The sequence below is a fragment of the Talpa occidentalis genome, unplaced genomic scaffold (genome assembly GCF_014898055.3).
Source record: "Talpa occidentalis isolate TD23 unplaced genomic scaffold, MPIMG_talOcc4v2.1 talOcc4.8, whole genome shotgun sequence".
NCBI classification, from domain to species: domain Eukaryota; kingdom Metazoa; phylum Chordata; class Mammalia; order Eulipotyphla; family Talpidae; genus Talpa; species Talpa occidentalis.
This window is the reverse complement of record NW_023605194.1, coordinates 70,637,630-70,920,610: the sequence shown is the minus strand read 5'-3', so window position 1 is coordinate 70,920,610 and position 282,981 is coordinate 70,637,630. Positions and strand designations below refer to the sequence as shown.

The 282,981-nt window shown below is 55.2% G+C and overlaps 2 protein-coding genes across 5 annotated transcripts; one reads left to right on the top strand and one right to left on the bottom strand.

Moving 5' to 3' along the window:
* The first annotated feature begins 44,704 nt into the window (after positions 1–44,704).
* HHAT (hedgehog acyltransferase) lies at positions 44,705–120,517 on the top strand. 4 transcript variants are annotated; one of them, XM_037497803.2, is made up of 12 exons: positions 45,354–45,529; positions 48,848–48,970; positions 63,642–63,709; positions 65,252–65,365; positions 68,147–68,341; positions 71,224–71,430; positions 76,411–76,573; positions 84,501–84,651; positions 91,938–91,973; positions 96,971–97,172; positions 109,827–109,971; positions 117,518–120,517. In XM_037497803.2, exons 2-12 carry the CDS (start codon positions 48,880–48,882, stop codon positions 117,607–117,609), a joined length of 1,464 nt encoding a protein of 487 aa, XP_037353700.1. In that variant the 5' UTR covers positions 45,354–45,529; positions 48,848–48,879; the 3' UTR covers positions 117,610–120,517. The 4 variants fall into 4 exon arrangements, with proteins under 4 accessions (XP_037353698.1, XP_037353699.1, XP_037353700.1 ...); XM_037497801.2 differs by lacking the exons at positions 109,827–109,971; positions 117,518–120,517 and adding an exon at positions 44,705–44,743 and having other exon boundaries at positions 45,478–45,529; positions 96,971–97,533; XM_037497802.2 differs by lacking the exons at positions 109,827–109,971; positions 117,518–120,517 and adding an exon at positions 45,131–45,235 and having other exon boundaries at positions 45,478–45,529; positions 96,971–97,533.
* A 3,174-nt stretch (positions 120,518–123,691) lies between these two features.
* KCNH1 (potassium voltage-gated channel subfamily H member 1) lies at positions 123,692–267,818 on the bottom strand. Its single transcript, XM_054690683.1, has 11 exons — positions 267,740–267,818; positions 240,634–240,757; positions 238,101–238,207; positions 225,308–225,436; positions 217,087–217,205; positions 204,339–204,731; positions 173,026–173,455; positions 146,134–146,333; positions 145,616–145,868; positions 138,591–138,787; positions 123,692–124,549 (listed from the first exon to the last, which is right to left on the bottom strand). Exons 1-11 carry the CDS (start codon positions 267,816–267,818, stop codon positions 123,692–123,694), a joined length of 2,889 nt encoding a protein of 962 aa, XP_054546658.1.
* Between the last annotated feature and the right edge of the window lie 15,163 nt (positions 267,819–282,981).

Genomic DNA, 282,981 nt, shown 5'->3' with positions numbered 1-282,981 from the left:
TAAAACATGCTATTGGAACACAGTCTGCAATTTCCTTTTTCCTTGTTTGCCTCAGTGTCTGTGACAGACTGGGGGGCTGAGGAGCCAGGGGGAATTACACGGAGACTGCTGGTGTTTGCAAACCTCGCCCGAGCTGGGGCTCCCTCTGAAAACAGTTCTGGGGGGCTGTCTCGGGTGCTTCTCCTTCCTGGGTGTGGCCCAATTTGGTCATTTTGATCATACAAAGTGCTTATTTGTGGCCTGGGAGCAACTGTTTTTGACCACAGTGAACCTGTCAGAACCGATGTGTCCCCATAGTCCTGTGGAATTTCCCGCAGTTCCCAACTGCTCTGTTATAACAGTGCCCATGATTTAAAATGATAAAATCCTATAAAATGCCATGTGGGGGTGAGGGAGGTGGTGAACACATGTAAGAGACCTGCAGAGGTTAGGTGTGATATTGCTTCCACCTTGGCCCAAGACCGTGGTCAAACCACGGAACTGGGGGCACAATCCCCCTGAGGCCTGTGCCCCCCTGAGGCTTTGCTTCCGGCTGGCAGTGGCCCTCCAGGCAGTCATCCTGTCCCCAGGGTACCCTGGGTCTCCGCACCCCAGAGGGTCAGCCTGCACCAGGTCAGCCGAGCACGGCAGGCGCCTCCTGAGGCTGCAGGGAACTCACCGCCACAGCCACACTCCCAGGACCTGGCCGTCGAGGGGCTGAGACATGCCAACACCCCACCAGGACACGTGCTCCTTCCCCAAACACACAAAACTCCCTGTGCACAGGGGAAAGGCGGGGGATGGCAGGGTAGAGGTCCGGCGTCCAGCAGCGATTGGGGCACTGACCTCCGTTGGATGAGGGGCAGGAGCCTAGAAGTTACCGCAGGAAGCCTTCACCTACTTTACCAATAAGCCTGAAGGTGAAGAAGAGAAGAAGCAGGAAAGTTAGTGCTGGGACTCAAGGGTTTGCTTTACGTTTTGCAGGAAGAGAGAGGTGGCTGCCTGTCCCTCTGGGAGGTGGGGGAGCTTACTCTCCCCCCAAGTCCTTACTCTCCCCCCAAGGTTGTGCTTTTCTGTGAATGCACCACACTGTCTCTGTAACCAGCACCAGGCCTGAGCCTGGGTCCTGGGCTCCTGTTCAGTTCAGACCCAGTGGCTGGGAGGGAGGGGGTGTGGGGTGGTGGTGGTGGGGTCTCTCCTGAGATGGGAACGGAACCCAGGGTACGAGGGTGGGATTTAGGGTCTCGTGGCTTGGAGGCAAACCCCAGCCACTCTGCCCTGCCCAGCCAGCCCCTTTGCTTTCTACTGCTTGTTTCTTGCCTGTGGCCTGGGGTGCTTGCTGTGCCCCCTTGTGGGGTGCCCAGGGCTGGGCCTGAGCATTGGCAGTGACCTGACGGCTCCCTGTGGGCATGAGTCCAGCCCTCTCCCTTGGTGGCCAGGATGCCCAAGATGGTACTGGCTGTGCCACAGCCTCCTTTGGGGAATATTCAGTGTTCTGGCTTGAAATTAAATAGTGAGGTTCACCCCACCTGGAGACCAGGGTCCTCAGAGGCCGTGGAGGTGTACTAATGTCCCTGAGGCACCTTTAGTATTTCAAACAGTGCACACTGGGGAGTTTAGTGTTTCCTGGGAGAAGCTGCACAGGCTAACCCAGGCTGGAGCTTGTCACCTGGGGCTGCAGGTAAATCAGCTGCCACCTAGGCAAGGAAGGGAGGGTTGCCATCGCTCAGAGGCAGGTGCACGGCAGGCGCCCCATAAATGCTATTACAGTGGTTCTTTCTGGTGCTATTGTACTTCTTATTGGAGGTTTACTTAAAAAACAAAAATAAATAATAAATTGTGGTATATGAGTAAAATTCTTTTTTTTTTAAGATTTATTTATTTATGCATATAAGAACGGGGTTACAGGCCAGAGGTGTGGTGGTGGTGAGAGGATTCACCAGAGACAGAGTGGGGAACAGAATAGGCAGATTGACTGAAATACACTGCTGAGGGGAGCAGTGGGCAAGCCAGGAGAGGTCTGCCATGCCATGTAGGTTGCTCCCTGGCCGGGGATAGAACTCATGCTGCAGTGGCTGCGGTTAGCTTCACAGGTTGTGTCTTAACCCCTTGCGCCACCAGGGAGGCCCCTATGAGTAAAATTCTTAATGCAAAATTGTTGATGGCATAAAACAAAGGCAAAATAGATAAATCAGCTCCAAGATAACACAGTGCCAACCGAGAAGAACTGCTGAAGAAATGCAGGCATTACCTTAATAAATGCCATGGATCTGGGCACACACTTCAGACGGTGGAGTGTGGAGGGCAAGAGAGGGGTCTGCTCACTTCCGACGCATCCCTGGGCTGGCCCATGTCAGTTACTCAAGGATCCTCTAAGACCCACTTTTACTGTGAGAAAATACAGCATCGAGGAAATAGTTTGGAGATGGAGCTGACATTGCTTCTACAGGGCCTGTCTCTGATCCCAGAGGTCAGTGTTTTCCAAATCATCACGGCTTTCAGTGGACCTTGGGAACCAGGCCTGGCAGAGGAGGAGGGTGGGGCTTGCACTTATCAGATCTAAGCTGGGAAGCAGGTCTCCCCATGGTGGCTAATCCCACCTCAAAAGCCCATCCTTCCTACATGGCCCCTCATCTCATAGTTCAACTGAGGGTCAAAATGGGGGTCCGGTGACAGTCCGCATGCAGGCATCCCCTACATGAAGCTTCTGACCAGGGGTTGCCATGAGCACAAAGCCCAGCCCTGCGGTTCAAGCAGTGCATGGGTTGCCGAGATGGGCGGGACCCCACTGCTGGGCCCTGCTCCCAGCCCAAGGGTGTCCGGGGGGTCTGGAGATGGCCCCAACCTCTGCAGCTGAGCTGCCTCGGGAGGTCCAGGCTGGCAAGTCCAGGCCATCCTCCTCTCTGTGTTTGGAAAGTCACCCCGTGGAGCAGACATTTTTCTTTTCCAGTGGGGAGGACTCCAGCCCCTGGGGATGACCAGCTGGAAAGCTCCACCCATCCAGCCGGCTCAGTGCACTAGCCTGTGAGGGCTGGGGGGAGGGGACACGGGCATATTTCTGGAAACAACACTGACCCGCACAGAGAGGACCAGGACAGAGGTCCAGGGCGGGAAGGGACCCCAGGGTGGCCTCGCAGGAGCAGACTGGTTTCTAGCTCTTCTCTCCGTTCAGGTCAGACAAGGGCAGACTTAGTGACTCCCAAGTTTTCTGGCTCCTCGCTTATCCTGGTTTCCTGCAGTTGGCAGCCTGGCTCTCTAGCTGATGCCATTTCTGCACCACAATATGATAACCCGGTCCCTGTTGCCACACTCCCCAGGCGTTAGGAGGCCTGCGCCCAGTCGGCCACCCGCTGACCGCCCCACACTAGGGCAAGCCCCTCAGTCTCTCGGCCTTCAATTCCTGGGGTGAACTGAAGAGGCTGGACACTAAGGCCCTCTCTTGGGGGCACTAACCCGTGCAGTGATAACACCCTGCATAGACTTTCCTGTGGCCACATTCCCCTCCCCTCCCCAGGAGCCTGTTTCCGAAGGTCTCCAGAATCTTTCTCTGGGTTTTCCAGTCCAAAGATGGTTTTGTGCACATGGCTGCTAACCTATTGTCTGGAGTGCATTCCTCCAGACAGTCGCTCCAGCGGGTCTCAGCATAGCACACCCCTCCTGGACGCCCACCCCTCCCCTCGCCTGCCAGTGAGAAGTGGGGAGTCAGGGGAAGTGCTGGCCTGCGGGGTCCTCTGCTCAGTTCAGAGCAACAAAGTAGCGGCTCTCGGGTTCCTTTCATGCCACAGCCCTCACAGCTGCCACAGAGCTGTTGTCGTGCTTCCCTGAGAGCCCAGCTTATGGTCCTGTAACCCAATTAGTGCCATTTGGTGGTGGGCCAAGCACTCCCCCTGCACGAGTTTTAATTTGGGGATCCCCGGAGGCGGTGCTCCACATCTGTAGCCTGCCAGCTCTTCCTCTCCCCGTATTTGCTCCGGGTTTATGGGCGGATTAGCTGTGTGGTCTGGGAGGCGGCTGCGCCTCTTTCATCCACGCCTCTCCAGGCGGGCAGGAGCCTTTTACTTTTCATCCAGCACGGGCACCTGGAGGGCGGCAGCAGCGGTGATTGGAATGAATCGAATCAGCGGATGCCCTGCAGGCCCTTGGTGCGGCCCGCCAGCGGGGGGGGGGAAGGGGCAGGGGCAGTGGCTAGGGGTGCGGGCCACCCATCGGGGACTGATCCAGCACAGGACTCAGGCCTCACCGCCCTGCCCCCACTCCTGAGTGGTGAGGGCTGGTGAGGGCTGGGGCACCCATTGTGCAGGCAGCTGGCACCAGCTGGGAAGGGGAATTAGCACAACAAAGAGCCAGAGCTCAAGGCCTGGCAGGGGCTCTGCAGAGTGCCCCCCACCCCTTCTGCTTGGTGTCTGAAGAGCCACACTGACACCCGCCCTGGGCCACTGGGCTCCATACCCTCGGAGGGTCAGGATCAGGGCTGCCTGGGTTCCAGAGAAGAAAGTGGGTGTGCGTGGGAGTATCCAGATGGCAGGGTGGATGTGGATATGGGTCGGTGCCCCTGGTCACGAGCTTGGCGCACATGGATGCGTCCACCGGCACAGGTGTGTGGCGAGGAGCGGCTTGCAGAAGGACCCCGGCTTCCTAGCTCCCACTGAGCCCCTTTGTTTATTCCTTGCATGAAAAAGAGAAGCTCAATCCCAGGTTCTCAAGTGGCTGCATCATCATCGAACCCCCTTGGTAGCACCACCCTGCTTCTGGGGATCTCCTTGGCAGCTGCCTGCTCTCCATGGTGGTGCTGAGCCCGCTGGGGCGCTAGCTTAGGGTGGGGAGGGGCCCCTGGGGACCCTGGGCAGGCAAGCCTGGGAGGACAGGGCAGCCTAGAGCCTGAAACTGCTGGGCCTGAGGTCAAGGGCAGATTCCTGTGACCCCAGCCCCCTCAGCTCCCCAGTTCCACATGGTCCTTAAGCCTGCCCGGAGGAAAGGCCAGCTAAGTGTCAGGCCAGGCCACAGTGCTAGGAACCCAGCAGGACAGGGCCAGGTGGCTCATAGCTGCCTTCATTCTTTCCATTTCCCTTCTAAAAAAAAAAATATTTTTTTTTTAAAGACTTATTTATTTATTTATACAAGCACTGGGTACAGTCAGAAGCACAGGAGGGTGAGAGAATTCACCAGAGCCAAAACAGGGAGCAGAGCAGGCAGAAGGACCAGAGTACACTGCTGAGCGGAGCAGCGGGCGGCAGGAGAGGTCTGTGTGCCATGTGGGACCCTCCTCCAGTGGCCGGGGAGCAGCCGGTGATTGAACCGGTGCCGCAGAGGCTGCGGGCAGCTTCGCAACCCAGCGCTCAACTGCTGCGCCACTGGGGAGGCCCTAAAATTTTTTTTTAAAAATCTTAACCCCCCCCCCCAAAAAAAAAAAGCTTCTCCAGGCTCCACCCGGCCAGGTTCCTGGAAGGACACTTGAAGGGGAGGGTAGAGAGGGGTCAGGCACAGTGGGACCCATGTCAGAGATGGCAGACACTGGCCAGGCCACATCTCTAGCAAGACCTGGGCCTGCTTGAGCCCTGATTCTGCATCACTTCCACCTAGTGGGTGTCGTACGTCCCCAATTCCACCAATGTAGAGCAAAAGGGTGGGGTTCAGTCCTGGCAGGCTCTGCCCCTTGCCCCAGGGAAGAGAAGGTGAGGGTACAGTCATCTGTGCAGGCGGTTCTGCAGGCACCAGGAGCGGCACCTGTGGTCCAGCAGGCACAAAGCTCCTGGCGGGTTTGCCCCCAAGTCCTGGCCTTGGCTGCTGCTTGGCCCTCCAGAGGGGGCAGGAAAGTAATGCTGGCTGTCCCAGCCCAAAGTCAGGGCTACCTAGGGGTGTGGTTTCCACTGCAGGCGGCAGGGAACATCACCCAGCACCCCAGGCCCCCCCAGCAGTCCCCACTTTCTCACAGTCCAGGGACCGACCCCGCACTGCTCCTGCTGCTCCCGGGAAGGCAGGGAGTCTGGGCCGTATCGCCCAGTTGGACCAGCATGGGCCTGCAGGGGCCCCAGAGAGGAGAGGAGTGCCTGGGCCACCCCACAGTCACCCCTTTGAGTTCAGGAGACAGCCAGGTGAGCCGGGCCCCAAGGGGCTGGAGGTGGCAGCTGTTATTATTATTAAGAGTTTCGAAATCTCCCCGGTTCTAACAACTGTGTTCACTCTCAATAAATGGTTTTTTAATAATCATTTTAATTAGCAAAAAGGCTGTCTTATTAAAGCTAATTAAAGGCAATTTGGGAACCTTATTTTCATACAATCATAAAATTAGAGAAACAAGAGGTTGGAGAAACGGGGACTGTCTCTGCCTTTTTGCAGAGGGGACAGGGAGGGTGGGGGAGAGGAGCCCAGTGCTACAGCCCCCAGACCTGAGTGCAGCTTCTCTCAAGCTGGGGGGCTGAGGGCAGGGATCCCTGTCCACAGCACCCCGGGTCTCAGCTCCCTCTTCCCCTTTCTCCTCTTCCCCCTGCTCCCAGGAGCCTCTGCCCTCCCTCTACTCACCCTTCCTCATGGCCAGCTCACTGACCATCCCTCCTTCCTGGAGTGCCCCGGCCCTTGGCACTCCAGCCTGTGGCCACTGGACCTGACCCACTGGCTCCTCACCATTTCCAATTCCCAGGCCTGCCTTTTGGCCACCTCAGCAGGTGCCTTGCCAGAAGGGGCCTCCTGCCCTGGGCCCTCCTGCTCCACAGGTGCCCCATATCTGGCCTTCCGGTCTCCCCCCACTCTCCCCAGCAGGGTGACCTCCCCTTCCCTGAGCATGCAGAGAGGTCCCCCAGGACCCGCATTTTGCTTGACACTTCCTGGGGACCCCAGGCCTGGTCCCTGATATAGAAAACATAACAAACACACCCCTTCTTATAATGGCTTCTTCACCAGAATCACAGATTTGGGGCTTTGGGATTTTCTATCAGAAAGGCATTATGGGGTAGGAATGACGTCGAAGCCCTTCCTACAGGCTGAGGCTGTGGACAGCAGTTCTGAGCCCACGCTGGCCAGGACATCTCGCCACCGCAGCTGGCGCCTCTTAGCTCTTGCCCTCAGTGCTCGGGAGAAGGTGGCCCTGTGAAGCTGGGGGTGGCATAGGTGGAGGAGGGGGGTGGGGGGGCATGTTGGGGGGGCGGAGGGGGTGCGTGCAGGCCACTGAGCGGCAGCCTGGCAGGTCGCGGGAATGACGTAGGCAACAGGGAGAGCAGCAGCTCCAGGTCGGGCCTCTCTGGGATCCGATGCCAGGCATGCGCGAGCTGGCCAGGAGCAGAGCTGCCTCCAAGGTCCCCGCCGCCGGCACAGCCGCCGCCTCAGCCCCAGGAGGGCTCCTCGCCGCCCCTCTAGCCTTCCAGGGTCCCTTCCAGAACGGAGTGGTTTCTCGGCCTCACAAGTCCTCACCCTCAGCAGCCCTCCCTGCAAAGGAAGCCAGCCTGGTGGGAACCTGCGGCTAAAAAGAGCGCCCTGATAAGTTCTACCCCCAATCTTTGCAGAACCATGATGCTGAGGGCTTAGGCCTAGTCTCAAGTAGGAAGGAGGTATCCACAGGACTCAGAGGTCACCCCCGGGGCCTTCTGGCACCACAGCCGCCCAGGCCATCATGCTCAGCATCCCCCATCACACAGCAGCATCCTCTGTCATGCCCAGCGTCCCCCATCATGCCCAGTGTCCCCTGTCACGCAGCAGCCTGGCCTGCCCCACGGTCTAACCCTCGGCTCAGCCAGGGCCCATGCCCCCACTCTGGGCCCAAAGCTGGCCGGGCCCCATCTGGGGCACCCCTCACGGTTATTCAAGCCGCGTGGTCCACAGCGGGACCTGCGTTTTCAAGGAGGTGCACACCCCTGGCCAGGACACTGCCCTGTGCCCCAGAAAACTCCCTTTAACACATCTTCACAACATCCAATTAACCAGATGAGGCCAGCCTAGTGCCCTCCTGGGGCAGGTAATAACAGAACGCGCCTGCGTTGGAAGGGGCCTCCCTCTCCGCACACCCCCAGGCTGTGACAACCCCTCCCAGTTGGAAGAAACGTCCGTGGGCCCCCCACAGACAGGTGCTCATGGCTGGGGAGCACCCCACCCATGGGCCACTGGCTCATGGCCCAGCCCCTTCATGGGCGTGGGAAGGGGCTGATCTGGGGGAGCAGTGCATTGGAGGGCAGGGGCCTGGGTCCAGCTGGGGTCTGGCTGGCTATCATCTGAGCTCCTCAGAGGTGCTGCTCCTGTGAAGCCAGCCATGAGGTGGGATATGGTATTGGCAGCCTCCCTGCCCTCCTCTCCAACAGCCTCCAGCGCCCTCCACCCGCTCACTCCTGGCCTTCCTCTCCCTACCCCAGCCCTGTCCAGTGGAAACTGTGAACCACAAATGGGACTCCACATTTTCCAGGAGCCGCATTAAAGCCATAAAACCAAAGACAGGTGACATCAGCCGTGATAACACTTTTTTTTTTTTATAAGAACCATTTTTGTTTTATTTTACTTTAAGATTTATTTTTATTTATTTATGCATGTAAGTATTGGGGTGTAGGTTAGAGATGTGGGAGGGTGAGCAGATTCCCCAGAGATAGAATGGGGAGCAGAACAGGCGGATCCACTGAAATCTACTGTTGAGGGGAGCAGCTGGGGACAGGAGAGGTTTGCTGTGCCCTGTGTGTCAGCTCCCTGGCTGGCTGGGGATCAAACTCGTGCTGCAGAGCTGCGGATATCTTCACAAATCTGTGCTTAACCCCTTGCGCCACCGGGGAGGCCCCCAATAAATAAATCTTAAAAAAAAAAAAAAAAAGAAAAAGAAAAAGAAAAAATGGACTTGAAATGCTTTGCAGCCCCTGAAGTTGTACATTATTTTATCTGGTGTATGCCTTTGAGGATGAGGGTAACAACGTCCACAAAAGCCGGGGTTAAGTCCGTGATGTCCAGCCATGGCGATCAGTGAGCTGGCCCCTGCCCCCACCCAGCAGATGGCCCCTCCGCCCGCAGGCCAGGGGTTCCTCTCTCTCCAGTCGCTCTTCCTGTGGGACGCCAGCAGCTGGGGATGCAGGGCCAAGCTCCGGAGCTGGCCATCTGGGCAGCACCAGGGTCCCAGGTGGCATGGATGGCCCCCCAGTCTTCCCTCAGCCACGGGGGGCCAAGCCCGTTCCACCCCTCTTGTCCTTCCAGAACCAGACTGTGCCCTGGCCCTTGCCCCAGGGCAGAGCTAGCGGGAAGGGAGGAGATAAGGGGGTGGGGTGGGGGCGGGGTGCAGACCCAGGCAGAGACGCTGCCTCTGTGGTCCTGGCTCAGCTCCTGCAGGGAGGGGTTTCCCCTCTCTGTGCACGACAAACGACCCCCAAACTTTGCCCTGAATTGACCAGGGTCCTTCTCTGTAAAACAAAACCAACAACAACAAAAAAGACTCCTCTCCCTCTGTGTAAGCATGAAGCGACTAACAACTCCCATTTCTGGCCTCAGGGGTGAGAGCCAGTGCACTGGACCCCGCAGTCCAGGGACCAGTTGGCTCCTGAGGGGACAGTCGGTCACAGTTCTCCATCTTTATCTCCAGGCTCTGTTGCCCCCCAACTCCATGCAGTGGAACCAAGATTTCTGCACTCAGACCCTCACACGCGCGCAGGCTATAGGCAGTTGTCGTGCCCCCTGTGTTCTGAACTGCCCCCCTCCACCAGCCATCAGAACCCAGCCCCCTGCTACACTGTCCTCACTTTTCCCAGGGCCGCTTTCATGCCAGTTCTGGGCAAGTTTGATTTTTTAAAAAAGATTTATTTATTTATGCATACAAGAGCTGGGGTGTAGGCCAGAGGTGCGCTGGGGTGAGAGGATTCACCAGAGACACAGTGGGGAGCAGAACAGGAGGATCTACTGAAATACACTGCTGAGGGGAGCAATGGGGAGACAGGAGAGGTTTGCTACGCCATATGGGTCAGCTCCCTGGCTGGGGATGGAACTCGTGCTGCAATAGCTTGATAGCGCTATCTTTAACCCCTGAGCCCCCAGGAAGACCCTGATATTGGTTTTATTGATATTCCTGCCTGGAGCATCAGACCAGAGACTTCAGGACCGGGGCTTATCTGTTGGAGATTCCAAAGGGCAGGGATTGGGTCTCCTCCCTCAACTGGGGGTCCCTAGGAGCAGGGAATCAACTTTCCCCTCAGATGCAGGCTCCTGAGGGCAGAATCCCCGAATCTGGAAGAATCTGGAAGAATCTAGAAGACTGAGATAGCCTCTCTTCCAGCCTGGCCTGGGCCCCTGTGGCTCCCAAGAGCCCAGGAAGGGGTAGCTCTGAGGCTAGTTCTCCCAGCTCCCCACCCACTTGGGCTGGAGTAGCGGAGCTCTGTCCCTGCTGACCCCCACCCACCCTCCTGCCAGCAGCTCTGATTTTTCCAGTCTACTGGCCCGGCCTCTGAGGACTCCTGCCTAATAAAGCGCTTTCCCATCTGCTCTGGCTCCGGCAGCTCCAGATGCCTGGGGCCTGGCTTTGGGGGAGCAGTAAGAAGTTCCCTCTTCCCTGGCCTCCACTCCCCACAGACACGCCAGGGGTCCACCCCCACGGCCAGGACTACCCCACCCATCTCAGACTAATGAGAGCCAGACCCCGCAGCAGAGCCGCCCTGAGCAGGGCTGACCTATTTCATTAAAACGGCAGCTTCCAAAAATGGAGGCTTTGCGCCAGGGTCTGCCCCAGCCATGAAGACGGCCTAGCTGTCCTGGCCACGGATGTCGGCCTTTCTTCTCACCCTCCCGCCTTCCTCTTTTCCGACATCTGTGTCCAGAAAGGAAGAACAGCCCTGTTTGCACTGGCCTCCTTCCATCTGTCATCTTTTCCCCCTTTCAAAAGTCTTGTCCAAAGCAGCAGAGGCCGTTACGTAAACATTCCACCTCTTTCCTTAAATTGGCGGGCATTTCTGAACAATGGACTCACTGTGAAGGGGACGGGTGCGGGGAGGGGGCGCTCCAGGCTGCGCCCCACAGGGCTGGCCCCCAGCCGAAGAGAACCAGAGAACTGTTCTTTGAAGGAACCAGAGAGGAAATCCAGAATCTTCAGGCCAGACCTTCCCTGTTGTGCTTGGGACAGCTCCCACCCCAGCCTGCCCCCGACCCCCCACCCCTCCAGCCTGCACCCCCCACCACCCGCCTGCCACTGGTGCTCAACCCGCTGGCAGCGGGTATCAGCGTGCCCTGCCCTGGGGCTGCAGGGACTAGCTGGCGGCGGGCATGAGCAAGGGAGACTGAATCCGAGTGGGTGCGAGTGTGTGCATGTGTCCTCTGGCATGATATTTGGAGGCACCCTGAAGATTTTGTTGCCTTTTTCTTTAAATAGAAACAGTTGCACCTCACTAATTCAGACCAGTTGGAGAAAAGTCCAGAGGGGAAGGGAAAAAGACCAGCTTCACAGAATATATTCGAGCTTGCTTAGGCCTCTTGTTTTCCCAAGTTCGCCCAGTTACTGGAACTGGACTGACCACACTGGCAGACAGTCCTGGGTCTCTCCAGGTGTAGCTGATGGTCATGGTGAGCATCGTCGAGAATGCCTGACTGGACATGAGGGCTGCTCAGATAGTGAACGCGGATTTTTTCTTAATAGGTCAGCTATTTCACACATTTAGTGTCTTTTGAGTCACACTCTCTATGGACAAATTCCACACCTTAAGTCAGTACCTACTCTTTGCACATTGTAAGTGTGCAAAATTTGTGTTCAATAGTGATGGATTGATGGGTGGATGGAAAGATGGCAAAACACATGAGTGGCTGGATGGGTGGATGGGTGGGTGGGCAGATGGACGGATGGGTAGATGGATAGATTGATAAAACTGGTGAAGCAAGATTGATGGGGGAGATTTGAAGGAAACTTTTCACACAAGAGGGGAGAAGCAGCAGGCGCCCGGTGGAGCACCACGAATGCCAAAAGCCTGCCAAAAGCCTCCGTCAGCTCCCAGAGTTGGTGCTAGCAGGTGACTAGGGACGTGGCTGAGGTGGTGGTGGTGAGCGCTAGGAGGCAGGGAAGGCTGGGTTTGACGGGGCTTGGTGGGCAGGTGTTAGCGTGGGAATGTTCCAGGGACAGAGAAAAGTGCAAGTATGAAAAGGTAAAAGGAGGTTGTCTGTTCTGGGTGAATGCAGTTCAGTGGGATCTTCTATCACTTAAGATGGTTTTGGCCTCAAGTAACAGAAAGATTACTTCAGTCAGCTAGCCCCAGCGGTGGTCAGTGGAGGCTGTTTGCCCCTTGGGACACTGGCACTATCTGGTCACCTGGTCAGGGGGAGCCGCTGGTGGCGGCTAGGAGGCTGATGGCCCTGGAGCACGACTCCCCTCGGGGAAGAGCTGGCAGCGGGATGAGGAGATGAAGGGCTTCATGACAAGGGACAGTGTTCTGTCCTGTCACTGCGGTTCTGGCTCAGTTACTGTCTTAGGTGCCAGCCAGATGGGTCCTCACCAGCTCTATCTCATCTGCTCCTTGCGGGCCGGCCGGGGGGGAGATTGTCACTGGCAAACATCACATCTTCCCTTGAGCATCCTACTTTCCTTAAAGACTAACTTCCCACCCTCCTATTAGCTCTTGCCCTGGGCCAGATCCCACATCAGTGCTGGGGGAGAGGTCCCCACCAGGGGCTAGATGGACATGGATGGAGAGACCTTTTGTCCACCCCCTCTGGTGCTGGGGTCTGATGCTGTTAGGGGGACAGTGTCTCCTCTGGGCACCGCAAGGGCTCTCTGGCCTGCTGGGAGACACAGAGTCAGCCCTCAGGCCGGGGCTGGCCACACACAGTGTCCACTTGGGCTCCAGCCCCTAAGTTATTCCTTCTACAGACAGCTGTTCTCCACAGAACCCTCTCTCTGCCCAGGCGGCTGGCAGGGCTGCTGCTGGGCTGGTGCTCCTGGGGGCTTGGGGTGGGCCAATGACCCGTTATCAGGTCTGTGTCTCGTTCCTCTTCCTGCCTGTGGCGACCTCATCTTTCTGCTCCCAGATGGGGTGCTCGGGCAGGGGCTGTGTCTCCCCACAGCCTGGGGCCCTGAGGGACCGGGTCTCCTGCCCGAGTGCCTGGGGCCACCTTCATGTACCCAGTCCTTTGCCTGTCTCACCGCATTGACCCTGGGGGGAGGAGGGCGCGCTGCCTGTCCAGAACCAGCTGCCCTGGCGGGGTCAGAGGTGGCATCTCAAAGCTCCAGCAGGGCCTACTCCTTGGAGAGGGCAGAGGAGACTGGCTACCAGGTTCCCCCTCTAGGAAATCGCCACCCCACTCCTGTCTCCTTCCAGGTGGGGGTGGCAGCAGCCAGAAGGAGGGCAGAGGGAGAGGACTTCTTTCTACCTGGGTCTGATTAAACTCCCATTCCTGAGGCATCCTGGCTTTGAACGCTTTCTCCCCAGGCAGCCAGTCCCAGAATCCCTGCAAAGCTTGCAGAGGCCAGGCTGGGGGAGGCAGTGGTGAGGCAGGAGGGTGTGGCTGGTGCTAGATCTTTATCAAACCCCCTGTGCCTCCAGCCAGCTCAGAGCTGGGCCAGACTCCTGAGGAATCAGATCCGGATCAAGTTACCTTCTGAATTCTGTTAGCTCAGGCCAGCTGGGGTGGGAACAGGGCTGGGTGCGGTGTGGGAAGGGGCGGGGTGCCAGGGCAGCCTCCTCTCATTGGCTGGTGTCTGCCTTGGCTGCGCCCCCTTCCCTCAGCCCCCACCCCTCATCTGTGCAGGGCCGGATGGGGACCATGTCTAGAAAAATTGGAAAGTGACGGGTTTTTAGACGATCGTTCGAGAACAGGTGCTAATAACAGCAGCAATCGCAGCATAACAGTGCCCAGTGCTGACCTAATTCCACATTTAATTCTCACCCTCTTGACAGAAGAGGAAACTGAGGCCAAGCCGTGTGACCCTGGGTCGGGAAGCGGCCAGTCCCTTGCCACCTAAGGAGGGGCAGAGCCTCCCAAGCAGCTGCCCTCATGGCGTTTCTAGTCCTCTTTTTTCACAGGGAGGAAAAGTAAGAAGGACCTGGGCCTTTGCTCCATCGGGTTCTAGAACAGCCTCAGTGAACTTTCCTGTACATATTTTCAACTCTGAGGGCCACACAGCTTCTGTGGTCTGCGGTCACCTCTGCAGTCACCCACACTCAGCTAACTTTTGCAGCCGCAGCAGCCCTGGACCTTCCACGGACCAGTGTGGGACCAGCAGGTCATGGGCTTGGTCTCAGCAAGCAGCAGAGGCCGGTGTGGGGGCTGTAGATCCAAACTGGGCATAGGCATTGGGGCTTCCCCCGGAGGCTGGCTCCCTTTTTAGCAGCTGCTGCAGACCAGGTGGGCAAGCAGCCCCTCGTGCCCCAAGGACACCCCAGCCTCTGCTTCCCCTCTCCTCTCAGTGACCTGCTTTTCTGCCCTCTGCTAGAACCAGACACAGAGCCCACAAGTTAGTCACAGTGTCAGACTCTGGAGCCATTTAAAGTCACAAACCCACAAGTTCCGGGGACAATGATGAGGCTCCCTTTTACGTGAGCACTATTTCATGCTATAATGCATGCAGCGAATATTTCTCCTACTCCAAACCTGTCACTATATATTTTATTAAAGATTTATTTATTTGTGCATACAAGAGCTGGGGTGCAGGCCAGAAGTGCGGAGGGTGAGAGGATTCACCAGAGACAGTATGGGAAGCAGAACAGGTGGATCCACTGAAGTCCACTGTTGAGGGGAACAGCAGGGAGACAGGAGAGGTCTGCTGTGCCCTGTGTGTCAGCTCCCTGGCTGGAAATCGAACTCATGCTGCAGTGGCTGCGATAGCTTGATAGCGTTGTCTTTAACCCTTGTGCCACTAGGGAGGCCCCGGAACCTGTCACTGTATTCTTCAATTCACCAGCTTTTTTAAAAAGGAAAAACAACTAGGCAAGTTAATTTTATAATTCATAGGAAAATACCAAGGATGCAGAAGCTAAAACCATCTTGGAAAAAGAGCACTTTTTGCTTGTTTTACTACTAGTGCATTGAGGGGTTTGCACTTCGCGGAAGGACATGCTGGTCAGTGTCCTTTGCTGGCTGTGTCCTGTGCAGCCTTGGCCTAGGCTTCAGGGGCCTCGTGAATCACTGGGAAACATCCCCATCATGCAGCTCTGAAAGAGGCTGTGGAGATCGGCCTTACCACTGTCCTAGATGTTTCCTAGATTCATCGGTGAAGCTGTCCTGGTCTGGAGTTTTCTCTTTGGGAAGAGTTTTGGTTTTGAATGTGAATTCTTCAGCAGAAATATTGGCTAAGTGTTTCTATTCCTTCTAGTAGCCGCTGTTGTTAGGTGTGTCCCTCAGGGAATTTGGTCCATTTCCTATAAGATGTAGCAGAACCTGTTTTAACCAAAAGTACTCTCCCTTAGCCTTTTAAAGGCCTCTCCTTTCAAAGCAAGATGGGGGCCCCCTTCCCTCTCCCTCCATCCTCTCCTCCTTCCCTCCCCCTCCTCCTCATCAGAAAAGCAGTGTCTACTGACTGAGGCCATTTTGAATATACACAAAAGCCTAAAGTCAACTCCAGTCACATTGCCCAGAAATTGATCACTATTAATACTCTGCTCTGATTTTGACAATAACACCAATACAAATAGTCATGAATGTGCATGTTGTGGAATTGATTTTTCTTAGGGTATAGTCCTGTGAGAGCAGGAGAACCAAAAGAGAAGTTCCAGAAAGCGCTATACCCCTGAATGAGCTATCAGCTTGCCTTCTCCCTCCCTCCCTGCCCCTCCCATCTCTTAGAGGCTACCTGTGCTCAGTCCCTACAGGTGGGGAGACAGAAGGTTTTCCTGGCAGATGTGGCTGGAGCCCTTTGCAGGTAAGAGCAGCCCGCGTGGAGCCTGGTAGGGGTGATATAGTGGAGTGTCCCTTGGCTTCCATCCACAGTGGAAGGACCTCACATCTTCCTGTTGGGGCAGGCAGTCCGTGGGGGCATTGCAGCAGGCAGGCAGGCAGAGTCTCCTCAGCTGAGTCTCTCCCAGAACCAGCAGAGGTGGCTTCCCTCAGGTGTGGGCTCGGGAAGGCAACCTGGGGAGGGGAGCCCCTGGGCTTGCAGGGCAGCTGGCAGGGCGCCACACAGCTGTTGGTGTGTCTCAGGTGGTGCAGCCTCAGGGCGGGCCCTGCCCAGGGTCAGCTTTCTTGGCCAGCTTTGTCTGTGGGACAGCCCCGAGGATTGGCTGGGCTGAGCTGGCATTGCAGAACCTGCTGGGGAGGTGCTCTGTCCAGACAGTGTTGGCCCAGGTGGGGTGTGGGGAGCCGACCCCCCTGTGTCCCCCCACAGCACCTCTCCTTAGCCTCTTTGCCGAAACAAAGAATTTTTTTAATGGTAGGAGTTTGGGCGACTATGTAAGTAGCCTCCTCTCCTTAGACACCTGCAGAGTAGAGCTGGTGTAGTTATCTTTGGGTTTTTACCTTTGGGGACTCCACCCCAGTATTGGCAGGGGCTGTGGAGGGAGGTGGGCTGGGCAGGGCTGGTGGCGCTCGGGCTGTGGGGTCCACTGAGGATGAGGCCACGTGCACCGGGCAGCCGCCCTCTCATGCTCAGGTCCTGCCCCGGAGCCCCACCAGGGTCCAGGTGTCTGTGGGGAAGTCCCTGGGCAGGGATGGGCTCCCCGACCTCAGCCAGAGCCATCTGAGGACCAGAGCTCAGGTTGGTGCTCATTGACCCTCCAGGCCCAGGGCAGCCGGGGCTTCAGAGAGTGGGAGTCCTGTGAGGATGACCTTAGGAACAAGGAGCCCCATAGGGGGAGAGACCCGAGGCCCTGAGCCTGGTAAGTAGCCGGTGGGCCCTGGGGGTGAGAAGGCCGAAGACCCCCATCTTACTTCTTCTCCTCTTCTTTTTATTTTTTAAAAAGATTTATTTATTTATGCATACAAGAGCTGGGGTACAGGCCAGAGGTACGGGGGGTGAGAGGATTCACCAGAGACAGGTTAGGGAGCAGAATAGGCAGATCCACTGAAATCCACTGCTGAGGGGAGCAGCCGGCGAGTCAGAAGAGGTCTGCTGCACCATGTGGGTAGCTCCCTGGCCAGGGCTCCAACTCATGCTACAGTGGCTGCCAATAGCTTGATAGTGCTGTGTCTTTAACACCTGCACCACCAGAGAGGCCCCTCTTCTCTTTTTTCACCTTTTATAGCAGAGCAGTGGCAAGACCCAGAACACCCCCAAGGCTGATATTGCCCTTCTTCATGACAGTACTTTTGATATGTTTGTTTAAAAGTTACATATCCCCCTTCTTACTCTCTCAGGGGAGGCCGCCACCCCGCTGTTTCCTGTGCCCAGTGCCCTAGGGGACAGAAGACTCAATTCTGGCGACGAACCCCCAGGCTTCGGGCACTTACATGACTGTGGGATGGGAACATGATGCCCAGAGCCTGCACAGACCTTGCTCCGCTGCTGGCATCAGCACTAGCGCCTGGCTCTCTTCCAAACTCCCTCCTCACCTTCAGAGCATATCTCAAAATCTAATAATAATCTAAGTATTTTTGTCAAACTTATAAAGCTTGGCATGTTCTGTCCTTTAAAAATCCCCTCAGACAAGGTAAACTGCTTAATGAATCTCAGTGGTAATGGATGGAATCAGTCAAGAGGATGAAAGTTGATTTGCTCGTCGCTTGACTTTATTGGTCTTCAAAATGCTTCCCTGGAGTGGAAGTGGAAAAGCCAAGCCTCTCTCCATTAACAAGGGTATGGCAAGTGACATTGGCCCTCAGCTGGAGGACAGCCCGTGGCAGAAAGATTTAAGCTGAAATGATGTGCGTGTCATCCGGATCGCAGCTTTCAGTCAAGGAGGCATCCACCATCCCCGCTGCTCCCCTTAGTACTGACTGGAAGGTGGATGTGATGGCAGGAGCTAAAGCAGCCACATGGAAAAAGGAGGTGGCATCTCAGGCTGCAAGACAGAAGCCTGGATCTCATGCCAGAGAACCACTAACATGGCCCGAGCCGCCCGCCCTGAGTGCCCCAGAGAACAGCCTGTGTTGGGGGTGCTGCTACCTTCATGGGGTCAAGTCTGGGGTCTCCCTGTGATGCCTCCTGCTGCTTGTGCCCTTCATCCCCTTCAGGCCCCATTCCACCTGGAAGGTCATATTCTGAGTTTTCCCACCATGGTTCATTGCCAATGTATCCTCAGAGGGAGCACCTCGAGTCTTCCCTAAAATAAAGAGAGTGGGTGCAGCTTCCAAGGTGGCGCCTCATGGCCCCCTCACATCCCCAGACCACCTGTGACCTCCAACGTCTGATCAGAATCCGTCCAATTGCTCATGCAGCCTTCTCGCCAGACCTTTCTTCTCTGAGCTGAGCACATAAAGTGACATCTAAACCAGCCCTGTCTTGTCTGGCTTTCCGCCCTCCCTGGAGGAGGTACCCATGCAGCATTTGCTTTTAGAGGGGAGACCTGAGACCCAGAGATATGAGGGAATAATGTAACTAATTCTCATAGGTACTCTGGAAATCCTGAAGGGATGCAGGGTTGCCCTTGAGGTCACTGAGAGGCAGGCCAGGCAGGGAGGCACAGGGCAGCTGCGGGCTCTCCCCTGAGGCCCGCTTGCCCACCCGGGAGGCATCAGTCCAGTTGCTCCAGCAAGGAGCAAGCAGGCAGAGTCAGGGCTGGGTTGGGGTTGGGGGGGGCTTGACTTTCTTATTTCGGGCTGTTGAGCTCTGTGGAATAAACCTCCTTTCCCAACATATGTTCCCATCACTCCCATGTCTCCCTGTCACCACCTCACATCTCCTTCTGTCTTGTTGCTCCCCAAGGCCACCTGTCCTGGGCCCAAGTCCTGGAATGGCTGACCTCTCTGGCAGGGACAGTCCTGCCATCCCCTTGCCCAGGGAGGCTTTTGGGTGCTGGTCTCACTGGACCTCCTGCTCAGCCACTGGGGTCTGTTGTCATCTACACAGTGCTTCCCCTGCCACCCCCTGGGTCCCCAAACCAGGTGCTCCCCCCAAAGGTCTGCAGCATCCCCAGGTCCCTACCCTCAGGCGCTCTCCAGTTTACCTAATTGTTTTTCTTTGCCAAGCTTTGAGTTGAATTAGAACCACAAGACAGCAGAGAGCAGCTAAACAAGCAAGACCCCTAGGGCCCAGGAGGAGTCCCTTGTCCCTGCCCTCCCCACCACAACTGGGGACAGCTCCAGCCCTACCCATCCCAAGTACCACCAGCTGAAGGAGGTTCTGTGTAGCCGAAAAGAAACCCATTCAGTCAAAGGTGCCCTTTCAAAGCGGGACCTCAAAATGAGGGACTCCCCTGGATCACCTTCCTGCCACCCCCACCTGTCTCTTCTGTGTTTCCTCTTCCAGCCTCAGCAGGGAGGGTGTCGCCCACCCTGGGCTGCGAGTCCTCTTCCCACAGGCGTGGCAGCCATTGGTTCATGGGGCAGGTGGAGGTGGCAGCTGACACTGGAACAGGGAGCAGTCACCTCTCCCTTCTCTCAGAGCCCCTAAGGAATGCCACTGGTGTGCTGTTAGTTCCTGCTGGGGGTGTGAGCCTGCAGTGGCCCTGGCACTCAGCCTGGACCCCCTCCTCAGTGTGGAGAGGGCCAGCTGGACTCTGTCCGACTGAACATATCACTGGCCAGCTGGACTCTGTCTGACTCCCTTGCAGCTAAGCTCTGGGGGGCGTTCAGTTCTACGCTGACATGGCAGCCAATGATGGGCCCATCCTGCAGCTCTGGAGCCATCCCGGAGCCAGCAGCCAGCCTGGCTCTGCAGATAGGTCTGCACTGGGGCTTGTGACAGCTGTCACCAGCCTCACAGGTGCCAGGAGGAGGGGGTGGTGGGTCATGGGGGCCGACTCCTGGCCCGAATCCAACAAGGGCCATGGCCGCCTGGGTTTATTTTAGTTTCCCAGCTTCAGAGTCACCCAGCTAGGGAGCTGCTCACCTCAGGTCAGGTCCAGTGTGGTTCTAGGAGCTGCTGCTCGGCCTGGCTAGAGCCCGCAGTTTCAGCCCTTTCCACAGCTTCCAGGCCGCTAACTACCACAGTGACTAAGACGTAGGTCTAAACTAGGTCCCATGGTTTCTGGTTCCTTCCACGGAACTCTTTTGAAATAGTGTGTTTGGAAGAAAAATACTGAGAAGCATAGGGGGAACTGTTAGTATCTGCCCATGGGCAGGAGGCAGTCACTATATTCTTGCTGAGATGCCCACGAAAAGCCAGAAAATCATCTCTTCATGCCAATATGCATTTCAGCTGGGACAGAGGGCATGGATGTGATGCTTGCCCGGCTACAGGTTCATTCGCTCATTCAGCAGCATTGATGTGTTCCAGGGGTCTCCAGGCACTGGGATCCTGGGGTCAAATGAAGGAGAAACTTTTCTTTGCCTCTCGTTACTCAGGGCAAACATCCAGGTAAAATGAAAGGTAACTTGGAGGAAGCTTTTATCCCACATTTGGGGAGAAGACAGAGCCTAACCTGGGATTGAAGACAATATGAACCCTCTGCCACCTCCCACCCTGTGTGCTGCTCCTGCAAGGCCTTCTGGGCCGGATATGGCAGACCCTTGCCCATGGGTCTGTGGCGAGCTTCCTTGCCAAGCACCTCCTCTAAATGGGGCCTTGAGTTCACAGAAAGAATTAACTGTTTTATCCTTCAAACGTCTGAGAATTGCACTGTTCCCGAATGGATCTTAGCAGGGCACACACCTTGGATGAAAGTCCCATCAGGAACCCAGCAGTGGAGCTGAGCTGCAGTTCTGGGAAGCAGATGCCTGTGGCTGCGCTTGTAGGATTCCCTTTCCTGGGATGGTGATAAGCAGCACTGCTGGTGTGCAGGGCCAGTGCCGCCTGCCGAGACCGTGACAATAGCTGCTCGTCATAAGAGCAAAGGCCTTCATTTTCTCCCTAAGCTTTCTCTCTGTGAGGGCAGCAATCTTCCCTACTTTGTGGAGTGCCAAATCTCTAGCAAATAAACTAGACATAGCTGGGCTCAATCCATGTTTTCCAAATGTCGAGTAAATGGTTTAAAGGCTTCTTCTGTTACTACCCTGGGCAGGGCCCGCTGGCAAGAAAGCAAGATGGCCAGGTGGGAGGAGGGTGGCACCGGATCAGATCCCTCAGGGAGAGTTGGGGATCTGATGGGACCTGCCAGGGCCAGCCAAGGGCCCTGCTATGGCCGGTGAGGAAACAAAGGCGCAACTATGGCTGACATTGCTGGCCAGGGCCTTTTCATGAATCATTGCCCACTCACGGGGATGCCAGGCCCAGGCAGGTGTGGGCCACCTGGCCAGGGAGGATGGGGAGTGGCGGGAATGCGCATAGGGATGCTGGTGGCTGCGGTCAGCGGCAGCGTCCTGGAAGCCACCGGCATGTGATGGGGCTCTTGGAGGGCTGGTGCCCGTGTTGGAACATGAGCATTTTGAGAGGCTCCGTCAGGCTCAGGTGTGAAAACCCACTCCAGAAAGCCGTAAGGACCTAGGGAACCAGCTCAGGGCTTGAGAACAGGCCACTGGGAGCAGGGAGCCGCGGGTGCTGGGACCAGTCGGCTGTGTGGGCAGAGAAAAACTGGGTGCCCCCTGTTTGAATACTTGCTCCTCCGTGGCCTCGCTTGTTTTGTACTGGGCCGTGCCCATCCTCCTGGCTTCTCTGCATCACCCCTCAACCCCCTGTCGAAGCTCATGGCAGCCACCTGCTCCGGGACCCAGCGCCCAGGCCGCTTCTGTTCCTCCTTGCTTCATTGTGACCTGAGCCTGCCCCATTCCGGCTACTGAGCTTCACTTGCTGTTTTCCTGGTCCGTGTCCCTGGATGCGGACAGCGGCTTTGTCCCTGCTCCTGGGAGCCCGATCTGAGGGTCTGGGTTGGTGAGAAAAGGTTTCAAAAGCCAAGGTGTCCTGCGAGCAAGAGCAAAGGGGAAGGGATGGATCAAGATGACATCGGGAATTTTCCACTTAAAACCACCCTTGACCCTACCGGTGTGGTGCTGCCAGACAAAGAGCCTCCTCTTGCATCTGGAGTCGGGTCTAAATGCAAATACATATTTTTGTATATTTTTAAAGATTTTTTCATTTATGCATACAAGAGCTGGGGTGCAGGCCAGAGGTACGGGGGGTAAGAGGACTTCCCAGAGACAGAGAGGGGAACAGAACAGGTGGATCCACTGAAATCCACTGCTGAGGGGAGCAGCGGGGAAACAGGAGAGGTCTGCTGTGCCCTGTGGGTCAGCTCCCTGGCCGGAGATGGAACTCATGCTGCAGTGGCTGCTAATAGCTTGATAGCGCAGAGACTAACCCCTGCACCACCAGGGAGGCCCTATTTTTGTATTTTAAATAACTTATGACTGATTCATCTACAAAACAGGAGCTGCCGCACACGTGGCTTCACACAAATGTATGCAAGGCCGTCGTCCCGCTCTCTATCAGGATGGCTGCTTTCCACGTCCTCTTGCTGACCAGCAGGCCTTGCTCTGTCTCCTCCCCACCTTCATGCCCTAACAGGGCACCTGCTTTCCTGTGTTTTTCTCTCTGCTCTTATAATTCTGCAGAAAGTGCACATACACCCATATGGGGTGCTGTTATTGCTCGTCCTGTCTTTCTTGACTCCCTCAGCGTCACCCACGGGAATTCCCCGAATCTGGCCTGAGCTAGCCCCCATGCACTGGTCCACTCACGTGACCAGGGGTCGTGACACCGACTCCCTCTGACTCCTTCTCTGCCTCTTTGCATGACCCTGTCCTTGCCAAGGGCAGCTCCAGGGGCTGAAGTTGGGGGTTCACTAGTTGAACCCATTGTCATACAGCTGAAACAAATGAGGATTGGGAAGGGGGGGTGCCCAGATGGCACAGCTGCTGGGGAACATGAGCAGCCGTGACTTCCGTGGCTCCCCACCTGGGCAAGTGGCATCACGCAGACATGGAAGGCAGAGCCAACGAAAGCTCACTTCCAGGCCAGTGAGGGCCAGAGCAGGGGCTGGGCCAGGGCTCTGGACGCTGTGCCCTCCACTCCTTCATCCAGTCATGGCGGCCCTGGACACCAGCTGCCCTGGATACGAACTCCCACGGGGAAGCCTTGTTCTTTAATTCTGGTGCCCACACACTGCCCTACACGAAGCTCGGCTAGAGAATGATGGGATCTGGCTTGATCCAGACTTTGCACGCGCCTTCCTTGCCCATGCCGGGGCATCACAGCTGCGTTGGCTAAAAACAGTCTGTACGGTCACACTTAATTCGCCATGCACTGGCACCACGGTGATTCCACCTTCAGAGGATGAGTGAGCGCAGGAGGCCCAGGTCTTGCCTGCAGGTAGGTATAGCTGCACGTGCCACAGGGCCGCGGGGCCTTGCAGGGGTGAGTGCAGGGGTGCCTCAGCAGACACCTGCTACTCCCCTGGAGGCTGCAATCTTCCCCCCCACTCCCACTCATTGCCGGCAGGAGGACCCCTTCCCTTTTTAAGGGTCCTCTCTCTGGAAGGAAATGCCTTCTGTCCCCTCCAGTCACAGGACTTCCTTGCTGCTCCCGAAGGTGGGAGGCGAGAGAAGAGATGAGGGGTTCTCTGTTCACAGGTCCCTGGGCATGGCATGGAGGTGGGGTCCTGCAGAGGTGAAAAGGTCCTCCACCTCCCGACCCCTGTCTGGGGGAGACACAGCAGGCAGCGGGCACGTCGCAGCCACCGCATGCCGTCGGCCCCCGGGAGCGAGGCCGCCTGTGAGCCCGCTGCTTGAGACGCGGGAGAGAAGAAACGCAGACGATGAACCAGTGCTTGTTCGCTCCTGTGCGCTGCACCTCTGACTGGGGAGCAAGCCCAGCCCCGGGGACCCCTCTCCCGAGATCACGTGCCAGAATTTACCTGGTTCCAGGAGCATGAAATTGTTTTATTGTTTGTACATTTCCCAGAGTGAGGTGCGTGGGATCGGCCAGGTGAGGCGCCACTGGGAGGGTGTGAGGTTGGGGTGCTGGCCCTTCCTGCCACCCCCGGAGTCTGCAGGGAAGACAGATGGGGCATCTACAGTCCTCTCCCCCGGGGTCCGGCCCAGGTGTTCTCTCTCGCCATGTACACCGAGTTTGGGCCTGCAGGTGCCACCGATGTGGGTGCTGCCTGCCTGGAATGGGGGGCCGGGAAGGGGAGCCAAGTCCCCAGTTCAGACCAAGTGGCCCTTCCTCTAGAGTTTCGCTGTAATCTGAACCAGCTGTGCCTTTGAGAAGTAGGTACCATGAAAAGGGGTAATGGAATTAGCTTTCTTGTTTTTCCAGGACTCGAAACCATATTTCCTGTCACAACTGTACGTTATTAATACAAGGCGTCTGTTAGCATAGAGCGGCCTGGAAATGCGCTCCTGAAAGCTCGCATCTGCTTTTGATAATTTATTTCTGACATTTGTAGTTGGGGGGAGGATGGGAAAAAGGGGGGAATTAAACCAAGATGTTGCCTTTCCCCCATCAGCAGCCCCTTGTCTGAGCCCAGAGCGGGAGTTCTTAATGTGGCTCTTGCATTAGGTAATATAATTATATTAATTTAGCAGCAAATAGCACGACTGCAACCTGGTGGGTGTGGGTCCACTCTAGCTTTTATCCTGCTCTGGGACTGCAGCAATTAGCTTCCCCTTGAGAGGGGATTAGCAGGACCACCCCCAGCAGCGGGGTGAGGGGCTCAGAGCTGTCAGGTGTCCCTCCCGGCCTGCCCTGCCCCCACCACCCAGCCCTTCTCCAGCTCCTCCTGCTGAGGGAAGAAGCCCCTGCCCTTGCATGGGGTGAGAGTACAGGAGCCACTATGGCAGCAGTGCCGGGAGCCAGGGTCTGAGACCTGCCCCAGACTTTCCAAGATCAGATTTCAGCCCCACTAACAAGGGAAGAAAGAAGTGTGGCTTCCCCCAGGAGGGAGCCAAGGAGGTGGACAGCAGGAGGGACCCCAGAAGCTGGTCCTGCCTGTCTGCTCCTGGGTGCCACAGGACCCATCAGCACAGGTGGGGGGTGCCCTGAGGGCATGGGTGGGAGGCTTGCCCTGGGTACTGTAAACACAGGTGTGTGGGTACAGATTGGTGGGCTGCCTGACCTGGAGAGGTCAGACTGAAGCCTCTGGCTCTGCCAGGGGTCATGGTCTGTGACCGGAATGTGGGCCTGGCCTGTGGGCCTCAGCATGCCTGCTGGAGTGGTGCCAGCACCAGCCTGGCCACCCTGGGATGCTCATCAAGGGGTGTCTGCGTAGTCTTTGGGAATTTGGGGCTGTTTTTATTTTTTTATAAAGATTTATTTTTTTATGCATACAAGAACTGGGATGCAGGCCATAGGTGTGCAGGGGGAGGACTCCCAAAAGACAGAGTGGGGAGCAGAACAGGCAGATCCACTGAAATCCACTCCTGAGGGGAGCAGCAGAGAGACAGGAGAGGTCTACTATGCCACGGTGGGTCGCTCCCTGTCTGGGATCGAACCTGTGCTGCAGTGGCTGATGACAGCCCAACAGCGTTGTGTTGGGAATGCTGGGAAGCCCCTGGGGCCTGTTTCTAAGGCACAGATGCATCCATTTAGAAACACAGGTTTTCTGATTAGAGCATCAAGGATCATCAAATCCAAGGCCTTCTCCTTTCCAGATGTCTCTCAAGATCAGAGAGGTGTTGCATTTTGCTCCAGGTCACATAGCTCAAGTTGGTGGTGTGTCTGGGGCCAGAGCAACCAAGTCTGCTGGGTCCCAGCTCAGTGCTTTCTGTGTCTAATGCGAGAAAGGAAGCCGGCTGTGCGGGCTGGGCTGGGGGCCAGGGGGAGGCTTCAGGCCTGGCCTGGCCCGGCCAGACAGATGGAGCTTAATCCAGGGTTCAAATTTTCCTGGAGCCGGTCCACAGCCGTCGGGCCACATGTGAGTAATAAGGGAGTGAGCGTGTGTGCTTGGGGCCGGCCCCCTCTACTTGGCTCCCTGCCCCAGCCCTAACTTCCTTTTGGAGTCCCTGTTGGCTTCTGGGTGTCCACCATGGGCCCCCTTGGAAAAATTTCAGCTCCATTTCAGAATAAAAGGAATGAGAACCTGGGGAACGGAGCCAGAGGAAAGCCACAAATCCACATCTGGCCTCACAGCCGGGGCAGTCCTCATCTTCCAGTCCCAGTCCCTGAGGGTCTTAAGGCCCTGGGAAGAGCAGAGCCGGGTGTGGCACAGACACGCTCACCCTTGGGGCTGGGGCCTCAACAGAGGTTCCCCTCTCTGATGTCTGGGGGACAACAGGACATGCCCCAGTATACACTAGGACTTTATGTGTCCTGGGCACTTCTGCCTTTGTGGTTGTGCATTGCTTCCTCAAAAAAAATTTGGGGGGGCATAGAAATTTGAAGATACTCAACATTTAAGGTTTTTCTCAGTTTCTAAAAGGAAAATATTTTCATGGCTCTCCAAAAGGACTGGCCCTCGGCAGTGTTAATGGATAAGTCGGCCTCTGGCCCCAGCTCAGAGTCTGCTTTCAGGGTAGCCGACACTTACACGCAGGGCATGCCACACTGCTTGAGGAATCCCACGCTGTTTGAGGCATCTCAGCAAGAACTGGGGAGAGGAGCTGGTTTGAGACAGTGGAGGAAGAGGGGGTCTGACTCCCACAAACTCAGCCCCCACCCAAGTCCCCCACACCCCGCCCTGGGGTTCCAGCTTCCCCTGCAGGGTCTGTCAGACATGTCTCCTCTAGCTTTGAGGTGCTCTCTGGCCCCTGAAACCAGACTCCAAGTGCCAAAACAAACCCCAAAGCTAGCCCCGCATTCTTTCTGCTCACAGCGCAGCCGTGCATCATGGTGACGGTTTCTAGGTGCCCTCCAGCCTGGCTGGCTAAGTCAGACACTCCAGACCCTTAGCTAAAGTTGCAGGACTCACTCATTTGTCTCCAGAAACGGGTAAAGAAAACCCAGCAACGAGGTCTGCCCTGGCCCAGGGGCCTGGCCACCACCCCACACGCAGACAAGGCCTCTACCGAGGGCCTTCGGCCAACTCTACATCCTCCACCCCTTCATCTGCTTCTCCCAACGACCCCCAGCTCACCCACGAAATTCAACTCCTTTGTTCTCCCAAGCTGCTTCCCAAGGTATAAGCCCTCCCCCTGGCCACTCGAGAAGGCAGATCCTGCTGAGCCAGCTCTTGTCCAAACCCCAGTGGCTCCCTCTGGCCTTGACTGAGCCAGCTCTTGTCCAAACCCCAGTGGCTCCCTCTGGCCTTGACGTTCACTGGGGTAGGGGAGGGTGGGCGTGCTCAGGTCCTTGTCTAACCTGGGCAAGCAGAGGGGGCCACAGCCCTGGGGCCCCCAGTCCTACCTCACCAGACTCCCTTCTCCACCTGCCCCCAACTGGACTCTCTGGCCAAGCCCTCCCCCAGGTGGCCACTCGGGGGGGCGCCTTCAATTCAGAGGAAGAGAGCAGGCTGGGGTGGCGCCTGGGTCAGGCAGTGTCCGGCTGAGTCTGCCCCAGGCTGTGTCTCGTGGGGCCTGCCCCTTTCCTTCTCTCCCGCCACCAGGCGTCTGGCAGCCACCAAAGAGCTCACGTTTCTCAAGCGGGAGCTGCTGGTGTTTATCAAGGACCGATGTGTGGGCTCCAGTGGCCTGTCCAGATGGTGACTGGGGCCTGTCCTGGGCTCTGGGGAGGCCGGAAGTTCCCAGCGGGCCGGAGCTTCCCTGGGGCCGGCTGGAGCCCTGGCAGCAACTGAGGGGTGCATTCCACACACATGTCTGCTTCAGAGGCTGCCGGGTTCCTTCACAGCTAATTAGCGGGAAGCTGCTACTGGCTGGGCTGACCTGGGCTTCCCAGCCCTCCTGGGGCCCCAGGGCCTGGGCCATACTCCTCCACACTGGCCTTTCTTCAGGAATCATCTCTCCAGCTTAAGCCTTTTCTCAGAAACAGGCATTTCCCTGACAGGGTCGCCGTTCAGAAGGCACCGGCCCCTCTGAACTGCTGGAATGGGGCGCATCTGGAAGCGGTCAACTTTTCAGCGGCTGAGGGGAAGGGAAGACATACTGCGGCTGGCTCACCTCTGGGGCTCATTATTCTTTATATTTCACCCGTCACATTTACAGTCCTCGTCAGAGCAAAGAGACAGCAAATGATCTCATTAAAACCCAGAAAGATGCTTCTTGCTGTAGAGGGGACCCTCCTGCCAGCACCTGCCACCCTGAGAGCATAGACGGGTGTGGGCTCTGGCAGGCCCTCTGTCCTGTTTGCACACATGATCTGCTTTTTCCATCATGGAAATGCCCTCACTGGTCTGAAATCAAAGTCTTTTCTGACCACACCTGCCCCCGAGGCGGGGTCCCTGGTAGACAGCAGCTGGGAGGGGTGCTGGGCTGTGGGATTTGAAAACCGATCCTGGAATTGGGAGCCTGCTCTTCTGCTTCCCATGTCAAAATGCATCCTGGAGAAGAGACTCCAAAGATACTGAGTTCGATTCTCCCAGAGCTGGGGTGACTACCCTCCCCCCTTCCCCCGAGCCATCATGCGATAGGGGTCCACACGCCCGCCCTTTTGTGTCAGCACAGAGGGGAAGAGCAGGGGATAGGCCATCACACACCCATCACACACACACCCCCACCCCACCTCTTCTGCACCAGGCACGCAGCCTTGGGCACTTGGAAAGGGCCCCCAGCCCCAGGCCCAGACCCCATCTGCAGTGTCGGGGGCCACTGGAGAAGGTGCCCTGAGGGGTCTCCTTCATCGGGTTGGCTGCTGCCTCCTGGCCTTTGCTGAGCTCTGGTCGGCAACACTGGCAAGCTTGACATGCTTCCGAGCCCAGAGAACTTCTCACCCCTGCATTCTGGTTCACCCTAACCTCTAGGCAGTCACCTCAGGGCTTGAGAAGAATGCCAAGGGACCTCCCTGGTGGCGCAGGGGTTAAGCATAGCACTGTGAAGCTATCCGCAGCCTCTGCAGCACGAGGTTGATCCCCAGCCAGGGAGCGGACCCACATGACGCAGCAGACCTTTCCTGTCTCCCCGCTGCTCCCCTCAGCAGTGGATTTCAGTCAGTCTGCCTGTTCTTTTCCCCACTCTGCCTCTGGTGAATCCTCTCACCCCCACCCCCACCCTGCACCTCTGGCCTGCACCCCAGTTCTTGTATGCATAAATAAATAAATAAATAAATCTTTAAAAAAAAAAAAAGCCAACACCTGTGGTTCTCATGCCCTCCTGCTGGCTGTCATCTGCAGACATGTCACCTCCCAATGCCAGCCTTGCCCCAGGTGTCTGGCTTGAGATCTGGGTGGTAGAGAGCCTGCCTTCTTGTGAGTTCCCGGGGTGCAGTCACCCACAATGTCTCCTGAGCTCCAGGCGCCATGCTCCAAAGCTGGGCCTGAAACACGACTCCTGTGCCCCAGGTGAGGAAAGCCAGACTCCAAGGGGTGTGAGCCAGGACGGAGCTGTAGCGGGGACACCCCTAGCCCCTCTCAGCCTGCAGGGCACCTGACCGTGGATGGCTTGTCCCCTGTAGACCAGAGCCTCCACCAGACCTGGCAGCTGGGGCTCTGAGGGGCCAGTGGAAACCTGATGCTGCTCAGAGGGTGAGCGGGTGAGCCTGGGGCATCCCAGGAGCCCTGAAGCCATGGCCTTGGCTCCCTGCTTACCCTACCTGCTTTACAAAGTCCCATCGGCTAGGAAGGCCCTTTCAAGTCTGGCCTCGCCTGTCTGGTTCCACAGCTGTGGCATGTCCCAGCCAAGGCTCTGGTTCTACAGGGCCTGGTCCGGCCAGGGAAGCCTGTCTGGAGTGTGCAGCACCCACGTCCCCCTGTGGGGTGAGGCCTCAGGAGTTGCGAGGGAGTGAGCTGCTTTCTCTGACCAGGCTCCCTTTCACTTCGCCTTTGTTTCAAGCCCAAATTAAAAGTAGGCGATGCTGGGTCTCCCTCCTGGTCCCATCAGTGGCGCCATGACTCCTCTGTGTTAGGGCCGAGGCCTTGGTCATCACACCCAGGAACCTTCCTGGCCAAAGCCAAACTCTGCTTGCCCCATTCAGGACATCCCATGTTGTACACCTTAGGCCACATCAGTGAAAAAACAGATCTGTCCTCAGATCCTTTCCAAAGTGCAAGTTGGGACACGTCCCCAAGCAGCTGGAGCAGAGCAAAGCCCGGGGCTGGGGGTTGGGGGGGGCAGACTGGCATCACCCCGTAGCTTTCAGCAGGTATCCGAAACAGGCCATTTGGAACAAAGTGCTGCTATTGTCTGAAAGGGAGCAATACACAGGTAAGAGATGCCCAGTTGCCCAGCTCCCTCCCATCTGCAACAGGAAGGGTGGGCAGATGACAAGACTCTGGCCAGGGGTGCTGTACCCTGCACGTCCCTCCCAGGGGCTTCCAACTTGCACCCCGCCACACAACGACCCAGCTGGGCTCTGAACACACGTGGCTTTCTTTGTCCAGGTGGAGGGTCCATCTGTCCACTCCCCCTGCTGGGCGGGGTCGGTGCCATCAGCCTCATGGGGAGGGAGCAGGCGCTCGCCTTTGGTCACATGTCCTCGAGCATTGTCAGAGATTCTGAGTAGCTCTCTCAGCAAGGGCTGATCTTGCGCTGTCTGGGTGGGGTGGCTCATCAGAGTAAAGGTCTCTCCTCCGTGCCTCCCGCTCAGATGCGTGGTGATTAAGGTAATGCCACCCTTTATCATTGCAAAGTGCTGTAAACAGACACCAGCCTGCAGGCATCACTGCTCTCAAACTGCAGAGAGCTTTCTCTAGCAATTTTCCTGTCCTCCAAATAGCACCCCTACTCACCTGGGGGAATGCTGCCTTCCCAAGGGCCACTCCCACCGCCCAGCACAGAGGGGGCAAGGCCAGTGTGGCTGCCTGTGAGCAGATCCAGGCAAGCCCTCCACTGGGCAGGCCCTGTCCTCGTGTGTCACACTTGGGAAGTAACGCCTTGGCCCCTCCTGCTGCAGGCCAGGGGGCTCCAGGCAGGGCCAGGGGGCACCTCTGCACTGAAGGAGGAGGCCAAGTGTCCTCCAGGGACTCTGGGTCCGAGGCCAAGGGCACACCCTGTGCTCCTGGCATCTCCAGAGCATGGAACAGCACATCCCAGTCACTGCGGCACATACTCACACATATTTAAACGGCCTATTCCCCACATCCATCTTATATGGGCATGAATCTTTTTCTTAGACATGCACTGAGGAATGACATTCATACATGGCAACAAGGGTGCAGCAGCCATCAAGCTGACCTCAGGCTTTGCTGCTGGGGAGGAGGCCTTCCAGGATACACCGGCCCAGAGCTGGACCTGCCAAGGAGATGCCTTCACCCTAGGACAGAGCGCTGCCCCCCCGCCGGGACGGGACCTGCAAGTCTGGGCGGCAGATCCCAAATCTACTTTCTGCTGTAGGATCCCCTTATTGACTGAGCCAGCAACTCTTTGTGGTGCAGATCTGGCCGCTGAGGTCAGCGCTGACCCAAGTGGACTCATGTAGTGGGCGCCGTGCGACCACCAGAGAAAGTGGGCAGCGGCCAGGCTGCCGGGCTCTGGCCTGGTGGGAACTGGCTCTGGTGCAGAGCAGCTCCTTTCTCGCAGCTTCTGGACACAGCTTTCTGGATGGTGACCATGAAAATGGAGAGACCCCTTCTGTTTTAAAAATTTTTGTTTAGAAGAGCTGGGTGTAGGCCAGAGGTGCAGGGGATGGAGGATTCACCAGAGACAGTGGGAAGCAGAACAGACAGATCCACTGAAATCCACTGCTGAGGAGAGCAGCAGGGAGACAGGAGAGGTCTGCTGCACCCTGTGGGTCAGGTCCCTGGACGGGATCAAACTCAGGCCGCAGTGGTGACAGCCTGGGACTCAACCCCTAGGCCACCAGGGAGGCTCCAGGTGACCTCTTCTTTCCAGCATGCTGACAGCATGGTTCTTGGCCCCTGGGGGTGCACAGAAGTCCCTGAATGGATGGCTCGTGAAGGGAAGAGAGAAGGTACAGTCTGATCCAGCTTCTCCCAGGGAACCCCAGGCTCCCCGAGGACTCGCTGACCAGCTTGCAGTGTGAAGAGTTGGCTGCGTCTTGGCCAAAGCCCGGTGGTCCTGGTTGCTCAATCAGCACGAGTCATTGTGGAGACACAGGGGAGGTTGGTGGGGCTAGCCAGAGCACACCTAAGCTGTGGTTACCTTGCCCAGTGGCCCGGGGTGACCGCTCCCTGTGTCTCCAGAAGGCCCCCAGCCCGGCCTGGCCTGAGCTGTGCCCCCCTATCAGGGCAGGGAGCAAGACCCTCTGTGCTGCCTTTTGTCCAAGGCTGGACACCGTGGCACAGCCTGGAAGCCGGTTGTGCCGTGGGGACAGGGAGGAGTGTGAGAAGCTGGCTGTCCGCTGGCTTCTCCTGGCCTGGCCTGGCCTCTGTCACGGAGTTGGCCCAGCTGGGCTCCAGCTGCCTGGCCGCTGGCTGCCAGCTCAGTTTCCCAGCACTTGGGCCTCACCCGAGTCTTGAGCCTCACATGGAGCGTCTGGTTCCTATGAAGCCTCTGTCTGCCCTTCACAGTGGTCGCTGCTGCCAGAGCCTTGTGAAACCAGATCCCCTGGGCCCCTTTGAGTGGCCCCCGCCGGACCCTTCGCTGCTCGGAGACAAGTGACCCCCAGGCCCCCTTTGGCGGCAGCCCCAGCCTAGCCTGGCCCCTGTTGCGGTGAAGCCCTCTCTCAGAACAGTTCCTTAGAGCGACGCCTGCGCCAACGAAACCAAACAAAGAAACGTATCTAACCAGGTAAAGGGCAGTCAGAGGGCTCCGCCTGCCTTCAAAGCTCCCATGGCCACTGCCTGTGCAGTGGAGGAGGCCTGGGAGACAGCATGGGCGGCTCGAGGGTGCCAAGCACACCCACGGCCTCGAGTGTCTCCTTTGAGTGCCGAACATGTGAAAGTACCAGATGTTGAAATATAAACACATCTCTGTTCTCAAAAAAAAAAAAAAAAAAAAAAAAAACAAAACTTCCAAGAACATTCTAGAAGGTCACATTTATTTGCTCAGCATCCTCATTCAGGTCAGAGGCTGCACCCCACCCTGCAGCAGGCCCCCGACTTCCCAGATGAAGCCATGGGCCTGGCCTTTGGTCACGGCTGCCACCGAGGTCAGGTAGGGAAAGCCTTGTGGGTGTGAGAAGTGTTGGGCCCGGTGCTCACAGCGTCCACAGGGCAGATTTTATTTACTAATGCAACATTAATCTTTGCAGGCCTCCATTTGTAAATCATTTCTGTTTATCAGATTGCATACAGAAACAGCCTCGAGCCTTTGGTCATTAGCCTTTGATTGTTGTGGAAAATCAGCCGACAACTGTCCAGCAGGCCAGTCACCAGTGGCAAGTTTGAAATACAGTTCATAGCAATTTCTCCCCATTTTACTTAGATCCAAAGATAAGAATCAATATAATCAATATGAGTGTCTCACAGTATAAGATGTGTGTGTGCAAAATAAATAAAGCAGTATTGCCAACATTTCATATTTTAATTGATTTGTGCTTTTTCAATGTATTTTAGAAATAAATCACTTGTCTGATCTCATCCATTAGGAAGTTATTATCATTGGGGCCTCCCTTGTGTCACAGGGGTTAAGTCTCGGCATGATGAAAGTATCACCATCCTCTGCAGCCTAAGTTTGATCCCCTGTCAGGGAGCTACCCACATGACACAGCAGACCTCTCCTGTCTCTCTGTTGCTCCCTCAGCAGTGTATTTCAGTCAGTCTGCCTGTTCTGCTCCCCAGTCTGTCTCTGGTGAATCCTCTCACCCCCCACACCTCTGGGCTACACCCCAGCTCTTGTCTGCATAAATAAATAGATCTAAAAAAAAAGTTATTATTGCTTCAGATCCTCCTCAGCAGCGAGTGTGCCTATGAAAAAATGTAGAATTCACGGAAAATCTCCTGTGCACAAGCCCCAGCTGAGACACGCCCCGGTGGCAGGACCCGACCTCCCTGACTGGTCTCGCTGGCCCTGACTGGTGATGGACACAGGCGGGCGTGCAGAGGCAGTCCAGTCGCTGGGTGTGGTCTGGGCTGCGCAGGCTGAGAGGCGTGAACCTGGACAGCCGCCACCGAGGCCCCTGAGCCCTGCCTGTAAGCCCAGCAGCAGGTCCTGCCCAGCAGCAGGTCCTGCCCCGCATGCCTGGGGCAGCCCCAGGGGACTCCAGTCATCGGCCACAGCCTGGGGGTGCAGAGAGCACAGTCCCCATGTGCATCCTGGGGGGCGCCCACCCCAGGCCTGGCCAGTCTGGAGCTCAAGGCAGGGTCTCCGTGGGAGGGAGGGAGGACCTTCTGAGGAGAGCTTCGGCGTTTGATGGCAGCAGGGCCAGCAGGCTGGAAGGGCCTAGGGACCGTGGCCCAGGGCAGGAGGGAGTCGGAATGACCAGAAGCTCTCAGGGCCATGTCTGCCTGGACCCAGGAAGAGTCAGGACAGGACAGAGCAGGGACAGATCAAGGACCTGCCAAGCACCCCGTGGGGTCCCCATGAATGTGATGGGCTGGCCTGGGCATCCCGGGCACCCCCCCCAGGGCCCCCCAGTTCCCCGCTGCTGGCTGGGTCTCTAGAGGGTTTTCACACTCGGGGGCGAACAGGAGATGCTGCCTTCCCTCAGCTCAGGCCGCGGCTCCTATGTAGCTCACAGCCATCCAGCGGGGCCGGGGCTGCGGTTCTGACCTCTGCGATGTTTGTGGAAGAGGGAGGCAGCTACGGGACCCCTGTGGCAGTGTCAGCTGGGCGCAGCGCAGGACAGGCTCTTGAGGCACAGACTGGAAGCAGAGTAGGCCGACGTCAGGGGCCAGTGAATGGGTTTGCCAAAGGCCTTGCTGTTTGTCCCGGCCTGACAGACTCAGCCCTTGGCAATCCCGTTCTCAGGGCCCAGCAGGCAAGGAACGGGGCGGGGGGGGGGCGGTTTGGGGAGGTTAGAGGGGTGGGGGGCCACATCTCCACGGACCCTGACCCTGCACCAGTGGACACTGTGTCTGCCCTCAACCCCTCAAGGCGGGGAGTGAGCCGGTGGTCAGCCTCTGCAGGACAGGGCTGGGAAAGTGTGGCTACCTGGGCCCCACACCAGGGCGTCCAGTGGGAGCGGAGAGCACAGGGCCTGTGCCTCTCCCTGCTCTGCCCTCGCTGGGTGGCCGCAGGGGCTCCGCGGGAGGACGGGAGGGGCGAGTGTGAGTTGGTCCCGAGAGGGTCCGTCTCTGGTGAGAGCCTGGTTTCTGCTTCTTCCCGGGGACAGGGGTGAGGCTGCTGCTTCCATATCTAGGAGCCTAGAGCCATGGCGGGAGGCTGGAGGGACCCTGCCCCTCTGGGCTCCCAGCACAGGCTCTGAGGAAACCACCTAGCCTACCTTGCCAATTTAGGTGTTTGGGGTTGTGTTTCTTAAACTTGCTCATACCTGCCCTGAACACCCTTCTGAACACACACACACATACATACGCGCGCACACACTCGCGCACACACTCGCGCGCACGATCCAGTGTCTGGGGCTGGGTTCGCTGCCACCAGCCTGGCTGCAGCAGAGACAAACAAGGTACTGGGTGCCCCCTAGTGGCGGCTCCTGGGCTGGCATCGCTGGCCGGGAGGGCAAGGCCTGGACCCTGCAGGGCCACCTCCTCCAGCCTGGGGTGCTGCCCTGGAAGGGGGGACAGAAAAGGGCACGTGGAGTGCCAGGCTGGCTGCTGCCCATGTCCGTTGGGGCCGTGGCCATAGGCCGGCCTTCTAGGCCGGAGGAAGTGATGTCAGGGCTTCTGCTCAGAGAAGTCTTTGATGCCCGGAGGAGGGGGCGGGAGGCCCGGAGACAGGCAGGCCTTGTTTCTGGGCAAAGTCTGGCTTGGAGGGAGGCTTGGCGAAGGTCACTGATCTCCCCACCCACTCCAGGGCCCTTGCAGAACTGTCCCTTGGGACTGAGAAACTGAAGGGACAGTAGAGGACACAGAAGAGGGTCAGCAAGGCATGAGCGGGGACCGGGCAGCAGGACTCAGTGGCACCCCCTGGCTCATGCAGTGTAAGTGGGCATGGACATAGCTTCGTGAGTGCTGGAACCTTCCCACGGGCCACGCTGGTCCCGCAGTACCAGGCCCTGCAGGGAATTAAGGCCAGCGCTGAGCAGACAGCACTCTGCTGGGTGACATGGCATCACCTCCCCTGTGCAGATGGCACCATTTTTCACCTGAAAGGAACCGTGAGTTGGAGACTAGACGTGACCTCTGTCTGTGGGCCCCCCAGGGGACACCCTTCTCAAGTGCCTTCTCGTTCTGCGTAGAGTCCTATTTTCTCCATCTCAGGCAGTGCCTGCCCTCAGCTACTGCCTGATCACCCAGCCACACTCCAGGCCGGTCCCCTGACCGCTCTGGCCTCACGTCCCGCCTGGCTGCCCACCCAGCCTTTCCCGCGAACTGTCAGCAGCTGCAGGTGACACCACAGGGCCAGGTCCGAGGCCTCCGTCATGACAGCTGGGGCCTTTTCGCCATGCGGCCCCCGTTTTCAGGGACGTAGCTCGAACTTCCTGGACCCGTGATGAGCCCCTTAGCCTGCGGTGTTTGTGGGCAGCAGGAATGTAGGTCCAGACAAACCCAGCAGATCCTGCTTTTAGACAGGATTGAAACGCAGTCTTTCTCGGGTAGGGACTTCAAGCACAGTGACCAGACAGGCACCCCCAAAGTGGGTTTATTCAGACACAGCAAAATGGGGTTTGGGAGGCGCTGCAGAGACTGAGGCACAAGTCTGAGTCAAGTCCCAGGCCTTGGGGGATGCCGGGAATGGGCCCCTCTTGCTGGGCAGGCATCAATTTCCCTCTGGTGGGAGGCGGGCCACTGAGGCCCGCAGGTGTGGCTGTGTTGTGGGCATGCCCCTCCCACCTCTGCCCTTCCACACAGGCGCTCCGTCTGTTAACTGCACAGGTCAATTTTGAGCTTCCTCCTCCTTTGCCTCCACCCTAAAAGGGCCGCATTTCAGGGTGGAGCGAAGCAGCAGCAGGTGTGGGGAGGGTGGCGGCAGCCAGCCCATCCTGAGGCTCTGTCCAAGCCAGCTTCCAGACGGGCCTCCTGCGTGCTGCGGCCCCAGGTAGCTCAGGCCCCGGAGCTCAGGTGTCCATGGCCACCCCAGCCTTGCGCGTCCTTATGGTCCACTCCCCACTCTTTCAGCTCCGCTGGCTGACTTGAGGCCTCTGTCTGCCTCAGCTGGAGTCCCAGACACTCTCAGGGCATCTCCCCTGGCCAGGGGCTCTGGGCTCAGTGTCTGCAGGCCCAGGTTGCTCAGCTCTTGCAGCCCCACGGTAGACATGGCCGTTTCTCCATGCGTGCTGAGCAGAGAGATTCCCGGCCCTCGGGTGTGGCCAACCCCGGGAGCACATTTGACAGTGAGGCTGAGAACATGCACACAGCACAGACGGGCCCGCAGCTTCAGGAAGCCTCAAGGAGCATGTTGACTGCACACCCCAGGGCTCTGATAGGTTCCATCCCAGCCCATCCTACTCACGCTGGTTAACACCCGACGCCACATTGAGGATGCAAGAGCAGGTCTCAACCCAGTGTTGGAAACCACGACCTTCATGTGGGTTTCTGCCCCACGACCCTGGAGCTGGCCCCAGACAAAATTATGAACCAGCCCCCTAACCCCCCGCTTTTGCTCTTCCTGAAGTGGCACAGCTTTCCGAGGAAAAGGGAGTCCTGCCTTTCAAGACGAGTCTCTACTATGAGCTTAACATAAAGCCCTTTCATCCTCAGCGACAGCCCTTTCATCCTCAGCTTTACCTGAGGTGTGGCGGCAAGGCATGGATGGAGACGTGGGATAGAAACTCACAAAGAACAAGACCTCTGTTAACACTCTGTCCTAGCAGCAACAACAGATCACAGGTCTGTGATGTCAGAGCCTGGCTCGGCACCCCATGTCACCCGGTCAGTCATCTCCAGCACACCCTCAGAAAGAAAATATTATTTTATTTCCAATTTTAGAAGGAAGTGCCAGCTGACCTGATTTACCTGTGTCCCCTCTCTGCCTCTGAAGACCATGCCTCATGTCTGTCTCAGGCACTCCTGGAAGACAGGGACGGGGCCACTTCATTCAGCTCCACAGGAGCTCAGCAGCCTTTGTAAGGCACAGTCACCACCTACTGGACAGGAAAGCAACGTAACATTCACCGGAGGGAGCCAGCCCACTGGGGCACAGCATCCCGCTGCTCTCAGCTATCCTCAAGGTAACCCACAATCTTCTTCTAACCAGGAAAGGGTGCCCCCGCCAAAACGGCTCTTAGCAACCTGCAGACCCTTGCAGTGGCATCTACTCATTGTTCCTAAACCTGCTTCTCTGAAAAGGAGGAAGAGGCCCAGGGAATGCGTACAAAAGGTACTTAAACAAGCTCCTGATCCCCCCTCCCCACATGGTCAGCTCATGTAGAGAGCAGGTATCACTGAGCTCCTGCTAGGCACGAATCCACGGCTCCGGGCAATGAGTGGTGGTGGAGACTGATGGGATTCTTGCTCTTCTGGGGTGCACACCACACGGGGGCTGGGATCTGGAGAGGCAGGCACTGATTTGGATGCTTCAACATTTTTTTTTAAGATTTATTTATTTATGCATTTAAGAACTGGGGTGTAAGCCAGAGGTTGGGGGTTTGTGAGAGGGTTCACCAGAGACAGAGTGGGGAGCAGAACAGGCAGATCCACTGAAATCCACTGCTGAGGGGAGCAGCGGGGAGATAGGAAGAGTCTGCAGCGTCATGTGGGTGGCTCCCTGATCAGGGATCAAACTCATGGTGCAGAGGCTAGGGATTGCTTCATAGTGCTGCGTCTCAACCCCTTGCGCCACCAGGGAGGGGCCTCTTCAACCTTCTTTTTTTTTTTTTTTAATAATTTTATTTATTTATTTATTTTTAATATTTTTTATTTATTTGTTTATTTATTTATATTTATACAAGCACTGGGTACAGTCAGAAGCGCGGGAGGGTGAGAGGATTCACCAGAGCCAGAGCGGGAAGCAGAGCAGGCAGAAAGACCCAAGTACACTGCTGAGGGGAGCAGCGGGCGGCAGGAGAGGTCTGTGCGCCATGCGGGACCCTCCTCTAGTGGCCGGGAGCAGCCGGGGATGGAACCAGCGCTGCAGAGGCTTCGGGCAACTTCGCAACCCAGCGCTCAACCGCTGCGCCACCGGGGAGGCCCTCTTCAACCTTCTTTTAAATCACATGGCCCAGTAAGAAATGTTTGTTACTCAGCAACAAAGTCCTTTCCTTCTCCTCCCAAGCAACCCCTACAACAGATTCAACAATTTGGTAGGAAAACACTACTTCTAAAAAATGAAAAACATGAAGTTGATATTCTCTTATGAATTCTTGCATGCGGCATAGAAAATTCCCAGCTCAGCAGGATAAAACCAAGACATAGGCAGGAGGTCACCTGTGCACGAGGCGAGACGTGCTCGCTGCTTGCAGGTTTGTTCCTGTCTAGAAGGCCGAGGCCAGCATGTCCTGCCTGAGCTCCCAAGTCTGTTTCTACTTATTCAGGCCTGAAGCTTGCGAACCCTGCTCCACTCACAGGCACTGTGGTAGCGACATCATGGTATGTTCAGTTTTACCAAACAATGGGGGTTCTTTCATCTTGCTCAGAACTGATTAATTGAACATCCTGTCATCATTCTTTAGTGCAAATAACAACTTCACAGCCACAATCCCTTTTTCTCTTGTGGACACCAGTTTCGGTCAATCATAGATTGAGAGTTTCAAAAAGAAAATGGTTCTTCTCGGGGGGGGGGCCTCCCTGGTGGCACAGGGGGTTGGGAGCAGCACTGTGAGTCCGTCCACAGCCTTTGCAGTACAAGTTTGATCCCCAGCCGGCTGGGGAGCAATGCACATGGTGCAGCAGACCTCTCCTGTCTCGCCCACTGCCCCCCTCAGCAGTGTATTTCACTGGATCTGCCTGTTCTGCTCCCCACTTTATCTGGTGATTCTTCTCACTCCCCGCGACTCTGGCCTGTACCCTAGTTCTTAAAAAAAAAGAAAGAAAATGGTTCTTCTGTCTGAAAAAAAATTCTAATATTTATAATTTCTCTTCTGGAAAATTATCATAAGTTTGAAGCCTGGAAGTGAAATGTGACTATGTCCTAGCAGTGCTTCCATCACTGAAAATGTCCTCTTCAATATGGACCAACAACGGGAGAACAAGTAGTGGCGAGGGGGGTCTTTCAAGTTAATTTTCATTTGGCATGATGACCACTTGTCTCAGGAATCCTGGATATGTTGAACTTGCTGAATTAGACTGTTGTTTCGGCTCCAAGTTATAAATTTACATCTGTTAAAAATATCAGTACCTCACTTAAACATGCTCATTTTAAATTGTAAACATCATCTTTGAAAATGAGTTTGCTTTTCCACTAGAAGCCAGTCACTGCTGAGTTTCCTCCCCGCGAATGCTCCCGGGCGCCCGCAGAATGGGCACCTTGCCCCAGTGCCCCGCTCCAGGCCCCTGAGTTCCTGTCTCGACAAAATGCATGGAAACTTGGGCTCCACAGTGAGCTCTCTTCAATAAATTAACAACCTTCTCCCTGCTTTTAAATACTTCCAGGAGACACAGCAGACTTCTCTGCACAAGGGTGACGGTAGCCTGTGATGGTGTTCCAGCAGCTCCCTGCGTCTTTGAGCCCCAGCTGCTGACTCCAGCACTTATGATCCTTCATAAGTTTCCAGTAAAATATATTGACTAATAAGGCTTTTTTTTTTTCATTTTGCAAACATATCTGTGAGGTAAATTTAACCCCCATGCACACACACACACACGTGTGTGCACACATGTCTATCCATGCATCTGGTCACCTGGCACCATCTGGAAGAGCTGACTTACAGCCCCATGCTCTCTGGGGCCAGGTCTTAGGCTCCACTCTGCATTTTTACCATCTTTGAAGCCTTGGGAGCTCCTGCAGCAGCGCAGGTTTGACCGGAAGTAGTCATGTTCCAAAGAGCTGCAATGTTAATGTGCCGGTTAGGTCAGCATTAAGATGTATGGGCGTCATGTCTATTCATGTCAGACGAGCCCCTTTCAACACCTGTGTGAGTCACTCCAGGCCCCGTGCAGCCAAATCTCACTTGCAGTCTGGAGAACAATGAGGAAATTGTGCCAGTAATTTTTCATCCTTTGCTTTTGCTTAAAAATGTCTGAGGAACTTGACGAGTCCAGTGGACTGAGCTTCCAGTGTCCCTCTAGTTAGACAGGTGTCACTAGTACTATACCAGGGTTTGTCTATTGAACTTTACACATGGGGAAAATGGCTTAAATCGTCTGTCTTGAAAAGTCCTCATTCTCTTTCTCATGCCTCTCAGATGAAGTTGAAGTTGATGCTAATGCTTTTCTCAGCCCATGTCTATGTATAGTTCTAGATATCTGGAGGTGGAAGTGAGGGATTCTTCTCATTTTCACTTCATCACCCTTTTCTCTCCTAATGCCAAGGGGAATTCACACTGACTTAACAGACATTTGATGCAAACCTGAAGCAAAACCTGCTTGCTAAAGTCCTTCCAGAAAAATGCTTTCTAATGAAATCTGAATAATGTTAATATAGATACTGCTAATTAGCCTGCAGAGCTGACGGGCATACTCACATCATACCCTACAGAAGCCAGTGGCTGTTAGCAGAAGAGACAATGACTTGTATTAGACAACCGGTGTTTGCACGCCCTTCATGTTCTCTCTTCTCTCTTTTTTTTTTTTTTTAAAGATTTATCTATTTATGCGTACAAGAGCTGGGCTGCAGGCCAGAGGTGTGGGGTTGAGAGGATTCACCAGAGACACAGTGGGGAGTAGAACAGGCAGATCCACTGAAATCCACTGCTGAGGGGAGCAGCAGGAGACAGGAGAGGTCTGCTGCACCGTGTGGTTCAGCTCCCTGACCAGGGATCGAACTTGTGCAGCAGTGGCTGATGATAGCTTGATAGTGCTGAGACTTAATCTCTGCACCACCAGGGAGGCCTTCTCTCTTCTGTTGCTAGCAATTGAATGTAGTATTCTGACTCTTCACAATTCTTAATCAATTTATTAATAATTAAATCAAGTGATGTGTTCCCATTCCATTCCATTCCATTCCATTCCATTCCATTCAACTTTATTGCATTTCATTTAAAAAATTAAGTCCAATTATACCTGTCAGCTTTATTTTACAATCGACTAATAGGTTATATCTTACAGGAAGTTTGACTGATGCTGACAAAGTATGGACGTGGGAGGGGCGACGTGGCCTGGGCCAGGGCCTCAGTTATCAACACACATTCACTCTTCAGTCTTTGGTGTGGTCCAAGTGACACCATTTAAGTGTGTTTATCATTTGCTGGTTTGGAACAAATGCTAGTTCTGCGTGAACTGGTAAGAATCATTTGTCAACCAGGGCTGACATCTTTGGAGCAGAGGAGAGCCGGGCCAGGTGGTCAGGTTGGGAAGGCCCTTGAATCCTGCCCCATAGCCCCGCCCTTGTCTGTGTCTGAAATTTCATCATTAGAAATTCACTTCTTTGAGCCTTCATCAATTAGCCTTAATAATCCTGTTTGCCTCTGCTGATTGAGTCTGAGTCAAGGTTAAAGTCACAGTGAAGAGCTGGCCTGGCTGGACCCTCATGAGCGGCAGTCCTGCAGGGATGCTGTGGTCCTGTCTGGCCAGGAGATCCCGCTGACGGAGACGCCCAGTGGAGGAAGGAGCCTGGCTAACGCTGTAGAGCAAAGTGACATAGAGTGACTGGCCACTCATCATCCACACTGACATACTCATTTTGGTATTTTTGCATTCAAAGAAACATAACACCGAGGCACAAACTGGTTGCCTCCTTTCAACCTCAATTATCATCGGTTTTGCTCAGGTTACTCTAAGCTTGGTTTGCTTCTTAGCTCCAGGAGGATTCTCTGGGGCAAGGAGACCCCAGCCCCACATCAGGGGCTCCTGTCACCTGCACTTGTGCTCCAGAGGGTCACAGATGGTTCCCCGACCCCACTAGCTTACTTCTCACTTCAAGGCTTAGTCTCCATTTCCCTGAGGGTCCCAGAGCAGTCCGATCCACAAAAATGGGCTGGTGGGGGAGGGTAATGAGGTATTTTCCATCTTGCGAGATGAAACAGACTTAGACTGGCGCTGAACACAGTTAAGATGGCAAATGGCATGTCTTCAAGCAACGTTAATCGTGTGTAGTTATGTGAGTGACTAAGTTCATAATTTTAACACAGAACGAAGAATTTTTCTAAGGCTTGTCCCTGGATGAACATATCACCTGCAAAGTCTGGAAAGGTGCCCATATTTGGGTAAATGTTGTAAGTTTTTAAAAGTTCATTTCAGCAGTCAGTGTATGATTGTATAAAAGTTAGACTAAGTCAATAAACTACACTTTATGCTAAGAAAAGTCTTTTTGTTTTGGGGGGTCCGTATTTTTTCCTATTATAAAGTTAATTTATGCTTATGAAAAGGTGAGAATATTAAGACTAAAGTAAATTCAACTACTCAAATTCAACCTTATTTTCAGTCCAGTCATTTTTCCACATGAGGGGTAAAAAACAGGAGGCAGTGGCCGGACTGACTACATCTGGTGAGCAGCTTTAGTTGACAAGATTGCACAGGTAATATGTCACAGAGTCAGTTTGATTTAATCTTCACTTCTGTATTTTTGGAAAATTAGGGAGTTTGCAGGATATTTTCTTCCCTGTTATAGTATGTTTTCCCTTTTGTGGTATAAAAATTAATGATAAAAATTAAAATTAAAATCTTTGTTTATAGTGTTTTCTAAATTATGGATTTTTCCTTTGGATTTATTCCCATAAACAGAATTCAACATCAAAAGGTTTATATGCTAAGGGTGTGAAATTATTTACCTTAAAAAGCAGGCCACCTGGTCCACTTGCCCACAGGTAAAGTCATTTACAAATTTCCACCAACTCACCACGTGACTTGCATTTCTTGAGCTTTTTGCCCTCTGTCTCCTAACAGGTATGTTCCCTCCCCCCATTGTTTTTTGGGGGATTGCTGATCTACAATTGGCTTCTAACTTTTTTTAATTAATTGCATTCAACCTAGCCATACAAAAAAAAAAACACCCTTTACATTACAGCTGCAAATATTTTCCCCACCGGGCTGCCGACCTGTACATTCAATTTTGATTTATCTGGTATTTCCAATAAACCTACAGCTACACCTGCCTTTATTTTCCTTTGGAGCACGTGTGCCGAGGTCGCCCTGAGCAAATGCAGGATGGTGAAAAGTAGGGCACACCTTAGCGGACTGCTTTCTCTCTCCCTCTGCTGAATCCTTGGGGTGAAGGCTGACAAAATGCAGGACACACAGTTAAATGGATCGCAGACACACGATGAGTGTATTTTTAGCACAATTAGGTCTCGAATACCGCGTGGACCATCCCGACGCTAAACAGCAATTAGTTGTTCACCTGGAGTCCGTTTTCTTCCGGCGCCCTGGGTTTCTGTTAGGTGCTATCAGGCACGCCCACTTGGGGCTGGTCAAGGAACCCAGCTCTCTAAGCACCCGCAGGTGGGGGAGCAGGAGCTGAAAGAAAAAGCAGTGCCAGTGCTCAGCGAGCACCTTCGGCTCCCCAAAGAACTCTGCCTTCAGAGAAGCTTCCAGAGGGCTTCAGCGCTTGCCGTTGGAACTTTCTGGCGCGCAGGGCTCTCTTGCTGCGGAGCGCAGAGATCTCCACCTTTGGGACTCCGAGGACCACCAGGGCCGCCCCGGCGCCCGCGGCCTCGGGGTGCAGGCAGGATCCGGCCCGGGTGGAGCGGGGCTCAGGTGTGTGGCCTCCCGCGGGCGCGGCGCCCGGACCTCGGGCTTAAGCTGCGCGCGCGTCCGCCGCGGGGCCCCGGGCGGCCTTTGTGCGGCGCCCGCTCCCAAGCGCCCCAGCGCCGGCCCGGCCTGCGCGCTGCTGTCCGCGCAGGGAGCCGCCCGCCGCCCCTCCTCCTGCGTCCGCCGGGGCCAGGGCAGCGGGGGTGCGTTTTGGCCGCTTCGGGGTTCAGGAGACGCCGCTGTGGCCCCGGGGCCCGCAATGGCCAGGCCGGCGCGGGGAGGGTCGCGCGGCCGGCGCCGGGGGGCAGAGGCGGACACCCCACGCCGGCCTTCCCGAGCGGAAAGCGGCTCCCCAGCCGGGCCGGGTGCAGGGGGGGCACGCAGGCCGGCTTCCCGCGGCCGCTCAGGGGCCAGAGGGCGGCCTCCCGGACCCGGACCCGGACGCCGCGTCGCCGGCTGGGAGGGCGTCCGGGGGGAGCCGGCTCCAGCGCTGGCTCGGGGCTCCGCGGGCGGGCGGGCTCCGCGGCCACTTTCCGGTTCCGACCCTGCTCCGCGCGCCAGCCGAGGGCGGGACCGGGAAACGCCGCGGGGACTCCAGGCGGCCCCCACCCTCCTGTGCCCTGCCTCGGCTGGGCCCTGTGTGCCGCCTGGGCACGGAGGAGCCGACGCTGTCTCCCGACTTAGGGAGGCTTTGGGTTGGTGTGAACTTGGGACTCAGTTTCCCTTACTGCTCAGTGTGCAGGGAGCGACCTGGAGGCCCCAGCAGGCCCTGGGGGGGAGCCGGGGGGGGGCGCTGCTGGCCGGCCTTGCAGTCCAGACCCGCGCTGCCTTCGTGGCTGCCCGCTTGGGTCTGGGGTCTCGGCCTCCATGGTCAGTTGAGGGGGCGTGTCCGCCCCTTGCTGTTTGTTGGAGGACTCACTGGTTTGTCCCTTTGCAGGGTGAGGGCGGCGAGGCTCCGGTGAGACCCTGGTCCTGGAACTGAAGAGCAGGTATGGCCTCCTCGGTCCCCTACATTCCCGCCCCCCCCCTCGTGGGGGTGGTGCTTCCGCCAGCAGGTGTCTGACTGGGGGTTATCCTGGGGGCCCATGCCGTGTGAGGCCGCTGCAGTCCGTTATTTCTGGGGGGACAGAGAGCCACAGACCTGTGGATGCTAGTGCTGCGTGTGACCTCCTTTGGGGTCAAAGCCGCTGCTTTGGCTGCTGTTTCTTTGCTCCTCTGGGAATTGGGTTCATAGACCACGTAGGGCAAAGGCCCAGCCTGGCCCCCGTGGAGGACCACCTTCTTGGTGTCTGGCTGAGGATGGAACCTGAGGCCCTCAGGGGGATCTTATTCTTTGTAGGGCTTATTTGCCTTCGGGGTGTGCGTGCCAGGGTTCCTTGTGGAGAATGAGGAAGCCAACTTTTAGAAAATATTTTTTAAATGCGTAAGGTTATAAGTGATATTGAAATAAAGTATCAGAGTATGGTAGAAAACAAACTTGTTAAAGCAGGAGTATTAGCAGAATTCAGCCCTGTAGCAAGTGGCTCACAGTTGATGCCTATGCAGGGGGCCTGAGGGGTCTGCTCCTCAGGGCCTGGCAACCAATGGGTGCCTCAGTGGGGACAGTCCCAGATGCTCTTCCCACGGTACCCAGTGGTCCACATGGACAGCCAGTGAGCCCAGAACTTCAGGTAAAGGTTGGTGGGAGTGAGGATGCAGGGGCCCTGCCCCTGGCAGGGATGTAGGCACCGGGTTGGAGATGGGCTGCGTGCTGGGAGGAGGGTGCGCTGACCCAAGGGTAGAGGTGCAGGGCCCTAGGGAAAGCCAGGTGGGCTCACCTGTATGTCCTTGTGGAAGAGGCTGCCCCTCCAGACGTAACCAACCTATCTCCAGGGCCAGCACCGACACCCAAATCCCCTCGCTGAAGGCTGGGCACCTGCGCTGCTCAGCTAGCACCCAGAAGGCCTCCACCTGAGGAGCAGCGGCCCCTCCCTACATGTGGCCCGTCTCTACCATAACCTCCCTCTGAGAGTGGAGTGCCCAGCCACAGCCTGGAGGCTGAGCCTGGCACGAGCCAGACCAGATACTGGGCCAAGGAGTTGCCCTTGGGGAGGGGGTCACTTGGAGCCCCCACAAAGGGACTGGGATCTTGGTGCTCACTGAGCCCCACTCCCACTATTATCCCTTACTGGTGCCAGATCTGCCACCTGGAAAGGCGCACAGCCCAGCCTAAAATGCTGCAAAAAAAAGCTAGGATGATAGCCCACTTCTCACTGAGGGTCACTGACTATTCCAACCCATAAAGACAAGATGAAGAGCAGAGCATGTGGCAAGTGTGCAGCAAAGTGTCTCCATCCATGGTGCTGGGAGGGGTGTGAGTTGAGCTGCAGCCCTGGGTGTGCCAGGAGGGGTGTGAGCTGAGCTATACCCTGGGTGTGCCAGGAGGGGGGTGTGAGCTGAGCTGTAGCCCTGGGTGTGCTGTGGGTGTGCTGGGAGGGGTGTGAGCTGAGTTGTAACCTGGGTGTGCTACAGGTGTGCTAGAAGGGATGTGAGCTGAGCTGCAGACTGGGTGTGCCAGGAGGGGTGTGGGACTGAGACTTTTCACAAGTTACTGGGAACTTTCAGGGTTTGCACAAGTCTAAAGAGCATTCTGTTTCCAAACATCAGACTTTCCTCTGACAATGTTGTGATTACACCCTGGTGGGGAGAGAAGTGGGGTGGGGAGCCGGAAAGAGGGACAGGTAGTGGGGCTGCTCCTGGGAGGGTGGGAAGGAGACCAGCAGGGTCCTTGGCACACCTTTGTGGGTGAGAAGGCACAGGAGGAACACTGGACAGCCCCCTCAGCCTCCAGGAAGTGTCTGTGCTGGCAGGGTGTCTTGGGATGGTGTGGGAAGAGGACAGGAGATTCTGGGTTCCCAATGGGAAGGCAGGCAGACTCATCACTTGGTTAGGAAACTGGGGCAGCTCCCAGTGAGTGCCATGCATTGATGGGGGTCGCGGGGTGCCTTGCTTGGCAGGCCCTGGAGGAGCTTTTCAGCTTGGTCTTTCTAGGGGCCCCAAGGACGGGCATCTAGGGGTATGACCAGCTCGAGTCTCTCAGCCAGTGAATGCAGCCCCAGGCAGCCCCCGCTCAGCCTGCGGTGGACTCGCCCCTCCACCAGGAGCAGCCCTGGGGTGGGAGGGAAAAGGGAAGGCCCCCCCCCGGGGCCCTCCACTGTTCCAGGTGAGGGCAAGGCCCCTTGCTCCTTTCTGTGCGACTTTGCCTTGGACTGCATCACCCAGGCAGTGACACTGAGAATTTTAGTCCCCGACAGTGAGACTGAGAATTTTTTTTCTCAGTCTCCAGAGGGACTGCACGAGGCGCACCCCGACTGTGACCTGCTGTGCTCCACACTAGCCTGTCAAGGGCCACAGGACAGTAAAAGGGGCTTTTTCAGATTTTGACCCTTGGCGTTATGCATGAGAAGGGCTTGCTTGGGCTCAGGAGCTCGCGCTTAGCCTGACAGTGAGCCAGCTGAGGGGCCGTGAGGGGCTGACTGGCCGCTGTGTCCCTGGGGGCTGCAGGCTTAATTGGCAGCTTTAGAGCTCAGCTCGTACCCTTGCTGAGTCCATGGGAGGTGGCGTGTCCCTCGCAGACCAGAGCTGTGGGGCTGGCCCCAGGCACTTCTGCATGTACCGTCCAGAGGCACAGGCCGGGTTTCTCTAGGGCACATGGCCTCGGGATCGAGGCCTCAGTCTCACCCACCCCAGTGGCTGTCGTGTCCCGTCCATGGGCGTGCACGTCTCCCTTCCTTCACAGCGGGTCAAGGGCCCACGCTTGTCCACTCGGGGCCTGAGACTCTGCGGCCATGTGGCCAGGGAGATGGGCACCTTCTGTGTCCACCTGGCCACTGCCTGGCTCCTTTGTGAGGCGCAGGCATGGAGAAGTATTACCACCACAGTCCTGTGATGGCGTGGGGTCACGTGGGGCAGGGCGGACAGGCAGGGAAGGCCGCCGGCTTTCATCTGGGTGTTGCAGCTGCCCCGTGTTCACGGAACCTGGTTGGCCTTCCCGCTGCATCCTGAGCCCTGTGTTGGGGCCTGGTCCCTGCTGCCCAGCCCGCACATGGGATGGCTCAGCAGGGAGGGGGGCTGCCGGCTGCTCTGTGGCACGTGGGCTGCCGGGGCTGGGAGTGTGCCCACGTGGCCGGCGTACCTGCGCACGCACAGAGGATGTGGGGATGGTCCTGGACGGCTGGAGTAGGGCAGGCGGCCCCAGGGCTCCTCCCAGAGGCCTGTGCTCCCGTATTGTGCCTACACCTTAGTGTTTGTTTCTGCTTTTCTTCCAGGACGGAGCCTGGCTGGCCCGCAGCACACAAGCATGCTGCCCCGGTGGGAGCTGCGGCTCTACCTGCTCGCCTCGCTTGGCTTCCACTTTTACTCCTTCTTTGAAGTGTACCGAGTCTCCAGAGGTGAGGCCGCCATCAGCACTGCTGCCAGGAAAGCAGGGACAGGCGCAGGGGGCTGCGGCTCAGGAGGGGGCTGGGCTTGGCTCTGAGTGTCCCGTCCTGGGCCTCCAGCGTTGGGGGGGAGGGTGGCCTCAGCAGGGGATGGCTCGGGTCTGTGGCTGTTGAGGGCCCCGGTGGATTCACAGTGGCTGTGGGCAGGGACCTGGCATTTCTATCATGTCACTGCCATGGGGCACAGGGCAGCTCCTGGTCCTGGAGACCCAGACACCTGTCCTGTCTCATCGGCAGCCTGCAGTGCCTTTGTGTGCATGCGGATGGGGAACCATCACTGGGCCCAAGATCTAGCCCCAGGAAGGGAGCCAGCAGGTGACACTTGTCTACTTTGCTTGTGTCGCAGCTGGAGGCTGGGAAGTAGTGTTGTCAGCTGCTTAAATCTCCCCGCACTGGGAGGATGGGAGGAGGCTTGGAGGGGCCTCAGGCAAAGAATGCCCCAGAGGGGGTACCTGGTGGTCTCTGAGCCTTGTCTTAAGGGAGAGCAACCCCCAGCAGTAGAGAAGCAGCGGAGGACCCGTGGCTGGGAGGGGGCTGGAGGGCAGCCGGCAATGAGTTAGGCTGGGGGGGTGGGTGTGGCAAGAGCCTACCTGGGTGCTGCTGAGTGGGTAAGAGCTGCTGTGAAGGCTGGGGAGAGTGCTGAAGGCCATGTGGTCCCTTGGGATGGCCAGGAGGGTGTGGGGAAGCTCAGCGGGGTGTGCTTTGCCTGCACCAGTGTCCTGCTGGAAGCCTGAGCAGTCTACTGCCTCCGGTGGTTGGGGACTGTCCTTTGGTCAAGCCGCCCAGGTCCTGGCAGTTCCTGGGGAGCTGAGTGCTCAGGGCCCAGGTGGGAGCTGACCTGCCTCAGGTCAGGCTCTGTAGCAGGTGCTTCCTGTGCCTCTGCTCACTTTTCAGATCAGCCCTAGGAGATGGTGCAGGACTTAGAAATTAGGCCTGCCTGCAGAATCCGGCCTCCTGCAACTCCAGCCCAGGGCTGCTGTGGTGGTTAGCTGGTGTCCATTGGAGCCCTGGCGCCTGTGTCCTCCCCTCCTGGCACAGTATGGCTGCACCTGCTCCAGCTGTCACTACATTTTTCCCACTGGGAGGGAGACTGGAGGACACAGCATGACTTGGAAATGGGCTGTATCTTATCTGTTCACATTCTCGCCTCACTCATTTTGTTGGGGCCTAATTGTACTTTCGTATCTGATTGTTTTTCTCAGGGGTTTCCAGGAGAGGAACTGGAGGTCACACCACGTGGCCATCCTGAAGGCTAGGGTGAGATTCCCAGGCTGTGCCAGGGGCAAGCAAATTATTTATTTCTTCTGTAGTTTGTGGGTAATTGCTTTTTGGGTGTTTATAGTCTGCAGATGACTGAGAGTGAATCATTCAAAAGCACTTTCATTTTTTGACAATTTCACTCAACATTATCACACCAAGATCTGTCCATTTTTGTCCCGAACACCACTGTTTCATCTTTCTTCACAGCTGTGCAATATTCCACTGAACATATATGCTCTGTAGTTTCTCTGTCCACGCATCTGTTGAAAGGCACTTGGGTCGGTTTCATGATTTGGGAATTGTAAACAGTGCTGCTGTGTGTGTAGGGGTAGATGTGTCTCTTTGTAATGGACATAAATACCAGATAAATATCAGTATTGCTGGGTGAAATGGAATTTCCATTTTTATTTTCTGGAGACCTCTCTGGACCGTTTTCCATAGGGATAAACAACATGCATTCCCACGAACAGTGGACGAGAGTTCCTATTTCACTGCAGTCTCACCAATATTTATTATTTCTGTTTTTCACAGGCCATTCTCACAGGGTTGAACATTTTTTCATATGTCTACAGTCTGTCTGAATGTCTGCCTTAGAGAAGTGTCTATTGAGATCCTTTGCCATTTTATTAATTGGTTGATTGTGTATGTTGGAGACCCTAAGGCGTAAAGTACTGGAACAAAAAAAAATGTCAGGGTCATGACTAAAAAACTGGTCAACATAGACTAAAAAGACTGGCCTGTGTCCAAACCATGACGCCCTTTCTTGTATCAACAAAGCTAAGCCCCAAAAACAGACAAAAAAAAAAAAAAAACACCTAAAATATATCTAGTAACACAAAACCTTGACAGTAAATATATGCCTGGACAAGACTAAATACTAAAATAATTCATTGCCTAATAACTAACAAAAAAAGGGGAGGGGGACAGTTTATATCAATAAAAATGAGTGACAACGGACACTCAAAACACTTAAGCTCAAAATGAGAGGCCTTATACCCCCTGAGTCCCATTTCTCTTAAACTCTATTTTGTGTCTGTCAGTTCTTTATTTCCAAGTTCTTTCAAATCCCTTTCCTTAACCCTGTTCACCAAAACTAGTCTCCAACATGAGTACCTTGTAAATTTTGGAGACTGACCCACTGTGAGATGTGCTAGGTATGCAAGTATTTTTCCCATCCTGTAGGTGGCCTTTTTGTTTTTGTGATAGTTTCTTTTCAGGTATGGAAGCTAATAAATTTGATGTCCCACTTGTTTATTCTTGCTTTTGTTTCCCTTGCTGCCGAACTGTGTCCCAAGTACATCATTGTGGTGGATGTCCTGTGGTGCAGCTCCTATATTTTCTTTCAAGTACTCTATGGTTTCGATTCTTATGCCCCAAACTTTAATCCATTTTGAGTGAATTTTCATCTACAGTGTTAAAATGGCTTTTGCTTCATTGTTTGTTTTTTTCTTTTGCATTTGGCTATCCATGTTTCCCAGCACCATTAATTAAAATACTGTCTTTACTCCACTGTGTGGCCATAATTCCTACATCAAAAATTGGTTTTCCCTTTGGATCCCTATATAGATTTATCCCTGTGCTTTCTATTCTGCTCCATTGGTCTGAGTTTCTCTTTTTGTACCAGTACCATACTGATTTGATTACTGTTGCTGTGTAATATAGTTTGAAGTGACGAAGTTTTCTTTTCTCAAGATTGTTCTGGCTTTTTAAGGCCTTTTTGTAGTTCCATAAAGTTTGATAATTGTTCTATTTCTTTTAAAGTAATTGATATTTTAATAGTTACTGTATTTAATAGCTAATGTATTAAATCCATAAATTGCTTTGGCTAATTCATATGCTAATTCTTCTGACCCATGAACATGGCATACCTTTCCATTTCTGTTGTGTGTGTATATATATATATATATATATATATATATAAATAAAACATCATTATTCATTTTTGCTTTCTCCTCTCAAGTGTAGTCCCCATAAAATTCCCAGTACCAAGTCACCCATGCACCATCACCAGTCTCTTGTGCTATTCCTGCCCTTGTTTTAATCCCTCCCCCTCCCCTGTTGAATGCTCTGATTTCTAGTTTCCTGCTAGTTTTGTCTTCTTTTTTTTAGTACTCATTTATTTATTTATACAAGAACTGGGGTACAGGCCAGATGTGTGGGAGGGTGAGAGGATTCACCAGAGACAGCAGGGAACAGAACAGGCAGACTGAGTGAAATATACTGCTGAGGGGAGCAGCGGATGCGACAGGAGAGGTCTGCCACACCTAGTTTTGTCTTTTTACTTTTTCCCTGATCCCTTGTTTGGTTCCCCTATATTCTTCCTATAAGTGAAAGCATCCAATATTTTTCTTTTTCCTTCTGACTTATTTCACTGAGCATAATCCCCTCCAGCTCCATTCATGTTCCTACAAGTGGCATGAGTTTATCTTTTTTGATGGCTTGGTAGAATTCCACTGTGTAAATAGACCACATCTTCTTGATCCACTCATGTTTTTGGACATTAGGTTTCTTTCTATATTTTGACTATTGTAGATAGTGATGCAGTAAATACAGGAGTGCAGTATGCACAATGCTTTTGTGTCCTTTGTGTAGATTCCTAAGGATGAAATTGCTGGGTCATCTTTAGTAATTTGAGAAACCTCCACACAGCTTTCCATTGTGGTTGGACTGATTTACATGCCCACCAGCAGTGTAAGAGAGTTCCTTTTTCTCTACATCCTTGCCAGCATTTGTTGTTACAGGTTTTTTTTTTTTTAACATATGCCATCTCACTGGTGTGAGGTGGTATCTCATTGTTTTCTTATTTGCATTTCCCTGGCTATAAGTGATGGTGAGTCTGCTAGGCTTAAAGGGCTGCTTCAGCCACCATTCTAGCTATGCAGTTTGGCCTTTTCAGTACAAAGTCCATTTGGCCCAGTCAATCAATTACGTAAACTTACAGAATATAAACTACTGACTCTGCAAAGGTTCCTCTCAAGTTAAATAAGAGCATGTGCTTAATCCCTGGGACAATGAGTAACCGTCAGGAGGCATGACCAGGAAGGTCTGGAAGCTATAGATTGATATGTAACTGCGTCCCAGAGACTGATCAGCAGAATGCCTTGCTAATAAGATTGGAACCTCGAGTGGGGTCGGAAGCTTGATTTCAATTTTCAAACATGGGCCATAAAACTAATGTGGATCCTCAGACTCAGCTCCCCCAAAGCCTAGAGAACCTACGCAGACATTTCCTTCCTTCTAACTTTTTCCCTTTGTTCTCCTGCCCCTAGTAATTGACTCTGTCAAATCATTCAGTCAATAAAAAGGCCAGGTTTTGCCTTCTTGGCAGCATCCTGCCATAACAGCCTGCTCCACGGCTCCCGTTTCTTTGACATTGTGGTGTTGCCTGACCCAACAAGTGATGTTGAGCATTTTTTCATATACCCGTTGGCCATTTGCATTTCCTCTTTGGAGAAGTGTCTTTTTAGCTCTCTGCCCATTGTTTGGCTGGATTGTTTGTTTTTGTTGAGTTGTATGAGCTCCCTGTAGATCTTTGAAATCAGTCCCTTATCAGTTGTGTGGAATGCAAATATTTTCTCCCAAATCATTTGGTTGTCTCTTTGTTTTGGGTAATGTCTCTTTTGCTGTACAGAAGCTTTTTAGTTTGATGTAATCCCACTGTTTATCTTTTCCTTCATTTTCTTTGCTTTAGGGGATGAGTCTTTAAAGATGTTTTTGAGATATGTCCTGGAGTGTTTTGTCTATGTTTTCTTCTATATATTTTATGGTTTCAGGTCTATGTTCAAGACCTGAACATAGTAAGAGGTAGTAAGAGTAAGAGGTAGTAAGTCTAGTTTTATTCTTTTGCACATGGTAGCCTGGTTTTCCCCCCACCATTTATTGAGCAGATTATACTTGTACCATTGTGAATTCTTTGTTCCTTTGTCATAGATTAGTTGTTCATATATGTGTGGATTTATTTCTGGGTTTTCAATTAGAGTCTATTGGTATGTGTGTGTGTGTGTTTGTTCCAGTACCATACTGTTTTAATTATTATGGATTTGTAGTATAGTTTGAAGTCTGGGAGTGTGATACCTCCATTCCCCTTTTTAGTCAGGTGAGCTTTGACTATTCAAGTTTTTCTGTGATTCTATATGAGTTTTATCAATATTTGTTCTGTTCCTTAGAAGAATGCCATTGAGGTTTTTATTGGAATTGTGTTGAATCTGTAAATTGCTTTTGGTAATACAGTCATTTTAATATTGTTAATTTTTCTAATGCATGAGCAGGGGATGTCTTTCCATTTCTTTGTGTCTTCTATTTCTTTTAACAATGTTTTATAATTTGTGTAGGTCCTTCACCTCTTTTGTTAGGTTTATTCCCAAGTATTTGATTTTTTTGTTTCAATTGTAAAAGGGATAGTTTTCTTAATTCCTTCTTCAGATTGTTTGCATGTAGAAAGCCTACAGGTGTATCTTTGTGATTTTCGTGTGTTTATTTTGTATCCAGCTACTTTACTAAGCTCGTTTATTATTTTGATTAGTTTTTCTGTGGAGTTTTTAGGGATTTCTATGTATATTATCAAGTTATCTGCCCATAGTGATAGTTTTACTTCTTCTTTCCCTATTTGGATTCCTGTATGTCTTTCTCTTGCCTTATTGCTCTGGCTAGGACCTCCAGTATTACACTGAAGAGCAGTATTACACTGAAGGCATCCTTGTCTTGTTCCAGATTGTAAAGGAAAGGCCTTCAGCTTTTCACCATTGAGAACGATATTGGCAGTGGGTTTGTCGTATATGGCTTTTATTATGTTGAGGTATGTTCCTGCTATCTCAAGAATTTCAAGGGTCTCATTATAAACCGATGTTGAACTTTGTCAAATGCTTTCTCAGCATCTATTGATATGATCCTATGATTTTTTTTTGTTGATGTGTTGTATTACATTAATTGATTTTTGAATATTGAACCAACCATGTGCCCTTGGAATAAATCCCACTTGATCATGGTGTATTATCTTTTTGATGCATTGTTGGGTTCTGTTTGCTAGGATTTTATTGAGGATTTTTGCATTAGTGTTCATTAGGGAGATTGGTCTACAGTTTTCTTTTTTTTATCTTTGTTTGGTTTTGATATTAATGTAATGTTGGCTTCATAAAACACTTGATAATATTCCTTCTTTCTCAAATTTTTGAAGAGTTTTTGTAGTATAGGCACTAATTTATCTTTGAGTGTTTGGTAGAACTCATTTGTAAAACCATCTGGTCCTGGGCTTTTTTTTTGTGGGGGGAAGGATTTTGATTACTGTTTCTATTTCATTGCTTGTAATTGGTTTGTTTAGGTTTTCTATTTCTTCTTTATCCAACTTTAGATGATTGTGTAAAAAAACATCTCTTCTAGATTATTGAGCTTGTTTGCATATAAATGTTCATAGTAATCTCTGATTATTTTTTGGATTTCTGCTGTGTCATAATTTCTCCTTTCATTTATGATCCTATTTATTTGGGTTTTCTCCCAATTTTTCCTTGTGACCCTGGCTCTAGGTTTATCTATTTTGTTTATTTTTTTGAAGAACCAGCTTTTGGTTTCATTGCTCTTTTGGATTTTTTTTTAAATTTCTATTTCATTTACTTTTGCTTTAATTTTTATTAATTATTTAATTAATTATTTAATTAATTATTATTTTTATTAATTTATTAATTTTTATTATTACTTCTTCTGTCTTTTGGGTTTTTTGTTGTTCTTTTTCTAGTTCTTTGTGATGGGAGATTAGGTTGTTTTTTTGGGTTCTCGTTTCTTGATGTGGGCCTGTATTGCTATTTACTTTCCTCTTATTACTGCTTTTGCTGCATCCCATACATTCTAGAAAGTTGTGTCCTCATTGTCATTGGTCTCAAGGTATTTTTTTCTTCATTTCTTCTTTGGTCCCCTCATTGATCCAGTGGTCTTACAGTAGTGTGAGGTTCAATCTCCATGGAATCGGAAGGTTCCTTGCTTTCTTTTTGTGGTTTATTTCTAGTTTGATGCTTTCGGAGAAGATTGTAGGTATGATTTTGATCTTTATGTATCTGTTGATGTTTATCCTGTGACCCAGTGTGTTATTGATTCTGGAGAATGATCCATGTGTGCTTGGGAAAAATGTATACTCAGATTTTGGGGGAGTGCAGTGTCCTATAGATGTCTGTTAAGCACATGAGGTCTAGGTCTTTTATTACTACCATTTTGTTTATCATTTTGTGATACCTTATTCTGTGTTTCCTATTCATTCCTCTGTTGGTTTTATCTTTAGAGCTTGTAGTATTTTTTGGAGTGGGGGTTTAGTGGTAGTGGATTTCTGAAGATTCTGTTTGTCTGAGAAAGTCCTTGTTTTTCCCTCATAGAGGAAGGAGACCTTTTTGGGGTAAAGCATTCTTGATTGGCATTTTTTGTCTTGGGGTTTGTTGCATGTCCCTCCATTCTCTCCTTGCCGGTAATGTTTCTTCAGAGAAGTCTGACATCAGCCTGGTTGGTTTTCCTTTATAGGTTATCTGTTTCTTCCGTCTCATCTATTGCATTATTTTTTCCTTGTCTTGGGCTCTTGGAAATTTTACTATTATGTGTCTTGCAGTAGTTTTCCTTTTATTGTGGTAATTTGGTGTTCTTCTAGCCTTCTGTATGTCTATTTTCATTTCCTCCTTCATGCTTGGGAAGTTCTCTTGAAACTATTTCCTTGATTAGTTTCTCAGTTCCGTGGTCTCTCTCCTCACCTTCTGGGATTCCTGTGGCTCTTATATTTCCTTTCCTCAATGTGTCAGATAGTTCTCGAAGTGTTTCTTCATTCTTTTTCCTTTGCACCTTTCTTTCCTTTTCTTTTTGGATCTTTTTATGTCTGTATCTTCGAGAGTACTGATTCGTTCCTCCACTTCTTTTGTTTTCATGGCTTTTCCCAGAATTCTTTAGCTCCCCACTGATAACTCTGTTATCTTCCTTAGGGATTTGCTCTCATACCTCAGTTCATTGTTTATATTCTTTCCCCCTTTCTGAATTTTCTCTTAACTCTTTAAGTGTTCTCATTGTGGCAATGCTGAATGCGTTGTCAGGTGGAGAGAGTCTTCTGTGTCCACGTTATGGGGTCTGGAGCTGGACTTACTTCCTGTGGTGTATTGTTCCCAGGAGGGCCTGCTTGATCGCTTACATTTCTTCCCATTGGTTGCCTTTGGTTTTGCTCTGTCCATGGTGCCACAGATGCGGGTGGGCATGCCTCCTGCATTCTCCTGCCAGGGCAGGGGTGTGTCTGCCTAGTGCCTGGGCCGCTGTGGCCAGGTGCCTGTCTGCCAGATTGCTGTCAGCAGTGGCTCTTTCAGGCTCTCCTGTTGGGTGTCTGGGAATACAGGTTGGGTGGGGCTTAGGGTTGAAGGTTTCCTGTAGCTCCCACCTGGGCACACTTCTACTGTGGCAGATGTTTATGTGAGTTGTGATTTGCCCCAGAAGCCCCTGACTTCCCAGCCATTACAATGTCTCAACCTGGGTCAGTCACGAGTCTCCACAAGTTTCGTGCAGAGCTGCACCCCTTGGGATATAGGCCAGAGGTAGAGGCCAGAGGTGCAGGGAGTGAGAGGATTCCCCAGAGACAAAGTGGAGAGCAAAACAGGCATATCTACATGCTGGGCCCATCCGCTGGGCTGTGCCTACTGGCTGAGGGGAATGTGCTTCTACCTTGGCCTGCTAGGCCCCTCTGGGTTGTGCCTTGGGACAGCAGAGAGAAAGAAAGAGAATAAAGGAAGAAAGAAGAGGTAAGAAGAATGGAAGAATGACAAGGAAATAAAGCAGAAAAGAAGTGAGAGTAGAAATGAGCAAAAGAGAGAGAAGAGGGAGGAGGGGGAAGGGAAAGGAAAAGAATTATGATGGTGATGATAAAGGAGAGGAAAAGTGAAAATAGGAAAAACAAAAACAGGGTAAAAAGGGGGATGGTGGTATAATTGCAGCTCAGGGCTCTGTTGCTCCCAAGAGCTGGTGGCTGCTGTTCTGTCTGGTCCCCTGGAGGTGCCTCAGGCTCATGGGATGTCTTTCCAGGATCTTCTGTCCCCTTTGAGGTGTCCAGGAATAGAAAAACAGCCCCCAAGGAAAAAGGAAACAGGAAAGACAGAGGACAAATGAACCGTTGACAAAAGATTAAGACAAAAAGGTGGCAGAATGGGGCAGCCAGCGGAGCAGTGCAGGCTGCAGGCACAAGGGTCACAGGCACTAGGGTCACAGTTTCTGACCTGTGGGGTGCCCAGAAGTCTGATGTTTCCGACATGGTTGAGATTGCCAGGAGCCCAGGACTAGGCGCCATTGGGTTTCTGTGGTGTCAACCACGGCGGCAGCGGGAACAGGTGGCTGCAACCCGCTGAGCTGCCCAACGGCCCCTGAGAATGGTTTCTTTGGCCTTTGGGATCTCCCTGCAGACATTCTGATGTTTGCTCCGAAGCATCTGCTTTCCTGGTGCTCGCCACAGTTTCCCCTCTTTTTCCTTGTCAGAGTTCCAGGAGATGCGTAAACCTGGACATGTGTCTAGCTGGCCTGTCGTGGGTGAGTCGAGGACAAGTGTTCCTTTCTGTGTCCCCTTCCATTTCTTTGCATCTTATTTCCTTCACCAGTTTTATAGTTTTCATTCAACAGGTCGGTCCTTCACCTCCTATGTGAAGTTCACTCCCATATGCTGCATTCTTTCTGACATGATTGTAAACAGAACTGTTCCTTATTTTGCTGTCTTCTGATACGCTGTACTTCTGATGTTTGATAGAAATGCCACCGATTATTGTGTATTGATTTTGTGTCACCACCTTGCTGTATTCATTTGTTTCTGCAAGTTTTTTTTTTGTAGAGTCTTATGGTTTCTATTTAGCATGTCAGCTGCAAATAGTGATAATTTTACTTAGGTCCAGAACTTTTCCTATTTGGGTACCTTTTGTGCCTTCTCCTTGCCTGATTACTTCAGCCAGGATTTCAAAACTATGTTGAACAACAGTGGTGGTAATAGACATCCCTATCTTGTTCCTGATCCTGGTAGAAATATAATACTCTCAGCTTTTCACTGTTGTGTATGATATTGGTTGTAGGCTTGTCCTGTACAATTTTTATAATATTTTTAAAGATTTATTTTTATTTATGCATGCAAGAATTGGGATATAGGCCAGAGGTAGAGGCCAGAGGTGCAGGGAGTGAGAGGATTCCCCAGAGACAAAGTGGAAAGCAAAACAGGCATATCTACTGAAAAACACTGTTGAGGGGAGCAGTAGGCAAGACAGGAGACATCTGCTGCACCATGTGGGTCACCTCCCACATGGCTGGGGATTGAACTTAGGCTGCAGTGGCTGGCAATAGCTTGATAGTTGAGACTTTAACCCCTGTGCCACCAGGGAGGCCCCTAATTTTTGTAATATTTAGATAGTGTCCATTTATTCCCATTTTTGGAGCGTCTTTATTGTAAATAGGTGTTGGATCATCTGGAATGCTTTTTGAGCATCTGATGAGATGATTGTTTTTTGTCTTCCTTTTGTTGATCTGCTGGCTGATGCCACTTGATTTCCATGTGTTGAAAAGCCTCCCTGGGAGGAAGCCTGCTTGGGCTTGCTGGCCAGGTCTCCTGATATGTTCCTGTATCTGGTTCTCCAGGATTTTCATTGAGGACTTTTCGTCCACTTTCATCAGAGATTGAGCTATAATTTTCTTTTTTTTTGCACTATCTATGTTTGGTTTTGGGATCAAGGTAATGTCAAGGAGTTTTACTCTTATTTTTTTTTTTTTTTGAAGATTTTGAATAGAACAGGTACTATATCTTATAAGTTTTATAGAATTCTTCAATGGAGAAGCTCCTTGGTCCTAGGCTTTTGTTCTTGGGGAATCTTTTATTACTTTTTTGATTTCAGCACTTGTGATTGGACTGTTTAAAGCTGTCTGTTTTGTCCGGGTTCAAACTTGGGAGGTTGTATGAATCTAAAAAATTGTCTGTTTCTTCTAGGTTGTACAATTTGTTTGCATGAGGACTTTTATACTAGGTTATTATGATCCTGTGTATTTGTGCAGTATCTGTTGTAATTTGCCTCCTTTATTTCTGATTATTTTAATTTGGATTTTCTCTCTTTGTAAGCATTCTACTTTGACAAGCGTGCTTGTCAACTTTATTTTTGCAAACAACCAACTCTTGGTTTCATTCATCTTTTGGACTATTTGTGTTCTATTTTATTTATTTCTGCCCTAATTTTTATTATTTCTTGCCTCCTGTTTTTTGAGATATATATATATATATATATATATATATTGCTTTTGTTGGTCCTTTTTCTATTTTCTTCGATTGTGGAGTTGGATTGTTAGAGATCTTATTGTATTGCTGTGAACATACCATGTAGTGCTGCTTTTAAAGCATCCCATAGGGTCTAGTAGTTTGTCTCTCCATTTTCATCAGTCTCTGGACTTCTTTCTTAATTTCTATGATTTCTTTATTGACCCAGCAGCTGTTCAGAAGCACTTTGGCCTCTGCATGTTTTGGTTTGTTCCAGGATTGCTTTTATGGTTGATTTCTAGCTTTATAGCATTGTGGTCTGACGGTACTTGATTTAATTTCTAATTTTGTCTCTCTTCTGAGATTGTTTTATGACCTAGTATATGATCTGTTCTTGAGACTGTTCCATGTGCACTAGAGAAGGTGTGTTCATCACTTTCAGGATGGAAAACTGTAAATGTCCAGTAAATACATTTGACCTAATATTTCATTAATATTTCATTGACCTAATATTACATTTGACCTAATATTTCCTTTCCTACTATGTTAATTTTCTGTCTGGATGATCTATCCTGCTGTCAGTGGGGTGTTGAATCTCCAGCGATAATTGTGTTTCTCTCGGTAGATTGTTTTAGGTCTGTTAATAGATGAGTTGTTATGTAGCAGGTGCTCCTGTGTTGGGAGCATGAATATTAATAACAGCTCCATCTTCTTGGTGATTTGTTCCCTTGATCAGCATAGTGTCCATAGTCTTTGTCCTTACTATTTTTTTTTAGTTGAAATTTGAGCTTTTCAGGTGTAAGAATAGCAGCTTCAAACAGTTAAGCAAATATGAGCTTAGTCGAGCCTGTTATTTTTAGTTCGTTTTTTGTCTTTTGGTTTTAAATGGGTCTCTTGTAGCAAAGTACTGATGACTGGGATTTTTTTCATCCACACTGTTAGCCAATGCCTTTTCTTTGCTTTTTTGCATCAAAGAACTGGGGTGCAGGGGAGGGTAGTAAGAGGATTCACCAGAGACAGAGTGGGGAACAGAACAGACGGATCTACTGAAATACACTGCTGAAAGGAGCAGCAGGCGAGACAGGAGAGGTCTGCTGTGCCATGTGGGTCAGCTCCCTGGCTGGGATTGAACTCAGGCTGCAGATGACAGCCTGAGACTCAACCCGAGGCTGCCAGGGAGGACCCCAGCCAATGTATTTTTATTGGTGATCAGATCATTCATATTTAAGGGATTATTACTATTATTTGTTTTTCAGTCATTTTTTCTGATTGTTTTGTTTTTCCTTTTCCCTTTGTTTCTACTCTTTCTGGATGGCTTTTCTTAGTATTTACATCAATTTCCCTCTTCATCTGCAGGTGTCTTCCTGGATTTTTGCTTAGTGGTTACTGTGGGGGTTTTACTTACATTCCCATGTTTTGTCTCCTTTATGAGCTGCTGTCTGCTCTCTGCCATTTAATTATACTAGTTCTGCCCTTTCTTCCTCCTCCTTAGTATCTAGTGGTCTTAACACATGGTGTTCTTGCCCTTGGTACTGCTGTTATATTGCAATTTTCATTTTACTAAGGGGTTTGTACTTCAGTTTTTCTTGTGGAAAAACTCCTTTTAGTATTCTTTGAGCAATAGGTTAGGTGGTGGAAAACTCCAATGGCTTCTGTTGTCAGAAAAAAACCTTTACTACACCTTCATACTTAATTGATAATTTTGCAGGATAGAAAATACTTGGCTGGCTGCTTTTGTCTTTTAGGATTGCAAATTCCTTCCACTCTCCTCTTGCCTGGAGAGTCTCTGGGCTGAAATCCCTAATTGGGAGCTCTTACAAGTTGTTACTATTTTTTCCTTGTTTCCTGCAAAATGTTCTCTATCTTTGATTTTTGATAGTTTTACGATGTGTCTGGTCTTTTGCATTAAAGAATGTAGGTGCTCTCTCTGCTTGCTGGGCATCCATATTTCTTTCTGTAGGGTTGGGAAGTTCTCATTTCTCGAATAGTATTTTAGCCCTATTTCTTTTTCTTCTGCGACCTCATTCTTAGGTTTCCTCTTCTAATTGAGTCTGATATTTCTCATAGCGTTTCCTTATCTTCCCTTTGTCTTCACGTTTTCTTTCCTTCTGAATGTGTAGTATGTTCATTTGAGTCTTCTACAGCTGAAATCATTTCTCCTGCCATTTTCATTGTATTTACAGCTCAGTGGGCTGTGCTCTGGGCTGAGGCTGTCTTCACTCCCCTCCCCCTCTCCACCGCTCCTTTATCTGAGGGTCTTGGTCTTTGAAGCTCGGGCCTCCCGGGGGTGATGTCAGGACCACCAGGATCTCTCTCGGGGGACAGGGAGCTGGGGGGGCTGTATGTGTGATGGCCGTGTGGTCTTAACTTAGCCCTGTGACCCCACAGCGGCCACCACCACCCCAGCCTCATCTCTGGCCCCTTCTGTTGGGTGTGCACATGTCTGGTTTGCTTTCTGGGGGCTGTGGGTTCCCTCTGAAGTCTTTTCTGCTGCGGGGCTTTTATGGGCTCCGGTCCGGCTCGGCCTGGCCTGTCTGTGACTGGAGGGGATGGAGTTTCAGCGTCCATGCCGCCTGACCACAGGGTTCCCAGCGCTCCGGGGTGTCTGCCACTCCTCCCAGCCCCACTGCCAGGAAAACTCGGGATGTCGCTGTGCGCTGGGCTTCCCCTGGGGCCCTACTCACCCCCTTGCTGCCTCCTGCTCTCTTCCCTCAGCCGCACCAACCTCAGTCCCTGACTCCAGTGAGGGAGGGGGGTGGGGGAGACCTGTGCCCTCAGCTGGTCACACGTCCGGCTTCTGCGACCACAGTCCGTCTTCTTTGGTGGTTTCCACAGGGAGGCTTCTCCTGTGTGGGGCAGGCGCGGCTCCCAGGGGGTAAAGCTGGTCACCTCTGTGTAGTGGTGCTGGCTCCGGGCCCCTTGACCCAGAGGGGGCCTTCCCTGCCCCCTCCCCTGCAGACCCATGACCAGTGCAGGGACAGCCGCCACCCGCCAGGTCTCTCTTGGAACTGAAGTCATGGGGAGGCCCCCAGAGGGGCCGTGTCTCGGCCTGGGGCTTGGGGACACCCGCCACTTCTTGGTGTCTGCTGCGAACCAACCGGGTTTGTCAGATTTGTGACCGATCGACTCTGCTTTCCTTGTCAGAACATGAAGAGGAGCTGGACCGAGAATTTGGCCTGGAGACCGGCACTCTGTTGAGAGGACTGAAGAAGGTATAGGCCAGGCAGCCTCATGCTCTGCGGCACTCTTGGGTCTGGCAGAGTGGGTGGCACCCCGGCCACTGGAGCTGGGTCTGCCTGCTGGGAAAGAGGACTCAAGAGGGGGGCCCCGGACCTTGCCTCTGACACCAGAAATCTGCCTGTGACTGGCCAAAACCTGCCAGTTGCGCTTTGACCTTCCCAAGCCCTGACCTGGCCACATCTGATGGGAACCGGTGTCTGCCTGGACAGGCCCATGCCTGGACACTTGGCTGCTCTGGGAACTGCCTCCTCTGTGATGGGGGCTACCATCTGGCCTGCCTCGTGCCCTCCTGGGTGGGACAGCACTGGGCTTGCTGTGTGTGTCCTGGACTCCCAACCAGGGTGCTGGACGCATCCCTGCCCATCAGAACCCCTTCCCTCTTTTTACGTAGAAGAGCTGGGGTGCAGGCCAGGGGTGCAGGCCAGAGGTGTAGGGGTGAGAGGACTCATCAGAGATAGTAGGGAACAGAACAGGCAGATCTACTGAAATACACTGCTGAGGGAGCAGCGGGGAGACAGGAGAGGTCTGCTGCATCCTGTGGGTAGCTTCCTGGCCGGGGTTGCACTCAGGCCGTAGCAGTGACAACCTAAGACTTAACCCAAGGCCCCCTCACCCTCAATCTCAGCCTCTCCCATGCCCCCACCCCACCCTTAACCACCCTCACCCTGACCCTCACCCTGGCCCTCACCCCATCCCCGCCCCCACCCTGGGCATCCTACTACTTCCCTGCCCTGGATACCATCTGCCTGGAGCTCACCTCACAGCCTGTGGGGACTGACACCTGTCGTGTGTCACTCTCTGCTGTGCTGTTTGTGGGGGCATGAATTCGCCCCTCAGTCCCGCACCCACATCTGCTGCCGGTGCCTCATTCCCAATCCCCTTACATCTGCCTCCGAGTGGCCATGCACGGTGAAGTGCTGAGTTTGGTCCAGACGCATCCCACCCTATGGGCCGCGGTGCCTCCCTGTCCTGCAGCTGCTTCCCCCCAGGTCCATGGCCTATGTGTGGCTCCATGTGCTCCCCTGCACTAGCCCAGCCATCTTACACCCAAGGCACTCTCATCCTGCTGGCCCAGGCCAGCCCTCCCAGCAGCGGTGGGACAGGGCAGAGCCCACAGCTTCCCAGGGAGGGAGGAAGTTGTAGGCTCCTGTCGTCTCTGGACCCCTGCCCCCATGAGGGCCAGCTGGGCTGCCTGGTAGCCTTGGCAGGGCACTGGTATCCAGTGTCAGTGTCTTGTTGGGAAGCTTCTGGGTGATGGGGCTGTGACTGTCAGATTCGGCACTGGTATGACACGGGGCATAAATGGGGGTGCTGGTCCTTTGTCACCCACAAAGAGGCTGGGACCAGCTTGAGAAGGGCTGGGTTTGGGGTTGATCAGGCCAGCCTGGAGGGGGGCGGGGGCACTGGCAGGGTGGGTCTGAGTTGATGGAGGCGCCGTGGAAACGCTGTTTGGGTGTCTGTAGGGTGGCCATGGAGTGGCCAGAGCTCCCTGACCCCTGTCTTGGCATCTGTAGGACCCGACGGACTTCGAGTGGAGCTTCTGGATGGACTGGGGGCGGCGGCAGCTGGCCTGGCTGCTCCTGGGACACGCTGCTGTGTCACAGGTGGCCATGCGGCTGGCGCAGCAGGTATGTGCCCGGAGGACGGTCATGGTCCAGGCATGCATTCAGGACGAAGGTGTGCCCTCCCACCCTCACACCCCCCTGCACAGTGCTTTCAACCAGGAGGGTGAAGGGCTTGTGACTTTGGAGAGCGTTGGGTCTCCCCGGTCCCACAGCCACAGGGGATGGGCTGGGCCGGGCCGCTGAGCGCTGCGCTCCGCGTGCGTCCTGGGAACCATGGTCCCCGCGGGGTCCCTGTGGGGCCCCTGTGGGGTCCCTATGTGGGGTCCCTGTGTGGTCCATGCAGGGTTCCTGTGGGTTCCTGTGGGGTCCCTGTGGGGTTCCTGTGGGATTCCTGTGGGGTCGCTATGGGGTTCCTATGTGGGGTCCCTGCAGGGTCCCTGCGGGGTTCCTGCGGGGTTCCTGTGAGGTCCCTGTGGGGCCCCTGTGGGGTCCCTATGTGGTGTCCCTTTGTGGTTCATGCAGGGTTCCTGTGGGTTCCTGCGGGGTCCCTGTGGGGTTCCTGTGAGGTTCCTGTGTGGGGTCCCTGTGGGGACCCTGTGGGGTCCCAGCAGGGTCCCTGAAGGCCCGCCTCACTGGGTGCATACTGGCGGTGCTGGACTCAGGCTTTCGTGGGAGGGCAGGTGTGAGGGGACTCTTGGATTTAGCCCCGAGCACCTGAGACGTGGTGGGTCTGTCCAGACCTGTGGTGCTGCTGCCCCCACGTGAGGGAGGGTTGGGGCCAGAAACCCACCAGCATGAGCCCCACAGTGAGGCCCGGCAGAGCAGGTGTGTGGCTGGGGGGACAGGGCTTCTCCTTTTCCAAAAGCCCATGCCTCCTGGGCTGGCTCTCCCAAGGAGGGGACCCCATAGCCCCCTAGCTTGGTTTCAATATGTTGTTGATGGTGTTCATGGCCCCCAGGGCCCCAGCTCAGCAGAGTGAAAGTGGTGGGTGGGGACATGGGTGCCCTGCCAGCTGGTCCCTGGGGTCTTGCCGCCTTGAACAGGGTTTGAGGGACATAGGCGGGAAGAGGGAGGGGGCGGCCTCGGCAGCTGCTCAGGGTGCTGCTCAGCCTAGGACTCGCTGGAGGCTGCTGGGGGCGGGCGACAGGCCTGGTCCGAGGCACACTCGGGGCTGGGCCTGCACCCGCCATGGCTGGCTGCCACCATGTCCACCCTGTGGGCGAGCAGCCTTGTTCGTCTGGAGGAGTGGACAGGAGCTGGCGGGGCTGGCTCTGAGCTCATTCTGGTTACATGTAGTCACAATCACCAGGTCAGCTCTCGAGAGCCAGCTGGCATACACCCTCCCACCACCTGTGCCATGGATGCTGCTGCCCCCCAACACTGCACCCCAGGCCTGCCAGGGGGCAGGGGGATGCTCAGTGGGCGGGAGGCTGAGCTGGTGAGGACTTCAGTGGCCTGGCAGGGGGGAGGGGAGGCAGGTCCCCAGTGATGTTTCATAGACCATGTCTGACGATCAGCATTTTTTTTTAAAGATTTATTTATTTATGCATACAAGAGCTGGGGTATAGGCCAAGGGTGTGGGGGGTGAGAGGATTCACCAGAGAGAGAGTGGGGAATGGAACAGGTGGATTGACTGAAGTACACTGCTGAGGGGAGCAGTGGGGAGACAGGAGAGGTCTGCTGCGCCATGTGGGTAGCTCCCTGGCTGGGATCAAACTTGTACCACAGAGGAACAGGGGCTTGGGAGGGAAGTGAGACACCAGGGATGGGGTTTAGGGCTCACGCTCCGCCCACAGGCCTTTCCTGACAAGTCTGCAGGTTTTCACCAGAACAGCTATCTTTGGGCACCCTCCTCAGCACACCTCTCACAGGCTCATCCCCAAGACACTCCTGTGCCCTGTGGAGCACTTCAGCTCCCCACTTGTGTGCAGACGCTGTTGGAAGCATTTTCTGGGATTAACTCCTCATGCAGCCTCACTAAGTAGACACTTACCTCCATTTTATATATACAAGCCAGTGTGCAGAACAAGTGACTTCCCAGGGTCCCACAGGGAGGTGGTGCAGATGCCAGGCTCCTGACGGAAGTGGACTCAGAGGTGACTGGCCGAGTCCCATGTGGGTCCCCGCTCCATGCTAGGATGCCCCCGTGCGTTTCCTTAGTTTCACAGCAAGGACACTGCCAGACACGGCCATAAAAGCAAAGACGTGAATTTATCTGCTTAATTGTTCATTCACTGCAGCAACCACAGACTCAGCAGTTAAGTGGAACAAATCCTGGTTTGCCTAAAATGGGAATAAGTGGATCTATCAAGCTGATGACACAGACACCTCAGTATCTCACAGCAGCAGGGTGGAGTTTTATAGTATCATAAACCTGTCACGGGTGTCAGTGACATGCATGCAACTTGACAGCCAAGTGTCTGATTAGGGGGCAGACGGTCCAGTTTTCTCACCGAGACCCCCTGGACGTGTGAGCACATGCCTGTGTGGGGCAGCCCCTCTGAGGGGCGCTCCCCATTGCCCCTGGATCCACAGAGGTGGCTGCAAGGCCCTCACGAGGTCTCCCCTTGTGGGACCCTGTCTTGGGGGGCATTGGCTGAAGAAGGAAAGTGGCTTTTTGCTTCTGGGAGAATCTGGTGGACTTTGGGGACCGGGGCAGCCAGTGCCATGCTGGGGCGAAGGGGGCTCCCTCCATGCTGTTGTCTCTGCTGCACGAGTCCCCAGCACAGTGACAACAGAACTTGTCTGTTCTGTTGGACTATCCGTAGGACTATCCGTAGGACTATCTGTAGCCAGCCGTGGGCTCACCACCTCCCTTCTCTGTCCTGCCCTGCCCTGTCTCAGCACAGACCCTGGATCCTCACCCTCTATGGAGTCGGGGCCTGTTGGCGCGTGCTGGGTGCCCCCGGCGTGGCTATGCTGCTCCTCCACACCACCATCTCCTTCTGTGTCGCCCAATTCCAGCGTCCGCTCCTGTGCTGGCTATGTTCTCTCCTCCTGCTTTCCACTCTGAGGCTGGAAGATGCGCAGGAAGTTAAGGTGAGGTCTGGGTCTCACGCTGGGAAGGTCTTTGGGCAGCAGGACCCGGCAGGGGCTGTGGGAAGGATTGTGGCGACTCCCCTGGTGGCCCTGCAGGGTTGGTGCGGTGACTGGGGGCTTCCCCTGGTGGCCACATGGAGTCGGTGCAGTGACTGTGCAGGGCTCCCCCTGGTGGCTGCAGGTGCTGGGTGCAGCGATGTGGGGGTGCACTCTGCAGTGTGATCCTTGCCTGGGGCCTGCCTTACTCTCTGAGGCTGTCTGGGCAGACTGGGCACCTTTGCTCCTAGTTAGGGTCAGCACGGATGGTGCTGGATGGGAACACAGGGGAGGAAAATAGGAGTCCCCTGGGCACCTAATAAGTTGCCCGCAGAGCCCTGAGCCGTGAGGGGGAGTCCCGGCCTTCACCTGAGGCCCAGGAGAGCCCCTGGGACAGGTGCCGCAGGTGTTTTTCTTCTTAATTGATTTGCTCAGTGTCTACTCATGATCCCCCTGGAAGCTCTGTGAGTTTGGGGAGTTCCCCTGTCTGCCCCAGCGGGTCCAGCGTCTTGCCTGGTGGTTGTGCTGGCGGAGGAGGGTGCTGACCGGCCCTGCTGCTTGTGGCCTCAGCTGCAAGAGCGTCAGTCTTGGCAGGGCGGCCCTCAGCTTCACACTGTTCTGTCTCACGGTGGCTGAGCGTGTGTTCTGTGCAGGCTCCGGGCCTGGCCCAGCGGTGCTGGGGACCTGAGAGGGCCTTGACCTCAGGAGTTTGGTGCGTGGCCGAGTGACTGGCCCTCCCAGGACCCCTTCCCCCACCAAGGTTTCTGGTTCCTGCTATGTGTTCTGCTCCTCCCTGGATTGCTCTGGACCCTCTGTTCTGCCTCAGTGATGGGGTGTCTGAACCCTGTTTGTGCCAAGGGCTGGGGTGGGTGGGGCCCCTCAGCCCCTTAGCACCTTGTCCCTTCCCCTGACTGAGATCTTGACACTTTCAAGGGGAGCTGCAGGCCCATTGTTACAGGTGGGGAACATCAGCGCAGGGACTGTCCAGCTCTCAGGGCAGCTGTTCCGGGGCCAGAACATGCTGGGACCACCCTAGTGTCCGTGTCCCGGGCCCCAGGAACAGGGCCTCTGTGTCTTGCACCTCCGTGCCCGCCTGGTCCTCAGACATGCTGACCAGGCTGTGGGAGCTGCTGTTTGGGTGCATCAGCCACTTTGCCCTTTAAATACCACTGCCTCTCTGCCCGGCACCCTCCCTGGCTCTCTCAGCATCCCCCCACCCCACCCCGACCTCTGTCTGGAAAGATGTCCCTGTCCCTGCAGAAAGCACACCGTCTCCCTTTGAGCGGCGTCCCTTTCCAAATGTCCCCAGGTAACATCAGTGGACAGTTCCTAGCCCCTCCTTGGTGCTGGGCCCTGCATGGCTGAGGGTGTGGGTGATGTGACGAAGCCCCTGTGCCCTTGTGGGCACAGCATAGACTCTGGAGGGTGAGGGCAGCATCCCAGGCTCCGTCTAGGTCAGGCCTCTGTAGACACTGCCCTGGCCAGGCCTGGGAAAGGGCGTGCTGGGCTTCCCCAGGGCCCCTGCAGTGTCACTCAGATGCCACTGCTCCCCACCACCCTGCAGCAAGTCAGCGGCTTTCAGTTACGAAGCCAGTGGCCCATGTCTCCGTGACCCACAATTTAGCCCACCCCAGAGCCAGTTCTCGGCCAGGAGGTCTCGACGTTGCCTGGTTACCACCAGTCAGCTGAGGGAACCAGTGCCCTGCAGAATCTGTCCCTGTGTCCTAGCTTGTCTACCGTCCATGGGTCCAGGCGGCCCTCTGGTCCCTGCCTGACTTGTGCCGTCGGGGGAAGGGAGCTGGCAGTCAGCCAGGTTATAGCTGCTTTGTCCATTCACTCTTCCTACCCTCAGAGCCCGAGGCTGCTGTGACTGCCGAGCCCACCTGCCATCTAGGTATGGGAAGGGGTGGGCGCCTGCCTGCCTCAGGGCCCTTCCGAGGAGCTGACGAGGTGGACTTTGTGACAGTCCAGCAGCATGAAAAGCCGAGCCTCTGCCCTTCCCTCCCCGGCTGGGCTGAGACTGGTCCTTCAGCACATGGATCAGAAATCCGGGCCCCAGTAACCAAGGCCACGGCTCCAGCTCAGGGATGGGCTGTGGGGCTCAGGGCTACACAGGGTATGTGGGCTTAGAGTAGACCCAGTGGTGCCGGCCCAGCCAGACCCCAGCTGTGCCTTAGTCTGGGGAGAGTTGACATGGGGACAGCCAGACAGACTCTGCTTATGGCGCAGGCAGTGGCCTGAGGCAGTTGCTGAGGGAGACAGGGACAGATTTGCCTCGGAGGTCTCCAGGCTCAGCGCTGGGGGCTGCTGGGCGGGACATGCTGGGCATGGAGCAGACGCTGGGCTTGGCCCTCAGTGCCACTGAGGCCGGCACCGACTGAAGCCGCCCCAACTCTCCTTCCTTTGTGCTGAGGCTGCACCTGGCAGACCGTTATGTGCGGCGTCCATGGGGCACCTCAGGCCAGGACTGCCCTGTGGTTGTGAAAGAGTGCCCTGGCCTCACCCCTGAGCTTACACGGCTCGACTCCTGTCACTGCCTGTGTCCTTTCTCACCCTGCCCACTACTGGCACGTCACGTGCTGGCCTTCCAGCAGTGTCAGACGCTGCGGGGGTGGGGGTCCCGGCAGGCCCTGGGGGATGGGGGCATTGAGCTGTGTGGGGCAGTCGGAGCACGCAGACTGGCGGATCTCCATATCGGCCACGGCGGCATCCGGCCCCCACACCCTCTGGCCCAGGGTGCTGATGCTGAGAGGATGGTTGCCACGGCCTGGACAAGGTTGTGTGTCCCGGCGCCCCCTCGGCCCTGCAGTGCTGCTGCTCACACTGCCTGTGCCCTGGCTTTACAGAGAGGCTGGTACCGGACGGAGAACGAGTTCCACCTGCTGCACTTCACGCTGACCGTGCGCTGCCTGGCCTGGACCGGCTTCAGCCTGGAGCGCGCCTGGCAGCGACTGCCCACCTGCCGCTCCTTCCCCTGGCTGTTGGCCTACGTGTTCTACTACCCCGTCCTCCACAACGGGCCAGCGCTCAGCTTCCCGCACTTCGTCTGCCAGGTGGGTGCCCCAGCCATCCGTCGCCCTCCACCCGCTGTTACATCCTGTGTAGGACGGGAGTGCCCTGGGGTGAACCTCACCCCAAAGTGCGCTCATCTCTTGGGTGCACACTCGGACACGTGTCTATCCCTTCCCCGATGGAGGACAGAAGCCACTTGCCAGCCGCTCACCCCACGCTGCCCCTCCACACCCCATGGCTGCCCCACCCCACCTCTGCCCGGAGCAGCTCTGGCCCGCGGTCCTTGCCCCCAGCTGTTCCCAACCCCACCGCTCCCCCACTTCTGCCCCGGAGCGGCTCTGGCCCGAGGTCCTCACCCCGAGGGCCTGGCTCAGCTCTCCCTGCGGGGACCCAGGTCCTGACCCCACATGCCGTTAGGTGTCCTGGGCCCCATGTCTCGCTCTGCAGGGAGCAGGGGCTGGCCCGTGAGGACACTGGCTTGGAGGCTCCGCTCATACCTGGGCTCATCTTCCATCCCCAGGTGCCTTGAGGGGCTGACAGAGGGCCCTGGGAGGCAGCCGGGCCGCCCCATGGCCACCCCATGGGAGGCTCATGGGAGAGTCGGCGTGATGGGGAGAAACGGGTCGGGCGCCTGCCCCAGCAGCACCTGGAGGTGGGTCTGAGGGCCTTTAAAGGAGGGAGCACGCACAGAGGTGGGGACCCCTGACAGGCCTGGAGGGAGCTGGGTTTTGTGGGAGGGGGCCCACGGCCAGCGGCATGCCCCAGCCAGGGCTGGAGGAAGTCGGGTGGCCAGGACCGGCCTGGTGAAGGTAGAGAAGGCGGTGCCACCAGGGGGCAGCAGAGCCCCACCTGGAGATGAGCCGGGGCGGAGCTGCCAGCTTTGGGCCTCTAGGCAGGTAGACTCAGCCCAGGAAGCCCAGACAGGTGAGGCTCCAGGGCAGGTGAGGCTCCAGGGCAGGTGAGGCTCTAGGCAGGTGAGGTTCTAGGCAGGTGAGGCTCTGGGTTGGGTGGGGGCAGAGGGCACCACGCTCCACAGGCAGGACAGCAGCCTCCATGGCCCGAGGACTTGGCCTTGCCCCCAGGGCTGTCTCTGAGGCACTGGGGGCTCCAGGCAGCCCTGAGGTGGGGTCAGGCTCTTGGAGGGCAGGACAGGCTGCTGGTCACCCCCTCCCTGGACCAGGCTGGAGCATGCAGGAAGGAGCCAGTGCCTGGGGTTGGGTGGGGGGCTCAGGAGCCCTCCAGGTGTGTAACTACACGGCCAGGCCGCTCTGCTCTGGCTTGAGCTCTGGCCCAGTGGTGACTCAGGCTCCTCGTCATCGATGAAACGGGGGATCTGATAGGACCCCCGGGGACTGTTGGGGGCCGGGTGGCTTGGCACAGGTATGAGCCCATGCAGGGCACTGTGCCATGACCATCACTGGTCACCCGAGGCCAGCACAACCAGGGCTGTGGGCATTCGGTCTGGGCTGTGGCATGGCTGCAGGGGGTCTGGCAGGTTCTGGCTCTAGGAGAGGTGCACATGCTGGTTCCAGGGTCCTCAGAAGAGAGGCCCAGGGGCCCCAGGACCCAATGTCTGGGTTCCCGTTGGGCTCTGGCTCACAGAGCCATTGGGTGACCATCACTGTGATGCTGGCTGCGTGCCCACTCCATCCCCACCCGGTCCTGGGCGGCTTGTGCCATCCTCATGACAACCTTGGAAACAGGCCCTTGTCACTGTCCCTGAGAGCCACCGGACAGCTGACCAGAGGCAGATGGGTGTGAGAGGAGGAAAGGTGGGGGGACCCCACGGGGCCAGTGAGGGGCATGGGCTGGGCCCGAGCGGCTGGATCAGGGCAGGCCAGAAACTGGTCCTGAGCTGTGGCCCCCCGACCGCAGGCTTTGCGTCCGCTCCCCTCCAGCATGGAGGGGAGGCCGGGCTTCTGGGACTCGGGCTGAGGCCAGGGATGGGGCAGCCCCACCTGGCAGGAGCCAGGTTGCTGGTGGTGGCAGGCAGTATGGGGCAGGGCAGGAGGGGTGGCCTGGGAGGCTGTCGGTGGGGCTGGGCCTGCATTGCTGCCCCCAACCCCCAGTTGCCATCTCTGATCGGCCTTTGGAACAGACTCGATGTTCCTTTTATGCAATTTGCATAAAATGAGGTTTTAAAATACAATGTGTTTTAAGATGCACTTTTCAGACAAGTAAATATGTCTTCCTCCGGAGCCTCCACTGAAAATTCCCACTGATGGCGCTTTCCAGCCTCTGGGCCAGCGCCCTCGGCATGGAGCCCCGTGCATATGGCACTGGTAGAGCTGGCAGCCTGTCCCCCTCCTGTCTTCCTCCTGCCTGTGAGTGGGGCAGACACTGGACTTCCACATGCTGAGGTCAGTGAGGTTGAATGGGGGCCGGTGGCCGCTCTGGGTAGAAGCCTATGTTCGTCTGGCCTGTTTCCCCGTCCAGCCCAGGGCTTCTACCTGTAGGTGCCTGGCATGGGACGGTGGCCCACAGACCGCTGCAGGGACCAGGCAGCTGTGAAGCCCCCCTCAGGCCCGACCCTGACTGGACACCTGTCTGTGCCGCATCAGACCACACATTGCTAGGGGGTGGCACGGCCTCCGACGTGGCTGAGGGGGGACAGCGTGGACCACATTTCACAACTGTCTGGGTCCTCCAGCCCAGCTGTGTCCCCACTGCAGGACTGGACTGCACCCCGGGTGCCCAATGCCTTCATGGGGGCTGGCTGGGCACATGAGCTGGCGGGCAGGTGCTTGGCCCACAGCCATCCCTGGCCCCTTGCTTAGAAATCAGAGGCCCCCAAGGCCACGCCTGGCAGGGACCTGGGCTTCCCTCCTGGCCGACTCCAGGCAGGCCCTCCGGTTGGGACAGCCACCGTCCAGCCTGGCATTGACCTTGGTGTGGCCCTGGCCCCCATGGGTGCTCAGGTGCAGAGGCCTGGCCTGGCAGTGTGAACACAGGCGCTCAGTGCCCTCTTGGGAACCTGAGTGAGGGGCAGGCATGGCCAGGAGAGGAGGCAGCAGCTGGTGTGGGGGTGGGTGGGACAGCTTCCCGTGATTGTTTTCAGAGGGAGGTGAGGATGCGGGCCTTGCCTCAGTAGTGGGGGGTGCAGAGCCCCAGGGGCTTGTTGCTGGCTCCCCACGAGCACAACTGTTGGTTCTTGATACCGACCAGTTCCCGGCTCGCCTAGCCTTCTTCCCGGGGTGCTCGAGCAGAAGCTAGCATGGGGGGGGCACAAGCCGGCCTATTGGTTGTCAAGCTCTGGCCTCCTTCTCTGATACTACAAAGTCATATGGAGGGACTGGGGGCATCTGTGCGTGGGGGTTTGGGTGTCCTGGGCCTGTTCTCCGCTGTGGACCATCAAGTCCGGCTGAGCTGCAGCCAGAGCTGAGGGCTCAGTGGATGCTGCCTGGGTGGTACTGGGTCGGGGCCTGCAGGGCCCAGGTGCTGCTGAGTGGGAGTCGCTGGCATCTAGCCTGTAAGCTGGGGTCTGGCCTCCCTCTTGGGGAAGACCTTCTGGGGGCCTTCCTGCCAGACCAATCAGACAGGAAAATAAAAGGGAAAAGGAAATTCCTGTTTAATTTTTTTTTAAAGATTTATTTATTTATACAAGAACCGGGGTATAGGCCACATGTGCGGGAGGGTGAGAGGACTCACCAGAGACAGAGCGGGGAACAAAACAGGCAGACTGATGAAATACACTGCTGAGGGAACCAGCGGGCGAGACAGGAGAGGTCTGCTGCACCATGTTGGACCCTTGCCCATCAGCCGGGATCGAACTGGTGCTGCAGGGGCTGCTGACAGCTTCACAGTGTGGCACTCAACCACCTGCGCCACCAGGGGAGGCCCCTGTTTAATTTTTTTAATACAAATTGATAAGCTGGACAGGCTTTCCCAGCCCAGCTCACCAGGTTATGGTGATGCCCCCACCCCCCACCCCTCAGTCTGGCTCTCAAGGTGGGAGGGCATTCCAGGAAGTGGTGGAAAGTGGAGTCAGAGCTAATGTAAAATGAGGATGGACACTGACCCCGCCAAGGGCCCCACCTTCATGTCAGGGGGGCCGGGAGATGGCCTGCGTGCTGCTGCTGGTGCCCACACAGTCTCCCCTGACCACCAAGGTCTGGGTCCAGCTGCTGTTTGTAGACCCAGCTTCACGGTGCCTCAGTGGCCCTCGGCACCTGCTTCCAGGCCGCAACTCTGGCACAAGACCCTGGAAACATGCAGGCCCCATCCGTCTGTCTGTCTGGTTGGGGGCAGGCATTGGCTGACCCCAGGTTGCGTGGCCTGCTCACGGTGGCCAGAACCACTGTTTGAGCCACCGTGGGGCCCAGACAGTGGCCGTGGGGCCAGGCAGCAATCCTGGCGTCTGTGCCTGATCTGTGGCCCTGGGGTGAGTGGACTCCACCTATATCTGGATCACCAGAAGCCTTGTCCCCCTGGGCGTTGGGCCCCGTCCGAGAAACATGGGACGTGGTGCTGGGGGCTTCGCTGAGTGGCGGGTGTGTCTGGGCTCTGCAGGCTGGGCCGAGCATCGTGCGCCCTGGTCCAGGCTCAGAGGTGAAGCAACTCGGGACTACCAGCTGGCCCGGCCTGGCCCCGCCTCCCCTGCTGTCCGTGCTTAGCTGTCCTCAGCCACCACTGGTGAGGCCTGTGTCCCCTCCTGCCTGCTGAATCTTTGCTGAGTCCCAGAAGTAACTGCAGGTCGATGTCACGGCCCCACTGAGCCCCTCCCTCCAGCCTTGGACGTGAGTGGTGGTAGGAGAAGACATGCAGGCCCCGTGGAGCTCAGGGCCCCCAGTCCCCAGGAGAGGCCAGGGCACACCTGCCCCTAGCAGGGGCAGGTGCAGGGGTACGGCACCTGACTGCTGATGCCCCCATCCTCAGTCTGGCTGTGACCTTGTCACCGCAGCGCCATCCCTGAGGCCCATCAACCAGCCCCTCCTCATGGTGCAATCCTTGTGGGCGGTACCGGGCTGCGTGAAGGTGTCTGAGCTGGGTGCCCTCTGACCACCCTTCTGTCCCCACTGCAGATGCAGCGGCCAGCGCCCCGCCCCCCAGTGGTCAGCCTGGGCCTGGGCCTGGGCCGCCTGCTGTGCTGGTGGTGCCTGGCGGAGCTCATGCTGCACCTCGCCTACACGCACGCCCTGTGTGGCAGTGCTCCCCTGCTGCGGGCCGTCTCCAGCTGGGCCCTAGGTGAGTGCAGGTGGTGGCACGGGGTGGTGCAGGGCTGTCCCCATGGCCGGGGTGCGTGCACAGGTGGCAGAGGCTGTGCTTCAGGACTAAAGCATGTATGGCAAAGCCAGGGCAGCTCCTGGGTCACTGCTTGGAGGCACTGCCCACATACGTGGCCCCACAGCCCTGGGTTCTGCGTACAGTAGGCGTGCAGTTCAGCATCTTCGTCGCCACATGGGCAGGACTCCCTGGGCAAGTGGTTGGAGAATGAGGGGAAACAAGCAGGTCAGGGGCTGCCTCAGCGTCCAGCAGATGGAGGGAGTGGTGGTGCCCGGCCCTCCCCTGGCTCCCCCTGCCTGTCCCCATCCTGGAATCCTACAGGCGGGTGTATGTCTCACTCCAGGTTCAAGGGTGGGGGAGCAGCAGGGCTCCACACAGGCCTGGTCTCTGCTCCCTTCCTCTGGCCCAGGCCGCTGGCCACACCCTGCTGAGCGGCCTCCCACGTTCTCCTCTGCACCTCCTGCAACACTGGGGTGACCGGCTTCAGCGCTGTGGCCTGATGGAGACATGAGGATCTTCCTGCCTGTTGAAGCTGTCCCCCATGGCCCAAAAGCAGCCGCCCCTCCTCCACCGTGGGGTGTGGACTTGGAAGAGTCTTTTAGTTGGTGCCATGTGCACACAGGCTGTCTAGGAAGGGCCGAGCTGCATCACTGACCATCTCTTTCCAGAGAATATTACTCAGTTGGGGTGACTGACTTTCTTAGCTTTAACGGTGTGGCTAGACAGAGTCAGAGTAAAAGGTGGTTTACATAGCATCCTGGTGGTAGCGCTTTCATCAGGACACCACATTGGGCCGGTGTCTGTAACTGAGTTTCGGGCGCAGGCAGTGAGGAAAGCTATCTCCCTGCGGCGCCCCCCACCCCAAGCCAGCCTGAGACGGGGGAGCCTGGTGTCCCGGAAAAGCACCAGCGACCCACTCGTGTCTACATCCTGCTCAAGAACGAACCAGGAGCATGGAAGCCAGCCCCGTTGCTTTCAGCCTCCCAGCCCAGAGAACCTGATTGGGGGTTGCCGTTACCCCATTCAAAGTACTTTAGAAAACACTCTGAGAGCAGCTTAGGGTTCACAACCAAATGGAGAAGGGTGAAAGGCCCTGCTGTCCGCGTCCCCATCGGGTGACCTCTGTTGAGCGGGTGCCCCTGCGTCGACGGTCGCCCCAGCCAGTTGGTACCACGCGGCCTGCGGGAGGACAGGCCACGGATGCTGGGTCAGTGGGCTCTCACAGCCTGCAGCGTCTCCACTGCTCTGCCATCTGCATCCTGCTCACCTCTGGGAGCCACCCATCTTGTCACCACCCCTTCCATAGCACCTTAGGGCCAGAGTTGCACAGGCTGCGGCTTGCCCAGATGAACAGTTGACAATGCACATCCGTGTCTGGTGCTGCCTGTGGTCCAGCTTGGCAGCTGGCAGCTTTGTGCTGCCAAGTGACACTCCCTGGAGTGGCCATGGTTCATCCCTTCTCTGCTGAGGTACATCATGGTGACTGAGTTCGGCAGCCAAGAGTAAAGCTGCCACGGACGATCTGTGTGTGTTTCTGGGAGGATGTGCATTTTGGCCCCTTCTGAGCAGCAGGTTGTATCTCCTGCTGCAGGTGCCTGCCCCAGGCAGTGGTGCCTCGTGCATCCTTGGCCCTCATGCCCCCAGCGCCTGGCTTGTGGCTGTCCCTGCAGCCTGCAGTGCAGCTTGGCATCGTCTCGAGTTCCATCTCTTTGGGGATGAGGGCAGGAGCTTCGCCACGAGCACCCTGCCCTTTTGTCTCCTCCAGCAGCCTGTGCCCCTCATTCTTGCTGGGTTCCACACTTGTGTTCTTGACAGTAGTCCTTCATCAGACATGTCTTTTGCAAAGACTTTCTCCCTGTCCGTGGCTTGTCTGCTCACTTGCTAGTGTCTTCTGTAGAGTGAGTTGCACATGTTCATAAGTTTGGCTCATCAGCTTTCTTGCATGGACTGTGCTGCTTGTATTGTAGCTAGGAGAGTGGAACAAAACAGTGAGGAAGTTTGTAGTGAAACCAAACTGGGAAGAAAGGAAGACCCTTGCTTGACAATGACAATTGCCACATCTGATGTCAAGACTTACTGTGCAATATTGATGAAAGAATAGACAAAGAGATCAGTGGAACAGACTAGGGAACCCAGAACTAGGTCCACGTAAATGTAGTCAACTGACCTCTGAGCCAAGGCAGTGATGGGATTCCGTGTAGATAGTCCTCCCCAGGGGGATTCTGTGTAGTAGACAGTCCTCCTCGGGGGGTTCTGTGTAGACAGTCCTTCCCCTAGGGAGTAGCTTTGCTTCATTTGCTCTTGCTGCGTTAGCTGGAACATCCCTGAGGGTGTTGAAGGGAGCGGCAGGAGTGGTGACCCGGCATCCTGCCTGCCTGTCCTCATCTTAGCGGGAGAGGACCTCGTGTCTCCCCTGTAAGCACTGTGGTACCCGAGAATGCTCCATCTCCCCTCGTTTGCGGAGAGTTTTTAATCATGAGTGGATGTTGGGTTTCGTCAAATGCTTCGGGTGTGTGTGCCGTATGAGCATACATTTTTTCTTCTTTAGCCTGGGGAGGGGATGGATCACAGGAATGAATTTTCAGATGCTGAGCCAGCCTTGCCTTCCTGGGATCAATCACTGGTTGTGTGTAGTTGTTTCTGTGCATTGTGGGAGTTGATTGGTTCATGTTGAGGGTTTTTGCATCTGTGTTAGTAAGAGACCACGGTCTAGATTCTTTGGGACGACTCTGACTGGCGCTGGCATCAGGGCAGTGCTGGCCCCATTGGACGGACTTGCAGGTGAGGTTTCCTGCACAGCGCTGCTTCCTGCAAGGGCTTCTGTTCCAGGTGGCTGTGGGCATGAGCTCCCCAAGTTTGGGGGCAGCACTGTGCCCCATGACCTCTCACAGACCTAACAAGTCAGTGTTACGTTAGTTCTGCCTCTTCCTTGCTGTTAGGGCAAAGAGCTGTCCCTGTCTTTGTGATGATTTTACCATGGTTAGATTCCTGAAACTGCATATTTTAAGAAATTTTCCTATGGAGATTCATAGGTGATTTCTTCTGTGACTTGCTTTTTTCACTTAAAACGATATTTCAGAGAATCCCCTGTGTCTGCTGTGTTCTCACTGTTGAGTGCGCCGTGGGGTCCTTTCTGTCCTCCACCCAGCAGGACGATCAGTCTTGCAGGAGAGAGAGAGAGAGAGAAAGAGAGAGAGTGAGTGAGTGTGTGTGTGTGTGTGTGTGTGTGTGTGTGCGCGCGCGCATGTGTGTGCATTCATGAGCGCACACATTAACCGTCCCGGGGACTATGTCACCTAAAGCGCTTACAGTGTGCTCTGATTGCTTTTCCGTTCTGTACTGTTTTAGTAATTAATAACCAATAATGCTGATTGGAAATTCCTAAATTGGGTGAGTCACTGTCCAGGGTCTCTAAATGCTGCTTCAGTGCTGGCCTGTGCGTGGAGTTGCTGGGCAAGGGTACCACGCATGTCCTGATGGGCAAGGTAAGGCCCAGTTACTCTCAAACTTCATTGACCCCACTTGTACCCTATTGTTTCAAATTTTCATTAACACTTGGTGTTGACTTTTCATTTGAAATCCAGTGTATGTGATTTCGTGGCAGCTTTGGTGTATGTCTCCCTGGTTGCTAATGGGCTTGAGCAGGTGTCCTGTCCAGGACTATAGGTTTTTGTTTTTCTTCTCTGTCATACGTGTTTGTGCTATTGATCCATCCCCTCCCCAGGCTAAAGAAGAAAAAATGTATGCTCATACGGCACACACACACGAAGCATTTGACGAAACCCAACATCCACTCATGATTAAAAACTCTCCGCAAACGAGGGGAGATGGAGCGTTCTCGGGTACCACAGTGCTTACAGGGGAGACACGAGGTCCTCTCCCGCTAAGATGAGGACAGGCAGGCAGGATGCCGGGTCACCACTCCTGCCGCTCCCTTCAACACCCTCAGGGATGTTCCAGCTAACGCAGCAAGAGCAAATGTTACTATTTTCCTTTGGTTTGTGGCTTGATGCTAATTTTTTACCTTTTGATGAATTTGTTATTGGAGCTAGATTGATGCATTTTAATTTTACTGTGTCTTTTAGTCTTCCGGCAGTTGAAGTGTCTTTGGCAATTGAAGTGTCTTCCCTGCCCTGAGACTATGAGGTGGCCTGGCTGGTAAAGAGCCGTCTTTGCTGGCCTGCGTGGCTGGGCTGTGGACTTGCCTGTGGCCGTCACTCTGGCTTGGGCGCTCAGGGGCTGTGCTCCAGCCTCCCACAGGGACTCGGGGAGCCTGCAGTCAACTTTAACCAGGGGTCTCTTCCAGGCCACATCTGCTGACACTTGAACAAAGTTGTATTTCTGCCTCACTGGTTGGTGGGAGCTGGAGCATGGTTTGTGGGCTGGGCAGCGAGCACTGTAGGAGGAGGAGGGGGATTTACTGTGCCTTTAGGGCTAGGGACCCTGGTCGCATCTAAGCAAAGAGGACTTAGGACAGGATTTGGGCTTGGTTTTGCGGAATGGCCTAAGGGCCAGCTTGGCGGGTAGGAGAGTGCTCGTGGGGGCCTGCTCTCTCAGCAGGTGTTAAGGAACCTGACCACATTCTCTTGGGCTGTTTTGGTGAATGAGGAGCTGGGCGAGGACTCGAGTGGGGCATTCACTGGGGATTTGGGAGGGGCCATCAGCACCTGCCTGGACGAGAGGGAGGAGGGCAGAGGCAGCACCTATACCCCAGGCAGGCTGGGCCCGGGGCAGATCTGTGTGGCAGGGTGGGTGGCCTGGGCTGCCGGAGGGCAATGGGAGTGCCCCAGCCTCCACAGAAGCCCCTCAAGGTCTTCACACGCAGGGAGGGCCTGCCCCAGGGTGGGTGGGTCAGGTGTGGATGCCAGTTCCTGCAAGGCGGGAGGTCAGCAGTGCTGGGGGTTGAGGCCCCTCAGGGAGGAGGAACACAATTGGCAGCGCTGCCCCAGTGCTACCCTCTGGTTCTGGGCACTCCGTGGCAACGGGTGATGTTTGTTTTTCCTTCATTCCTTCAGTTCTGTCCTGGACATGCTTCCCAAGGGGCCTCCGTGTCGGGGGTCTTTGAAGAGGGGCCTAGCCACACAGAGGAGTGGGGGGTGGGGTGGCCTTTTTGGGAAGCTAATTTCCCTTTAGAAGACGTACACCCCTGCCCTACACCAGACTGAGGACCTTCAAATCCTTCCTGGTTCTCCCCCTTCCTCTCTTGGGGTGCATTTGAATACACTTTGCTGTAGACAGTTTCAGCAACCTGCGGCCCTGCGGAACAGGCTTCAGCCTGAGCCACTGGCCAGGATGCCTGCCACGTGGCCCGGCAGTGTCTTGTCCAGGCCCTTGAAAGGGGCAGCCAGTGCATGCCATGGGGGATCCGGGCCTGCCGGAGCTGGGCTTGCCCAAGTGTCAAGGTTATGGACACCTGTGCTGGGCCGGCTCCCTTATGAGCCCGACGTGCCTGGGGCGCTTGGGCCTGGGGGACTGCCTTGCCCGGGGGCCCCACTAGCCATGGGCCCTGCTGACCGGCTTCTTCCTCATGTGTGATCATGTGTGTGAAGTGTGAGTGTGAGTTTGTACGAGTGTGAATGTGTGAGTGTGTGTGTACTGCCTCTTTGCTTCTGCAGTCAGTCTTCCCACACAGGTTTCAGGCGAGCGGAGGCTTTTGCGGATTTGATAAACTCTTCATTCGGCATGTGTTCAGGGGCCCTCGTCAGTTTTTAAGATCCTAAACTCACGTTGCCGTGGAAATGCTTTCGAGCCTTCTGGTTTCATGAGCACTTGCTCTTTCATGGAGCAGTTGGACGTTGCTCTTCTGCATGGGCAGTCGGGGCTCCCAGTCGCCACCCCCTCCCAGCAACGTCCACAACCCGTGATCAGAGAGGATGCGGTGGGGGTTGCTGGTCTGTGAGGTGACTGCTCCTATCCCGGGCACCGTGCGCTGTCTTTGAAGAGAGGCTTTTTGGAGATTTGAACCCTAATCGGAAAGTATTCAGAAGTAGCTTTCCCAGTAGCCAGGATGTCAAGTGTTCCGCATTTGGGAGGAATGCACCTCTGTTCCTGACGGGTCAGGCCTCCTGAGGCGGGGAGCCAGGGTCTCGGTCTCTGACCCGCTGTGGGCACCACGTGTGCTCTGTGTCACACGAGGGTGGTGAAGACTCTGTGTTTGCGTCTCCTGCTGGCCCCTCGGTCCCTCTCCTGACCCCCAATTAATCTCCAGGGTTGGATACCAGGCAGGTCTCGGAGCCTACTGGTGCTGGTCCCGCAAGACATCGTGGCCTTTGCTGGGCTGGTGCAGCATCCAGTGCCCTAGTCTGGCTGCCGGTGTCTGAGGCCCGCTGCTCTGGCAGAGCTGGGGGTTAGCTCTGGCGTAGGTTTTCACCCCCACAAACTCACCCCATTCACATACATACACACTTGCCCCCACACATGTGCACATACCACACGCACACATTTGAGACCCTTCAAGGCAGGACAGTGACCCGTGGCTGCTCATCACTCGGTGAGAAGTCAGTCCTCCCAGAGCTGGAGGCCAGTACCCTGGTTGCTTCCCCACCCACCCCCCCTTGTGGTTCTCCCCCAAAACCTTGGCCTGGTCTCACAAGGTGCTCATCCTCCGGCCCGGAGACAGCAGCAGGATGGTCACGCTCAAGGATGCAGCTTCCTGGGAGACGAAGCCGCAGACATGGCGGTGACAGCACATTAAAGCATCACCCCAGCCACTGCACCTGTGCCCTGGGCCTTAGAGCTCCGGTGGTGGGTGAACTGCAGGCGCATAACCGTGGGGTTCCTGCTCCTGTACCTGCATCATGGGCCCAGTGAGGTCAGGCTCACTTGGCTCTGTGCAGAGCGATGTGCGGTGTCTAGATAGAACCGGCTCCTCACCACCCCATTGGCGGCCGGAACCCAGCCATACACCCCCTCCCAGGGCGGAGGTGGAAGCAGCTGGCCAGGGAGTGCTGGAGAGGAGGTGGCTGGCAGAGCCTGAGCCCTGCAGAGGATGTGGTCACTCCCAGCAGGACACCCGAGGCCTCTGGTGCCGGCGTGTACTTCTAGCTGCCCCACACGTGCACCTGGCTGGGGTCTCAGACCAGCAGGCCCTGGGCCCCAGGGTCTCTCTGGCAGCGTTGAGAGGCTCACGTGCCACACAGCAGTGGACTGGAAGCTTCCTGGGTGGACAGAGCTGCACCTACTGCAGCCTGTCCCGGTTTAAGCTCTTTACCCGCCCCTCAGCAAGATGCCACCACCAGCCTCCCACCTGCCGGCCTCCTTGCCCCAGCGCTGGACCCTCAGCCAGCGCGGTCTGGCTGTTCCATGTCCCCACGCAGGGGGATTAGGTCGGAGGGGCCTGCTCCGGTGGCTGGGACCTGCCGTGCCTCCTCCCTGGTGGCAGCCATACCAGGCGTGTGGGCCTTCATCTGTGTGGGCGCTGCGTGGCACCGGCAGCTGAGTAGTCACACCGCAGGCTGGGGGTGCAGGTGGCTCTGGAGCTTGGTTCAGCCCCGAGGGGCCACCAGGCCAGTGTCCGGGTTGGCTGTATGTCAGCTTCCGGCCACCCCACGAGTCCAGCAGACCTCATGACTCACATGGGCGGGAGCTTGGGGCTTGGAAGGGTCCATCTCTGCAGTGGTTTCTGCCATAGCAGATACCTGTGTCCCCCCACTGCCTGCCACAGTGATAAAGAGGACCTCATTATTGGTCAGTCCAAATTACATCTGTCAGAACCCCTGCATAGGCGGCTCTCATAGTCTGGGGGCGGTGGGTGGGAGTGTCCTGGTCGTGCTCCATCTGGAGACTATGGGGCGGGGGATGCGGGGCGGGGCATCAGGGTGGGGTTCCATCCTCAAGGTGCCCCGTCCCCAGGGCGCTGCCCGCCTGTCTGACGCCTACTGTCCCACAGGAGGACTGGCGTTGGCCCAGGTGCTCTTCTTCTACGTCAAGTACCTGGTGCTGTTCGGCGTCCCTGGTCTGCTCATGCGCCTGGATGGGCTCTCACCACCACCGCTGCCCCGCTGTGTAAGCACCATGTGCAGCTTCACTGGGATGTGGAGGTCAGTGGGCGTCACCACCGCACACCGGTCCAGGGCGGACTGGCTTCTACCTGCCCCTTGCTGAAGCCGCCTCGACACCCGGCCTAGGCCTGTCCTGTGGGGATGGCCTAGGCATTGGCCCCCATCTGCCCAGGGAGGTGGGTCCCCCCATCCGCCCAGGGAGGGCGGGTCCCCCTGTCTGCACAGGGATGGTCAGCCCCCCTGTCTGACCAGGGGGCAGGGCTGTCTGGAAGGGCCTGGGATTGGAACAGACTGCTTTCTCTTGAAGTCTGCAGGCCTCCTGGGCTGCGGGCCTCTGTGGGCCGGGCAGCATCCAGTGCTGGTGTTTCTCAGCTCGTGTCTGGCCATTGCCTGCATGGCTCTAAGTGTCCAGTTTCCCCTTTAGGCAATGATGGCTGCCCTGTATGGTGCTGCCGCCTCCAGGGCTGTTCTGGTCATGGCAGGCGGGTACCCATGCCGAGCACAGGGCAGGTGCTCTGAACCTCCCGCTCTTCACCAAGCCCAGCAAGGTCCTGGGCTCCATCTGAAGGCGCCAGCCCCTCTTTGCCTCAGGCTGCTGCACTGGCTTGTCCCTCAGGATGTGGCCAGTGACAGGCTGCCCCTGCCCTGCACAGCAGATGGGCCTGGAGCGTCTCCTGTATGCGTGGGTGTCGGCCCCTCTCTGCCTCCCAACCCGGCTTGCTGGGATCGCCACCCACCCCCTGTGGCCCATCCAGCCTGTCTGCCACACACACAAACACACACACCCCTCCCCCCGTGGCCAGAGGAGCCCAGATGCATGGGAGGAGTCAGCTGCTGTTGCTGCAGAGAGGTGGACGGCAGGCACGGCCTGGCTCTCCAGATGATGTGTGGGCACGAGCAGGTCTAGCTTGGCTCTGGCCCAGTTTGCTTCTTGAATGAGAAATGTCAGGTGGTCAGGCCATGGCTTTGACTTGTCCTCACCCGTGACTTGTGGCTGCCGCCTTGTGAGAGGGCCTGGGGCACAGCCAGCCTGCAGGGGAGCCTGGTTGGCAGCTTCCTGGGTCCACGGGCTGGAACCAGTGTGATGGGGGCCACTTCTTCTGGTGTGAACCAAGTGAGGTTCCTTTGCCTTTTTGGGTGAAAGCTCCCCTTGGGCTGTGTAATGAGCAGTGTGGCTCCTTGGGCGGGTGGGCTCTGGCTCTGTGTCCTTGAGTGCCAGTGTCCGTTGCCACAGAGCAGCTTGAACAGCAACTAGATATTGAGAATGACCATCCTCTAACATCTTAGTCCACTGAAACTCACATTGCACGGACCCTTACCTGTCTCCAGGATCCAGGTGGAAAGAGCCCCATGGCCTCAGCCCCTCGGGTCAGAACCAGGCTGAGGCTCAGACACCAGCCCAACAAAACGCCATCCTGCTTTCCAGGGGGCTGGGCCTCACCGTCCTCCCCTGGGCCTTGAGGTGTAGCTTCTCCTGCCATGCTTTGCTGTGACCTCTAGTTTATTGTTTGCACTTGGACATGTCTGGTCCTCACTGGGCACCAGGAGGGCCACCCAGCAGGTGCAGGCTCTAGGGGCCAGGGGGCCTCTGCAAGCCACGGTGCATGAGTCAAAGCTCACGCAAGTTTTTGATTGAAACTTGCCACGCCTGCAGATGCCGTCTGCCTGGGAGCGGCACTGTGTCCATGTCTGGCCCAGCCCCCTGCCTTTTCCCAGAAGCAGCCATGTCTGTTCTCCGAGTGCCGCTGCTCCCTCTCCAATCTGGTCAGCGCTAGGCAGGGCCAGAGGGTACAATGTCGAGGATGCTGTTCTGCTGGGCAACAGCCTCCACTCCCTTGGCCAACATAAGGCAGGGTGGAGGCAAGAAAGCAGGCTCCAGGGGGTGGCTAATGGTGCTGAGCGAGGTGGGGCACTGAGGAGGTTGGAGGTGCTTCTGGGAGTCTCCCACCTGACCATCTGACCCCTGGGTGGCTGACCCGCATCTCTCAGTTACTTATGGGTGGGGTGGGCTTGGCATCCACCCACATGGCACAGATAACGCTCCCTGACATGACCGCTGCCGCTGGGCATGGAAACTGCTGTCCACGGGGCCCGGCTTGACAGTGGGTTGGCTTGTGCCCCTGGCGCTTCTCCGCTTGCTCCAGCTCCAGCATGTGCAGCCACATAAAGCCCCAGGGAGCCAGGGGGCCCCAGCCACGCGGCTTTTCCATGACTGTGGAATCTGAGCGGTTGAGGGGTCTCAGCTTCGTTTCTGGACGCGTGTTCTAATTCAGTGTCCTGCAAGCACCAGGTGTCACTGGAGGACGTCCATGTCCACGCTTCCGAAGCAGAGACCGATTGTGGGCAGGACTTGACGCTTTGCTCTGCATGTGCAGGGCAGGGTGATGGGAGGCCCAGGGCCTCGGGGACGCGAGTCAGTTCCACTGCCTCGGGCCTCTGGCATTGCCTGCTCCCCATTTCTCTGTTGTACCCCACCCTTCTCAGCAGACTCGCGCATCCCAGCATATTCAGGAATCTGAGCATGGAGGGTGGCTGCTAGCCTTGCATACAGGGGAGTCTGGGCTGGGGAGGTGCTGATCCCCTTTTCCCAGGTGGCCTTGATGGCCTGGATGGTGGGTCCCGGCAGAACATAGGTCCTGGCCGTGGCAGATGAGCAGGAGCAGCTGCAGAAGTAGCTGGCCTTGCCCGGTCCTGCTGGCCTCGCCTGAGGCCTGGAGCTGCGGGGCAGGTGGCTGGCGTGGGCAGGTGCTGTGCCCTGCGGGAGGCAGGTGTGGCTGAGTACCAAGGAGGGAAACACCGCGGGTGCTGTCCTGGCATCATCCTGGACCCTGGAGCTCACTGCATCCTGGCCAGGGGCTTGGGGGATGACTAAGATTCCCGGGGCGGGTCTTTCACTGCTTTCCTCACCTCTGCTTTCTCTTCTTGCCTCTTTCACCTGTTGCTGTGTCTCTGTCTGGTCACAGTGTGCCCTGCAGGGACTGAGGGTGGCGCAGGCCCAGGCTGGACCGGCCTGGGTCCAGCTGAGTGTCTGCTCCAGTCCAGCACCCGGCCTGCTCGTGGCCAGTCTGAGATGGAGACCAGGGTGCCTTTGGGGGCTCAGCACAGCTTCTACCACTCGGGACCCTGACCACACACCAGTACTTTCTAGAAAGGAAATGGCTCACAGACAGATAAAGGCAGAAGCAGCCTCGCTGGCGGCCGAAAGGAGCTGATGGGACAGGTGCTGGGGCCTGGCCTACCCCTGTGGCTCGCTTGGGTGCCAGGTGGCTGCCTTTGGTGACAAAAGTACATCAAGCGGTGACGTTGGATACAGGTGACTGTCATTGAGGAGACAAGTTCATGTGCTGAGTCAGCCCATGGCAAGTCGTGGGCTGGAGTGAAGGCATGGAGGAGGGCCTGGAAGTCAGGTGGGGTCTTGGGAAGGGGCAGCCCAGCCTCAGACGGAACTTCCGTCTCTGGAAGGCAGTGTGGCATCCTGCTTTATTAACCTGGTGCATTCAGATTATTGGAAAGGTAAAAAGTAAGTCATTGGTTTTCTGAATCAAAGGTCCATGTGTTTCTTTATCAAAGTTCAGCGGGCAAGGTCAGCTACTTCTGCAGCCAGCCCGAGACAGAGCGTGTCTGCCTAGGTGGGAGGGGCTGGCTGGGGCTGCTATCTTGGCAGCCCGCGGGGTCCTGGGGAGCGTCCCAGCCACCCTGATGTGCCCCAAGGGGGCCACCCCACTCTCCCCCTCGCTCCAGGCAATCTTATTTGAGTTCAGGTTGACGCCTCTTTTATTTTTTTTTTTGAAGATTTATTTTATTTATATAAGAACCAGGGTACAGGCCAGATGTGCGGGAGGGTGAGAGGATTCATCAGAGACAGAGTAGGTAACAGAACAGGCAGATTGACAAAATACATTGCTGAGGGGCGCAGCAGTCGAGACAGGAGAGGTCTGTTCACCATGTGGGTTGCTCTGAGGCCGGCAGGGATGGAACCGGCACTGCAGAGGCTGCGGACAGCTTCACAGTGCTGCGCTCTTGCCTGTGCCACCAGAGAGGCTCCCTGACACCACTTTCAGATTTAATTAGATTTCAGCCTCAGCCGATTTATTGAATGAATTTCTCACAGCTTAAAAGGTGTAACGTGCTCCTGGCGGTGGCTTCTCATTCCCTGCGCCTCAGGCTGGAAGCTGGGTCTCCCTTTGCAAAGACAGCGCTGAGTGGACGAGGCCTCGGGGCCCGCGTGGAGGTTGGGGCGGGGGTGCCCTGGGGGCCAGGGGTGCCCCACCTGTGTGTCCACGAGCAGTGACCTGCTGTCCGGGTTAGCAGCCCTTTGTGAATCTTTGTGCTGGTGTTTGGCATGAAACCCACATGCCTCATCTCTCTGCCACATGCAGGAGGCACGGGGTGTCTACATGGTGGGACAGGAAATGTTGTGCACGAATCAAGCCCCATTAGTGGGTTTTCAGGGTGAGCTGCAGCGCTGCCCAGGGTCAGAGATTATGTGAGGCTCCACGTTTATCCCACTGCATACCCCTGAGGAGCCAGTGGAGGCCCCGACCCCTGGTGTCCTGCGGCCTGGGTGCAGGTGCCGACCAACTCTTATGACCCGGCATGCAGTGGGTGCCGACCAACTACCTGAATTCCGAGGCTCCGTCCAGCTTCAGGCTGTGTCTCTCTGCATATGCGCACATGTGTGCACGCGTGTGTATGGTCATGTAGGGGTGAGCGGGGTGCTGTGAAATACACATCAGGTTCTGGAGATGCTAATGAGGGCTCCAGGTAGAGGGCATCTAATATGCTGGGCAGGGCCCGCTGAGGGAGGTTGCTTAGTCCCCATGTGTGGGCCCCGGCCCCTGGCTGCTGCCAGACCAGGCAGGACTCTGGTCTCCGCAGTGCTGCATGGAAGGTTTGTTTGGGAAGAGGAGCAGATGTGGCCTGGAGGTGGAGCGTCAGCACAGGCATCTGTGTGATACGCCGCGCTTGTTTCTGCTGAGTGAGGATAAGCTTGTTTTTATAACATAAATCTACTTCCAGAGCACGAAGATAAATCCCTTTTGCCATGGAGCTGAGTTTTGAGTGGATGCTGTGAATTAACAGCTCAGGGGAAAACCTGAGGAAGGAACGCGCAGGAGCCAAAGGGGGCTCATGGCAGGCGGGCAGGGCCAGGCAGGCAGCTAGGGCCTGGCGGTGGGTGGCTGGGGGCAGGCGGGCGGCTGGGGGCTGCCCTACGGGAGCTGGCTGATAGCATTTCTTGTTGCACAAACCAGGGCAAGGGTTTTGTAAGAGGGTGGCGAGGTTTTTGAAGACCTCTGACTCTCACCTGTGGCTCCTCATAGAGAAATGACCCCACGGCTGCTATGCACCCAGTTTCCTGGAAGGAGAGCAGGGTCTGGGGTCTCCTCCGACACGGAGCTGTCCGCAGCCAGGCAGCCCTTTCCCACAGCTCATGTGTCCAGGGTCCAGTCTACCTTGTTTTAAGCTGTTACCATGGGCAGCAGCTCTGCTGGCCCCGGGAGGCTGAGTGTGGAGATCAGCTGGAGGGACATGGGGGTGAGGAGTGAAGAAAGCAAGCCAGCCTGGGGGAGTTGGAACCTTCCAGAGCAATGGCCAAAGACCCCAGGCTGGAGTCTGACCACGAGGCTGAGCTGGGGACCGTAGTAGAGCCCCAGCCAGCCTGCTTGTCCTGCCGTGCTCTGTCCCTGCCGTCCTTCTGTCCAGGGCTGCTGCTTGGAGAGTGGTGGGTGAGCTTTTCACAGCGTTCGTAACCCTGTGCAGAGTGGGGCGCTGGCCCCTTCCCGCCTGGCGGGGTTACTGGAGGAGATGGTGGGGGTGTGGCAGGTGCACTGACGGCCCTTCTGTGTCCACACATGCAGATGAGCACCGTGTGTATGTGCATTAATCCCGGCGTGTGGTTCCTGTGGCATCACTCAGACGACGGCCTATTGTGAGGCTCGGTCATCAGCGGGACGCGTTGGGAGGGATGGGCTAGAAATGGTCACTGTGGGTGCTGGAGTGAAGGTGTGTAGGCCCTGGAGCCGCGGTCACCCATCTGTGCGCTGTCCCTGTCAGACTCCACATCCTGTCCCTGTTGGGGGGAGGCTGACTTGCTGCTGGCCCAAGCTTAGGGTCTCTGCAGCTGGGGGGCAACTCCCCAGGGTGGGCTCGCTCCCGCTCTGGCTTTGCACCCTTTCTTGAAGTAAGATCTCTTTTCCACCAAAGCCTGTCACTTTTGGTTAACACCCAGCAGGAGGGGACTTAGTTTTTCTAACTCAGATGTGGACACACACTTCACAGGGGGCAGCTGGGGGATCACTGGATGAGAGAACTTTGAAGTCCCTTTGGGATCAGACACCTCACATTCCCAAGTGCTGGACTCTCTGAGACCCAACCATGCCATCGGTCAGCTGAGGGGCTGCAGCCTCTGATGGGGCCCTGAGGTGTGGCCCCAGGGCTGGCCTTAACATCATCCTGGGAGAAGACCTGTTTGAGGCCAAGCCCCGTGTGCCTCAGCTCCCGCTGCCCCCTGGTGACCTGCTGGGCCCTGCACTGGTGGGTACACCCTGTGGACAGCTGTGCCGTCTACCCTGTTCTGTCCTGGGGAGGCCCTGTGTCCTGGCCTTCCAGCCACAGCCTTGTTTAGCCCACCCTCTCCCTGGCCCCCACACCTGAGCCCCTTTGACTCTGACTTGGGTGGTTCTTCCCTTGAAAGATCATTGCTCCGTAACCACCTTTACCTTTGTTGTTCTGAATTTCAATAGAGAATCTATAGGCAGAGAAGGAGAAACAGTCATGATCACTTAGATTACCTGGCACCGCCAGGTCCGAGATGCCCGCAGACAGGCTGGTGGCGGAAGGTGGCTGCAAAGTCCTGGGGCCTGTGGCTCCGAACCCTGGGATCTGTTTGGATGGCGGGGAAGGGAGAGCCCAGGGCAGTCCAAGCCGGGACCCTGTGTGGTCAGCGTGAAACTAACGTGGGAGGCTGGTGATGCAGACCCGAGGAGGAGTCGCCTATGAAGACATTGAATTTGCTACCAAGGGTCATTTTCAGATACTGCGCTGCCCATTCTTTGCCTCCCAGTTCCGGGAGGAGCGGCATCCTGCCCTGCCCTGGCTAAGCCCACCGTCTCCTTGGAGCATTTGGTCTTGACTTGCTGACTGGGTCATCCTGACGGTCCAGCCCTAGTGACTGCTCCATCAGACCTTGGTTGGGATCAGGGGCTGGGGGGTGCATGGGGGCCCCATGGGTGCAGGGGCAGAGGAGGCACTGGTTGCCCGAGGCTGTACGCTGCGCTCCTTGCTCTGGGTCTGCTGCTGACACGCTTGTCTCTCTGCCTTGACAGATACTTTGACGTGGGGCTGCATGACTTCCTCATCAGGTAAGCCGACACGTCTGTTTGTGGACATTCCTGAGCTGCATCTGCTGGCTCAGCACCACGAGAACCATGGCCCATTGCCCCTCCCAGGCCACTGAGATCGGCCCCTCTGACCTCTGGCACGTGCTGCTGAGGGGGTTTGCATCTGGTTTGTGGGGGGTATTGGCACATGGGGGGCTGCGTCTCTGTATAGTCACCCCGAAGCCAGTTCCCCCTCCATCGTGTTCATGCTGTTTCAGTGGCATGTGCTGGTGGGGTCATGGCCAGGGATGCAACGTGCTCGTTCACAGCTGGACAGGATTGCATGGCAGGTCACACCCTGGCTGGTGCAGGGTTTACCAGGGCTGGCTGGGGGGCGTGTTCATTCCAAGTGGCTATTGATGCACATGGAGGCTAAACAGGCCTGAGTGCGAACAGGGCTGGGGAGCCTGGCACTTTTTCTGCTGTTTGCTCTGCTGGAGCTTCTAGGTTCTTTTATGTCGCGTGTGCATTATTCTAAGAGTGGTGGAGAGTGGCCATTAAAAGCATCCTCAGAAGTGTGTCTGTGTGTAGAAGAACGTGCGGCCGCTGCACCCAGCCGCTGCACCCTGAGGCTTGCAGGGGAACCAGGAATCACGGAGGATTCACAGTTAAGTCCTGGCAAGTCCAGCACTCGACGAGCTCATGAGTCTTGGGGGCCACCGCCCAGCACCCACACATTGCCTGCGACACCACCTGTGCCCACAGCTGGCAGGGTGTTCCCAGAAAGTCCAGCTCCTCCCGGCCCCAAGTTTCTGGGGCCCCCATGTTGGAGAGAGCCACCAGCAATGCAAGTAGCTGAAACCCGACATGTAAGGCTTACTAGAGCGTCCAAGCCTCAGAGCTGGTGACTTTGGACCCAGTGGGACCCAGCCTGCAGGTGGTGCAGGCGTGAAGGTGCGGGCACACACTCAAGTCGTGAGCAAGTGGCTCTACACTCAGGTCTGCGCTGGTCCCCAGAACCACACAAAGCAAATTCCAGGCAGTAAAGCAGCCTGCACTTCACATTTCTTCCCATTAATATAAACAAGCAGCAAATTAAAAAGAAATGCATTTTAAAAGTTACTCTCCTGGAATGCATGTGGCTGATGAAGGGCTGAGGAGGAAGTGTGTACATGTGTCAGCAGCATCCTTTGCACATGAAGTGAGTGCTCTTCTTCACATTGCCTAGTCCAGCACCAGGAAAAAGAACACAGAGCTGTGTCCGCAGGGTCTTGGGCTCCTGGCACTGGCCAGAGTTGGAGGTAGCCAGAGGTCAGGTCAATCAGGGGCTCCTTGTAGGGGTGTTGGAGGCTTACGCAGCGTGGCCAGCAGCTCCAGTGCCTGCCAAGAGCTGCTGACTTCGTGTTTGGGAAACCAGAGCTGGCCCTGGCCCAGAGGGAATGGAGCCGTCAGCCTGCCTAGGAGTCTGGAGAGGGCGGATGTGGCTGTCCCTCTGAGAGCCCCACCCGACGGGACTGGCCGCTTCTGCACAAGGTTTCCAGAACATCCCCCAGGAGAGGTGGCCTTGGCTCCCAAGACCAGCCCCGAGGCCTTCATGAAGATCAATGCTCCCTCCATTATTCAAGCTAGAGCCTTTTGTCACCAGGAGCACTTAATTAAGGTACCGGGAACCCTCTTGGTTGTAGGAAATCTATTATTAGAACAGTTCTTTTTTTTTTTTAAGCACAAGTCATAAAACCATGTTAAACTGTAAATGTCATAGCAACATTAATGAGGGATTTATTGAGGGGAAACAGATTGGTTTCTGGGCCCCCGACTGCTTGGTGACCAGTGACCATGATCCTGGGGAAGCTTCTGTCTTTGCAGAAGCCCTTGGCTTTGCAGGAGAGGCCCCACGGCTGCATGAGGGTTTCACTCGCTGAAGGCCTCGTTGGGTGCCACTCAGCTTGGTCTTCAGAGCCGGTGACAGCATAAGCCCTAGATGCTGCTTTTCTGTTCCTGGCCCCTGGCCAGCCACTGGTAGAGCAGAGGTGGGGTCAAACTGCTCAGCCTTGCTGGCCTAGAGAGAGCCCATTTGCATTCCCCTGGCAGTGCTGGCATCCCGTTTCCATGGCTACACAGAGTGGCCTGGGTGGAGGGAGCAGGTGGCAGGTTGGTGCTGAGAGCTCCTCAGGGCCTGGGAATTTTCCACAAGATCCCTCAGCCCTCAGAGCTCCAGGGTGCTGGTGGAGGCGGGGAAGGGGGGCCGGGGGGAGGGGCCTCTGTGGCACACCTTCAGCCCTGTGCTTGCTGAAAGCATAGTCAGGTTCTTTTCCTTGGGGGCATCTTTCTGGAAACCGGCCTGTGCTGTGACCTGGCCAGTGGGGTTCCTGGGCATCAGGCTCTGCAGAGATTGTGAAGTGCCCTTTGGGGGTTCAGAAAGCCACGCCAAGCATAGGGGAGGATGAGCCACTCTCCTTTGCACCTGTGGAGAGCAGCCCTGTGGTATCCCCAGCACCCTGGAGCTGGGGTGCCCTCCGGGCTGCCATCTCCCTTGATGCCGTTGGGGCGGGGGCCCTGGGAGGCACTACAGAGTGTTTGGCCAGGTCCCTGTGTGGCCAGCTCTCTGCGGCCAGCCAGGGGCAGACCTGCCTCACTCCCTGTGAGCCACTTCTCCCTAACTGGGGTCCTGGCTGCCCTTTGCCTGGGCTGTTTGGGCCTGGCAGGGAGCATCCTGCACCCAGGCCTAGTCAGTGTAGGGGGGGTGGAGGTGCCGCCCCTTTGCTCCCAGGCTCAAGGTCCCTGCGGGATAGTAGTTTCCAGAGGCACTGCGCAGTGTCCTCCCTACATGCCCACAGCTGCCCAGCACCAGGATGGCTGCGCTCGCTGTGTACCGGAGGCTGTGTCCTTGGTGCCCGGCCACCTGCCCTCTGTCTGGCTGCATCTGCTCCCCTTGAGAGGGGATGGCAGAGCCACACGGCCCTGCTTACCTGCTTGGCCTCGGTGCCCCTGGACATTCTGCATTGGCCCCATCTCCCTGGAAGTTGGGGCGCGGGGCTCTTCCTAGCAGACATGTTTCTGTTCTTGTGACTCCTGGACCCCTGGACAGGAGACCGGTGGACTTGGCCAAGGGGACGGCTGTGTGCTGTCCTGGCCTGCTTGGCCCCTGGTCCCAGGATGAGGAGGGCTTACACGCCCCATCTGGAAACTGTCCTCCCTTCTAGTAGAAGCCCTCCCTTCTAGTAGAAGCCAAGCTGCATGTCCTTGAAGAACTGTTGTGTGTGAATTTCAGGGAGAAAAGGATTCTTGGGATTTGGTCATTTCGAAGGCAAAGCCATGTGCCTGAGACCCCTGGACTGACTGACCCCTGCACATAGCCTGGCCCAGCCCTTGTCACACATGGAGAACACCCCTCACAGAATCGGGGTGATGGTTCCAGCACTGGATGGGGGCAGGACGTGCTCCCCGACGCCCCCGAGCTCCTAGTGCTGTGGCCTCAGTGCCAGGCGGGTGCTGTGGGCGAGCAGAGGCCGAGTGCCCCCTCAGCTCGTGGGGGTCTGGAGTTTCTGGGAACAGCAGTCCTTCCTCCCGCCGGGAACGGCTTTTCCCACCCAGTTCTTATACCCCTGGCCGTGTCACACGGGCCCAGGTTCCTCCTGGCAGTTGGGGGTTTGGAGAAGGGCCCCCCTGGTGCTGCAGTTTGTGTACTGGTCAGCAGGCAGCCTGTAGGGGGCAGCAGGACACCTAATAAAATCGCCCTGGCTTTCCTGGCTCCCCAGACCTCCCAGGCAGGTGTCGTGCCCCTACCTTATGCCCTGGCCTGCAGGCCTTGCCCAGGCTCCTGAGTGAGTCCACTGGCTTCCATATGCAGCCGGGTCTGGGCCCCTCATGTGGCTCAGCTAGGGCCTGCTCCTCTACAGCCAGTGCCCTGTGCCCTTCGCAGACAGGGCCACGTGGCCATGTCTGTGCTGGGGGCAGCCTCAAGGTCAAGGCAGCCTTGCTTTTCACCAAACACAGGTCTTCCCAGCATGACTCACTCCTGAGATGGCTGCACTTGCACCTCTGGCTTCAGAGGGGTCGAAAAGACAGGGCTCTGGAATGGGCCCACAGGCGGGGGGGAGATGCCCGGTGCAGGCGCCTGGGGTCGGGCAGGTGGTGTGGGGTCCAGGTCGCTCTGGCCTGCACTCCCCCCAGGGCTGCCATAGTCACGTCTGTCAGCAGGTTCAGGCTGAGGGGCTCAGATACCATCTCGGCTGTATGGTCTCCAAAAGGTCCATTTATCGAGGGAGAAATGGTTTGGGGTTTTATTTTTGGCTTCCCTATAAAGTTAAGTGAAGTTTAAAATAGCATTTCTCGCCCAAACTGAACATGGTCTATAAACCTCACTCGTCGTAAGCTGTGTGGGTGAACTGGTGACCACGCCCAGCCATGAGCTGGTGCTGGCCTCGGGGACCCATGTGCCCGGGACGCTGATCCCGCTTCCCTCCCGCATGAGGGCACCCACTGGCCAGTCAGACACAGAGGCCCTGGGCAGTTAACAAGATTGTACGGGATGGCTTCTCCCGTCCTGAGCCACCAGCCCATGTGCGTTTTGTCCACGGCTCCTGGTCAGAGGAGGAGGAGCCATGAGCCGGCCCAGCCGGGGAGCCATGGCTGAGCATGGTTGACGGTGCCCGCGAGCCCAGAACCTGTCCACTTGAGAGCCGACCTCTGTGTCCATGGCCTGCACTGCCCAGCGGGTCCTCCGGGAACCCCCTCTGTTCAGCCCTGCCATGCGGGGCTGTCAGTTAAGCTTAAATCTGGTTGACCACCAGCCGAGTTGTCCAAGCTGTCAGGTGCACAGCCCCGTAGCAGACATCGCTGCCACCTGCACCAGGGCTGGCTGGGGGTGTCCACCCAGCGCGTCCCTCCGTGCCCCGCGCCACCCCCAGTGCAGTGGCCTGCTGGTCATGTAGCAGCTCAGTGCCTCCCGGGAGCGGGATCTACCCATCGAGGCAGCGTGGGGGAGGGCCATGAGGACATGCCCCAAGGGACATCCTGCCTCTCTCTTCTCTCCCCAGGTACGTGTATGTCCCAGCGGGCGGCTCTCAGCATGGCCTGCTGGGGACAATGTTTTCCACGGCACTGACCTTTGCCTTTGTGAGCTTCTGGCATGGTGGCCACGACTACCTCTGGTGCTGGGCGGCCTTCAACTGGCTGGGTGTGACCGCAGAGAACGGGGTCCGCAGGCTGCTGGAGACCCCAGGCATCCGGGACAGTGTGGTGAGCAGCGCTCTCGGTGGTGGCTTGGGGGGGAGGGGCCCTGGTCCAGCTTGTCGGCCTCTCCGGCCAAGGGGTTCAAACACGCCCCAGACAGGCTGGGAGAGACTTGCCAGAAGTGGAATGCATGTCTGTGATGCAAAGTTAGGAAATCCACACAAGGATAAAGGAAAAGTACCTCCTGGTAGACACCAAGTTAACACCTGTTTTTCCAAGTCATGGGTATTATATTTATTCATATCGTACATATGCAATTAAACAAATGCAGTTACTCCAGAGGCAGTGGGCCCCAACCACCGTTCTCCATGACCAGACCTACTCCCGAAAGCCCTTTCTTTTTTTTTTGTTTTAAAGATTTATTTATTTATTTATTTATTTATATAAGCACAGGGTACAGTCAGAAGCACGGGAGGGTGAGAGAATTCACCAGAGCCAGAGCGGGGAGCAGAGCAGGAAGACTGACAAAACACACTGCTGAGGGGAGCAGCAGGCGGCAGGAGAGGTCTGCGCGCCATGTGGGCCCCTCCTCTGGTGGCCGGGGAGCAGCCAGGGATCGAACCGGCGCTGCAGAGGCTGCGGGCAGCTTCGCAACCCAGCGCTCAACTGCTGCGCCACCGGAGAGGCCCCGGGAAAGCCCTTTCTAAGGGCACAAGGGTTCCATTGTGCAGACACGCCGTGATGTATGTGAACAGCTGTTCACAGTCGGGTCCTCCAGTTATTTGGTGATTGTCGTTGTATTGAGATGATGTCATAATCAGGGTGGACTCTTGCAAACTGAGGTGAAAGGCTACTCTCGGGCTGCCCCTGACTTTCGCTGCCCTGTGGGGGACCAGCCTTGTCCGCCTAAGGCCCCACCTCTGGCCCCAGAGCACCCTGGCCAGCCCTGAGCCTTCTCAGTCCTGTGAACTTATGAGGTGCATTATATGAGCATAATAAAACAGCCCAGGGGCTAAGACTATTCCACTCTACAGGAAAATGATTTGAAAACTTAAGCCATTTCTTTCACACATGTGCCTGGAGTGATTTTAAACTATGAGCAAATGTTTCATCACGTAGATGTATCAAGAGCTGCTCAGAACTCACTGGTTCTGAATGTTGCCCTGAAAAACTTGGAAACATGTTGGGTACCCTACCCAGGAACTGGCTATAACCTTGAACTTACTGCTCAGGACCAGGCTGTGACCTTGAACTTCCTGCCCAGACCTGGCCGTGACCTTGAGCCACAGGCAGGCAGCTCTCCAACATGCATCACAGCTCTGTAGCTTGCTGACTGTGGTTAGAGATGACTGAAGACAGCGAAACCACATGCACTCTCAGCCCACTCCAGAACCCCACTTGATTTTCCAGCCAGTTCTGCGCCTGGGGGTGTGGCAGCTCTTGAGTATGTGTGGTTTGGGTGTGATCTCTGGTCTGGCAAATACGGTGTCTGGTGGAACAGATTTTCCCATTTCTTCTCCTGTCAATGGCTGGTTCATGGCTCCTGGGCTGCAGGGCTGGGTCCCAATCGCTGTCCGAGCTGGCCTCCTGACCACAGTGCGAAGGCAGCGCCTCCAGCCGGGCAGGTCTTAGCTCCTCTTTCTGTGTCCACCCACGGATCCAGCTGTAGCTCAGCAGAGCTCTCTTCCCAAAAGGCGGCTGACCTCCCACATGCACAGCTTCCTGAGGTTTTGAGTAAACGGCTCCCCACTGAGGTGACTCTCCTTCCCCCTCTTTTCAGGAATCCATTTCCTGTTCTCTTGTCAAAATCCAAGTAAAGATGCCCCCTCTCTCCCCTGGTACTTGCCCCTGGCTGGCCTGATGGCCACCGGTGCGTGCCTGTGGGCCACTCACACCCTCTCTTGTTTTTTAAGATGGGTTAGAACAGTGAATGGCCAGTGTCGTGCCTTCTCTCCCTGACCACCTTCACTGTGAAGCTTCCGCAGGCTGGCCGTCAGCCCTTGCTGGGGTCAGAGGCCGCGGCGCTGTGCGGATGACGCTGGTGTCTGGACAGACGTTGATGGCTCTGCAGGTGGTGCCAAGCCTACATCATCGCGGCTGCTTTGAGCACTTGCTTGAATGTGGCGAGTTTCTGCAGAAACTAATTTCGAGAGTGTGGGTCAGGGCAGGGCCTTATGGGCTTCTGGCTCTGCGGTTCCCACTTTCACTGGTGTGGGCACCTCTGGGTCCCCTGGCCACTGGGCCTCTTGGGGCAACTGGACGACGTCTCAGTTGGGCGCTGAGGATTTCCCTCTCTGTTTCAACAGACAGCGCCCTCTGTCTGGTCACTCTCAGGCTGACCCCAGTCTTCCTCCCTCTCCTGCCACTCCTGCTGCGCCTCCCGGAGGCCACCCGGGTGCTCGGTGACAGGTCATTCCTAACTCATGTCTCCCCCCTTCAAGCCGTGGTCCTCACCTCCCGGCGATGCTTCTCAGCATGAACCATCGTCATCCTCCTGCATCCCGTTGCTGCGTCCCTCCCATCTGTCCATGGTGGACTGTCCACCATGTCGGGGGGCCTCTGGTACCTCGCTTCGTCTCCTGCTCTTCTCTGCATCCCCCACACCAGCTTTTGTCTCTGAGACCTAGCCTCCGGCCTCGGCCTGGCAGTTGCTCCACTGCCTAGGCTGCCGCTCCCTCCTGAGCTGACCCGCTGGAGTGGATCGATCACTGCCCACGCCTCTTGTGCCCGGCTGGTTGCAGCAACCTGCTCTCACCCAGTAACATGCTTGACCCTCCTCACTGGCCCTCATGGGGCTGGAGACCAGAGTGACCGTGCCCAGGACAAGCGCCTGCTGGGGGCTACTGTCCTTGTGAAAGTCTAATTCTCTCTACAGACTTGATTGGGGAAAAGGGCTTCCAGGGAAAACCTTGGGGGGTCCGGGAATATCCTGAGTGGGGTTCCCTGTGCAATATGTCAGAAGGACCTGAGCCAGGGCCATCTAGTTGGTTGACGCTCTGGCTCCGTGGGCCAGAGATGCAGTGGCCAACAGAGCCTGAGCAGGACGGGCTGATAGACCTGACCCAACACTGGGCTCGGCCTTGGTCAGATTGGTGACCACAGGCAGCACTTCGTGGCCCTTGGAGGCACTGCCCTGCAGCTGGCCAGGGCCGTGTGGGGCTTGGCAGTGATCACTTGAACTTGTTTCCAGCAAGAGCAAATGTTTGCCCTAGAGAAGCCACTTGCTCCATACACAGCCCTCCCCTGGGCCCACTTGCCACCGCCAGGCCCTCCTGCACCTCTGGGCTTGCTCAACTTGGAGAAAGTATTTCCCAGCAGCCCGCGTGGGAGGCTCCGCAGAGCCCAGGGCCTCTGAGCAGAAGCCCCAGCCATCTTGCCTGGGGTCAGTGGCTTGGAGAGGGGCACCGAAGCCGTGAGATGGGGCTTTGCTCTATGAGGGGCTCAATGATGGGACAAGGAGCGGCTTTGGGGGCCCCCAGATGTGCAGACCCACCTTCCTGGAGTCACCCACTCCCCAGGGTGCGGTAGGTGCTGGGGGCCCGTGTGTGAGGAGCTATGCCTGGGCTGGAGCTAAGGAGCACCTGTATCTGGCTGCAGGGGGTGAGGGGGCACCAGCGTCTGGCTGGGGGACTCTAGCGTCTGGCTGGAAGACAGAGAAGTGGAAGGAAATCTAAAGAAACCAGAAATGGCACCTCGCGGGGACTGGGTTCTGTGTGCGGATGCTATTAAGGCAGCCAGGAAGCCGAGGCCAGAGAGCCATGGTGTGTGTCTCAGCACAGGGACAGCTGGGAAGAGGGGGGCCGGCCCCAGGAGTCTGTGCTTTCAAGGAAAGACGGGGGTTGGGGGGGTGGGCAGCTGAGGTCCATGGTGAGCACAGGGGCAGAGACGATGAGTCACCGGCAGTGACTTGTGGGGGTGGCCCTGGAGGCAGGTCTCAGGGTCCATCAGGAGCTGGGCTCGCATTGGACTGAAGATGGGGTGTGGGGGCTGGAAAGGTGGGAGGAGAGGCCGGGCCTGCTGGGCACTGGGAATGGAGCAAAGACGGTCACGTAGCCCAGATGACAGGCCTGGGTGGCTGACATAGGAACGTGGACGTGCTGCAGGTAAGCATGGGCACAGATCACTCCATACTCAGTGCAGTCCAGCCAGCAGGGGCCCCGCCATTACCCCATCCCAAGGGTCGTAGCTGGGCAGGAGACACACTGGGCAGTGGCTGAACGTTTTCTTCTCTGTGGGAAGCTTCACTGAGGCTGAGCCCTTCAGCCCTGCCGGCTCTCTGGGCAGCCATGCCCAGCCCGAGCCTGGCACCGACAGAGAAGCCTTCAGGGGAGCTGCCCACTAGGCCATGTTGGACGTTGGCGGCCCTCCCGTGGGCCCTGCTGGGGAGTGTGTGCCCGGTGGGGGTGCTGAGCCTACTGCAAAGGCCGAGCATGGGATTCCCCTAAGGACCCTTCCCTGTAGCTGCTTCCATCCAGCTGGCATTTTCCCTGCGTGAACCAGGAGAGAGGACAACTGCGTCACTGCACCAGGAGCTCAGGTGTTCATCACCATCTGGGCCTCATTTCCTGCCAGAGCTCAGGGGAGCCATGGAGGTCGCAGGGCAGGTCTGGTGCTGTCCATGGTGGGTGGAAACAGCCCCGGCCCCCACATTGGCAGCACACACATGTGGCACCATGAGTTTGCTAAGCATGCACGCGTGTGTTCTGTGCGGTGTGCGTTGTGCCACTGAGACTGTGGCACATGATGTGTGTGTATGTGCAAGTGGTGTGTGCATGGCATGTGTACACTCAGCGACCAGGTATGCGCCTGTGTACCAGCAGGTACGCACCTGCCATGCATGTGTGTATTCATTGCATGCTGTAGACTGTGTATGTGTGCAAGTGTGTGTGAGTGTGATATGTTGTGCGCTTGTATGTGTGTGTACATATGTGTGCAAATGCCTGTCCCTTGTGTGTATGTACATACCTCTTTGTGCACATGTGTGCCATGTGCATGCACGTGTGTGTGTTCTTAAAGCCCCATGAAGGCAAAGCTGTGCACAACTTCCAGAATAGCTCACATCCCTCCCAAGATCTAGAAATAAACTCTGCTTAAAAAAGCTGTGCAGCTGCTGGCCTGGACTGGGAAGAGCCATCGCTGGGTGTGTGACTGGCCACGGCCCTGAGGCGCAGCTGAGGGCACCTCTGCTCTTTCCTCTTGTGCCCCCATGACCTGACCTGCCCCCGCTGGACCACATGCCAGGGTGGCTTCTGCCCCTGAGGATGGCAGGGAGCGCCTGGGATAAAGGCTCAGGATGAGGAAGGGGCAATTTCACTGTGAGAAGAGATGAAAACGACTGAAGAATAATAGGTTGTGATTTTTAAAAAGTGCTGTAAGAGCATGTTTAAGAGCATAAACTTAGGTTTAAATAAGGAGAAACAGACCCACAAACAAGCGGGTGGAGGTAGCACCTGGCAGCAACGGCGCCCTCCGGCAGGGTCACAGTGCTACGTGTCCTTGGCTCTGGGATGGCCCAGCCCTCCCTGGCCGCTGTCCAGTCAGGCTGCTGTAGGCTGTGTTGCTGGATCCAACCTTGGCTGGGATGGGAGGTCAGGGATGTCGTTCGCAGGGCCGCGGCATGCGGGGCTGCCAGAGCTGCCCCTGCCGGGGATGCCACTGAGCCCATCCGGGCGGGCCTGCGGCTCCACAGACCCAAGATGGGCAGAGAAGCCACTGAGGAGCATAGCTGCCCCTTCGCCAGGGTCAGCTCTGTGCTCCCCTGTTGGATCAGTAGTCTACTGTCCCCGCTTCCCGGTATCCCCAATAAAATCTTCCAGCCCCCAGAGTAGTAGTTTCCACGCCATCAGCTGCATCTGGTGACCTGTCCACTCTCCCTGGCGAGTTCTTCCCACCCTGTCCTTGCACCCCTTCTTGGTCTGCCAGACCGCGGCCATTGGCGTCTCCCTCCTCCTGGCCAGCCATGCCTGGAGCCCAGCCCTGCCTCTTGCTTGCTGCCGCCCTTTGGCTTGGTGGTGTGTGTCCTGTGTCACGTCCTTAAATGAGGACCGTGGGTGACAGGTTCTTTCTGAGGCTTTATATTCCTACAGCTGTCGTTTTTCCTGCCCTCACATTGTTGACCCATCTGAGCATTGAATTGGAGCTTGAAAAATGTTTTCACCTAAAAATTTTCAAGATACTTGTCTTCTCTCTTCAGCTTTGCATTGGGAAATGCCAGCTCGGTCCTGAATTCTTTGTGCGGCTTCTGAGCTGTCCGGGGAGGGGCATTGACACCCTGGGGGTTGCAGTACCCCACTGTCCCCGCTGTCCCAGGGTTAGAGTCTCTGCTGCAATTTGTTAATGAAAAAGCCACCAAGGGGAGGGGCAGGGGACCCGGATCTATCTGTGCATCCCCAGAGCTTCAGTCTCTGCCATTCCTGGCGGGGCTGGTCTGTGCTCCCCTTCCGCTCTGGTGGCTTCCGGGGCTCAGCATCTGTGGTCCCCATCTCTGCTCTGCCGCATCCCCTGGCTGCCGTGCCCACAGCACCCCCCATCTCTGTGCGGATTTGTGCCTTCTCAAATCTTTGCTCTTCCATCAGTGGGTTTGTGAAGGGAGCAGATCTTTCGACAGCGCTTGCCTGGATGCTGTGAAGGGTTGTCTGTGCTTCCTCTCGTGGGTCATTCTGCAATCTTGACCTGTTAGTCAATGTGGAGTTTTCATACCACGTTTGCCTGACAAGCAGGCCCTGCCCTGAGCTGATGCTTTGTGTCTGGCCAGGGTCCTGCTGAGCCCCGGGTCACACCAGGGCCTGCTTGCCCGCAGCGGGGGTCACCACTTCCGCCTCAGTTCCTCATGCCCCTCCCCCCTCAGGGAGGTGGCCAGCCTGGGTCCTGGGGCTGAAAGATTCCTGGTTTCCTTTTTAATGATTCTATTCTTCTAAATGTACGAAGTCACCCGTGGCCATATGCTCTTGGGAAGAAATACAGGGAAGGCTGAGATCCTCTGCAGCCTCTTGCTAAGACCCCCACCTCCCCCAGTACCTTGCTCACCGAGCTCCGAGGGAGCCCTTGAGCCCTTGCTGTCAGCCTGAGAGCTGCCTTCACAACCATGCTGCTGTTTGTAGAGGGGCATTGCGGGGAGAGTGGGGTGTTAACAAACCTAAAAACATCCTGAGGTGCGCAGAGTTCTTTTCTTCTCATGCTGCGTTTGGGGCCATTTCTCTGGGTGAGCATGCGGAGCTGCTTGCTGGAGACTGAGCCAGTTTCCTGGACCTGCTGCTAAGTGTTTTCTTCGTACCTGCAGCTGAAGCAAAAGGCCTACCTGAGTCCGTAGGCAACATGGCAGGGCAGGCCCAGCACAGTGCAGAGAGCCCTGCGGCCTGCATGACCTGTGCCACTGCCTGGCTTCGTGCAGCCGGCAGCATTTTGAAGTTGCTGTCCCACTGGCTAGGATGCCAGCCTTACTGAGTAGAGAGGTTCAGACCAGCGAGTGTCATTCTGGGTATCTCTCTTGACACCGGTGTGCACTGTTCATTCAGCCCTTGACCCACCACAGGTTCTTGCCCACAAAGCCGTGAGAAGGAGTTCGCAGACACTGTAGGTAAGTGAGCAGAGAGAAGCCAACTTTGTTTAAGAAAGTAAAGGTAAGCTAATTTCAAGGAAGGAAGCAGGGACTCCCAGGGATGCTGTACTTGGGAGGGTCTGAGTCTAGGGGTATTCAAAGTCTATTCTAAAATCTCATCATCTCATTGTGGCACTGGCTCTGTCTCCCAGGCACCAGGCCCATTTCCCCAGCTCTCAGAGTTTCTCTGTGTACCTCCCCTGGCCAAGGTTTCCTGAGACTGACTGCCATCCTCAGCCCTCCTGAATTTCTCTGCCTCCCTTCACTGTCCCGAAGTCCCTGCTGCACTGTCCTTGAAACTGCCTACTTAACCCTGACTTGCCCTGGCACTCACTGAGATCACACTGCTTTTTCAAACATGAAGGTTTTGTAACGGGCCTTTATTCCTGCGGGGAAAGTCCCGGGGCCACAGGCTAATCTGTACTGAATCTTTGTGACAGTCTCAAATGGGTCAAGTCCTCAGAACTGTTTGGCGTTTTTATCAAAATTAGACTCCCCTTGAACTGGTGTTTAGCTTGGGTGGACTTACACATGGGCATGCTGAGGCCCAGCCAGAGTTACTTATCCCAGCTCCCTGCAGCCTGGACCCTCGCTGCGAAGCTCCACGCTGCTGTTTGACAATTGCCGTGGCGACTGCATGGCCTCGGCCTGAGCTCTGGCTCATCATTTTGCATCTACCTTGTTTCAACTTTCCTTAGTGCTCGCCGTTTGGCTGTTGTTTCTTTTGAATTTTCTAGATGGACAGATGTGACATCCACTGACAGCATCGTCCTTGCCAGGAATCTGATTTCTTGTGTCTCTCTCTGTCTCACTGTGCCATTGTGTGCTTGAGTGCTGCTGAGGGTCCGGAGGAGGTGGGCTGCTCTGAAGCCAGAGGCAGTGCTGGCTCTTTCGACTTAAGAAGCTGCCCCTTCTCCTATCCACTAAGCTTTGTCTTTAAACTTTTTCACATTTATATGAAATACACCATGGGATTTTCTAGGGTTGCAGTAAATCTATAGCTTGCTTCGGGTAGTGTGCACATTTTAGCAACAGCCTTCCAATCTATAACATGAATTTCTTTCCACTTACTTGAATCATTTTAGTTTTTTTTTCTCAGTGGCTTATAGCTTTTAATCTGTAGCTCTTTTCCCTCTTTGGTTAATCCTAAGTGTTTTGTTGTTTTTGATGCTATTGTAAGTGGGACTCTTTTAATCTCTACTTCTGATCATCCCTGGTCACAATATAGAGGTGACCTGGTGTCTGGATCGGCTGTGCGTCATACAGTTTTACAGAATTCATTTCTCCCAACAATTTTTTGCTGGAATCTTTGGAGTGTCTCATATATAATGTGCCACCTCCAAATAGAGATGCTGTACTTCTTATCTTGGGTGCACAAATATTTATAAATTTTATTCCCTCCTGATTTAACCTTTTATCATCATGTAGTAGTGCCCCTTCTCCTCTTAACCACTTTTGGCTTAAAGTCGACTTGGTCTGCGTAATGGCAGCTCTCCCTGCTTTCATTTGGACTTCCTGGGAGGTGTGCTGGGCCCCAGCTGTAACTGTGACTCCATGTGCCTCTCTGCATTCCAGAGTCCTTCTCCTTAGATCACGCTCTCCTGCATGGAGCATGTGTTTCCTGAATGCCGTGTCCTGCAAGGAAGAGGGCGGTGCCTCCCATGCTAGGAGGCCTTTGGCTGGAGTGGGGGAGGGGGAGCGGGATGGAGCTGAGGAAGACAGGGGGTTCTGGAACTTGTTGGGGTGAAGAGAGTGGGGTGTTGGGTCAGCACTGAGCACTCTCGGGGCATCTGCACTTCTGGGTGATGTGCGGTGAGGAGCAGGAGTCCCTCCCAGGAACTCTGAGACTGGGGGACAGAGAGGGGGTGCAGCTGCATGGGTGGAAATCACCAGGTGCCCTGAGAACCAGAGCAGTGTGGGGGTCACAGTGGTGGGGCAGGGGCAGGGGCAGGGGCCCCTGGTCAGGCACTGGTCTGGGTCCTCCTGGGCTGGGAGTTCCACTCCGTCCTTGGCCTCACCTTGTAGACTGGGGGGCCCTCGTCCACTCTCCCTGTCCCCCACCGGCCCCTCTCATCTCTTCCCTGCTCCTCATCTCCCACCCGCTGCTTAGCACTTTTATTAGAAAATGAAAAACCTCCGCAACTACATGGAGGAGCCGTGTCCAGCTGCTCAAACCCACCCGCTTCCTTTTTTAGCTTCTCCCCACTTAAATTAGCCTGCACCAGGCCCCGCTTGCCAAGCTGTTGTCACCACCACCCCCCGCCCCATCTGCTCCTGCGGAGGCCCAGCTGCCCCCCCACCTCTGCGTGCTGCCCCACGTAGGCAGTGGGGCCCAAGTCCAGCCTTCCCCTGCCCTGGCCTGGCCGACTCATCCCATAGTCACGTCCTGTGAGTCCAGGACGGGACACCGACTGGACAGGTGGGGGTTCCTTGGAGATGGCAGCCTGGCCAGGAGGACACTGTGCTGCAGGCAAGGGTGGCCAGACTCTGCCTGCCAACGCACTTGGCTGGGCCATGTCCTCACCTTTGGACATGGTGTCAGTGGGGAGGTGTGGTCACTGTCCTTCAGGCACCCGGGGTGGTTCTGTCCAAGGCGGGAGCTGCAGAGGAGTTAGAGGTTGTCCCAGCTGTGCTCCCAGGTGTCCGAAGAGCTTGCGGAAGGGGGGCCCTGGGGTCAACCCTTCGCTGCCATCAGCCCAGGCAGGGGGACTGGTCACCCTGCCTGGACCCGGGGCCACCTGCGACCTGCTCACTGTCCCCTTTTCTCTTCTCTGGGCTCTGGGGCCAGCAGCTAGGAACCCGTGGGGAGCCCTGAACTGGGGCTGAGGGTCCGGGAGGGGCAGTGGAGCCCTTGGATGCTGTGCTGCCCCGGCCCCGGAGGGGGCATCTGCTGTCCCTTCTCAAGGAGGGGCTGCTGGGCCCTGCCCCTGGGAGCCCAGAGGGTGTCTGCTCTGTAATGGACTTGGGGGACGCTGCATCCCTCTGCCCCAGGAGTGCCCCCTGGACGTCAGCAGGACACTGTCCCTCACCCAACAGCCTGCTCACAGCTGCCCTACAGTGTGCACCGGCCCTTGGCAGTGGTGTTGTCCAGGCACAGCCCAAACACCCAGCTCATGCCCAGGGCTTAGCGGGGCCACGCCCCTCCTGCTTTTTGCTGCCAGTGCGTCCTGTGGCCACAGATGGCATCCTCCTGGGCAGAGTGCGTCATTCCTAACCTCTGGTTCGGCGGGCCTCGGTCTGCTCTTGCCCTGGGCCCTGCACTGATCCACTGGGAACACATCTGTCTGGTCCCCCTGTCCAGAGCAGGACCCCGAGCCATGAGGATGGGGCAGCGGGACCATGGACAGGTAGATGAGCCTATGGGCGTCCAGATCTGGACCCCTGCTGGCTGGGGCTGTCCGTGCACTGCTTATGGCACTGTCCCCTCCGGGACATAAGTACCTCCATCTTACTCTGGAGCCCCACGGGGCTGCTGAGACCAGGGCCCCGGTGCGGGGAGAGCCCCCTCAGAGCCATGTCCTCCCGTGGGCCCTGGCTGTGACCACGATGGGAGAGGCCAAGGCTTTGCCCTCGGGACTGACAGCTGCTTCCTCCCTCCGCCCCCCTGCCCAGATGTGCAGCCTGTAGGCCACGTCGTCAGCTCAGGGCCTGGGACTGTGAGTTAAAATCGGGCTCCCGGTTTTGCCACTGCTGGTCTGTCCTGTCCCCGCCGCCCCTGGGGACCAGGTCACCACGAGCACCTTGCTGCTGCTCCAGGCTCTCCAGCATACTGACCGTGTCCCTGCCTGGGCCTTCACCCTTATTTGTTAGGTGGTAACTATTTCTAAGATTGTGCTGCAGCTGCTGCTCAGATCAGGCTGTCCCTGTGGCCATCTCGAGTGCCAGTGCCTCAGGGGGCTGTTGCTCTGTTTCTCTCTCCTGAGCAGAATTAGGAGTTGTTGACTCATGCAGCTGAGAGTGGGGTGGTCAGAGACGGGGCCCCAGCACCCGGCCCTGTCCTTAGCTCTGCTGTGCTACAGCCGCCCCCACCAGTGCCAAGCCTGGGCCTCCGTCCTGCTCAGCTGCTGGTGCCCGCCCAGGGTTCCTCGCGATGACAGGTCCGCTGCCCAGGAGGAGCTGACCAGGCTGGGTGTGTGGCTGGGGCGGCACGATCCAGAGGGCCCTGTGGGCCCTGACCATGGGGTGGGAACACTGGTGCTGGGAATGGGGGGAGGGGGCCATGCTCTGCGTCCTGACATACGCACTGGAGCTGGTGGTGCTGTCCCTGGGAGCCTCCTGGGCGTACATCCACACCAGCGACACCTCCTGCTGCCTGGTCTGCTGCTGGATGCCTCCCTACCCCTCCAGGAGCCTCCCCTCCACACCTGCTACCCAGGGAGCCGGCAGCCCTGGATGCTGTCTTGGGCTCTCGAGCAGAACTGGGGGGCTGTTGCCGCGCTGGCCCAGTGCCCAGTCCCCTTCATTACCAGTCCCCCTGGTTACTGCTCCCAGGCCTGTGGGCAGTGTCCCCGGCCACACTGTGGCCTCGCACAGCGGGGAAGGGTAGAGTCATCTTGACTGGTGACCTCTCTCAGTATCACTCTCCGGACAACTTCCTAGAACACACGTGTCCGGGCAGATGACTGGTCAGCGCATCCCGGGACCCCCCAGGCCAGTGGTGAAGCCCCGCCTGAAACATCCCCATGGGGGGCTATGGTGGGGAAATGGGGACTGGCCCCCTCGAGCACATGGGCTGTGGCAAGAAGACGCTGGGGTGGGGCGGGGGGACGTGGACTCAACTCTCAGAGGTCTGAGCACGGCTTCTGCGTGGACACAGACAGCCACAAAAGGGCTCAAACCAGCAGCCCCCAGGCCCCTCACCTCGTCTGGTGCCCCGTGAGCAGCCCGACCTCACTGCTCCCGTGGGTCGTGTTCCTGGGCATGCACTGGGACCTACGGGAGGCGCTGCCACCACCCAACCAGCCTCAGCCCTGTGTGGCCTGGTGGAGGACGCCCGGTGGCCACTCGGATGTTACATTTCTCTCAGGCCGCAGGGAGCAGTGAGGGGACTGGGGTAGAGCTTGGCCAGAGGCTTCTGGGCACAGACTGACGCACTGCTCACACCGCCTCTCTCCCTTACCCAGGCCCGGGCCCTGTCCCCGCCGGCCCGCCGCCGCATCCATGCTGTGCTCGCCTCCTGCTCCACCTCCATGCTGATTCTATCCAACCTGATCTTCCTTGGGGGCAGCCAGGTGGGGCAGATCTACTGGGACCGGGTTTTCGTGCAAGGTGAGTCTCCTGCGGCGCTGCTTGGGGTGTGTGGGGGTGTGTGGGGTGGGGGCAGGGGCGGGGGCTCCTCAGGCCATGATGGACGGTGGCCGTGGTCCCTGGATGTGAGCAGCTGCCCTTTGGGTGTACTTTGGGCAGGCGCCATCTCTCCTGACCCAGCTCGCCTGGCGTGGCAGCTGTGCCCCTCGCTCTCTGGATGTCTGGTCTCCTGTTTTTCTGGGGAGCCAGCCTGGGGTCTGGGCAGCCTCTGCTCTCCACCCTCAGGAAGCCTCCCGCCACTGGCCCAGTGCCCTCCTGGGCCTCCCGTCTGGGCTCCAGGTGTGGCACTGGCAGTGACCTCCATGTGATCAGCGGCTGGTCTTGGTGTCCCCGGCAGAGCACATCTTGGTCCCCACATGATGTGCTTGTGGTGGCCACCACCTTGGGCTCCAGCTGATGGACGTCACATCCTTAGAGAACAGGGCGAGGCCACTTGGTCTGCATTGCTTCCGCCAGGCCCTGTGCATCAGAACTGAGGCCTGGTTGGGTCCCCGGTGACATGGCTATGCCTGGCCTTGGGATGCTGCCTCTGTTTCCCTGGACGGCTGGGCTTTTGCTGTGGTTCTTTTCACACCAGGAATGGCCGGCACAGATGCATGGTTCGGATGGTGGGTCCCAGACCCACACCACGGCCGGGGCAGGCAAGCTCTGGGATGGGCAAGCTCAGCCTCATAGGCCACTGCACTGCCCCTCCGGGCCCACTCTTGGAGACGGGTTCTGGCTGAGAGTCCCAAAAAGACCCTGTTTCCTGCATGGACACGGCCCTTTCCCCAGGACAGAGGGAGAACCAGGCCCGGGCCTCAGTCGTTGCCTGCTTGCCTTTTGCCAGTTCACCCTTCCGTCTCCCCGTCTTTGCCAGTCCCGTTTCTCCTCCCCCCCTCCCTCTTATGTCCAGACTGCCGCAGCTGCCATTGCCCTCCAGGGCCGTGCTGGCCTTTCCACGCGTGTGCTGCTGAGGACTGGGGTGCGGTGCTGCTGAGTGTGGGCCGCTCCCTGAGACCAGGTTGGAACCATGATGAGCTTGCAGCTCCTGGAAGGAGACAGGCGCAGGGCTCCGAGCAATGTTCCTGAGCAAGGCTATGGGAACCAACGCCCCCAGATAATCAGCATCTGGCTTGGAGACATAGCCTCAGATTTCAGATTCTGCAGCCAACTTGCTGGTTTCCTGGAAGAAATGATCTTGGATTTAAGGAGAAAGGTCGAGGGATCTTAGGACGAGAACTGAGTGGAGCGTGGGGATGCAGTTGGGGGCAGCATGAGCAGAGGTGAAACCTCCCTGAAGCAGGTAAACCAGTGACCAGCAGGCAGGGCAGCTTCCTCACACCCAGACATGCTTTGAGGGCTCAAGAACCCTGAGTCCTCGCCACATCACCGCCAAATACATTCATGGAGCCCTGACTTGCATAGGAAGTGGTGATAACAAACAGGCAAACAAACCCCGCAGAAGCAGAGGCCAGAGCCAGTGCCTCGCATGGTTCCAACCCAAGGTTCCGTTGGTGGACGCAGCCTGAGAGGGGCAGCCTGAGAGGGCACTGGCCGCTCCTGCTGGGGGTCTCTTTGACACACCTGACAAGTGGGCATTTGTGTCCTGCTGGAGCAGCATCCTGGGGGCAGAACCAGGATGTCTAGGACCTGCCAGACACGTGGCCCAGGTGGCCACAGGCAGGAGCACGTGAGGGCTATGTCTGTCCTCAGCTCAGTGGCATCTACATCTGGCCGCCTGGAGGGCACCCTGGTCTCTGCTCGTGGCCAGACTTGATCATCATAGGGGTCCAGGGTCGCTGTTTGCCATGTGTAAGTGACCGGTGACTGAGGACCACATGGAAGCAGCCATGCAGCTGGGGTGTGACTGGCGACGGTGGGTGTGCATTGTCTGGGAGCCCTGGAGGCCCAGAAAGTCTCACCATCTGTTTTGAAAGCCCAGGAAGCCTTCCTACGGGATTTTGAGAGTAGCACCCACTTCTTGAGCTTTTATTTAAAAGTGGAACCCCCATAAGTTAGTCACGTCGTGGTGCAGGACCAGAGTTCTGCCAAGCTTGGGTGCCCCTGGGAGCCACTGCCTGAGAGCTGCCAGGCGCCCGCTGGGTTTGATCTTGGTCTCCATAGCATGACAAAGTGCAAGCCCTGCTGCCCCTGCTGAGTGTGAAAATGCACATTCCCACCGTGGAGCCTAGTGAGACTCGGTGTTTGCTCACACGCAGGTCTGTCCTCAGGAAGCAGGTCCTCAGGAATTAGGTCCTCAGGAGAGCCGCCCCAGCAACACTCAGCCAGCAAGAGGACATAACATGTACATGCCTGCACATACTTGCACACACCTGCACATCTGCACCCACACACACGCCTGCACACCTGCACATACCTGCACACATCTGCACGCCTGTACCCACACACATGCCTGCACACTTATACCCAAGCACCCGCCTGCACACATCTGCATGCCTGCACCCACACACACCTGCACATGTGTACACACCAGCATGCACATGCCTATACGCATTTATACACCTGTACACAAATGCCTGCACACGCGCGTGCATGGGCTCAAAGGCCTGCCTGCCTGCAGCGCAGCCTGTGAGCCACGAGTCCCACATCCCAGGGCCTGTCCCACACTGGCTGGCTCGGTCACTTGCCCCACGTGGCAGTAGCTGGCAGAGGCGGCCCTGAGCTCTTCTGAGCAGATGCAGGGTCTGGGTGAGCTGAGGCTGGTCTTGTCCCTGCCAGCATCCTCCCCACCCGCCGCTGCTGCGTGCGAGTCAGGCCGTGTGCTGCTTTGGGTCCTGGGCTGTTTTGGCGCGTCCCTGGGTCACTGGCAAGTGTTCACACGTGATGCCCCACCAAGCTGCTCTGCGTCTCCGCTTCTGAGTGATGGGTGAGCTCAGCGTCGCCTGCATCTTGCTCCCCCCACGTCATGAGGGTCCCCACGCTGCTGTCACCTTCTCGTGCTGTGTGGGGTCTTGCTGGGGAGCCCGCAGTCTGCTGACAAGGGGGCGGCCCCGCACCCCGGGCATGTGGGCCCTGGGTACTAGCACTGAGAGCAGGGCATGGCCGGTGACGTGGCCCCATGTAGCACTCACCCCAGAGCAGCAGGCAGCAACTCCCAGGCCCCCGGGGTGCGAGGCTGGTGGGGGACCATGGTGTCGGGGAGCACGCATGACGTCAGGCCACCTGTGTCTCCAGCAGAGCTGCTCTAGCTCCTCGGATGGTGGGGATCCCAGTGGGTCCAAGTCCACTTGTGCCAGGGTGTCCCTGCCACAGGCCCCCACAGAAGTGCTTGTCATGCAGGCCACCACCAGCCCTCCGAGGCCTCTTGTGCTTGTGGTCAGCGGGGTCTGGCAGAAGGAGACTAGATACAGAGCCCCGGGCTTTGGCCCTTCCTGCCCTGAAGCCCGTTGTGCCTGGGGGCTGCGGTGGCTGAGCTCTCACCTGCAGCACTGGGGCTGCCTGGTCTGCTCCCCACAGGCTGGTCCCTTGTGCAGGCCTCAGCCCTACCTTCCACCTCTGGTCTGCTCCGAGCCCTGGGACTCTTGCTCCCTGACCCCAGTCCTGTCCTCACGGGGGGTTGGCCACCACCACCAGATGCCTCCCACATTGGCAGCTGGCCATGTATTCGTGGGTAGATGGGCAGCCGTGTGGCCTGCAGGTGTGGACACAGGAGGGGGGCTGGCTGAGGCCACAGGCTGGCACCTGGGGTCTGGCGGACGTGCCCACGGCAGTAGCTGAGTCAAGCGACTCCAGCCTTTGAAAGCCTCTCCCAGCACGGTGACTCAATGACTTGCTCAGATTCCAACATCCTGCGTGGTTAACTTGCATGTGAAATAACTCAATCGGCAGGGTGGAGGTGACTGCCAGCCAGCTCCGTGTGTAGTCCTGGCTGAGCCAGGCCTCAAGGGCCATGGGGGCGCCCAGCGGGCTTTCGGGCATTGGCTCAACCCCAGCGTGTGACTGTTTGCAGGCCACCCTGCGCCAGGTCCCAGTACCCCCAGAACCCCCTCTCCCCTCTGTGTCCCCAAGCCCTGGGGTGCAGAGTCCCATTCCGGAATCAGCCCTGTGTGATAAAGAGGGCTCAGGAATTAGCGGGGTCACCAGGCCCCCAGAGCAGCCGGGAGAGGGACCCGAGGGCTCAGACTGAGGCCCAACGCTGGCCTCTCAGATGGGACGGCAGGTGCCCTGGAGCCAGGCCTCATCTGTCTTGGCCCAAGCCCACACCACAGCCTTTTCAGGTGCTTTGAGCCGCCTGCCTGGCTCATGCTGGCCCAGCGGTGGCTGCCAGCACCCCAGCTGGTCTCTGGGAGTGGCCCGTGGGACTTGGCATGGCTGACCCTATTGGCTTGAGGTCCAGCCACCCTCATCCTTGTTCCTTGCCCCTGGACGAGGAGGGAGGCCGGGACCCAGAGCTGTGAGCCCTGACCCTCCTGGACCCCCAGACCCTCCCGAGCCTCCCCTGGACCCTCCTATGCCCCCGGATCCTCCTGGGTCCCCCAGGTCCCCTGGGCCCTCCTTGAAGTGGCCTCTGAGTGAGCAGCCATGTGCCCAGAGCCGGCCAGCCTCATTCAGCACAAGGGCTCCTTTCCTCAGGGTGACCGTGCAGCCCCTCACATCAGCCCACCATGAGCCCTGGTTGCCGTGGGCCCAGAGGGTGGTGGCAGGGTGTGTGGCAGGCCCCCTCGGGGCTGACAGGCTCAGAAAGATGTTGCTCCAGTATTCACAGAAGGACATCTACCTCCCCTCCCTCAGGGCTGGTGTGCAGGGGACATGGACACGTGGAGCCTGCAGTGTGCCTGCCCCTCCCGATGGCCCTTGGGAGCCCAGACATGGTGACCCCGGGGCCAGTGCTTCCTGGGGGCCAGGCCAAGGGCTCCCCAACCTCACTGTCAGGTTGGGGGAGACCCCACAGGCCTCCATCAAGCCACACCCTGACCAGGGCTCTGCTGACGGTGAGCAGGGCAGTGCCTGAGCACAGGGGCCCCCTGCGAGCTCCTCTCAGCCCTGTAGGGTGCTTCTCTGTCAGGGGCCTTTTGAGAGAGCCCCTAGGGGGCTCAGGCACTGCATCAGCACTGGTAACAGGCCCCTGGGGCTTGGCTGCCTTAGAGAACGGAGCAGCCAGAGGCCTAGAGGATGGTGTGGGCAGCAAACAGGCTGGGGGTGGGAGGACAAAACCCTCTGGTAGGGGCGTCATTGGCTCTTCCCAGGGAGCCACCTGCTCTTGCTCCCGGAGCCTTGTGCTGAATTGGACACTCGGAGCCCCTGCTCAGGTGCCATGGGACACACCTACCCCCTCCGGCCCTGCACATGGTCAGGCACAGCCCCACCGTCCCCATTGCAGCAGGAGGCGTCCCCATGTCCATGGCTGCTGGGCGGCAGGGGCCTCTTCCAGGGTGAGTCTGCAGTCGAGTGAGGCCAAACAGTGTACTGCTGTTGTGGCGCCCCCACCCCGACCCTGCAACAGGGCCGAGAGGACCAAGGCGAGGGCAGACAACCCAGTGGTGAGGACCGAGGCTAGGGCAGACCCGGTGGTGACTTGACTCCCTACAGTGGGGACTTAGGGCTCATGAAGGGTGCCGGAAGTCACAGCCCACGCGGAGAGTCTCAGCTGTCTCTGTTGGCCCTGGCCCTGCCCGGCGGCCAGGGAAGGAGGGCCGACTTTTGGGCTGCTGCTGGCGGAGAGGAGTCTCTGCTGTGGCCCAACCATCCACGCTTGCCCGGCCATTCCAGCACCTGCCCTGGTGCAGATGGGGCTCGGCACCCCAGCATCAGGGACCATCAGGGACCCCAGGACCCATCTGTGCCAGGCGAGCTGTTGGTGTCTGCCTGGTCACATGCTTCCTATGGCCCACAGCGGGGGTCTGACTCACTGGCATCCTGTCCCATGGGTCCCCAGGCTGCCCGGCATCAACACTCCTCATGAAGCCAGGACGACTGGCCCGCAGGACAGCACCTGCAGGGCCTTTGCCCCAAAGCACCCCTGAGCCCACGGGGACAGGTATTGGTGGGTCCTGACACCAGTGTCTGAGCCACAGAGGTGAGGGGTCCCAGGCCACCAGGCAGGATGCTTGAAGGCTTGAGAAAGCACCTTGGGCTGACAGAGCCCCTGAACTCCATGGTGCCCACACCTCCGCTTGGGAGCACCTTGGAAACAGGGTCTTGCTGATGGAGCAAGGGAAAGTCCGAGAGCAGAAGTCACCCTGTCCCTAGGAGAGGACATGCAGGCATAGGGAGGAGCCCAGAGGGGTGGGGCAGAAGCTGGAGCCTGTGGCTGGACCAGCCCAGACCACCCTGGGCCTCCAGAGAGACCGTGACTTCAGACTTTGTGCCAATAGTGCCATGGGGGATCCAATTCTGTTGCTTGAGCCCTCAGTTTGTGGTCACTTATTGGAGAGCCACAGGGACTGGTGTGGTGCTGGGTAGCAGACTGGTATGGTGCTGGGTAGCAGACAGGAGGTGGGGGGCAGTCCTAGGGGGTGGCAGAGGGGAGAGGAGAGAATGCCCCTGGCTGCTCTTCCTAAGAGGTCACTAACCCCATTCCGGGGGCCCCACCCCCACAGCTTTATCTCAGCCACCTCCAAATTCCATTCTCTCTGGGGCTGGGGCTGAGCATGACTTTCTGGGAGGGACCCTGTAGAGCCCACACACCCTGCAGAGGAACCCCAGCTGCCCTCTCCCTTCTAGCACCCGTTTCACATTGTGACCTTGATGAAGGTCACACTGCCAGAATCTGGAGCCTGCAGCGTGTCTGCTAGCAACACAGGTGGTGACATGCTGCAGAGAAGGGGCTCCCCAGCCCCTGGGGACAACCCTGCCCCCCCCGGGCACTGGTCCTCGGCAGCCTGTGATGGTCACATACACGTGCTGCCTGGGTCTCCTTTGTCCCTCTGGGTCTGACACACAGCCCAGGTTGGGGCTGTGCCCGCACTGTCCAGCACTCAGGACGCGGTGCAAGAAGTGGGAGTTCCAGGCTGGACCGAGAGGTGGGGGTACTAGGCTGGAGCAGAAGCACCTCTGGCACGGGTCTGGAACCTTCCACAGCACCTGGCCTCCTGCAGACCCCAGGAAATGTTTGAGCAGGTGAGAGGTACAGAAGGCACAAAGATCATTAAGCATCGGATGTTCAGCAGAGAGCGCAGGTAGTTAAGGAAGCAGACGAGAGTGTCCAGGCCAGCGGGTGCAGGCGCGTCCGGGGCGCTGGAGCTAGGACAGACAGTGCGTCCCGAGTGGCTGTGCCCACGGACTGCTGCTGCAGGCAGCTTCAGAGGGGGCTCAGGGGCTGTCCTCTGGGCACCGGCTGCCCCATCCTGTCCATGTGTCCCTGAGGGCGCCCTGTCTCTAATAAGACTGGTGCTCCTACTGGAGACGCTCCTCTGAGCATGGAACCACCCGCAGAGTCTGGGAGGGCCTGTCCATGAGTGTACAGGCCCTGTGCCCCTCAGCGGCTGCCTCAACAGCAAGGTCTGGCACCCCAGACGGTCCCGTTTGCACTTCTAATCCTCTCTGCTCTCTGTTGTCCCTGCAGGCTGGCCATGGGTGACCCTGTCCATCCTGGGGCTCCTGTACTGCTATGCCCATGTGGGCATTGCCTGGGGACAGACGTATTCCGTGGACTGACATGGTGTGTGCTTCCGACCCCAGAGCAGGCTGGCCCTGACCTGCCCCCGATAGCCTGCGAGACTCCGCTGTCTGCCTGTTACCCATGGACGGCATCTCCCTCCAGAACTGGCCGCAGAGGCCCACTGAAACTCCACCCAGAGTCTTGGAACTTTGGAGACTTCCACCCTAGCTCTGCCACCTCCTAAGTTAACCAGGGTCCTGGGCAGAAGCGCATCCTACCCAGCTGCACAGGGGTGTCTGTGGGCCAGAGCTGGTCCTGGAACCTTCAGCTTCTTTCTTCCCGTCCCAGAGTTAACAATCGGGTGTCTCTACATTCAGCCAGATGCCCTAACGGGCACCACCCTGCACCAGTGCCACTGCTGAGACTCTGGGTGGGTGGGAGTGCCCCGCCTGCCCCCGTGGTGCTCCCCGAAGACAGCACTGGGGCTTGAGCATCGCACTTCAAGCCCAATGCAGGAGGCGGCCTCGCCTGTGCTGCCGTGTCCGGTGGTGGAGCAGGGAGTCGGCGCCCAGAAGCCGGGCCTGGCACTGGGGCTGCTTGTTCCACAGCATGGCAGAGCCGGCCCTTGGCTGATGGCTGCCGCCCAGTCAAGACACAAAGCTCAGGAAGAGGCCTGTGGGCATTAGGCGGGCCCTGGGCACCAAGGCCTGTAGCTCCCTCCTCCCCACGCCCCACCCAGGAAGCGGCGGCTCCCAAGCTTTGCTTCACAGCAGGTGGAGCCTCTATGTCACCTGCAGCTTGGACCCTTGTGGAGCTGCTGAGGGTAGTCGAGTGTTGCTTGGATCCTCTGAGGATGGTGCTTAAACCTCAACACCCTCACATAAACCCTCACCCTCACCCTCTGTTAGTGTGGACGGAGGCCGCCAGGCCAAGTGGTAGATAATTTGGGATGTGTCTGGCTTTGGGGTTTTTTTTTTTTTGAAGGGACAGAGGTTGAGTGAAGTAGTTTAAAAACTGGGAGGAACTTAGACCAGCTCAAGGCCGCGCATGACCAGTTCTGGCCTGTCCGGCTGGCATGGACCTGCCGCCCCGTCTGTTCCTGGCTGGCGCCCTAGTGTTGGCTGAGGTCACTCTCCTAGCACAAGGCCAGTCACTAGGCTGACCTCAGTCTTGCCCCTGGCCTCTGCTGGAAGGGGTGGACACGCGGGCGGGCAGTGGGCAGTAGTGGCGTCGGCAGCTGGCTGAGCAGGATTTGGAGACGGGGAGGCGACTCTCAGTGCTGGGGCATTTTGGTGGGGGGACGGAGGCTGGCCAGCCGTGCTTGGGTGGACTCAGGGCTGTGTCAGAAAAGGGACAGCAAAGCCCTGACCACTGCAGTGTCACTGTCCAGAGTACAGGCTTCCCCCAGCCTCAGTGTCAAGGAGCCGCCGTGTCCACCAGCCACGCATCCTGCACTGGGTCAGTGATGTCCGTGTCTGCTATGGCATCTGCGGTCAGCCAGTGAGGTGGGGGCCAGCGGGAGTCAAGCTCCCTCACACTTGGCCTCCTGCTGTTGTCCATTGTGATGTGGATGTGGCCACTGTCTCCGGTAGCAGACAGCCTTGGGGCAGGGTTCCTCTGAGCAGGCCCTGCCCAGAGCCTGACCCATCACTGCAGGCACGAGCCTGGCCGGCGAGGGCTGGACACCCTGAGGCCACTCCCAGCCCAGGGTCCTCTGATGCCCCAGTCCCGGGGCTCTGAACCTGACCTTGGGCCGTGCGAAGGACATGCAGGGCTGGTCATTTTCACTAATTCTTAGGGTCATGCAAGAAGTTGAACTGGTATTTTGTTCCTTAGGCTAATTTGAAGTGAGGCAAAAAACCTATTTTTACTCAGTCTACAGACCTAGAACCACGCCAGCCACTTGCAGCTACAGGGCCTGTCAGCAGGCATTGCTCAGCTCGGGGACCGAGGTCACTCACTGCGCTGTCCACTGCTGCAGAAATAGCCATCCCCGACGGCTGTTTCCAGCCAGTGTCTGGCACAGAGCCAGGCGGGGCCCTGTGGGAGCGGGCAGCTCTGGCTCCCGAGAGCTCAGCCCTGTGTCTGGAAAGGGCTTTCTTCCAACGCCAGGCTGGAACCCATTGAGCACCTAGGACGCAGTGTCCACTCTGCTCTGACCATCGTCAACGTCATACTGGCTGAGAATTCCCCCGTCACTGAAGTCATCTAAAGAGTGGAATGTTTAGTGCCTTTGAAATGCTCTTCTGTCATTTGGAATTTTAAAAAAGTTCACCCTAAATTATTTTCTAAAAGGTAAAGGGGTGGGGGGCAGTGGGTGAGATCGGAGGCCCAACGCAGCCTACACTGGCTTGCAACTCCACGGCCTGTCCCTGGGTTAAGGGCCATGTCAGAAATGTGGCCATGCATTGAGCGCTTGCAGGGAGCCTGTGCAGATGAGAAACCAGCCTCAAAACCACGTGGACGCAGCCGTCCTGGGGTGTGGTGCTGGCAGCCTCCGGCCAGCAGACCCCTCCCGGTAGTGCTGGGACCACCGGTGTGGACTGAGGCAGGGCAGTAAGGCGGTTAGCAATCAGCGGGAGTTTTCCTTCTCAGGCCATGCCAGGGGTGTGGGGCGGTGTCTCAGGGCCTCCATCCAGAATGGTCAAATGTGAAGTCCACTTGTGAGCGGCCGAATCGGTGTCCTGCCTGCCAGGGGCGCGCCACCCCTCTGAGTAGACAGGGTGCTGCGCCCTAGAGCACTGGGAAGGCCCCCGCCCCATCTCTCCCCCTACTCTGCAACCCCACCCCCCACCCCCGGCCCAGCCACGCTGCTTATGGGGCACTTGGGATGGACATCTTGATGTCCATCAAGAATTTCAAGTTCTCCAGTATCAGGGCTTGCCCGGGTCGCACATGTGACCTTGGCAAGGATAGGCAAGCGCGAGTATCCTGTATAAAATAGTTTATTATGTAATAAATAATTTCTTTTTACAAATATCATTTGTGCTTGTTTAAAAATGGCGAGAAGGGAGTGTCGTTGTGGGGCCACCCACTCCGGGTGATGCCCCCAGGCTCTGTGCCCCCCGGGGTCCTGCAGCATCGCGGGCACCCCAGGCAGGGCCGGGAGACAGCCCCACGCCCCGCCCCAGTGTGGGCAGCTGCTCTGCCTTGCCGGGCGCGGTCCCGGCCACGGTGTCTCACACAGGTAGTTCCGTCCTGAAACAAGGTGGAGGCCCTCGCTGGGTGACCCTCACTGAGTGACCGCTCACGTCAGGGACATGGCCCTGGGGGCTGAACAGCGGCAGGGGGGCGCGTGGCTCAGGCTGGGTCCAGCTCTTGCGGTCTCGATGCCGCGTCACGGCAAATGCACATGTACCTTCCAGAGCCAGGGAGGAGCTTCTTTCTCCACAGGGACGGCTGAGAAGTGGTGCCCGGTCAGGGGCTACCCTGGACACTGGGCAGCGAGGCCACCCTCGCGGAGGGCACGGAACTGGTGAAGGTCACAGGAGCAAGCGAGAAGGCAGTGCAAAGGTGGCATGATGGAGGGCGTAGGGGACAGTGCCGGACCCTGCCCACCCCAGGTCAGGAGGGGTCTGGCGGGGACGGGCGGGGCCACCACTCAAGGACCTTAAGGCTAAACATTATTGCAAAGCAATCTGGGCATCAAGTGCACCAGCAACTCATGTCCCATCTGAGCACGCCCCAGGGGTGCGGGTGCCACATGGTGGACATGGAGGGTGAGGCAGCCTCCCCAGGGGTGTGCGCCCCCCACAGGGGGCAGCTGGTCCTGCAGCCCCTCTCCACCTGGGCATCCGGGAGGCGGTGTGGAGGGTGGCTTGCAGCGGGGTTTGGTCAGCGATAGCGCAGAAGCTTGTGATGGAGGACACACCGGCCAGGACCGGGAAGCAGGAACAGGATAGCTGTGCCTTACAGGTATGGGGCATCCAGCCCAGAGCTGCTCCAGCCTGCTGGCTGCTGGCAGCACCACCCTGGGGCACGGGGGTCCTGGGGCTGGCGTGAAAGCCAGAGTCTCAGAAGGTGGCATGGGGTGCTGTGGGGGCCCAATCTGAGAGGGCCGGGGGTGCTGTGGGGACCATAAGGGTGCTGGCCTGAGAGGGTGGGATGGGGTGCTGGGGGGGGTCCCTGGCCTGAGGGCTGCAAGGGTGCTGGGGGGGGCTGCCATCCCACTACAGGAGACCAGGGCTTTTCTCAACCCCACCCCCAGACATCTGCTCTGCACCCTGGTGGGAGGCAGCTGCCAGGCCCTTACCGGTCTCCCCTCCACGGAGAGGGCAGCAGCACCTCCCACCCCCTGGGAATGGGCCTGACCCCCCACCCCGTGACGTTGGCATGAGGCGATGCCAGGGAGCAGTGAGTGTGCCAAAGGCCTGGAGAGCTCAGGGTAGCCCCTGCCAGCACCCCTTCCAAAGAGGTCACTTGGGCAGATCTGTCCTTCTCAGCCTGCCTCTTCTGAGGGCTGTGGGTGACCCCTGCTGACCTCGCCACCATCTGGTGGGGGTTTGGGTGCTCGTGGTTGGCATGGTGGGGGGGGGGTGTCAGGTCACAGGAGAGAAGAGGTTCGGCTCAAAACCCCCTGTGATCTTTAGTGATGAAGGAGACCCCAGGTGAGGTGGGGGGCCCTGTGGCTGCAGGCGCCCACTCTGGCTCCGAAGATCCACCCTGGAGAACATTCTTGAAGCTTGCCACCCTCAACGCAAGCCTCACTCCTCAGCATCTGCCCCTGGTGTGGATGGGGACACGGCCCTAGGGCCCAGGACACTGAGGCTGGATGTTGACTCTGGGGTCCATTCAGCCTCAGACCCCAGGCGGCTCCCGCCTCATCCCAGGAGTGGTGGCCTGCAACCCCGAGTCCTACTGGCTTTCCAGGGCGCGTGGGATTCCTCAGGGGGAGCCTCACTGCCGGCTCTTTGCTGTTAACAGATGTCTGACCTCTCAGCCTTGGCGTCAATTCACCCACCAGCCTCAGGCGAGAAGCCTCAGGGCCCTTGGAAGGGTGGTGCCCACAGCTGAGGCCAGGTCCAGGCCAGGCCATGACCACTGAGCAGGACTGAGGGGGCTTCCAGAGGTGCTCCCACTCTGGCTTGCGCAGGCCCGGCTGCGAGGTCCCTTCAGCACCGAGAGGACCGGCCTGAGGTCCAGAGCCTCTGCACAGCTGGCCCAAGGGCTCGGGTGGGGCTGCCGCAGGCCAGCACAGATACTGAGGTGGGCACTCCCAGCCCTGCCCCCGCCGCCCCTGAACACACCCCTTGGCCAGGCCCTCTTCCCTGTCAGACCAAGGAGGCCTCGGCTCCCGGGCAGCGTGGGTGGGGTGGGTTGGCCGCTGCTCCTGCGACTTTGTGCCACTGTCTAGACACAGCTGGAGGCCCTGCTGCCCTCCACCACCCTCTGGCCCAGAAGGCTAGGCCGCCCCACTGCCTCTCTGCAGTCCTGCTGGCTTCAGGTGGGAGAGGGTGACTTCAGAATGAAGTGGAACGAGGCCCCCGCCCCGCCGGGCACCGCACTGTGGACCAAACGCATACTACCCAGGGTGGCTGTGGGTAGCTGTGTGGCAACACATCTTGGCCGCCACCTGGCTGCCCGTGTCCCTGCCCCGAGGAGGGGCCCAGAGGCGATGCAGCCAGGGCCGCTGGGCGCCACCCAGAGCAGAGCACGGCCCAGGTGCCTCGCAAGCGGCTCGTCAGTGCCGGGAGGGAGCCCGCAGCTACTCCTGGGCCACTGTCCTCGGACAAGGCTCCGCACTCCCGGCCTCCTGCTGCCAGCTCCATGACAGAGCAGCGGCGGCATGGGGTGGGGGGTGTCAGGGAGTGGAGGGGTGGAAGGGGTGGGGGCGGTGGTGGGGAGTGGCGCAGGGTCCTGGCGCAGGCCCCCCCCCCCCGCCCGCCTCCCGGCTGTGGTGCTTTCCTGGGAGTCTCCCACCTTCGCAGTGATCACTGCAGTTAAAAAAACTACAAATGAGGGGAAATGCCCTTTGGCCCCAGGGCGCACCCCCACAAGGCCCACTGGGCACACATGCCCCACCTCCTAGAGCTGCTTCAGCGGGGAGCCCCTCCAAGTCTGCAGGCCGGGTCGGGGGGCCAGGCTGGGGAGCGTCCGGCCAGGCTGGGGTGTCCAGGAAGCTCCTCTGGACCAGCGTGCTCAGCCTGCTCCGAAAAGGTCCCTCTCAGACTCAGGGGACTGGGGCCCCGAGAGCTCATATAGCTCCTGGGGCGACTGGGCGGGCCGCCGGGCAGAGAGCAGCCGCAGCACCTCGGCCAGCTGCCGTTCAATGTGGGCCATGCGGGTGCCCAGGGCCTTCATGTCCTCCTTGAGCTCGTGTCGCACCTCCAGCACGGCGGCCTGCAGTGCCTGCTCGGGGATGGGGCAGAAGGGGCGCCTGGCCTCGGCCAGCACCGGGCTGCGGTCCTGTGGGCTGCGGGCCTCACCCACATTGTCCAGCCGCAGGTCGCTCTTGGTGATGCCACTGTCGCATGAGTCGGTCTTCTTGAGCGTGGCCTCACCGGCTGCCTTGGTCCTCTCGGGCAACGTCTCCATGGACTCAGCCTTGGAGACCTTATTCCAGTCCTCTGCCTTCCCGCAGGCATCCCGAAAGCGGGCCCAGCCCCGGCGCCTGCTGCCATCACCCCCTGCCCTGGGGCCCACACCTTCGCCGCCAGGTGCCTGCAGACGTGCCTGGTCCGCCACCCCTGCGGCAGCCGCTGCCCCCGGGAAGGCCACAGGTGTGGCAGGGCTTTCCCGCACGGTGACCACGCTGGCCTTGAATGGGCCGTGGCCGGATGCTGGGTGTTCAGGGCCAGCACCGCCCTTCTCCACGTCCAGGGCGTCCGGGTCATGGCCCCCCCTCTCAGCAGCGAGCCGGGCCTCCTTCTGCTGCCGGAAACGTTGGAAGAGGCGGCGGACGGGGTGGTCGGGGGGCAGGATGAGGGGGGCCTCGTTCTTGCGCTTCATGCGCTCCTCTTCCTCGCGCTTCACGTCACTGATCTTCCGGAATACGATCTGGGGGGACAGAGGAACATGCGGTCAGCAGGGGCCCACCATCAGGGGGACGTGTGTCCACTGATGACAGGTGGGGGGTGCCCAGCCCCCGAGCCACGTGGATTCAGGCCGGATGGTGCCCACATGTGGGACAAGGTGCGGGCTCTGGGCATGCCCCTCTCAGGGGAGCTGAGCAGAGCCCGAGGCAAGAGGACAGCACTCTGGGGTCCCCAGGTCAGGCACCCCATGTCACAGCAGGGCCTGGCTGTCCTGGGTCTGCTCCAGGCACTTTTCCCTGCGTGTGTCCAGGGTCCAGGCTGCCCCGGCAGGGCAGGGAGCAGACCCAGTTGTGAGCCACCCCATCTCTCAGTGCCTACCCCCTACCCCGTGCTGCAGGTCAGAGCTGTCCTTGGGTTGTGCAGGGAAAGGAAAGGGGCTCATCAGCCCTTCGGCACTGCCAGAGCTGCTCCCACCTGCCCTACCTGCTGTATCCCCGTCCCCACGTCTGCTCATGAGGGCGTCTGTCCTCCTGGAAAGTCTCTCATGTGTCTTCACCGGGTTTTCAGGAGACTGACTGCCTGGTCCCCCAGACGGAGCATGAAGATCCCAGAAGCCTTTTCTAACTAACTTGGGATCCCTAAACTGTGGACGTATATAAACTCACCAAGCTCGTAAGCGCCACATACCACGGCGTGACGCCAACGAAGGAGACATGCGGGGACACTGTAACTCACGTCACGAAGGCTGAGCGGTAGCTGAGGGTGTGAGGAGAAAGTGGCGTTTACGTGGTGGGTGTGTGCCGGGGGCACTTGCACAAATGGAAACTGCTCCAGTTCCCTTTTCCTACCGTGGAGGGAAGGCACGGACACCACCACGCCAACGCCATGCAGAAGGCATGTCCTTGGAGTCCAGCGAGGGGATGTCTCCTCCTGTCCCCTCAGCTGTGAGAGCTACGGGTCTGAGGGCAGTGGCCACTGCTGTGTCCACAGACGGCTGAGCACTGTGTGGGGAGGCCAGGGTCCCCGGGGCATCTGCACCCCCAATTCCAGGTGTCACATCCGTTCCAGGCTGCCCCATGCCTCGTCCGAGCCCTCCGCTCCTTCTCTGGCTGGGAGATGCCCTGGGCCAGTGGGGACAGGGACACATGGGACCAGCTGCAAAGGGACCCCGGCTCAGCCTGCCCAGTATGGCCTCAGCAGAGCCAAGTCCTAGGAAGGTCACTGTCCTGTCCCTTCCTGCCCCCTGGGTCCTTGCTTTGCTCCTCCACTTCTCCCTCCGCCTTTCCCTTCTCCCCTTCCTCTCCCCCTCCTCTCCCCCCTTCCCTTCCTCTCCCCCTCCGCCCTGCACCCTCCTCTTCCCCTTCCCCTTCCTCTCCCTCCTCCCCTTCCTCCTCTTCCTCCTCCCTGCATCCGCCCCCCCACCCTCCTCTTCTCCCATTGAGCACGTCTCTTCTCCTGGTGGCTCTTTCCTCTTCTCCTCGCCACTCCCCGTCCTCTTTCTCTCCCTCTCCCTCCCCCCTCCTCCTCTCCCTCAGCTCCTCTCTCCTCCTTGCTTGTCTCTTCTCTGCCTGTCTCCCCACCCCCTCCTCTAACTTCCCTCACTTCGCCTTCTGGTTCTCTCCATGTTTCTCTCAGTTTCTCTTTTCTCCTCTTCCCTCCTCTCCTACCCCTCCTCTCCCTAGCCTCTTCACTTCTCAGCTTCCCCGCGCCCCGCGGCACTTGCCCTTTCCTTCTCTCTGTCTCTTCCTCCATGTTTCTCCTCCCTGTCCCCCTCCCCCCACTCTCCTCCTGCGCCTGTCCTCACCCCTGCTCTCTCCCCATCATCCCTTCCTCTCCACTCCGCCCACCTCCCCCTCCACTCCCCCTCCACCTCTCCCTTCCCACCCCCTCACCTCTCCCACCACAGTCTCTCTGGTCTCTCCCGCCCCCTCACCTCTCTCACCATGGTCTCGCAGGCTTCTCTCCTGGCACCGCCTCTCGCCCCTCCGGGCCCTCCTGTATGCTCCCGGCCTCTCTTCTCCCTCCTCACCCCTCCGGCCCCCTGTGCTCGCTTCCTCTTTCTCTTCAGGTCCCTCCTCTGCCATCTCCTCTCCTCCACAAGCCCATGACAACTGGGAGTCAGGCCTCTTGGCTGCCCGTGGTGGTCCTCGCAGAGGACAGGGGCCTGCGTGTCACAGCTGGACTCGGGGCCGGGGCTCGGGCAGGCATGTGGCGACGCATCCTGGGCAAGTCCACGTGGCAAGCCCAGCCGGTGCCGACAGGACCCAGGCCAGGTCCTCATCCTCTTGGCCCGCTATGCACACTGTGAGTATGGCTTCCCGGGACCAGAGCCAACACCCCAACCCAAGGCAGACACCCCAGCACCCAGCTTAGGGAGGAACAACAGGTGCAGGTGAGGTGATTGAGAAGACAGATTGGGCGAAGGTTGTTGGCAGGAAACCCGCAATGGGGAGAGTCAGGGCAACTCTGTGGGTGGCTTTCAGCACCGCGGACAGCGCCGGGTGGGCTAGTGTCCACTGCCCGCTCCACCTCTCACTCCACCTCTCACTGTGGGGCGCAGGCGGGTGTGACCTACACACCGCTCAGCCATGCACGGTGTTTTAAACCAGCATTATCACGATACAACGAAGTGCGGTGCCAGCCCCAAGGGCCCCACTCAGCCTCGGGGTTGGGGGGAGTGGGCACAGCAGATGTACTTGCTGTGCTTGTCCCGTGAATACCTGGGGCCAGAAGGTGGCCAGGGAGGCTGAGGCCATGCCCACCTCCACACTGGGGCTTGCCTGACACAGGAGTAAGGGCCAGGGTCGTGATGACGAGTGATGTGGCATCAGCAGAGCACACATCCCTTGTGTTCTAGAGTGAATTCTCTCCACTCCAGAAGAGTCCTGTCGCAGGGGTAGGGGAGAGGTCCCAAGGGGTCTGGGAGGAGAGAAGTGTGTGCTTCGATTCTGCATCCCCACAGGGGGCATGTGGTGTCTCTGGCATGCACACAGGGACAAGGCCCTTGGCTAAGGTCTCACCATCCAGGCAGAATTGGTACAAGGGCACAGGAGCAAGTTGAGACAGTGATACTCTCCAAAACACGTGTAGAGATCCCTGCTGTCAGACACCCAAGACAATACCCTGACCTCTCCCGGGCCCGCAGACCCCCCCACACCCACCCACACCCTGCCCTCCCCACCCCTCCGACTGTCAGATGCCACCAAAAGCAGTGAATGGCCTGAGGCTGGGGAGCCCCACAAGGCAGATGCCCTGAGCACTCTAAAGGTCATGTGGGGGTGGGCCAGAAGATGGGGCCCCCTGAAGGGCCCCCCAAAGAGCAGCTGATGACTGAAGAGGGATGCCCGGGCCACACACGGGGTGGCCCGAGACTCTCGGGGCATTGGCTCAGCAGGCACACCTTAGGCCCAGGTGGCCACAGGTACCCCCGAATGGGCCAGATGAGAATGGGGAGATGGGGGCTCCTGCTTTGCCACTGCCCACCTCCATACCAGCCCCACCCTGACTGCAAGCCAGCTGCCTCCCACGTGACTGCCAACCTCCCTCTGTCTCAACCCCGGTGGTCACCCCATCAGGACAGGGAAGGGCAGCTCAGTCACAACATGCTTCCCAGGCCGTGCCCTTGAGATGCCGGGCCTCAGCCCCCTGAGGATAGTCTGCTCCTCTGGCATCGGTGGCAGAGCAGCGAGGGCGCCAGCCTTCAGCTGAGGGAAGCAAGGGAAGTGGAGAACGCAGCCAAGTCCTTTTCCTTCCCACCTCGAGTTCTTGGATTCTGACAATCTACTTCCTCCATCCTGGGGAAGTGGTGCGGGTCACGGGGTGGCCAAACAAGCTTAAGCTTTGAAGCGTTTCTGATCTGAGACAGAGCAAACCGCACTCGTGGGCTGGGGCTGCTGGAGTGGGGCAGTTTGAGGGAGGGCTGGCCTGAGGCCCACGAGCCGCACCCCTCTCCACACGATGCTCCGCAGCAGCTGGCCCCAAACCCAACATCACGCCACTCACAATTAACTGACAAGGTCCTGTGCTAATGCTCGTGCTTTCCTTGGAGCAAGTGTGATGCCACGGCAGCTCCTGACAGACCCCTGCTCCCCGAGAAGGGCAAGCCATGGCAGGGGCAGAGCCAGGCTCAGTGTGACCCAGGAGGACCTCATGACCAATGGCCAGCCAGGGAGGATGCACGTCACGACGTCCTGGCCACCTGAGGGGCCGGGCAGGGCCTGCCCATGGATCCACTTCCTGCTTGTCCCCACCAAGTGACACCTGGGTGACTTCCCCTCCCCCTCCCCACATTTCACAAGTCAAGCTCAGAGCCCCAGAGTAACCCCAAAGGCCAGCCTTGCTCAGGACTCTGTCCAGGGTGCTGTGGGTGTGATTCTGATGCCCCCAATAGCACCCAAAGACTCTGGCCATGAGCCTCCACCTGCTGTGCTGGCTCCGAGGAGATGGACTCACACAGCAGAGGAGCTGGGCCATGCAGCAGGTCGCAGGGAGGGTCTCCAGCAGGGCTGCTCCTCGGCGGGCCACAGCAGTGGCCCCACTCGCCTGCGGGGACGCTGCGTCTCCACGTCAGAACACTGGTCAGCACAGCCCCTGGGCTGCTCGCGAAATATCCAGAAGGGCCAGGAGCCAAACGGGAGGGCAGAGGGCAAGCTCAAGCCCCTGAGAAATGCACTATCTCCTTCTCCACCTTGCGTTGGTCTCACAGTTAGTCTCCACTCTACTCCTTACCATGTCTGCTCTGATTCACGTGGTCTCCGTCCCCCCAAATTCTGGGTACATGGCAATTCCAGGAAGCAGATTTTGAAGCACAGGCAGTGCCTCCCCAGCATCTCAGCCTTCTCTTCTGCCACATGAGCTGTGTGGTGTGGCATATGGGGGTGTAGTGTGTGTGGGGTGTAAAGTGTGTGTGTGGTGGCATGTGGGGTGTAGTGTGTGTGGTGTGTGTAGCACACATACAGACCTGCACATAGCTGCACATGTCATCCCACATGTGCAGTATCTCCATAAAGTCCCTTCGGACTCTGGGTCGGAATTCCTGATCCTGCTGGCCCCTGCACACCCCACACAGGACCCTCTGAGAGTCTCTGTCAACTAGCCACACTGTTGTCCCCAAAGGGGTCAGGCCAGGCCCACACTGCCCAGTTCACTCCATGGTGCGGCCTGCCCCTTGCTGGACACTGCCATTCCCCTAGCTGACCTCCGGTATCTGACCTGCCCTCTCCAGTATGGGTGGGCCCACAGAGCCACCTCTCTGAAGCCTGAGCCCCACACACCACTCTCTGGTTCAGTGTCCCGGCAACTGCATCTCTGTGAGCGAGAGTCCATGCCCACGTGTCCCCCCCAGACTGAACCCCCACCTCACTTTGTCCTCACCTCCCACACTCCCTCAGGCATCCCATCCGCCAGAGCAGCCTACTTTCTCCCAACACCCCAGAGCCCTCCTGGACTCTCCCCAGGCACCTCACAGTCTGTCCCTCACAGATGGGTCCCTGGCACACAGGACCCACCACACGCCGAGACACTCAAGGGCAGAGCAGGCATCTGGCCAGGACGGCTACACAGCAGGGCTTTCTCTGGGCTGTAGAGCCTGAGGGCCGAGCAGCTCCACCCCTGGCGTGGACAGAGCCCGTGGGTCAGGCCTGCTGCCTAGCTGGACCCCTGGTGGGACCCCTGTCCTCAGCCATACCTCCAGCTGGTGGGCCCATCCCTGCAGTGGACACTCCTCTTCCTTCAAGCTGGCCGGGTGGCACCCTGCAGCTCACTGGCAGGCCATTCTTCAGGCCCCGGGCTCCTCCAGGGTCTCAGGCCCAGCTCACACGGGTTCTCTGTGACCCCTGGAGTCAAGGTGGACCCCGTCAGTGGTCTTGCCAGACACAGCCTGAGGATGCGCTTGCTCTTAAGTCCGACAGGCACTGGGTGCTGTTCCAGCTCCAGGGTGTGGGGCAGCTCCTCAGCTCCTCACTTGACTGAGAGGGAGATAGGGGCCTAAGAACTGCAGTGGGTAAGGTGTTAAAAGCTTCTCAAATCTGGAGCTCAGCTGACAGCAGATTCAGAGCAGTTCATCGAATGTGCTAGAAAATGCTCCCTCTCTGCCCCGGCTCTGACCATGGTCAGCAGTCTCCCCGTAGCATCCAGGCCTGCATCACAGCAGCTGGAATCAGCCCCAGGCAATAGCAAGAGCCCATCAGACAGGGCAGGCAGCTTTCCTGCCCCCGTGGGAACACGCGTGGCCATGGGAAACTCCTCAGTGGTGCTGCCCACTCAGTGGGACCCTGACCATGATCAGCTTGTCTGCGTGGGGGACGCCGCTGTTTGTCTGCCACCACCAGGTTGTTTCCACTCAGCGGACACTGGTAGGGAGTGGGGGAAGTCACGCTGGTGAAGGCTCCCTGCAGTCTGCTCTCTTGGTGCCAGCTTCAAACACTTCTACTTTTGCTTGGGAACTGGCCAGAGGACTTGAACCAAAACGAGTTTTCAGCCTAAGACACCAGAAGTTCTGGCCTCCCTGGTGGCGCAAGGGGTTAAAGACAGTGCTATCAAGCTATCCCCAGCCACTGCAGCAAGAGTCTGATTCCAGCCAGGGAGCTGACCCACATGACACAGCAGACCTCCCCTGTCTTGCCCGCTGCTCCACTCAGCAGTGTATTTCAGTCAATCTGCCTGTTCCGCTCCCCACTCTCTCTGGTGAATTCTCTCACCCCCTTCACCTCTGGCTTGTACCCCAGTTCTTGTGTGTATAAATAAATAAATCTTTAAAAAAAAAAAAAAGACATCAGAAGTTCAAGGAACTGATGACCAGCACCATGGACAGCGCCTTGCCAGGGCCCAGCGCTGCGCTCTCCCGCCTGTAGGCAGGTGGACAGCCCAGCTGCTCCACCTTGGTCTGTCCCAAAGGTCATCCTAGAAACCAGGAGAAAAAAACCCGAGCACAGACAGCCAAGGTGACCTGCAGTGACTTAGGGTCAAGGCGGGGTCTCTGGAGGGACAGAGCTAAATGAAGGCGTGATCCTCTGGAGAAGGGGCCACCAGGACTTGCAGATGGGAGGGGCTGAAACAGGAGAGGAGGGCGCGGGCAGAGGGCACGGGCAGAGGAAGCTGTGCAGGACAATCAGGCCCCCTCACCCCCATGCTACACCCAAAGTGTCTCCACCACACCAGGAAACCGTGTCTGGAAAGAATGCGCCTCCTGCGTTCCTCAGTCACAGTCACTATCTTCTTCCAGTAGCTGCAAAAATGAGCTTTGATAAAGCTTTTCATTCCCTATCATCTTCTAAAAATGGACTTTTGCCTTCGAACAATAGTGGCTATTTTTGGACCCAGTGAAATGGAGCCGGTCACCGTGGCGGCTGGTCTCGAGCTCGCCCAGCTCCGCAGCTCCTGTCCCCTCCAGGTCTCAGCCCCTCACACCGTGGCCAGAGCCTTTCTTATGAACTCAGTGCCTCGGTCCTCTCAGGTTTAAAGGAGGGGCCTGGAAATGGCCGTCTCCTGCACTCTGTCCTCTGCCCCTCTCTCCCCGCTCTGACAACGTCTCTGGTTAAATGTGATGAATGCTATGACTCATTCTGTTAACTAATACAACGTTTCATGCCAATGAGATCACAATAAAAACAGATGTTTCTCTGCATGAAAGGGTCTTTTGAGGAACCAGACTCAGGCTGGGGAGCGCAAAGTAATGGCCAGCAGGCTGGGGCCAAGGGCTCCAACTCCAGGCCCTCAGGGGGCCATGCTGGGCCGGCAGGTGGTGGGGTAGAGCCGGAAGAGGTGCCCTGAGCCCCCAGGCCTGTCCCTGGCAGCAGTAAGCAGGACTGGTACACAGGCACCAGGCATGGGGATGGGTGGGATGTGTGAGAGCCAGTCTCAGCCCCCAGTCGAGCACTGGCCAGAGAGTCAACAAAAAAGGCCTGGGTGCCCCCATGATGCCCAGCTCTGCTCTGGGGTGATGCTCACAGAGAGGCTGCCTGGGGGCCTCATGAGTGCCAAGCCCAGTGCCAACGAGAGGACAGCATTCTGGGAGCTTCAGGGAGGGGCTCGTGGGCATGTGAGCGTGTGTGTGCATCTGTGTGTGTCTGTGCATGTGTGTGCTGTGTGTGTTAGGGCTCCATCTATGCCTCTGTGTGTGTGTGTGCATCTGTGTGTGCCAGGGGTGGAGGTGCTACAAAAACACTTCAAAGCATTGTCCGTGACGCTATTCTGGGTCCAGGAAGGAAGGGAGGGAGAGGATAGAGATTAAAGCCCCGAAGAAATGAGGAGCCAGGGAAGGAGGCCTCTGCGGGTGTGTCATGTGGCCCTCTGCGTGTGTTGTGTGTGAGGAAAAACAGAGGACTCCATGGAAGATGGGCCAATGTATGCTCTGGCAAAGCATGTGCTGCAACCGGGAGGCACAAGAGACAGGGCGGGCCAGGTTTGCCCAGGGGCATTAGCTGCTCTGCCGGTCTCAGGAAGGCCCTCTGTGCTCTCAGGAAGCCTCCAGGGTTGGTCCACGGTCAGTCCTCCCACTGGGGTAAAGACACCCTGCTGGTCTGACAAGTTACGAGCAGCGCCGTGGAGGCCAGGGACCCTCCGGCCTTGGAGAAGCCCCATCCAGGCTGGGGTGTGGGGGCAGGGGGGGGGTGCACAGGTGCCTGCTTTGAGGTCCGGGGACGGGGCTTGCCACCTCTCTGTGGCCAGCAGGCTGCTGGGGAGCAGCCAGGAGCAGGCTGCTGGGACTGGGTGGTAGCCTCTCTCCTGGGACAGCACAGCAGTAGCCTCGGGCCTATTGGCCCCTCTAGAACACGGCTACAGTTAGGGTTCCCCATGGCCAACCTATCAAACTCCACTAAAAAGGCCTGAACACCCTCCAGGCACTGACCATGCTCCTCAGCTGTCTCTGTGGATGGATGAGTGGGAGATACGCCAAGCACCCCGGAGCGTGAGGACCCCAGTCCTGAGGAGATGCTCTGCCTCCGTGTCTTTCATCCACTCACTCTCGATGGCTACACGTAGGGCTGTCACACAGGTGGCGGCGAACAGCCCGATAAATCTGCAGTGGAGGAGCTGTGATGCTCACAAGTCCACATTCTGTCCATCACCAGACAACTGGCCCCTCTGAACCGATTTGCCCGCTCCCACCCCTTTCTGGAACCACTATGAATTGGGGCACAGAGAGGTTCGGGAAGTGGCTCGAGTCCACTACCTCGTCCACAGCCTAGCCACCCCTTCCCCCTGAACCCAACTCCCGTGCCCCTGCCCCATGCCCCTGCCACTTAACCATCCTCCACAAGCTGTGCTCCGGGGACCTCCCTCTCACCAGCCAGCAATGGCCGAGCCCCGGACCTGCCGGCAGCTGCACCTGACGGCTGGGCTGACTCACACACAGTGCAGCCAAGCACGTCCACGGTCTTGCCCCAGATCAGGGGTTCTGCACAAGTGGGGGCGCCAGGGAAGCTTCCTGGGGGCCCAGGGAAGGCCATACAGATCCTGAGTCACACCTTGATCCCCTGGAGGACAAGGGGCATGGTGTAGATCTACTGCGGTGCGTGAAGGGACGAAGGTTCATCTTTCACGTCACTTGTCCCCTCCCCGCCCCGCGTCCCAGCAGTGATTTTACAACCTTGATGCCTTGACGGCGAACAAGCGACTCATCGCATGAAAGCCCGCACCCTGGAGGGGGCGCTGACAAGGAAAATCGGGACAGAGGCCACTGGACGAGCACAGGCTGAGATGGCTGGAAGGGGTGCATCTCCGCGCCCCGCTTCCCCATCTCACTGTCCATCTTCCCAACTCTCCGCCTTTGAGAAGGGCTAGGTGCAGGGCACAGGAGGCGGCACCCTCTCCCGGCTCCCACGCTTTCATCTCCGGCAGAATAACGGCCCTTGCGGAGAGTGGGCTGGAAATGGACGGTTGATATCCAAGACGGTCACTATGGCAACCCCGGTTTCAGAAAATGGGCATTGGGATCCCCTGCTCTGAGAGCACTGGTGCGTCACCAGGGTCTCGCTCCCCCTGGACCCACCAGGTAGAGACTTGTCCAGCAGAGAAAACTGCAGTCTGGAGCAGACTGTATCAGCAGACGCCACGCTCCCCCGATATGCTGGCACTGGGACGTGGCCCCACAGATGTGAGGGCCACCCCCAACTGCCAGCATGCCAGGCACCCCAAGTACTGGCTGCTGCTCATACATAACTGCTCATCTGCAAGGCATCATTTAACTATAGCACATTCCCCCGTACTGATGGGTGCTGACCCCCCACCCCTCCGGCACCCGGGAAGGCGGGGGGGTGGTGGTTGTCGGTGTCCTACAGGCGCCGGAGGGGACCCATGATAAAGAGGGGCAAGTGTGAGCTCAGCAGCCTGAGGCGCTGGTGGGGGAGGCACAGAGGAAAAGTGCTTCCTCGGCCACCGGCCTCGCCATGCTCATCGTCACGTGCATGACCTGCTCAGCAGCCCTGGCCCCCAGTCGGGATGCTGGCTACACCCTGACACAGACAGGGGTGCTGAGACTTGGAGTTCAGACATGTGCTCAAGGCTCACACAGTCACGCCAGGATGCAGCCTCGGTCCTCCACCCCCAGCTGCACTGTCTGGCAGGAACGTCCAGGCTGCAGCTTGCTGTCCAGCGCAGTTAAGCTTCAGCCTTGCCCCGCATGCCTACATGGAACCCCACGGGCAGAGCCCCTGGGACTGACTGATGTTTCTTGTGTGCTGCTGAGTGTGCTGGGGAGACTGAGGGCACTGGAGACAAACATGGTCCCCCGAGAAAGTCAGCAGGCCTGAGATAGCAAAGGCAACAGAGGCAGGCTGGGGGGACACCCTGGGGTGCACGTTGCTTAGCAGGACGCTACCTTCCGCAGCTCAGGAATCCACCAGGAGCTGGTGACCTTGCAGTGTCTTCTCTGGACATCCGAGTTTACTGTCTTGAGAAACAGGGTTGGTTCTGAATGTCCTGGGGCTGTTCGGAGGATTTTCTACACAGGTGAGGGGGTTGTGTGGTGGTGGGAGCGGGTGGAGGGCTCTGAGGTCAAAGCTCTGTCTGCAGGCAGAGGGCATCTTGGGCCTGAGGAAACACCCGGGGCTGGTACCTCAGAGGACAAGGGTCTGGTGGGGAGGGCTCCATGCCCCCTACTTTTGGGGGATACCACGAGCTGCCTCCATTGGAGGAAACAAGAAGTTGCACTTCCCTCTGAGCAAACCCCTGGCTTCCTATGATATACCTAACACATGTGCGTCCTTCCCTCCAGCTGCAGAGCTGGCTGGGGAGGGCCAGTGTGGTCTCCACACCGCAGGAGCTACGGAGCTGCGAGGACACCACGGTGCATACCTCCGGAGCCACCGCCCTGAGCTTTGTGCACGGCTGTGAGGAACCTGAGCAGCATCCGCCTGCAGGCCATGCAGAGAGGAGCGCCTCCCGGGCAAGGGCGGAGAAAGACTCCTCCAGGTTCCAAAGGCCCATGATCTCGAGGCTACCCTGCAAGTGGAGACAGCAAATAACTGCAGCCCACATTTCATGGCGCACCTATTGTGTGCAAGGTCCAGGGCAGGAGCTTTGCCAAGTCAGGCGGTCCCCACCTCACGACGGCTTGACTGATGTTTTTTCAGTGCCCTGACAGCTTGCAAGTGACACGCATTTAGGAGAAACCAAATTCTGAACTTTCACCTTTTTGTGGGCTGGCAAGACTGGGCTGAAGCTCTCTCAGGACGCTGGACAGCCCCGTCAGCACGTGGGACAGTACACTCTAGTCTGTCTTCACTTTCAGCGTAGGAGTGCGTCCCCCAAGGGTGCAGCATGTACTGTGAAGCAGGCTTCGTGGGAGAGACTCTGTCCCCCGCGGGCTCATGCGAGTGGTCCAAGCACCTTCAAGGCAGGTGAGGCTGGGTTGTTAAATGCAATCTCGACTGCCGACACTTTCAACTCGTGACGAGTTTATCACGACGGACCTGCATTCTCCTAGGTAGTTCTCACAACTGTCCCACATGGTGGAACTTTCCATCACCCCCACTTCACAGTTGAGGAAGCATCTAGAAAATGCCCTACTGGCAGCATCCTGCCCCAGACTAGGCTGCGTCTGACTCAACACCCTCAAGCAAGAAAAGCCAAAGGTCCACACACTGGCCTGGCCTCGTTACCCTCACGGGCCTCGAATGGCAGTGGTGGAAATGAATACAGTGAGGGTCCCGCCCATGTCAGGAGAGCTGTGTGTGCAGGAATTTTCCATAATGGACTTGATTTTGCCGAGACAGAAACAGCCACAAGAAGAGACTTCACTGCACCAGAAATAAAAACAGCTACAGGAGTTATTCATGCGTGCAGTATTCTCGTCCTCTTTGTGCTAGTCACCCCCAATTAATTCTAGAAGGACACAGAGAGAGGACAATGGCCATCCCAAAATGACAAATCTCCTCCCCACAAAAGAGAGACTGCTCCCTCTTCCCATAAGGACCTCTCTACACCCCCGGGTCCACACAGACTGAGGCACTGGGGCTGCAAGGAGGCCTGAAGTTGGCAGACCTGATTCTCATGGGTGCTCTTCTGGGGTCTCCGCCCTGCTGCCGTCCCAGGCTGCTCTTCTCAGCCTTTCCTGCCAGCCTGCCCACTGTCCTCTCGGCAGAGATGTCTCTCACTTTGGGCACAAAATCAGCCTGGCCACCTAGGTGTGGCTGCTTTTGAGTTAAGACAGATTGACTTGACCCACAGTCATGTGAGATGATTCCTCCTCCAAATACCCCACACACTTGTGCCCCTGTGTGATCAGCAGCGCTGGAAGCTCGTTGTAATCAACTTGCTTTCATAAAAAGAAGGAACACATTTTTGAAAAGAAATTTTGAGAGTGCCCACTGGGCTACAGGCCTACCAGTACCCCTCTCCAGCTGACTGTCCTGCTACCAGGGCCCACCCCCGCCCGTGGGCCTCAGAGGCCAGCTGTCTACTCTCAGTACCACGGCAGTCCCCACCCCAAGTGCACCTTTGGGCGTGGGCACTGTGGCTCCGAGAGCCTGTATCTCCCTCCCATCCTTGAGTGCCATCAGCGCTGGGTCAGGTCTGGGGCGCTAAGGCACCAAGCACCCCCCTGCCCCCGTAGGTCTCTGGATGGGGACTCATGGACAACGTGACTCACGGGTTTTGAAACTGGTTGGGGACAAGGGGCAGCATGACTGGGTGCCATGACCAGGTGGGGCTTGGGCTGATGGCCAGGAGGGCACTGCTGCTTCCTTTCCCTGGGCCTCAAACACCTCTAGGCCACACACCCACTCTCTGATGACAAGCTCCTCCTGTGAGACTCAGCTTGGGCCATCCCGCCGCCCCCTCCCCAGTGCACCCAGCACCCACGTGGCCTGCACTGAGCACCGCATGCCCCCCGTGTGTCCCCCATCAGCCCCTGTCTCCATGAGCCTGAGGCTCCAGGGGCAGCACTGGGGGTCACCCAGCAGGGTCCAGGTGAGCACAGCTGGCAGGGCCTGGGGTTGGCACACAGAGGAGTCTGGGGGTAGAGGGGTTTGTCAAGAACACGGGGAGAGGATTCTGCCAATTGGTTTACGTTGATGCAGGGGCTATGCTCAGATGCTCATGAACCTCCTCATGCTTTACGTGAATTTTCAAAATGCCAGAAGGTCTAGACATTGCTGGGGAAACCCACACCCCACACTCATGAACAAATCCCTCCTGCACCAACATTGATCCTCTTTCCCAGTTGGCAGAAATTCTGGGGAGCAAGAGCAGACCAGCTGTTCCCCCCATAACAACAGCTTCTCCATAGACCCAACTGCCCCCTAAATCAACAGCCTCTCCATAGACCCAACCCCCCCATCAATAGCACCTCATGGACCCAACTGCCCCCCAAATCAACAGCACCTTCATGGAGCCAACTGCCCCCCAAGTCAACAGCATCTTCATGACCCAATCCCCCCAAATCAACAGCATCTTCACAGACCCAGCCACCCCCCAAGTCAACACCACCTTCAGGGACCCAACTGCCCCCCAATCAACAGCCTCTTCATTGACCCAACTGCCCCCCAAATCAACAGCAAAAGGACTCTCCTGCCGCAGGCCACCCCCAGTCTGGAGAGGAGGCCCGGATCGCACAACCTCACCCTCTTGCGTAGGTTGTAGGTCAGAATGAGGTTCCGGGAGAAGGAGTGGGAGAAGGCTGTGTAGAATTCCAGCACTTTCTGCAGGGCATCCCGCTTGATGACATGCAGGTCACAGTAGGTCAAGGCCCTGACGTTGGCACAGGACTGGGCCAGGGTGGCCTCCTTCCAGAACACGTCCCCAAACACGTCCCCTTTCCCTAAGGAGAGAAAGTGGGGTGAGGAAGTGTTGGCTGAGGCACCCCTGCTTCCCAGAAGGGCTGCCCGGCAGCGTTCCGCAGTCTGGGCCAAAAGAGTCAAAACCAATTCAATCTTGAACCTTAGCAATGTGCAATTTAAGAGATCCTGAAACGCCCTGTACTGCTTGTGAGCGTTCAGCTGGTTACTCCTCATCACACCACAGATAGGGACCCCAGCTGCTCCCTGTCACCCCTGCTTTCCCAAAGAACTGGCCACCACGTGCAGTTGTGCTGTATCCTCGTCCACAGTTTGTCTTGCAGTGAGCAACTGTGTGCCTTTCCCCAGCATCACCCATGGCAGTGCCTGGCATGCAGTAGGTGCCTTGTCAATATTTGCAGGCAGAAAAGAAGCAAGGGAGGTGACAGTGAGGATGGCCAAGTGGAGGTGAGCACCCGGCTGCTTTGGTGGGGCATGGACACCAAGGGGGCTGAAGCAGGTGCCAGCGTCCATGGCGAGGACCGCCAGGTGGAAGGGGCCAGGCAAGAGTGGGCACTGCCCATCTGCGCCCAATCCAGCACTTGAGGGCTGTGTTTGCTCAGCCCTCACCCTCTGACCCCCTCCCTCCACAGTGTCCCTTGCCCCTGCTAAGGGGGCCTGTGCCCTGGCGTCTCCAGTATCCTCAGCACCCGGCATCCCACAGGGTGTATTTAGCAAGTCATGACCCCACTTAGCTTTATTCTGGGTCAAACCTGTCCACTCATTACCTGCATTTTCCACCTGAGACACTCGGCCTCCCTATCCCCAGCACAGCACCATGTCAGCCTGCATCTGATGCAAAGCCCAGCTCATTCCTGCCACCAACTCTGGTTACAAATAGCTCGAAATGCTGTTTATATTGCCTCTAAATTTTCAGCACAGATTAACACAAATTTGGATCCCCAGGGAGCCTGAAAAGAGCATGCAGGGGAAGGAGCAATGCACTGAGGTGGGGCGAGGTTGGTGAGCCCGGAGCTGTGGCCGCCTGCATGGGCCCCCACCCCCGCCCCTGTTCCCGACTGAGCTGCGAGGTCACCAACCTCCCAGGCATCTGGGCAGAGTTTGACTTTCCCCAGACACCCCGACGTGAGCCCCGCCTTCTCTGAGCATCCCCACAAGCCGGTAAGCTCTGTTCACACAGACCGAGCAGTACCCCCCTCTGGGTGCTGAGACTGAGCTGCTCTCATCAACAGGCAGGGTTTTATGGACCCACTGCCAAGAGGAGACATGCTCTGGGGAGCTTTTGGGTAAATGTGCCCTCAAAACGGTGCTTTTCCATCCCTTTCCAGGTGTTTCCAACTCTGTGTCCTAGATGTGGCTGGTTTCGGGCACTTTCTGGTGGGTGGGACACTGCCTGGTTCCCATGGAGACAGGTCACATGAGGTGGCTGGAGCACTGAACTAACCTGGGCACATGTTGAGCAGTGATCACCTACCTCCCTGCACCCAAAGCCCTGGCGCCTTCGCACATCTGCGCCCCCTTGGGAGAAAGCTGCTCTGGTTGTGCCATCTGTGGTGGTCAAACACAGTTGTGCCAGCTGTGTGGTCAAACATGGCCCCATCCACACGCTGCAGCTCCCAGCAGGCGGCGAACCCAGCCCCCCGAATCTGGGCCGACTGAGGCCCTGCCTGGACTGGTGGGAGGGGGGCCCTGAGGCCGGGGCACCAGAAGCCTGCTTCTCCCTCCTGGACCCAGCCCCTGGGGTGGAGGAGGGCAGAGGAGGAGGACAGGCAGCCTCTGCCAGCCAGCCCAGGAGCCACCTGGGACAGCGTCCCTTCGGCCAGCAGCCACACGTGGGAAGCAGCCAGGAGCAAGAGTGAGGTCTCCGTCCACTCCGTTGGGCAATTTGTTGCAGGGATAGGGAGCCGACGCTGGGCCGGCACTCCAGGCTGAGAGGCCATGAGGAGTCCCATGGCTCTGGCTCCCCAGAGACCAGGCCGATGCACAGACCCTGCCGGAGGGTAAGACATCAGTGACCGCATCAGGACGAGCAGGACACGGTGACCTTGCCAGGCTCCTGCCGGCATGGGCTCCACAGGCGACATAGGGGCAGCGCTCCCAGCTCTGAAAGAGCCCACAAGGTAAACAACACCTCACGCAACACCAGGCACACGCCATCTGCCTGTACAAACTCAGTGTCTGAACGACTCCTTAGGGGCACAAAACAAGAATGTGGTGTTGGGCCTCCCTGGTCGTGCAGCGGGTTGAGTGCAGTGCTGTGAAGCTGTCCGCAGCCTCTGCAGTACTGGTTCCATCCCCACCGGCCTCAGAGCAACCCACATGGCGAACAGACCTCTCCTGTCTCGCCCGCTGCTCCCCTCAGCAGTGTATTTCATCAGTCTGCCTGTTCTGTTCCCCGCTCTATCTCTGGTGAATCCTCTCACCCTCCAGCATATCTGGCCTGTACCCCTGCTCTTGTATAAATAAAAAATAAATCTTTAAAAAAAAAAGAAAAGAATGTGGTGCTTGGAACAGCAGGAAGCCAACAGGCATGCAGAGGGACCAGCTCTGCGCACACGCTTCCCACCCAGTTCTGACAGGAACTGCACTGGGAGAGCCACGGCCACCATGCGCTTCGTGGGAGATGAGCCCATTGGCAGGGGGGAGGCCACTGCTGTCGTGACTGTGCCCCAGGAGTCGACTTTCCACCCAGATCCAAGACCCACAGCTGCTCCTGTCAAGGGGCCTCTGGGTATAAAGACCTGAGCGGGCTGGGAGCATGGTGCAGGGAACATGGTGCCGGGAGTGTGGTGTGTGGTGCAGGGAGCATGGTGCCAGAGTGTGGTGCCCGGCTGGGAGGCTCCAAACAGCCAAGGCCACCAGGCAGGGGCTGGACTAGGAGACCCTGGGTCTGGGGCACGTGAGGGGGAGCAGGGAGCAGCTGCGGCCCACCTGTTGGATACCTGGCTTCGGCGGAGGACATGGGGGGCAGCTCCTCACCCCCACCCTGGCCCCCTGGCATGAAGGAACATTCTCCAAGAACAGAAGGTGCCCGAGCAGCAGCCACGAAGCGCTTGGAACAATCAGCGTATTGATTAATTTATTACTGGGCGCCAAGTACAGAATGTTAAACACGGATGTGCCAAATTTCTGAAATGCATTCTGAGTGGATGTTGTGATACGGGGAAAATTAAGAAAAAAGGCAAGTAAAGAAAAACGTCTAATTAACACTCCAAGACAGCGTCCCCACAAACACCCCGCTCCACACAGCTGTATGTGCACCTCCCTTGGGTGCGGGCGTGAACACCCCTGGGGTGCCTGCGTGGGGTGAAGAACATTCACGGGCAGGGGAGCCTGGGGCCAGGGATGGGCAGGGGCGTGCTTCCAGCAGCCTGGCATGAGAAAGCCAAGAGCCTGTAGACTTCTGGTCTCTTGGGGTAGAGGCAGGACAGCCAGAGTAGGGTACAGGCATGGAAGGGGGTGCATGGATGGGGTATGGGATGCGGAAGGCAAATTCAATGGCCCCAGGAGAGCCAAACAGCCTCCCCAAGGCCTAGTGGTGCAGAGAGGCAGATGTGAAACTGACATCTGAGTCTGGAACCCTCAGAAGAGGTCCTGTTTACACAGACAGGTGCTGCGAGAGCTGGGCAGGACAGGGGTGAGCTTCGGGGCCGTCTCCCTCCACTGCTGCCACGATGTGCTCTCATTAAGATCATGTACTGGTGACCGGGCCAAGCGGCACATGGTGGGAAGTGAGAAGTCAGCGGCTGCTCCTGCCTCCACAGCCACTGCCAGGACCATGCCAGCCAGTGCTCACCTGGTCACCAGCCCACGGAGGCAGGCACCGTCCAGGGGAGCGGGGCGCAATGGGATGGCAGGCAGGAGGTGGAGGAGGTGGGTGGACACTCGGTGATCACACATGTTGTGGGAGGGCCGGGGGTGTTGCAGCTCAAGTTCAGGGGTACAGAGGCTTCTGGAGGATAAGGGCTGAGCTGAGACCTGGGGGAGAGCTCCGGCGACCAGCACAAAGGCCACTGTGGAGCTGACCCAAGGAAGCAGAAGCAGCTGTGCAAAGGCTCTGAGGCCCAAGCTACAGCTTCAGGTAATCTGAAAGGCATTCAGAAGTCTCTGCATCACCCCTGGTTTGGCTTGTCTGGCCCCTGCTCACCACAGAGGTGAGAGGTGAGACAGGAAGTGCCCTTCTCCACAGCTGCAAACCCTGGCGTGCTCAACAGCCTGCATGCAGCACTCCCTGCTGCTCAAAGACCAGATGGGCTATGCTGCCAGGTGCTGAGAGGCCAGGGACACATGGGGGGTGGGGTCAGACCCTCTGCCCACCTCACTGCCTGCTCCCTCCTCAGGCAACCTCACACTTCATCAGGATGATGATTGGTGGGCACACAGCAGGTGTTCAATAAACAGTCACCACCATGGAAGAAGAACCCTCTTAGCAGCCCAGAAGGCCACTTCCAGGATGCAGAAGCCCCAGGAAAAGGATGGTGAGCCCCGCTTCCCAGCCCATCTCTCCCACACATCCTCCTCTTCCACCCGCAGCAATGGGGGTACACCTGGGCCAGGTACCACACGAGGTGCTGAGGAAGGACAAACCAGACAGAGCTCCGACCTTGAAGCACTATCCCCCAGGCCAGGGGTCCCCTGGTAGAGACGGGACCCTGGGGTTTCAGCTGGGCACAAAGGCGCCCACGGTGACTGTGCTGCAGCAGGTGTGGCCATGTGCTGCCCAGGCAGGAGAGGGTCAGAGGGCACCTGTTACCTGCCCTAGACATGTAGTGATGCTCTGACTTGTCCCTCCTGCACACCCCATTCCCAGAACACCCTCCATGTGGTCCCAGCCCCTCCCCTGGTACCTCGCAAGAGCCAACCAACGGCCAGTGCTGACCATTATGCCACTGCTGGGCTCTGCCTACTTTTTTCCACCATCAGCCCCAGAACCTCCTGGCTAGTCTCCCCGCCTGCTGTCCACTTTCTATGGCACCAGCACCGTAAAGACACTGTCCCCTCTGCCTGGAACTGTCTGTAACCCCATCCCAATCCCCACTGCTCCTCGCGAGACAGCTCATCCTATAAGATGCGGCTGGGTCACCACCTCTTTCAAGGAGCCTGCCTTGATTTCGCCTGGCTGTGCTGGACTGGATGTCTGCCTCATAGTCTCCACAGCACCCTGCACTCCTGGCTTGCCTGTCACTGGGGGGCGTGGGCTCACGCCAGACATGTCTGTGACTCACTGCTGGCCTCCAGCCATCACATGCCATGGGAATGTCTAGGGAATGAACACGTCAGCAGCCACGAAGAGAAGGGCCCAAGAAGAACCAGGGAGCCAGGGCCAAGGATGAGGACTTGGGACGTCTCAGGGCCTCTGAGGGGGGACTGGACTCGAGAGGGAATTTGCGGCCCTGAGCTCACCGGGATGCACTCAGCACGGAGCTAAAAATTAGCAAACTTGAAAAGAAGATGAGGTCTGTTAGAAATCTCCCTCTGGTACAAGTAATCTCCTGAAAGGAATGAAACGGCCCCCCAAACGGCTGCCAGCCTCCCTGCAGGCCAACAGCCTGCCTCTCGGTGCCTCACCCAGAACTAAGAGGAAGGACCGCACGGACACCACGTGCCCCCCGCATCCCCCGACCTCCTCCCACGGCTGCACACCTGCCTCACCACTGAGAAACCCCACCACGGATCTCACTGAAAGCAGTGGATAGCTCTGAGGTCATGATAGCTAAGAAGTGAAAATTGACTTGATTTCCCCTCCTTAGTAAGAGGATGCGTGCCCTACAGGAAGTCATTGAGCCGCATTAAAAAGTCGAAAATAAAGGTGCCCTCCAGTCACCGTTACTGAAGCCTAGGCGAACGTCTGGCATGTCCTCCTCTCTCTTCTACTCAAACACACATTTTGGTGTAGTTCAGGGGCTAGTATGGTTCCATGCTGCCGTGCTTAATAGCCGCTGCTGTGCTTTACCATAGTTGCTGATCTAACCAAGCCGTCTCTGGGCGCCTGGCTCACGAGAACCTTCCTGAGCACAACCTGTAACTCTCCTGCTACCAGCGTCTCCAGGGCTGGCAAACCAGTCTGCGAATTGCTCAAGCAACCACAGAATTAAGAGCGAGAACAGCTCCCTACCCTCCCTTCCAATCAATACAAATGTTCTTGCATTTCCCAAGTTCTGGACAATCTGTGCCCCCTCTCCAGGGGTGGGTTGTGGTGTGGCTGCTTTGCTGGTGGGCCTGTGCATGCTGGTCATTCTGGGCGGCCGGTGAGGGGCGCCTCAGACACAGCTGCTCCCCTGTGCTGAGCACGAGCCCCAGCCTCCTCCCTCAACTCAGTAACTGAGCTTGAAGCCTACCCCTGCCCCCTCCCACCCAGCAACCCCCAAACCAGATGCAAGCACTTCAGCCTGGATTCCAGAGCAGGCCGCGGCCTGCCTGCTTGGCTCTGCCCTAGCCCCATCTGCCACTGTGCTCCTTGTTCTGGGTTCTGAGCCCTAGAAGTCGCAGTTCCAGGGATGCTATCACACCCTGCAGGGTTCTCAGACATAGGCCCCACCCCCAGGGACACCCCCTGTTCCCCTCCTCCCCGTGCTCAGTACCCCTCCCCCACAGATGAGACGTCTGCTTATGTGGTCACACCCCTTTTCCCCCTCCCTCCACCCCCCTGCCCCACACACTGGGAGCACTGATGACAAGACAGATATTATCGCTGAAACATCCCAGTGTCTCAGACAGTGCCGGGCACAGAGCAGGCACTGGACCGGACGCGTTAGCCTGCTAGACAGATGGATGTGGGCAGGGCCCCACGCTGCTGGCGGCTAAGCCGACCAGGCCCCAGAAGGTGTCTGTCCAGCCGCGGCCACACCTACCCAGTATGGCCACCACCTCATCGTCCTGGATCACTTCTAGGGAGCCAGAGACCACGAAGCAGAGGCTGTCCACGCTCTCCCCTGCGTGGTAGATGAGGTCACCTGGGGCACAGTGTACCGTCTGGAACTCCATGGCCAGGGCACGCAGGCAACCGTCGCTGGCCAGCCGGAAGGCAGGGTGCTCCTTGAAGACCTTGCGGTTGAGGTGCACGCAGATGTCAGCCCGCATGTCCTTGGGGCAGATCTGCAGGACCTGTGGGCGGCACAGGCAGCGTCAGGGCCAGCCACGGCCCAGCCCCAAAGCCGAGCAAACGCGGGCCGGGTGGCCGCTCCCACGTGGCACACAGGACAGCCACCTCACGTCAGCAGCACATGACAGCTGCCATGTGCACAGGAAAGGCGGGCAGCTAGCCCCAAACACAGCCGGACGCTAATGCCCAGGAGAGGACAGCAGGCCAGGGCCAGGCCCGGCACACCCAGGAGCTGACACTTGGCAGGGAGGCACCCACGGGGCCTACCTTCTCTGTGTCGATGCCCCTGGACATGGACCAGGTGGACACAATGTAGTCCATGACACGCTCGCTCAGTCCCTTGGGCACCTGGTAGAGCTTCAGGAAATCCCGGACGCTGTTGAGCATCTCATGGTAGCGGTTGGTGTTAGCGTACATCTGCTGGAAGATGGTCGTCACATTCCCAAAGATGGTGGCGTAGAGCAGAGCTGGAGGCCAGAGGGGAGAGTTGCGTGAGTGCCCAGAGCAGGTCCCAGCCAGAGCCACCCCCAGGATGCCCCACCCCCACAGCTTCTGGGAAGACCCCACAGGCCACTAGAACACTCAGGTGGAGGCAGGGCCAGGGTGGAGGGAGCTGGGGATGGGGCCAGAACAGTGGGAGGCCATCACAAAATGTCTGAGCTAGGCGAGACCACCAGCCAAAGATGCTCCTCTGCAGTCTACCCCCAGCCCAAATCCAGACCCAGCTGAGTGATGTTGTCAAGCCCTGCCACTGCCAGGCTCTCCCCCATGAGAGCATGACCCAGCCCACTAGTGACCATCAACAGACAGCACAGCGCACACCTGGACAAATTCTGCCCTGTGCCATGCTGAGAAGCTGCTGCTGCATCAAGTATTGTCGCTGAGATACAGCTGCCATGGAGAAACGTGGTTTTTGATACAGAGACTTCAATCGGGGCCTTTGAGAGGCAACCCCTCTGTACAACACTAGTGAGGTCACCGCAGAGGCCACAGCCACCCTAATACCCCCGTGCCCTTGAATGCAGAGTCAAGTGCCGCCTCCTCCAGGAAGCCTGTGCCTGGGAGGGTGGCATGATGTGCCAGGCATGTTTCTACAACGCCACGATGTAGGGACACCTGTGCAATCACGTGCCTCACGCCTGCCTCTGCCCCGACGGCGGATGAGCTGTGGAAGGGAGGAGCATCAGCCCCATCTTTCTGCCACTGTATCTCCCTTTGGATGCTGTACCCCAGCATCCAACACTACACCAGGACCCAAGACATATTTGTCAGATTGGCAAACTTCACACATATTTTTGCTCTGGCTTTTTAAAAAATTGAGTTGACCATATGCCAAAAACTGCCAATGTTTAAAATGTAAAGTTTGATAAATTTGGGTAGATATATATGTTCAAAACCATCCCCACAATCGAGAGCCCCCCAAAAGCTTTGTCTAGTCTTTTTATAACTTCCCCGCCCCCATCTCTCCACCCTTCATCCCCCACAAGCCCTGTTTCCTGTCTCCACAGCAGAGATCCGATTCAATGAAATCACCAGCAGGTACTTTTCTTCATCAGCTTCATTAAGACATAGCTCAGGCACTGTAAACTATAGTCACTCAGTGTATGATTCACTAGTTTGAATCGTACAGAAGGTTGACAGAGTTGTGCAACCACCTCCCAACCAACTGGGAGAAAATTTTTGCACACAACACTAATGATAAAGGACTGATCACAAAAATCTACAAAGAGCTGACGAGAGTCAACAAAAACAGAAAAAATAATCCAGTCAAAAAATGGGCAGAAGAGCTAAAAAGAAACTTCTCTGAAGAGGAAATGCAAATGACCAACACGCATATGAAAAAATGTTCAACATCACTTGCAATCAGGGACATGCAAATCAAAACTACCATGAGATACCATCTTACACCAGTGAGAATGGCACATATTAAAAAAACTAGCAACAGGAAATGTTGGCGAGGGTGTGGAGAAAAAGGAACTCTTCTACACTGTTGGTGGGAGTGCAAACTGGTCCAACCACTATGGAGAGCTGTGTGGAGATTTCTGGACCTACTAAACATAGAGCTTCCATATGATCCAGCAATTCCACTCCTAGGTATTTACCCAAAGGACACAGAAACATCAATTCCAAAGAGCACCTGCACCCCTATGTTTATAGCAGCACTATTTACAATAGCTAAGCTTTGGAAACAGCCCAAATGCCCAAAAATAGATGACTGGATCAAGAAGATGTGGTCCATATACACCATGGAATATTACTCAGCATTCAAAAAAGATAAACACATGCAATTTGCAGCAACATGGATGACGCTGGAAGGGATCATGCTCAGCGAAATAAGCCAGAAAGAAAAAGAAAAATACCGGATGGTCTCACTCATAGCAGGAATCTAGAAAACTTAAATAAGGGACCAGGAAAACGAATAACTATAAGAAAGTGAAAATCAAAATCAACAAACAACTATGAACCAGAGACACACTATGGGGGACGGTGGGGAAAGGAGGGATTGGGGTCAAAATAAGGAGGTTGCAATTGTATGAGGAATATAAAAATAAAATTAAAAAAAATTTTCTTTTTTTAAAAAAAAGATTTATTTATGCATACAAGAACTGGGGTGCCGGCCAGAGGTGTGGGGGGTGAGAGGATTCACCAGAGACAGAGTGGGGAGCAGAACAGGCAGACTGACTTAAATACACTGCTGAGGGGAGCAGTGGGGAGACAGGAGAGGTCTGCTGTACCATGTGGGTAGCTCCCTGGCTGGGGATGGAACTTATGCTGCAGTGGCTGCGGACAGCTTCATAGGTTGTCTCTTAACCCTTTGTGCCACCAGGGAGGGCCTAAGTTAGAATATTTTCATCCGCCCAAAGGAAACTTGGTTCCTTCTATTAGTCCCCCCCATCCCCACCCCCATCCCCGGCCACAGCTCACACACATTCTCTCTACAGCTTTGTCTGCTCTGCACATTTCACACACTTTAACTCAGAACAAGGGAGCCGCGGGCAGGGCAGCAGCCACTAGGTGACCCTTCAGCCCACTGACCTGGCTCAAGGCCAGGCCACAGCCATGGAGGGGCCCATCAGACAGCGCCCCCAGCCTGGGGCAGCTTGGTGGGGACGGCGCTGCCCAGTGACACAAGCAGACAGGAATCTATCATCAGGGCAAAATACCATGTCCAAAAGGAAATGTTTTCAACTAAGCTTGCTGTGCAGAACTTCCAACCACAGTGCTGACCACACTAACAGCCCGCTGTGTGGTCAGGGCCCGCAGGGTGCTGTTTGGGGTTAAGAAGGCCTGGATGGGGGTGCAGGCTGGAGGCGTGGGGAGGGGTGTGTGGGCTAGGTGTGGGGCTGGGGGTGTAGGTTGGTGGCACAGGCCTGGGCTGTGGGCTGGGGTTGAGGTCATGGAGGCCAGACTCAGGCTTGTCCTGCCTCATGGCCCACATGCTGCTCACGTCCAGTTCCTTAGTGGAGTGACAGTGTCTTCACTGCTGTTACAGCCACACTTATTTGAACGTGGTAAGGATGGGGCAGGTGTGAGGGTCCTGTTTGTACTGGCTTGGCAACTGGCACGAACTTTTAAGTCCTTGCTGCCTGTTACTTGAGTCGACACCATGGATCTCATGGTCTGGGAAGGAATGTGTGGGGACAGCACACATGGCCGGCCGAGGGCACCACCCGCCAGCACAGGGTCAGATCTGCTCTGTGCTGAGTGAGTTACTTTACCTTTTAGTGGGACATCACCTGTGAAACGCGTCACCGTACCTGGCACATAATAGATGCTCAATAAAAAATAAAAACAACAGGAGGCCTAGAGGCCTAGAGAGTCATGGGGTCTGACTTCTGCAGGCTTGGAACACCCTGGGGTGGCGCATGACCATTAGGGGCTCCTGGTCAGGGTCTCTGCTGCCACTCACTCAAGTCCCAGAGCTCAGTTTCCCATGGTGGAGAGCAGCGTGTATCTCCGCAGGGTTCCTCTGAAGACTCAGGGAAAAGATGACAGGCCAACCGCAAAGTGGCTCTTTCTTGATGGCCTGAGTTAAGCACCCACCTCACCCCACCCCCTGGCCCCCGCCACGCCTGGCGCTGGACCTGTGCCTTGGCTGAGTGGGTCCATCCTTCTGTGGCATGAAGGCTCAGGCTCTTCCTTGCACAGCAAACTTCTGGGGTGCGGGAATGTGGAGACCCAGGATCTTTCCCTCTGCATTCAGCATGTGCTCAGTAAGTGCCGCTGACAAAAGAATGATTGCCCCAGGCCAATGGATTGTTACACAAGGGTAAGAGTCACCAGTCACCAGTCGCATAAAAAGATGCCCAAGGAGGGTCCCTGAACAGAGGACCTTCCGTTTTCATAGACTTTTGGGTGCAAGAAGTGCTCTGGCTCCCCAACCCGCACTCGGATCCCCCTCCTCTGGGGTTTCCGCTACTCAGGTATGATGGATGGATTTGATCAGTGATTGGTGCTTGCATTCAGCCTGCCCTTCTGCTTCCCTCCCTGAGGTCAGGATGGGACTGACTGGAGGCTCTGCCCCTCTGATATGCTGCTCTTCAGACCCCCCACCCCCCATCCCCCCCAGCTGCAGGGGAGGGGGAGGGGAAGGGAGAAGAGGGAGGGAGGGAGGGAGGAGCACAGGGGACTGAGGTGATGGTGCACGGGTGCATTGGGGAAGGAAACTCTACGGGGACTAAATCTGAGGCAGGGGAAAGAAGCAAACATTGTTTAAAAATGAACAATGGAAAATAGATATAAATTAAAAATTTTTTTTAAAAAAAAGTTTAAAAAAAAAGGGCACACAATCCTCACTATCATTGCAGGGAATCCCATGGGCTTTTAGGAGCTCAGTGCCAGGAACAGACCAAACGCAAGTTTCTCACTACAGACCGCAATGCCCCCAGGGGTCTTCCTGATGTGGGCTGGAACCGCCTGCCTCCCAGGCATGCAAGTTCCCAGGCCCACCCCAGATCCACTGGGTTGGACTCCTGAGCCCCAGGAGTGTATGACTTTTCACATTTCCAGGTGACTTAGAAGCACCCGAAGTCCGAGAAGCACTGCTTTCCCTGCTGACCCCCGCCTGCCCGGTAGGTTGTGAGGTTACCCACCCCCGGGTGGGGATGAAGAGGGGTGACCAGTGGCTCTGCAGCGTGCTCACCACCTGGGTGTGGCCACCAGAGGCCTGGGCGCCCACAGAGGTAACCAGACGGGGCTCTGCATAACCTGCCAGCCCCAGGCCCTCCTCAGCCTGGATGGCAACTGCTCCGGGCATAGGCAGGCCCCCAAATTGTAGCCTATAAAACACATTCCCTATTTCATAACCAGAGAAGCCTGAAAACTCTCATTTAACATCTTGCTAAAAATAGTGCAAATTCCTACAGCACAATGCGACTCTGGTGCCTAAGTCACTGAACAAGCAAAACTCTGACAGCAGAGACTGAGGTTATTTTCAGCTACTTCTCACCTGTCGAACAAAACAACAGCTCCCACTCAGGGTAACCTGCTAACATGGAGCCTGTGCAACCTCATTTGCACCAGCCTTTGAAGAGCAAGAGATGAAAGCCCAGCCATCTCCACAGCAGCTGCAGCCACAGAAGCTCAGGGGTGACATGGGCTGGAAAGGCCTCCCGCCATCTGCTGCCTTTACTCAGTCTGCACCTGCGGAGTTCCTGGTGGCCGAGACCCACTCTGCCACCCACGGCCCCAGGCTCCAGGCAGGCTGGCGGGAGGGTCTGCGGTCCCAGGGCGCTGCTCACGTCACAAGAACCCTCGGTTTGTGTTTCTCCGATATGAGTCATCACGGGGGATCTAATTAACAGAGCCGTTTAAAATAACACACTTTAAAAAGCCATTTCCAAAACAAACCCTAGAAATCTGACTTCAGAACTGAGGCTGGAGGGGAGACCTAAGGGGGCAGGAGAAGCTGGGATGCGGGAGAAGCTGGGGTGCCCAAAGGACTATGGTGAGGACTATGGGAGAGGTGTGTCACAGGCACTGAGCAGGTGTGAACTGGTGCCCCTGGACCAGAGACAGGGCCCAGCCCACCAGCCTGGACACAAGGCACGGCTGAGAGAAGGGAGTGGCGTGTTGCTCCACTGGCCCTGGCCCTGCAGTGGCCATGGCTCACCCCCCCCCGCCCTCTCCCCCAGCCCAGCGTGCAGCTCTTGCTTACATAAAACCAAGTTATTATTCTTTCACATTTCAGAGTGTTGGGGGGAATCATAACCTTGCGCAAGGCACGACAATCACCATGGAGAATGATACTGGTGCATCACGAAGACGGCAAACGCCTTTCAGAGAAATGACCTCTCCTGACGAGAGCGAAATGAAAGCCTTTCCCATCATAGGCACCTGAGCGCAGCAGCTCCGAGTGGTGATTTTCTAGGCGAGCAGATGTCTGTCTCTCCGCTCTCAGCGACGGCACTGGCCTGGCCAGTGGGCAGTAGCCAGCAGGTCACAGCTGTCTGCATGTGCCTGCAGGGACAGTCACCAGATGCCCTCTCAAAGGGCTCCGGACACAGCTCTGGCCCCAGCAGCTCTCTAGGTCCAGCAGGGTGACCACCACTCTGGGCATGGGAGGCCCAGCATGTAGGACGCAGATGTGTGTGACAGGAGCCGACAGCTACTCTGCAGCTCCAGGCCCCAGCACCCACGAACTGGCCAGACATGACCCACTGGGCAGGGCTTGCTGTTTCATGCCCTGGGACCCAACCTGAGTCCAGATGTTCAGTGACTCATCCAAAGTCATCCAGCTGGGGGGGGGGTGGCACATAAGGGGGCCCTGGGCAGGCAGGCCCAGGCTCCCTCAGCTTACTCCCTGGGCTCCATCCAGCCCCGTCCTTGCCTGCCCTGGGAGGTTGTGCTGCCAGAACCCTCAGGTGTCTGCTGTGCAGCAACAGCCAGGCTGCCCCTTCCAGCTGAGTTATCCTCCTCACCAAAGTGACACTCAGAGCCAACAAACTAGGACTCGAGCCAACCCCCTGGAACCCCCCCACACCCCATGCTCAGGCCAGGGTGCAGCACTCATGCTGGAAGCAGAGCCGGTAACCTAGAGTCGGTCGGTGCTTTTACTTTGGGGGCCACATATCCGATTAAGTAGCATCAGATAAGCATGGCTCTCACTCCAGGATGGGGGATGCCCCGCCCCAGCGCACCTTGTGAGGAAGGGGCCCCAGGCAGAGCCCTGCAACAGCCCCAACCTGCAGGGACCCAAGGGCAGGCCCCCACCTGGCAGCTCCGACACTGTGACAGCGCTCATCCCAGTGGACAGGTGGGGGTGGGGGGCGCCACTCTCCCCAAAGTAGGGACCAGGATGAGGGATGCCTTTGTCCTGCACTCACACCTCAGCTCAGAACAGGAGGCTAAAAGCCCGCTTTGGGGTTGGAGGATCTGCTGCAGCTGACACCTTTGAGCTGGCGACCTGGGCCTGCTAGCCCAGCGGGGCATCCACTGTCTGGTCCCGATGGGCACACGGGCTGCAGGGGGCTGAGGAATGTAGCTGGGCGGAGCCCGCTAAGCGGGTGGCCAAGGTGGCTTCATGGAGAGCCCTTTTCAAGCCCCCGAACACGGCATGTGGTGGGAGGAGGAGGTGCCACAGACTCAGAGGCCCGAGGTGACAAAAGGGGAACCAGGAATCCCCAGAGCCACAGACCAGACACTGATGACATCACAGCCAGGTACAGGCCAGCGGGCCACGGGCTTCAGCTGAGTCTCACTCACTGGCCAGGCACTGGTGGGGATGGTGGCCCAGAGCATGCAGCCCCCAGGCCAGGGTCACAGTCCTCGCCATGGGGACCTGCCTCTAAAGTGGTCCCAGCTTAAGCACCTGCTCTGCAGGTGCTGTCGCTCTGCCCTCAGCTCCATTGTGTCTGCACTGCACACAGTCTACAGGCGGCAGGAGCTAGAGCTGTGCTCTGCGGGGAGAATGGGGGTCCTGGGGCGGCGGGACCCTCTGAGGGCGGTGCCGCCTGCTCAGCGCCACCTACTCCCCTGCCCCGACCTGCGCTCTGGCCGAGGACACGAGCCGCCAGCTGGATGGGGGCTCCTCGCGTCCCCCAGAACTCCCAGGCAACACCTCTGGTTCTGAGCCAGACCCTCTGCTGTTGGCGCACATATGAAAGCTGTGACAGCCTTTTGGGGACTGACCCCTCATCACTGGACCCTGCCCCATTCCAAAATGGGGTCTGGGAGCTGCTCCCCCCACAGGAAGCCCTTGGCACTCAGGGGCACCTCTTCCAGGCAGCAGCCTCTGAGCAGCTCCACTCAGGCTGGTGCCCCGGGGCTTAGCAAATTGACAGCCATGGGGCTGAGGCGGGAGCTTAGACCTTCTCGTGCTCCCCTGCAGGCCCGTGGGAGTAGGGGGAGGATGGCCATGGGGGCCTGTGAGGAAGGGCAGTCAAGGCCACTCAGGGTCTGGCCCTGCAGGTCTCCTTAGGACAGTGGGACTCAGGTGGCTCCTGCTGGGAGTAGTCTCCATGGAACTCCAGGTGCTACCACAGTGCCCTACGTGGTCCTCAACAGAGCAGCTGAGTGGCTGAGTGATAGGGGGTCCCCAAGAAAGGGGAGGTGCCAGATTCCCTGCCCACCCAAGGAGGATAGAGCTGTGCAGAGAGGAACAGGAAGGGAGCCTGGGGAGGGGAGGAAGGATGGGGGGTTGGGGGTAGGGAGGGGGGAGAACTAGGGGAGATGCATGGAGCAGAGAGACATGTGAAGAAGCTGTGGTTGCTTCTCCGCCTTGGACTTGCACCAGGGATTTGGGGACACAGAAAGAGACACTGGGAAGAGACAGAGACGAGGGTGAGAGATCCGTGAGGAGGTGACAGTGGCAGCCTGTATCTTGATGTTGACTTTGCTCTTTTCCTTCCAGACTTACCTGGTCCTTTCTGCCCCATTTCCATGGATCCCACCAGAAGGTGGCAGAGCCCTGCAACCTTTTGGGCTTCTGGGGCCCTGCTTTGGGCCACCCCTGTTGGGCTGGGCATTTACCCACGAGTGGACAGTGACTTCTGGTGCTTGATTTGGAAACTTTATTCTTTCTCGTCTCTCTAGTGCACACTGACTGTATTAAAGTCCCTTTCCATTGAAGGTCTAGAGGATGTTTTGTCTTTACGCAGGGGACAGCAGAGCCCATTAAAGCAGGCAGGTTTGGGGACCCCAGGGTGTCCCTCAACCTACGTCAGGTCACAGCCCAGGACTCTGTGTTGCTCTGAAGGAAGCCCCACCCCATGACAGCCTCTGATCTGCCCCCCCATTGCACCCTCGCCCTGGCTTCCCGAAGACACCATCTGAGGCCTCTGCACTGGGTGTTACTTGCTCAGGAAGACTCGTCACTAAAATAACCGCCAGGCTAACTCTGATATACTGAAAACCTTTGCTCAAAGGCTTCTGGAAAGAGGGCAGGACATCACTATGCACTCCCCACACCTCCTCCCGCCCCCCCCCCCCGCTGGCATTTCCAGTTTCCCTTACCCACTTTTCTTTTTTTAAAAAATGTATTCTTTCTGTTCTTGTAGCAAAGATTACTATCAAACACCACTGACAGGGTGTGAGCCAGAAAACTTAGCCTTTGCCGAATGTAGGCCCCTCCCCCCATGCATGCTGGGATGGACTCATAAAATAGTTTCTCAATCAAACGTGCGTTGGCCATAATGGGTCAAGGTTGTCTTGGGCTCTGCAGAAACCACAGGATAAGCTTTCCTCAGAGCAGCGGTAGTTCTCAGACTCCCCCAATCAGTTTCAGCAGGTCAGAGCTTTGTTTTCAGCAGTAAGGGCCTTGGGTGCCCAGACCAGCTCCAGCACATCCTGGGGCCTGATAACATCTGTTAGTCAATGATGTTCCCCACCAAGGGAGTGGAGTCCCCTGTGGCTCAGGAGGTGCTGCTCCCTTTGCTTCAGACGCCCCGTGGGCCATCCTCTGGGCCACAAATGCCACTGCCGCCCTGGAGCATCACTGAAGCGCATCCCCTGGAAGTTTCTCTCCTGTGTGCAGATGCAGCCCCTCCTCCACATAGCCAGAGCAGACTCAGGAGGCTCTCCCGAGGAGCCTCATTCCAGCACACTCCGTGTTAGCCTCCAGGAGACATCTCCTCTGAAGGCAGGGCCCGGTCTGAACCAGCTTCCTGGCCCTGGTGGGTCAGGGCGCCTCAGGGACAAGCACTTGGCTAGAGCCCCATAGCCCTGCAGAGACCACCGGGTCTCACCGTTTGAGGAGCCACAGGCAGCGCCATGAACAAGGTGAAGAGAAGAAGGTAAAGGATGGTTCCCCCACGGAAAAGTACATGGCCACGGGGTAAGGGAGGGGCTCAGAACACAGGCTCTGCAGCAACTGCAGGACCACACCCCCTCCCTGTTACAGGGGGCCCCAGGGAAAGGGGAGGTCCCAGGTTCCCTGCCCCACCCAAGGTGGGCGGAGCTGAGGAGCAAAGCCAAGCTGGTAGGAGGGAGAGGATGAGCAGGGGCCTGCAGGGCGCTGTGAAGGAGACACTGGAAACAGACGTGGGGGAGACCCGGGGGGAGGTGACAGTGGCAGTCCTGATCTTGGTTTTGATTTTGCTCTTTTCCTTCCAGACGTGTCTGGCCCCTCCTGCCCCTTTCCTGTGGGTCCCCACCAGGAGGGGCCTTAGACTGTGCAGGCTCTTGGGCCTCAGAGGCGCTGCTTTGGGCCAACCCTGTCAGGCTGGGCACTGAACCACGAGGGGACCGGTGACTTTGAGTGTTTTGAGTGGAAACTATTTTATCTATTCTTCCCCCTCTGATTCACGCTATGGTATAAAAGTCCCTTTGCATTAAAGAGCTTATGCACTAAAGTGTATTTTCTCTCTCTTTTTTTTAAAGATTATTTATGCATACAAGAACTGGTGTACAGGCCAGAGGTGCGGGGGAAGGGGAGCGGCAGTAAGAGGAGTCACCAGAGACAGAGTAGCGAACAGAACAAGCAGATCCACTGAAATCCACTGCTAAGGGGAGCAGCGGGAAGACAGGAAAGGTCTGCTGTGCCATGCGGGTAGCTCCCTGGCTGGGGATCGAACTCGTGATGCAGAGGCTGTGATACCTTCATAGTGCTGTGCTTTACCCCTTGTGCCACCAGGGAGGCCCCTAGAGTATGTTTTCTCTTGATGTGGTGGATGTCAGAACCTATTTAGAGCAGACAGGTTTGAAAGTTCTTGGGATGCTCCTCTCCCTGCCCGATAACCACCCGTGGCAAGGAGAGTCTGTGTTTTTAGGTAGATCAAGTGGCCTCCTTCTCCCAGAGGAACAAGAAACCCACAAGCACAAGCAGCTGTGAGCCATTCACAGTGGGGGTAAACGGGGGCGTGGATTTGGCGTCCCGTGTCCCCATGTGGTCTAGCAGAAATTAAGAACTACGCATGGTGAGAGGATGCCAGAGAGTCCTAGAAACTTTCAAAATGTTGACTTCCGATAAAGCATGAGCCTCCTCTCTAGCAGCTTCTCCAAGGAGCCCCCAGCTGGCTGGTAAAGAAGCCACCAGGCCAGACGCCTGCCCCATTAGTCCAGCGGCTGACCCCGCTCATGGCCCTCAACTGGCACCAGCTCTCCCAGCAACCCCATTAGACACAGCTGGCGCAGGGCACACGGCCTTCTCCCCCCTGAGCTCGGTAGGGCCACCTACACAGTACACCAGCTCCAAGGATCTCAAGAAGACACGCAGTGATTCCTTAGAAATAAATGGCCCAGTAATCTGCCTTCACGAAACCCCAAATATCAAGTGGGCTCTAAAAAAAAAAAAAAAAAACAAATGGAATGCTGGGCTTAGAGCACGAAGAGGATTTTTCTGGGTTGGCAGATGGACAGGAACACAGACGGCAAGGGACGGAGCCAATGCAGGCTTGATGTTATCCTAGACACGCGCCCAAGGTGCGGGGCTGGGTGTGGGCGGCTAGGGGAGGGGTGGCTCCAGGGAGGGAGTTCAAGTCCAACCAACAGTACCAAGGGGTTCCCAGCGGCTGCCTGGGCTGGCTCTTCTGCACCATGACACCCCCTCCATGGCCTGCCCCTGTGTGCTTTGCTATTTGCAGATGTCAGGTGACAAAATAGCTGGGGTTTGAGTAAGATCAGTGGAAAGCCAGTCCCGGGTGGTGGCTGACAGCTGCCGTCTCCCTCCTAGCCAGGCGGGCATGCCACCCACAGTCCCTCACTCGTGATAAGGACTAATAGGCCAATGAGCCAGAATTATGGAGAAACTAGGTTTTTTCCTGTAAAATACTCTAAGTGGAACAAATAAGAAATGTGCCTATAAAATATCCCAAAGCCCCAGCCCCGACCCACCAGCGAGCTCTCCCCAAGGAGGGACAGGGTGACTGGGCATTGATGGGGGTTTAACCTGCATTCAGGGGCTGCTGGTCTGGACCCGCAGAGCCCAGTGCCACGTGGGCAGGGCCACCCCTTCAGGAAAGGCCCCAGGACATCCTGCCCCATGACTCTCAGCCACTATCCCTTCACTCTTCAGAAGGTGGGAAGGCCGGGCTGACCACCGACTGGGCCACACCCCAGGCTTGCTCCATGCAGATCCTCCTGCGCCTCTCCTGATGCCCACCATTGGTGCGCCTCTGGGAGGACCCCTTGCATGCGACGCCAGCGCCTGCCCACTGAGCTGCACGGCCCCGCATTGAGTCCCCAGCCCAGGTGTTTCGCTTCTCAGCCGGTGTGGAGGTGCCCGGGAAGCCACGGCGCTTGGTCGAGGTCCTCGGTCACGTGTTTGTGGATGGAAGTGGGGTGCCCCTACTCACGGGAGATGACATGCACTATGGTCACTTGCGGCCAGGATGGAGCCCAGGCTTTTCGCTATGGGAGGCCGGCACCTGAGAGCACACGGACAGCCCCATGCCCACTCAGTGTGTCCTGATCTTTTCTCAGAAGGCCCCCCAGAGACTCCTTTAACATCTGTCTCCAGAATCAGAAGCTGCACATTGGGCCACAGGGGGCACACTTCAGCTTCCAGGGTCGCCCCCCACCGGGCTGTCCCAGTTGCCCCAGCTTCAGGCCCGACCTCCTGCCCTGCAACCTGTGGGTCCAGGCCACCGGTTGTGGAGCCGGGCACACAGCGTGGAGCACGTCTGGGCCCAGCGGCCACTTCAGCGTCTGCAGGGACAGTGTAGTGGCAGGATGGCACAGAGCACAATCTCTATGATCCTATGCAGATGGGTAAAGGAGGAGTTCTGGAGCCCTCGTTGGCTTTTGCAAGCTTTTATTGGGATTCTGCCAGGTACATGGCAGGTAGGGGTGACGGGGGGCCAGGACGCTGGCAGGCCTCCCAGCCCCCAGCAAGTCTTCACTCTTTCTGGGCTCTCTGCATTCTCTCCTGGCCTCTGCTTCTCTGCTGCTGGTTCTCTTCCCGTCCCTTGCTTGTTCCGGTCTCAATTTTGCTCTGCTGGCGTCCCCGTGACGCTGCCCTTATAAGCACAGTTTCAGCCTAGGTGAACCCACCTACATATGCCCACACCCTACTCCAGGTGCCCACCATCAGGCATGCACTCAAGACCGCAGGGATGCATCATCAGTCCCATCATCAATCCCATCATAATGGCGGGAGGGTAGAAAAGTCTGACGCCGTTTACCCCACAGGCCCTAGCCTCCGAGAGAAGCCACAGGGGCAGAACAAACAGGAAATGAACAAGGGACTTAAAATCACCCGAGGGAGTCCAGAGAGAGGCACGGGGTGAACTGCCAGGGTCATCTCCTCCACATGCCCCCTAGCTAGGTCACTGTAGCGAAGGGTCACCCCCGAAAAACAAGCTGGCGGCCTCCGCAGGTGGAGGGGTGGGTCTGACCAACGGGAGGGAACGAGGGACCTGGGCTGTGTCTGCAGGGGTGGGGGCAGTGCCACCCGTCCCCTGTGGAGCCTCCAACAGTGCTGACCAGAGACCTTCACCCCCACAGGGACCCAAGAAGCACGGATGCTGGGTCAGCTGCAGTGGGGGCGTGGGGCTGCGCCCCCGGCGGATGGTGACAGGCTGTCTTTTGCCCAGGACTCTGATCTAGAGCAGCTGCAGCCTGAACCTTGGCCAGTCCGTGGACTCACTGTTGCCTCCGCGCTGGAGAACCTGACATGCCGCCCAGGGCCTGTCACTGGGAACACCCCTTCCCCCCAAAAGTCAACAGACTCTGAACGCCCTCACTAATGAGCGTCATGGCACCCAAATCTTCTTGACGGGAGCAAACCTCCCAGACGAGGCCCGCGCTGCAGAGACCACCGCCCTGCTGGGTCCTGGCTCAGCTCTAACCCCAGAGCTGGTCAGCGCCGAGCTGACTGCCCACTGACCGTCACCGCCCCCACCGCAGCTGACCCAGCATCCGTGCTTCTTGGGTCCCTGTGGGGGTGAAGGTCTCTGGTCAGCACTGTTGGAGGCTCCCCAGGGGACGGGTGGCACTGCCCCCACCCCTGCAGACACAGCCCAGGTCCCTCGTTCCCTCCCGTTGGTCAGACCCACCCCTCCACCTGCGGAGGCCGCCAGCTTGTTTTTCGGGGGTGACCCTTCGCTACAGTGACCTAGCTAGGGGGCATGTGGAGGAGATGACCCTGGCAGTTCACCCTGTGCCTCTCTCTGGACTCCCTGGGGCAATTTTAAGGCCTGGGGCTGCGCGGGACATGTGGCCAAGGAAGGCTCCCAGGAGGCGATCGCCATGGGTCCCATCACCCAGAGCACAGGGGGCTGAGCCCGGGGCGCCTACAGGAGGAGACCTTCAGGGCCCCAAGGTCTGACCTCATCCACCTGTTGACGCGGCTGCTACCAGCATCCTGGCTGCCTGAGCAGGCATGAAGGCAGCAGCCCAGCCTGCAGCATCCCTCCAACCCACAGAAATCACGGACTAGAGAAAGGCACCACCGATGCCACATACAGAACGAAAACGTGGCCCGTAGCAACTGCGGGGCAGCCCCCAAGAGGGCCAGGCAGGCTTTCCTCAATAGCCCCAAAGGCCGCTGTGGCCTGGGAGTGGGCACCAGAGGTCGGCAGAGCCTGGAGAGTCCATTCACGCTGGGAATCAGGATGTTTTGTGTGAGAGCAGGGAGGGCGCAGAGGGCTGAGGAGAAACCACCCTTGCCCAAGCCCCTCGCCCTCCCTGACCGGAAATGAGGTCAGCGTGTCCTCAGTCTGGCCTTCTTGTAACTGACAAAGCAGCCCCTGCTCCCCTTCTGTGATCTAGAAGAATGTCCTTCAGGGAGGGTCTCACCCAGCTCTGGCTCACCCGCAAAACATGTCCTTGCTGCAAGAATCTCCTTTACTCTAAGGGTGAGGGTGAGGTCCCCCCGCTCTGTCCAATGACCCGGTTCCCAATGCTAAATGCTCCTGCTCTCTCCATATTCTGTGGAACCTCAGCCTGCAACTCCCTCACGCGTGGCCCCTGGGCCCAGCTGACCTCTTTGACAGCGCATCTGCCTGAGAGAACACAGAGGGACACGGTGCTCCCACACTGGACACAACCGAAGGTTAAGAATCCCGTAGCAACAGCAGGATCCAGGGGAGCCCTTGCTGAGACCCAACTCCCATTTATGACAAAACAACAAAGATGAGGGACAGGCACCTGTGGAGGCCATGGGGAACACCCCGGCAGCCAACCCCATGCCCAGTGCCCAGGAGGGGGCCCAGAGCGAGGAGGAGCTGCTCAGGGAGTACAGGAGGGCTCTGGATTTGCCCCAGCAGCGGAGGTGGGCTGGGCTGCAGTGAGGGGGCTATGAAACTCCAGCAGTCTCCATATGAAAGAAACACCCCCAGGCTCAGGAACCCCACGTGAGCTTCTTAAGGCTCCTGCATGTCCAGACAGAGACATGAGATGGGGAGTGAAGGGAGGAAAGTGAGAATAATAGAGGGGCCTTGCCGGGCCACAGCTGAGCATTCCCACACAGGGAGCGAGTGACCCCTCAACTCCCCACACTGCGGTCAGGGGAGGGAAGGAGGGAGGCAGGGAAGGAAGCACAAGGCCCAGCTCTCACACACACACACACACACACACACACACACACACGTTCTTAAGATGCCAGGGACCAGGCACCAAGACCCGCCCCCCCCACCCCCACCTTGCTGCTCCCAGGAGGCCAAGATGAGCAGCTGAGCCATCTGCAGAGGGCGCCTGTCAGAGACCCAGGGGTGACGTGACTCTTGGTGACGCCTTAGCGCTTTCTCTTAAAGCTGAGAACAAAGGGAGAAAGTTGCGGGACAGCTCACCTGAGGATTACACTGTGTCCTGTGTGATTAGAACAAAGAGTGATAACGACTAAAAAATAAGGGTTACGGGGGTAAGTGTAGTAGATTCTGTTTATCTACAGAGGAAACACAGAAGACTCATCAGAACAAATGACTAGAACCCGAGGTTCAGGGGAGTTGCTGGATATAAAATCCACAGGCAAAAATCAATACGATTGCTTTGAGAATAACCGACTGTAAAAATAGACTTCCCACAATGGAAACTTACAGCGTAAAAGGTTGAGTAAAAACGTGCAGCACATTCAGGGGAGAATCGCCAAAACAACATCATAAGAAACATCTCAAAATTCTCATTTGAAAGGAGAAATAACGCATGAGGATGAGCTCAACATCATTAAAATGCTGATTCTCCCCTAAGTGACATGTGCCCACACTGACCCCAAGCCCAGCCTCAAGACAGGAGCGACACAGGTGAACTCGCAGGGGGTCTGAACAAAAAAGCGGGGGCAGCTTCTGTGTGAATGCGGACGCAGTGACGGGCGGGTGGACGAGCTTCCAGAACCAGAAAGAGCTCTGTGGACAGCTCAGAAACGGAGAGACCCACTTCCCCACCTGTAGCTCCTGGGGCACACAGGCAGCCAAGCCTGGAATCTGCGCCTGGCAAGGTGCTCCCTCCACGGGCCCAGTGCTCCGTCCACCCTCCAAGGGCGCTTGAAGGCTCCCCAGTGGCCACGGGACTGGCCTTCTGGTCCTCAGAGCTTCGGGTACCTGCCCCCCCTGCGGCGTCTCTTGGACGACGGGGTGGCACTTAATGCCCATGGCGGACGGAGCAAGCGGTGTGGCCCTGCTCTTTGAAAGGACCTGCGTCTAAGCTCCATCCTAACTAGCTCCCGACGGGTGCAGAAGGGCCTACCTTTCCCACTCACCCTTTCACACCCTGAGGGTCACTGGGCACCCTGACCCCCTCGGGCATGGCCACACCAGGGCGCAACCAACTCAGCCTCCAAGAGTCAGCCCTGGACAGAGGGGCCGCCCCTCACCCCCTCCTGAAGTCAGTGAGCCCCACTCTCAGCCAGGGGCGCAGTTCCCCGTCAGGGTCAGGAGCTGCCTTCTCTTTCCTGAAGGAAACTTATGTCAACTTAGGATGAGGCACTCCCCTCAATTAAAAAAACACCCCCACCAGGCCCACTGTCCCTAGCTCCAGGCCAGATAAAGGACTTGTTGACAGAGAGTGTGGTTGGCTAAGGAGGCAGAAAGCAGCTTTCTGCCTGTCTGCTCAGGCCACCCCCACTAGGGCTGTGGGGGCTAGTGAGCTGTGTGCAGGGCAGGGGCCTGGGAAGGCGGAAGGGGGGCTGCAGAGTCAGAGCCAGGAGGCCCCAGGCACAGGCAGCAGGACCGCTGGAGGTGGGGGTACACGTGGGCACTGGGGCCTCCGCGTCGGCCCCTGCAGCTCCCCGGCCACAGCACTGAGAACGCGGGGAACCCCCAGCTTAAGCGGCCCACCCGCCAATTTGCCCACCGCCCAATGGCCACACTCAATCATGTTCGCAAAGCACTGAGACTCCCCTCATGCGTAAGGCTTCAGGACCCCCGAGGAGGACACAGGCTTTGCAGTCTGCTCGTGGTCCCACCTCTGGGGAGCCCCCACCTCTGGGGAGCCCCCACCTCTGGGGAGCCCCCACTTCTACTGCACTGGCCTGAGTCCCAAGCTGGCCGTGCTCATCTATCTCACTCACCACATAGTAGTAAGAGGCTGCTGAGCACAGGTGCCCCCGAGAGAGAGTTGGGGGGATAGAAGGGTGAGAGAGGGAGAGTGAGAGAGAGAAAGAGAGGGAGAAAGAGAGGGGGGAGAAAGGGGGGAGCGAGGGGGGAAGGGAGAGAAAGGAGGGAAAGGGGGGGAGAGAAAGGGAGGGGGGGGAGAGAGAGAGAGAGAGAGAGAGAGAGACTGTCCCGTCCCTGGCGGTTGATCCAGCGCACAAGCTGGGACGTCGCTTCCTTCTCTCCCTGATTTCAGCCTAGCCTTTGCGCCCGAGCCCCCACTCCTTCTACACCTCGGCTGCCACTGGGCACATGTGTGCTCGTGGGCGCCCACAGCGAGAAGCCCCCAGCCTCATGGAGGAAGCAGAGGTGCAGGGAGGCAGGGAACCGGGACGGGGTCCAGAGCAAGCCAGCTAAGGGCATTGCCTGCCCCCCCACCGGGCACCCCTAACCTAACTGCCTGGTTGCGAAGGCCACAAATGAGTCCCAAGAGGCCAGCATCAGCCCTGGGCAGCAGGAGCCCCCATGCCGAGATGCAGCCCCCCAGTTCCTCGGTGCCCCTGAAGCTGGAACATTCGAGATAAGAAGAGAAACCCGCTGGCCTCCTTGCTAGGGGTCAGAGAAGCCCCCGAGTCCCTGTGAGCAGCAGAAGGGGAGGAGGCTGCGCATGTGCTGCTGGGAGATCCGGGCGCTTCTTTATCTGGAAGAAGTCGCTGCTGCATCTAAGCTCCGTCCTAACTAGATGCCCAACAGGCAGACTTGCCAACCATTCCCAGGCCTTCAGAGGAAGAGCATCACCACATTATTACCCTGCAAAATGGAGTCAGTAATGCCCAGGAGCACACAGGAGGTGAGAAGCAGCCACGCCGGGAGGGGACTCACTCGGGCAGGGCCTGGCTAACCTTGGCCGAAAACACCTTACGGGTACCACCTTTTCTTCTGGTGACAAACCCACCACCCAGGAGCAAGCATGAGATGTGGGCGGGCAGGGGAGGGGGCGGTCCTTAGAAACTCTCCCTCGAGCCTGGGCCTTTTCAGAGTAATGAGTTCAGTTGGAGGCCAGCTCAGCGCCTGGGGGAGAACAAGTATGCAGCAAAGCTCTGCTCCCCTGGCCGTGCAGGGCTCCCTCAGCAGCAGCCCCTCTCATGAAATGCACTGCGTCCAGGGCTGGCTCCTCACCGCCCCGCTGCTGTGCCTGCCAATGAGCCTCCATTCAGGCAAAGGCCCAGGCTCCTGACCCTGAGACTGACTGAGGCGCCCTCTCGGGTCTCCCCTCCTCCCCTGCAGTCACGGGGCTGCCCCCACAGGGAGATGGTCTGAGCTTGTGGGCACCTCCCTGAGACTGGTTCCTGCTTTTCTTTACTCTCAGCATCTCACTGCTCACTCTTGTTAAATCAAATATGCCAGTTCAATGTGGCAGTAATCTGCCTGGGAAGACTCAGGGAGGAGTCAGGGAGGACCCAAGGAGGACTCAGGGAGACCCCGGGAGGAGTCGAGGAGACCCAGGGAGGAGTCAGGGAGGAGTCAGGGAGGACCCAAGGACAACTCAGGGAGGATTTGGGGAGGACTCAGGGAGGAGCCAGGGAGGAGGAGGACCCAGGGAGAAGTCAGGGATTTCAGTTTACCCCAAGCTCCCACTTGGGAATGTAGAGACAAGGCCGCCTTTCCTGTCTGGACGTGGAGAGGCAGAAAGCCTTGTCCTTGCCTCCTCCATGGCCCCAGAGGGGCACAGCCCCAAGCACCCTGCCCCAGGACAGGGCTGCGGTCAGCAGGAAAGGCACTGGCCTTGGCTGGGCTCTTGCCTGTGACCTCTGTCCATGTCTCAGGACCCTGCCTGAGAGCCCACGCACGCCAGGGGCCGGGACTGTGGTACACCCAGCAGTGCTGTGCTCAGCTCACTAACACGGTAATTAAGGTCATTAAGTTATGAATGTGAGAACACTCAGCTGAGGATATTTAGATAATGAGATAATTGCTTTGCAAGAAGACAGATTACAGGGAAAGCAGAAGAGTGAGCCCCACAGATCCCCCAGAGTCCTTCCTGGCTCTGGCCTCTGATTTCACAGGGCTTCCCTCCCCACTCTGAGCACCCCTCCTTCCACCCTTCCCCCACCCCCTCCCCCTGACTCCCCTCTCCCACTGAAACACCCTGGGCCTCGTCTCAAGCAGCCCTGCGCTAGGAGGGGGAGAGGAGAACTCAATGGGGAGGCACAGCTCTCCGGGCGCTGGAACTTGCTGTTACAAAGGCCAGGGTATGGGTAAGCAGGCGGTGCTGCCACTGCACAGCAGGGGCAGGCTCTGGAGTTAGCCCATCCCAACCCAGCCCTGGCTGCCCAGCTCAGTGCAATAAACGCCAGCATCGCCCTGGGTGGCGGGTCTGAGCCAGCCAGGCCAGACTGGAGGCTTCTGTGGTCCCCTACTCTGCTCCCTCTGGCAGGGGTGGGCTGTGTCAAGCGGCCCATCTGACTCTTGCTTTACAGGGGCCCTTTGGAGTTTGTGGGTGGCCCCTGGGCTGGGTTGGGGGAGAGTCATGACACAGGGGCAGAAGGTCAAAACAGGCCCCGCTGGTGGCCCTGCGGCTGCGGGAATCTGCGGCCTGGCGGTAAAACCTGCATTTTCACCCCCATTGCTGGCCAAGGAGTGGGTTAAAGAAGATTTAACCGAGGGCACCCAGCCAGTATGTCTCTGTGGGGCCTTCTTCAGAAAGGAGGAGGTTCAATCCTGCAGGCCTCCACAGCAGCCTGTCTCTAGGTCCAAACGACTTCCAACTAGAAAGCTCCCCTGTCAAGAATACCTAGCTACTTAATGCCCACCTCTCACCGCTCCTTCCTACATAACTGAATTCAGGCTGTGCTCGCTGGACAGCGCTCCCTAGCCGTCGGCCTGCTGCTGCCCAGTGCCTGTCCCCACCACCACCAGACCTATTTCCAGTGATCATTTGGACTCTGACTGCTTCCACGCTGCATCCCTCGCATCTGTCCCTTGGGCCCCAGAGGATTGGCTCAGCGGGCAGTTCTGACCCGGTAAAAGGTCCATCCCACCCAGCCTAGCCCAGCCCTCACCAGGCCCAGGGGATCCACAGGCCCCCGCTTCCGAACAGGGCTCGCCTCTGCACCTCTGCCGACCCTGCAGTGATTTTTCACAGGCGTGGTTTCTTCCCGAGTCCCCCGCTCTCCCATTGGCTCCCACCAAACCCTCCTGGGGTGTTGGGCTCTGGCACCAGCAGTTCCAATTCAGAGCCAGACCTCAGCTGGGGGGGAGCAAAAATGACCCCCTCTCACACGTGCACGGAGGACCACTCGCACACGCAGATCTGTGGAGTTGTGCTCAGGTGAGGGTTTCAGGAGTTGGCTCTGCTGCCCCCGCTTCTCAGCATCCTCCACCAGAAGACTTGGTGTTTCCTACCACAAACCCACTGGACCAGGCTCTTCTGCACACAGAGCCCTGCTGTGCCTCCCCCTACTATGACCAGCACACACCTCCTCCTGCCTGACATCCCAGCTGGTTGTGCGTGAGCAATGCAGACTTCGTGGGAGAGCCAGCCCTCCGGGGCTCCGGGCCCAGCACCAGCAGAAAAGGAGGTTCTGGAAGGCAAGTGTTGTGGCTTTCGTTTATGCTGTAGCCTTGTGTCCCCATTTCACAGATGAAGAGATGGACACGGGGGTGATGCAGCCTGTTGACAGACCAGCAGCCTCTCTTGGGACGACTGAGAAATTAAGACCCTGCTCCTGGCCCAGCCCCATGGGCCCCTCGCCACCTCACCGGTGGCTTTCAGAAACCACTCTCACCCTCGGGCTACCCTCTCCAGAGACTGTGGCGTGCAGGGGCTGCCAGGAGGAGCCACGCTGGCCACTATCATGCGTGGTAGCTTCAGCCTCAGAACTGGGCACTGTGACATCGCTGGCAGTGTCCTCCAAGGGGACAGCAGGCCTGCACCCCAGGGGGCTCTAAATGGCAGAACAAGGTGAGAGTTGAGGGCTCAAAGAATTCAGCAAATCAGCCTTAGAGATACGTGTCGCAGCCCCAGCTCCTGGGGCATTTCACACAGTCAGGGAAGTCACCCAGCAGGGGTCTGGGGATGGGTATGAGGACCACAGCCAGGAGACAGAGGGCACCCGCCTTGCCCTCTCAGATCAGCACTGCTCCTCCCCCCACCCCACTGCTGTGTTTGCAGGGGGGTGTGGCCTATTCCTGGTCTTCTGTTCCAGGGCCTTGTAGAAGTGATGGGCTCACATCTGCTGAGGCTGCAGGGATGTTCGGAGGAGACCCCAGAAGCAGCAGGCGCTGAACCTACATTGATGGACTGGCTGAATCTGTGTGATAAGCGGGCCCTGGCTGTGGCGTCCGTGCCTGTGATAGGGCTCCCCCAGCATGAGGAGGGAGGCTGACAGTCACAAGTGGGGGCTGCCCTGGGCTACACAGGCTCCTTTCTGAGGTGACTCTCTGCTCTGGCTTTAGGGACTGAGGGGAGGACAGGAAGAAAGAAGTGTGTGCCTAGAGATGAGAGACAGGGGCCTGGTGTGCAGCAGGAGGCTGGTGTGAAGGTGCCTGTAGGAGAGCACAATGTCAGCTCCCAGCCTCCACCTGAGAGCAGACAAGTATGGCCAAACGCAGCAAGAACGTTATGGGAATGGCTCAAAAAGTGCAAAGCCCACGTGAAGAAAATGGAACCAGGTGCCAAGGAGAGAGCTGCAGATCAGGAAGACTTGGTGTGCATAAACGTGGAGTACTATGCAGGAATGAAGAAGGATGAGCTCATGTCATTTGCAACAATGTGACTAGAGCTGGAGGGGATGATGCTAAGTGAAGTCAGAAGGAGAAAGAAAAATACAGCAGAGCAATATCCCTACACTGTGATGAGAAAGGGCCTCTTCCCCTGACAGCCCCCTCTTCTTTGGGGTGTCCCTGATTGGGGGTGGGTCCCTCAGAGGCCCTGTGGAGGCTCAGCCCACAGTGAAGGCCCATCTTGAGCCTTGGTCATGGCTGGAGTGACAGGGCTATCCCCCATGTCTCCACCACCGTCACACCACCAGCTGCTGGGAGCGATGCCCCCTTCTGCCATGGTGGCCCCGAGCCCCCCATCTAGGCAGTGTCCGTCAAGTGCACGTGTGTGCCTATTGGCGGAGACTCCTTTGCCGGGTCCCAGAAGGCTATGGGGGCCACGTGGCCTCTCAACAGCACTGACAGCCAAGGGAGTCAGGGGCAAGGATGAGCCCTGCAGACACCCGAGAACTTCCACAAGGAGCAGGGATACCAGGTCAGGTCCGACATGAACCCAGGCAGATGTCCTGGGTCGCCTGCACCAGCACTAGCGCCCCAGCCAGCCCGGCACTCCTGGGCCAGAGCTGAGGGAGGTGGGCAGGCTGGGAAGCATTTGCTCTGAGCCTGCCACCTCCTCTAGAGAGTCAGCCAAGCTACAATGAGGTAATCAGGACCAGGTAGCAGAGAAGAGAAGCAACAGGGGCCTCTGACCATCTCTCTGGGGCTAAAAGGTCACAGGGCTCAGGCAAACAGAGCCCTCCCCACGGCCTACAAGATGCTGGTCGGGGCTCAGTGTGACCTGCACTCCAAAAGGCTAGAGCACCGCCAGGCAGCCTGGTGGGGTGACAGGTGGGGAGGGGGATTCAGGCCCCCTCACGGCCCCGTGGCCTGAAACCTCATGTCTGGGCTCAGGGCAGCCCAGGGGCTCATGTGATGTGGGGACACGGGACAAGTGGGCAGCGCTCTCTGGCTTGGCGCCACAGGGAGCCCAGCACCCCCGCTCATGGAGCCCAAGGCCCCGCCGTCAGCCACGTCACCCAGAATGGGGCAGCCATAACTGCCATAATGGATCCTGAAACTGGCTGGTCTTCCCAAGTGTCCAGCCCCCGTTCCCCCCTACCCCAAGTCTGCACCGACATCGTGTCCTTACATGAAAGCCAGTGGGAGACAAAAGCAGCTGCCCTGGTGGGGCTGGGGGATACAGGACTCTGGGCAGTCTCCTCAGTGCCGCGCCTGATGGGCCGGCGGGGCCTGACGTGCAGAGCTCAGAAGAGGCTGCAGCTGTGACACCTCCTAAAGCAAGTGGGCCTGGCGCCAGTGCAGAGCAGGCAGGAGAGCCAAGAGCTGAGGACGTTGCTGCAAGTTTTCCTCCACCAAGGTCCAGGAAGCTGCCAGGGGCATGGCCTGCAGGGTGAGGCTGCGTGTGCCCACTGCCCCCAAGCAGCCAGAACTGCTGGAAAAATCTGGTGGGTTTCCCCACCCACACCAAAGGGCGCGGCCTGTGGAAACCCCTCCCTCAGGCACCAGCAGGTTGGATGGGCCAGTCAGGAGAAGTCAACTAGGGCTGGGGGATCCCTTAGACTCTGGGATTCTGACTCTGTACCTGGCCTTGGAAAGAAGAAAAACAAAGCTTCTAGCAGCTGACCTCCAAGCGTTTGCAGGGTCTGGGAGCTCCAAGAGGCAGGAGAGAACAGGAAAGGCCGGAGGAATAGGGGAGGCCCAGAGATAAGGGCATTGAATCCCACAGGGGATTCATCAGACTCCCAGGGCTGGGAGCAGCAGGACGTTCCTGGACAAGGATAATAAAGAAACAGGACCCTGCGGGGAGCAAGACGTGATTCTGGCCACAGAGACATGGGTGGGTGAGCGAGACTACCCAGAGCGAACCGGGCACAGAGACGGGGCTGCAGGGGGTCAGGGAACGCAGGCTGCATACCCGGAGTGCAACTACACGGGCTGCCTGGCCCCTCCCTGCCTGGCCCACCAGCCTGGGGGGGTCCCGCTTATTTCTGTTCCTTTCTCCCTAATAAGCGTTTCCTTGTATCTGTTTCTCCAAACAAATCTGCTCCTTCGCCTGCCTGCCTGAGCACCAGCGACTTTCTGTCATGGCTTTGGGAGACTCCAGCCCAGGTGGGCTCGTGGCCGGGGCTCAGCGCTGCCCCCGCAGCCTGGGGTCCACTCTTGGTTGGGACTAGACCTGACCTGACATTATGGTACCCCTGGGAGGCTGGGCCTGCCCCCGCCTTGTCACCACAGCCGCCTGGGGTCTCGAAGAGCTGTTAATCGGATTGTCCGACATTGTTTGGTGCAGTGACCTCCACTACCGTCTGGACCCGTGTCCGGTGCTGTCCATCCCGACATTCAGGCTGGGGCTGGGACTGCAGCAGTGGCAGTGTCTTGGTGGCCTCCGGTGGGCATCCCTCACTGCCACGAGCCCCAGGCCCTCGGGGGCTACGCCTTTTGTTTGAGGCCCTGGACATCGTGGACACTGTCTGGGGCAGCCAGCCACTGTAGCCTTAGTCCATGTTTTCCCAATTGTTAAACAGACCCCACTGTTGTTCCCTGAGCCCACGGGGTCTCACCATGGTGTGTGGGTGAGGCCCACAGTTATCCGTCCTCTGCTGGGCACCGTCCATGGACAGCCAAACCCCCATAGCTGGCTTCATTGATAAGCTGCCAGAACTATTCTCTTCTTTCTTGTCTTCCTGATAAAAAAACTGCAAGGTAGCCTTTTCTTACTTAAAAGTCTTCAGGGGGCCCATGCAGGGGACCGACTCTCCATTCGTCCGTGCTCAGCAGATTGTGTGATGGGTCCAGCCAGGGCTTTGGACAGACCAAGCGTCTCCTCTGTCTCTGAGAGACAGTAACTGTGCCAAAATCCTTCTAGAAAAGGAAGGGTCTTAAATCCTGTCACTCGACCAGAGAAAGCACCTTGGGTTCTAATTAACCTGGAGAGATGAGGGTCTGAGCGGCCCCCGTGCCGGGCGTCATCTCTGTGATGCCACACCAAAGAGGAGCAGACCCAACAACTACAGGGCCACGCAGCCCCACACCGGCCACCTGGCTGCAGCCAGGACACCGGCAGCCAGCTCTGGGCCTGCAGAGAGGCTTCCGGAAGCAACAAAGCCAAGACAGCTGGCGAAGAAGCAACCCGCAGAGCAGGACAGTCCTTGGGACAGCCAGGCCAGGCAGGACCCACACGCCCGGGGATGGACCCACCCTGAAGCCAGCGGATCCTAGTGTGTGGCCAGACTGGGGTCCAGACTCAGAGGCCCACAGGAGCGGACTGTCCTATCTCTAGCCCAGGGTCATGGGGCCCGACTGGCAACTGGCACTTGGCACATGTCCTGTCCGCTCAAGTCCATGTTCTTCCCCTGCCTGGGGGCCCTGCACCCCAAGACACCCCCAACAGGGCGGGTCCCATGGTCTCAGCCCACAGCTGCTCCAATCTCAGCAAAGCTACAGCTACACAGGTCAGTGGCACATACCAAGTTTCCGGAACCTTCCTCGCCAGCAAGGCTGTTCTGTTTCCAATCAAGTCCTCACTATAATTGACTACTTCTCAGCTCAACAAGAGCCTTTTTTTCCCTTTAGATTTTTTTTTTTTTTTGAGTTGAAAAATTTCTCAACAGTCCATGGGGTAGATAGACCAAATGCTGACCCAGGTAGACCCTATCCAAGCGAGATGGCTTCCCACTCCCAGGAGTCACAGTTAAGAGGCAACAAGAAACAGATGAAATTAACTGGAATCATTGCTTTTTACTTAACCAGACATATCAAAAACATCATCACGCCAACATGAAATCCTTATAAAGGTACCCGGGTTGACAGCTCCCTCCTTTCCCTGAATGTCTCACGCTGAGGCTCACTGAGGGGGTCTAGAGTGAGCCTGGGAATGGGTTCAGAGAGAGGCCACAGCACACTGCTCCCCAGAGCCGGCCCAGCTGCCCGGCTGCCTTGCTCTCACTGCATGACACCCGCGTGAACAAGGCCCAAGCGCAGATTGCCTGCAAGTGCAGGCCTGCGGGCACGGCGCCAGCCCTGAGAGGCAGGACTGCAGATGGTCTCTACTGCACATGCCTTAGTGTCTTCCTAGCTCCTGTGTGGCGAGCAGCACAGCTGCCTTTCCACACACGACCACCTGGGCCAGTTCCTGGGCACGGCGGACGGGGCACCCGCCCCTTCCCCCAAACAAACCCACTGGGCCCCTCCCCAATGACCCTGCACCTCCCCTGCTTTGCTGCACAGTCTTCCCACAAAATCCTGCCCCCCTTGATCAGAGTGGACTTGAGGGTCATCCCCCCATCCTGCTTGGTGCTGCTAGATGCTAAAACCTGTCCCTACTTCAAACCTTCAGCGTCCAGCATTTGACTTTCTGCTGGGCACTGAGCACCCCTGCAGCACCTCTGGCCACACGGGCCTGTGGACATGGCCCAATCCAGCTGGACAGGCCCGACAGCTGCACCCCGCGCCCCGCCACCGCCACCATACTCACAGCCAATCATCATGATGGCCACGGCGAAGATCTTCTCGATGTCTGTGGAAGGGGCAATGTTCCCAAAGCCCACGCTGGTGAGGCTGGTCATGGTGAAGTAGAGGGAGGAGATGTAGACGGAGTTCTTGCTGGGCCCGCCCTCCCACTTGCCCGAGCCCGAGCCGTTGAACTGGTAGGGTGTGCCGATGTCCATGGCCAGCTGGTAGAGCCAGCTGTTGTTGCGGATGGTCTTGGTGTCCTCATCAAAGATCTCATAGTCTCCAATGCTATACCAGATGCAGGCCATCCAGTGCGCAGCCAGTCCGAACACGCACACCAGCAGCACTAGCACGGCCGCCCCATATTCGATGTAGTGGTCCAGCTTCCGGGCCACGCGCCCCAGACGCAGTAGCCGGACCACCTTCAGGGAGCTGAACAGGCTGCTGATGCCCTGCGGGGGGACACAGTGTCAGGTGGACCGGCCCACTCGCCCTCGCACCCACTCACAGCACGTCCCAGGATGCGACTGTACAGCCCTTTAGGGGGGCTTCAAACAAGCTGCGCATGGAAAGTGCTCGGACACATATGCATGTTTGCACACACTAGGACTAGAATTTTATTCTGAGGAGTAGGGAAGGCCAATTTCCAACAGATTTTTTCCCTACTTTCACAAAAAGCAAACACACAAAACAGCAATACAAATAAAATTAGAAATGTATCTGACTGATGGGCTGCGCAGGAGCAGGGACCTAGAGCACTTTCCATACCACGCCTCATTTTCAAGCCATTTTAAGGGCCGTGTAATATTTCATATTATAGGCAATATAAAATATTTTCAGCATTCCGTAATGTTGATTTCATACTGCATGTGAAATGCTAATCACATGGGGCATGAGTTGACAAGCATTTGCGGGGTGCAGATGTGAGGGATCACACATGGGCAGGCATCATTGCAGGCGATTTTTCACTATATTTTGTGTATTTTTGTTCTGCTTGCATATACTTAATTTCCACAATTGAACTTATTTCTTTGATAATTAGAAAAAGCTATTTTTTAAAAAGCACAGTTTTAAAAGAAAAAAAACCAAATCAGAGAAATGGCTGAGTAGAGTGAGGGGCTGAGCCTCTGCCCTATCAGGGAAGTGCACCCCTGCACCTCCCTCAGCAGCCCCCCCCGCACCCCCTGCATCCCCCTGTGTCCTCTAAGCCCCCTAAACCCCCCTGCACCCTTCTGTGGCCTTCTGCACCCCCAAACCTCCCAAGCCTTGCACCCTTCTGTGCCCTTCTGCACCCCCTTGTGCCCCACTGTACTCCCTGCACCCCCCCGGAGCCCCCTGCGCCATTATGCGCCCCCCTTCACCCATGCTGGGCATGCTGGCACCTCCCGTGGTGGCTGGGTGCTGGGGTGCCCCCGCTGCCGCACCCTCTGGCTGGTGTCCAGAGGTCACTGGGCAGCTCCAGCATCCCCAGGACCAGCGCGTGGGTGAGGACGGAACACCAGGGCAGGGCCCAGTGAGCCACTGACTTGTCTGTGAATTGGGAAAAGACAGGAACCTGTCACGACGACGGGCAGGAGGACCCAAGGGCCCACTCCCCTCTCTTGAGGGCGGCTGCCCTCCCGGGGGACCAAGTGCAGCACAGACGTACCCCTCAGGCCTTGCGCCCCACTTCCCCACAAGACTGCCAAATCCCAGGCACCAAGGGCATCTCCACGTGTCCTGCCTGCCCTGCGCAACCCCAGGACGCACGACTCTGACTCTGACTTGGCTGCTCCCCCTGCCAGAGCAGAGGACAGATGATGCTTCCCTGCTCTGAACATGCTGCACCCCTGTGTGGTCCCCGAGTCAGGGGACACCTCAGAGGAAAAGGGGCCTCCTTAGGAGAAGCCTGGGTGGGCAACAGGGCCAGTCCCCGGGACTTGTTCTCCACACAGGTTGGGGGTCCTGACCATGGCGGCAGCAGAAAGCACGCGTGTTCCATGTGCCTCTCCCTCACCAAGAGCCCCTGACACCTTCCAGCTGGCTGATGTGACCCTGAGGCCAGGTGTCGAGCATGGAGTCATTGGCTTGGAGGGCCCTGGGTCCCCGCAAGGCCCTGGGGAACACCCCTGCCCCATGCTGGACCCGCGGCGATCGAGGGAAAGAGACCGCACCACCCTTGGGGATGCTCATCACAGCAGCCCCTCGGCCCTCCCAACTCGCAGCGCACACCCGAGCACACAAACCCTCCTGCTGCACACCCTCGTCACAAGCACGAGATAAGTGGCCACCCAGCCGGTGCTGCTGAGTCCAATTCTGTCCTGGGAGAGACAAGCACATGTTCTGTATGTGTGACATTGACAACAGAACCCTCTGCTGTCTGACAGCACCAGTAAATGGACAGCGCTGGACCAAAGGGCCAGCTGGGGGCTCACCTCTGGTCTTCCTCCTTCAGGGCCTCCGGCCGCCTGTGCTGCTCATGCAGTAAAGGCTGCGAAAGTCCTCAGGCGGTGTGGCCCAACAGGCGATGTGCAGTGGCCCCTAGGGGGTCTGTGTGGGACACGGGAAGTCCACTGCCCCACAGCCCGGACAGGAGACATCTGGGAGGCAAAGGCGTCTTTTTGACGACAGCTCCCAGCAAGTTCTGAGGGTATGCTTGATCCCAGGGGCCGGCAGCCTCCCTTTGCTAAGTGACGGTCCTGCTCCCCTCAGCTGCTCTCCTCTGAGCCCTTGGAGACCCTCGTGCCAGGCAGAGAAACCCGCGACTGCACAGCCCAGCTGTGGTGGACTGTGGCCGCTGAGCCCCTGCTCTAGTTGAGGGGGGCTCCTCCCAACACCAGCTTCTCCCAGGCTCCACTCCCATCCTGGAGCTCAGGGGAGGGGCCCTCGTGTCCTCACCCCCAACCCCACCCCCCCTTTGAGACCCACAGGGTGCAGCGGGAGAACCTTAATGTGCACAGGGAATACCCTTCACGCTGCAGCCTCCTCTCCACATTCTGGCCTGCTCGCCCAGGAAAACCAGGACCCCCTGAGATCTGCTGGCCATCATTTGACATGACCACCCGCCTCTCCCCTCTGGCCCCACACCCCACACTTCCGCTCTACCCCACGCTCCTGCTCCCCCTGAATGCACCATCCTTCAAGTCTACACAAAAAAATGACGGGGCACAGTGAGGGAAGCTTTGTCAGTGATGTCTGTGCTCAGGGCTGGGGCGGGGGGTGGCAGGCACTCTTTGAGGAGGGCACTCAGGACCTGTCCTGCATGCAGGCCAGACACTCTGTCCCCGCAAGTCAAGTCACCCCCAGAGCAGCCACAGAGGACACGGGGTGCGTAAGCACCGCCAGGTCCCACTAAGGTCTTAGTGCCGGGCCTGAAACCCATGTCCCCAGGCATCTGCTTCTGCCCGGGCTCTCCTCCACAACGTAAGACGTCAGCCCCTCAGCTGCAGGCCCACCAAGAACAGGAGGGGCCGAAGCAGCTCACCACTGTCTGCCGGTCCCTGGGCCAGGGGACATGCAGGGAACTATTTTATTATGATAAATATCTTTAATGTTGTTACATGATTTTTATATGTAAAGTGAAAAAGATGACGCCATGAGCTCCTTGGGGTCAGCCGGGGGGGCGCTCACACAGGCCGGACCCAGACTCAGGCCCTGGGCAGACTCCAAGCCCCTGTGCCTTGACGCTCTCCCCTGACGGCCTCTGCCCAAGCACATCATCCCTTTGCTTTGCCTCAGAATCCGAGTATCGAGTCCACGGGGCTCCCTTGCCGCCTCCAGCATGTCTTCCCTGGCCCAGAGGCACCAGGTCAGGGCCCGGGACGTGGCTCCTGGCCGGCTCCCCGCCCATGCAAGGCCATGCATGCCACAGGCCCAGGGCAGCAGGACCCAGCAGGACAGGCTGCCCAGCGATTCTGCTGTGATCTCAGCGATGATGTGGCTGGTGCCCCGCAAACCAGCCACACGCCAGATGCCTGCTCTTCTGCCTGGAGTCTGGGAGCATTCCAGCTGCTGCCAAGCCATACACCCCATGTGCAGAGCCACCACACCAGCTACGGGCCTGGGCAGCAGCAAGACAAGAGAGCAAGGGACAAAGACGCCCTGAGCCCATGGACCGGGAAGACGGAGACTCCCAAAGGCGGAAGGTGAGCCTGACATGTGAGACCTGCTTCAGACCTGGAATCAAAGGTCTGTGAGGAAAAGATCCTCAAGCCACACAGATGCAGGAACAAGAACAAAAACTCAGGTCTCCCTCGTGGCACAGGGGTTTAAGATGCAGCATTATGGAGCTATCAGCAGCCACTGAAGCACGAGTTCGATCCCCCGTCAGAGTGACCCACATGGAGCAGCAGACCTCTCCTGTCTCCCCACTGCTCCCCTCAGCAGTGTATATCAGTAGATCCGCCTATTTTGCTCACAACTCTCTCTCTGGTGAATCCTCTCACTCCCCACACCTCTGGCCTGTACCCAAGATCTTATATGCATGAATAAATCAATCTTAAAAAAAAAAAGAATAAAAACAGACCTATGAGGGAGGCTGCAGCTGGTGCCAGGTCTCAGCACCCTGCTGTGCCCTTGCAGAGTGCCCCCTGCTGCTCAACGGGGGGATAGTAGGGGGTACCCTGGGCCGGTCCTTACTCACTGCCTTGCATTTTATTGGGGTGGGACAGACTGATACAACGCTGCGTGATTCCAGGATACAGGCTTACACCCCTTCGGATGTCTGTTGCCCCCACCACCAAGGCCCCCACAGTCTGCCACCACAGCCCATGGGTCCTCTCCCTTTGCCCCCAACCCCACCCTCCCCACCTGACAGCCTCAAGGCTCCCAGTGGGATTTCCAGGGTTTGCTGTGGCTTAAGTTTTGTCTGTTCCTTTGCTTTATTTCTCTGTACCCCTCTTAGAAGTGAAGTCATCGGCGTCTGTCTCCCACAGCCGACTTCGCTTGGTCTGAGCCCCCGCAGCCCACCGCATGGTCACGAAGGCAAGACTCCATCTCTTCCAGTGCGGAGCAGTGTCCCCCTGTGTCCGTCCCCACATCTTCCTCACCTGTTCCTGCGTCCTGGCACCACAGTATTTTGAAAGCCAGCTGGTGCTGATGGTTTCTTTTATTAGAAGTTATTAACGACCACCTCAAGTGCTGGCAGCAATACGGCCGCGCAGGTCTTCCACAGTTCTTTACTGAGTCGATTTTAGATGCCCCCACCAAGGAATTTTAATAATTTATGTCAATTTTCAAACAAGTTCTTAATTTACTCTTCTCCAAATCCCTATGCTATCTGTAGGAATGCCTTATGCTTATGGTTTTGTTTGTGCCTTTTCTGAATAATCGCAACAAAGTAATGTCAGTTTGATGAGTCTCCTCACAGGAGCCAACACTCGACACGGCTGCTTTGACTTTTGTCATTTTTTTTTTTTTCACATTTCTCCAATGTCTGTTTTCATCTTTACCATCTTCCTTCTACTTGTTGAGAATTTAATCAGTAATTTTTACTCTCGTACGTTCAACGCTTATCTCATATTTTTAGTCTTTCTGCTTTACTAAAAGCAGCATTAAATAGTTTAATTGTCATCGAAGTAGTCTCTTAGCTTTAGCCTGCAGGTTTGAATATCCAGTTTTTTGTCATCTCCTCGACCTCAGTGACTTCTGATCTCCAGTATTCGTTCTCCACCAACTGCAACCTACTCAGAGCGTCGTGTGCTTGAACCAGCTCATGTGAGAATTGGTCAGATTTTCATGAATTTTGAGAGCTGGTTTTTCAACACAACTACTATTAAAATGAAATTACATAACTGTAAAACCAAATGAATTTTATTAAAAGCAGAGGTGGTAAGCACTGGAAACACATCATTTTCTGATCCAGACCGCAGGCTCTCAAGGCTGTGGCTTAACCATCGGGACAGCCAGAGTGTGGGGCAGTGTCTGCGTCCTTCCCGAGCGGCTCAGCAGCCCCTTCACGGGCAACGGCTGCCATGAGGAGCGCCTGTGCCTCAGGAAGTCACCAGCGCTACAGCCAGGGCATTCTCTCCTGGAGAGAGAGCCATTGGGCATGCACACATCTTCATATTATCTGCAGTTATTTTCTAGTAAATATTATTTTATAACTTTAAGGAGCTTTACAAAGTCCCAGCTAGAAGCAGGGGAGGGGGTGTTGGGTCCAGACCACCCAGCCTGGGGTGTCCGGATAAGGAGTGGTGATGGGGCAGCAGCAAGTCACCTGCAGGGCCACGAAAAGGGCAGAAGAGACCAGGGGCTCTCCAGGCGCTACCCTGTGACCTCATTGGTGTTAGCCCATGCCCTGCCCTCTTAAAGTAGGGTTTGCTCCCTGTTCTTCTCCCCAAACACCACCGAGTTCCCATGACAGGTCACACGTGGGACAGTGCTGGGGGCCCCCAGGGCAAAGGCCAGGGCGGCCGAAAGGTGGCCTGGAAGATGCATCCCCCGTGGCCTGTTTCCTGTGGCTTCTGTTACTGTGGACTGTGCCTAACCCCCCCAGCCCCCCACTCCAAACTAGGAGTCTTAATCTTTGGTCCAGCCCCATCTGGAAACATCTTCATTTTACTTGCCTTAATGTTACTCCTAAAAAGGCTTATTTATGCCCTGGGAGAAAAGAAAAGAGAAAACCCTGCTTTGTGACAAAGAAGCTGTCAAAATTGGCCAGCTGGCTTGTTTTCTGATGAAGACAGTCACTGGAAGAGACAGGAAAATGAGAAACTGATTTTTCAAATTCCTTTTTCACTGCAGCAGAAAATTGCTGTGCGGACGCCAATCACTCCAGTCACAGAAGGAAGGAAACAGGGCTGAGTCTGGAGAAGGTGCCGCTGCCCAAAGGGTGGTGGATGTGAAGCAGGGCTGCAGGCATTATAGTGCCCACGGGCTGGGCCTTCAGCCCAGGCACCCCTGCGGCTCCCAACTCCCCACCTCAGGCCGGAGCCCAGGCTCCTGCATCTCTCATCCTCCTCATCTGCCGTCCATTCACGATGATGCCCCGTTACCCCGCCCACACATGAGGATCCTGCATCTGTCCTTCCGCCCAAGGTCCCACCACACATCTGGCCCAATTTCTTTCTGAGCTTTGCACATCCCCCCGTGTGCTTCAAACGCCGCACCCCCCCAATGGGAGGAGGCGAGGCGAAGGCATCCACTTCAGATCATACACAGACCAGGTAAGAGAGGACTGGTCACCTCCGTGGCCCCGCTGCTTCTATGAACAGGACCACATCTGAGACAGAATCCTCTGTCAACAGAGATTCTTTTCTCTGTCTTGAGCCAATGGCCTTATCAACCACCAAATCCTATCGACTGAACCTCAGGAGATGAAACTCCATCTGCCCGTCTGTTCTTTTCTATTCAAGTTTCAACATCTCCAATATCATTTGTCAAGTTTTTCTCAAGTGCCATATTTATTCTGAAAACTTTACAGCAGGAGTAACGAAATTGCTAAAAAGGTGGAAAGGCCGCCATAGCTTCCTCACCGCAGTCAACATGCCCCCACTCCAACCCCAGTGCAGACCCAGCCCATGTCACCTCACACCATCTCACTGTCACAGACATACAGCTTCCAAGCCTGTTTTCTTTAGTTACAAAAACCCTGCACATATTTATCCATGTCAGTCTGTGCAGCTATTTTTAAAGAAAACTATCGTGCTTCGTCCAAATGATGTGGTAACCAGCACACTATTATGAGACTCGTAGGTTGTTTCCAGCTACATATTTAGCAACAATGCTACAGAGAATATTCCAGACACATGGGTTTTTCTGCCTTTGAATTATTTCCAAGTGAATATTTCTAAGAGTGAGTTAAGTTCAAAAGCTTGTGTTCATGTTCTACCTAATTCTTCTTGCACCTGTTGCTGCATTCTTCCCCAAGAGGGCCCGTCGCTCTCCCCAGGGTGAGTCTGTCGTGTCCCCAGAACCGGCCCGGGAAAGGCCTGTTGGATGAGTGTGCCGTTCAACCCTCACAGCGAATGCACAGGTATGCGCCCACCATGCATGGTGGCCTGGTGCCCAGCACCCCGGGATGCTGACCACTCCCCAGGGTGCATGAGGTAGTGTACAGGTGTCTTGTTATGAAGAGCAATGTGAGCACGTGCTGTTTACCTGTGCATGGACAGGTGCTCCACATGCCCGAGCTAGGAGTAGGGCTTTGGGGCTGGCCGGCCAGTCTGCACTTACCTGTTTAAAAATTGCCTATTTTTACATCCCTGTGCAAAACGTGGGCACTGCTCCATCACCTCGTCATCAGCACCTGACCGTGTCTTATTACAGGGGTGAGCAAGCATATCTCATTCTCGTTATAACTTGCATTTCCCTCATGATTAGTGATGTGAACAGTCTTTAGTCAGGTTTGAGTCATTTGTGCATCTTCTGTGGTGAAAGCCCTTTAGCTCTTTTGCCCATTTTCAATTGGATTGATTTTGATGGAACTGCCAGAGTTCGATGTATTGAATATTCTAGATAAAAGGACTTTAATGGATATAGGATAGCATGTACTTTCTCCCAGTCTGTCTTGGATTGCTGCTTTCCTAATGGTGCCTTCTGAGACACAATTTTAGCCAATGTTGATGAAGTCACATTTTTGTCCTTTTTTCTTCTCTGTATTATGCTTTTGAGGTTATAGCTAAGGATGATTTGCCTAGACTAAGATAATAAAGGCTTCCTCCTATTTCTTCTTTCTCCTATAACTTGTACAGTTCTAGCTCTTCTATTTAGATCTGGATTCATGAGGAGTTAATTCCCAGTGATATGATATGATATTGATATGATGTGATGTGATGTGACGTGATATATAACATGAGCAAGGGATTAGAATACCTGATTGTCTCAGCACCATGTGGAAAAGGCTATCCTGAATCAATATTTTTAGCACTGTTGTTGAAAATAAATGTCAAGGTTTACTTCTTGACTCTCCAATCTGTCCCATTTATCTGTGTGTATCCCTCTGCTAATTCCTTACTTTCTTGATTAGCATGGCCTCATAATACATCTTGACATCAGTTCGTGTAAGTCATCCAGCTTTTGTCTTTTGAATGCTGTTGTAAACAGAATTGTTTTCTTCATTTCATTGTGTAAGTCTTCTGCTACTGGTATACAGGAATAGAACTGATTCCTGTATATATTGACTTTGTGTTTATTAGTTTTTGGTAATTTCTAGGTGCCTTGGAATATTCTACATGCAGAATCATTTCATCTGCTAACAAACAGTTACACTTCTTTCTCTACAATCAAGTGCCTCCCTCCTTCCCTGCCTCCCTCCCTCTCCTTTTGGCAAAACATAGAGATAAACCCTCCAGTTCTTCAGCATGTTTGATTTTTGCTCTACGTGATTTAGATGTTCTTTATCAAATTCTTTTCTATACCAGAATGTTGGAGTCTTGATCATGGATGGGTGTTGGATTTTATTGAATGATTTACCTGCATTACCAAGATGTCTGTGTAGCTTTTGTCTTTTATTCTGTTAAACATGGTGTATTACACGAATACCAGGATGTTAAAATAACTATGCATTCCTAGGATAAATCCCTCGGTGAGGAATTCCTTTTATATGTTGCCAGATTTGGTTTGCTCATGTTTTGATCAGGAGTTTCATGTTGGCAGTCACATGAGACACTGCATTTCTTCTCTCTTTGTCTTTGTGATCAGAGTATTATTAGTCTTATAGATAGAATTTTGATGTGTCCCCCTTGCTCCATTTTTAGAAGAGTCTGTTCTATTGTTGGCATATATAGATATATTACATCTTTATATTATACAAGCACATGACTGTAAGTAGTGCTTTACACATTCAGTCTTTTAAGGAATTTGGAACAAGTGATAAATATTTTTTTTAAAGATTTATTTATTTATTTATACAAGCACTGGGTACAGTCAGAAGCACGTGAGGGTGAGAGAATTCACCAGAGCGGGGAACAGAACAAGCAGACTGATGAAATACACTGCTGAGGGGAGCAGCAGGCGAGACAAGAGAGGTCTGTCGCGCCATGTGGGACCCTCACTGGTGGCTGGGGATCGAACCGGCACTGCAGAGGCTGCGGGTAGCTTCGCAGCCCTGCGCTCAACTGCTGCGCCACCAGGGGAGGCCCTCAAGTGATAAATATTTTAAAGGCTTTTTTTTTTTTTTTAAACTAACCCACATATTTACCATCTCTGATAACCTTTTCCTCCTAGGGATTCTGGTTAAATTAATGTCATTTCCTTTTATCCTGGGGGACTTGATCGCATGTCTCACAAGGCATGTCTCTAGCGGGCAATTCTCCCAGCCTCTGTGTACTGGGAAGGTCTTCATTTTACTCCCATCTCCAAAGGACAGTTGTGATGGGTATAGGACACTCGGTTGAATGGAATCTTGGCTTTGTCTTTAATCGGAGCACTTTAAAGAGGCCTTTCACTGGGAAGTCAGCTTTCCATCGTGTTGATGAGGCCACCAGCCACTTTCTCTCGCAGTCCACAACTTTCACTTTGTCTTTTGCTCTGTTTACTTTCCCTCTGTGTTATTCAGTTAGATCACTTATATTGATCTATCCTCAAAGTCTTGCCTTCCACCTTAAATCTTCTGTTCCACCTTAAATCTCCTGCATGAACTTTTCAGTTTTTCAGTTATTGTACTATTCAACGTTGTGAATTTGAAATAATTCTGTTTTAAAATCCCAGCTCTTTATTGTTGAGTCACGGTCGTCGTTCTCTCCTTCAATTATTAGAATTTTACTTAGGCCTTTGAACATGTTTACGACTTCTTTGAAGTCTTGGTCTCCTAACCCCAATACCTGAGGGCACTAAGGGGTGGTTTTTGGCAGCTTCTTCCCCACAAGGGGCCCTACTTTTCCATTCCTGGTGTGCCTCTGTGTATTTGTTGAACACTGGATATTACAGCCAGTGTGGCACAGTAGCCCTGGTTGCTGGCTCCGAGGCTGCTGTTGGTGCTCCTCCGGGGACTGGCACGGTGTGTGGCCGTGATATCTCTGCTGGGTTGTTCTTTTGCAACCATTATTATTCTTGTTTGTGAATTTTAAGCCTGAGCTTTCAGGGCTCACCCCTGGCAGGCCACTGATGACAGGACAGAGGAGTGACTGAACAAGCCCAAGGTCTCCGTGCTGCGCGGGAGCTGTGCGTTGGCGGAGGCTGCACCGGAGTGGAGCCACCTTGGTTGGCCTAGTGTGCTGCCTGCCAGTGTCCCCTACATGTGCAAACAGTCTCAAGGTTTCCCAGAGGAGGATGTGTTTGGACCATCTTCGATCTCTGCTATACCTCAGACAGGTACCTGCTTGCCCTAGTCATGGTCTTGCAACATCAGTCTCCTAGAGACACTGGTCCCCATTCACCCCAACACTGAGATTAATGCACAGATCAAGTGAACCCCTGCATCTGGCAGCACATCTGCTGGGACTCAGAGCCTGTCTTGTCCTGCCAGAATCAAGGCAGAGCCTGGCCAATGGCTGCAGGAGGCAGCCTGAATGACGCAGCACAGCTGCCACTGTTCCTAGTCTCTGTGTAGCAGTCTGGGGCGTGGCCACTAAATGAAACTATTTCTAACAGGAAATTCATACTAATGGAATATTCGTCCTATTCTTACTGTTTCTCAGATTGCTGTATAACTCTGCTCAGTTTCTAGACAATTAAAATTTTATTTTGCTAAATTTTCCAGTTTTAGGGTTTCTTTTTGGGGTGATTTGCCAGTCTCCTCATTCAGCCATGAATAGCCCACATTTTCAATTTCTCATTAGCATTTCACTTAGCTTTTTCCTGTTCCTGCATGCTCACAGTATTTTTTATTTAATTTTTAATGTTTTCTTACATCATTGTTCATTTTTGTATGCTATGTGATTTCTCCCCTCCGGTGTACCCGGCATAAACCTCCCATCACCATGGCACCCGTGAATGTCACCATGGCACCTTGTGCTCTCCCCTTCCATTCTGGCTCCTCTCTCTCCCCATCCCTGCGGTACATCTCGGGTCTATAATCTGCCCTCTAGGAATACTACGCAGTTATTAAAAAAGGTAAACTCGTGCCATTCACAGCAACAGGGATGGAGCTGGAAGGGATGGTGCTCAGTGAAATAAGCCAGAAGGAGACAGAAAACTACTGGATGGTTTCACTTACAGGAGGAATAGAGGGAAACCGAACAAAGAGTCAGAAAAAAAAGACAAAACTAGCGGGAAAATCAGTTGGTGTTGTTCATTATGAGAAGGTTGTGTGTGTTCTTGCTGACTGACTGCCCTTGAGTGGATTTCCCACTCCCCTGTTCTGCTATTCAGCCTGATGCTTTCCTCACCACTGTGAACACATCCGACCTTGGTCTCTATATTTGACATATTAATTGGGATTCTTTTTTTCTTATGTCATCTACCTCCAGGCTTGTTATTTGAAGCTTCAGAAGTTTCATGTCACTGCAAGCCTCAGACACTCCCAGCCACAGTCAACTGGAACCAGGCATCACAAGCTCTCATTCACCCCACCAGCCCACCGTGTACAGATAGGCAACCCAGGGTGAGTTTCGCCAGTGAAATTATTTCTAACGGGAAGTTCACACTAATGGAAGGCAGTACTAATCAGTGAACTTCAAATTAAAGAATATGAAGCATTTTATTATATTTATTCCATGTTCCTTAGCTTCCAACAAAGTAACACCAAGATGTTCTGACAGAGTATTTATTACTAAACCAAGACACTTGAATGTGGCGGCCTTGTTAATGTGTCAAACAAAGCCACATTATTTTAGGAATTTGAATTAAATACGCTCTGTCCTCCCTGAAATGGTTTCCTCTGAGAGGGGCAGCTCCAGCCCAGGATAACCTGAGTCCCCCGTGAAGTCGGGAGCTGGACAAGGCTTCTGCTCTTCAACATGCAGCTGCCACCTGGGAGCAGGGCAGATGTGCGGCTCCTACTTGGGGGACGGGGCCCGGGAGTCAGAGGTTACCTGGGCCTGCAGAGGCTGTCATGGCCCTGGAGCTCTGAAGCCAGGCGTGTCCCCTGGGACAACTTTCAAAACCTTCACGATATGTCTTGAAACAGGGGAGAGGGATTCATGTTGCTCCTTTGCACCAATGGGGTAACACGTGCCCAAGTCACCCAGCCTGGGCCACTCAGATGCCAGACGGGAAGGCGCGGTCCAAGCCACCGGCTGTGCTGGAGTCAGGTGCTGGGACTCGCTGCCGTAAGAGGTTGAGTACGGGGCTACCGCCAGGCCACATCCAGGCCGTGAGTCCTTGCCCCCGACGGAGCCTCAGCAGGAACGGCAACAGGAACCAGCCCGTCATGCCCAGACAGAGTGGGAGGCCAGGCCACGCCCCGGTGAGCCGGGCCCTAATGCGAGGTGACACTTTCTCAGTACAAACACTTCAGCTCTCTGGCTGCAGACAATGCTCGAGTGGGAGTGCCATCGCCCGGGGCCGCTCACCTCTCCACAGTCACAGTGCGTGTCGCCCCTTCCCCGGCCCCTACCCCATCCACTGCCTGGTCAGAGCGGGAGCGGGGGAGTTGGGGTGGGGGGGCACAGAACACAGGGCTGGGCCGTGACTCAGGCAGAACTTTCTGGGAAACATCCTGAGCTCCCCCACCCCAGGCAGTTCCCATTCAGCTCCAGTGGCCAAGACTCCAGGGAGTCAGGAGTAGCGTGCCCAGCCTGGTGGCAGGTGAGGACGGGCGCAGAGCGTGGCTGAGTGGACACATGTGTGTGGGGCGGGGGCAGGCATGGCGTCCAAGAGCATGTCAAAATGAGTTTCCTGTCAAGCTACAGAGCCCATCGGGCAAGAATTAGAAAAATTAGTCCAGGAGTCCAGAAATCTGAGAATCAAGCTAAGTAACAGAGAGGAAAGGATGTGGACAGTAACAAAATCTTGGTCACTACTAGGCAGGCCGAGGGCTGTGCACCCAGCTGGCCCCACTGCAGGGAGCCGTCACCTGGAAAATCCATTTCCTGCTGGAGGATACTCAGAAGTCACACACTCGAGAGCGCTGCCCCAAGACATTATACGCGACCACAATGATGAATCCAGGAGCGGAGCCTGGACCTGCTCTGCGAGAGTGCTGCAGCTACAAGCTCCCTACACGGATACTTATGTTTAACGTGTGCAGCTCAGCAGGGCGCGGTGGGGACGAAGAGAATCGGATACTTACTGGAGAAGAACAACAGAATGACAAGGGGGCCATTGCCCGTTTGGGGACTGGAAGCCGTTTGGTGGAGGAAGGGGCGGCCTGCTGTCTGGTTGCTTGCAGTGGCAACAGGGAAGGGGCGGAGAGACACCAGACAGTGCCAGCTGAGGAAGGCCAGGGGCTCTGCTGCTTTTTTCTTTTTTTACGGGATGGTGTCGCTGCCGGACATGATGTACTGCTATTCTAGCTGCTGTTGCAGCCCTCGTAAGTGCTCCTCAGGCCCCGGGGGGCCCCACGGGCAGCCAAGGCACCTGACTTGAGGTCAGGCTTTGTGTGTCGGCAACGCCTCCACCCACCCCAGGGCACACACCCTGAAGCCCCAGAGTCTTGCACTGGGACAGAAATGCTGAAATAAAGATGAACAACACCAAGTACCGACCTTGTCCCCACACAGACACCCAAGCAGGCCCGTGAGTTCCCTCTCCTGTCAGGAGCGGGCCTGCCCCAGCTGGAATGTGCACAAACGCCCGGCACTGGAGGCTGTCCAGTCAGGTGCCACCCCACAGGCCCTGACGTGGGCCAGCAGCCTTAGCGGTACTCCAGGGCACGGGTTCCAAGCCTACCAGCGCCACCTCTCCTGCCCCGAGTCACCAACACCAGCCTGTTTACACAGTTTGCTTGGATTAAAGGTTCGCCTGTATGTTGAGGAACAAAGATGAAAAGCCAGCAAAGTGACCATGACTGTGACCTAGAGCATCTCCTCACAGCCCATCAGGAGACAGCAGGCAGGCAGTCAAAGGTTGCACAGGCCCTCCACAGAGTGGACAGGCGGATGCAGTGTGGGAGGGAGCCCACCCACTCCACCCGGCTGGGCTACCTGACAACATTCCCTGTTCCCGCCCACACGTTGCACTGGCAGACGCTGTGAGGGGCTCTCTCCAGACAGCCTGATTGATTTTTAAAGCTCCGGAGTGTCTCTCCCCCCAGATCCCTGTGATTTCCTTTGTGCATTACAGGAAAGTGCTCTGCGCATCCAGCTGCCGGGGGCCTCTCAGCTCAGCCCCACCAAGTGCCTGCTTCCTGCTGACCTGCGGGCGCAGTGCCGCCATCAGCAAGATGACCTATTCGATTTAGCCATCTGGCCTGTGACAGCGGCGCCTCACTCAGACTGGAGGGTGCCTCAGGGGAGCGCCCATGGAGCCCATGTCTGCGGCCCAACCCAGTGACGTGGCTGGACGCAGTGGAACATGAGGCATGGTCTGGTGGCAAGGCTGCCCACATGCGGTGCCGGGGGCCAGCACATCCTCGCAGCCATAGAGAACAATAACTGTGCCCCTTCAAAGGGCCAGCTGGCCCCCTCAGGTCACCCTGACACCCTGCCAAGGAGATTGGGCAGGCAGTGCGGCCCACTGGCCAAGACTGGACCGGCTGAGCCTGGGCCAGTGTCTTCCCTGGACCTGACTGGGAAGAGGGGGCATGGGAGATCCTGGAGCAGGGAGCACAGACTCGGTGGCCAGGCCAGGCGGCATCTAAAGGTGGCTGCATCCCGGGAATCTGCAAAAGCAAATCACTTCCCCTCCTGGGCCCTGGTTTTCCCATTAGCAGAACAGGAAACCACCTCCCTCACGCAGCCAGGAGAAGTCAAGGGGATGGTGAGCCAGGATGGAGGCAGGGCCCGGGCAGCAGGCAGGGGGTGGCACTGTGAGTGCCAGGAGCCCCTACCCAACCATGGTGATGACAAATATCCAGTGAGACTCATGTGAGAACATGATGACACGGTTCCGGGACAGCAGGAGACACTGAAGGCACTCTGAGCCCGGGCTCTGTCCCACTGGAAGGGGGGTGGGAGCCAACGCCCACCTGGAATGATGTCTGAGACACTCTAAAGGCATCCTGAATGGAACCCAGCACCACTCCAGCTTCCCAGCTTTACCCCTGTGCCCACCCACTCAGGTGGCTCCCCACACCACAGCACAGCAGGGATCCTCTCCAGCCTGGGCGACCCATCAGCTCTGGTGCTCCTGAGGAACAACCCCGCCTCCGGCCCAGCCCCACCCCAGCACTGCCAACCCCATCTGAGAGAGCAGCGCCCCCAGCCTGCCAGCGTCTTGTGCCCACACCCACTTGCCCAACACCAGGGTGCATGAGAGCACCTACGGGAGGTTCTAGGGGAGGAGGCTCATGCTCCTCACCCCCTGTCAGCAGGGCTGAGGCCCACACTGCCCCTGGGGACGCCAATGCCCATCATCGGCTCCACCAAGCGGTACAGCAGGACTCGGAATCTGACCTCAAGAAAGGCAGATGCTGCTGAGCAATGGCTCTGGGCGCCTCCCGCTCCCTCCCTCCAGGAATCAAACCTCCTGAGTCCAAACAGGATGGTAAGACAGGGCCATGACAGCCAGAGAGTATGCAGTGTGTCGAGAGGGAGGTGGGAGCGAGCGGGGAGAAGGTGGGCCCAGGGTGCCTTGGGCTGGCGGGCGGGGCACTGCTAGATTGGGGAACATGGAGCACGCAGGGCCATGGGGGCAGCCAGGGCACCAGCAGGCCAAGATTCCAAGGTTTTCCAGGCTCCAGGCAGACAGGGAGAGGAGACAGACGGGTCTGGAGCCCAAGCCAGGCCTTGACGGTCCCCACGGAATGTCTCCACATGGCCTGGCCTCTCATACCAGGCAGACCCGTGGGAGGAAGCCGTGACAGCACCAGCTTCAGGGGCAGATGTGGTGGGTGGGCGGGGAAGGGCCTAAGAACCCATTTTCCCAGCGGGCTGCCAGGTGAGGGGGTACAGTGGGGCACCCACCAGCAGAGCAGAGGTGCCCCCGCCCTGGACTTCCGAGTTGCAGGCCGTCTACATGCTCTGCCACTGTAGCCAGGACCCTGGGGGGAGAAGGTTCTGGACTTGAGCCCACCGCCTCGCGCGGGGGCTTCCCAGAGCCCGATTTCCTGCATGGTCCCTGTGGGGCAGTAACAAGTGACTCCAGTGACTCTGCAGCCATGGGCTGGCACAGGCCACACCCAGGACTATCTGGATGGCCATCACTACCATGCCCACCCCACACCAGTGCTGGGCAGCCCAGGGAGAAGCCCTGCACCCAGCCTGGTCAGGAGAGCGACGCAGAGCCTTAACCCACACACCCACTGCTGGCGGACCCTCGCATCCCATCCCAGCCACACTGCTCGCAGAAGCCGCTGGAAACACTGACCCCGGAGACTATCCCTGCTGACAGGCCCAGCACACAGGGCGCACTTCTGGTCCTTGGGTCACTCTCCGGGGGAGGCGCATCCCTGCCCACCCCGCGCCCACGAGGCACAACCTTGGCTGCCCGCTCATGGCTCCAGGGGCTGCTTCCTCGGACTCTCTGGTTGATGGAGACAGAAACAGCCCGGGACACATCTTCAATGAGATTATCTACCAGGCTCTGTTCTCTCCTCTGAGGACTGCGCTGCTGGTTGCTGCTTTTCCTATTCAAACAGAATCTTCATTTTTTACATCCAATTCAAAGACGGTGGCTACATAAGAACATAACTAAAAAATGAAAAGCAAAGCAGCTTCTACTGCTCAGCCTTCTTCCTTTCACTGCTTTCCCTGCTCCTTCCCCCAAATGAGGGTCCATCTCTCCCCTGAGTTGCTGAGGGACCTGCCAGCTTGTCCCAACACATGCAGATCTACATGCACTGCTTCGGCACGTGCGTCCTGGAGAAAAGACTGTTCCTCCAACAGCACCTCCGCAGGTGCTGAGGAGGGCGGCACCTCCTGCAACTCCATTGGCTGCCCTCGCCCTCACCAGCCCTGGTCTGGCCGCAGACACAGGCCTCTCCCACTGGCAAGCTTGTAGGAGGCCAGCACCCGCCTCAACTCTCACCATGACTGGGACCAAAAACCACATGGGCTATGCAAGTGGCTCTGCTTAATAGGAAACACACAGAACAAATAACAGACATTTGACAAATAACAAGGAGCCACAAAAATAAAAAGAATTTTAAGCAGGTGGAGATGGTGCCCATGGGGACTCTCCTCGACTGTCTCCTGTCACTGCACAGGAGCATCTCGCCCTGCCCAGAGGCACGCTGCAGACACACTCATTGCCAGTACGTGTGCAGAGACACGCCACCCCCAGTTAACAAGCAGCGGGCCCCTTTCATGAGCAACAAGGGGCTCACAGAAGACTCCTGACAGGCTGTCTTCAGTCTCACAGCAGCTCCGCTCTCAGGCGGGCCTGGTCTCCTAACCCATACCTGGAACACGGGCAGCTGACCCCAAGCCGGAGGTCACCACAGGACTCTCTCCGAGGGGACTTAGCTCCCCAAGTCGGAGGTCACCACAGGACTCTCCCCAAGGGGACTTAGCTCCCAACGCCCCAGCAGCGCTCCCCAGCCTGTGGGCCCCCTGCTACGTGTGGTGGCGGGCAAGCCGGGGGTGGGGAGCCGGGTCGGTCTGCAGAAGCCACTACTAAGCTAGGGGGCCCCCAAGGTAAAGGACACCCACACACTGGGCTATCGGAACCCAACACGAGTTTGGTAATGAGCTGCTGTACCTTCTGGCCTGGGGGCAAGCCCACCCCGGACACCCACATTCAAACGGGAGCACCTGCAAAGCCTGTGCTGGGGGTTGCGACACTTGGAGGGGAGGAGACATGCAAAGGGAGGCGTGCAGAGCACTATAAAGGGCAGGAAGACCACAGAGCAGGTTTTCTGATCCAGCAGACTGGGTAAAGGAGGAGTCAGAGTCCTCAGTGGTTTTTTGCAGGTCTTTTATTTAGATTTACCAGGCATATGGCAGGCAGGGGTGCTGGGAGGCCGGGAGGCTGGCAGTCCTCCAGCCCCCAGCAAATCTTCACTCTATCTGGGCTCTCTGGCGTTCTCTCTGCTTCTCTTCTTCTCTCGGCTTCCGTTCGTTCTTGGCTTCTTCTGGCGTCCCCATGATGCCACCCGGCGTCCCCATGATGCCACCCTTATAAACTCAGTCTCTCAGCCCAGGTGTACCCACTTCAGGTGCCCGCCATCAGGCATGCATTCAGGACCACAGGGTTCCCTCATTTAGCCTAATGGTGGGAGGGCAGAAAAGCCTGATACTTTTCCTTTCCCTACAGTCTACCCCCTCAGGGTTTTCTGCCATACAATCTACACAAGTCACATACGTTTCTCTTGGCAATAGAACACTGCAGCCATGGCCAACAAAAACAAATAAGATACATCACAATAGAACAACAAAATACATAAAATACAACAGAACACAAATAAGTCCAGGCAGGGCCCCAACCTAGTGGTAAAAGATAATTATTGGCATCAGCAGATGAGCCACCAAATCTGCTGCCAAAGGCACTGCTCATACGAGGGAGGGGAACCTCTCACAGCATCTACTGTAACACACCAGGAGCCGTCAGGCTTCCTGGCCTTCTCTGGCTGTTGTCTCAGCTACAAGCCACACACCGCATCCCACTCTGGGATTGGTGATTCTATACTGTTGGGGGTAATCGCCAACCCTCAGGGTTTCTGTCTGCGATCACTCCAACACTCGGCTTTCATAGCCACCCATGTGACACGCAGACCCCTGCACTCAGGCCAACCCTCTGCACAAGCACATGGGTCGGGGATCCATGGATACAAACTCTACATTCAGCTTGGGCTCCACCCCAAGCCACGTTCCCCGCCCGTCCCCCAAGGACGGGTTGCTCAGCTCCTCACCCTCACTCGACAACAAGCAGGGCATGACCCACAGGTGATTTTACAAGACTCACTGGCCTTCCTCAGCTTACTTAGTGCTTAACAGCCACTCAGGGCTTCCCAAACTCAGCATCAATACCAGCTTTTGCCTTCTCAGTTGGCTTTTCTCCTCTGCCTAGCTGCTGGGCACACACAGGCTGCTTTTGGCCATCAAGGCCCACTGGCCACCCCCAGATTCCCATCTCCTGGGGTGTACAAACAATAGCATCCTCCCCCAGGGTCCCAAAAACCTAACTTGCCAAAGTTCCTCTGCCTTCTGGCAGGATTGTCAGTCCAAGTCCATTAGTCCAAGTCTGTTGGCCTCTCCCTGCATCAGCACTGGAGAGCTCTGAATCATGGTCCTCTCTTCCCCAACGATTCTGCTACCTCAGGGGTCGTTGGCTGGTCCTCTCAGGCGTCTCCTCCATGCCAGGTCTCGTCCCGCAGCTTCCGGACCTTGTCCATCTCCCGTGCCGCCATGATGCTTCCAATGTCGTCACAGGCAAACACAGTCTGTTACTTCTTAGTCCTTCCAGGTCTTCGGAGGGCTCCATACCCATCTGCATGGATCATCTTGCCGACTTACGCCAATTGTAAAGGGCAGGAAGACCATAGAGCAGGTTTTCTGATCCAGCAGACTGGGTAAAGGAGGAGTCAGAGTCCTCAGTGGTTTTTGCAGGTCTTTTATTTAGATTTACCAGGCATATGGCAGGCAGGGGTGCTGGGAGGCCGGGAGGCTGGCAGTCCCCCCAGGCTCCAGCAAATCTTCACTCTATCTGGGCTCTCTCTGGCGTTCTCTCTGCTTCTCTTCTTCTCTCGGCTTCCGTTCGTTCTTGGCTTCTGCTGGCACCCCCATGATGCCACCCTTATAAACTCAGTCCCTCAGCCCAGGTGTACCCACTTCAGGTGCCCGCCATCAGGCATGCATTCAGGACCACAGGGTTCTCTCATCTAGCCTAATGGCAGGAGGGCAGAAAAGCCTGATACTTTTTCCTTACCCTACAAGCACACTTAGCTTCGCAGCCGTGACCTGAGTGTGGAGGAGGAAAGCGCCTCTGGAGTCGAAGGGGGGAGCCACCTCTAAACTTTAAAAGGTGGTAGAACTATTAAAAGCAAATTTTAATGAACTAAACACAGACCTGCAGCGTCCTCCCCTAGACTTAGGAGATACCCGCGCGCAACAGCTGCTACCAATCCCAGCCAAGTGGCGATACCACCAGTTGTTCAGCGTTTTAATTAAAATGAAAACATACTCTCTGCAGACTTGTTTTCTTCCTCTCTGTCCTGAAGTGCGGGCCTGACTCACTCGTCACTACCCTCACCCGTGTTCAGGCCTGGGGCGGCAGAAGAGAACAGACCCGGCATTTTCTCTCCAGTCCCTGTGCACTTGACCGTGGTCACTCATGGAATATCCGAGACAGTAACTCAAAGCTCCTTTGGTGTGTGTTCTCGGGGGGTTCAGGGGTGGATGGGCCTCTAGGACGGCCCCACTCCGGTCTTGCTGGGGAAAGTGCAGGACTTGACAAAACAGAGAAACCCCAGCATGGAGTCAGCTGGTCTGGCAGGAACAAGCAGGAAATCCCTTAGAAGCAACGTCGAGGGCTCCACTCTCCAATTCCCCATGATCCAGGGCCTTCCCATGCTGACCCGACCTCTCATTACACCGCAGGAAGCAAAGCTCACAAGATGAAAGTGTGTTCTAGACTCAGACAAGTCTCCACCCAAGTCCATCACCACCGGCAGTATTATTTTGAGTGAATAAGCAAATTCTCTGGGCTTTACTTTCTCCATCTGTAAATGGAGTGATGGTGCCCCAAATTCTTAAGATTCTTTTAGCGTCCAGGAGATAAGGGGTGTAAAGGACTCAGCACTTATTAAACATTGATTCGGGGAAATCATCCCACCATCAATTATCTCTTATCCATAAGGCCCCCGACTGATGGTGATTGTTCATAGGTATGTCAAAATAAGGCTGGAGGAGGAAGAGGGGAAAGAGGAAAAAGCAGGGTAAGAAGAGAGAAAAAAGGAGGAAAAGAAAGTATCTTAAAAGCAGCTACAGGAAAACTGCTAGAATTCCCATCCTGGAGCAGCAATTAGGCTGAGAGCTGAACTCCTAAAGAAATAATAGAAGTCAGATGGTCATAGAAAAATATACCCAAATAACCAGAAGAATAATTTCCCATCTAGAGTTCCATGTCCAATGCAAACATCTTTCAAGAATTAAAGTGGAATAAAGGTATTTAGAGACAAACAAAACAGGAGCAAATTCGTCATCAGCCCACAAGCTAAACACTACAGAGTGTTCTCCGGTGGCAGGAAACTGCCACCAGATGGGACCACAGAGAGGCGGGCGGGGCAAGGCCAAGAACAGGATGCACAGGTCGGATTGAGTCTCGTCTGCAAAACACAACAATGGCAACACGTGCGGGACATGTGTGCCTGACGACGGGCCCCCGGCAAAGAAAACAGTAACAGACGGCCATGTCCGAGGCCTGCCGCGTCTGTGAGGAGGCCGAGGTACGGGTTTCCAGCAGACTTGAGCACTGTACGCTGTCTGCACAGTGGCCACTAAGAACCATCAAAGAAAGCCAAGGTGAGCAGAGGCCTGGAACAACACCAGGTCATAACCCACCTCCCAGACTACCAGGGAAGAGTGACGCCTCTATGCCAAGAAAAACTGCCCTGAAATAACACTGGCCAGAGTGTGACACTGAGGGGACAGTACAGGCCATCTTTTCTTCTTATTTCTTCACCTGTGTCATCTAAATTTTTTTTTTAAGATTTATTTTATTTATACAAGAACTAGGGTATAGGCCAGAGGCAAGGGAGGGTGAGAGGATTTATCAGAGACAGTGTGGGGAACAGAACAGGCAGATGGACAGAAAATACTGCTGAGGGGAGCAGTGGGCAAGGTAGGAGTGGTCTGCCATGCCATGTGGGAATCTCCCTGGCTGGCTGGGAATCGAACCTGCGCTGCAGATGTTGTGGACAGCTTCACAGCGCTGCGTTCAACACTCACCACAGGTGAGGCCCTTATCTAAATTTTTACAGGTGACTTTGAAAACAACGGGCATGAAGACATCCCTGCTGTAGAGGCGGCCCTGACTCTCAGATGTACGCTGGGGAGCAACGCGCCCTTGGAGAGGGTTCTCGCTGAAGACACCAGCGCTATCCCTTCTAAGCTCACTGAGCCCTGGACGCTGGGCCAGGCTCCCGCCCACAGGGCAAGGCCAGGAGACGCCCCGCAGCTCCCACACCTGCCAGCCACCCCTTAGTGCCAGGTCACTGAGTGTCACGTGACAGGATGACTCGCAGCCACTGACTGGCTAGTCTTTCAGTGACATCCGCCTCACCCCACAGATGAAGCTCAAAGCAAAGAACTCCCCCTCTGCAGCCCCATGTGAGACATCAGGCTCCTGCCCTTGTGGGTCCTCTGGTCACACCCCATCAGCACCTTCCTAAGAAGCCCCCAAAGGGAAAGCCTGAGCAACCCAGCCGGGAAGTCTCATCAGCACATATGAGTCCTGCCTAGCCCGTCAGCATGGGCTGGCTCTTCAGGCCCTCCCTCTGCCTCCAGAGTCCCGCCTCAACTATATTTAGGTACAAAAGGAAGAAGAAAGCCAAGAAATGGTATCAGAATCTACTTCCTATAAAAGGAGTCAAGTGCCACCTCATTACCATTAGGATGCCTGCTCGCCCATCGGGTGGCTGGACCAGAGCCTACGACATACGCAGAGACATTGGACTCCTGAGCATCACCGGTGGGCGATGGGCGGGGAGGCGTGGGGCGCGGTGCCGGCGCAGAGGCAAACAGCCCAGTGTTTTCCAAAAAGTTAAACACAGAATTCCTGTGTAAGCCAGCCATCTCACTGCTGGCACAGAATAGCCAAAAGCATGTGGAGCGGGGACTTGAGAGGACACAGGCACACCTGAACCACCCCACCCTGCTCCCCCAGCACTGTCACGATGGCCAGCTCCCAAGGACAGGCAAACGGGCAGAAAGGCGGTCCAGCCATGCAACAGAATGTTATTCGGGCATCAAAAGGAAGACACATGCTATACTTGGATGAAACACGAGGCACTGATTATGCCAAGTGAAACAGGCCAGCCACAGACAGACGGCACGGTGCTGCACACTCGAGAGACGGAAAAGGGAATGCGGCTTCCCAGGGCATTAATTCTCTCTCTATTAACCTGTTTCAAAAGGGAGGGAGGGAATCAAATGGGCCTTCTAGGGTTGAAAACTGAATCTAAAATTAAGAAATCACTGGAGAGGCTCACCAGTGGGCTGGCCCAGCAGGAGAGGGCAACAGCAAATTAGAAATAGCGCAATAAAACTCGCCAGCCTGAGTCACAGATGGAAAACAGTATGAAGAACAGAACAGAAGAGATATGCAGACTTAGAGAGTCCCACATTCACATAACTGGACCCCTGGTAAAAAAGAGGAGAGAAAATGGAACAGATATGCTGTGTGAAGAAATAGGTCAAGATTTTTCCCCAAATCACCCAAGTCATCAATCCACAAATTCATGAAGTTCAGCAAATATGAAGCAAGACAGATCTTTAACAATCCACGTAGGTGCTTAATAGTCAACATGCAGAAAATGAAAACTACAGGAGATTTTAAAAGAACCTGCAGGAAGAAAGACACATCACGTTCGGGAGAACAATAGATCCGCATCTTGAGTCTCCTCAGGAGCAAGAGCAGAGTTAATCTGCTAGGAGATAAAGCAAACCTATAATTTTACACAAGGAGAAAATAAGACAAAATAAAGACGTTTTCAAACAAATGATAAAGTTCGTCACCCAAAGAAGTGCGCTACAGAAAGGCTGAGGAGATCCGCGGGTCGGCAGAACCTGATCCCAGAGGAAATTAAGGGGAGGCGTGAAGCAGGGTGGATACACGCAAGAGGGTGTTGGCAATTTTAAGCAAAACACGGTAACAGAGGCTCAGAGATGCGTCAGAAAAATAGAAAAAAGGGCAAGGAGGAGGTTAAGTAGAATTCAACTGCTGTGAAGATCTTATGCTGTGTGAAAGTGGTAAAAGTACTCATTTCAATAGCTTTTAACGTGTGGGACTGCCGTTGTCATCTCCAGGCTAAGCATTGAAAGAACAGAAGAAAGATAAAATAAAAAGCTAAGAGAGGAAATTAAATGCGATAATAAACAAATATGTGATTAAAAAAACCCAAAAGGCTGGAAAAGAAGAATACAGGAAGCCAGAGTTAGGGATCAGAGAGAGAAAACGATCAGCAAGATGGAGGAGGTTAACAATTATGATACAAATAAGTGGACGAAATATTCCAATTTTAAGACAAATATTGATGGACCAGAATTTCAAAAAATAAAAAGACCTAATGTTTTACTATTAATTTGCAAGAGACGGCATTTACAAACTAGGATGCAAGAAACAGAAAGGAAAGGGGTGGAGGGACGCATGCCGCACAAACTCCAGCACAACGGGAGCTCATAAACACTGAGTACTTCATGGAGGCCCAGGATCCTCAAAGGCCCTGGCAGTGTGAGCCTGGCAGCAGAGCTCCCAGAGACCCCAGCACTGGGCGCCTGCGACGGCCCCCACAGACGGTTGGTCCATGTCCGGGGGCTGCCTTCTCCCCAAACTGGTTTTAGATCTAGTGTAACACCCAAATCCCAACAGGCGTTTGGGTTTGGAGGAAAGTGACCAGCTGTGTGGATGTCGGCAGGCACTGGAGGAGATGTGGCTGCCCTGGGGAAGAGAACAAAGGTGGCAGCCGGCTTCACGCTGGCTCTCACGCCAGGCAGAGCAGGATGAGGCGTGTGGGCATAAGCACAGACGAGGGAGCCATGGCACATCATGGAATCCAAAGAAACAATGAGCCCCTCACGCACAGACTTGATTTAGGGCCGCGCCTGAGGCTAGCTGCGGAGGGGGCAGCCTGACTAAGGGGGAGAGGAGCCTGCCATTTCCTTCAGTCTCACCACCGCCACCCCTGCACTGGCAAAATGAAATCAGATCATGCCGCACACCTACGGACACCCCAGTGGCTTCTTTTTGCCACTTTTTGCCACATGATAAAGAGGCACCTCCCTGAGGACCCTGGGTGCTTTATCACTTGCTTCCTCTCTCAACACCCTGCACCCACATCACTGACTCCACTTTGGACAAATGCCTTGCTTGTCCCTAAGAGCTCACCCCTGCACATACCCTCTCTTCCTGCAAGACCACCCTCTGGACCCCTTGTTAGCCTCAGTCACCTCCTCCAGGAAGAACTCCTGGATTCTCTAACCAGGCTACGTGCTCCCTATCAGTGAGCCATGAGTTAACTCCACAGAGTGCCTCTCACATCCCTTGAGGGGTCACCACATGCGGGGCCCCCTAGGCTGATTGCAAACTGAGGAGTTGTGTCCCCATCCCTTATCACCTAAGTCGAAAAGTTTTCTTTCAAGAAGAAACAACCTAGAAGCACTGAGAACAGCTGGTGGAGAATCAAGAGAGACCTGAACTGGGAGTCTGGGGGAGGGGGGGGGAGGGAGGGGGCGGGAGGAGATGAATCAGCTGAGTCTATTTTGCTCCAAAGCGTAAGGTTCTAAAATCGTCTCTGAGCATCGAGTTTCACTTCTTTCCAGCTCTGGAGTCACAGTTCCACTGCTGTAAATCACTGCCTCCTGGAAGCCACCCAAGATCAACTTCCTGCCATTGTAAATCTCCCTCAGCCATCCCTGCCCATGGCCCCAGACACCGGGCTGCTCTGATTCAGGCTTCTGTGTCTGGACAGCCCTGGAGGTGCGCTTCCCCTCCAAACCTCCATGAGGGGAGACACTAGTCACCTGTGCAGCCCTGTGTGAGGCAGGAGATGAACAGGAGGAAAGTTACTCTGGACCCCCCTCGCGGGAGAGAGAGAGAGAATACTGTCGGGCAGGGGGCACAGTGACACCCCAGCATCACTGAAGGCGCCATCACCCGGGGAGGAGCACGCCGGTCAGTCAGCCGCACATCCCTCTTCACCAGATGCTTGCGGGGACACCACAGCTCTGGCTTGTTCTCTGGTCGTGAAGGTGACGGTCGTGGGGTGTCAGCAGACATGCAGAGGACGCTGGGCAAAGGGTGAGGTGCTGGGTGCACAAGCACGTTCTCCAGCCTGCCAAGGGCCACACACAAGAACGGAGGGGACACACAGGCCACGCGGGAGGCACCCAGTCTGGGGGTCTTCGGTGCCAATGCTGTGCAGCCACGGCTCTGTAAGCCATCTCCACTGCACAGACACCATGTCACGGTGCAGCCACACATGGAACATTACTCAGCAATGAAAAGAGACGAGGCAGCGAGGCAGGAGAGGAGGCGGAGGATCTCACGTGCAAGTCACCAATGGGGAGAAGCCGACCCAGACAAGGCTGCCTGCACTGCCATCCTGACTGCGTGGTCTTCCAGAAAGGGCCAAACTATGGGCTGAGTGAAGATCAGTGGTCGCCAGTGGCCGGTGGGGGGTGGGGGCCAAGGCAGAGCCCACAGGATGTTCAGAGCCAGGACGCCGAGACACGGCTGGTGGAGACATATCATCTACTTGTCCAAACCCACAGAACATACACAGCATGATGGGCCCCGTGGGGAACCGTGGACCTTGGCCATGATAACACAACAACGTTGGCGGCAACAAGGGCACCCACTACTGCCAGAGGTCAGTAACAGGGAGGCCGTGGGGACGAGGCGTCTCCGCGCTTCCTGCTTCATGTTTCTGTAAACCCAAAGCGCCGCAGGGAGTGGCTGTGCCAGGTTCAGGAAGGAAAGCCAGGGTCACCTTAAGATTCTCGCCTGGCTGGGTCCACACGCGGGTCCACCTTGCTCTGGATGTCGGTGACAGCCAGTCACAGGAGAGCCGGAAGGGCCCAGAGACGGGCGTGTGGGCAGCCCACCCTCGGAGAAGCCTACTGCCACTCGCCAGCAACCTGCACCAGGGCCCTGCTCAGGGCTCAGGCTGACAGCTGTCCCTTGCGGGGGTCTGGCCTCCCGCACTAGCCCAGCTCAGTGGTCTGCAAGCTCTGCCTGCACAGCATGCTCCCCCCAGAGCCCCGGGAGGGGAGGTTGGGAGGGGACAAGTGGTTCACCTGTGCACCCCTGGGTGACAAATCACCTCCCCCAGCTCAGTGCAGCTTCCTGGCAACACAAACGACAAAGGGGTGCTCCGTGTGGGAGCGGGATGGACCCTTGCCAGCGCCAGGCAGGGGTAGGCCAGGCTGGTGCGTCTGTCCCTCCACACACTGTCGCCACCCCTGTGGGCCGCTCCTGCTGCCACCTGAGGGTGCAGAGCCAGGACACAGAGCTGGATGTCGGGCCAGCGCCGGGATCACGCCTGACAGGCCGCACCCCCACTGCCCCCTGCCAAGGCCACAAGGAGGCCTCCTTAGGAGGGGAGGGTGTGTGTGCAAAGAAAAATTCCATCTTCGATCCAGGAACACCCAGGCCAGTAATCCATATGGTGCCTGATGGCCCAGCTGGCCAGCTTTGCTTGCACAGCTCCAGACCTGCTGGGTGCCGCCCGGCCAAGCTCGTGCACAGACTTGCTCCCACCCTGAGCAGCAGCCCCTGCAGAGGAGAGGCGGGGGGCAGAGGCTGTCAGGGCAAATCCCAGCTGCCAGGCTGGCGGGCGACCCACCTGCCTCTCCTGAGCCACTCCTGGGAGGGTCCAGGCTCACCCCAAGTGACTCTCACCTCTACCCCAACACCAGAGACAGACACACACCCCACACACACACACACCCAGCACACTACACGTGCACACACACCACACACACCCTGTACACCACAGGCACACACACCACACACACATGCACACCCTGCACACACCCTGCACATACCACACACACACCACATACACACATCACACAACACCATACACACACACCCATGGCGAAGCCACCAGGTAGCCCCACATTTCTGGTGGTCTCCAGCACACTCTTCCACAGGTATAATTGGGACACCAGGGAGAACAGGCTGTTTTATGAGGAGTGAGTCAATAATTTCCTTTCCCCCCTCCCACCACCCCCTCCGCCCCACACACTCTCCCAGAGGGCCACGAGTGAGCAACACATGTGGGTGGGAAGACAGATGTAGTGGCCGTGCCCTGCTTGTCCATGCAAGGGAAGGCCCTTCGTGGCCTCCCCACCCTGGCCCATCACTCCATGCTGCCTGGTAACAAAGGTCTGCGCCTGGCCCCGCGCGGGCTTCTGCAGCTGCCCAGCTCCTCACCAGCACAGCCACCGGGGCTGGGTTAGGGTGGGGCCCACAGGGGCTACCTCTCCAGGCTCTGAGCCCAACTCCCCAGCCAGCACCCAACCAGGGCGAGCCCACACACTGGGAGCGTTTCACTCAGGTGTCCTCTGTGACTACCAGGCTTGTCCCTGTTCCTTCCCTCTGCTACCAGCAAGATGGGGCGCGCCCGAGGGGCTATCTCGGGGTCATATCCCCAAGTTGAGAGGGTGGGGTGGGACAACCTCCTAGTCTGCTGGGCTCCACCCCCATAACCTGCTGCCCAGGCAGGAGGCCGGGCAGAGTGCGTGTCCACAGCCCCTGGCAGGTGACTTCGGAGCTCCCAGACAGCAGCAAGCAAGGAACCTGGAGCCCCCACTACCCAAAGCCACACACGCGGGAGGCTCTTCCCGGGATGCAGGCATGAAAGCCAAGCCCAGAAAGCGCATGGCCCGCCCAAGCCCTGGCCGTCTGACGGCACTACCCGTGATGCCCCCTCACCGCCACACGGGTTAGGAAAAACAGGTCTTCCAGAAGCGGGCGCAATGTGCGCCCTGATATTTGTACCAAATGGCAGCAGTCCCTCAGCCACAGGAAAGCTGCCAAGTTTCCATCTTCCCATATACAGCCACACCTTGAATCCAGAAGCGAAGCTGCGGGGGTAGGAGGGGGCGCATTGACCATCCATGGCACAGGGCTCGAAGCAGCATGCACGCCAGGAGGACCTCCCTGTTCTGCTGGCCTGAGGGGAGCTCTGGCCCCTCAAAGACGGCTCAGAGCCCATCCATGACCTCACCAAGCCGGAGAACAGCCTCTGCATGCCTACAGGATGTCATCACTGCTCTAAGCAGCAAGTGTCTCATGCTAAAAACTCAAGTGGCTTCTTTAAGTTAAATTTGATTTCTCACATCTGTGTAAAAAGCACTTTGAAGTTGAAATAATTCAGAAAGTCATTTTGAGATCACATTTTCCTCACTCACATCAAGTGTTCCAGAGATATGCTCCCGGAGAAAAACACCATCCCCAACATACACCAAATCCACATTGAAGAACCCCAGCCTCCTCTGTTGGGGGGATTTTGTTCTCATAAATGATCAGTCTTGACTCATTTAATCCCTGAACAAAATGCACACACGCCCCGCAGAGTTGCTTCTTGGAAGCACGTTCTAGCACGTGGTGCGGACGAGAGTGGGATGCTGGAGGCCAGCAACTTGGCCAGTCCTGGTTGTGGAGAGGGGAAGGGCGCTGGGTGCGCACCCCTGAGGAGCCCTTGCCAGGCCCTGTGGATCCTGGACAGAGCCCCCTGAGCACCAGCAGTCGACGGCAGCACAGGGGCCTTCCCGGACGCTCAGGCTGACGCCCATGGGTGTTTGGGCTCCAGAGAGAGAAAAGCTTGCTTGGCTCGGCTTCCAGACGGTTCCTGGACACCTACCCGGGCCAAGCCCAGCCAGATCGAGAGCTCTGGAGCTTCTGGAGACCCACTGATGAGCGACAGCCCAACACCCTCGCTTCTCAAGGGAGACGTCGCTTTAAGCAGCTCGGGGGTACCTCCTGACACAACAGTGCCAGACGCCAGCGGGGACTATTCGAGTGCCTCGAGCACGTCTGACTCCAGTTCAGTCCCAGGCTTTCTCCTCTTCTAAGCACTCCCCCTGCCTGCAGGACCCACAACCCAAAGCGGGGTAAGTGCCAACACTGTTCCCAGGCCCTGAGCCATCTCCGCTCACTTAGGCTGGGAAGAGCGGGGACCACTGACACCACCAGTCACCTCAAAACTCATCCCAGCAAAGAGACAACTCATGTTATTCTAACATTTACAGAAAAAAGAAAAAAAGCAAGTAAACTTGGGGTGAGGGAGGGGAGGCACATCTGTTGCCAGGAGTTTATTAGCTAGAAATAGCCAGAGGTCAATAGCAGAAGACAAGAGCCCCCACATCTGATCAAAAGGCAGATATCCAGCAACTGCACCTGCGTGCCGGGTGCCCCAAGGCAGTGGTGATGCACCCCAGCTCTGCACCCCCAAGCCAGCAGCCTACCCCCTGCGGAGAAGAGGGAAGCCTCAGTCTCTTCCACACCCCCTCACAGCATGCAGTCCCCGAGCCTCCAAGGACAAGACCAGCAGGCGGGGTCTCGCTCAAGCATGCGCCTGTGCCCAGGTCAGTCATGCAGGGGCCACCCACCAAGTTATTCTCTGCCAACCACCCACAACGGCTCCCCTTCCAAGACATGACAATAAGGTCTGAGATTTGAGGGATGTACCTGACTCTCTCTCCCCTCCAGGGGTGGTGGAATCTGATCAGCAAAACCAATCTTCCCTGGGTCACCCACAAAGGCACTAACCTCATCCACGTTCTCAAAGGCGTTGATGACGTCATAGGGCAAACAGGACAGAAGGTCAATCACAAACCAGGTCTTCAGGTAGTTCATGCGGATGAGCTTGGGGTCGGAAATCACCTCTCCCGCCGGCCCCACAAAAGTGGTGTGGAAATTGAGCACAATGTCCACCAAGAAGATGACGTCCACGATGCTGTCTACCACCAGCCAGGCCACATTGTTCTGCCTGGTCTTGAAGGACACGTTGTAGGGGACAAGGATGGCCGTGTAGAAGGTCAAGATCAGGATGATCCAGTCCCATGTGGTCTTGAACACGCAGTAGTGCAGGATGATGTGTGGTGGCGTCTTGGGCGCCTCTTGCTTGTACTGGGGCAGGATGTCCGAGCCGAGCTGCAGGACCTATGGGGACACGGGCGAGAAGTGTCACAACGGAGGCAACACTGAGGGCTCGCTGGGCACAGGACAGCACGGGGTGGACGTGATCATGCGGACATGATGGGCACAAACACAATGAAACAGTGACAGATCTCGCAGCCGGAAGCCGAGCGCGGAGCCCGGTGCAGACGCCTCCTGCCAGTCAGCTCGCTCCGCCCCCGCAGGCCTGTTCCTTCACCTGTATTGGCTATGTGGCCACTGAGAAGTGGAGCCCACCGCTCAGCAGCGCCAAAGTCCAGCAGCAGGATGGTGAGGAGGAGGCGGCGCAACCCTGCCCTGCAGAGCCCGGGCCCAGGACGAGTGGCAGTCATGGGATGCCTGCTGGGAGCTAACGGCGGGGCCAGGGCCATGACCTGACGCTATCTGAGGAGGAGGTGCTGGACCCAAACCCAATGTGAAGACAAGACCCCGCCCATATGCTGGAATGAAAAATGATCTTCGTCAGAAAGTGGGACTGTGGTCACATGCCAGGTGCGACAGCCACGGAAACACCGGGAGGCCCAGGTGACCCAGGAGCACCTGCGTGAGGGGAAAACAGCAGGTAGGCCTGAAGGGGAAGCAGGCACCCAGTACTCAGGACCCATGGGCCACAGGGGGGTCATTCTCAGCGTGCCTAAGGGTGATTGCAGGGGTCGAAGCAAGGAATCACCTGAAGCATGTTTTTAAAAGAGCCCACTGCTGTGTTTAGATAATCAACGGAAGCAAAGGATTAGAGAGAAGATCAGAATCGTAGAATTTACTCTCACAGCCTGAGAAAAAGATGGGGTGATAGAAAAAAGCAGTCCCGGTCTGGGTATATTGGGAAGTTAAACCAGTGGAACTTGCCGCAGACTCAAAAGTGAAGATGAAGAGGGCCTCCCCTGGTGGTGCAGTGGTTGAGCACTGGGCTGCAAAGCTGCCCACAGACTCTGCAGCGTCGGTTCAATCCCTGGCCGCCGGAGAGGGTCCCACATGGTGCACAGACCTCTCCTGCCATGTCTGCTGCTCCCCTCAGTAGTATATTTTGTCAGTCTGCCTGTTCTGCTCCCCGCCCTGGCTCTGGTGAATCCTCTCACCCTCCCGCACTTCTGACTGTACCCAGTGCTTAGATAAATAAATAAATAAATCTTTAAAAAAAAAAGTTAAGATGGAGAGATGATAGCTTCCTTCCAAGCCTGGTGCAGTCCTGGCCCAGAGGACGCTCTGCAGGACTGTGCCTGGGGGATCCCCTGAGCTCAAAACTCAACAGACACGCTCCCACCACCAGAACCAGCCAAAACACGAGCCCGACAGGACTGCAGCAGGAGGGAGGGTATAACAGAGTTAAGAGTAGATCAGGGACACTGAAAATAGAAAAGCAACAGAGAAAACCAGTAATCTACAAAATCAGTAAGGTAAAAATGAAATTGAAAACCTATAGCAAGACTGAAAATAGAGTGGGAGGGGTGAGCATGAGAGCACGGGAACAGGCGTGACCCGCACCCCAGAAGCAGGCCACGAGTGCAAGCCCGGGAGACGTGGAAGATGGTGAGGGGAGCTGCCAACTGCTGGACACTTACAACTGGGGCACCTGGATGGATGGGCCTCGACAAACACAAACAACATGATCCACGGTCCACAGCTTGTAGACCCCTGAACTCCCCATGCAGGACTGCCCAGGCCAGCGGTTTGACATGGTGACAGCACCAGAACTGTACAGACAATGAACTGCGACGCCACAGACTCTTCCAGAAAACAGGAGTGAAGGGAACCGGATCAATGCATGCTGTGAAGCTGGGATTGCCCAGATTTCAAAACTAGAAAAAGACCCCCAAAAAGGAGAAAACAACAGAACAATATCTCTCGCAAATATAGAAGCAAAAGCCTGTAACAAGTAGCATAGAATTCAGCACAGAAGAAGGCCGGCTAAGCGGGGTGTACTCCAGGACTGGTTCAACTCCCAAAATCAGCGCCTGTGTCCACCACAGTAGCCGTGAAGAAAAGTCACATGGCCTAAACCGATGTCGAAATGCGTTGACAAAATCCAGCCCTGGTCATGATAAAAAATTTAAAATAGGGCCTCCCTGGTGGTGCAGGGGTTGAGCACAACACTGTGAAGCTGTCTGCCTTTGCAGCTCAAGTTCAATCCCCAGCCAGCCGGGGAGCAACCCACATGGCACAGCAGACCTCTCCTGTCTCCCCACCGCTCCCCTCAGCAATGGATTTCTGTACATCTGCCTCTTCTGCTTCCCACTCTCTCTGGTGAATCCTCTCACACCCCACGACTCTGGCCTGTACCCCACTTCTAAAAAATTTTTTTTTTAATTTAGAATAAGAATAGAGAGGAACTTCTACAACTTGATAAACAGTACCTACAAAAATATATATTTCTGACCCCAGCTTTAATAAGAGAATGAAGACTTCATAGAAGATGCAGAGCAGGCAAGACAGCTGCTTTCATGCCGGTGACGCAATGAAGGGCGGCCACCGAGGGAAGACCAAGAGGGTCAGGGGATAAAAGGGGACCAGAGAAGAAGGAAGAAGTGAAAGTACCCTATCGGTACATGACGTCATGATGGCACAGATTATCCAAGTGATCTGCATTAAAAACTTCTAGAACCAGTAAGTGTATTTAGCAAGTATCACACAAACGAAACACACACAGATAATTCTATTTCTAGATACTAGAGATGAATGCCAAAATCACACAGCACCATTTGCATGGGACAACGGGTGGGGGTGGAGGTGGGGGGGTGGGGCACACCAGTGCAGCACATTCCATGCGCAGACATGTCCATCTCCTCCCCTCCAAATTGGTATACAGTTAGCATAATCCCTATCAAAATGCCAGCAAGAGTTTTTGTATATTTGCACCAGATTACTCTAAAATTGATATAGGAAGGCAAAGGATCTTGAATAACTGAAGTCAACTTGTAATAAGAATCAAGTGAGAGGGATCAGAACCAATTTCAAGACTCGATACGTGGCTACTGCAGTTAAGACTGTGCGGTGCTGACAATGACTAAACACACTGATGAATGCAACCAAGTTAAAAACCCAGAAACAGACCCACACAAATATGCGACTGACTGGGCAGTGTGCTAAAGGTGAGGGAGAAAAGACAGCCTTCCCACAACAGGTGTGGGACACAGGCAGTCGGGGTGCAAGAGGGGCATCAGTGCCTCACACTTCATATAAATTTAACTCCAAAACTGTAAAACTTAGAGGAAAAAAAAAGTCTCTGGAATCTAGGGTAGGCAGACTTATCCAAAGCACAACCCATAAAAGGAAAAACTGGGGCCTCGCTGGTGGTGCAAGGGGATAAGCACTGCAAAGCTGTCAGCAGCCACTGCAGCAGGAGTGCGACCCCCGGCCAGGGAGCTACTCACATGCACAGGAGACCTCTCCTGTCTCCCGGCTGCTCCCCTCGGCAGTAGATTTCAGTGGATCTGCCTGTTCTGCTTCCCACTCTGTCTCTGGTGAATCCTTTCACCACCCGCACCTCTGGCTTATATACCAGTTTTTGTATGCATATATAGATAAATCTTTAAAAAAAAAAAAAAAAGGAAAAACTGATAATTGGGTCTCACCAAATTCAAACCTTTGTGCAAAAAACCCTCTTAGAAGAGTGAAAAGGCAAGCTCTATGTTGAGAAAATATGTACAAACCACAAATGCAACAAAGAACTAGTATCTACAAAGTAAATAATTTACAATACATCATCTCAAAAGCCAACAATAAAAAGACAAAAAGTCCAATTAGAAAAAAGGAGAAAAGGCACAAGCAGATATTTCACCCAAGAGAACACCCAGATGACAAACAAGCCTGTATAAAGACGCTGACACCCCAAGTCATTGGAGAAACATGGAAACCACATTGCCCTCACTGCACACCTGTCGGAATGGCGGGAATAAAACTAGTGACGAGCACCAGGGGGGAGCAGTTGAACCAAATCATGCACATACTGTCAGCAGAAACATAAAATGGGGCAGCCATCCCAGGACAGGCTTTTGGAGTTTCTTAAACAACTAAACATGCAACTACTACGTGGCTAGCAAGCACACGCCACACTCTACCCCAGAAAAATAAAAGGGTGTGTTCTCGCAAGACCTGTAGGTGACAGCAGCTTTATTAATAACAAACTGGAAGTGACCCAGATGCCCTTTGGAAGGTGAACAGTTCAATAAACTGGCGCCCAACCAGGGTGGAGTACTACTCAGCCAGGAAAAGGAGCTGATAACCACTGCAGGCAATGACCTGGAGGAATCTCAGAGACTGAAGAAACCACTCCCCAAAGATAATACACTGCAGGATCCCATTTACACAACATCCTTGGAATGGCAAACACACAGGGAGAACAAATTAGCAGCAGCCTAGGGCTTAGTGAGGGTGTGAAGCCAGGCGTATGTGGGTTTGGCCGCAAAAAAGCAACACTTGGGCAGAGGTGAGAGAATGTGTCAGTATTTTTTTTTTTAAGATTTATTTATTTTATTTATATAAGCACTGGCTATAGTCAGAAGCGTGGGAGGGTGAGAGAATTCACCAGAGCCAGAGAGGGGAACAGAACAGGCAGACTGACAAAATACACTGCTGAGGGGAGCAGCGGGCGGCAGGAGAGGTCTGCGCGCCATGTGGGACCCTTTTCAGAGGCCGGGGATCAAACCGGTGCTGCAGAGGCTGCGGGCAGCTTCGCAGCCCAGCACTCAACAGCTGCGCCACCTGGGAGGCCCAAGTATCTTAACACTGAACTATGGTTCAGGAAGCTACCAGCAGGTAAACTAAGTACAGGGTACATGGGATCTCTCTGTGTTACTTCTTACAACTGCAAGCGAATTAACAGTTATCTCGAAATCAGTTTAATTTTTAAAAATCAACTGAACACAGATGAACTACAGGGTGGTAAGGAAGGCCCTGGGACCCAGCCCAAGGGAAGGCAGGGCTGGAGGTGAGTTATGTAAGGGTAACAACATGTTTGTAAAACACGATCTGGGTGGAAAGAGGCACTGAGCAGGGACTGAGAAGGTTCCACAGGCAAGCAGTCACCTGCTAATGGAACCAAAGTCACCTGTGGCATCTTGGCTCTTAGCAACACACCCTTGGAGGAAGTTCCTTCCAGAGAAAAGTGGCCCAGGGCCTAGTGCCTGCCCAGTCACACTGATGAGTGGGCAACACGGCCATGTAATGAGTTCCGTGACCACCACCGTCAGGGTCATCGGAACACCCTTATCCAAACAGGCTCAGTGTCCTCAGCATGAGGACATCTCTGGGCCAGGGGGAGAGATGGGTGCGGGCCCCTGTCTGCCACGGGAGTATGTCCGTGTAGCGCCTACTTCTACACCTACTTCAATGCTTTGCAGAGAAACAGTCTGACCGGGAGACAGAGTGACTGTGCAGAGGGCCTGCTGACCACAGCACAGCTGATCCGCTCCCCCCACATTGTTTCTGGGCACCCCCAGACACAAATGACTTCTCCCAGCAATATCACTAGTCCCTTCTCCTTCCCCAGCAGCTGGTGCCAGGCTCTACCCTCAGGAAGGGCTGGTTACGGGCCACCATTGATGCACCAGAAGAGACCCCATTTGTAGACTAATTTGGGAAGGAAAACAGGCCCAGGGCTCCTCCCTAGACGGAGGACAGGAAAATCAGACTGCCAATCACATCTCCACCACTGTCGCTACCGAGCCCTCTGCTGGATTTCTGAATCCTTTAATCACCCTGTGGAGGATCTGTAGACAGGAAAACGAAGGCCCAGGGAGGCGGGTGACTCAGCCTGAGTCACGCAGGGTGAGTAAGCAGAGTGCAGGAGTGCCCGCCAGGCAGCCTGCGAGGCCTCTCGGAGGCGGCAACATGCATGGCCCAACCGGGGCCAGCTCAGGAGGTGCGAGGGCCAGCAAGGGCTCAGTTTACAGATCAGGAAAATAAACCCAGAGGTAAGTGGGTTAGCTGCTTGCAATCATGCTGCAGAGGACAGAACAGAACCCGAGGCCCAAGTCCAGTTTCCTAATTCTGCAGGGCACTGAACAGCAGCAACCACTGCCTGGTGTCAGGTGAGGGCATCGTCGCCCCCGCAGACCTGCCCTAGGCCTCCCAGGGAAAGCCCCAACAGCCACAGTGGCCAGGGCCTGTCTCCCCTCCTCCCAGGAAAGCAGCCAGCCCGGTCCACGGTCATGCCCAGCTGGAGCAGAAAGAAGCAAGAACCACCTGCTCTTGCCCCAAAACCCTTGGTGCCAAGTGAATGTCACCTTGGAGTGATTTTTGCTGACCCACATCAGCAATTCCACCACCTCACTGTCGGCTCTTAGTCCTGTGCTCTCTGCCCCTCACTCGGCCCATGTTTCTGCCCGGGAGCTGCTGAAGAACTCCAGCAGAAGGGGGTCCTGTATCTCCCAGGAGCTCTGTATCTGCACCAGCCTCTGCCTGCACCCACCCCGTCTCCAGAGGAGAGCCCAGCCCCGAGGGGTCAAAGGCCAGTCACTCCCGTGTGCCTTCTGCTGGGCTCATGTTCCACATGCACGTGCATACACACATACACCCTTGACTCCTCCCCTCCCATCAGCCTCTCCCTGCACACAGGATCATCCATCAGCACCTCCAGACCTCAGCCAGCCCCCCTTTCTTACTAAGTCCCTCTTGCTGTCTCCCTTAATAGCCAGGGTCTTTTAAAGCATAACCGAGACACACCGTGTCCACATGCTCCCTGCCCCACCGTCACCTCCACACACACCCCCACCGCCACCCTGCAATCACAGGGCCACCATGAAGAGCCCATGCCCTCAGTGTGGCTGAGCCCCAGTGTCCTCCTGGTGGTGCACCCCCTCAGCAGCTCCTTCCTAAAAGCTCATGGGCCATGGGCCCAGGAGGCAAGCAGTGCAACGTCCTGCCAGGACCACCGCGGACTTGCCCTGAAGACGCGTCGGTCAGGATCCACACACGCTCCAGAGTGCCCTCCCGCCCACCTGTCCTGCCCCTCGCGCCTTCACTCCAGACCTGCTCACAGCCACACCCACTCAGCAGCCTGTCTCTGGCCCCATCATCTGATCCAACCTGCCAGCCCATGACAGGCTCCAGTGGGACGTACCCTCATGCGGGCCCCCGAGGCTGCTGCCCATCTCACCAGCCTTGGGCCCCCACCCACTGGCTTCTGGCAGCACCAAAGCTCCGCCCGCCTTGCAGCACCTCATAACACTCCTGCCGGCCCCCCACATGGAAGCGTCTCCCCAGGGCGCGTCACAGCCTCAGCGCCCCGAGGAGCCGTCCCTGACCGCCACCCCTTCCTCTGCCCCTGCCCACCGCCCTCCCGGCACCTTCCCCTCTTGCTTTCCCGGGATTGGGAATGACATGAGCTCTGTCGCTGGTGGGAAGTCTGTCCCTCCCGCATGGAGACCCAGCACGGCGCCAAGCACACAGCGCCGTGACAAATGACCGACTGAGCAAAAAAGCCAAAGAGGCTAGAAAACAAGACCCGAATGTTAGTATGAACCTTGCCACGGATCAAGAACCCCCGAGGACACCACCATAGTTAGGGCCCCTCCCCTATCACGGGCACTGGCCTGCGGGGATAACAATAGGGACACTGCACACCTCCCACAGCACGAAGCCCCAGCAGCCCCCTGGCCAGGCCTCAGCGCACCCGCGACCACGCACCAGGCACACACCCGCACCAGGCACACACCCGCACCAAGGGAAGCCCTCTCAAGTTGGTGCACTTGAGCCCTATGCCCAAGCGTGACTCCAGTGGGTGGGCTCTGTGCATGACCCGTGCGAGCTGTTCCACTATTCCTCACATGGGGGCTGGGATATAGCATGGAGGATGTAAGCACGGTGTCCTCGAGTAGGACGGACGCATCCCCACCCTGCGGCCTCTGGGGGGGGGGGTGCCCTCCCTGGGCAGCACGGCATGGTCCTGAGACTGGGCTGGTGATGCCCAGACCGCACCAGGCACTGCTCCCCAGGGGCTGGGCGCACGCCCTGTTCAGCTCACTAGTGTGAGCTGCCAGCAGCCACGTGTAAATGTGGCCAGAGGAAGAGGAGGCCATGGAGGACATTTGCAGGTCCCGAACACAGCAGGTCCACCCCAGCCTGCAAAGCATTGGCCTGGACCCTGTCTCCATCCAGAGCTGGTCACCCTCAGGTGAGGCATCTCCACGCCCGACGCTCTCCCAAGAGATGACACTCACGCCAGGGGAGGCTGTGGCGGGTGCAAAGAGCAAACTCCCAAGAAATCTGGCTGCAGAATTGAGGTGCGGGAGAGGCCGGGGGATGGGACCCAAGGGGTAGGGGCTAGTGGACTGTGGTGGAGGATTTGGGGTATTTTGGTGGTGGCTTGGAGTGGCAACCTGCAACTGAAGAGGGGTGAGCCTGTACCCCTGGGCCTGGGATGTGTGGGGGCCACCCAGCTGACACTGACAGTGACTGGAAGGATGTTTCCGACACAACAGCAAGCTAAGGCGGGCCTTGGAAGCCGCATGTAAGTTTTACATTTTTCCCCAGAAATAACCCAATGATGTCAGGAGGTTTTAAACAGGGGAGAATCAGACCAAGCTGTCACGCACAAGCAGCAGAAGCCCTCACCACCGCCCTTGGGTGTAAGCAGTGTCCTTGATTCCAGGAGGATAAGGGCAGGAGAGTGGGGCTGAGTGACGTTTATAAAGTGCCACGGCTGGAGTGCACTGAGTCCTGGACGAAGATCCGGGTCAGCCTGACTGAAGACCACATCATCCTGTCTCTGAAGAGGAAAAATAAGCCGCAGGAAATTAAAACTGGAGCCTCATTTCAGCTGATGGTCTATGGCATTTTCACGGAGACCAGGCTGGAGCTGACAGTGGTGACACGAGTGAAGTTTGAGATGCAGCGTGGCCGGAACACAGCTTGCACAGCCTCCATGTGGCCGCCTGTCCTTGGCATGCCCACTGCACTCCAGGATGCTCCACGAGGACCAAGCCCTGACGTCGGGTGCTCAGTGACCCCAGGTCAGTGGCTGTAGCTGTAGAGTGCAGCCCCCTGGGCCTCACCCCAAGCCCCACCAGATGATGAGATCCCCCAGGGGCACCTCCCGGGAGGGGGCACATACAGTGATCTTGGCCTGTGGGCTGAGAGCGGAGGGAAGCCATCCTCAAGGGGGCACAACCCTGTGGGCATGGAGGGCTCAGCCTGAGGCGACAGTGAGCCCATGAATGCCAGGTCCACTGTGTGAGGGGTCACATACACGCCACACACCCACCCACAGCTACGGCGAGGAGGGGCTGAGCAGTGGTCTGCTGTCCATCTACAGCAGCCATGCTGAGGTGCTGTTTAAATACGTGAACAAGTGTTTACACAGAAATAATAACATTCACTATCTTAGGCACGAGGAACACGACCTAAGAAGCAGGCGGAGCAGCGGCCATCCAGGGTGCTTCCGGGAGCAGGGCTGTCCAGTCGGGCATGTGCTGTCGGGGACCAGCCCACGTGCTCTTACTGGGGTGACAGAGGGCTGTCACTGGAGGACCCCTCCCCCCCCCAGCTCAGCGAGGAGGGGGCCACTTGTCTGGGCCTCAGGCAGAACATGGGGAGGGGGATGGAGGGGTGAGAAGCTAGAGCCCAGGCCTATGGCACATGGGTGTGGAGCCAGGGCCACCTGCCGCTCAGCTGGGACCTGGACTTCAACATCACACAGAAAAGCTGGTCTGGATCAGGTGAAACCTGATGATGTGAGGACCAGGCGAATAGCCCCCGCGTCCAGGAGGCCCATCAACAGGAGGCCGGGCCCACTACCGGGACCCACACACCTCCAAGAGCATTTTAAGCATCATCATTTTCAAAGCAATAAAAAAGGAAGACAATTCAGCAGACATGAATAAGACATTGTTTTTAAAGAACAAGAAGATGTGGGGGGGAATCAAATAGAATTCCTGGAAATGAAAAAGATAGACATTGGAGACGAAACAAACCAATAAAAATAACTCAATGAACAGGCTAAGAAAAATAACTGTCAACCTAGCTGAAACCCTCTGTTAAGTTATGACTTAAGAGAGAAGGAAGAATAAAGACCTATTCTAGCATCTCAAGACTAAAATAACTCATTCTCAGAGTCCCTACAAAAAATCTCCCCTTAGATATAAGTCCTTAAAAATGGAAACTCACCCAGACATGAGTGGTGAGCTTCAAAAATCAGTGATGTACAAAGACACTGGCAAACCTGTATTGATAAATCAAATTAAGGAAAAAAGAAAAATAACAATGACATAGTCATAAGTTAAAAATAAGGAAAAATCAAACACACGGATGAAAGTAACTCAGAGTTAACGTACGGTTAGGGCCTTGTCTTGTTCTGAAAGAAGCCAGGCAAGGTGATTAAGATAAGTACACAGGTCAAAATACATAAATGGCATTAATGGGAGAACAAAAAGGTAGAAACTGTACCTTTCAAGCCGACAGACATGGAACTGAACAGAAATGAGTAGAGGCAGGAGGCAGGGAGGAAGAAAGGGGACGGAAAACTAGATGTCAGAAGTGAGTCTGGGCATTTCAGGATGAACAGAACACGCAGCTCAGACTTGGTGTGAGAGAACTGCAGGAGATGGGCAGAGGGTCGAGCCGTCTGGGAGAAAAGAGCTACCGCCAGCCTAAGGGCTCGGCTTCCTGACATGCGCGGGAGAATCCCGCCTGCCAGGCCGGGCCAAGCTGGTGCCAGGCCCATGTGCTGCGGGGTGGGGGGTCTGCGTGCTGGAAGGGTTCGATGCAGCTGGCACTGCTATTGTTCACTCAAGGCCAGCAGCCAGACAGGGCAGGTTATGGACACATCAAAGGCTGCAAAGGGAGAGCCCGAGGCTGACCAGGAGAGCACCGCCTCGCGTTAAAGCAAGCATCTGCACAGAAGGCAGAGGAGTATGACCACGGGATGAAAGGAACTAGGAAGACCACCCAGCACAGAGCCCCCAGGGCCCAGCAGCCGCGAGAAAGCCGCTGGGGACTCGGCGTGGACACCTGCGTCAGGAGTGCCAGCGGTATCCAGTCACGGGGCCTCATCCTTTGGGAGTTTTGCCTCCAGGATCTGTGCCAACCCCCTATCCCCCGCCCCCGAGACCATCAGCCTGTGGGAGGAGAGGAAGACAGAAGGCATTAAACACACCAGGGTGGCTGTTCCTTAAAAGGCCCATCTCCGGAGACGCAGAGCCCAGTGGGACCTCCAGGCCCGTCAGAGCCTGGAAGACACCAGGCAGGGGCTGCCCGTGGGGGGAGGGAAATAGCAGCCCCGGCGCCTCTATGCTCTTGTTGGGTTGAAATTTGGGGTGAAAGAGAGAAGCAGTTGGGAAACTGACAGACCAGAGTGCAGGCTCACTGAGGGGTAGACCTGGTCACATGGCCAGAGACAGGTCCTTCCTGCCGCGCCACCAGCCACGCACCAAGGGCCTGGTTGCCTGGTGCTGTGGGAGTCTCGCTGGCCTTGGGTGCCCACAGCCAGAGTGCCCACCGTGAGCGGCTCTGGCTGCGACTGGCCCCCTTGGGAGCCAGGGTCTGTCAGAAGCCCATCAATCCCACTGGGATCAGGCACCCGCAGCCACCACCAGACACAGGGACGCCTCATTCTGCCTCAGGCATCTGCTGAGCATGGTGTGACATGCTGGTTCATCCGACCCAGGTCCACTGGGCCAAGGAAGACAGCACCCACCTGGGCGGCTAAGCGTGACATGGGTGTGGAACCCACAAGACAGACGCCCACCGGCCACCCCCAGCCCACGCCTCCAGCTTCGCCCCCCAGAGGGGACACAGCCTCCACCAGCAATTCTCTAATGACAAAAGTGATCAAAACAACAGTCCTTTTTTCACACTTGTGATCCTAGAAAGACTCACCTTTATGCAGGCAGGCACAGACAAGCTGACCACACTGAACATCCGCCTGATGCTAACCAGGGTGCCCGCCAGTGGCAGACACCACGTGACAGGAATTGGAACATCAGCTCAGAGCGGCTGTGAGGAGCCCCCGAATTTATAGCAGAGCCCTGGCTCGTGGGACGACAGGTGGTTTCTAGTCTCCTCCATTTGTTCCCTAAACCTTCTCTTTAGTGTCACTGCTCAAGCAACAGAACTGCTGGTGGGGGAGCAGCAAAGACCCCTGGGGTACCCACACTTCTAGCTCCTTCCCAGGGGTCACACCTGTCATCCCAAACTGGAACAGAGCCACTGGCACCCCATCTCTCACATGGGAAATGAAGCTGAAAGGTGTTGGCCACTCACCAAAGCCCACGGAGCATGTGTGGCCCAGCCGAGAGAAGGGGTCTAGGGTCCTGGCGGCCCCTCCAGGCCCGCACACTAGCTCAGGACCAGGCACTCAGCCCACGAGCCCTGGGTTGGAGGGTGGGGGAGCTGGGCCCATGCTTACCTCGGCCAGGCGGGAGTGCTTGTGGACATTCTCGCCCTTCTGCACACTGGGCGCCAGTTGCTGCAGGACGCCCCGGCTGCTGGTCAGCGCTCTGGTCAGCCGCGCAAACTTGCCCCAGCCTGGAGTGTACAGAGCAAAAGAGACAGGTTCAAGGCGGGCTGGGCACATGGACACCCACTCACATCATCGGGCACAGGCCCCACCTGAGAATGGCTGCCCAGCAAAGTGCCCGGACATCCTCAGATGAGTGTGGCCATCGTCCTTGCCCCACACCCTGACCCCAGCTCTGTGACGTCAGGGGGCAGGTTCAACACCGTTTTCCACATGGGAAAACCAGAGTCAGATGTCCCTCCCTGACTTTGGTCTGGACTCAGGCGGCCCCAGCCCCACACCATCTCATCCTGCAGACAAGCTGGTTCTGGGTGTTAAATAGACAAACTGGTCAAACGGCCACTTCCATGTGTCCTGCGCCCCAGAGCCAGGGCAATAAGAATGGAGGGGGGAAATCAAATAATATCCAAAAATTAATAAAGATGTAAGAATATTAATTAATGAACTAGGTAATTACAAAGAAATGTCTCCAACCCCTGGCAGGTGGGAGCTCTGGCAGGTCCAAGACTGCTCTGGGTCGGGGAGGACGGCGGGTCCAGGCCCTTTTCAGACAAGAACCACAAAGCACCTGGTTTGAACTTAGAGTAAAGAAATCTGAATGCAAATCCCAGCCCCGCCTCCAGCTTGCTCTGAGGGCCCAGCAAGTGTCAGATGCGTCTGCTCAGTCACCTGTGGGTGAGGTGGAGTTACCATCCTCCCCCGTGGGCAGCCTCTGTGCCCACAGGATGGCGAGGCCCGGTGTCCAGTGAATGGGCTCAAACACAGGCTGTCTTCTGCCTCTTGACCCTGGGCTAGTTACTCCGGGGAAGCAAAACTGACTTTTCCCTTGCAGCCCCTCGGCACCCCAGAATCTAGGCCACAGGAGAGAGCTTTCCCACATCTAACAGTTCCCAAAGATGACTGTCCTTTCAAGCACCCATACCCTGCACAGGGGCATGGCAAACTCCTTCTGAGGCCCTGGAGAGGCGTCGGGGCCCTTGGGACCCAGTCTGGGATTCCAGGCATCAACAGAGCACCCAAATATGGCTGAGGGACGGATACAGCCATCGACCCTTTACCCAGCCAAGCTGAGGGGTATGCAGCACATTCGCCTTTCCTAGCCAAGCTAAGGGGCCCGTGGGCGGGGGCGGGAAACAGAAGGATGGCCCTTTTCTGGGTGCAACCTTTAAGAATCGTGATCTGGATACATTTTTGTCCACATAGCAAGAATAGCAGCTCAGGGCTTTTTTCCTCTCATCCCAGATGTTCTGGACTTTAATAAAAGCTAGAGCAGCTCCTCCCCCAGCCCGATGCCATCAGGCAGCGAAACTGGCCTGCTGCAGTCAACTAGGGAAGAGACACGGTGGCTGCACAGTGGGGCTCTGTGAGTGTTAACAGAGGACAGCCCAACTCTGCAGAAGTCACCAGAAGCTTCCCAGACATGCCATTTAAGAAGGGGCTCATGGGACTTTGCTCCTGTGACCTGGGGACTCAAGCGTTTCAAAGACTCTCAAGAGCAGGCTCTAGTCAGAGCAAACAAAACAGGAATTGAGTCTGGCAAAGCTTTTCCAAGAAGAGTATACTTTTCAAGCAGGTAGAAAGCAGCTACACTTGCAAATGTCAGCAAGCACTCTGCAGCCCACCCTGCCCATCAACCAGCACCTCCAAGACCAGGGCGCCACCCCAAGGCAGCTTGGGACCAGTGGCATGCAGGTGGTAGAGGGCAGGGCCCTGGCCCATCCCCCATAGCAGCACAATGACGAGAAAGACGAGAAAGACCCTGGACTGCTGGGCATTCGCCAGGCCCAGGCCAGCCCCCACTCTCTGACCTGGGCCCAGTTCTCTTCCCAAAAATGTGTCTTGGCTCCAGGGGAGTGGGGGCCTAGGACAGCAAGCGGGATGGGACCGAGGGCAAGCAGGGTGCACTCCTCCATCACACCCCCACAAGAGGGCGGGCCCAGCTGACCTGAAGGAAGGAAGGAAAGACACTTAGACAGCTTGGTGAGCAACACGATGGCAGGGAAGACTGACAAGGGGACAAAAGTCTCGACAGTGAGTTACGTTGTCTGACAGTGGTGCTATGGCCATGTCTGTCCAACAAGGGCAAATCTAATCCAGTCAGAGAGGGCTTCCCGAAGGAGGTGATATTGGAGCCAAAATAGTACAGGTGAGGAGTAAGCCAAACTCAAGGTGGGAAGGAAGGTTGTGTCGCACCAACACAGGCAGAGGGCACTATGTCGCCAAGAGAAGGACGTTCTAGGTGGCTGAATGAGCAGGCATTGGTGGGCAGGAGGAGGAGAAGCCTGAAGATGACGAGGGTGCAAGAGCAGATGGGGAAGAGTGTGGGCTGTGAGAGGCCAGAGGGCAAGGCAGGAGACTGAACTTCACCCACGAGGACCCTCTGAAGGAATTTAGATGGGGTGAGGTGGGCATCTTAGAAGGGCAGACAGCAGTGTGGATAGTAGAATGAAAAAAAGAGGCTGACAGAAGGCCAGTTAGGAGCCCAGACAAGCAACTGTGTGGCCTGGACCAAGGCGTGGCTGGGCCATGACAAGGGGAGACTTGAGAACAGCTCCCCAGGGGAGAGTCAACAGTATCTGGTAACCAACAGCTAAGAGACAGAAGAGAATCTGGAGCCTCCCATGGGGTTCCTGCCCTGGCTGGCTGGGAGGCAGTCATGCATTAAAACTAAAAAAAAAAAAACAATAATAGCATCATACTCAGTGGTGAAAAGTGAAAGCTTTTCTTCTAAGATCAGGTATATGATGAGGATGTCCCTCTTACCACTACTATCAAACATTGTTCTGGAAGTCCTACCTAGAGCCACTGAACATAAGAAAGATAAAAAAGGAATTCAAATTGGAAAAGAATATATAAAATTATCACTTTTTGTAGTTACAAAACTATTAGAAAAAAAATAAATCAGTCCAGTAAAATAGCAGGCTACAAAATCAACATAAAATGTGTTTCCTAAGTAGAAATAATGAAATAAAAGAGAAAGAAATCAAGAAAATAATCCCATTTACAGTAGCATCAAAAAGTATTAAAAACCTAGGAATAAGCCTAGGAATAACAAAGGAGGTGAAAGATCTATTCAATGCAAACTCTATGACATTGTTATAAGAAATAGAAGACACAAAGAAATGGAAAGATAGTCTCTGCTCATGGATTGGAAGAATTAACATTGTTAAAAGTCAATATTACCTAAAGAATTATACAGATTCAATAAAATCCCTATCACGGTTTCAATAGCATTCTGCAAAGACATAAAACAAAATTACTGAAATTTATGTGGAACTGCAAAAGATCCCGAACAGCCAAAGTAATCTTGACCAAAAAAAAAAAAGAAGAAGAAGAAGAGGAATGGAAGTATCATACTCCTAGAGGTCAAACTATACTACAAAGCTATAATAATAAAAATGTATGGTATTGCAATAAAAATATACATACAGACCAATGGAACAGAATTGAGACCCCAGTAATAACCCCGCATTTACACAGGTGGTCTATAACAAAGGAGCTAAGAGCATACCGTGAAGAAAGTCTCTTCAACAAATGGCAGGAAAACTGGACAGCCACATACAAAGGGAAGAAATCTGATCACTATTAGAACCCAAGGCTGAGGATGTGTAAATGAAGACCACCATAACAACAATTAACTCAAAATGGATTACAAACTTGGATGTAAGACCTGAAACCGTAAGGTACACAGAAGCAAACAGGCAAAACACTCCATGACACTGTTTTCAGGGATGCCTTTGGGGACTCAATTCCAACAGCAAAGAAAACAAAAGTAAACAACTGAACTATGTTAAACTAAAAAGTTTCTGCCCAGCAAAAGAAAACAATCATTAAAATGAAAAGACATCCTATAAAATAGGAGAAAATATTTGCACATCATACATCAGACAAGGGGCTAATGTCCAAGAGTTATAAAGAACTCACCAAATTCAACAAAAGGAAAACAAGGTACACAATCTAAAAATGGGCAAAAGAGCTAAACAGACTTCTCCAAAGAAGACACACAGATGGCCAAAGGGCACATGAAAAAAATGCTCATCATCAATTGCCCTAAGGAAATGCAAATCAAAACCACAATGAGATACCACCTGAAAGGTGACGTCAAAAAAAAACAGAAATAAGTGTAGGCAAGATGTGGAGGAAAAAGAAGCCTTGTGCACTGTGGGTAGAATGCAGACTGGAATGGAAGACAGAGGTTCCTCAAAATAACAAAAATAGAACCAACACATGATCCAGCGATTTTCCTTGGTATTCATCTAAAGAATGTAAAAACATGGATTCAAAGGGATACACGCACTCCCATGCCCACAGCAGCACTAGCCACAACAGTCAAGTTCTGACAGAAGAGTGGATCAGGAAGACAGGGTGTATATAGACGGTGGAATACTACTCAGCCATAGAAAGAGAGGAAATGTTGTCATTTGCAATAACATGGGTGGAACTGGAAGGGATGATGCTAAGTGAATTAAGTTAGAAAGAGAATGACAAATGGTGATTGGTTTCACTCATTGTGGAATGGAATGAATCAAAACAAACAGACATAGTTAAACCAAAACAAACTCTAGAAATGTGACTGCAGAGTCGAGGTCACCGGAGGGAGAAGGTGGCAATGGGAAGCAAAGTGGGGAGGGGCCCAATGGCGGTGGTAGGACTCTGGGGGCCTCAGTGGTGGGTGTGGGGTGGTGACATTCATCTGAGGAGGTGTAAGCCTGTACCCAGGTCATATGTAGTGCTGCAAACCACAATACAATCAAACAAGATTTAATGCAAAAATTTAATTTAAAATGAAATAACAACACCTAGAGAAGCAAGTGGGTATGGTAGAAGAGGGTCAGTTGGACCAATGCTGTCCACCAGGAGAAACATTCCTGAAAAAGTGACTCTCCTGTTGTCCAAAGAGGAGGGGACAGCCCAGGGGTCCCCAAGAAGCTGCATTAGCACCATTGTCCTCCTGTGGCAGCGCCCGCCAGCGCGAGGGGTATCCACAATCCTGGGCCCTGATGGAAATATACTGCAGAGCCTCCAGGGGCTGTGAGGCCGCCTTGCCTGAGACCCTCCTGGAGGGGCTGGGTCCACCCCCTGATTTCCAGTGAGGACAGTGGACCCGGCACAAGGGTGAATGTGGACGTTTCTAAGTGTCCTCATACAAATAACCAGTCTGGCCTGGCCTCCAAGCAGCAGTCTCTGAGCCCTCACATGGCCCTCCTGAGGGCGGAGGGGCTTTGGGGGTGAGGGCTGACTGTCCACAGGGCAACTTCCCCTGACCACCTCACAGGGCCTGCGCAGAAGGGTGAGCAGTGACAGCAGCTCACAGGAGACCTCACCTGAAAGTTCTGAGCTCTGGCCTTTAAAATCTCTCCTGCCTTCACTCTCCTGTGTGCGGTCGCTGAGCTGACTTGGCCCTCAAAGGGGCAGCCAGAAAGGCGGGGTCACCAACAGGGATGAGCCGTACACCACGGGCACTGCAGCCGCCTCCCACCCACGTGCCATGCCTGGGGTAGAAGCGAGAGCCACACAGGGTCCGCAGAGCCCACCCACCCCGAGGAAGCAGCAAGTAGATCGCCGGGGTCCTCAGCGCCTCCGAGGATCCCCTCCGCCAGGGAACCCCGCCTCCTCTCACTTGCCCTACAAGCGCCACAGGCGCGCGGGCATGTGCACACAAAGGTGGGCACTTAGGCACACACGTGCACGCAGACGCAGGCATGCACACGCACACCTGCACTCAGGTGCACACACGTGCACGCAGGCACAGGCACGCACACACACACAAGCATACGCACATGCATACATGCACATGCACTCGCACACAGGCATGCACACTGGCGCACCAGGGCTGTTACCAAATAACATACCCCTCCGGACAGTCAGCCCCGCCCAGGCCACGCGGGCAAACAAGTGAGGGATGGGCCCAAAGTGTGGATGGAAAAGGAGAACGAGGAGCCAGGGGCCTGCAAACTCGGGAATTGTATGCGAACTGACTCAGCGCTGGCGCGGGGTGTATGCAGCCCAGCACCCCTGTGTGCGGCCTGGGCTCAACGGGAGAGGCTGGATCTGTGGGACCCTGCACCATCCGGGCTGCCCTGAGGGGCAGCTGGTGGGAGATATGAGGCACCAGCTGGCGTGTGGGGTCGCTGAGGGGGCCTGCTCCGCACCGGGAAGAAACACCAAGTGGGGAGGACATGCTGGTCTTGGCCTGTTTCCACTGAGAAGGGAGGCTGCCCGAGCCATGGTTTATAGACACTGACTAAGTCCCAGTTATCCGCCTCCCATCACAGGCCACCATAAAGTGTGACCTTGTCCTGAGCAGACCACTGGCTCCAGCTCCCGCGCCCGGGCGCAGTGACACAGTGGGGCGCTCCCGTGTCTGGGGCTCCTCCCATGTCTGGGGCAGAGGACAGGACAGTTCGCAGGGGCCAGCCTGCCAGCAGCCAGGCATCAGCAGGCCGTGGAGGCTGACTCCGGTGTTAGGTTTGTACAAAGCAAGCCATGTTGCACTCCTGCTTATCTTACTAACAGCTCTTTGTCTGGCTTCCTTGGCTAACAGGAAGTAGGCAAGATGTGTGTGTGTACTTGAGTGTGTACATCCACAAGGAAACACACCATAGAGGAGGCAGGTAAAATGACCCGTGGTGTTTCTTCCTGGGGAATAACCCTAGGAGGATCTCACCACCGCCCTCCACTTCTGCTCCTCTTTCCAGCGGTGAGACCCGAATGCAGCCCCTAGGAGGCAGGATGAGGAGAGGTTCCTGGAGGAGCTTCCCTAGGGGACGCCAACTGCACGTCACCTACAAATGTTCCAGTGATAATGTGAAGGGAACACTGTGATTCAACCAAATCACACATTTTAAATTTTGAAGAGAATTTGCAAGAATAAGCAGCAAACTAGCTGGTGGCCTTTAAAATATTAGTTCCGAATTTATTAGATTTAAAAAGCAGGGGCCTTTCTAGCTGGTGGCCAGATGCCTTCGAATTGTGACTGAGTCTGTCACCAGGCAACACCTTCTGCACTGGGAACCTCCAAGGCAGAAGCCGGGGGGACCCCAAGTTTGCAGAAAGGGGAATGCAGGAGGCTGAGCGCAGAAAGGCCATCTCTACCTCTGCTCCAGTCCTGAAACTAAAACGCAGCTGAAATTCATCCATAGAGCCATGGGCTAGTGGAGGAGACAGGCAGGCCCTGACATCCAGAGCCACAAGCTTGGTAACGTGAGCATCCAGGCATGCTAAGGTTTAAGCATGAGAGGCAGCCACAGAACTGGCTTACTTCCTCCTAAATGCTCACTCACAGCTGCAGTCTTGTCACATCAAGGGCAGACTCCACCCTCGTGCCCAGGAGTCCACTCTCACTTTTGCTGCCTCTCAGCAGCCATGGGGCAGAGAACCAAGCAGAGGTCTGGGGTACCCCACAGGCCAGCCCCAGCCCCTTAGTGCATGCAGCACAAGAGGGACAGAAAAGAGGGAATTCCTCACCACCGTCTGCATGTCCCAGTGAGCGGGCTGGTGGGGACAGCCGCTCTTGAAACCCTGGACATTGCCTTCCCTGGGGCTGAGTGCTAAGCAGACAATGCAATGGGGGACGCTGAGGTCAGCGCTGAAATCTCTGGAGGCTCAAGTGACCCGGGTGACAGGACGCTGGCCCTGGCCTCATTCAGGCCATGTTTCCGGTGAATGAACTGGCCACAGACATGAGTCCCTCTACCGTGGGGGCAGAGGGCGCTGACGTCTACCCTTGCCATCTTGCCACACTGGGGTTCAGTCAGGCCTGAGAACTGACAGGTAAATAAGGCAGATTGGCTGTGAACCAGCTGTTAGGGTATCCGGAGCCTGTGACACTAGAACCCTAGATTCTGGGCACACCTTTGTTGTCTCACCTTTATTGCAAAGGGTTAACCTAAGAAGGTATGAAATTATTAAATGCTTCCCTAAGCGAAGCTGTTGCTCTCCCTTCTCCTCCTTCAGTCCGCTCCAGAATAATGCAGTGCTTCGCCTCACAAATTAAAGTTTAAATCTTGATCTCCGTGCAGATTGCCTTGGCAACCTCAAATGCTCTGTGATGAGCATCTCACCATAGCAAAAAGGCATAAATCGAAGCATACAGCTCAGAAGTACAAACCTTTACATGAGTCATCCTCGATCGGCTGTTTGAAAGCCGTGATGTCGCTGAAGGTGCAAAGAAATAAAACCACTTTGTCCTGTTCATTTCGTATGGGAGCAATTTTCACAAAGAACCACACAGGTGTCCCTGAAAGAAATATCAAAAGGTTGATCAGTAATTTGCATTCTCAATAGAGGGGCCATGGAAACAAAGACTTGGGAATGAATAGCTACAAATATTAATTCATGTTTTGAATGGTTTCATGCCTTCAGATGCTGGCGTGTTATACCGTTAATTTCTTTTCTTGTGGGAAGAAAAACTTTCAGTGAAACTCAGCAGGCTTTACTTCTGATCAAATAATGTAAATGCAGATCTCATAGCCCTTGTGAAATAGTTGGAAAAGCCCTATCAGTGTCAGAGCATTAACTAAGGTGTAACACCCCAAAGGCTCAGCTCAGGCCCTGTGGCGAGAAGCACAAGTGTGGCCAGGTGGCACAGCTGGCCCCAGCCAGCAGGCCAGGCAAACTCAATTTCCAGTGTTCAAGGGCCCCGGCGTCAAAACACCATTTGGGAATCCATCCAATTGGTTCTGAAGGCCAGAAACTCTATTTCTAACTCTCGCCCTTGCCCCCCCCCCAAAAAAAAGTCAAAAAGGCTCAACAAAATGCTAAAAGACATCACAGAGATTCTCTGAGCAAAGGCTTCCCCAGAAAGGGAGGTTGCCAGGGGTAGGGCTGTGATTACCAGGGTGCTAAGGAAGCTGGGGGCAAGGCTTCACTCCAGCCCTGCTGCTGAGTGGAGGGTCAAGGAGCCCTTGCAGGACACCCCTAAAGCCCTGTTCTATGGCCAGCTTCACCGGGTCATGGGGTGATCAGGCTGACTTAGCAAGGGTGTATACTTGGGTGTCACGGCCACATATTCACACCAAGTCGACCTCCGCTGCAGAAGACCGTCAGGAGAAACAAATGCTTCCTGTCTTAAGAGGACACCCAGCCAGACAAACCCATCTAGCCTGAGACACTGAGCGTGACACCCCATGCCACCCCGCGCGTGTATTCCGGCTCCTCAAACAGCATCTGGCACCTGAGGCTTAGGAACCACTGGCTGAATCTTGCATGAGTGGCATAATACTATACATACTGCTTCAAGCATTTGCAAATTAAAATACAGTAGCTGTTTTCTCAACATTGTGAAGCATTAGAGCCACTTTGCTTCCTCTGCACCAGGCACCTGGAGCCATTTTCACACATTTTACTTTAATTTAGAAGCTATCAAGCAAACAGCTCACTGAGCCTTAGTGATGGAGATAAATCCCCAGGAGCCATCCGATCTCTGCCTGAATCACATCAGGCGCTATGCCAGACAGATAGACACACAGACAGACATCTCTGGCTGGAGCCTGACTTAACGACTAGCTGGCATATGCAGACATCCTACTTAAGGATAAATAACCCTAAAATGTACAGGCAGTAAATAAATCAAATGCAAATGCATTCCCCTTAAAGCGTGATTATCTCTGTTTCTACCCATAGTTCATTTTCATCCTTCTGTCCATTTTCTTTAATTTTCAGCTGCCAGTTTCTGGGTGCTTTCAGAAGACACCTGGATTATAATATCATCCTGGAAAAATGTGGTTTGGAAGGAAACCCAGCACAAAAATCCCACAAAACATTCCCAAACCAAGAGAAACAAGGCCTTTGAATTATTCACTGTTTTGGGAGGTCTGGGATGCTCCTCCCAGGCCCCCCTCAGAGCCTTTGGGACTTTAAACCATTTTCAATTAAGCAACAGAAAATCAAGACAGTGCCACCCTCTGAGCTCCATGCCCGGCCGAGCAGTGGTTGCCGGGGAGGGGAAAAACAGTAATCAAAAAGTAAAAAAATATATATGCATAAGATAAAATATATGCATAAAATATATGTGTATAAGGACATGCAGAAAAGGGACCCTGGCCGTGTGAAGAGCTGGACAGTGTATCCAAACTCAGACCCACTGGTGTGCTCTCAGGAAACTGAAAATATGACTTATAAAATATCACTAAGAAAATAAAATATGTCTTCCTTCCTGCTCCAAAAGAAAGATGAAGCATCCTTTTTCTGATGACAAGCCAGAAAACACTGAGGGGTTCCACACCCCTGGGGCCTGACCTGTCTTGCTGGAGTCCCAGTCCCCTCTTAACAGCTGCCCCCTCCAGCAGACCCGGTCCCCTTGAACTTGTACCGGCTGATCTTTATATTCCGTTCCTGACCCCTGGTGTCCTGACGTCGACCCACCTCCCCAGGCCCCAGGAGCCAGCACTTCACCAAGGGGAGCCCTGGTTCGTTTCCTACATTTTGGGGATTACACGAACTCTCTGCATGTCCATAGGTCAATTGCTCACAAAATGCTTCTCGTCCCCAAACTCTGTCCTGTGTTTCCAGCATGAGGGGCTCCCTGCTCTTTCTTCTGAGTACTCCTGGTCAGTGTGTGAACTTCCCCATAGAATTTCCTTCACCAAAGCACCCGTGCACCATCACTTTAGTCCCCTGTGCTCCTCCCTCCCTCTCTCTGATCCCTCTCCCTCCTCCTCCCCTGCAGGATGTCTCTGGTTTATAATTGTCTGTTTTTGTTTTCTTTTGTATTGTTACTGTTTTTTCCCCCCCGGTGTCTTATTTGGTCCCCCTATATTCCTGCTCTAAGTGAAACCATGCGATATTTTTCTTTCTCCTTCTGACTTATTTCACTGAGCGTCATCCCTTCCAGCTCCATCCATGTTGCTGCGAATGGCATTAGTTTATCTTTTTTGATTGCTGAATAGTATTCCATTGTGTATCTAGACCACATCTTCTTGATCCAATCATCTATTTTTGGGCATTTGGGTTGTTTCCAGGTTTTACCTATTACAAATAGTGCTGCAATAAACATAGGGGTACAGGTGTTCTTTTGAATCAATGTTTTTGTGTACTTTGGGTAGATCCCTAGGAGTGGAATTGCTGGGTCATATGGTAGCTCCATTTTTAGTAGACTGAGGAAACTCCAGGCAGCTTTCCATAGTGGTTGCACTGTAACAGGGTGGTCCCCAGGTAAAGGGGAAGTTCCAGGTTCCCTGCCCCACCCAAAGGAGAAGAAGCTGCAGAGGAGACTGAGGAAGGAAGAGGATGGAGAGCCAGAAGGAGACCTGGATGAGGCACATGGAGCTGAGAGACACGTGAAGAAACTGTGCTTGCCTTTTAGTTGTGGACTGGGTGACACAGATGTGGGTGAGAGACCCGTGGGGAGGATCAAATGGCAGCTTTCACCATGATTTTGATTTTGGTTTTTTTCCTCCCAGACTTGTCTGGTTGTTTCTGACCCTTTTCTGTGGGTCCCCACTGAAAGGTACTTTAGACTTGTGGCAGGCTTTGGGGCCTTGCTCTGGGCCAAGCCTGCTTGGGTGGACTTTTACCCACGAGGGGACGGGTAACTTTGGGTGCTTGATTTAGAAACTATATTCTTTGCCTTTCCTGGTTGTTTACTAATTGTATTAAAGTTCCTTTTCATTAAAGTCTCATATGTTTTGTATTGATGTGGCCTATGGCAGAACCTATTTAGAGCAGGCAGGTTTGGGGGCTCTGGGGTGCCCCTTTCCCTGCCCTGTAACAGGACCAATTTGCACTCCCACCAGCAGTGCAGGAGAGTTCCTTTTTCACCACATCCTCGCCAACATTCGTTGTTGCTAGTTTTTTTGATATGTGCCATTCTTACTGGTGTCAGGTGGTCTTTCAACGTGATTTTGATTTGCATTTCCCTGATACAAGGGATGTTGAACATTTTTTTCATATGCCTATTGGCCATTTGCATTTCCTCTTTGGAGAAGTGTCTTTTAAGTTCTTCTGCTCATTTCTTGACTGGATTGTATACATAAGCTTGTATCTTGTACCAAAAAGTCAGTCTGTCTACTGTAGAGCTGTCTCTAGAAGCCCTGGCTGCTGGGGGAGGGGCTTCCTTCCCTGATCTGCCCTTTCCCTGGGGAAGGGTGGCTTGTGATGGACACCCCTGGCACGGAAATTAGGGAACTGGAAGTGAGCAGTTCAGCCCCATCTCCCCCTCTGCTGGCTTAGGCTGCAGCGGGATGCTTGCTGAGTTTCCAAAACATAAATCCTCTCCGACTTCCCCCAAGGAAGGTATCCCCACCTGACTGAGATTCTCCCAGCACAGAGCAATCGCACCAACCCTATCCTCCAGAGCAAAGCATTAATGGGTATCACTTAAGCTAAGAGTTGGCTTTGGTCAACATGAACGGGCACCATCTGGAGCTGAAGGCCCCACCCGCTGGTTCTCCTCCACCCCTCAGGGAGTCAGAGAGGGTTTCCAGAAACCCTTTGCTCCATTAAGACAGAATCCTGCATGGGGGCAGAGACTGGGGCAATTGACCTCCAGGGTCTCGCCAGAGCTCAGGATCTGCAGCACAATCTAGTCCACAGGGCATGAGAGAGGCAGCCAATATACCAGTATTCACCAGGCACACAGCACACACACAAGTGTACACACACACAAAACCAGGGGGAAGGGGGAGATTCTGCCTCCGACCCGAGTGGATACAGTGGGAAAACGCCGGCATTTGGTGTTCTGCTCCTACAGGACAAAGGGTCACCTGACCACCAGGCCGAGGCTACTGGGGCACAGCGATGCTGCAGGAGGGTGGTTGGTCACTCTGTGACTCTCACCCTTAGCAGCTCCCCTGAGTTGGGGAGGGATGAACGGGACGGCTAACCTGGGTCCGGCCCACAACCTCAGCAGCCAGAGAGCAAAGCAGCAAAGATTGTGGGTGCATAGTCTCTGGGGTCTGCCCAGGCACTCACTGCCCCAGGTAGCTGGGCAGACAAGCTGAGCCACAGCCAGCCCTCAGGAAAGGCTGAGGGTGCTTGGTCTCTGGGGGTTCTAGGACAAGGTAGGCACTGGCAGCCCCAGGAAATAGCCAGCTCTGGGTCAACTTGAGTGAAAGCTAGAGAGAGACTGTTCCAGGGATGAAATGGGCCCAGGCCATTGACTCTTCTCTTTGGAGCCCAGGACGCTTGGCTGGCTCACCTTGTCTCCAGCTTCTCATGTGGGCTTCGTCCTTTCATTTTCTCTCTCTCTCTCTCTCTCTCTCTCTCTCTCTCTCTCTCTCTCTCTCCTAAGATTTTTATTTTAGCGTAGAAAAGCTGGTGTGCCACAGGCCACCCCAATAAAGTGGAAATAGACTTATCAGATACACCACTTTAAATGAGTACTTTCCTTTCTTCCTTCCATTAAACCACTCACCCGTAGGGCCCAAATGCTCAGTCACAGCTGCTTGGATGACTTAAGAACAGTGTTTCCGAGGTGCATGTGAAACTGGGAGGTGACCCCGTGTCTGGGAGGCGAGGCCCACCAGACCCTAATGAGGGCAGCCAGGAAATCACGGTTCATGCCCTGCAGCAACATTCGATGGAGAGCAGAGCGCAGCCCCACATGGGTGGGGCGCAGCACTTGTGGGAAAGAAGGTCCGGTTTTGTAAGATGGCAAGACCCCCACGTCATGGGTACCTAGGATGCAATGACAGTAGGGCCTCAGCCATCCTCTGTTCTCCTCAGAGTCTGATGAACTGAAACTCAATTCAAATAGAAAAATTAAGGTATAAGAAAGGCCAAGGAATAGCTGAAATTTTCGACAAGAAGAATAACGGCAGGGGAAGCCTATTGCAGTCACTGCACGCCACCAGTACTGGCCCCCAAGCAAGCGGCCAGGAAAATAAACCAGAATTAACACCAGAAATTGTCCCGACCCACGGGATTCGTAGGCACGAAAAGAGAAGGGCTGAGGATGAAATGAGGGGCTTGAGACAACTTGACGCTAGCGCATGCTTCTTTATTTTTCCCTTTCCTTCTCTTACTTTTCCATGTCTTTCTTTTCCCTGTCTTTCTTACTTCCCTGGCCTTCTCTCTGCTCCTCTCGCAGCACTCTCCTCTCTCGTGGGTCTCCTCTTAAATCTCTTTTCTTCTCCCCCTCTCTCCCGTGTTCTCCTCTTATACCCTCGTAGCTCCTCCCCCCGTACCTCCCAGTCTCATGTGATTTACAGGAAAAACCTGTGGTTCTCCGAAAGCGAAACGGTAAAGCGAAACTTAACTCATGGCACACATACGCAACACGGCGCATGCTCCGGACGGCTCCGGACATCTCCCCCTTTTTTCTTTTAAATGAGACACCTGGCCTGTCTTAGGTTGGCACATCCCGTGACCAGTCTTACCCGTCATTGTTAATTCGGCGCACTTGATCCGGACCGCTGTCTTAGGTTGGTCTGGACGGGCTACGTTCTTACCCGTCTTTGGCTCACAGGTTCTCTAGGACTAAGTTGACCCATCCAGGTGCCACTGGGGAGTCCTGGTCAAGTACCATGGTGCCAAGTGCTTGCCTGACCGCAATAGCACGTTCTTTGTTTCGCTTCCGTAGCCGACGGAGAAACCATATGCCGAATGTACAAACAGCAAAAAGCCAAGAGCTAAGGCTACCACCCTGCCCCAAGCTTGCAACTCTGGGAGGAGTCCTCTAAACCAGGCAATGAGACCCTCACCCGTAACAGGGGTAACACAAATAAAATGGTACAGAGGGTTACAAGGTATGTGAGCAGTTAACAAAAGTGTGTCTATCCCTTCTTACATTAGAGCTATCTGCTGATTAAGCATAAAAAGTCCATTTCGTAAATGTCCATTCATATCTTGCTGTGTTGTTAACGCAGAAGCAACACTGGCAGCTACACTGTTTATAGTGCCAGCACTTGCAGCAGCTTGAGTGACAGCGACGGCGGCAGCAGCCACAGCCGCGGCCACCGCTATTGAAACGGCAACAATAGCTGCAGTGATGCCAAAATCACGTCTCCTCCTAGGTAGAACAGGAAAAGGAAAGATGTGCAGAAACATCCATGGGCATGATTAAAATAGAAGGCAGACGAATGATCACCGCCCTCTCCGCACTCTGGGCCCAGCAGGCAGAGAGGGCGCAGGTCTCCGCTGAACAGTTCAACACAGTTGCATTTCCTGCATTACTGGAGAGGACAAGAAAGAAGGGAGGGGACAAACAGACAGCAGCAGACAAACTCTCCGACCCATTATTCTGGACACTAACGGATTGTTCAAAGGTACTGTTTGCAGAATAAGTGCCATTATATAATTTCACCTCACCCTGGCCCACCAGGGCAAAAGGGCACCAGTCCAGACATGAACAATTATTACATACACAAATATCCTAACAAAGTCTCACATAATCATACAAACTAGCCCGAGCTTTCCAGGGTCTGATAGCTTCCTAACACCACTTATTAGCATTTTCAAATGCAAGCTGTTTAACTATCAGTAGGGAGGCATCAGTGTTCCCTAGAATCCGCCAGCTGCAGTCATCAGTTTTGCTAGGAACTCCGCATATGGTTCTGTCGACCCTTGCATGACCTTTGTTAATTGAATGTCGGCTCCTCCACTATCTCCTATTGCCTTATTCCAATTGGCACTATCGACCTGACCCTGCTCCAGAAACCACTTACTAGTGATACTAAGGGTCTCTACAAATCTTTTAAGAATTTTTCTTACTAAGAGGAACCCCAAACTATTTTAGGAGAGCTTCCAGGGAAATAACTAACCGCCCCTTGGACATTGAATTGCCCATGATTCCCAGCTACCTACCCTTACTTGCCAGCTCACCATAGCTGGTCCTTCAGCGGTTCCTTCGTTCTTTTTTGTGCCCCACGTTGGGCGCCACCTGTCCCGACCCACGGGATTCGTAGGCACGAAAAGAGAAGGGCTGAGGATGAAATGAGGGGCTTGAGACAACTTGATGCTAGCGCATGCTTCTTTATTTTTCCTTTTCCTTCTCTTACTTTTCCATGTCTTTCTTTTCCCTGTCTTTCTTAATTCCCTGGCCTTCTCTCTGCTCCTCTCGCAGCACTCTCCTCTCTCGTGGGTCTCCTCTTAAATCTCTCTTCTCTCTCTCTCTCTCCCCCGCGTTCTCCTCTTATATCCCGGTAGCTCCTCCCCCCGTACCTCCCAGTCTCATGTGATTTACAGGAAAACCCTGTGGTTCTCCGAAAGCGAAACGGTAAAGCGAAACTTAACTCATGGCACACATACGCAACACGGGACATGCTCTGGACGGCTCCGGACAAGAAATGAACCTATGGGTGTGTGAGAACCGAGCAGAGAGGGAAAAGGGCTTCTTACGATGGAAGGAAGAGCTGGATCCTTCCCCAGTGGAACTGACAGACTGGAATGAGCTACAGGGCAACTGAGTTAGAGCTCCTCATGCCATCAAGGAAGAGGAATTCCAAACAGTTGACTGTCCTAAATATTTTAACACGAGTATCAGAGTACAGGAAAGAAAGGTGGGAAAATATTTTTAACTATTTGGGTAAGAGCTTCTCAAGCATGATAAAAAAGCTCAGAACCTTAAAAGAAAACACTATCGTAAAAAATTTCCCATCTGTATGGTATTTTTTTAAAGACTCCAATCAAAGAAGAAAACATTTTTAAATAGGAAACGTATTTCTCAGCACATGTGTGATCCCTGGCCCGACTTGAGCGCTCCCAGATAAGTAGTGTGGAGGCCCCCAAGAGAATAGGCCAAACATGGCGGCTCACCTGGTGGACCGGAGCGCCGGACGGGGCTCCCACAGCGGCATGTCAGATCCTTCTACTTCCCACCACACGGGCCCTGGGCCTGCCCTTGGCCACAGCTGTGCCCTGCTGCCCAGCTCGCCTGCTGCAGATGCCTGTCCCTGGCTTCTGGGAGAGCAGTGGACACGGACACAGCTTCCATGCATGGACACTGACCATCGGCCAACCACCAACGCAAGTTGACTGGCATAGGTGACCACATAAGCAAACACCAGATGAATGACGTCACCGCATGGAAAAATGGTCACGCTTCTGAGCGTAAGTAACGTCACCAGATAACATAGACAGCAGAGTGAAAAGGCCAGATTTGCAGGTCAGACTGGCCAGTAACAGAAAGAGGCCTTCCAAATAATCCACCCTCCCAACACCTCACCGCCTGCTGCTCACACTGCCGCTCAGGGCAAGCACCAATGGTTATCAGTGCTCTGCTTGGCAAAGATGTCCTTGCTAAATGATAAAGAATGTGAGAGGGGATGGGGCCTCCCTGGTGGCGCAGCGGTTGAGCACTGGGTTGCAAAGCTGCCCGTCCCCAGCCACTGAGTGAGGAGCCCACATGGTACGCAGACCTCTCCTGCCGACCACTGCTCCCTCAGCAGTGTACCTAGTCAGTCTGCCTGCTCTGTTCCCCACTCTGGCTGTGGTGAATTCTCTCAGCCTCCCACGCTTCTTGAAACTGTACCCAGTGCTTGTATAAATAAATAAATAAATCTTTAAAAAAAAAAAAAAAGAATGTGAGAGGGAAGGAAAAGAAAACACGGCATTAAAAGCTTATTAAAAATGAATAAGACAATCGCTAGAATTAAATAGACTATGAGCAGGGAATTGAACAATCAACATAAAAAGGTTAATTTTAAATGGATAGGAAATAGGAAAAAAAAAAAAAAACTTCCATCTCCCTAACATTAGAAATATTCATCAAACAGAAAAAAAAAACATTGCTGGCATCTGACCACTGAAGAGTGACGGGTGGCGTGGAAGCCATGGCAGCTCTGGAACATGATTTGACAAAACATGCACATTCTCTGCCCCAAGATTTCTCAACTTCCCAGAATGTTTTGGGATGACACCTGAGCCCAGCATCCAACAGAGAAAACCCAGACCCTCCCAGGAACCCAAGGACAGAGGCGGTGCTGATAACATTCTTTTTAAGCCATATTTATGCGGGATTATAAGATGGGGATATTTTTGTGCTAAAGTTTAAGTAAGTGGATTATTTCAAATCGCATTCATGTCTAAGTCCAATCCTCGCAAGAGACAGCACTCGGTCAGCGGCTGGCCTGTGAGTCTCTGGAGTGCCTGTTTCTCTTCTCCATGCCTCCCCTGGGTTTCCATAATAAAAATTTGCTGATGTAAAAATCAGAAAAAAACCAACACACCTTAGATTCCTTAGACAGTCCACATTTCAGATATCAACAGGGTTGACTCCCCACCAAGGGGCTCGATTCTGACTTCAAATGCTAAACTGTCAATCTATCCAACCACAAATTTTGCACACAGAAGCCAGCTCAGCCTCCTCTCTCTCCTCCTGCCCACTGCACGCAGTCGAGCCTGCTGCCGGCTTCCTCCAGGCGCATGTCCACACTCTGAATCACAAACCCCCGGGCCCAGAACAGTGCTGTTTTACTCCATGTCCTTATGTTCTCACGGCAAGGAGGTGAAGCAATGGATTCCCAACCAGACCCCTGTGCGTGTGGAGGGACCCCTATCTGTGTGGGTTTCCTCTGGGGACCACTCCTCTACATACCGAGAAGGTCCAGTTTCTATTGTCCTGCTGGAGTGAGTGTGGGTGAGTATGACGTCCCCGGGAGGGAGGATGTCCTGGCCAGGGTGGGTCCTGCCTTGACCCTGACCACCCTCCACTCTGAGCTAAGACAAGAGGGCCGGGAATGAATGCATGAGCGAATGAGTGAATGAATGAGTGAACACAGGTGACAGCTCCACCTGAAGAGCGTTGGGTCTTGACCAAGGAGTAAGGCAATCTTTCTGTGCTCAGAAAGTTGCCGTAGAACTTGACACTCCTTTGTGTCAATTAGCCTGTGATCAACCTGCTTTCACTTAAACTCCGCGTTTCCAAGAACCTATCGTGAGTTAAGGGCTTCCTGAGCTTTTCTTTCACATGGCTGCTCCCTGGTCATTAAGCCCCTTTCAGAGTCACTCAGCAAACCTTTGCAGAGCTCTGCTCAGGCCAGCTTTGGGCTGGGTGGGCGGTGGACAGAGGCTCCTGAGGTGTCTGGATACAGGGGTCAGCCAGGAAGCGACCCCCAGTCCAGCCCTCCCCCCACAGGCATGGGGTCATCTCCAGGCAGCCTCCTGTGTCCTCCCAAACTGTGACACACATGAATGCAGCCTCACCACACTGGGCCCACACTGACTGCCTGTGCCTGCTGGGAGCCTCCTCCCCACCTCTCAGCCTGTCCAGAGATCTCCCAGAGCTGTGGCCACCGAGACATGCCCGCCTGCTCTGCAGGGCTGGAACCGCCACACATACACTGTAATGCTTCTAAATGGGGCACTGAAGCAACTGTATAGCTCCCAGCTCACAAACAGCTGAAAGTTTCCGGGCTACGCAGGAGCGTGCGTGGAGGGATGGGGCGAGGGCAGGTCTCTGGGCCGGAGGATCCCACCTGCTTCCCTTGGGCTCACTGGGTACCCAGCATCGCTGTGTAAGTTAGGAAGAGGACCCGGGGGCATAGCAGGGGCAGTCTGCCTGCAGACTGCAAACAGCTGTGCTGGTGTCCCGGGAGGGGACAGTGTGGGCCAGTGTGGACGGGGCCCGTCCCCATCTGAGGGAAAGCCTGGGGCAGGCCCCAGACCAGGCCTGGCTGCGCACAACTGGGACTGCACGTAGCTCCCTGCACTGTGGAGGGCAGTGCCTGGCCTGCAGTGAGGCCTGCTCTTTCTCAGGGCTGAGGGAGTCGCCACCTTTCGAATGGAATGCAGTCACACCACCCGGGGCTGTTTTCTGAAGTCAGAAAGGTGCGCAGAGCACAGTGCCCTCACTCAGGCCTTTCTGTCAGCAGAGCACAGTGCCCTCACTCAGGCCTTTCTGTCAGCCGTGGCACAGAGCCCTGACCCCAGCTGCCTCGAGCTCAGTGAGTCTGCGGCAGGGTAGAAGGCTGGCTGGTGGCACCTCAGTGGAAGCAACCAGGCCCACCCAGGGGCAGAGCATCCCAGGCAGGACCGCCTTGGGCAGTGGACACAGCCGTGAGCCCCAAGGTGGCTGGGACAGCAACAGGCCCCTCCTGGTGCCCGCAATGACCCAGGACTGCAGAGGCCGGCAGGAGCAGAGCTCTTGGGTTTGCTGCTGCTGGAATGAAGCCCCCCATCAGCATCTGCACAGGCCCCAACAAGCAGCCCTGGCTACCCATCCCCACACACATAGCACAGCCCCAGCCACACACTGTGCCTCCAGCAGCATGTGCTGCTCAGAACCTGGACAGACCACATCCACCTCTGCTGACAGCATCTGCGGCTGTGGGCATCCCTGCCCCAGCCAGCGACCTACCACCCAGGCCTATACACGAGGAGTAGATTCTTCACACACAAAATAGTGTTTGTAGCCCAGAAACAAAGCACTGCTTGACACAGGGCCGCGCCACGGCTCTGGCCTCCTGCCCGTATTCTGCGGCTCCTCTCACCAGACAGAAGCCTCCCGAGACGAGAGCGAGTTCACACTCTGGGGCTGGTGACCCCCACACTCACTGGCGGAAGCGGTTGTAGCCAAAACAAATGCAAATGAATAGTGCACTGGTGTTGAGATGGTCAGAAAACTGGGGCTAACAAAGCCACAGAGAGAAACTCCCCGCGGGGCACCTCCTGGTGCAAGCTTGCGCTGGGGACGTGGGAGATGGACACACAGACGGGCTGGGCAGTTCCCACCCACTCTCCCCACCAGGAAGGCTGAAAGTCTTCATCTACCGCACACATCCACACAACATAAGTAAACCAATCACAAAACCCTCTTGGCAGAAAAGGAGATCAAGAAGTCTTAGCAGCTCAGTGCCAAGTTCAGATGTCCCCGGAGGAACAGGGTGACTCAGCAACCGGCCATCTGGCCCGTGTGCACAACAGCTGTAGCCACAGCGTGGAGCTGGCGGGGAAGAGCAAGCAGGACAGGGAGGTGGTCAGTGAAGCTGGGCGGCCAGAGGCGGTCCGTGTGGTTTGGTACTCACTGTTCTTCTTGTACATCAGAATCTCAAAGGAATTCATCTCGTAGTTCTCAAACGTCTGCCGCACCTTCTCGATGGTATCTTTGTCAGTCAGTTCCCCGTACATGAAGCTGCAGGGCCAAAGAGCTCGGTTAATGAGCAGGCGGCACAAGCCAAGTGGCACGTGTCTGGCATCTGCTTCGCCAGCAGCAGAGCACACACACACTGCACGTATGTGCATACATACTCACGCTGCTCATGTGTGCACACATCACACATACGTGTACACATACATACTGCACATGTGTGCACACACTGCACTGTGTGTACATACCCATTACATACGTGTGCACGCATACCTGTTCACACTGCATATGTGTGCATATATGCACTGCACGTGTGTGCACACACCACACTGTGTGCATACATACACACTCACACTACACGTGTGTATGCATACGTGTACACATGTGCATAATACAACACTGCACACGTGCACTCACTGTACATGTGTGTACACATATACACAGCGCATGAACACAAACACACTGTACAAACATGCCCACTCAGGTACACACACACACACACACTAAAACGTGCAATGAATCCTAAAAGGTTTACTGACTCAGCTAATCATCACTGAGTCCACTACTCCATCACTGTCCCACCCAAAACCAGCAGCTCAGGGACAGACACCCTAGGAACAGTAGGCTCAGCCGCGGGACCGGGCCCATGGCTCAGACTCAGTGCCTTTGCTGTGGGCCAGGAGCCCAGAGGCTGAGATAAGGTCAGAGACAGGCAAACCCGCCGAGAAAAGGAGGGAAAAGAACATTACAAGCAAGAGGCACTTGGGTGCAAAGGCAGAGGCGAGAGCTGAGGCCAGTCCTGGGAGCTGCCCCTGGTCAGTGGGAGCACAGAGAAGTGAGGGGCTGCTGGACAAGACATCGCAATGCCCCCGAGGACACATGAGGGGGCCAGGGTTGAAACAGAAGCCTCACAGGATTGGATCTGCATCTGCTGGGGCGCTGGCAAGTGACTTTGCAACACAACTCTTTCCTCTTCCGATTCCCAGCATAACAAACAGAAGGGTAGGCAAAACCGCAGGCATTTGCCAACCAAACAAGAAAAGGGTGCGACCTGGTGCTCTCAGGACCCAGCCGGGAGAGAAAGCTCAGCTAGGTCTGTGCAGCAATTTCTCCTTCCTTTCCCCAAAAATGGGGGTAGTCGTTGGGTCAGGAACAATGAAGATGATAAAATCATGCAAATTCTCACTTCTACATCTCCCTGCTGCCCAGGTTTGGGAAAAAGCAGACTACGCGGTACAAAAGCAGCACAGAGAGAGAGACAGAGATAGAGACAGAGAGAGGGGGAGACAGACAGACAGGTTAGCTGATCTGAAAAGCTCCTCCCTGCTGTTCCTGGCTGGGGTCAGGCACAGGGAAACAGCCAGGACTGGTCAACCTCTGGCCAGGTTGGCCAGCCAAGGGTGCACCCCAAGGACCCAGACTCCTAAGGGGCTGAGAAGTGACAGGAGCCAGAGGGTGCTGAGCCCGAACCTCAGGGCCCCACACCCTGCCCACAGGGCTGCTACCCACCTCCAGGGGCGCCTCGGAGGCCCTTTAAGAGGCCTTTCCCACAGTCCCCCTCTGTTGCACTCGCCCCCCAGAGGGCTACGCACACATGCTCTGTGGACGAAGGTGGCTGGAGGTTGCTACAGGGGCTGGGAGTATCTTTATTCTTTCAAGGGGAGGTAGGATTCATTTAATTTTGTGGGCTCCTGTCCCCCTTTTTCTGCTGAGCTATGTACTCATTAAAAGCAGCTAGCAGTTCTTTAGAATCTCCTCTCTGGCCAAGTCTAGCTTCACTCAGATGCTGCAGGTGGACACCTCCAGTGTGTGACCCCAGGGGGACATTCCACAAACACTGCAGCCCCCACCCACTGCCCAGCTACCTTCAGAAGAGAGCGTGCCTGGAAACCTCTGTAAATATGCTTCCGTAAAACCATTTTCATTATTCTGAGAAAAAAGTGTGTGTTGGGGGGTGGGGGGAGCTTTTCTAAGGCCATGGCCGAAGGAGCTGTGGTCAGTACCCCAAGTCTGAGTGAGGACACTGGGGTCAGTACCCCAAGTCTGTGCAAGAAGCCACACAGACCCTGGGACTGGAGAACAGTCCCAGGAATGAGGTCCTGTCTGCAGTTCCCTGGCTCTGTTTCCCAGGGTTCTACCTCCTAATCAACTTAATCATCTCAGAGGTCATTTCCTTTTCATTTAAGTGATTTAATCTCCTCGCTTTCACATAATTTTGCCTACAACCTCAGAAACCTTTGAGTTCCCACTGAATTCCCCAAGCTTTCCGTTCTCCCCGTACCCCCAACGGCAGGTTTCTCTGTGGTGGGGACCAAGTTTTAAGTTTGTTTTTTGTTTCCCAGCACAGTGCTTGGCCCAGAGACAGATTGCAGTAAATATTCCAGAATGAACATGATCCCCAGCCTGAGTCAACCATTTTTTTTTCAAAAGGCAGCAGGATGGATGGCCCCACAGCCACCCAGATGTGATACCTGCAGGTGCTGCTTTTCTGCATCACCTCCGCCCGGTGGTAGCCAGACAGCTTGCAAAACCCGTCATTGCTGTACACGATTGGCCAGTCCACGATCTGGGCATTCCCCAACACGAAATTGGTGTCTGTCAAAAAAAGAAGCAGAAGGTGTCAGCATCCCACGAGACTCAGTGAGGACAGCAACAAAGCCCACCGGGCTGGCGCTCGCTGCCCTGCAGACAGCCCCTCCACAGAGCCCAGCACCAGGGGAGGGATCAGAGCAAGCAGCTCGAGTTGAGAGCTACATGCTAACATGACTGAACCCCAAGAAGCTGGCAAGGGAAGCATGTACCCAACCCTGCAGCAAGCTGGCAACTCCACTGAGACAAACCCAAGCCCTGGGGCTACATCTCCAGGGAAGAACAGCGGATCCCTGATTCCCGAAAATTCCCATGATGCTTAGGAAAGACCCACATGAGCTCCTGGCTTCTCACCCCACAAGAAACTCAGAGCACTCACTTTCACAAAACTCAAACTGGAAAACAGCTCAGTGCTGGTTTTGTAGCAGCCGGTCCAGGGTGTCCAGGGCCACACCCCAGCAGCAGAGATCCCCCACACACACCTGGCCTGGAACTGCCTCCTACAGGCTGGAGTGTCTTCATGTTCCCGCTTTTACAGATGTGCATGTGGGGTTACATTGGGTGGGAAATTTGGTCTGGCTTACCAGGTTGTTTTGGGATCTGGGATTGTTCGTTTTTTCCATGTACATGAATGATGATTACTGCTTCCCTTGGGCCATATCCACTTACAAAAGCTTTCCTGGGAACCTCTACTTTCTGAGAGCGGGGGGTATCTGTATACTGATAGAACAGAGCAAGGGAGAACCCAGAAGAAATTTCTCCTGGGCTCCATTCAGCAGCTAAGCCTTATAGGTCTCTGGCCTAAAGCTACAAATGGGTTGGCTGACCCTGGTCAGCTTGTGTTATCATCATCAGAGGAGGAGGCCACGTGAGCAAGAGCCACTGACAAGGCGCACACTCTAGAGAGAGGCCTGCGCAGCAAGGCAGTCACCAGATGCCCCCACAGCAGGGCTATCAGAGCCCCAGCAAGACGCTCATAGGACAGAGCCTTTCTGTGGGCTCTGAGACCACCTGGAGTGGTGCGGGGGGCTCCCAGCAGCCACCACGCCCTCAGCCGCAGGAGCAAAGGCTGGTGCTGGGTCCTTCCACTTCTCACACAGCTAAGATCCCAAGTCTCACGCTTTTTGTGCCCAGGAAATTGATCTTTTCTTTACCAGACCTTAAATGACGCCAATAACTTCCAGCACTTAAAGCCTTTGCTGTCTCAGCCTGGCTCTATGTTCTCCATGGCAGCCGCCTGTTCCCCCTCAAAAAACAAGAAAGAAAAATATCCCCTTCCTTTGTAACAAGCGGTGGGGGAGGGGGGCGGGCGGCGTTTATTTATGGACACGCCACAGAGCAGGCAGAGGAGACCACGGTGCCCTTGCTTCCCTGCGAGTGGATGGTTCTGCACAACCACCAGCGCTCACAGCGTATGGGGCCGCCCCTGCCACCTGCGGAGGAGGAGGAGAGAAGGGAACTGAGGACAGTGAGCCACTGACAAGGAACACAGAGCACAACTTACATGAAGTTAATCCACAAAACTGCTAATTTTATAAACATGCTTTTAATGAAACTCGACAGCCTGTCCCTCCCCATCTCTCCCCAGACTCGTCAACACTTCTGCAGAGCCCAGGAGGCCAGAACCCAGGGAAGCCCAGCTCATGAGAGTGGCCCCTACACTCGAGGAGCTCCTAAGGACAAACCAAGGCAGGGAGCCGGAAAGAAGGCAGTTTGCTCTGTTGTAAGAGCTAAAACTTTCCTGGGAACCTTATATATGGATACTTTCAATAATTAATACTCTATGTTCTGACTATATATATATTTTTTTAAAGATTTATTTATTTATGCATACAGGAGCTGGGGCACAGACCAGAAATGTGGGGGGTGAGAGGATTCACCAGAGACAGAGTGGGGAACAGAACAGGCAGACTGACTGAAACACACTGCTGAGGGGAGCAGCAGGCAACACAGGAGAGGTCTGCTTCGCCATGTGGGTTGCTCTCTGGTCGGATGGACTGTCTGGACCTGCAACACCCAGGAAGGAAGAATGAGATTTAGAGACATGTCAACGCCTAAGCCGAAACAGTACAGTTGACAAAAAGGTGCCCACTGCAGAGTGACCGTGTGATGCCTGCTGTTAGTGACTGGAGGGCTGGAGGGAGGAGGGAACCTTCTTGCAGAGGACGCAGCAGGAGCAAAGGCCCAGCAGCGCAGAACACATGGCAGACGGGTGAAGACAGGCAAGGGCACTGGAATCTGGCAGAGAAGCTGCAGACCAGACTGGGGAGGGCCAAGAATATCTAAGATCTTCATGCTGGAGACAAAATAACCCTCGCGTGGGTCGTCTCTTCTTGAATAAACTTACACTTCTTAAACCCAGCAAGGAAGCCTTAAAAGAAATAAAAGACTTGGAAATTACTCCAAGTGTATTTGAAGTCTAGTCTGTTTAACTCTCTCCTGTTGACTCCTGAAATCGCAGTTAATTTCCCTCAGAAGACCAGGAGCAGGAGGGGAAACTGAATTTTTTCAAGGCTAATGCTCCAGTAAGACTATGTGGTAAGAGGCCAGAGAGCCAGTTTTCAATAAAGGTTGGACTGCATATGTTTATTTTCTTCCCTAAGTCCCACTAAAATAAAAGCCAATAATTAAAAAGGCAAAAATCCACCAAAAAAAGAGTAAAAAGTGACAATGGCAAAAGCAGAAATAATATAGGAGACAGAGGAAAACTTTTATCCCTAATATAGTCAAGGGATATTACATCCATAGAACAAGCACCAGATGCTGTTACAACAGAGAGAGAGAATAGAGCTGCTGTAGATACAAAGGAACAACTAAATATTCAGCACAAAAGTTGGAAGTAAAATAAAGTCCCACAGGGAGTAGAACAGAAAGATCAAGAGACAGAAATATTTTTAAATAAGAAGACACACAGGATGATCCAAGACAAACAAAATGTGTCCTAATGAGGAGAGAGAAGAATGGTGAAAGGTCAGAAGACTTTCTTTTTAATTTAAGGCAACCAGTTGTGAGGGTAAGTAAAGATATCTTCAGCTATACAAAAGCCTGGGAAATTGATTTCCCACATAGTCTTTCTCATAAAGTCACTTCAGGATGCATATCAGCAAAATGAGAGAGTAAAACAAAAAAAGAAGGGACCTGGGGGAAAGCGGCTGCAGGTATAGAGAGCGGAGGAGGAAGTTAACATTCAAAAGGGTTCGGTGAACAGAGGTTCCAGAAGGCGGTCCTGCAGGAGGCCAAGACCTGATGATTCTTGATAATTTGGAACAATACAAATGGCGAGTAAGGGCATAAAATGGGGGTCACCGAGAGGAAAGAGATTAGAAACAGCAAAGAAAACAAGAGCTGTGCAGGAAGGGAAACCAAGTCACTGCATCCCATGATTGCCATTGTGATGTAAGCACCTCCCGAATTTTTTAAATAAAAATATAGTCAGAACAGGGCCTCCCTGATGGTGCAAGGGGTTAAGCACTGCACTATGAAGCAATCCGCAGCCTCTGCAGCATGAGTTCAATCCCCGGCCAACCAGAGAGCAACCCACATGGCGAAGCAGACCTCTCCTGTGTTGCCCGCTGCTCCCCTCAGCAGTGTGTTTCAGTCCATCCGCCTGTTCTGTTCTCCACTCTGTCTCTGGTGAATCCTCTCACCCCCCACATTTCTGGCCTGTGCCCCAGAATGCATGCATAAATAAATAAATCCTGTATGCATAAATAAATAAATCTTTTAAAAATACATATATATATCATCAGAACATAGAGTATTAATTATGGAAAGGATCCATATAAAACCTCATCTATTCTGACACTGTAGAAATACAAATGATATGTTTAGAGATAAAGGGGAGAACAATTGAGAGAGAGAGTGTCCAGGGATGATATAAAAATGTGTAAATGTTTTACTGAAAGTCACAAAGATAATCAATAAGGGATTAACAGAACTATGTTAGCAGGCAGGGGAGGGAGGAGATGAGCTCGAACTGAGAGAACAGACAACATCTAAAACTGATGAACAGAAATAGCTGTGATGCCTGTTATTTAAAGACGAGGCAGAAACCACCAGAAGAAACAGTTACAAGAACATGTGGTCTCTGGTGAGTGGGATGAGCTAAGGGAAAAGGTCCTGTTTAATCATGAACCTATATTAATTCAATAAAAAGTATATCCTTGGGGCCTCCCTGGTGGCACAACGAGTTAAAACACAGCACTTTGAAGCTGTCCACAGCCACTGCAGCACGAGTTCGATCCCCAGCCAGGGAGCAGCCCACATGGCGCAGCAGACCTCTCCTGTCTCGCCCGCTGCTCCCCTCAGCAGTGTGTTTCAGTCAATCTGCCTATTCTGCTCCCCACTCTATCTCTGGTGAATCCTCTCACCCCCCATCTCTGGCCTGTACCCCAGCTCTTGTATGCATAAATAAATAAATCTTCAAATAAAAAAAAGTACATCCTTAATTTCTGATGAGTTTAATAAGATAAATGTATGGATTGAATTGTTTATTTACTGAAAAATGAGAAAATGAAAAATTCCAAGCTCCAATCTCACTGCAATTTCCCACAAAAGACTTGTGATCTCCCTTTGAAGATAGTCATCTCTGCTCTGGCACCCCTAACCCCCAGTGCACCCCCAGCACCACCACCACTTCCCCCACTCCTGAGCCCCAGAACATGGCGCAACTCTGGGAAAACCCAAGTCCAAGCAGCTTCTTGGCTTGAACGAGGGCACAGACAGCCAGGCTGTGCAGGAAGAGCACCATCAGCCTAGGGACTGTCCACATGGGAGGAGTCTCACCCCAGGATTCAAAACTCCAAACTAGCTCCCGCTCACTGCAAACCTGAGCAAGAAATCCAAGCGTCCAGGGAGCACGGCAGCCACGGGGGTGGGAGGAACAGGGATGTTCCTCCTGCTGGTGCTTGGAGGGACAGAGAAACCTCTCCCCTTCCCCACCCAGCAGGTCAGGAGCAGGGTGCCTCAAGCCCCAAGCCCACTGACCAGCCTGCTGAGAGGCACCTGATTGGAGCCAGGACAGCACCCTTCCTTCCCCGCTCCCGCCCCCAGCCCGAGGCCCATTCATCAGTCTGGCCTGTGAGCTCAGACACCACTGCAGCAACTCAGCACTGAGAAGCGGGCAGAGGCTGGTCTCGGGAAGGCCGGGCAGGCGATGTGGGCAGACTCAGTGGGCCCGAGAAGCTGAAGAGAACCCTGTAAACTCAGCAGCCTTGGAGACCTCGCAATCAGTGCACCTAGGTGGCCTCAGAGACCCCTGCAAGCCCAGCCAATTGGCAAGAGATGCAAGGGGGAGATCCCCAACAGCCAAGCTCCCACTATTCCCACTGTACTCATATGAGTGCCTGCTTCTTGCTCCCTCAGTGGCCCCCACTTGGGACCCCTCTGTGCTCAGAGAGCCTTCCTGCCCTTCTTCCTACCTCCCTACCAATAAATCACTGGCTCTTTGTGACTTTGGTCTGGGCGTTGATTTCTTTTCTCTCAAAGGTAAGAACAGATAAAGCACCATCCTGGGGCCCTCAGACTCCAGCTGCTCCCCAAACCCCAATTCACCCTCATTCCTACAACACAAGGGCACCCTTCTGTGGTGGGGGAAGAGAGAGATGTTCTCAATTCCCTTCAACGTCTAAGATACAAATAACTGCCCTGAAAACTACCTTCCAGAACAATCTGCTCATATATGGGGCTGCTGTGCCTATACTCTATCATGTGCTACGTCATCAGGGCCGAAGGGCACCCACATCCCAGTGTTCCAGGGGTTCATGACACTGGACACCACCTGTGATATTTACCTGGACCAGGCACTGGACCTGGTCTTTACTGTATATGACCGAGGGTTATTGTAAGCTTTGCAGAGCATTGTGCAGGCCACTGCTATGCCGAGTGGGGGTGAGTGCGGGACATCACCATCTACTCGTGAGAAAACTGGGCCTGGGGGAGCCATTGAAGTACAGCAGGAGGGACTGGGATGTGAGCGGGGGCCATCTGACGTCAGAGTCCACATATTCCATCATCTCCTTGATCCATCGAGTACTTAACTCAGGCCATTTTGACAGAACTGTCCATGACAGTTTTGGACATGCCCCAGGAAAATACTAAATCTAAGGAGACCTTGTGTCGGCGAGTCATCGGGACGATTATTGCCATCACAGGTCACTCCTCCCCTGCGGCCACCGGGACACCCTGGTATGTGGCCCCACAGTAGAAGCGTCTGTTCCTCCTGAAGGGCTTGGCTTCTGTCTGCCTGCAAGTCTGCACACTCTCCTCACTGGCAAATGCTCCCCTCTTCCACCTAAAACTCAGTGCGCTGACCCAGGTCTCCAACAGCCCCATTTCCACATGGAGACAGGAGGGAGCAGAAGGGGGTGGGGGTGGGGTGGAGGGGCTTTGTCCAGCCTCACAGAACACAGGGGCTGGCACCTTGAAGGTGTGCACGGCCCTGGCTGTGTCCACAAACTGAGAGGCCTCCCTGTGTCCCGTGGCTTCTTCGAGGGTCCAGAAGTTCCCAAGTGCGGGGGTGAGCCTGTACCAAAGCCCAAATCTGAGACCAACTTGGGGGTTCAGGCAAATGTCAAGGTGGGGGGGCTGCAGGGCAGTAAGAGCCTGATTAGATCAGGACACACACATACACACACACACACACACACACACACACACAAACATACACACAGAGCATGTGCTGGAGGGGCAGGGCATCACGTTCTGTCCAAGTGACGAGGACAGGATATAAGCTTGCCAAGAGCCCACGGATCAGTTGGCTTCCCAGTGACCAGCAGACCAAGGGCCACTGCCAGGGACCTGAGGAAGTTGGTGGTACAATAAGGCCCAGGGGTCACACAGGAGCTTGCTCCTCCCACGAGGCACCCTGGAGAAAAGCAGCAGGGTGGGGAGAACTGGGATCTGAAGGCACCGCAGCCTGCGTTACCAGGAAAGACTGTTTATGGAAGAGCTTGAGAGCATGGCTGGGAAGGTCAGGGTTGCCCTAAGGGCATCTGCCCTGCCTGCTGAGCTGGGGAGAAAGAGGTGTCTTGTTCAGGGAGCAAAGACTTGGCCCCATGTGGGTCTGAGTAAATTTGCCACCAGGCCTGCAGACAGATGTCTTCCTTGAGGACATACAGACTCAGAAGGTGGGACCCCCCCCCCACCACCAAGCTAGGGAAAGCACCCCCTCCCCATCCCATTCCAGTGCAAGGACTCAGGATGGCGACTTAGCAAGGCTGCTTGGCTCCTCTGGGTGGCTGGCGACAGGCCCGGCGGTGAAGATGCCAGATAGAGAGCCCAGGTAGAGCCAAGCCGAGGGCGTGCAGGGATTTACTCTTTCCCAGAGTCAGCGAGTGGAAACTTACTCTGGGACCAAGCGAGACTCAATTAGGTAAGTCACCCGCTGTACCCAAGATTGCTCAGGTCGGCATCAGAACCAGCCTGATCAGGACATAGGAGATCTGGAGTTGAAACCCCGCAGTATTCGAGCACCCGCCATCTGCGTCAGTGCGACCACACGTGTTAACTCACTGGGCCGTCAGCCCTGAGGTGGGCGGGCACCAGCACTACCCATTTCTATAAATACTGTCAGGGGCTGGGCAAATGGAAGTGACTTTTCCTAGGCCCTGAGCAGAGCATGGGGCGGCCAACGCTGTTAGCCAGAATGTCCAGAGAAAACAGTACCAGTAAGATATATATATAGATATGTGTATAAAGAGATTTATTAATAATATAGCATGCGTTTAATAAAATAGTCATAAATATACATGTATATACATAAAGAGAGAGGCTTAGAAGGAGTGGGCTGATGTGATTATGGAGGCCGACAAGGTCTGCAGTCAGTGGCTGGAGGCCCAGGAGAGACAGCCTGTCCTTCCAGCTGGAGCCTGCAGGCCTGTGCCCCGGGGCTGTGACATGTTAGTGCCGTCTGCAGGCTGGCAGGCTTGAAACCAGGAGTAGCTGAGGATTCAGTTCAAACCTAAAGGCTGGGAAAAAACACTGTCCCAGCTCGAAAGCAAAGAAACACCCTCTTACTCAGGGAAGGGCTGTCTTCTTGTTCCATTCAGGCCGTCAACTGATTGGGTGAGGCTCACCCACTCAGGGAAGGCAATCTGCTTCACTCGGTCCACCCATTCAAATACTAACTTCATCCAGAAGTACCCAGAAAGATGTCTGAACAAATATCTAGGCCTCCCCATAACCCTGTCACAAATCATCACAAACACCAAAATCAATATTTTTAACTAGATAATGTTCTATAACCATATTAGAGTGAGGGGCAGAGTCCGCCATGCCCCAGAGGCTTCAGAGCCCCAGGGCAGACCAGGGAACCTCCCGAATGCTCTGTTTTGACAAATGGTTTTCATGAGGGTGACATTTCTGCTTCTACGCCAGAAGTCCCCACTGACAGGAGGAGGTGACCCTGGCCCCAGAAAGGAGGGTTGAAAATGAATCATTTGGTGGTTACTTCCACCTCCCAAGCAGATGGAGCTGGCCATGAGGAAGGATCTACAGCCAGAGCAGCTGCAGGCATGCCTGGGCCTATCAGCCCTGCTGGTGCCCCGGGGACAGGAGTGACAGGGATGGGAGCAGCTTGTCTCCCTGGGACACCCAGATCCCACCTTGCAGATCCCCCCCCCCCATCTGCTATCAGCCAAGCACCTTGGTCAGGAGGTCAGGAACTCTTGGTCTATGAGGCTAAGCCCAGGCTCGCAAGGGAGAAGATGGCGGCACCAGGCCAGTGCTCGCAGCCTGGCAACTGGCAGGCCATGCTGCACAGAGGCCCGCAGGGAGAGGAGGTGGGGTGGTGGCCCTGTGCGGCCATGAGCACCAAAGCACCAGGACCCGGCATTGAGAGGGCACCGTCTTCCGGCCTCCGCATGGCCAAGTCACCTGGGGAGTCCGTGGGGAGTACACCGGGGAAGGAGCACTCCAGGGGCTTTCTCTGTGTTCATCACTGTCTCTCTTCTGTGGCTGAAAATAGGCCTGACTAACCCTAACCGTGACTCGGCCCAGGCCCTCGGCTCCACAAGGCATGGCCATGACCAGCTGAGATCAGCACGAGCCCCACTGAGCCCCCTGCACCCGCGCTGGCCAACCTCTCCCCTGGAGCCCGGGTGGATCTGCGGTTTTCTCCGACCAAGCAGAGTGGACACCAGGCCGGCACAGACCCAAGCGAGGGCCTGGGGCGTGTGCCTCTGCAGGGGTGCAGAGAGGCCACGCTGGGCACGTGGGCACCACCAGCAGAGCACCCCTGAGAGCAGCCTGAAGATGTGGGGAAGCTCCGAGGAGCCAATCAGCACTGAGGTTTAAGGACTCGCTACTGGTTACCCGCCCCACCCTGCTCCCAGCCCCTGGGGCTCCTGAGCACATTTGCAGAGACAGGAAGTTGGTTTCAGGGGGCTGTGTGGGCCCAGGAAACTGTGGCCCTGGCCACTCAGCCCTGTGGGCCCACTGGGGACAGACTCCTCTCTTTGCTCCTGGCAGCAATAAAACCTGACTCTGAGATTCTAGATGCACTGCAAAGAGCAAGCCAGGCACCCTCTCGACCCTGCCACACCCACGTGGCCGGCGCTGCCGCTACCTTGAAATGTCACGTCACCAAACACCAGGCTAGAGTAGAAACACCTTCTCAGCATAACTAAGTGGCCAGTGGTGGTCACTTGGGGCAGGCGGACATGTGTGCTGGGCTCTGCTGCTCGGAGACTGTTGGATTTGGACATAGGATGCAACATGTGACAGTAATGTAAAAAAAAATGTTGTCAAGGGAAGCTGCCATGGGAATAACCTTGTGTGGATGGGGTGTTTATATATACATGTCTTTGGTTATAAAATAAATTTTAAAATTATTTATTTTATTTATATGTGCCTTTGGAATCCTTAAAATCCAGGTGAGTTATGATGTTAAAGATACAGACAGAGGCAGAGATATGTAGATAATGATACAGGTGCAGGTAGACACACACACACACACACACACACACACAGCTTTTGCAGGGAGACTGTTACCTTCAACTAGAAGCCACAAGTCTGCCTCTAATTCACGTTTTCTGTAACGATCAAGGGCCCTCTACACTGCTCAGTAAAATGTGCAAGTTCGACCCACTTCTCTGGCCATGATTCATGGGCGCTCATCTGAGAGTCCCTACTCTCCGGATCTTCCATGGCAATTAGCTAGAGCCTACGGCCTCCCTCTGATGCCCCTTGACCCCCTGAGGGTCTTTGGCCACGAGAGTGCAAGCAATTAAATGGAAGGTTTCCTAAATTCCACCTTCCCGGGCCCTGACAGCTTTCCCCGGTTGGGTTCCCACAATAAAAGCACGAAAGGTTGCCCTCCCCACCTGAAAGTCTGCACCGAGGGGGCCGGGGTCAGAGCGCGCTGTGGTACTGGACCCGGCTGACCACCCCAGGCTTGCCATTTGCCCATAAAGAAGAAAACCGAGATATCCTAAAAAGAAATTATTGGAAATTGCTTTTCATCATAATTACCACAAATAACAAAGGAGAAACTAACTAAAGCAATGACTTAGCAAAGTGACTCACTCTTGGGCAATTATACAGCTAAACGCTGCATTCGGCAAGCAGTTCCCACAAATGTATTGTTCCCTGCCAACACTGGTTATTTAGAGGCTGCAGTGAATATTTCACAAGCTGCCTCTAATCACGCCAGCTATCTCACTTAAAAGAGAACATTCTCCCTGCCACCTGCAGGGCTATCGATTACTAAGGAGACCAGGCTCTCGCAAAAAGCAAGTTTGAAGAAAATATGGCTCCTTTCCTTCAAAACAACAGAAAAGTAAGTAATGACTGAGATGAATGATGAAAACAAGAAGTTTGCAGAGAAACAGCCAGCAAAAACGGGAAGCAGCAGCTTAAGGAGCCTAAATCTAAATTATATCCAGACCAGGAGTTAATGTTTTAAAAATTAAAAAGATCAAGATTTGGCAAGACTGGGGAACATGGCGGGGGGTGGGGGAGAGCAGCAAAGCAGAAAGCAGTTTGCTGCACCCAAATGAGACAGCAAGACAGTCAGTATCATCAAAAGTCATTTCGTGGCTCGACTGCACTTTCCACAAGAAATTCCACAAAAATGACTCCTCTAAGTTGTCAAGGACATCAACCTGCACATCACAAACTGAATTCCCGAGAGAGTCAATCAGTATTTGCTTTGTCTCTGATTTTAATATCCTATGAAATACATTTTTTTATTAAGTCAGTAAATTACAACGGGAGAGAGATTTCAATTTCAAAAGCAACTCAAGCAGTTCATTGGCCAGGAGGCCAGCCAGGGGCACAGTCTCTAAGCCTGAGCTTCACCTGCACTCACATCTGCTCTCAGGCCTTTGGAGCACTGGAAAGGGGTGAACTGGCTTCACAAGCACTAGTGGGGAGACTGAGACTACACACAAAGCTGGTTAGTATCAATATTTTTTAATTACACAATGACATTTTACTTAGTAAGTGAGCTCAGTGATAAGGCTGAATTACTGCTACAAAATATTTATTTGCTAAAAAGTGGTGTAATCAATTAGCCAATCAGGTGTTTTATTCTAATTTGTATAGTCATCCTAATTTCTTTTTTTTTTTTTTTTTTTTTTTAATTTTTTTTTTTTTAAGATTTATTTATTTATTTATTTATTTATTTATTTAAGCACTGGGTACAGCCAGAAGCGCGGGAGGGTGAGAGAATTCACCAGAGCCAGAGCGGGGAGCAGAGCAGGCAGAGGGACTGAAGTACAGTGCTGAGGGGAGCAGCGGGCGGCAGGAGAGGTCTGCGCGCCATGTGGGACCCTCCTCTGGTGGCCTGGGAGCAGCTGGGGATCGAACTGGCGCTGCAGAGGCTGCGGGCAGCTTCGCAACCCAGCGCTCAACCGCTGCGCCACCAGGGAGGCCCCATCCTAATTTCTTGATTGAAGTATAGCTCACATACAGCACCGTGTTAGTCTCAGGTTACAACCCAGTGATCTGACACTTGTGCATAAACAGCAAATAACCACGAGTCTACTCTCCCATCTACTCATGGACACTTTCTGAATTTGCAACACGACCTGGTGCCTATGGAGCCCTGCTTTTATACTACCTTCTGGGGTGGGGGGGGGCAGTGGGGAATGAGTCATAATAACTCTCAAAGTACTTCTGTATGTCTTCTAGGCACTTTGTACAAAACAGTGAATAAAAATGTACTCCTGGAACTCAAAAACCAAAACAGACTCAAAGTAAGCAGGACAGAAATATTAAATGGTACAGAAAAAGGTTTTTATGTTCGCTTTACGTTTGCCTCCCGGGAAGTAGCTTGGTGGGGGTGGGATGGGGAGCTGTGGGGGAAATCTCAGAGAAGCGCAGTGGAATACAACAAACACCTGAGTCTTTGCTTTGCCAGATGTGCTGGGAGGGCGGGGACACATCTGTGTTATATCCAATTGAAAGGCACGCACTGCTTCCTCCAGCTTTATCTGCTCCCACCCTGCCACAGCCCACAGGCCAGAGCCCACAGTCAGCCTGGGGCAGACCCATTGGATTCTCTCTCCAGTACAAGCCCCAGGCACGAAGCAAGCTAAGAGCCTCCAGCCACGTGTGTTCTGGTGAGTAAGTTGAGAAACACACAGACAGAGACACTGAAGAGTGAGAGAGAACGGAACAGACAGACAGGCGGTGGAAGTGATAGACAGGCAGAGACTACAGATGACCTCACACGGCTAACAGGGGCAGGTGGCAAGACGACAGGCAGGCAGTGTGAGGAGAGACGGTGGACAGTGATAGGCGACAAGGACAGGGGTGGCGAATGCACAGAGATGCGGCAGGAAGACACTAGGATGGAGAAAGGAGAGGCAAGAAGGCTGGGTGGAGAGCACAGACAGGGCCCCAGGCCAAAAGACCTGGAGGCACTTGAGCCACACTGAAGAATGCACCCCAGAGCCAGAGCCCAGTGCCAGATCTGGTGCGAATGCCAGGCGAGCAGGCCAGGGCGGAGGAGACAGTGCGAGGCTGAAACCAAGAGCCGGAGGGAGAAGAAAACCTGAAAATCTCAGAAGAAGACGCTGCCAGGGAAGGCCAGAGGTAGGGACTGGCAGTGGGGAGCAAAGGCAGTTTAAGTGAGAAGAGAATGGTGCTGTCAATTTGTGCATTGGGACCAACAAAGTTGGGGGGCCCAGTGACCTGGCCCACAACCCCAATAAAAACCTAACTTAGTCACACTCACAGGCCATACCTCACTGCCAAGCAGCCCAGGACACAAATCGCAACCCAACCTGGTCCTAGAGAGGCTGGGGAAGACCCGCCTGGCCTCTCCCAGGCTCTACGGAGTTCACTGCCTGAAGCCTGGGGAAGAGCACCCACTTGTGAGCCAAGCCCCGGCCCCTGGATGCTGCCCTTAAGCACTGCAGCAAACTCATTATGAGTCATTTTTGTTTTGTGAGAACAGGGAAGAGTCATGTGGCACAGTGGGCAACACGCAGCCCCTTCTGGGCCAGGCGGGCAGGGCCCAGGTGGCATCTCACCGGACAGAAGCGTGACCAGAATCGAAGCCTCCACGTCCCCGAAAACCACCCGTTATCATCCCCAAACAGCAGGCTGAGCACACGCAGTTATTTCCCTGTTCTTGAATGGGGAGAACAAGTAACTGAAAAATTAAGACTCTAGCCCACAACAACAGCAAGAAGCCCAGTGGGCACAAGCTCCATCCATTTCTGGAAGGTGAAAGCCGGCGGAGGCTGATGGCAACCCAGGAAGCCACAGCTTTGAAATCCCTGCGGGCAAAGCTGAGTGAGGGAGCCACGGCCAGCAGGTCCCTGAAGACACACGGGCACTAAGAGGTCAGCACCCCGGCAGGCAGGAGCAGGGTGTGAGCGGACCCGACAGTGGCCGAGGCCCCGACCAGCCAAGGCTCAACCTGTGATTTTCGACTCTAAGAAGGTGTAAAATCTCCACATGCACCTTCGGCAGAGCCCTTGAGTGTGGAGTTAGGGCACCGTGGCTGTCACTTCCAGTGCTGGGTAAGCCACCCTAGATACTCTACACGTTCCTCCACACCGGCCTCACGGTAAGTGATGTTACCCAGCCGGAGGCTGAGCACCCTGCAGGCTGGGGAGCTGAGCCACAACGGCCAGTAGGTTTGGAACTTACATGCACCTTCAGTTCAAACTATTTTCAACTGATGCGCCATTTATTGGGACTGACACTAAGGAAGACTGCAACGCGAGGTCTAGAAAGGAAAGGTTCCCACACTTGATACCTGCTCCTCCAGCCATGCCCCTGGCCACCTGGCATTGACCCCATAAGTCAAGAAAGTCTGGAACCACCTGGAAAGACTGATCCTCCAACTACACTGTCATCAGGATGGCCTGCGGGGTTAAGAAAACACAGGTAAGCTTCGATTCACCAGGTAGGAGGTGGGGCCCCAGAATTTGCACTAACATGTTCCTAGAACATCTACTAGAAATAAACCAAAGGCAATTTCCTTAACCCCTTCGAACCTCGGTTTCTGTGCTTATAAATCGGGACTGTGAGAAGGGTCATGGGAGGAGGCGGCATGTAGCGCCGCTGGCACACTGCACACAGGGAGAAAGGCCATCTCACCTGCCCAAGGTCACGACTAGAACCGATGATGACAGTGGATGCTTACAACTAGCCTCAGCCGACTTCTTCCACCTCCAGTAAACGCCTAACTTATTTATGGTCTTTCTGGACTTCTGAGATTATAAAAAAGATGAAAGAACGGAGGCAGCTAGGGCAAGTGCAAGCTGCCTGCCTCAGGCTGGACACAGGTGTTCCCTGCTGTGTTAAGAGGTGTGCCCAAAGGGCACCCCCACACCAAGCTCACCCAATGATGGAAACGGGTGTGGACAAAGGCTGAAAAGGACTTCATCTAAAGAACAAGTAACTGGCTTTAAGGGCCAAAGTCTTGAATGGACAATGAGGGCAGGACATAAAAGAACGAATCACAAGGGCAGGGGCACAGGCAGGGGTGCGTGGTGATCCTGCTGGGGTGACAGAGCATTTGCCAATACCTGAGGTGTAAATTCTCCCACTGTGGCAGGATTCCCACTCCCCAGTGCCTGAGCCGAGGATAGGGGAGAGAAGAGCAGAATGGGACCCTGAGAGGTTGTACAGTCAACTTCAGACCGCCTAGTACAGCACCGAGGAACATCAGGAGCGATTCCCTCGCAGAGGATGCAACTCCAGGCAGCTTCACTCCTACCCAAGAGTGAGCGGGGAGGCAGCCTTTGCCCACGCGGAAACCATTAGCCGGTCCCCCATGACCTTGGATGGAGGAAACTAGAATACTTTCCACTAACTCCCTCCTGTTCCAGGTGGCAAGTCCCACAACTTGAAGGCCACCAGGAGCCAGAAAGCAAGGGGCCTATTCACAAACCCTTCAGGTCAAAAAAAGAAAATGGCACCAGGGCAGCCATCTGAAGACATGCCGGCCACTGGCCAGTGTCACAATCTCGGTGTCAGCATCTGAGCTCCAGGCAATTCCATCCAAAAAACACTGGGGACAAACACGAGTAAAGAAAATGAAAGCTTCTAACTTCATTTGGATGAAAAAAATATAGTCTCAGCCCTCAAAGTAATTCCATTTTCTTTGCCACGGCAGTGAAGTTCTAATTTTCCAAATTCACTGTTCGTGGAAATCAATGCGAAACAGGGAAGAGGTTGTAGAAATTTGCCAAGGTGGGTTCATTCTCTGGATGCTGATGTAGCACCAGGCAGGCCACAGAGGAGGCCACACTACACAGGCAGGGGAGAAGGCACAGACGCTTTTCGCAGAAGCGCTGTTGTCAACACCACAAGAAAGACCATTTGGAGGCTCTCAGCTAATCCATTAATCATGACAGGATTATATCAGTTAATTTTAGAATACCAGTTTTCTGAAACATCGGACTTCTGGAAAGAGTTGTCATTGTAATTTACGTTATGAACAATCCCAGGATGAGCAAGCTCGTGGTTGCTGGCATGAGACCTGTGAGTCCTTCTGGCCTGACCAAGACAGCAGGCATCAGAGGAGAGGCTGGGAGATGCCCCTTGACCCCCTGGACCAGCTCGGCAACCAGCTGGCCAACCTGCAGCACCCAACCAGCAGGTGAGTGACCCCCAGAGCCCGCCAAGGAAGGCTGCGTCCCAAGATACGTGGCGGGGAGCAAGATCTGTGCAAGGACACCCCACATCAGAACAAGACTTCTCCCCTTTGCAGGCACTTGAAACTGATTTGGGGGTCCAGTTATCCCACCTCCAAAATGACCAAAAAAGAGATCACGATAAAGTCCAAGAATGATTCTGAGTGAAGTGTTTAGAAGCAGGAAATGTGGAGCCAGGGTTGAGGGGTTCACCACCACCCTGAAGTCTTGGGGGCGGTTCCCTGGGTTCCTCACTGAAGCTGCATCAGTCTCCACTGGGCCCTGCACACCGGGGTCCCCTGTGACCGTGGTGCTGAACCCCAGCCTTTGCTTCTCGCGTCCGTATGTTTCAATGCTTCCATGGAATCTATGCCCTTTGTCCACTTTGTTTTATTTCTTCACTAAAATAAACACGAGTGCCTCTCGCTTCCACCTCTGATTCTTATATAACCTCAGGCTGCAGGGTTTATGGCTTCTCAAGTTAAGAAAATGAGTCTTGCCAGCCAGTACCAGCGGCACGGTGTCCCAATGCATAGGGCAAATTAGAAGACAGGCAGCAGGGAAAAGAAAAACTACAAGCAAAGTAGCAACGCCTCAGAAAAAAAACACACCACAAAAAAAAACCACCCACCAGCTTGCAACTATGGTGACTTGGAAGAACTTCTGAACCTTCCAGAAAAAGAATTTAAAATTGCCGTAATGAAAAAACTGATGGAAGTCATTAAGGGAAACAACACTCAGAAGAATGAAATTGAGTCCCTAAAGAGGGAAATGAAGGAAATGCAGGAGATCAAAGGATTAACAGAAGAGCTAAAGAATGCTGATAAAAGCAGTGATAACAGAATAGAGGAAATGGAAGAACGAATAAGCACTCTCGAAGACACAGAAATAAAAAGAACCAAAACAGAAAAGGAAAGAGAAGTATGAATGAAAAAGACCGAAGAAAGACTTCGGGAAGTATCTGACTCCATGAGGAAAGGAAATATAAGAGTTAAAGGAATCCCAGAAGGAGAGGAGAGAGACCTAGGAACAGAGAAAATATTCAAGGAAATAAATGAAGTGAACTTCCCAAACATGAAGAAGGAGCTGAAAATTGATATACAAGAAGCAAGAAGAACACCAAACTTCCATGATGAAAGGAAAAATACAGCAAGACACATATTAGTAAAGCTCCCAAGAATCCAAGGCAAGGAAAAAATAATGAAGGTGACAAGAGATAAGAAACAGATAACATACAAAGGAAAACCAATCAGACTGGCATCAGACTTCTCTAAGAAACACTACGGGCAAGGAGAGAGTAGAGGGACATAGTCAACAGACTCAAAAAAACAGATGCCAACCAAGAATACTCTATGCTGCAAAGCTTTCCTTCCTCTATGAAGAAAGAATAAGGACCTTCCCAGACAAACAGAAATTCTGGAATTTCATTACGACTAAACCCCTACTCCAAAAAATACTACAAGCAGTCCTAAAGCCAGAACCTCAGAGGGATGAATAACAACAATAGAAGGCCAAAAAAAAAAAAAGTTATTTAAAGAATAAATAAATAAAAATCAAAGGAAAGACGGGGGAAGACAAACACAATGGCAAATAGAGATGCTAACATATCAATATTAACTCTAAATGTAAATGGACTAAACTCTTCAATAAAAAGACACAGAGTCGCAGGCTGGATTAAGAAACAAAACCCAACCTTTTGCTGTCTCCACACATTTAGCTACAAAAGATAAAAACAGACTCAAAGTTAAGGGATGGAAAACAATCCTACAAGCAAATGGACCAAAAAAGAAAGCAGGAACAGCTATACTTATATCAGATAAAACAGATTTCAAACTCAAAAAGGTAAAAAGTGACCCCAACGGTCACTACATTATGATCAAGGGGACAATACTTCAAGAAGAAATAACACTTATTAACATATACTCACCAAACGAAGGAGCACCAAAGTATACCAGACAACTATTATCATCTCTGAAAACAGACATCAAACACATACGTAGTAGGAGACTGCAACACACCACTGTCAACAATGTTTAGATCAATGAGACAAAAAATAAGTAAAGACACTAAAGCTCTAAATAAGGATATAGAGCGCTTGGGCTTAATAGACATCTATAGAACACTAAACCCCAAAAAATCTGAGTACACATTTTTCTCAAGCACACACGGATCATTCTCCAGGATCAATCACATACTGGGACACAAGACAAACATCAACAGATACACCAAGATTGAAATCATACGAAGCATCTTTTCTGACCATGAAGGCATCAAACTAGAAATGAACCATAAAAAGAAGGCAAGGAACTCTCCTACCTCATGGAGATTGAAACCCACGCTACTGGAAGACCACTGGACTAATGGGGAGATCAAAGAAGAAATTAAAAAATACTTTGAATTGAATGACAAGGAGGACACCAATATCCTAAATGTATGGGATGCAGCAAAAGCAGTAATAAGAGGAAAATATATAGCAATAGAAGCTCACATCAAGAAACAAGAAAGAACTCAAAGAAACAACCTAATCTCGAAGCTCAAAGATCTAGAAAAAGAACAACAAAAAAACCCCAAAACCAGTAGAAGAAAAGAAAGAGTAAAAACCAAAGCAGAAATAAATGAAATTGAAACTAAAAAAAAAAAAAACAATCCAAAAGATCAATGAAACCAAGAGCTGGTTCTTCGAAAAAAATCAATAAAATAGACAAACCCCTAGCCAGGCTCACAAAGGAAAAAAGGGAGAAAGCACAAATAAACAGGATAACAAATGGAAGAGAAGAAATCACAATGGACACAGCAGAAATAAAAAGAATAATCAGAAACTACTATGAACAGTTATATGGAAACAAGTTCAACAATCTAGAGGAGATGGACAAATTCCTACAACTCTACAATCACCCAAAGCTAGATAAAGAAGAAATGGAACACCTAAACAGACCAATTACAAGCAGCGAAATTGAAATGATAATAAAAAACCTTCCCAAAAACAAAAGCCCAGGACCTGATGGATTTACAAATGAATTCTACCAAACGTTCAGAAACGAATTAGTGCCTATCCTTCACAAACTCTTCCAAAAAATTGAGAAGGGAGAGATAATACCAAACACATTCTATGAAGCCAACATTACACTAATACCAAAACCAAACAAGGACAACACAAACAAAGAAAACTACAGGCCAATCTCGCTAGTGAACACGGATGCAAAAATCCTCAATAAAATTTTAGCTATCAGATTCCAACAACGTATCCATAAGATAATTCACCACGACCAAGTAGGATTCATTCCAGGGACACAAGGATGGTTCAACATCCAAAAAATCAATCAACGTTATCCAACACATCAACAAAAAGAAATATAAAAACCATATGATAATATCAATAGATGCCGAGAAAGCTTTCGACAAAGTGCAATGCCCATTCATGATAAAATCCCTTGAAATTCTTGGGATACAAGGAACATACCTCAACATCATAAAGGCCATATATGGCAAGCCAACAGCCAGTATCATTCTCAATGGTGAAAAGCTGAAAGCATTTCCATTAAGATCTGAAACAAGACAAGGATGTCCACTTTCACCACTGCTTTTCAATATAATACTGGAAGTCCTAGCCAGAGCAATAAGACAAGAGAAACACATACAAGGAATCCAAATAGGAAAAGAAGAAATCAAACTATCACTATTTGCAGATGATATGATAATATACATAGAGAACCCCAAAAACTCCACAGAAAAACTAATTCAACTCATCAATCAGTTCAGTAAAGTGGCAGGATACAAAATCAACACGCAAAAGTCAGTAGCCTTCCTATACACAAACAATAAATCTGAAGAAGAAGAAATAAAAAAAACCATCCCTTTTATTAACAAAACAAAAAAAATCAAATACTTGGGAATAAATCTAACAAAAGAGGTAAAGGACCTATACAAAGAAAACTATAAAACACTGTTAAAAGAAATAGAAGAAGACACAAAGAAATGGAAAGACATCCCCTGCTCAGGGATTGGAAGAATAAACATTATTAAAATGGCCATCCTACTGAAAGCAATATACAGATTCAATGCTATTCCAATCAAAATTTCAATGTCATTCTTCAAAGAAATAGAACAATTATTGATGAAATTCATATGGAATCACAAAAAACCCTGAATAGTCAAAGCTCTCCTGAAAAAAAAAAGAAGGGAATGGAGGCATCACACTCCCAGACTTCAAACTATACTACAAAGCCATAATCATCAAAAATGCATGGAACAAGAACAGACACACAGACCAATGGAATAGAATAGAAAATCCAGAAATAAACCCACAGATTTATGGTCAACTAATCTTTGACAAAGGAGCAAAGACTATGCATTGGAGCAAAGAAAGTTTGTTCAATAAATGGTGCTGGGAAAACTGGGTCGCTACATGCAAAAGAATGAAGCTTGACCACTACCTCACACCATACACAAAAACCAACTCAAAATGGATTAAAGAACTAGACATAAGACCTGAAACCATAATATACATAGAAGGAAATATAGGCGAAACACTACATGACATGCACATCAAAGACATCTTTACAGACACATCACCCAAAGCAGTGATAGTGAAGGCGAAGATAAACAGCTGGGACTACATCAAATTAAAGAGCTTCTGCACAGCAAAAGAGACAATAACAAAAACAAAGAGAAACCCCACTGACTGGGAGAACATTTTTGCACACAACACTAATGATAAAGGACTGATCACAAAAATCTACAAAGAGCTGATGAGACTCAACAAAAACAAAGAAAATAATCCAGTCAAAAAATGGGCAGAAGAGCTAAAAAGAAACTTCTCCAAAGAGGAAATGCAAATGGCCAGCAGGCATATGAAAAAATGTTCAACATCACTTGTAATCAGAGAAATGCAAATCAAAATTACAATGAGATACCATCTTACACCAGTGAGAATGGCACATATTGAAAAAACTAGCAACAACAAATGTTGGCGAGGGTGTGGAGAAAAAGGAACTCTTCTGCACTGTTGGTGGGAGTGCAAACTGGTCCAACCACTGTGGAGAGCTGTGTGGAGATTTCTTGACCTACTAAAGATAGAGCTTTCATATGATCCAGCAATTCCACTCCTAGGTATTTACCCAAAGGACACAGAAACATCAATCCCAAACTTTATAGCAGCACAATTTACAATAGCTAAGCTTTGGAACCAACCCAAATGCCCCAAAATAGATGACTGGATCAAGAAGATGTGGTACATATACACCATGGAATATTACTCAGCAATCAAAAAAGATAAACACATGCAATTTGCAGCAACATGGATGGAGCTGGAAGGGATCATGCTCAGCGAAATAAGCCAGAAAGAAAAAGAAAAATACCGGATGGTCTCACTCATAGCAGGAATCTAGAAAACTTAAATAAGGGACCAGGAAAAACAATAACTATAAGAAAGAAAATATCAAAATCAACAAACAACTATGAACCAGAGACACTCTATGGGGGATGGGGGGGGGCGGGGAAAGGGGAGATTGGGGTCAAAATAATACGGGGAATATAAAAATAAAATTTAAATAAAAATAAATAAATAAATAAAATTTAAAAAAAAGAAAATGTGTCTTCTACACACACACACACACACACACACACCGCGGGTTTGCACATCTTCCAGTTCTGGAAGCTAATGTCTCCCAAGGGACAGGAGCGAGTTTTGTTTTTATTCTGGTCAGTCACGTGGTCACGACTCACACAGCCCTAAGTGACCCCATCTTGCTCATCATTAAACTGCTTGGACGACGTCACTAGCAAAGGAAACTACACCAAGAAGTGGCCGGGATGTGGGGTGACCACTGAGGGGAGTGGACACTGGGACAAAGGTGGCATTTAGCCCAGTTAAACGTGAATCCAAAGGAAAGACCCGCAAGAAGTAGGTGTCACGGGTCCCCCAAGACAAGGGTCCCCAAAGATATCCAGGCACAGCAGAACCGGTGACTGCCACCCTACACCCACCATGGCGCTCACACAGCAGGGCATGCAGCCTGGTGCAGCCGGGGACAAACGCCCAACTGGGCAAAGAGCGGGCAGCAGCAGCTCAGAGACACCTGCATGGCTCCCAGGGAAGCAGGAGGGTGAGGCTGGAGGACAGGCTAGCAGCAGTCACCTGACATGTGGGCACAGCCCATGGGCGTGGAAGGGGCACCCGGTGTGCGGGGGGCCGGGGGCTCTGGGAAGCTGGCAAGACTCTGCCTCGACCCAGCAGGTGACAACATGATATTTACTTTCAAAAAAGTATGAGCTATACAAGATCACACCAGGCCCTTTTTCATTGTGGCATTAAACCAGGAAAGGTGGGGGGGGGGGCGGTGGAGTTTAAGAGAACAAGAAGAACAACTGTTCTCAAATTACCCAAAACATGGTTTTCTGGTGGGAAAGTTCAGGCCTATTCCCCTGGCAGACCTGAGGGAGCAGAGGCTGCAAGACAGCAGATTTGGGTGAGAATCAGCAAAACAAGGAGGGAAGACAAGGGGTGGGGGGAGGAAGGGAAGGTGAAGGGGAGGAGGCACAACTGGACATTCTGGTGAGGACTGAGCTTCCCGTCCAGCAGGCTGGTGAGTGCGGAAGGGGGCCCGAGGACAGCCAGGCCAAGGGGCCTGCCCCAGGGTCTTTCCAGACCGGAGGCTCTGACTGTCGTCTTCTTTTTCACTAGCAATACGATCACTTGGAAAAATCAGATGCAGACCTAAATGCGTAAATGTATAAAGCACACACTTACAGCACAAAAGGGTCCTCTGGCTAAACAGCCGCCTATTCTCACTGGTTGTTTGCAAGCCGTGGACTGTCTAACCCCATGAAGTGGGGCGCAGGATTGAGAGCTTCCGGTGAGGCCCTGGAGGCCACAGCCAAACAGAGGAGGTGCCGCAGAGGCCATTTCACCCACGTGCCCCGCATGGGCGGGCTTCAGTGGTCACGCTGGCTGGCCTGAGAGGTCACCGCATGGGCAGGCTTCAGTGATCACGGCAGCACAAATGCCACAGGCTCAGGCCCCTCCTAGAGGCCCAGCTCACGTCACGTTGCAGTGACTTCCGACTTTCAGAGAAAGGCAGCGGAGCCTCGGCTGAAGGTTATCTTCGAACACGTCACAAGAAAAAACAAGATCTGCTGAGCTGGTGATAATCCAGATTACCATCCATTGCCCCTGGAGCAACAATGGAGTCTAACCAGCTCTGTTTTATAAATATTGTGGGCCCAGCACATCCGGGAGGTGCACCGTCACCGGCTCTCTCCTCCCTCTTGCCAGCAAATTATATCAACAACCTGAAGTGACTGAGCACTATACACAAACACAGCTGATGGAGCAATCTGCAAGCCACACAGCCACATCCACCTGCACGGGTGGCCCTGCTCACGTGCCCGCACACGCGCGGCACCTGCATGTCAGAGGAGGCTCTGAACACGAGGACATGCGCTTGGCTTAGAATGGAACCACCCACTCGTGCTTGGTGGCTGGCTGGTGCTGGGCTCTGCTGACCTTCCGCAGACACGTTGCTGTGTGCTTGAGCGAGCATCATGACAGTAAGCGGGGGTCCCAGCAACCACCCAGGAGGTTCCCACCCACGAACAGAGAGAGAAACAGGCTGACTTTACCCCTGAGCAAGTGAGCCAATTGAAGCATCCAAAGTGACCGCCGATGGACCCCATCAAAACTTGCATCAAATCTCGGGAGGGAAACATTCCTGCGGACCACGAACCACTGTCCAACACACAGAGCATCAAAGATCTCCTTCCAGAAGGGACCACAGGCAGTCCACCAGGATTTAGTGCCCTTGAGGCTTGACAAAGACTTTCAAAGGTCCACGGGGTTCAATCAGTGGAGCCCGGGGCTCCAAGGGGCAGGAGCCTGGCCGAGGAGCAGAATGAACTCACTAACGGAGCCTGCCTCTGCCCCCCACTCAGTCAACAACATCAGGGAGATTTGAACAAACACAAGGTTGGCCAGTCCCCGAGCTGCTCTTGCCACGTTTGTTAACTGCCTCTTACCACACGCAGGTCAACTCCTCAGCCTGAGGACTCCTCCTTCCAGAAACTCTGAAATGGAGACCCACACTTTCTGTGCTGATTTCTGAACGTCACAGTGAATCATGTGCAAAGGAACTGGCTGCTTTATAAGGGGGCAGATGGGGTGCAGGGGTGGGCACTGCTGCCAGGCGGCCAGCTACACCAGGTGAAGACCCACCTGACTGGAAACAGAATTCGTGCCTCCTTTGCCCTGCAACTCTGTCTGGGTATGGGAGGCCAGCATGAGCCAAGCGATGTTGCGGTTGTGACACAGTATCCACTCCCCACAGGAATCCTCATTCTCTGGAGAAGAGCAAGAGGGCAAGGAAGCTGGGCAGGGCACCAGCGTGCGCGGGGGCTGGGGCACCCCCTGACTGGTCATCAGTACTCAAGAAACTACTACGTTTCTCCAGCTCTGCCAGCATGGGGGAGGGGCCAGCCACTAGCATCCGAGGTTCTGTGACATTCCAGACACCAGCGATTTCAATGTCCCTGAGAGCCTGTGCTATTATTCCTTAGCACATAATAGGAGAAGCTTTTTTAAAGATGATAACAGCACTCACAGGCTCAGTCATCAGGGCTGGGGAACCAAGGATGCCATGAAACCAGAAGGGGTGACGGCCTCCCAGGAGTGCCCCCCCTCCGCGCCGTCTGCCTGCCCCTCAGAATGAGTCACTACATGTTCTGAGGACTTGGTTTTCTGATCTGTAAAAGAGGAATAAAATATTGCCGGGGAACAATGGGAGAAAGCACCTAATCAAATGATCGTACACACTTGCTATTTAAGGGCAAAATGCTATTTAAGTGCTGTGATGTCCAATAAGAGGTTGGTGGATTCTAGAAGGGGACAATCAATATTTTTAAATAGGTTTTTTTCCATCTCAGTCAAACAGTATAATACATGTAGAGATTGTGCATTCTCCCCATCTGTGTCCAGGAAACACTGTAAAGGGATCCCTAAATAAACATTAATCCCTTATTTCAAGATCAGACTCCCTTCTGAAATAGATCATTTGAAAACTCCATCCGCCTCCCTCAAGATGGTTTGTTTTTTGTTGTGATGTTGTTTGGTAGGGTTCGCTGAAGTCAAGCTGTTGGACTTGGTGCTGAGATTAAAGTGGTAAAAATATTCCCAGCTACTTATGCTATTGACATTCGATGTGTGGCCTGCGTGGCTCTGAGAACAAGTCAGCCCTTAGCCCTGCCCTCTTAGCCCCAGGATGTCTTTTCAGTCCCTGACCCTTGGGTCCTCCCACTGGCCTTGGGGGTCATGTGGAGATTCTCTTCCCATCTCTCCACTGCGAACACAGTGCACAGAGGGGTCCCCTCCAAAGGACACTGGCTTCTTATCCAAAAACAGAACAGTCACTGGCATTTGTGACAAAGGCGATGTCACTGGTGATGACACGTTTGCAAGGCTGTCCTGTACCCCTAAGAGGCCACCAAGCACATTCACTCCCAAGCAGGGACTCAATTAAAAACCCACAAACACCTCCAGCTTTTTAGTGACAGAAGTATCCACAGAAGCTGATCATCCCTGCACCCCCAGGAATGGCTGTGTCCTTGCTCTGAAACCCCTTTTGATGGACTGGGGAGGGCCAGGCGAGGTAGGACCCCAGAGACTCCAGCTCCCTTAGAAAGAGGGCCCAGCACAGGAACATGCAGAGTAACAGCTCAAATGACATCCTAGTGATACCTTTTTAATGGTAAGATAACTTTAATCACTTTTTAATTGGAGAGACTACCTGAGGAGCCTGTGACTTCATGCCCTTCTGCTGACCCCACCGTGAGTAGCCCACACAGGAAAGCCAGAATTTCTACCCCAAGCTCCCTGCGGAGCTGACCCTGTACCAGTCACACATCTCCAAGCCCGGGTTGCTCCTAATAGAAGAATGTCCTGTTCCCCAGGAGGGCTCAGGGGTCTGCAAGCGCCTCCAGGCCCCTGGGCTCCCAGTGAGACAATGAGCCATCCACCCTGCCCTGCCAGTGCCAGGTTCCCCTGTGCCCCTAGTGCTTTCACTGTGTGCTGCCCCGTGGGTCCCCAAGGCTTGGAAATGTTCCCCTGCACCCCTGCTCCCAGGACTCCCTGCCAGTGCCTGCCAGTGGACAGAACTCTGCCTGCCCACGAAGGGCACAGGGAGGGAGGGGAGCAGCGCAGGTTTACAGGGTGACATGGACTGACAGGCTTGGGCTTTGGGGAGCCAGAGGTGAGTAAGAGGTCCAGGCACACAGCCCTGCTGTGGGTTTGGGAGAGAGGAGCCTGGCAGGTTTGTACCTGTAGCCACCTGGCCAGCCGGGCACCTGCACTTCCCACTTTCTGACTGAGTCCAGAAACTCTATACCCCTCCTGGGCCTAACCCAAACCTGGGGCGGCTGGTGATGAGGGAGATCCGGCAGCCTGCAGCTTGACCCTGCGACCCCACACCTCGGACATTGCAGCCCCCCACCACCAACCCCGGCTGTGAGGCAGAGACAGGTGCATCCCCTCTCCCGCCTCCCGCCCCCCCTCCCCACCCCTGCGACGGAGGGTCGCCCTGCTCTGTTCACTGCCCACGATCCCTGCAGGGGTGCCTGGGGAGCCTCCCTGCAGGGTGGGCAGCGCTGGTCCAGGACCCCATCACTTTCCCGGGACTTCACTCCACCGCTGTCGCGCTCTCGGCAGAGGAGACCAGGGCGGCGCGAGACAGGCCCCCAGTGGAGCTCCAGGGCGCGCTCCCCTCGAGGGGCGTCAGACCCGCGCCGCCCGCTCCCGGGCCCGGAGGCCGCCGAGCTGGCAGCGGGCGCGGGCGCGAGCGGTGCGAGGGTGGCTACGGAGGCTGGAGGGCCCCTGGCTGCCGTCCCTCCCCGGCTGCGAGCTTACCGTTGGACCGCCGGACGATGTTCTCCAGAAACGTGTTCTGCGGGGCCACCAGTCCCCGCCGGCCCCCGGCCATGGCCATCCTCCCGGCGCTGGGCGAGGGGGCGCCCCGCGCGGCGCTCACGGCCGCAGGCAGCTGGGCACGGGGCCCGTGCGCGATCCGGCCGGCCCGAGCCCCACGCGCCCCACGCGCCCCCGGCCGGCGCGCAGGGCTTGCTCCTCACAGCCCCGCGCCCTCCCGCGCGCTCCTCGCCCGCCCGCACCGCGCCCGCCGCCGCTGCAGCCTCTCTGGTGGGCGGGGGCCGCGCACGCCCAGGGCGCCCCCTGCCGGACGCTGGGTGCTCGGGGCCGGCACCGCGGGGCGGGGGGAGGGAAAAGGGGGGCGTCGGGAGGGAGGCGGCACGCGCACCCCGGTGCCGTGCCGTTCAAACCTGCCAGCGCGCGCTCCAGGGGCGCACCTGGGCGCGGCATCAGGGTGGATGCACCCCTAAGGTCGCCAAGAGTCTAGGACCTTGATGGCACCCTGCTCCCTCCCGCTGTCGCCGGATCCTGGCCCTCCTCAGCTCTGCAGCTGGGGATCTGCCAGCTCCCAAAGCAGCGCCTCTCTCGTTAGTTCCACAGCCTGAGGCCCTGAAGTTGTTTGGGAAGGGCGCGGGTCACCTCTGAGTGACCCTGGTTGTTTCCGAAGATCACACACAGCTCCCCAGGTGTGGTCAACTTGCGGGCAGCCTGACCTTGTCCTGCTCACGTCCAGAGACCGCCCTCCAAAGGCCGCGGAGAGCTATGTGCAGGAGTCCCTTTCCTGAAGTCAGGGTCACTCATTACACTTTCAGGAAAGACGTCTGTGCCTGTCTCGCTAACCCAAAGACATCCAAAGAGGATTTGGCTTTTGCAACAAGGCAATCTGGAAGCCAACGTCCCGGCCCACCCAGCGCCAGGAGCACCAGGGCCTACCCATCCCTTCCCAGCAGGCCGGAGTTTACATATTTACCCACCCTGGTCTGCAGGCTGCCTGCGTGCGCTCCTTCCGTGCGGTGTGGAAGGCTATTTTTTGAACCTGGCACATGCAACAATTCTTCCTTGTAAGTAACTATAACTCCTTCTGTCCTGGGCGCTGGTTTGGGGAGGCCCGGAAACTGGGGGCCTGTGCCCACATAACTCCCCCTGGTCAGGGCAGGTGCTTAGTGGAGAGGCAGGAGCAAAGGGAAACAAAACACAGCGGGCTTGTTTCTAGAGCAGGTGCCGGGCGGGCGCAGCTGCGGGATGTCCGGCTTTCCGCCTTCGCGGCGTTTGGGCCTGAGGACCATCCACATCCCTGCCAGTCTCCACACCTGCGCCGGGTCGGAGGAAACTAACCCCGAAGGTTCCCGTGGGAGCTAGGAAGCCCTCCCTTGCTCCTGGGGGAGCGGGGCGATGTCCACCCGCACACACTTGGACCCCCCTCCGGGGATGTGGTCAGAGACCTGTCTAGAATCCCCGCCCCGATGACTCCTAGTCTTCCGGTGAGCTCCAGGCCGGGTCAGCATGAACAGCCACTGTCTAGGGTAGCGGCCCTGGGGCACTGGTCAGCGGCTGACAGGTCTGCGTATATCGCTTTGAGAAAGAAGAACTGGCTCGCCGGGAGTACTTCGCCACGGGGACCTTGGAGATGGCCGCGGAGGGGACCCGGTGGCGTCTAAGTGCTCCCTGCACCAAGTCAGGGGTCAGTGCAGAGTGCCGGAATGAGCTGGAGACGCAGCAGGCATCGCGCTTTGTCTCGTCCCGCCAGGCACAACCTAAGCGGTCCGAGTGTGGACGTGAGCCGAGGGCCAGGCCAGCAGGTTCCCAGCCGGCCAGACCAGCCCAGCCGATGCCTTGAGCCCCGGCGCCACCTGGCGGCCCTTTGTTCTATTACAGGTGAGGAGCGGAGGCTGCCAAGAAACTGGCTCCGGATTTGCGCCCCGCAGCCCTTGCATCTGCCGGTCATTTGCATGGGGCTCCTAGGTTACGTTATGCACTGTGCAAACGGGCCTAGGCGGGGGTTTTCATGACAGTATTATGAAAAAAATCATCATCGAGCAAGCTCCTAATCCTGCTTGTGAAGGGAAGATAAGGAAGGCGGAAGACTCGCACAGACTTAATAAAATTGCTCAGATGTTCATGAGCTAGCTGTTCTTGGCTTAGATAAAAGGAAAGGAATGATACTCACTTGAGGTGAGAGATGTTAGATGTAGGCTTCTTAATAGGAAGGGGAGATGTCTTCCATTCTTAATGTACTATGTACTAATGTACTATGGTGACTCCCCTATGCTGTGTGTGTGTGTGCATGTCTGCATGTGTGCGTGTGTGTGTCTGTGTGTCTGTGTGTGTGTCTGCACGCGTGCATGCTCTGGGTTCAGTATGGAACTTTTTTTTTTTTTAAAGCAATTTATTTATTTATTTTTAAGGATTTATTTATTTATTTATACAAGCACTGGGTACAGTCAGAAGTGCGGGAAGGCGAGAGAACTCACCAGAGCCAGAGCAGGGAGCAGAGCAGGCAGAAGGACCGAAGTACACCGCTCAGGGGAGCAGCGGGCGGCAGGAGAGGTCTGCGCGCCATGTGGGACCCTCCTCCGGTGGCCGGGGAGCAGCCGGGGAGCAGCCGGGGATCGAACCGGCGCCGCAGAGGCTGCAGGCAACTTCGCAACCCAGCGCTCAACCGCTGTATGGAACTTTTAGTGGCATGCTTGAAGGAGTTAAAGACCTAATAACACTGACAGGTCAGCAACCTTCAAAACCCACTCTTAGGGGTGTCTGTCTGGGTGTCGAGGATGACACTCCAGCAGTCCTCCTTGGCCTTGCTGACCCTCCCTTGCTGCCTTGGGGATGCAGCCGTGTTCTGTCCAGTTCTGACTTACCCTGGCAAAGATTGCCAGGGTTTGGAAAACCCCACCCTCCTGCTGGTTTGCAGGACTCCACTCCTCACCCCTCCTTGCAGCCTCTGACCCTTGCGCTGTGTACAGGCCCAGGCCCACCCGGCTCCAGTCCATGTGAGGATTGGCACTGTGCACTGTGATGCCAGAGCAAACTCTGGGCTCACAGGTTTGTCACAAGTTGGTGGCACATTTGGGAAGGAGACACTGGGGTGGCTGGGTAAGTGGAGGGCTTGGAGGTGGACCGTGAGGAGTTGAGTCACTCCTGAGTCAAAGGAACAAATTTAGGGCCTCCCTGGTGGTGCAGGGGTTATCAAGTTATTCGATGGACACTGCAGTGCGAGTTCAATTCCCGGCCAAGGAGCTGACCCACAAGGTACAGCAGACCTCTCCTGTCTCACCCTGCTCCCCTCAGCAGTATATTTCAGTAGATCTGCCAGCTCTGCTTCCCACTCTGTCTCTGGTGAATTCTCTCACCTCCACACCACTGGCCTGCACCACAGCTCTTGTATGCATGGATGAATGAATATTTGAAAGAAAAAGAAAAAAAAAGGAGCAACTTTAAATGGGGAGGCAGGGTTCCAGCATCTTCTGCCCCTTCCTACAGAAAGTGGGTCCAACCTCAGTGACCTCCCACCAAGAGGTGCAGGCTCTGAGAGGAAAGCAGCTGAAGCCTCACTACAGTCTCCCCGCCTCGCCCCACCTGGCCTCTCAGGAGGGCCTTCCTCTCCAGTCGGACACATGCCGTGTCAGCATCACCCAAAGGAGAGTGCACTCCTTGAAATAACATGGATTCGAGCAGCTGTTGCTCTCATTGGTGGAATCGAGCGCCCCCGCCCCCACCAGATCAGTGAGTTTGCAAAAGGCAGGGATAGTGATGGAGGCTGAGGGCTGCAGGGAGCTTGCGGGGGTGGGGAGATGGGGCTGCAGTCCAGATGCCAGAAAAGGCGTGACACAAGAGAGACATCTCACCAGAACCAATCCATGAAATGGAGACCGTGCCACACGCCTAAGGGGCATGTGACATCGTGCAGACAGCGTCCTTCAAGCATGGGCAATTCCTGCCCAACCCAGGGAGCAGGTCAGGGGAGATTCCTGGGGAGCAAACACGGACATCACCAGGAGGGACAGGACCTCCCTGGGTGAAATACCTACAGGAGGAGTCGCCAGCTGAGGGATTCCAGTTTCTAGAATGTGCTGACCAGCAGTGTTTACGGTCCATCATTTCTGTGAGCAGCTGGACAGGCCACACCCTGTGGGATAACGGTTCTGTGTTACCAACACCTTCCCAAGGTGGGGGAAGGGAGAGACTCTGCCAGAACTGACAGGATGAAGAGAGGGCATGCTGACACTGGTGCTACCCCACAGTGTGGCTGACCCAGTCAGCATAGGGAATGTTTCTAGAACTGGGCCAGATCCTTCTAAATGCTGAAACTGCCCTCCCCACCCCCGCCATCGAGAGTGAACAGGATGTTTCCCACCATCGCCTCATGGTCAACAACCTCATCTCACTACAACAAACACCGGCCAGGACCTAGCACGTGCCGGGCAGGATGCGGTGATGGGGCTCCTGCACCGGGCATGCTAGGGGCACTCAGGTGCATGCGCATGGCCGCAGGTGTCCCCTTCTTTCCTCTCTCAGGTATGGGTCTAAATCTTGCTTTCTTTGTCAGGAAACTACAGGTGAGCTTGATCTCCCTGGAATACTTTCCCACCCCCTCTGAGCAGGCGGCCTCACTCCCACTCCTTTGGAAGTAACTCACCTGACCTGGCCAGAAGTTGGCCAGGGTGTGCCCGAGGCCAGAAGTTGGAGTGAGAATTCACCCATTCTTTACTCCCCTATTGCAAATGTCGCCTGGTGCAGGGCTGGGGCATCCTCCTCTGAAGACACAGCCTCGACGCCAACAGCCCCTCTGAGGCTGCCCAGCAAGTCACCCCATAAATTGTCTTGCAGGAAGAACTGAGTAGAATAAATTACCAGAAGGCTTCAGCCATGAACCTCTGCCAATAATCACTCTTGACTTCGCTAAGCCCTATCCGAATGTGTGTTTGGAAGTCATGCTATAAGGCGTGAAGAGGAATCTAGGGAAGCAGAGCACCAACAGCCCCCCAAATAGTTCTGACCCACCAAAACGTTAGCGCACAGATCACAAAAGACAAGGCCAAACACTCGGCTCAGAGCTGCTGGAAGGCTGCCACACCCAACGCCTTATTCTTAGACATGGAATAAACATGCAGAGCCGAATGCTGTACGTGTGACAGACATACAAAATCCAGGACATGGTACATGTCACAGATGTGCAAAGCCCGGGACATTGTACCTGTAAATGTGACAAATGTGACAAATGTACCTGGACATGGGTGACTCCAGATCTCTAAGCATACACCGGCGTCATGGGGAATATACGCTGACACATTCTGTGAGACTGTCCAGCAAGTTAGTTCAAGTCTCCACATCCAGTGGATGAAACAGGAGCAGAGTGATGGCCCCAGGAGCAGAGGCCCAAGAAAATACATTCCTGATATTGTTTAAAAGGAATAACAAGGGAATTATTAAAACCAATAATGAACCAATAATGAAATAATGCAAATGATGGTAGAAAATCTAGAAAAATAATAAAAAGCATGAGAATAAAACAAAAATTCAAGTTAAAAAATAAAATATTAAAAACAACAATAATTAAATAGTTCTTTGATTAGAATTAAAAGCAGAAATTGTGAAAGTTAAATCACAGGCTGCAATGGAGTGAATAACTCCACGGAAGGTTTACCTCCTCCTAGAAGCCCACCTGACTATCCAAGCAAAGCTGTCCTTCTCTGCCACAACCATCAACTTGTCTTTTTCCTTCTACTCTCCGCCATCTCCAATAAACTCATCAACGTAACATTTCCTTGTTCATTGTGCATCTCCTTCTGGAATATACACTCAATTAGCCAAACCTGAAGAATGCAATAAATAAAAGTATTACTGGAAAACCCCTGCCTGGCTTGATGCTGGTTCTGGACAAGTTGCTGATAGGTCATGATGAGACACACGGCAAGCTAGGAATTATGCAGTTTTAGGGACAGTGCAGGAGCGGACCTCTGAAGAATTTAGGGAGGCTTCAGAGATAAGGACAACCAAGGGAAAGTAACCAATTCCACTAGGAAAAACAAACATCCCAGGACCAAGGACAACGTTGTTAATGCTGGTCCTGGTTTCCTTCAGGTGGTAAAGGGAGGCGGAGATTGGAGAAATGGAGAGTGGTTTAATTTATGGTCACATTAGAAGGGCAGCTGTTTAACTTCAATGCAGGGATGCCCATCCAGAAGACTGGGCCATAAATTTAAAGATGCAACAAATGGGGAAAGAGAAAGCTGTTGGATAAGGAATGTGAAGATCCCCCACTCAGTAGCAAATTGAGTGAGACAGCAGAGAACTGACCAATCACAAAGAGACTGGGGCAGCTTTAGAATAATGAGGGAAAAAAGATATATATTCCCTAAGACACGACTCTACTTTGGCTTCCTTGCCCCTCCCAGGCCTGGTTCCCTGGCCTGGGAGTCCCACTTTGTTTCTGTTCTTTTTCTCCTCAATAAACTTTTTCTTCTAAACAAACCTCTCTCTTCTCGCTTGCTTGCCTGAGCGTCTGCGAAGTCCCTGCTGCGGCTTCGTGAGACACCAACCCGTGGGGGTCTAGTGGCCAGGGCTCAGCGCTGCCCTGCAGCCTGGGATCCGTTCCTGGCTGAGAGACTAGGCCTGACAATTCCGGTATCAATGAGACAGATGCCCCGGGACAGGCAGAACAGAAAGTGTCAACCTGTGGGACCAGCCACAGGAGAAAGAAAGGGAGCAGAAGATGACAGAGACAGAGGATGCGAGTGTAAAGCGAAATTGTAAAAGCCTTGGAAACAAACCAAAAAGATCACTGGGTGTGCCCATGAAAAATAGGCCATCTCTAGCACACCCTTCCCAGACATCTGGGGCCTCTGTCCCCTTGGTGGTCCTCAGACTGTTGACAGCTTTGCCATTTGTAGACTGCTCAGAATAATGCACGTTATTCTCATCCAGAGACAACACGAGAGATTTAGAACTTCAGTTGGTTTCCGCCCCCGGCATGGAATTAGCTAATTTTGCATCTTGACATCAGCTCACTCACGTCAGGATTCTGGGGAGCTGCAGCCACTTCTACTCTCAGCATGCTTGTTTGGAGCAGCCATGGCATCTGACTAGCCCCCCAGAGTTCACAAGGTGACTAACGTTTTTGACGTGTGCTATTTTGTGTTTGTCTAAGAGGCATGGTTTTCCCTTTTAAAAATACACAGCCTTTTAGGGAAGATGGGAGGGTCTTTTGAGGGGGGAGAAACTGTGCCATGTGTTTAAAATGTGGGAATGAGAAGAGCATGGAGTGCGCTGAGGAATGGGGGGAAGGGCTAGAAGGGAATGCTAGAGTCAGCCCAAGGCTAGGGTGGAGTGGCGGGGAGATCAGGGGCCAGGGAACTGCTGAGGGAGGTAACTCCCTGGCATTTGAGCCACAACTTGGGTTGCTGGGTGGGAATAGACCTCCAACCAAGTCATCAGCAGGGAAGGAGAACCTTCTAGGAGGTGACTTGAGCCATCTTCCTGAAACAAAGAAAGAAGTGTGCTTTAGGTCCTGAGCAGGGAGGGAAAGATGCAAAAGGGGAGGTTGAGGGGACTCGTGCAGGTCCAGGGGGGACCCTGGAGGGTGGAGGTCTCAGGACAACTAAAAGGCAGCTCCAAACAGCAGTCAGTGTCCGTAGCTCCATCTCAAGTCTCCTGCATCAGTGCGTGCCAACCCTTTCAAAATTAGCTGTGTCGGCTCATGTTATGGCTGAATTGTAGGGGATTCCTTAAGTATTTGTAGAGCTTAAAACCAAGCAGAATTGCCCATCCAAGTCCTTGGGGGGCATGTCCCCTGAAACCTGAACTCAGAAGAAGGGAGTTTACGCACCAGAGGCACAGATGTTGGAGACTAACGTGGGTGTCCTGGGGTTTAGGCCCTTCTCAGAGGTCTCACTGGTGTAGCTAACAAAGGCAGAGCCTCAGCTCAGCCTCGGACCTCAGACGGATGTGACAGACACCAGGCGGCTGCAGGGCAGGGAGCTGTGTCTGGGTGTTAGGAAGCAGCAGGGAGAGAGCTGGCAGGTGCTGAGCAGGGGCTGGGAGCGGCAGAGGAGTGCAAATTAAAGCAGGAGCACATTAAAATCCAACTCATAAAACCCAAGGCCAAGAGCAATGCTGCACTTGACAAAGGGCAGGAGAAGGTCAAACCTTTCGAATCATCAATTCATGGTTTCATACTTCTCCATCCTAGCCGATAGGGAAAGGCTAAAATTAGCTTCTCACCTATTGTCAGCATTTAAGCGGTCCTATTATCGTTACTGCAGGCAAAATGGGAAATGACGTGTCAGTTGCTTCCTAGGGAACATCAACATTTCTCAAAATGGTTCGTGGAACAACTATTTCCCTCGGCAACCACAGAGACTTTCTGAGGATCAGCTTAGGCTGATCTTTGCCAGCTTAGAGCTGGCTCAGCACTACAGAGCAAAGAGAAACACATCATCTCCTGTTGGGGTTAGGTCAACACTGGACTTGAGCTTTGGGGTCGAGAAGCAGCTGGAGATCCAGCTGTCCGCAGGACTGGCTGTGTAACCTTGGGCAAGTCACTTAACCTCCCTGTGCCTCTTTTTTCATCTTTAAACAATGGCTATTAGCAATTGCTTTCTTAATATGTTACTATTAATTAAGTCCATAGTTTACACAAGCATTGACTCTGCACTGAACCCTCTATGGGTTTTAACTGGTGTGTAAAGACACACAGCCAGCAGGAGACAGTGACATGCCAGAAACTCCCTGTGCACCACCCATTCATCCTTCCACGCCCCAAAGCCCCAACCACGGGTATTTCTCCTTCTTCCTAGCTTGCCTTTTCTGGGAGGCCTTTTCCTCACAGCTTCCCTCTTGGCAGCTGCACCTCCACAGCTTCCGAGTTGCTATGGCTGGAAAGCCCGTTTCTTGTGCCTTGAGTGTCCCCATCCACCTGCTGGAGGACCCTGCAGCGCCTCCAAATGCTGACCATCATGTTGAAAGCGGCTGTGAACCCATCGGCCGCTAGTGTCTGTGCGGACCAGGTCTTCAGCTCTCACGCAAGTGGCTGCTGCGCTCGGGGATGCTCGCGAGGGGCACTGGGCTCTGTGGGAAGCATCCAAACCACCCTCCCCTCAAGCCGTGTGAGCAACCCAGGGCATGTCCTCGCCAGCTCTGAGGTTCCTGTTCCAGTAGGGTGTCCCCAGCTGCTGTTCTCCTTTGCATTGCCCCGATGACATGACATAGGCATCTTCTGGCTATTTGCCACCTGTCCTGCCCATGCCCATTTTCTCTGGGTTCAGGGTCCCATTTTCACATGAGGGAATGGAGGCCCAAAGGGGTCAATGAATGGGGCAAGAGTCCAGAGCTGGGACTGCGCCAGGGGTGGCCTGAGGTCTCAGCCCCAGTCTTCTCTGCACTGCCTGCAGGGGCAGGGGCAACTGAGCACCCCGGGGTTGTCTGCCTCTCCGTGCTGCTTTCTCCTGCCTGTGAGGATGCAGGTGTCAGTGCAGTCATGGGGATTCAATGGGAGGGATGAGGCAGGGAAAGTTCCTCCTCATCCTCATCACAGAAAGCACCTGTCGAGGCATCCCGGAAGGAGCCAGAGGGCCCTAGGAACCAGCACCAGCCCAGGCCAGAGTGCTCAGCCTGCGGCTTCAAGCTCCACTGCGACGCAAACACTTCCTGGTGAGGTTTTCAAGGATCAGTCCTCAGTTGATGCCTCCTCATGGCCAACAAGCGGGAGCCAGGAAAAGAGTGTCCAAATCTGAAAAGAATAGATTTTTACTGTATTCAGTTTCCTTTTTCTGTTCGCCTTCCCCTGCTGCTATCCCTGCCCCCAAAATGTCTCACACAACACCCTGGCAGGTGAGGGTGCCATGGAAGTTGAGGGTGCCCTGGTGGGTGAGGATGTCCTGGCAGGTGAGGATGATCTGGCAGGTGAGGGTGCATGCATGGCCTGAGGCAGGTGCTCTGGCCATCTCCATGGAAACTGGGGGGTGGCAGGAAAGGAGAGCAGAGGGCCACTGCCCCTGAGGAGTGTGAACACCCAGGAGGCACCCAAAGCTGGGGGCCCTGGGACCCACCCCACCCACCACCAGGGCCTCCTAAGGAACTCTGCAGAGACAGATTTTGAAATGCTCAGGTTAGTCTTAAATGACACAGGGTCTCCTGTGGGGGGAGAGAAAGGGGCCCTGAGAGGTGTGTCTCTAAAGTTCTGAGAGCTTCTAACACACAGGGGATGCTGGTCCTGTATCATTCCCATCTGATGTTTGGAATCTGGGGCAAAGGGGTGGGGGGACAGGAGGAGGAGAGGAAGGAGGGGGAGAGGAAGGGGGCGAGAGGGGCAGAGGGAGCACTGTGAGAAAAGATACCATTATGAGGCATAAGAGCTTTCATGAGAGAGAGAGAGAGAGAGAGAGAGAGAGAAACTGAATGAGCAGTTGCTAAAATTGTTCTCTAGTGAAAGTGATTGGAAACCAAGACCAGCACCAGTTCCGTTCCAAGGGGGAAAATGCTAGAACAAACTGGCTCTTGCACCCTCCTGCTTCATGCTGATGCTGCAGCACCTTCAGAGCTTTCGATAATGGCTCTTGGCTAATTTAGATAATTTTCTTCCCCAGGAGAGTTAACAAAGTTGAATAATTTGCCTGAATATTTGGGATCAAAATGTAAATACTTTCCTTTAGTTATTCAAGTTTCTAGAACTTACTTGTCTTCTATCAGTCGCTGATGAGAAAATTGCATTGAGTGAGGCAGCCAATTAATTATGCTGGAAGAAATCAACATTCCTGACTGACACTGGGATTAAAACTCTACAGAGTACTTTGACCCTGATTTTTACATTTTACCTTTTGGTTTCCGTTTTTGCGTTCAGCACACCTGTTGGTGTGTGACCTCACACCACCGGGTTGATGCTGCTCCCAGGAAGGTGAGCCCCGGTAGAAACACAGAGGTGAGGTGGGGAGTGGCCAGAATGGGAGGGGACAGAGCCGGCACTTCAGCGCACACCAACCTCCTTGGGAGACAAGCTCTGTTTAAAACTCATGACAGTCCCGTGACATAACATGGTCACCAAAGACCCTCCCCGGGTTAGACAGTCCTGGGACACACCTTCCTCCTGCTCAGTGCCAGCCAACACTGAGAAACAGAAAAAATAAACTGACCCCTGGCAGATAAGCCCATTAGCCTAATAAACAGGCTATTGGCCAGAGAGGTCTGTGTACCTCCCCAGGCACCAAGCCAGAAGGATTTCTACCCGCTTTCCTCCAGAAACCCACCTTAAACATGACCCAGCTTGCCTGGAAGCCTGGGTTGCGACTGGACCTCTATCCAGATGGTGTCCACCCACCTACAAAAATTAACTCAGCCCTGTGTAATCAACAGTGGTTCTCCCTTTCCTGGAGGTCTTCTGGGGTGAGGGTGGGGTGTCAGGAGTCAAAAGCACCATCTTAGGGTGAGGAAACTTGCCCCACCCAGACTGCTATTCTAAACGCCTTCTGGAAGAGCTGATGTCAGTCAACTGACATCTATAAAACTATGTTTTGGGGGCCTCCCTGGTGGCCCAGGGGTTAAAGACAGCACTGTCAAGTTATTGCAGCCACTGCAGCACAAGTCGATCCCCGGCCAGGGAGCTGCCCACATGGCACAGCAGACCTCTCCTGCTTACCCGCTGCTCCCTCAGCAGTGGATTTCAGCAGATCCACCTGTTCTGTTCCTCACTCTGTCTCTGGTGAATCCTCTCACCCCCACACCTCTGGCCCACACCCCAGCTCTTGTATGCATAAATAAATCTTTAAAAAAAAAAAAAACCTGGGCCTCCCTGGTGGCGCAGTGGTTGAGCGCTGTGTTGCAAAGCTGCCTGCAGACTCTGCAGTGCCGGTTCAATCCCCGGCTGCTCCCCGGCCACCGGAGGAGGGTCCCGCATGGCAGGCAGACCTCTCCTGCCGCCCGCTGCTCCCCTCAGCAGTGTACTTCGGTCCTTCTGCCTGCTCTGCTCCCCGCTCCGGCTCTGGTGAATTCTTTCACCCTCCCGTGCTTCTGACTGTACCCAGTGCTTGTATAAACAAATAAATAAATAAATAAATCTTAAAAAAAAAAAAAAACCCTGTTTTTATGACTAAAAGTGAGGAAAATAGCAGACAAGGGGATTGGATGTTGCAGCTGGCCGTGCAGTCTGCTGGAAGCCAGCGAGGACTGGCCAGCAACAAAACAGCCACAGACATCATCACTCATTACCTTCTACTCCATAAAATTTACTTTTACAACTCTCATTTTAGTAAAATCACCAATTGTGTGGTCATTGTCAAGATTTCACAGCATTTGCTTAACTGTGATTCCACATTAAATAACCTTTCTTGAACCAATGACATTCTGACAAAACTTTTGTTTGTGTTTTACTAATTTCTACTGGGAAAACCTTTGCTGAGACAATAGTAGCCTTAGCCTGACTTAGATTTGGAAACAAATCGGGAACTTTGTTTCATGTTCAATCATAGTAATACAGTCACACACGACAAATTCTTGTAAATGCTAAATATCACAAAATATTTTTCATCATATAATATGTTTATCAGCTCTTAACTAAATCTCTGTATCTAGGCTTCCATGTAAGGAACCAGTCCCGCGTGCAGTGCGTTATATCTGGGCTACATACATACAAATCTAATAGTAAAATGAATCATTTAATATTACAAAATGTTCCCCAGATGCCTTGTTCAATTGTTGAGAGCCACCAAAAAGGTGGGTGCAGGCTGCCAGGACAGAGCCACTCATTATGCAAAAAATGTGCTGTGTTCCTAATAAATGCCAGGAAGGAACGGACGAGAGAATTTGTCTTTCTCTTACCTCATCACCGTGCAAATCCTCCCTCAGAAATAATGTTTGTGTGTGACACTGGAGGTGGCGCCCCCCCCCCCACCCCACAACCTTGGCTGCAGCCAGACTCCAGGGCCTCCTGCTTTGAAGACAAGGAGCCAGAGATGCAGAGATATCGCTGTTTGTCCAGGGGGACTTTGAGGATGGGGGTAATGCTTTGCCTGGGACGGCCTCGAGCTGCCCAGGGCTCTTCGATGTGTACTTACCGTCTAGGAGCCCCGGCACCTGACAGGCCTGAGCACCAGGCAGGCCCAGGTGCTCAGCCAGCTTCCTGCTGAATTAAGAGCTCTGGCAACACAGAGGAGGAAGTTGAGGCAGGGCCTGGGGAAGGAGGAGAGTCCCAGGATTCAGAAAGTAGAGACACACAACAGGACAGAAAGTCATCCGATGTCCAGAAACATGAGGCCCTTCTTCAAAAACACCCAGTTTCCCGGTGAGCACCCGGAACATACCCACTGCTCATTCAAAGAAGGAGCTCATGACCCCTGAGTGGATGAGCTCAACCTTCCTGTTCCTTCGGAAAGCCCCCTCCCCCCAATGCAGGCTCACGTCTTCTCTCGCCCCACCCCTGCCTTCTGTCACTTCCTGCCCCCCACACCCTAAAGGCAAACCTTTCAATTCGCATCCTCTCTCTCTCCTAGGTTCAAGACTCCAGTGAGTATCTGAGCTTCCCAGCCACCGGGCTTTCTTTCAATCACTGTTTCCTATTCCGCGCGGTGCATGCTCAGACGCACGTGGGACTGACTGACGTGAGAGAATTTGTTCCTCTGCATCGACATGATTTCATTTCTGTCCACGGAGTTCCTGAAAGTTCAGTTGCAGGGAACTTTAGCTTTGCTAAAGACATTTTTACAGAAAACTGACCTTCTGACGTGACTGTCTGGACCCGTTAAAAAATGAGAAGACTCTGGGATGCCAATAGCTAATGGAAAAGCCACAGCCAGCGTGACATGGGCCCTGGAGCCCCTCGCCTGTTGTGTAACAGCTGTTATCTGTGCACACACTCCTGAGAACGCCCCACCCCTCCTCCAGTCTGAGCACTGGTGCTCCCTGGCTGAGCCCCGCGTGCTCTGACCAGAGCTGACATTGAGATGCATTAGCCTTTAAACCCAGAAGCACCGTGGAGATGCCATTCTCAATCCACCCTCCAAAATTCTTCTCTTAGCTAAAGATGTTTTTACAGAAAACTGTAAAACAACCAAACACAACACAAAAGAAACTCACTTAACTGGACTCACCATTTTATTTCCAAGACTGATGTAATGGCGGACACCTATGTGGACACTGGAGGGAAAATAGAAAAATCTAGACCTGAAAGCCAACTGCCCGTCTGCTGCACTTGAGTACTGTTGCTGAGCGGGGGTGCCCCTTTCAGCTGCACGTCAATAAATTTAAAGGATTTTTAATGCTCTTCATCAATTTAATTTGGAAGTGATTATGTAACTGTTTTTATAAAACTGAGTAAATTCAGATGACAAAAATATTCTCCAAAACACCCTAAAGTGAAAGGATATTCATTTGGCTGTGTCTTGGTGCCTTTTGAAAGAAAGTGTTTCTACCCTGCCATACTGCGCGGAGCAGCTCCGGGAGAGCTGGAAGCTTTGTGTTGTTTTGGCTTTTATTTTTTTTTAAAGACATCCCCACTTTTAGCCTCATCATGAACAGCAAGGTGTGGGGAAAGAATAATAGCTGGAAAAATTCCAGGAGACAAGGCCCTTGTGGGAACCCCCAGGCCCAGCCCTGGTTTCCAGCAGTGGTTTCCAAACCTACTGTTTTTCTGGACAAGAAATCTTGCCATTCTCTTCCACTGTGAGCTCAGTGGCAGGAGAAGTAGAATGACAGTGACTGACACACACTGTCCCTCCCTAGACTCATATCTGAAGGGTAGGCAGCCTCAAACAGAGGAAGGGTTTGGAGGAAAGTGATGTCATGCGCCTTAGACAACTGGTGATGCCCCCACAGGGGCAGGTAGCACACAGGTCCTGTGGGCTCTAGACTTCAAATTCTTTTTTTTCTTCCTGTTCCTCTTGACAAATATTTTTTGAGCATCTTTTGCCCAGCGCTGTGCTATTGCTCCCAAGCATGGACAGGACGGAAGGTGGCCAAGTCCCTGAACACCTTGTAAGCAGCCCAGCGGGGTAAATAAGCATTTAAAATTACTCCAACAAGGACTAAACGAACACCATGACCAGCGGCAGGTGTGTGAGCGTGGAGGTGGGGCTGCAGAGGACTCCCTGATGTCCCAGCCCTCCTGGGTTGAGGACGCTCCGTTACCTTGGAGAAGCCAAAAAAACAAAATAGCTCCAAGTGCTAACAAGCCTCATCCCCACACCATCATCACTTTTCTACACTGTGTTGAATTTATTGGAAACTTCCATGTCTGAGAA

What these genes read in the sequence shown, in the direction of transcription:
- HHAT (XM_037497801.2), top strand. Translation starts at nt 48,880, where the DNA reads ATGCTGCCCCGGTGGGAGCTGCGGCTCTACCTGCTCGCCTCGCTTGGC. An exon ending in TGTTGAGAGGACTGAAGAAG is followed by an intron (nt 63,710 to 65,251) that starts GTATAGGCCAGG and finishes TGGCATCTGTAG; the next exon opens with GACCCGACGGACTTCGAGTG. An exon ending in CCATGCGGCTGGCGCAGCAG is followed by an intron (nt 65,366 to 68,146) that starts GTATGTGCCCGG and finishes GCCCTGTCTCAG; the next exon opens with CACAGACCCTGGATCCTCAC.
- KCNH1 (XM_054690683.1), bottom strand. Translation starts at nt 267,818, where the DNA reads ATGGCCATGGCCGGGGGCCGGCGGGGACTGGTGGCCCCGCAGAACACG. An exon ending in GGCCATCATGATGATTGGCT is followed by an intron (nt 146,334 to 173,025) that starts GTGAGTATGGTG and finishes TCTGGCCTCCAG; the next exon opens with CTCTGCTCTACGCCACCATC. An exon ending in GGGGCATCGACACAGAGAAG is followed by an intron (nt 145,869 to 146,133) that starts GTAGGCCCCGTG and finishes TGCCGCCCACAG; the next exon opens with GTCCTGCAGATCTGCCCCAA.